The sequence below is a fragment of the Anguilla rostrata genome, chromosome 15 (assembly GCF_018555375.3).
Source record: "Anguilla rostrata isolate EN2019 chromosome 15, ASM1855537v3, whole genome shotgun sequence".
In the NCBI taxonomy this organism is placed as follows: domain Eukaryota; kingdom Metazoa; phylum Chordata; class Actinopteri; order Anguilliformes; family Anguillidae; genus Anguilla; species Anguilla rostrata.
This window is the reverse complement of record NC_057947.1, coordinates 26,202,737-26,491,094: the sequence shown is the minus strand read 5'-3', so window position 1 is coordinate 26,491,094 and position 288,358 is coordinate 26,202,737. Positions and strand designations below refer to the sequence as shown.

At 44.7% G+C, this 288,358-nt stretch overlaps 2 protein-coding genes and 1 long non-coding RNA gene across 5 annotated transcripts; all 3 read left to right on the top strand.

Moving 5' to 3' along the window:
• The first annotated feature begins 44,979 nt into the window (after positions 1-44,979).
• Positions 44,980-159,660, top strand: igsf3 (immunoglobulin superfamily, member 3). The gene is made up of 10 exons (XM_064309729.1): positions 44,980-45,137; positions 45,717-46,567; positions 76,188-76,568; positions 120,829-121,245; positions 126,016-126,402; positions 129,417-129,827; positions 134,974-135,390; positions 151,026-151,439; positions 154,247-154,684; positions 154,906-159,660. Exons 2-10 carry the CDS (start codon positions 46,528-46,530, stop codon positions 155,154-155,156), a joined length of 3,156 nt encoding a protein of 1,051 aa, XP_064165799.1. The 5' UTR covers positions 44,980-45,137; positions 45,717-46,527; the 3' UTR covers positions 155,157-159,660.
• Positions 159,661-173,546: 13,886 nt separating this feature from the next.
• Positions 173,547-180,566, top strand: LOC135241144 (uncharacterized). The gene is made up of 4 exons (XR_010325904.1): positions 173,547-173,612; positions 174,356-174,522; positions 176,885-176,965; positions 179,863-180,566. It is a non-coding gene; the product is annotated as an uncharacterized LOC135241144 (long non-coding RNA).
• Positions 180,567-187,106: 6,540 nt separating this feature from the next.
• On the top strand, positions 187,107-284,322 carry LOC135240999 (mannosyl-oligosaccharide 1,2-alpha-mannosidase IB-like). 3 transcript variants are annotated; one of them, XM_064311084.1, is made up of 14 exons: positions 187,107-187,184; positions 188,756-189,227; positions 203,809-204,067; positions 226,293-226,389; positions 246,613-246,731; positions 254,463-254,543; positions 259,037-259,131; positions 264,353-264,476; positions 266,422-266,515; positions 272,097-272,212; positions 272,927-273,146; positions 274,932-275,104; positions 280,989-281,104; positions 282,303-284,322. In XM_064311084.1, exons 2-14 carry the CDS (start codon positions 188,917-188,919, stop codon positions 282,433-282,435), a joined length of 1,938 nt encoding a protein of 645 aa, XP_064167154.1. In that variant the 5' UTR covers positions 187,107-187,184; positions 188,756-188,916; the 3' UTR covers positions 282,436-284,322. The 3 variants fall into 3 exon arrangements, with proteins under 3 accessions (XP_064167154.1, XP_064167153.1, XP_064167152.1); XM_064311083.1 differs by lacking the exon at positions 187,107-187,184 and adding an exon at positions 187,420-187,618; XM_064311082.1 differs by lacking the exon at positions 187,107-187,184 and adding an exon at positions 188,010-188,085.
• The last annotated feature ends 4,036 nt before the right edge of the window (positions 284,323-288,358 follow it).

Below are 288,358 nucleotides of genomic sequence, written 5' to 3'. Positions count from 1 at the left end.
AATCCCCTTTGTATACTGACACAATGGTGAAGGCTAACATCAAACAGTTCTGCATTCAGCATGATATGTAGAGGTAGAGGCCATCTTGGTCTGACACTGGAATTTTGAAATATTACACATTTTAATTATTTAATCAACTGGTTTGGGTGGTCAGAGGAGATGTTTTGTCTGTAACATTGCCACACAAGGTTATAGACAAAAAAAAAGCCAGCATATGTCCCTGCCTGTAACTCTCTTTTTTGCCTGACAGTGGGAACTAAGCCAGACTGGACTAAGTTAATGCTCTAATGGTGGACCTAGGAAAACTACTTTGCTGCTGGAAGTTCTATTGATCTACCAGCAGGGGGCAGCCATCCCTCTGAACAAAGGAAGAAAAAAACAGTTCTGTGATGGTTCTCCATTGCGCAATAAGAGATGTCGTCTTTTGGACTACACGCTAAATTGAGGGCCTGACTCTCTCCGGTCATTAAAAAGCCTGATAGCTCAAGTGACTTCATGCACTTGTGCTGCTCCATAATACTTCTGTTTAAGCCAGGCTGGGCCGCCTTTTTATCTGCTCTGGCTTTTTGCCTGTCAAAATGGGACACGGTGGGTTTCCTTTTCCCGCCTGACTTTCTCCCGGAACTGATGTCATGGTGGCAGCGTGTGTCCACATGGACATGCTCCTTCTGCTGTTCATGTACAGTGTAATAATACTGAACTTGTATCCAGACCAAAAACATCAACTTACACTAGCCATATATTTACATTTTTTTATATGGGCTTGTAATGAATGCATTGTGTACCTACAATGACATATCCATCTGAACCCCCTGGGGCTGTGAAATATGTCCTGTGAACATAGATTCCTGTGAAGTGTCTCAATACTTGGAAAACTTGAGAGGATGTAATGTTTTCGCTAAGGAAAAGTGAAATTAAAAGGATTATTTTAGTAATACAGTTGATTATTTGTTCAAAACACAGATTTTGCCAACTGTCATTACTGGAGAAGGGTGACATGATGCACACTTTCAAATAGATACACCATCTGTGAACAATTAGTTTTAGTGGTGTGTGTGTGTGTGTGTTTCTGTGTTTCTGTGTGTGTGTGTGTGTGTGTGTGTGTGTGAGAGAGAGAAAGGTTATAAAGAAAAGCTATACAAAGGGACTGTATTTTGCCCAGTACCTGGCTAGTTTAAAAGCATATTAGCACTATTTGCGATTTATGCTGTGTGTCTGAAGTTGTATTTCAGTATTATCAGGCCATATAGGGTAATGAGTTGAATCTATTGTATTTTCTCCATGGAACCCCTATTTGCAGTTAAAACTTTGCTGGCAAAGTGTTTTGCTGGCCATTATGTAAGCTGCCCATTGACTGAAAGCATGTGGAGCTCAGTCCATTTCCAGATGAGATTTCAGCGAGTAATTAGTCTTTTGGGAAAGGTGCCTAATGCTGTTGGCTCGATGGGTAGATTATTTATTTATTTATTAGGTGGTGGTGGGGGGGGGGTTTATCATGACTCTTCCAAAGGGCTGAAAGGTAATTTGATAAAAGAGAGACGACATTACATCCTGTATGTGCACTTGGACTGACCGATTGGCATTGATAAGCTCTTAGTCATCATGAAAGAGCTTTTCTTTCGTTTCAGGAGAGTGATGTCATTCCTGCTGGCCGATGGGCACACGGCAACACCAGGAGTATGATCACCGTGTCACTTCATTCTATTTTGGTGAAAAGTCAGTGAAACACTGCATAGGCTTTCAGGTGAAAATCCGGCTACATCTTGGTTGAAAAGTGAAAGTTTTCTTGCTGACCAGGACACGCCCAGGCTATGTCTGGGTAAAGCCCGAGCTGCATCGTGGTTATCATCGTCCATTTACGTCAAAACGTCTCTCTGCCGATATTTCCACCCCTCCAGACATCTAGATTCTGGGTTTTCCTCGCTGGGGAGGGTCCATTTAGAAGGGAGGGGAGGAGGGGGGGGGGGGGGGGTCAAGTGGTGCTGTCAGCTGACCACAACTTGACGTCTGCTTGCACACAATCCACTGCTCCTCCCGGGCGTGAGAGAGGAGCCTTTGATAATCGGCTGAAAGGGACAGTGTCCGTGGCGATATGGCAGCGGACGCGTCTGAGAGAGATAAGGTGCACGTGCATTTTCCCTCGCTTCCAGCTATCTGTGACGGACATTGCTGGGCAGACCGATCCTGACTCTGACTAATGCCAGTACAAACATAATTTCTCTTCCCCGTTCTGCAGGGGATAGTTTTGCTGTTTTTTCCCCCCCTTTACGTGAGGTTGTAATTCAAGTCGTTCTTTGTTAGACTTGTCCTTCATTGACTCCCTGGGGTGACACAGTTGCCTCCAACAGTTCATGGGTCTGGAAGGCTTTGATTTGGCAAGTTATCATTTCACATTAATATCTTTCATACAGTCTCAATTTCTAATGCCATAGAAAAGTCAGAGTCGTTCTCTGAAATATTTATAGGACATGATTGAAACCTCCACCGAATGGGTTGGCAGAGTTTCTGCAACCAGGAATTGACAAACACTATCAATTCAGACATTAGTGGCAACACTGAAAATAAATTTACAATCCTGGCATCATCAAATGCAATTTCAGATTTGATTTATTTTGACATCTATTTAGGTATATCACATTTTCAAACAAACAAGACTGCAACAGTAACCCAGATACAGAATGGCCCTCTTTTTTACTCTCTGCTTGAAGAATACTGTGACATGCTTCACCAACGGGTGTGAAAATAGCTGGACTTAAAATTGACTGAGCGGAGCTTTAAAAGATTAGGCTGGCCAAAGGCAAGCGTGGAGGTTAATGAAATTCTAATCGCACCCGAGGCTTTTGAGGGCGGTAGCAGGCACTTAAAGATCTCTCAGCCTGAGAAGCAGGGACAGATTCCTTCACAGGTTTTTTTTCTATTTTGAGGTGCTTTTCAGCATGCAGTGTGGCTAGATGCATAACTTTCATTAGAAACCTGTTTATTTACCGCAGTGATTTCACACCCCTCTGCGGTCTCTCTCTTTCTCTCTCTCTCTCTCTCTCTCTCTGTAATTAGCATCCTCTCTTCCCCTACTCATCATTGACACACAGACTGCCATTACAGTAGAGCTCTGGGAGACGCCCCTGGGAATGTACAGTGTCATAATTACAGTGTGTGGAGATGAGTGGTCTGACCTATTGCAGCTGGGCTCTCCATTTCTGGTCCTTCTCTAAAGCACACATTAGACAAATGCAAACCACATTCCAAGGCCAACATAATTTCATAAGTTTAGATTCTGTGTTGCAAGGGCATTGCAACTTGGGTAAAATCCAAGATTTAATGTGGTTCTACGTGGAAACATCTTGTGCTCCCAATGAACTGCCCCACTGGCCATCTTCCAATTCAGACTGAAGACCCAACTCTTCAGACTACGCGATTGGTTCCCTTTCTGCTCCCACGTTTTATTCCTATTCCAGTGCTTAGAAAAGAGGCATACTACATTTTAGCCATTATTGACTTTTATGTCATTCCTGTCTGTGATTGCCCAGCTTGATGTGGATTTTGGTGTTTTGTCGCTTTTGTTTTATAGTTCAACAGAGTGGGAGTCCAATCGGCAGCCTCTCGGGTCAGTACAGATACCTGAGCCAAAATCACCTGAGCTGTGAGCTTGGGCGTTTAGCCCACAGTTGTGGATATCATAAATTAATTTTGTAGGTGAATGCTTTTTTTGGGAGACACACCAGCGCTGTTCCCCTGTGGGCCCTTTCTTCCTGATTTAGATCCCGTTGTTCTGCTCCTCTGTGCCTCTGGTTTGCTGACTGGGTATATTACTGGTTCTCCTCTAATATGATTTTCTGTACACAAAACACAGGATTTAATGCGGAAAAACGTACTGTGCCGCACAGTATATTTATTTATATCTTCAGTTAAATCTAATTAAGTTCACTTTACATAATATTGCAGAGGTTTTGTCGTTTTTAATCTTTATGTAAAGATCTGCTATCATTTTCTTTGTTTTTCATAATTGCACTATTTTTTTCTGTTTTGTGAAAGTGTCTTTGAAAAGTGCTATACAGATAAAACTTAATTATTTTTTCATTCCATCATTTCCATGTTCACATATAACTCATACTGTCTGCTCAGTGTCCATCTTTTTTTAAATCTTTGGAACATCCAGTTTCTTTTATCAATGCTACTTAAATATGTCACCTTCTTCTCAGTGTTTTGCTTTGCAAAGCATTTAATCACTTTTACATTTTTAAAAATTTTGTTATAAAAAATAAAACTGGTTAATGAAAATCAGTGGTGGCACATACACAGGGGGGACAAAGGTAGACACTGTAGGCATCAGATTATAATTACATGTTGCACAGAAATTACATTATGAAAAGATCAGCACTTAACACTTGACAGTTTAATTAAGAGGAGACTCATACATTGAAACATTGAAAATGTTTATAAGATTTGTTTAAAACATCACCGCAGGTGCACAAACAAAATGGAGTGGAACCCCCAATGATCAAAAGTTCTGTTTTCAGGTAGATTATGAATTAGTCCTTAACTAGTGGCAGAAAATAAGAAATATAACATTCGAATCCTCATGTCTTCGCTATTTAGACCATAAAGCTTTGTGTATGACTAAGTTCCAGAACTATATTCAGAAAATATATCAATGCTTTTATTTAAGTGACTAAAAGATTCAAACATTTGGCATATTTCTTCCAGTCAGTGAAATGGTGTTATGTGATGATGGAAATCATAAATCTTAAGTGAGAAACACCACAGGTGTGCATGCTAATTAGAATGGATTAAGTTGTGGTGAAACTTTATATTTAGCTGTGTTAGATTGGCATCAGAACAAAACTCCATTTTGTAATATTATAACCACTGATATGAAGTTACTGAATTCCAGACCTTTGTTTCTGTAAGGCATAAGAGCACCATTTGTTTCTATTTAAGCAAATTTTTGTATATAAATACGTTCAATCTCAAATTGTAATAACATTTACATTTTTGCAGATGACGAGGGAACACATATAATGTGTGGCGTGTTTAAACGATGAATTAGCAAATGGAACAGCAATCAGAATTTCTTGGGAAATATGTGCATGTTATTTCTTCATTTCAGTCTGTAATCAAGCGCTTAATGAAATGGTTGCCATGGCAGTCAGGGACTTGGATATAAAAATGATTTAAAGTCAGAAAATTAATATCCACAAAAACACATTAAATGACATAGAAGTCCTTGTTCCCAGCCCTCAAGTGTTCTACTATAAAGATCCTTATTTAGACAGGCAGACTAATGCATTAAAACTAATTTCATGTTACTTAGCCGCATTAATGTTATATTTGCTCTATAATTATAATTGGCAAAGGCACCAGCATAATTTCCTTGTGTGCAGAATTCTGTGACAATTATCAGCTGAGTGCTATGTTGACGTGTGAGAAGAGTCACTGAGGTGCAAGTTGTGACATCCTTGTGGCTATTGTACCTTCCCACTGGAATTCTGTCCTCTTCTTTTGTCCTTCTTTCTGTACTCTCTTTGTTTTCCCTCTCCTTCTTTCTTTCTCCTGTTTCTACATCTCTATCCTTTTCTATATTTTGCTCTCCTCCTGTTCTCTCTTGCTCTCTGAACGACCGCAGTCATCTCTGTTTGAAAATGTCCTTTGTGGGTTCTATACTTTTTCTAAACAGTAGCATTAGATATACTCACCCTAAAGACTAATATAATTGGCCATTATGTCTCCTTGGTTAAGAAAATAGTCGTACTAAATTGCAGAGGTTAAGGAGTTGGACTGCCATTGAGGGTGTGACTCTGGAACAGATGGTTGTAAGCCTGTAACTTTAATTTGAATATTGGGGGGGGGGGTTGAAATGCACAGACCCCGAGAACTGCAACCCTCTAGGGGGGCCTGGGGGCATGTCGCCACCAGAAGAATGTTTTTAAAAGAACAACTGTGAAATGATCCTTTCTGATTAATTATTACTGATCAATAAGGCTGATTGTTTGTCACTGTAAATATTGGCTGTTAATTTATTAAATGAATTGATCTTATGCGCAGCAGGGGGGGAGTGATTGAAATAGCATGTGCAGCTGTTGCAATGGCGTGTGTCTGTTTTTATTTTTTGAAAGTTTGTTTTGGTGCAACATGTTGTGAGTCTTTGATGGAGCACCTGTTTGTCATTGATGTTACCATAATGGGGGAAGGTGCACTGGGCATCAACGCTGTTGACAGGGGTCGTCAAACATCAGATTGGAACAGCAGACAAGGACAGGAATCTTGATCCCAGTGCACTCCAAAATCTGTATACATTGTCACACTTTGTTTCTCCAGGTATTTGGCAATAGTGTCTATACAAATAACACCATAGGCTACGTTAAGGTTGACAGTTACCACCCAACACTGCCAAAAAACCACAGAAAGCACAAAAAATGGTGTAAATCTCGAAAATGGATAATGGGAAAAGTCGCACAATCCTGACTTCCATGACAAACACCCAGCCTTACCAGTATATCCCAACCACATCATGAAATTTCTATTTTTATTATATGGAATAATTCCTCTCCTCATCATGCTATATTATCGGGGGGGTTATTTGGCTTGTTTTGTAATATTGGGGGGTTGTAACCTCCCTTTGACCCCCCCCCCACCCCTCAACTGTAAATTACACCCTTGGAGGGTTGATATAGAAATATATATATTTTTTTTTTTTCATATATAAACAACATTTCAATGATGGCCTTTAAAATATTACTGCAATAATAAAATAGATATCAAGCTTATAAACCAAACATACACTCAATTTATTAAATTCACTTCTGAATTAACAGTAATGTATGTTAAAGTTGGAGTTCTCACACGTGCACACCCACACACACACGACACACACACACACACACACACATCAAAACCTAATAACTAAAGTTTTGATTTGGGAAAGGTTAGATGCGCGCGCAGCACAGTAAAAATAATCTTGTTGCACTGCTTTGGAACTCGTCAGGTTCCTTCAGAGCCTGGCTGAAAACCCAGCTCCTGTTTGAGAGGCAGTCCTCTGCCTGACGTCCATGTCTAATGCTCCTTCACTGTTTTCGACAACAAATTAAACAAACCTGAAATTCCGCACGAATATGATTCAGATGGGTCCCACTCACACTTTACCCCAAACACTATTGCGTTCTGCCTCGCATGTCGGCTACGCGCTTTATTGGATTTTTCAAGAAAAAAATAAAATAAAAATTCAAATTCGTATTCATTATACTTTTGGCAAAACTCACGGTGAAGACATAACATATCCCACTCTTTCTGCTTCACTGCGGCCCACCTGCACTCAAATGCAAATCTGATTTATTTACCCCCAAAACCTGCTCTGTGGAACACAGAGGCACATTGTAAAATGACAATTATTCACTGGAGAGATCTCCTCCTACGTCCTACCCCTGGCACAAACGTAGACAGGCCTCACGTCAAACACTCTTTCCATGCATCTACAATGCACCCGTCACATCTGTGCTGGTTGAATGTTCTGTTTCAGGCTAGAGGAGCAGGGATGAACAGCCTTAACGTTGTTTGAAACTCTGAAAAAATTATTTGGGGAGGGGCGAGGGGGGTGGGTGGGTGGTATGCAAACGTTGTTTTTTTGTTTCGTTTTGTTTTTCCTGAAAGGAGGACGAGCAGAGCTGTTTGAAGTCCTCGTTCTCAAAGCGTCAGTCGCGCGTTCTTACCTCGACCCGTGGACTTCTGATGTACATGTGGGCCTAGCACTTCCAGGGTCCGTGTGCCCTCTCTGCTAGCACTTAAATGGCACAAATCAAAGGATCAAAGGAGCACTGATGTACGTCCACTCAGTGCCTCCTGCCGTCAAAGCGAAAAAAAAAGAGGAAGCAGTGGTAGTCATGGCAATGGTTTGTGCAGGAAGAGCGCTCGTCGTGTCTCTCCTGTTATTTTTGACATTTCAGTTCTTTTTCCCTCCAAGATGAAATATTCTCTTCACATTATCACTGGGAGAGTGGTGACAAGAGATTGATCCTGTTTGATTTCTGTTTTCTTTCTTATTCATTACAAAATTCCCCACCCACCCATCTATTCAGCACCTGGATCACAAAAAACAACTCTTCAGCAGGTGAGAATTCTTTTCCGAAAACACTTTTGAAAGCATATCTCTATCCTAACTGCTGCCCCATCAGTAAAAAAAAAAAAAGTTATGTTTTAAGTTAAATTTTGCATTTGCCAATAGCCTCAGAAGACCTTAAATAAAACTGATCAGCCCTAATGCCAACATCAGCCATCAAGATGTGTCAGCACAGGCCTTTGGCAAGGCTAACAGGCCTGTATATGTCTACCGTACGTCATACAACATGTGCTCACGACTGGGCAGGTTGCTTAAGATTCAAACCTAGATCACATTAGTCATCCCAGCTGTAATGATCTACTGCTAAAACGACAAAAAAAAGCTAAAGCTGAACGACAGCAAAGACAAATATGGTAGACTGCCTAATGTGGACAGAACTGGCATGCGGCATGGTATCATCCTTGCTTTAGTCTGCTGGTTCTAACACATTGTCATTAATTAACTGCTTGCCACTTCAGTCAAAGTCAGTGTATGACAAACTGGCTGCTGCTGTCGGTATCTGCTGCATGTGCACGTCGGTTACTGCTGCACTAGACACGATGGTCTCATGTTCGTTAAGAATTTTTGGAACAATGGAAATATTAAAACCTTGAGAAGCTAGCCTGATGTATACATTTGTGTCTCCCCATCTCCCCATCAAGTCTATGAGCAATTCATCATCAGAATTTAGAATTGTGAGGTGTCTTTCAAATTTAATTGAGTCTAAAGCCATGGAAGTATAAAAAGAGTGCGTGTCTCAAAATGGCTGCCAGAATGAGGGGTGTGGTATCAGGATCTTTTAGATTTAAATTGAGTTATGTCTGCACAAAAAAAAGAAACAATATTGGCTATCTTAGCTCATACAAATGAAGCAAGCTATATTCCAATACAATGCTATGTTTCTGAAATTATTTCAAGTGTAACTTGTAACTTGTCCTAATTTTGATATCAGTACTTTTAATGGCAGACCTAGAAGTCTGAATTAATGCTTTGTATGTGTGAGCAACTTGTCATTTTTGTTTTTCTTCAGATTGCTGTTCTACACTGGACAGCTGACAAAGTAATGTAATGGTGAGTACAAACCATGTGTTCAACAGCACCGGTGAGTTTAGTCTTTCTTTCTCAGATTAACATGAAATTAGAACTTTCTTCAGTCATAAACACGAGTGCCCCAGCAGATGTTTTTTTCTCAGTTTTTCCATCCGTTTGATATGGAGCTGATTAATGATGAGCAAGTGAGATGCTGCCTCCTGATAAATTCTCTCAGGGGTGATGCGTTTTCCCCTCTTGCTTTTTATTAGCTGTTCCATTCCAAGGCCTGCACCGAAGTGCTCTTGTTTCCGTGCGAGGGAAGTGAAGGAGGGATTGACATGAGTAGGGGGAGAGAGAGAGAGGGAAGGAGGGATACATGTGAACGGGGGAGGGATTAAGATGAAAGGAATGAAAAGAAGAGGCAAATGAGTGGGAGGGGAGGAATACCAAAAGCAAAAGAGAGATGCAGCCCCCTTTATTTCAAATTTCCTAACCTGCACTCCCTTTACAGTGAACCAACACTTCACCCTCCAGTTACACCCCCCCACCTCACAATTAACCCCCCCCCACCGCACAGTTACACTCCCCAACCTCACAGTTACACCCCCAACTCACAGTTACACACGCACACCTCACAGTTACACGCCCCACCGCACAGTTACACCTCCCCACACAGTTCCATCCACGTACCACGCCCACCGTTCACCTCACCAGTTGCACCCGCATCCTCACAGTACATGTCCCACAGTATTACTAACCCACTCACAGTAACAACCCCACCTCTCATTTTACACTGCCTTCACTATTAGAACCTCACACGTGGCAAAGACACCAACTGCACAATGTTGTATTCACATCAGGATGAAGCTCTGTCTCATGTCAGCAATAGCGATGGTTCCCTCGTATCTCGTATACATGGATCAACTGAATGTCAAATTCATATTTGACAACTGAGCTTTGCTTGATTATGAAATTCCCTGTTCTCAGGGGTCCAAAAGCAGGGCTCAGCTGCTCAGTGGATTTTGCTTGTTCGTATCGTGTGTTATCTGTGCTCGTTCCGGTGGGTTCTGACAGGTCAGTATTCTGGATGGGTTCTAACTGAGTGTCAGTATTCGGTGTGGTTCTATGACTGGTCAGTACATGTATTCTGAGGTGTCAGTATTCTGGGTGTGGTTTTATGACCTGTGTGTCAGTATTCCAGGTGTGGTTTTATGACCTGTGTGTCAGTATTCTGGGTATGGTTCTATGAACTGTGTGTCAGTAGTCCAGGTGTGATTCTATGAACTGTGTGTCAGTATTCCGGGTGTGGTTCTATGAACTGTGTGTCAGTAGTCCAGGTGTGGTTCTATGAACTGTGTGTCAGTATTCTGGGTGTGGTTCCTCAGACCTTTTGTCGGCTGTTCAACGGGTTCAATGATCTTAGTGTCAGGAGTCTTGATAGGGTTCCCAAAATTCTGTTTCCGTTACCTGAACATAATATGATTTTCTGAATAAATAATAGTGTATGAGCAAGTATAAAATACACCAATAATATAGGATGCTTTAATTAATAATTATATCATTGTTGTAAAAGCAACATGCACCAGTGCAAAATTATATGATAAAAAAAATGCATCATGACTAATTTACAGATGATTTCATGGTTTCCTACTGAGTTTAATCCTCGTATTTTGCATTTCATATAACATCATTTTAATTATGCCCTTTAATTACTGATGTTATTCAATATCTGTATCAATATGTGGAGAATTCCACTTAAACCTAATCACATACATCTGACTGTCTGTTTATATTTTGATATGTTCTAGTGAAGCAGTTTGGTTCTTGCAGTGAAAGTAGAACCATTAGGCTCTCGTGTGAAAAAAACATGGAACATTGCTTTGTAAGGAAGATCCAGCCTGCTGTGACCATTCAATAGATAAGGGCTGCTATTGCCTAATTGCATCATCAATGTAGAAACTTAAACATTCTGAGATAAACCAACAATGTTTTGTGGCAGTATTATTCTGCTTTTTACTCACATATTTGCAGCATGGACAATCTATAGAGAGGTATTACAGCTATTCTTTACTGCTCTCATTTAGCAAAACTGATTAAGACAAAATGTCTGCAGAATGCAATCAAAATATGAATCCTTTCTTGTTGCCATTGTTTCTGAAAGTTTTGAATGATTAAATAAAATGGTCATGATTGTAATTATACCGAATTATTATCATCTGGACATTACACCAAATACTGTGATATTTCAATATTTTAGTTTTAGTTCTGCATAAATTCCATCCTTTTAGTTTCACAGCAAAAGGAACAATTATTTTTTTGTTTCTTAAGGATAATATTTAATGTCATGCCCTTTACTTTGTCCCATTGGGAACAATCCATTTCTTTATTCTGCTTTTGAGCTGATGTGAAGATTGTGTCAAACAGAATAAAATCCCACACAGGCATAATTAAATGCATGTACTACTGAGTTGTGGAAATAGACTCATCTTTCACTACTTGTGAGTTTCACAATATGAAACATGAACCCTAAATAAATGAACATTAAGTATTCATGTGAGGTAATAATTTACATCAAATGTAGAAGTACAAGTTATTACATTCATAAAATGATTAATTTAATAGTACATCTCATGCAGTTGTCATAATGACAAATTATAGTCACAAACTTTCTGTGAGAGTTCAACTTCCAATAACTGCAACCATAACCCTTAAAAAATCACTTAGCATAGTGTAGTAATGTTCTCGATTACATTTTGGGACATTATGTCTCAGTTTTTCAAGCTTTTCCTTTCAACCCGTGTCCCCCTCTGGTACTGTTGATCCGCTCTTTCTAGCGCCATCTCCCTACTGTTGCTCTGTAGTCATGCCCTGTTTTGCTTCCAAGCGCTGAGGGTCAGCACCTCCCTGGACTCAGTGTCCGTGCCTGAACATCACCATGGACAATCTGATCCTGAGGTCTCATGTTTTCAGGGGAGTGACCACCCCCACATACAGCAGATGTCAGAGGATCTTCGTTTTACACGACATCCCCCATGTTCATTTGGTTGTACACTTTGTTGTACGTCGCTCTGGATAAGAGCGTCTGCCAAATGCCTGTAATGTAATGTAATGTAACCCCTGCGGATGTCTCAGTCAGCAAGGAACGCCTCTAAACTCACTGCGCAGGGCACGATCTCACCCACCCCACCGGCAATGCAAGTCAAACGCAGCGCTCTCAGTGAGAGGAGTCGCACTGGATTAGGCAGGAATATCCAACCCTTAATGATATCGGGGGGGGGGGGAGGGGCGGTGATGAGTGCTCAGCTAATGTGGAACATTTTGTACTTTAACAGTGATCCATTGGAATCAGCCAAAGTAGCACTTTGTAGCCAAAAAAAAAATCAGCTGACACTTAAGTTCCAACTACATCCAACAATAACAAAGTATATCTACCGTTTTATTTTTAGCTTACAATACAGCTCCTTACCTTTCTTGTTCAATGCTCCATTTTGGAGGGGACACTACCCTGGGCAATATCCCTGGGAAATGGGGAAAGGGGGAGATATCCCCAGCTGTGGGGTGCTCCTCATGCTAACAGTGTTAGATGTGTATGGCCACTTATCCTCTCCTTGTTTGTCCACAGTCAATGAATCCCATATCTCTATGGCACATGCTGGAGTGCTTTTTTCTATAGGGTTCATCCTAAATACACAAGCTGCTGTGAAGTCCCCCCCCACCCCCCAGCTCCCCTCTGCCCCCTGCTGCCCCCCCCGATCACCAGACAAGGGAGCCATTAATGCCCTATTCTTTGAGGTATGGATGAAATTAACTTAAATGGACTGCATATATCCTTTTTTGGGAGATAACTGCTTCTTATTCAAAAGGTGGTAATTTGAAACAAATTGAATAACAGAATTGCTGAAGATAGCAGTGGGAGGAGAGCGAGCGGTATTGGAAATCTCCCCCTCAGCCTCTCTGCAACATCTAAGGATATAGCCGTTTAAACGCTACGTCTGCATTTCTGCTTTTTTATTTTCTGAAGCAGTCACACCTTATTAACAAACCTTCCATATTCACAGCAGCACCTGAGCTGCTTTGTCTCGCCTGTAAGGTCTGTCTTTGCTTCTCAGCCTTTCTAAAATCCCATATTACAGTTCCACAGATCCAGTGCTTTTTTTTTGTTTGTTTTTTTTTTTTTTTCGTCATAACTATTGTTCTTCTATATATTTTAATCTGAATTGGTTTAAATGGCTTACACAGCCATTCTGATTGAATTTTAGCTTGGAAGAAATGTAAAGAATGTTTATGAAATATTGTTTATGAAGTAATTCACTCTTACTACTTCTACTACCAATGCTATAATACTACTACTACTACTACTACTATCATCTCTAATAATAATAATAATAATAATAATACTAATAATAATAATAATGTTTCCTTCATGAAGGAGACAAAATATGTGGACACGTGGGTGGCCAGAATTTCATTGTGATGAGGAATTACAACCCTTTCTCATTTTGTAGTTCATAAGTATTTTTCGTGACAGATCTTCCTGAGTTATTTATTTAATGAGCCCAACTTCATCTGATGACTTCAGACAATTTTGCATTTGTCTGCTGTCATCAAAGAGAGAAGGTGGGGGCTCACAGGCTACCTCTCACCCTCTCACACACAAAACAAAAACACTCTACAGAAATGAGTCTCTCACACTTGCTTATAGAGCCACACGAATAAGAATGCAAAAAATCCCCGCCAAAATCCACGTAAAGGAGTCTGCACATTTGAGCTAATGAAAAATGCTTGTATTTAATTACAACAATCAAAACATTGATGTTCCAAACCAAAAGGGTCTTCCTCAGGATGTGAGTCCACATGAGGCCCTTCCAGTTTTCCCCCCTCCATTTTGCAAGGAGGACTGAGCAGGCTTTGGCACTAACCTTTGATATGAAAGTAACTTTGGGGCATCTCCTTCAGACTTCCTGACAGTGCTCACTGATTCGGCGTTCCTTTGAGAGTTCTGAGTCTGCCAGTGAGGGCATGCGAAGAAGCTTTTCGCACCGTCAGAAGCGAAGTTCCCGAAGCCTTTGATCACTCTGAGTCCAGGAGTACACGAGCACTAACAGTTATATTAGCCAAGATTCAAGTGGTCTGCTGTGCAGTGGTCTGAGGCTGGATTCAGCAGGTACAGGTGCTAGCCCTGGATGAGAATTTAAGAAGTAGCCTATCTGATGGTTTACTTCAGGACAAAAAATACACCAAAATACAATAGTGCTTTTCAAAAAGAGCAGTAAGTTGAAGTAATAATGTGTTCACAGTTCAGAGAACTTGAAAGCAATTGACTAAGAATATTAGGCAGGGGTGGGTAGTAATGTGTTATAAGGGCTCTGTTACATATGCAGTGCTCACATGTTAAAAACATTTTAAAAAGGCCGAAGTTGGTGACAAGCAGTAGTGGCCATAAAATGAGGGTGAGATAAAATGCTGTAAATGATGAGGGTTCCCAGCTTAACAAAATAACACTGTATGGTATAGTGGAAACTCAAAGATGCAAACCCTTTGAAAATGCGGTTCAGTCAGAATTCTGAAATGTTCTTTGAAACTGAAGTGAATTTGAAAGGGATTTCAAAATACACAAATTTAAATTTTAATATTGAATTTGATTTACATTTTTAATTTGGTTGCTTGCGTTACCGGAGCCTCTGTTTCTAACAGGCTCTCGTTTGGTCACCATAAATTGGTTTACGAGTTAAAAAAAAAAAGATGAAACCAATTCCGAAGCAAATGTCCAGACAGCACATTCACCCAGAGAGGATAGCAGCTGTCTTCATGTGGAGACATTCAGTACCCCCCCCCCCCCCCCCCCTTTCCCCTCTTGGGGGGCAGAGAGTGCAGATGAAGAGAGCTTCACGATGTTAGCGGGAATTAATCAGTGGCTGGAATCGCACCTCCGCGTCGATCGTCCGCGGTAGTTCGGCGCGGACCTCGTGCTTGTGAGTCCACACACCAGGCAGTAGAGGATTAGCCCATCTCGTTCACAGCGACTCTGGCACTGCTAAAGTTTGCGCGCCAACTGTCTTTGAGCCTGCATTAAAAAGGCATCAAAGAAACATACCGTGGAACGTGATGCACGATCAGCGTCGGTCCTCTGGAGACCTGTGTACTTGTCCGCTGATACATTTGTAGTGTGAATGTCTTACGGAGAACCGTGATGTGATCTGCTTTAAGCCCCACCCATGTCTCCACGGGGAAATACCACAGCTGCTACTTTTTTTCTTCTGAAACACGGAGCAAAGGCACCGCGGTCTCCGTCCAAGGTACGTCATCTTTGTGATAATAACGGAAACACATCTACTGAAATTCCTTTGACATGTAGTCCCACTGGAGATGATGATGCTATTAGAACACTACCCTGTTATGAATTTAATAGGAGAGCAAAGAAAATATGAATGCTTTTCCTCTAGGGGTCATGCCGGGTATAAGTAGACAGACCTGGCTCTGTAGCTCCCTGTCTGTGTGTAAAATAAAATCATTCAAAAGATGTTCCCAATGCCCTTCAGATGAAACAAAATGGATAAATACATGTATTATTCCAGTGGCAATAGTCTGTAACCCCCAGGAGCAGAGACTCCTGGCAGGGAGGCAAAATAGCTGTCGCCGTGGTCAGGGTGGCCATGAAAATCTGCGGTCAAGCCAACTGCATGGGGCAGTGCTCAGGTCAACAGTGATAAGCCATGCTAACGCTGTGGAGCCGTGCTCAGGGCATCATGAACAGTACTTTCGAGAGAGAGCGAGCGAGCCAGACAGACAGATGGCCCGACGGACGGACGGACAGAAAGACGGGACCGTACTCAGAAATGTGTTTAATTCGCACAGCGTGCTCATGCCATTTTCTTTCGTGGATCAAGCCTTCAGAGCTTTCTGTGTCAGCGGTGAGAAATGTCATCTCAGCTCAACTCGCGACTTTTCCAAACATATTTTGCAGGAACGTTTGCAAGGCTGCTGGTGTGAAGAATATTTTGGGAGGGGTCGGTGAGGAGAGAGAGAGAGAGAGATTCTGTCACTCTCTGAGTCTACTGATAATGAAGCTACATGTTTTTTTTTTCCAGAAGATTTTGAAGCAGTGTTACCATTTGACTAACAATGACCTATCCATCCAACCATCCATCCATGCATGCATGCATCCATGATCTATACCCATGTATTCTTGGACTGGGTCGTGGGAGGTGCTGGAGCCTATCCCAGTATGCATTGGGTGAGAGGCAGGAATACAGCCTGGAGAGTCCATTGCTGTAATGATGACGTAATTTGACCTGACCTGAGCACGTGGGATGGGTGAGAGTGAACAGAGACTGTCAGAATGAAAGTCTGGCCAAGGTCGTCTTACAGAGGTCACCTGCTGTCCATCAGGTGGAGAGGACATGCTCTCAGGATAGGAGGCTGAACTCGCACTGTTTTTTATGATGGTGCTTATCATTTTTTAGCCAGAGACAGAAGATGCAGAATTTGAATATCTTATATGTGGGTGCAAAAGAAAGGGAGAGCTACAGTCAGCAGGCAAAGAACCGGATAGAGCAGTACTTAAAGCCATCCCTTCTGTTTTCATGAAACTTTTTTTATAGATTTTTCCTAGAGAGGCATTGCATGCCTGAAGAAAGGTTATGAAATAAAAAATTACAATTGTTTTTTACCCTGCTCTTGTGAAATTGTACATTCATAAGCATAAATTGATTTCTAGGTCCTGAAAAATATAGTCCGTGTAATATCTCTAGCCACCCCCCCCCCCCCAAATGTTTAGTTATTATTTCTGTTTCCTGTGGGTGGTTTGTCATTTTGTTTTATATTATTATGTGCGTTTTATGTGTATCCTCTCAAACAAAATGTTTTCTGCTTAGATTGAGTGACTTCTGTGAGAGATGCACATCCGAACACAAGGCTTAGAATCACAATGATAGATGTGCATGTGTGAAATCCTGGTTTCTAAATAAAGTCAGCTGAATGTGAAAAAGCACTTGGTTGCATAATTATTATACAACCTCCTGTAAGTTGTTTCCATGGAAACTAGATGACTTGGGACTAAAGTGTTCACCTCTTTCCCTTTCAGACCTGGCTATAGAAGTTTGTATTCGATTCAGCATGCTTGCTCAGGGGTAAGACATGTTAAATTGTTGTTAAACAAATCACTGTGAAGTTGAAACCGACAAAGTTAACAATGACTATTTTCAAGCTAACTTTGACTCTGTTTTCTAGCTTTAAATCTAGTCACTGTCCTGACATACTTTGGTATCTTTTTGTGAGATTGTCTGAAACTTTTGCCTGAACAACCGTAAGACATTTACCTGCTGCAGCAACAACATTTTGTTAAATTAAACAATTAATCTAGATATTGTCTAACCAAAGCATCAGAGATTTCATCCAGTAGTTTTCTAGTTTCATGCTTGTTCCCTAACATGGCCTCCATACATCAGTCCTCTAAAATATGTATTAATGAGGCAACTACTTTCTCTGCATATACGGAGATGTGTAAGCACTCCCACAAATTGGTTTTATAGACATTTTTGAAATATGAAAGCGTTAAATGAAAGTAACATTCCGTAATGGAAACCACCTGCAAAAAATGAACCTTAAAAATGAAAAATAAAAATCACTTGGAAATGTCTCCGCATTTTTACCCCCAGAACAGTATTTTGGTGGATTTATCTTCTTGCTTCACTTTGTACTCTTAGGGATCAGTCGGGTGCAAGTTTGCAAGTTCAAGCCATTACCATGCATTTGATTTAAATGCTATGCATAAATGCTGCTGGTGATGTTTTTATAGCCTTATGAATGTTTTCATGGGCAGATTAAAATTCTTGCCTGCATTACAGCTTTTTGGTACACGTCTAGTCAAGCATTCGTATCCCTCTGAGTTTTTAATGAAGACGGGTCTGTGGATAGAATACTGCATTTACTTCAATTGTGTCGTTAAACCTGACCATTTTAACTGATGCAGTTGAGATGAGCACTTCTAATTTGAAACAATTCTACACGTGTACTTCGCATCACGACAAGTAAAATCACATTGCTGAATGCCCCCGTGTTGATTTCGCCTCCTACGTGGAGCTTGTTGACGCCCACGTTCATGTAAAGAGAAGCTGAATCTGGTGTGGGCTGCTTAAACTAGTCATGTGTGCGGCCCTGGGTGATTCCCCGTCAGGAACGAGTGTGAATTGCACAGGGGTCCACTCATATTAGTCAGAGGAACCGCGGAACGTACAGTGCATTGCTCAATGACAGCTGAAGTCATTGGTCTCTTTGTGTGTTTAGTCCTAGTCTTTTGCTCTATAACAAAGTTGCCAACCTTTTCGGTACATATTTCTCTTCAGTGTGTCCATGTCTGGGATTCACAGTCTTGACGATATGCATGGGAACAGCAAGACAGTTATTTGTGGTTAATATAAGGGCTAATTCTAAATCTCCCCGCCCACCAGAAGCCCTTTCTGTTACAGTGCTACAGGAACTTACAGGAACTAACTTTGCTCACAACAAGACCTGATGTGAGAGGTCACCTTGAGCTGTTAAAATCATACTTTGCAACTGTTAAATGTTTTTTTTTTTTTCAGTATGGCTGTTGATTTTGTTGATGGGATGCCAAAAACATTCTGAACAGACTTGAATAAATTTGAGAGGGATTATCAGATCACACTGCAGAATTGGCCCAGTCTAAAAGCACTCTTTCCACAAGCGGGTAAACAAGCTTGAACACAGATGTTTACATTTACACGTTTGGCAGATACTTTCGTCCAAAGCAGTTCCAAGGTTGTTATGGCAAAGCAACATCAGAAAAGAGAATATGCAGTAACATTGTAGATATTCAGTGCATACCTAACTCAACCACTTTCTGAATGAGATGAAATACATGTGTATGTATGATCTGATGGTCTTAGTACTAACAGACATTACAATAGCAGGAGAAGGAGCTTGCAGTAAATAAAATAGATAAATAAATAGACTTATACATTTTGCTGTGCATAAGAATATTAGCTTCAATGTTGGTATTAGTGGGAATGATTTGCAATATGTGGGGGTAGGAACTGTCTAAAGAGGTGAATTGTTAGCCCATGCTTGAAGACAGGAATAGAGGAACATGCTGTTCTTTGCTTTGAAAGGAAAGATGATACATATCTCCAGCTCGTGCCGAAAGCTATTATCATTTTTTTTTAGAACATTACATAGACGTTCTAAGAACAGTATATGTCCACTTGAATGACATTATGTGTCAAGACACCATAAACCTGAAAACTCCACGTTCAATATAAGGTTCTAGTGCCCTATTCAGGCCAAATATTGTGTCAGAATCTATGAAATTAATTGTGGGTCGTTCTTTTTCATTTTTCTAATATAGGCCATAGGTGTTCAATTTTGCCAATCTTCAGTCCCATAATTAGCAGTTAATCTCATTCTCAAAGTCCTTTTGAACGTGAAGTTCAGCCATTCCTCCCAGCAGTGTTACTCTCAGACAGGGGTGGGCAACTCCAGTCCTGAGGGGCTGGTTTGTGTTTTTTGTTGCCTCCAGTTACAGTACCCTGGCTTAGTTAGATACCAGTACTAATTCACTCATAGATTAGACCCAAATAAAATGCTACAATAGAGTCTGATTGGGCTAATTAACCTTTTCTAGAGGAGGTTTTTAATTTTCAGTGTTCTAGAACTCCATTGCTTTCAGTCACCAGTAGTGATTGTTACATCAGCATTAGAATGTTCAGTTAAGAGCATTCTAATCACATATGTGCGATCTTATACCTTAAATGGTTAAATAATTAAAAGCAGAAGATTTGGTCTGAAATTCAGAAGCAGGTATGGGACTCCTTGCCCATCCCTGCTCTATGTGGAGTAACATCTGCTTTTCAAAACCGTTTCAACACCAAAAGCAAGGATTGGGGAGGGGATGGCAGAAATTGACTCCATGGTTAATATTTACATGAACGCAAACACAAACATCTATAACTCACACACAGCCATGTTCCCCAGTCCCACAGGCACGCATTCCTAAAACATTTGCAGAATGCATATGCTGTAAATCCATATGGCAACACCACAGAAATGGATATTTTTCTTATTGTAACCATTTTTTTTGTGTGTATAACCGATATTCTAGGGCTATGACATAATGATCTAGCAGCGCGTAATACCAAGTAACATGTTTTCATATTGATTATTCAGTGGCTTTATAGTATCTTGGTCCTGATGCACTACAGTTGTGGGTTCAGTCCTTAAGTGAGTCAAACAGCTTTCATATTAATGCAGTATCTTGTTGCAGTGCATTTAAATTTCTCTGCTCGTATTCAGAAGATGCTCTTATCCAGAGCAATTTGCACCATTATTTTAAATTCAATATATTAATGCAGCTACACATTTTACTGATGCAACTCTGGTTAAGGACCTTGGTCTGAGGTAATGGCAATACCCCAGCTGGGAATCGAACCCACAACCTTTTTTGAGTTGCAAGTCCAGTTCCCTATCCACACTATTGCACTGTGGGACATAGTGTAGGTGCCCATATCTCCAACACTAATGCTGTTTGATCTCTAGAACAGACGTCGCTCAAAATTATAATATCTCCTAGTGCAGTGCTCTGCACGGTAGCTATGCACAGGCAGGACCATTTCCTTTAGCGTGCAGGCTATGCGGAGATAGAGTTCTGAGAAAGAGAATCCCTTAAAGATCCCCTGGCAGTGCACTGCCAAAGTCCCTATCTCCAAAGAGACAGCACGCATTCCACAGCATGAAATTAAAGCCCTTTTCTCTCCGCGACAGTAATCACGACTCCGAGCCCACAGCTCTCAGAGGCGCGGCCCTCCAGTCTGAGGAATCCGCCGCTTTAAATCGTGCAAAAAAAAAAACCCAGCCTTGGAGGGGCTCCTCAGAGGGGGCGAAGGAGAAGACGACACGGTGAGAAGACGGACAGGAACGTTACGCGCGGAGCGATATTGGGGAATGCGCCATCATTCCGACTGCAGGAGATCGCTTTGTGGAAATCCACGGAGAACACCGGCTGACGCTTGACTCTCATCCTGCTGCGTTTATTCTGCATGTTCAATTCCTGTTCCTAAGCTCTTCATACGGCAACTCCGCCTGTGTCTATATGAAATGCCATTTTATCACAGGCGTGTGTACTCTGCATCACTTACATTTGCATTGTGAAGTGCAAAGCAGTCATGTATCAAACCGCAGACCTGTAACACGGCACTTATTGTCAGGTGCATAGCAGTGATTGATTGGCACATGCTGTACATGCAAGTACACACGTGAGCACACATACAGTACACATCTCCTCGGGGATCATGTTTCACATCTCACCCCAGAGTTCTTAAAATAAACACTTGGAGAGATTGAGTGTGTAAAGGGGAAACCGGGATGGGGAACTCCCCTGATTTTTGGGCTTTTGTTATGTAAACTATCACTTATTAAAGGTAAGTTTAATAATGTATGAGAAGATCAAGGATTATCGCTTACTGTTGTTGACATTACAAGACTAGCAAAAAGCAAAAAAAAAACAAGAAAGGATGGAAATGAACTGAACTCTGAGAAATGTGTTGAAGCGAGCATTGCATCACTGCAATTCCCATAAACCACAGGAATCAATCCAGGGTTAAAGGGACTTCAGTTTGCACTTTATTGAATGTGCAGTGAAAGCATCCGATGCTTTCAAAATGGCTCAAGAGTAATAAGTGAAGGCGAAAGAGGAGCCTCGGTCTTGAAAAGGTGATTTTGTTTTTTCATGGCTTTCTCAGCCACCAGATCTGCCCTCAATGAAGCATTTATGGAATATCACTGAGACAAGTCCTATGACAGCATTTTCCACTTATGTCAACTGAGCATGAGTTGATTTACTTCCTTATGGAAGACTGGTGTTGTATTACAAACACGGCAGACTCTCTTTCCGCAGTGTATACAGCAGGGATCAGCAACTCACGGTCTTCGAGGGCAGAGAACTGCTGATTTTCCACCCTCCTTTTGCCTAGGAGTCAGGTGAGAAGACCGTCTGGCCAATCAGTAGCACTAATTACCCGGGAGAAAAGAAAACCAGGGCTGGATTTGGATTCGAGGGCCGGAGTTGATGATCCCTGGTATACAGGCTGTGTTACCTTTGTGTGGCGACGAGGCTTCATGTTACGTGACTTCACACGTCGTTTCTGTTTTTGTCAGCTAACTGCACTTACCTGCCCATCAGTCTGTGGATCCACAGTCCAAGCAGTACTGTCTAAGAAAGTGCACCCAGCCGCCGGTATTTGGGCATGTGGTCCGAATCCTTTTCCGAAATGATTCTGAAATGATTCTATGTTCATTTCATGTGAATAAATACTGTATGTGGCACAGTGAGGCTTGCTTGCTCCCCTCCCAATGGGATCAGTCCCCAGGGCCTACTGAAGGGATAAGAGACTAATCCCCGCAGATTTCCGGGAGTAGTCACAGCCTACTTCATGCCTCTTCAAATCAAAGAGCAGAGATGCTTAATCTTGATCTTATAGCCGTCACCTCTGGCCTTCGATGCTCTGAAAAATTGATTTCTTGACACAAATATTGATACTGATACAATGCACATGAGCATGTGGTTTTTTTTTTTTTTTTTTAAAAAGGAAGAAAAATCAGGATCATGATTTTTTTTTTTTAAACTAAAAACTATAAATAATGCCCATTTTCTCCCGCATTTTGAAATGCCAAATCAGTACTCTAAAACGTAATACAAAATAGAGTGCAGCCAGCCATTATTTTATTTATTTATTGATTTAAAATAGCTCACAGCTCACCATCTGAGTCACAGTCACTGCAGACGCTGTGTAGCTGCAGCAGGCCTCTGCAGGGGTGCTCGTTGTGTGACAAACTGCTGACCCAAACCTTCCATTTCAGGATGATTCCATGACTAATTATGCTCTACCCCACCGGACAAGCTACAGTTGATACTGGTGTGGAGGGGATTCATTTGATTTTGGAGTGTTAATGAGAATCAGTGAATCAGAATCAGATTCATTTACCAAATAATTTTGTACATACAATCAATTTGTCTCACATAGATCACATTAAACAATGCACAACAGCAACCGCAGCAAAAAAAAAAATTAGGAGGAAGGGAAATTAAACCTAGAGCAAAACAAAGTACATAAAATTAAAACAAAGTGTATAAAATATTTGATGAATTGAAATGATAAAATATAAACTATAAATATAAAAATATAAAATATATAAGAATTGTGTACACAGATGGCGAGAGTATTGCACATGGACAAGGCACTGAGAACCAGAGCTTCAGCTGGATGTGCCTGTGGTTAGAGTACCTTTAAGGAAGCAGCTGAGCTTCAGCTAGATGTGCTGCTTAGGGGCCTCTGCGCTCCTGCGCTCAGGGTACCTTTAGGAAACGGTGGAGGGATTCAGCATTGCCACACGGGCCGTGGAGCTCCATATTCTATTAATCCTAATGAATAACTTAGATCGACAAATTCAGCTTCCACACTCTGGAATAATGCTTAATTATTAAATGACGCTTGTGAAAATGAACAGGATCGCAGCCCCAGGGCACGAGACACACGGCTTGTTTCACATGGAATACCGGGCTTCCCACGAGGAAAAGATTTCCCAAGAATTTGCCCGCGCGTGAAAGACACTTCAAAAAAAAAAAAAAAAAAAAAAGTTCATATATGATATATGAACAGGGCCTAGGCGGTTGCCTAGGCTGCCATCCATATAGGGATCCCAAACCATGGGGGAAAATGGGGGGGAAAGAAATGCATTGCATGGATGTAGTTACCTTTCTTTTCGCTGGAACCACCAAACAGTGAGCAAATTAAGCGGAAACTCCGCAGTAGGAAGAATAAAACTCCCTGATAAAACTACATCTTGAGAGGAGCCTGGCTATAGAGGGGAGGCACATCTTCTGCTGGATGGCCCAGTATAACAGTTAAGCCAGCATGAGCGGTTATAGAAATGCAATGAGGGATCTAACAGGGCAAATGATAAAATGGCTCGGGCAGGTTACAGTCAGAGGTAGCTGAATTAGCGGCTGAAATAGGCAGCGCTAGCAGAGAGATATATCGTATAGTGTTGTGGTGCAGGATTACTCCCTCAAGGAAAATTGAGGGGTCGGTGGTGACATACTTCATTTTCCTCATTCGCGGTTTTGACCAGTAGTTATGGAGCGTGGCGCACTGGCGTGAGAGTTAGATCTGCGCCTCGGGAAAGGACCGCCTCCAGTGATTCTCTTGAATTTGATAGGCTGTAGCTAACGCTGAGCTGCAGTGCGGCCACGTCGTAAAGGAGGCCCTCCCAGTGCTTTTTGTGAGACTAACGTTTCATTTTTCAGCTTTGGTCAAATAATTCATCAGTACTGTGCGGCTGGGCATGCCCGTAATGTTGTTTGTTTTTCATTTTGATGGCAAGTCAAAACTGTCCTTTGTCAGACGGGGAAAAGAGAGCGCAGACGTTATTTTAAATTCAACCATCTTCCCTTTGACGACTTCATAAAAAAGACAGTGATGTGTGGGAGAAAATGGAATTAGACGTTGTGTCTTCAGCCCCCTTTGAGTTATGTACAAATATGCCCTGAAAGAGAGATCTGTGAAAAAGGGTTTTTATTTTCACTGGGAAAAAAAAGATCAGATTTGGTCTGCTTTAAACTCAGGATGTCACTTTTCTTTATCTTGAGCAATTTAACTACTGATTTTCTGTCACTGCAGAAACATTCCATTGTCTAACTGATCTCAGCATTTGGCATTTCAAGGTCTTTTTTTTAAATTTTTTTAATTGATTCTGTTTTAATTATGAATGCATCTATTTTAGCAGAAATTCTAAATTGCACTGATAATGAGCACTTCCACTTGTCTGTGTCCAAATGTTGTTCTTGTTTATTAGGTCAGCAGATGGACATTTTTTTTACACATATGCTTGTGCAGATAAATGTTTCTGAAGTCGTTCAGTATGTTACAGTACTTGAAAGGATTCAAACGAAGGATTCAAACCTGAAGCATTACGCCAGGCTTTACACCAGCAGTGATGTCCCCACCCAGTGATGTCATATAGATATTTGTTTATGGTATGCAATAGGCATTTTGTTAAAACTAAAAACAAAATGGCTCCACATCTATCACTGCCAAACAGACATATATGCCTCCAGGTGTATGTATGTTAAGAGAACTGGTTGACATAATTTATTCCTTACATGTATCCTACATTAGTATTATTATTCTTTGTAATGTGCAGAGGAAATTCCCAGTGCGGCACTGCATTTTTGAATCATTATTATTGCCATCATCGTTATTACTTATGCAAGAATTATTCAAGATATGTCTTTAATAAATCATTTTGTTCCCCAATCAAATAATAACAGTGACAGCTACACAGGCAGTGCATGAATAGCTTATGAGATGACATACGGTACTAATGCCCTGGGATTCTCCTGTGCGCCACCATCTCTGCAACTGTGAGATATCACTGGGGATATGCATGGCAAACGTATCGCCAAGGCAACCGGCTGTCCTCAGGAATCATCTTTGAAGCCGGGCCTGTAGGCAGCTTCATCAAGAGATCTGTGTGGCGTATCAATCTGTCAGATTTTATTATTTCAAGAAATTTGAGAGCCTCCAAACTGTCATTAGACTTCTAAAAAAATCTATTTTGTGCATTGTGTGTCCTTGCAGTTAAGATAAAGACATCGATAGCTCCACACTACCTGGATCGTTTTCCCAGAGCAGTGATTGTTTTACCCTGGGCATATCAGCGGGAGTATGAGTGAGTAAGTGATGAATATTGATCTGTATGTGCTTTTCTGAAAGCCTGAGAAGGCAGTAATATGTGTCCTTTACAGAACAATAAGGTCAGCTTCTCAGAAGCTTCATTGCAATTATGTCATTTGTTAAAATGTGAATATACTCCTACCGCTACTACTACTACTACCACTACTACCACTATTACTACTACTACTATTACTACTACTACTACTACTAATCATAATAATAATAATAATAATAATAATAATACCCTGCGCAATGTGTATTTTGATAAAGAAGAAATACTTTTCTAACAGATGATCTCTCCATCGTGGTAAAAAAAAACAAAAAACAAACAAACAGTGGAAGCCACACGTAGCCTGAGAGTCGCGGTGCTTTTGCAGACTGTTCATCTGGAGCGCAATCGCTTCATCTACCGCGGCGTGTCTTCAGGGACGCGGGATGAAACAATGTCCCCGTGTTTTCAGACGGGGCTGTTAAGCGTCTCGGCCGAGGGGCTGGCGCTCGCCGCGCGGCGCGGCGTTAGCCCGAGAGAAAGTGGGAACGCGTGACATTCTGTCACTGCGCTTCACGCGGCTGGTTTCCTAGCAACCGCCACTGCTATAAGCGCAAGTGGGCCCGTCTGACCTGACTGCGCGTAACTCAGGGTCTTATCAATCAACCGGCCGATCGCCCATCTCCTTATGTCTCGGTCCAGTTATCAACCATGTTGTCGTTGGCGTGTCAATGAATCTGTATATCGGGGAAGAGTGCCACATATTTCAACCGTACATGAAGTAGATACGATTCTCTTAATCTTAAATAAAATCTCTAAAATTTCTAAATCTAAATTTAAAAAAAATGTAGAATGAAGTGTATGAGATATCTGTTCAGAACTAATAGTGAAGCATAATCACTTTTTATCTGTGCTGCAATATTTATATCTTTTCCAGCAGGCAGTGCCAATGGAAACATTTACAAAACCTTGTTCCAAGGACTTGTCCTAAGTGATATTGAATTGATTGCTATGTCACAGATTTTTTTTTTTTACCATCAATATGCTGTTTGTCTTGTTTGTGGAAAACATAATGCTGATGGCTGTCTCTGACATGTTTACAAAGCTGCAGACTTAATTAAACTCGATTATGGACTGCCACCAAGATTCCCCATTTCCATCCCCCCAGATGGATACCCCTACGCCAATTAATTCTTCACAGTTTACTTCTTTTTGAACACACATTCCCACACAGATGCACATGCCCCATGCATGCACAGATGCACACACACACACACACACACACGCGTGCACACACACACACACACACGCAGGCACGCAGGCACACACACACACCCACACACACACGCACACTCATACACACACTCACACACGCTCACGCACACACACACACACATGCAGGCACACACACACACCAGCACCAACTGCGCACACACACACTCTCATACACACACTCACACACACACACACTGGCCTGAAAGTTCCCAAAGAAATTCTGTCTTTAAAAGTAAACAATTTTTCCCAGTGCCATTTGACCTTCACTCCATTGTTATGACTATGACTTTCTTGCGTACTGACTACTGAATAATGCTCCAGTTGGGGTGTGACTCCCCTAAGTTCTATTATACTGAAAACCAAGCCTCGTGCAGGAGAAACTGCAGAGCCTGTCGGCTTTTGTTGTAACTCAATATGCAAGATATCAATATTAAAGCTGAAAGGATGTGAAGATGACACTCTTATCTGTCATCATCTGGTTTTTCGGATTTAAACAGCTTCCCGGTTTTATGTTGAAAACAACAGCCAGAGGATCCAGTGGCTCTCCAGGACCAGGCTTGGCTGCTGCTGTGTAATCTGTTCATGTAGAGATTAATTTTCTGGCTTCATCCTGCTCCCAGCTGGTGGCATCCATGTCAACCCTGAACGAGAGCCATGCTTTCCTGTGTCTGTCTCTGAGTGGGTCAGGCCCGGCTTTTCAGGGTTTTTTTCTTTCTTTCTTTTCCAGATCTGTCCTTTAGGTCATGCCCCTTGTTCTCCATTGCTGGGCCACACTGTAAGAATTAGGGATGGGGTGTGGTGTGGGGGGGGGGGGGGGGGGGGCATCATTTCCATATCCAGCATAGGACGGGCTGCCATATCCAGCGTTCAGTGAGGAATCATACGGGGATCATCATGACTGCTGTCTCAGCACATCGCCCAGCTGAGGAGGGTGAGGCAGGTAAATGGGGCAGCAGGGGCAATAATAAGGCAGGTAAATGGGGCAGCAGGGGCAATAATAAGGCAGGTAAATGGGGCAGGAGGGGCAGCTTTCTCAGAGTCTCTCTCACACTCACTGCTGATGTGGTAGTTCCAGCCTGTGCTGTGTGGCCCTGTACCTGTCCCACCCATAAAAACGCACACGTGCATTGCGCACCAAGGTGAGCCAGTGTAGTCACGTTAATTTGTTATAAGAATTTAAAATAAATATCTGGAGAGAAAGCTATCAGCGATACTTTAGGCCTGAGTAATATGGGGTGATGTTCTCTACTGTGTGAAGCATAAGAGTCATTACTAGTTTAGCAGGCTTACATAAACAGCTACGGCTTAGATTCACCCTGCTTTTCAAATCTTTAATTTCCTGAGTTATAAACAACCTTGCATTCCAGCGCACGGGTAATAACGGCTCTTTCCAGCCCCTGAGCCATGATGAGCATGGTTGCGTAAATAGTTTCATAAACATGACAGCCATCTCCATTCTTAGCCCAGCTGTCCGTGCAGCACAACGAACAGATGTTTCACAATTACATACTGTAATTATTTGTGTAAAAGCTGTCCTTGTGCGTGCTTCCATGCCAGGAAGTTTACATCTTAAAAATTCTGTATGGATGTTAAGTGTGTTTCTCAAGTGTATACAAAAGTAGTTTTCCCATCTGTGATTTGACAGACAAGACTTGGTCCTCTATGCCCCGCTGGTACCCTAACTATCAGAAGATGGACTGCCGAGTTAAAAGCACAGGAATCTGGCTGTAGGTACTCCTGATTTCCCAGAATGCACTGCAATGGTAAGAATATTATGATTGGCCAGTTTAAATAGGGTGGTGGGAGGGTGGAGGGAGGGGGTGTCTGGGGGTCTTTGAAAGCTAGGGAGACTTTCAATACTAACGGGACAAAAAGGTTCTTATAAGGCACTTTATGTCATAACCTCTTGAAAAATATATGAGAAAAAATGTGTCGTAATTAGAGAAGCAAGCAAATTAGTGTTTATATCTCATTACATCTACATCTCTTAATACATGGTGTTTGTTTATATATTTTTGCAATAAGCCAAATTGAAATTTATTAAATAATGAATTGGGTAGCAGCGTAGCATAATGGTAATTCAGTGATATTAGGCTTGGTTTTGTTTGTCCATAGAAAAGACCCAGGTATTCATTCATTTTTTACTCATGGCCTACTCATAGCCTAAAACTTCCTGTTACCAAAACCTTGAATATGTGGCAGGCAGTTTCCAATAGTTCTACACATGCCAATAGGGATCAGAGTAAGGCCGAAACAATTAATGATCTCACTACTAAGAATATTCATATCAGATCTGTAGTGCTGGAAAAGAATTTATACTGTAGGGCATGGAATGGCTTATATCAGGCTAATGCACACATATCCAGCCCATTACCAGCAGCATTGTACGGGATTTAATAACCAGGAAAAAACTCTGGAAGGATTGGTGCCCCTTCCTTTTTTCCAGCAAAGATTCTGTAGCAAAACTTTCCAGTTCCACCCAAAGCACATACACGGAGGCTGTTTATTGCTTTTATTCACTTTTAATACCATCCAGACTACTGTTATGATGTGCAGACTCTAGGATACTCTTGGGCGTTATCAGCGACATCGTTTGCAGCATGGAGCGCATCCTGAGCAATTGGAGGCCGTGAGTTAAAGTTCGTTCTCGGCATTTTAGCAGCACCCCACAGCCACGGATAGAGGAGGGAACCAGACCTGTGTGATCTCCTGTGTTCTCTTCGCTCTGTCTGCAAACAACTGCATGAACAATTCATCAAACATCCCTACACAATATGGTTTGGCAAATAGCACAGAGGCGACGCTTGTCTGGTTTTTGCTGCAAATATGGGTGGGAAATCATAAATATGACGAGTAAGATCACCGTGGTCATGTTTTAAAAATGATGAACTTGAAACGTAGCGTTTTGGATGGGAATGCAGGCCGTTGAGTGGTTAATAAAGAGAGCATCCTAGAATTTGGATTTGAAATGCCCTCTTTTAAGGACAAGCGGAGCATGGAAATCCTTTGTGCCCGCATGCATTCCTGCCTTAAACAAAGCTGCTCACTGCTGCACAAAAACATTGTATTTAAAGCATGCTTATAAAAGGATTTAAGGATTAGGTTCCTGGCTGTGAAAGTGTTATAATATCTGTTCCTGTCACGTGCCCTGTGCTATGTTGTTTTCACATGTTGTTTTTATTTTAACACTGTATTATTGCAAGGTGTCTTGAATTGATTCAAAACCGTCCATATAGATAATTTAATCTTATAACCATACCTCTGTGAAAGACATAAACCGAAGAGCGGCCATGTTCTCAGAATTCTCGAGAGGAAGTCGGCACAGCTCCTTAAACAGGGTGTAATGAAATGCTTCTGTGGGTACAAGGCTTGGCTGATGCTGTAAACTACCAAACGCGGATGCACTCTTAGCATAATAGAATCCAAGCGGGCCCATTAAATCCTAAGATCTACGTTACGTGTCAACCGCATATGGCATACTTGGCACGTCAGTGAAAAATATTTTCGGGAGGCAAAGCTGTTGACACAGTCAGGAAGTCGGGAAGACTCCTGTGGATAAGTGGTTGTGGGCAGGAACCTTCCGGCTGGATACGGGGGTGGGGGCGGGTTGGGGGGGGGGGCGGTGGAGGGAGTCCTACATCATCCCTCTTCTGAACCCCCTGAACTAAACCTTGAGCGAGGGGGCTTTTTCTCTGGAATGTTACTTTGGTGATTTCCTCTGTGGAGTAAACATCCTGCATGCTTTACTCCTCTCAGATAAAAAAAAAGAAAGAAAGAGGTGAGTGCAGATTTATCCGTGGTCTCTGCACTCTTCCATCTAAACAGAGGCCTGTTAGTCTTTAGTCACATGCGTTGCTTTTTATCTCAAGCAAGAATAAGACATCCTTGAAATAATCTCACAATACTACAATACTATAATACCGTAGCCCAGCCGTAGAATAGCATCAGACAGAGGGGCCTCTCTTTTTGTTTGCTGAAGCACAGGTGCATCTCCAAACCCCTGTGCACGTGAAGCACTAACACAATTTTGTAACATTGCTTTTCACCTTCCTGTTTTTATCTTCACACGTGACTATTTCACAAGTGATTGCAGTAGGCCTATATGTCACTGAATAATCTTCCTCCCGTGTTAAAATTCCATGCTAAAATATACTCAGAAAACATTTTCTTAAAGCACACTTATTCTAAAATTAGATACCATTTGCCCACAAATGAAGGTAATATAGTTCTGCCATACAAACAACAGTTTTCTGTTCTACCTCCAGGTAAACAGGTGGAGGGTGGAAGAATAGAGAAGGCAGTCAGGTGTAAAAGGTGTAGGCTTTGGAACAGAAAGTGTGCAAGGTCTACGACAGGGCTGTGATCCACAGTTTTCCTGTGGCATTTAGCCTCCTGTCGCACAGGAGGGTGCAAATGGGATGAAGTCACATCCCAGGCATAGTCCGATCCCCTGCTGGGCAAGGGCAACTATGCTATAGTGACAGTCGCTATAGTAACAGATGTCAGAAGACGGGGTGTAGCACAAAATTCTGGGTCCTGTGCGAAAGCAGTTCGCTCGCACCAGGGAAAACCAGATATTGAATGTGGGCTTCTTTCATTTGTGTCACTGGCCTCCCCAGATTGCTAGCTGGCTGTCTTTCGATGAAAGACCAGCATGCCAGTTGGCATTATTAAGATGGCAGGTTTGCCATCTGCCAAGTTATGCCTTGGTGGGGCATGCGTCATACATCAAGGAGAGTTTGGCACTTTTCAGGATTCCCCACAAAAATAGCTACGTTGACCACAGATGCTCACGACTCATAAATATGAACGTCTGTGCCCTGTCAGTAAATGTCAATAAATCAGAGAAATTCAAATGAAGAGTTTAAATACATTTAACACTGCACCCACAAATCCTCATCTGCCACTCCACGTACAATATTCACAGTATCCCCTCAATCTCCCTCTCCGTTCCACAAGCATCTCTCCTCTTGTCTGCCTTTTAAAATGTGCATTTTTACGTCCCTCCAGATAACTGCCGCTAAATGTCTACATTTAATGTGGATGTGAAGGCGAAGGATGTCCATGCTCTCCTTTATGGCAGCAGGATTGAAAGGGATCTGAATGGATTCTCTGCAGCAAGTTTGGAGTGCCTGAGTGCAATCAGACATTTAAAACAACAGTGGTTCCCAGCCCTGTTGCTGGAGATCTACAGTCCAAACTGAGCACACCTCATTCAACAGCTAGAAATCCTATTGAGCTGCTAATCAGTAGAATCAGGCATGTCAAATTACGGTTGAAACGAAAACCTACAGGTCGGTAGATCTCCGGGAACAGGGTTGGGAACCACTGTAATTGAACATGCATGTGATTTTCCTAGACATATTAAGCCATTGGAATTACAGTAGGGACTTCCAATTTTAATTAAACTTTACATATCATGGATAGTCGTTTATTATTTCATTAGCTCCACTGCCTCATATTCCCAGAATGCATTGTGAAAATCCCAGGAGGGCTGCTGTTTCTGCGATGCTAGAACCACCAGGTTTGGCACCAGTAATCATACCATGGTCAAAGTCGCTAATATTACACGTTTTAAAGTTCATATTCATCATGACTGCATGCTTTATATATTGAGTTGCATCAACATGATTGGCTGTTTGGAGGAGCAGGCTATTTGCATTAATGAGCAGGTGTACCTCAGAAAGCGGCCACTGATTGTGGATTACATATATTGTGTTAATATATTAAAATCTAGTTCTCCCTAAAGTAAGCAGAAAAACAATATTTCAGCAATTTCAAGCACACTGAAGCACTGCGTGCAAGGCTCTCTTGTCCACTGAGTCTGTGCAATATCTGAGCTATTAGCGATTGAGAGAGAGAGAGAGAGAGAGAGAGAGAGAGAGAGAGAGACTGCACTCAGAAATGTATTTAATCCACACAGCATGCTCATGGCATTTTTTTTTTCTTCCTCACATCAATGACGCGGCCTGGGGCGAATCAGGCCTTCGGAGCTTTCTGCATCTGCAGCCAGTGAAATATCCCGGTTCAACTCACACTAAACTTAACCATTTTCTAAACACATTCTGCGGGAATGTTTGTGAGGCTGCTGGAACCATGTGAGGAATATTTTGCAGCTTGGGCTCTGGGATTGCATCAGTTTCCATCTCCTATTCGGCCTCCGCTTAGAGAGGTGCAGTTTAGTTTACTGGTTTCATTTAGCATAATGCTAGCGCTAGTTTATCTGGTTTAGAGGTTAGTTTACTGGTTTCATTTAGCATGATGCTAGCGCTAGTTTATCTGATGATCCTTATCTTTTACGCTGCAAAGAATTACAAGTCACTCGCATGCAAATGTAGCCTATGCTTTATAGGTAAACGGCATCAAGGAGGAATAAACAATGTTTGCTAATAGAAAACTAATCCAATTAGGCTGCTTATGTAATTATGACTGTGGCAAAGCACATTCAGTTCCAAGCATGCAATCAGCCTTATTGCACTCTGAAAATACAGGCTGATAATTTGCAATATTAAAAAGTCTCATTCTTTAATCTGAGCACTACGTCCAAAACAAACGCACCTTCCCTTGTCTTTTCCGTGGCTGCAGTCTCCATCTTTAAACACAGAACCTGAGCACATGTCCTCCAGTAGAAGAGAATACATGTTATTGATTTCCATCCTGAGTTAATCCTGTGACTCATCCTTGAGTCATCTCTAAATAAAATGTCATCTCTGAATAGCCCTATCGGTGCATGTGCTACGCATTCCTTCTGCTGTCTCTCACTCTGATACGGACCCTGTGGCCCACACAGCTCTCTCTCTCATGAGCCACCAATCGCTTCCCATGCTGCGGACCACAAGGAACTCTACAAGAGGTACCGATTGAGGTAGAGGTGCACCTGTCGTTGGTGCCGACTTATAACCTGTACGCACCTTCTGAGTATCTAAGGGGCACTTCCACAGTGGTAGCACAATGAATTGTGGGCCACCCCTATGTAAGCTGGAGGAATGCAATTGTGTCCTGCCACTGGGGGGCTATCAGTCTTGACAAGCCAATATTATAGTTCAGACTCAAACTAGCGCCTTGGTTATCAGGCTCAGCCTGGGTCATACAGGGGCCCTGCATTAAATTTAGTATCCATCAAGGAGCATGTGCAGGGTCAGCTGTCATAATATCCAGCCGCAGTATCCAAAAACCATCAATGATCAATGTTCTTGACGTATCGCCGCGGGTCTGTGTAGCTGCGGGTGACCGATAACGCTGCTCACGCACGCAGCTCCGAGGTGCTCAGCTCCCATGGGCCCCGTGAGGAAGGAACTCATCCCCGTCTCCTCCAGAAAATAAAATGCAGATGCGCGAGGCTTAGGGTGATAAAGCTGCGAAAGCCCGCGGATCCTCGGAGCTAATTAATAATCCGGCCCTCAGAGCTGAAAGGGAGATGCCATTGTTTGCGCTGTGGAATTGGGAGACTGTGAGATGCTTTCTGACAGCTCCGCATTTAAATGTAATATATGCGTGCGCCGTTGTGTGCGCAGCCTCAGCAGCCAGCTGGAAGGTTTCATTTTGTGGTGCGTTATCTGAAGCGCAGCGGCGGTCTTGGCTCTCTGTCAGCCGTCCCGAAATGTTTGCTGTTGATTCGGTCCCTGTTCCCTTTGAAGCGGGAGATGAAGGCGGCTCTGATCCGGCCTGTCACGAGGGCCAACTCGACCAACCGGGCGTGGAGCGGGCAAACTTTTTTTTTTTTATGAAGTTACTGCCACGCGCGACAACTGTCCAACTCGGTCGCTCCCTCTACCTGTCCTTCCAAAAGATGCGCTCTGAACAACAGTGGCACGTACATCAAGAGAAACTGGTGTTGGAGAGAAAGAGAGAGAGGGAGAGGCAGACAGAGAGAAATAGAGAGAGAGAGAGAGAGAGAGAGAGAGAGGGGTAGATAGACAAACAGACACAAGAAGAGAGGTAGACAGAGAGCGATAGAGAGAGAGGTAGACAGAGAGAGAGAACAAAAGTGAAGTAAAGTCAGAGAAGGTGTGAAATACCAGCTGTGTCTGTGAATCAGCTTCACAGTGGAAGTTAACTACTTAAGTGCTGCCTTCGGTGGTGTTTTACAAATATATAACATCTGCTGAAGCTGTTTGCTTTGCTTATGCTCGCCATTTTCCAGAGCGGTTTTCTCGCCTGCATTTCAGTCATCCCTCAGCATGAGGTCAGTATACTGTAGCCTTCTTTCATTTTGTTAGACAGTTATTACATTACGCCTCCCCAGTCATCCATCCACACTGATAAATCATCAGCAAATCAATGATGATCGACAGCAATATTCCAACTCTGTCACCTGCTGCATTCACTGCAGCTATTAGAACCACGGAGCTGTGACTGCAGCATATTTCTTTATAATTTGTGCTGAATTGTTGTTGTTGTTTTTTCAAATCTAAACAAAGTAGACTGTAGACATAAATCACCTGCGCAAAAAATGACGAATAAAGGCTATTCATGACCAGCAAATTGTTTGCACCTAATAAAAATGAAACATTTATTTATACAGGTTGTCTGAAATTAAATTAAGATATATGTTTTCAACTTTGTGAATTAATTTAATCGTGTTCCATTTTTTTAACAGTATCCTTTGTCATTGCTTGAGGATGCTTAAGGAGTAAACTTGTCCATATGAAGAAATACATCATTCTACATTGAGTTGGCTGAAACAGGCAAGCATCATTTTGTTTCCTTCGCAATATATGGAAAGATTGTCTTGTTTCTGTCCCAATGCAATTGTAATGCTGTTGTCTGGAACAAATAATTTCTGATTGATGAGTTCACAAGAACTGTTGTTCTCAAATCCCGGGAATTGAATCCAGAGAGTTTTGTCAAGTCAAGACTAACATGGGGGTCAGAACCTTTAACAGCCTCAGGGAATCTGTGCGCTGGTTGAAAGAAACATGGTTTCTTTTGCAGTGCATCAGGGATGTAAAATGTTGTCAGTTTCCCCCACGACTACTCTGAAATTTTTGATGCATTGGTATTTATTGTTTGGACTGCGCTATGCATCAGCTGAACTAGTGCAGTTATTACCTTGAGGGTGAAGGGCATCATCCCAGCAGTTATCTCCTGTACTCCCGAGGGTGTGTGTCCTTGTAAACTGGGCAGCTTCACTCCATAAAACAGGGATAATTTCCCATTTTATGGTCTATCTCGTCTCAGGCTTCCATAATCAAATTTATTATCTTGTTTCTGTCTGAATGTACCAGTCTGTCTTCGTGGTACTTGGTACTATAAAATTCATATATTTCAGTGAACTGGACACCGGTGGTTTCATTTTTATAATTTCATATCTGTACCAGACATCTCTGTGATGTGTGTATGGGTAGAATTTTGCTATAGCAGAGAAGCGGGTGCACAGAAAGTATAAAATACCTGGGTAATGAATGCCACTGTCTGATTCTTGTACAAAAATGAACGATATAATTTATGAAATGAGCCACTCACTTCAGGGGAAGGTAAATGAAATGAACGCCTGCATCACAGACAGAGCTGTCTAACGTCAGAGGTTTTCACCCCGGTTCTGCTGAGACATTCCTCAAGCTTGACCCATGACATGTCCCTCAAAACGAGATGATCACAAAAGTCCACTTGGGCAATCTTCAGGAGAAGAGCAATTGCTATATTTATACATCCCCCCCCCCCATTTAATGGCTCTTAATTCAGGCTGAGAATGCAGAGCAGTTACACAACAGTCATTTTTTTTCACAGAGCTATGAGTGAGGTGTTTGAAAGTCTCTTGTATAAAGCATATTTTGGATGGGATGATGGAGGTACTGCAAACCGAATTACATAACCCGCAGCCTCCCCCAGCTCTGATCAACGGCCAATTTCTCAAAGCTATATCTGACACGCTAACAGCATTGGAATACTTTTATAGCCTTACGCAGATAGCTCTGCTCGATTCACAGTGTGTGGGATACCATGTAGGATCGTGACAGTTGAAGGTCCCAGCTCGCTGACTACAACACCCGTGACTTCAGCCTGAAACAGTTCTATGATGCCATGTTTCTCGTTCTCTCAAAACTACTCCGACGGCACGTTCTGAAGGCAGTGACAACAGTAACTGAAAAGCAAACCGAAGTATGAAGCAAGCGTGTCCTAAAGACTTAGCATCATTTTCTGCAGTCTGTGTCGTTTCTCGCAGTCTATGTGTCACTTTAAGTTGTGTGGCGTTCCGTAGTCTGTGCCTAGTTGCCGTGCCACTGCCACAGAAGCCTAACTGTAAGCATCATTCAACATCTGTTCATGAGTTCAACATCTATTCATGGAATGCATACATTGGAACTCATGTACAGTCACATCTGCTGAACCGCAGAAGAACAGCCATCTGACTGTAAATTTGAGATTACGCCATTTATATTTTTAATACATTACAACCCTAGAGGCAATGGAGTCCGTTTGGTTTAACTAAATGCAGACCAGGCTAAGTTGCTGACGGTAGGAAACCAAAACCATGTGAGCTGGTCATGAACTGACATAGCTCGCAGCAAGTGGAACGTACTCTGGATATTTAAAAGCTTTTACCTGGGGTAAAATTTGTAGCTCAAACAGCATGCTTTGATACCCATATACTCAATACTTACACCTTGCATTTTAAAAGACTGTACAGTATATCCTTAAACTGGCCACTTGAAGCTAAATTCAAAAACTCCTCCAGCACTACCACCATTGCATTTTTTTTTTCATAACTTGAAGAATTTAAACAACTGGCCTTTTGTAACCTTCTGGAAAGTTTTCTTCATATTCCCCATGCAGAACATTCCGGAACATCTCTGTCTGATCTGCTTTCCCTAGGGGTGGCTTGTTCTGTTATAGGATGGTAATTAGTCCCACAGTAATCACCAGTCCTGGCTTGTTGAGGACTGTTGTGTCGCTGTGCAAAACCCATTACAATTGCCTTTCAAATAGCAATTTATTTACACCCGAAACACGACTGCAAATTGATAGCCTCTCAAAATAATGACTTGAACAACCAATAACAGAAGTCCGGCTGACTCTGTGGTCCTACTGGACAGGGACTGCCTGCCCCTACATTGCGGTAACTGTCTATTTCCTATAGACCGGTTAGAAGTTTTGCCCTCTCTCTCCACTTCAGTTCTGCTCATTTCCATAAGGCCTCTCCTTAGTCATTTCCTATACAGAAATGAGCCAGTTGTTTTGTTTTTCGGGCTGATTAACTAAAGATAATATTCAATACCGTTCCAATATAATGTGATGTTAAAGTGAATTACAGCCACATTATATCATATTTACATTGCTGCAGTGTCCATTTTGAGATTCTGCACTTTTTGTTTCAAGTGTGGTATAATGGTTGATGTAATGTAATTCTTTGAGAATTGCAATTGTAGCCTACAGGTTGCAGGCTCAGTTCCTAGGGAGGGCACAGCCATTAAACCCTTGAGCAAGGTACTGTGTCTACACTAACCATGTAAAAATCTAAATTCTGTAAGCCATTCTGTATCAATGTCTGCAAAATGCAATGTTATGGCCTAAAAATACTTTCAATGGTTCTTACTGTTAAGAAAGCTATTTCAACAACCATGCCCTTGCAATATAGCTTCATGGCTAGATTCATGGCTCCAGGTTTATGTTTCATGTACCCCATTGGTTTCTTTTTCAGTTGTACAGACTGTGTGGAAATGAGGCCAAAAGTATTTGATGCAGTCACATGACTGAGAGTGTGTAAACTGCAGTAAAAATAGATGGATTATGCAAGCACACACAATTCATACTTTTAAAAATAATTTAATGTGCTTATGATTAGACCTGGGGAGCCACAGAGCCTTATTTTGCCAATGTTGTCCCTGCCACAATTGAGCAATTAGTGTTATTTTTTGGATGAGAACTGTAGTCATGTGATCTTCCATGTGTTAATAAGAATATTGTGGAAGAAGGTGAACAGCAACTTCTTTTCAAAGAGCTGAACTTGTCCATACTTGTTGTACATTAATGCTGCAGTGTATCATAATCTGTATATTTTGATATTAGTCTAATTCACACACAAATAATGACTTTATATAAATAGAGGAGAGATAGATTGATCCTATGTATTTCAGGCTTATGAGAAGTACAGTGCTGGCAGTCATTCCATATTAATACTCTGCATTAAGATCCTGCAAATTAATATTTAATTTGCAGGAAAATGTAGCAATTTACAGGCCCCTTGGGGTAATGAAATCTTAAATCAACTCGCCTGTATTTTTCCATCTGCTTCCAAGCTGTGTCTGTGTGTGGGGTGTGTGGGTGTGTGTGTGTGTGTTTTATGCATTATTTGTACTGTAACATTTGTTGCAGTATTTTATTGAGCTTATAAATGCATATAAAAAGGACAGCAAAACTAACTTCATGTTCAAAATCTATGCCCAAAAAAATGTGCGACAAAGCGCAAGGTTTTAAGAGCAGCGCCTGTGGCAAGAACGAGTGGCCGATTAAAGGGTAAGGATAATATTTCCGTTGCTTAATCATCTTTCTGTAGATATGCTGAACTACTGCAGAGGGGACAAGACACTTTAGAGCAGCATGCTCCCAGTCATACCCCCCAAACTGGGGGAAGCATGCCTGGTGGTTCTTCTATAGTGTCACTATTCTTTCAGTGAAAAGATATTTGAAATTGCATATGTCTGTGCTGCACTCACTGGTACAGCTCATGCCTGAGAAATGCCGTTGTCTTGACGTTCCGCTCGCTGTCCTGAAACTGACTCAGTTAAACTGAAAATTTGAACGCTTAGTTGTGTTGTGATTGGGGTCACACACGCAATGAAAACATTAGTTTTAAGTACACGGCAGATATATTTTGCCTCCACAAACAGACCTGGGATCAATTTAATCTTTTTTAAAAACATAGTTGAGATTAGGATTATTGTTCAGTAAATCCTGTGTCCTGGATTAAGCTTGGTGGGAAGAACATGCCCAGAGCATGGCCCTTACCAGACTGCGAGTCAAATGACTGAAACATTCAACAAATATCGGGTAGTGGGGAGGCAATGCAGTGTAATGGTTACGGAACCAGGCTTGCACTTCCAAGGCTGTAGGTTCAATGCACGAGGTACCTAACCTAAATTGCTTATCGAGCTCTGTAGATGAATTGTATGTAAAAGAATGTAGACTGCGTGCGTTTTCTTCTGGATAAGAACATCAGCTAGACGTTAAAATATAGTGTGGTATTCTCTCTGCAATTCAATTTATTTTACAAGAAAAAAGCTTCAGTACCCTTGAAAATTGAGTCCTTGGCTCACCAATCAGATAAAACTGTACCTTTAGGTTAATCTCAGCACAATTGGTTTAATAAGACTTCACCCTTGTTTCATTCCATTGCACACTGAATGGAATATTGATGATTTAACCTATTTGTAAGGCCCCTCCAATTTTACTGTTTATAAAAACCTTCAAAAGTCCTCTTTAAATAGTGACGGTAACTGGAAAAAAATGTTGGATCAAAGCTTTTGTAGTTGTCATTGCTATTTTTGTCGTTGTATTAAAAGTAATTATGTGATCTTTGTTGTAAATGAGTGCATTTTATACTGTATATAAATAAAGTTAAAAACGTTAAGTTAAAAATCTAAAAACGATACAATTATAGGAATATTACCACTAAATTTTTTCCTGAAGAAGCCATTTGGCACACATATATAATGCAGCTATTTCTTAGTCAGAAACAAAAAAAATTCCCTGAAAAGCGTTTTATGCTAAAGCTAGCCAGTAGCATTAACCAGGATCCTTTTTTTGATAGTAATCCGATTGTTTTTTCAACTTAGCCAAACTGTTTTTGAGCCTGAATGAGCTATTGAGGCTGGCAATCTATCTTTGTTTTAGCAGTCAGACTGGACCTGAGGTAAATATAGGTACAGATACTATTTGATTTCTCTGTGCATTTGTTATTTATATTGCCAGACTTTGAGACAAAAACAAAGACCAGCATCATGGATCATCCTGACATTGCTACTGCAGATAGCCATTCAGCTGCACAGATGAATTCAGGTTCTCCAGAGATCATGGATCCTTAAGCCAATGGTATTAAAATAAATATTTCCAATACTCCTTTTTGTTTTCAGCACAGGTCAATTTTTCTCAGGTTTGCCCTTTAGTGATTTGGTTAATTCTGAGAGAAAAAATGCAAAAAACTTAGAAATCCCTGAGGATGAATGTCCAGCTCACAAAGAGTTTCTCACAATGTGTAATCTGGCACAGGCAGATTGTGAAACTGGCCAGAATAATTACCACTGAGTGATTAAGAAATGCACTGGCATCACAATTCCATCTGGACTGTGGGGTGGAGCACCGCATCAAGAACAAGCGCCCCACTGGGCTGTGCCAACGGGGGGCCAGTGTTTCCTTGGCATTACATCACTGCCACACTTCAGCAATGTTCCTGGGTAAGTTCGGATCGTTCGCAGAGCAATGGGAGAAAAAAAACAAGAATTATTACACTTAGGCAAAGACCTTATGAACATTTTCACATTGTTCAAACCTTAATATGATTTCAGCTTCTCAAACGCTTCAGTGTATTGTGTTACATGCGTGATATATGATGCCCATATATCGTAAATGTAACACAAACCGTATCGGGTATGTAAAATTATGTTGAATAATGCTTTTCTGACTGAATTAAATTCAGACTGAATGGAATTCAGTCGGTGCAGTGCAGAGTAATGTATGATACACACAGAGCCTTCCCTATACTCATGGAAACCATTTGGGGGCCCTAGGCAAAACATTATTTGGGGGGGCCCCACCAAAACATTGGCACCTTCTGATTCTTCTGCTTGGAAACCAATGCTGCCGCTGGGGCCCTGGGCGCAGTGCCTGATCTGCCCAGTGGGGGGGAGGGGGGGGGGGGGCGGACAGCTCTGGGTGCACAGCACTCAAATCCACCATGGGCTCGAACCAGTCACTGAAGCAGCTGCCCGGATTATAGCTTCTGGTAAGAACTTGCTCTGCAAAACAATTCTGTTAAAATTGAGAGGTAAAAAAAAATCAGATTTAAGAAAGAAAGAAAGAAATTAAAGGAGCAAAATCTTGAGCCAATGGGAAGAGAGATTTTTACTTGAAATAATGACCAATTTTCTTAGGATCAGCCAAAAAATCTTTTACTAATGGTACCAGGTAAGATAACTATTCTTTTCAGAAAGAATATTAGATTCATTATCTTGATCTAAGATATTTTTACTTGTTCAGATTTTACAGTAAAACCATGGAATTCCAGCATGGAGGATGCTGATATCACTGACTTTAATATAAGCATGCATATTTTCAACTTTAAACAGTAGTTTAAAAAGTATTGCCAGCTTCAAATAATACAGGGACCAAAGGCATTTCTCTTTCTTCACTTGCTTACATTTGCCAGTTGATCTATTTATAAAATACTCAGAGGAAGAGAAAATCAAACAATAGTTGTGGTGAAGTACAAATTAAACTGTAAACATAGCTGCCATTGAAAGATATCGAAAATCGTTTCTATGTTTTAAATGTGATAATCAGTGACACAGTCACTGACTTTAGTAGGGTTTGGGTGCAGGGGGTACTCACTGAGGTTTCAACCCTGCCAATGTCACTAGCTGATGGACTGCACAGAGATGTGTTAAATCCACACAGCATGCTCATGGCATGAGAGAGAGTGTGTGTTCGGGAGATAGGGCAAGAGGTAGATAAATATATAGTGCATGGACAAGTATTTCATTTGAAAAATAGGATTTATTGAATAGGTCTCCTTTACAATATTAAACAACAGATTCAAATAAATAAATTCACCTATCTCTAGTATCTCATAATAATTACCCACAGCCTTTATCACCAATGTTTTAATTATGCTTTTATTCCAGCACTGACTGAAACTTAAAACATAACTATAATGTCACATGATGAAGGGGTGGATAGATGGATGGATGTATGGATGGATAGACACAGATAGATAGATAGATAGATAGATAGATAGATAACTTTAACTTTAATGTTTCTTATCTAATGTGATAACCGTACTTATTCCGTGACCCTAAACCTGTCAGGGGACATGCATGACAGCACATAGGTTGCTTTGTCTTGAAACAATATCAAATAACAAATAACAAAATGTGTTGGGACATAGGTCCACTATCACAAAATAGCTGTAGGAATGACATTAGCTGGAACTGATTTTTGGAGCCCTCTATCCACTCTTTGAGAAGAGAAATTGGACATAATCTGAAATAAAAACGTTGATGTGCTTGTGTATCACACTGATTGCACAAACAGAGAAGGGGGATGAATGATTTATTTACTTTGAATGCTGACATGTGCAACAAAAATATGCAAATGCAAGATGAAGTGCTCAACTAATCTTTCTCCTTGAAGCTACACCAGCTAGCAGGGGTTACTCCATGAATTCTTAACAAGTCTCCTCATTTTTTTTTTCCAAGAGGCCACTGAAGACCGATGAGGATTTCCTTAAGCACATCAAACTTGCAAAACAACATTAATTTGATGTGAATGGGATGTTACCCCACAAAAGGATTCTGTTGTATTTTTTCTTGTAATCATTCGCAAAAAATGATCTTTAATGACTAATTACCACTGGGACATTGCTTTGAAGGATGTGTGAAACCTCCAATACAGCTATCTGTCTGCTCCTGTGGATTGAGAGCATGCTGTAGCTGTGATGTCTATTGGTAGGCTGCCCTTTAGAGCTTTGTGGCGAGAACTGACCTCTGACTGGGGTTGGCTGGGGGTTCAATCTGCTCGTGATCACATTAAAAATGGCGTGGCTGGCTTACTGCATGGCGCCCAAAGGAGGGTGTGCAAGAGGAATGGGTGGGGTATAATGGTCAATTATATACCTGTATACTTCTGCTATAGAGGCCACCTTAACCATTTAAGGGGTAGGATGACAAATATGTCATTAGAATGTTCTTAAATGAACATTCTATTGCTGATGTAACAATTACTACTAGTAATTGTCACCAATGGAGTTCTAGAACACTGACATTTGAAGAAAATAAAAAATCAAAAAACATACTCCTCAAAGGGCTAAGGTTGTTTCCTAAGGGATGGATTTTAAATAATGGCATTACAGGTTATACTACTGAACATTGACCATGGTGATTTACTGAAGTTCCTGCAGTGTTCTTGGTAATTTAGTGGCAATAAATACTTGCTAGAGCAAGGGAGATTGTGTGATCTTTTAATCCAAGGTCTTTAATTTCAACAGATTATGGAAGGAGGTCTGTGGAATGATCTTGTAAAGAGACTGTTGTATTCTACCCACACAGTCCAACACATTATTCACACACATCCTGAATACACATATGTGTACAAACACGCGCGCGCACACACACACACACATATTGTCAAGTATTTTTGTCACAAAGTTTTTGTTAATTTGGCTCTGCACTTTAGAACATTGAAATGAAATCATGAATGCATGTGAGGTTATATTGCAGACCGTCAGCTTTAATTCGAGGGTATTTACATCCATATCACGTTAATTGTGTAGGAATTACCACGTCATCTGTGAAACACGTTGGAGGTATTGTTATGGCTTGGGATGGGCATGTATGGCTGCCACTGCAACTGGCTCACTTTACTGATTATGCCGCTATCTGTGAGTCTCTTAGTTAACAGAAATAAACTTCGTGTAGGGGACGTGTCAATCGTTTCGCAATGCTTGCTGCCACTCTCATGTAGGTGAGGCGGTCGATGGCGAGGTGGACAGTCAATTACTGTTCCTTCCTTGTGTTCAAAATTAAATTTAGACTTCCTTTGTCCATCCAATAGGGAAGGGACGCCTCCTCAATCTTTGTGCGGGGTCGTGTAGACACTGGCTCAATTGACATGCCAGGAGGCGGGTCTTCAGAAAAGAACAGAAAAGCACACCCTCCAGCTCTGAATTTCAAGGACTCGTAAATACAAACCGCCTGAGTTAATTCAGGTAGTGACTGAGAATATTGGCCCGTTGCCGCTTGTGTTCCGTGGCGGAGATGCGGGAAATGCACACGTGTTTTGGGAAGCCACAATGGTACTTATCCAGTAATATTGTTACTTTCAAATGTGTTGGCTAAATTTTATGTGTATGATTTATCAATAGTTATGTTGAGGCAAAACCGAAAACACATAGTGAATTAAACCGAGATGCGAATGCACTTTAGCCTACTGAGTCATGAACACATCACCCCAGCAGACTGTAGGCTAGGCGAAATCATTGCTAATTTCATTCATAAGATCTAAAACACTGTCGACGGTCAAGTTATGCCACACAGTAGCCTACCTACGACGTCCGTACTGAGATTGGGAATCGTAGGGAAACGCTCGGATTTACCCTTGTAGAGTAATGATGTACCACTTATTTCACTAGATTTGCATTTGATTAAATTAGTAGATATTCGCCAGGCTACGTGGAAACTACCAACTGTTAAATTTCGATTGCACTCTCATCTGCTGTCAATATAGGACGCGCGTGGATCCGACCTGGTTTGTTGTAATAATTATAATACAAGGACTACTCTAACTGTCGATATTGATTTGGTGCTGTGCTGTGATAATTATCCCCATACAGTGTAATTCTTGTTATTAACGATTTTTTTGATGTATTTCACAGTAATTTAGGAGACCTATCTTTTCTGAGTTGGACGTAATTATGAATTCACACTGTGGTGTGGCAACACTCTCCAACTCCTGAGGGAAAAGTATATTAGCTGACGCTGAGTGTCAGTGTGAAAATGGGATGGGCTCTAAGCTCCTTTGTGGGCGTGCGACAATAGAGGAGGTTGCTGCGAAGGTGTTATCGGAACGAAGCATCACTTTATGTGCCCAGCGCGCAAGGAACGGAATGGAAAGACTGAAGTTCTTCTGCTGATTCTCAGACAAGCCTCTTAACAAAGCTACAATCCGTAAGGAATACACGTTTAAATACAGAGGATTATTCAGACTGCCGTCCCAAGGAATACTACTTCAGCCCCAACGGCGACTATTTCCCTCCCCGACATCGCCAACGATACGCTGGCGCTGGGAACCGCACAGACAAGAAGAATATACCGGACTAATAGGTCTATGGCTGTCAAATGCGGAGGGGGTAATTCACTGTCTTTGCGAAAACGTACGGTTGTGTTTAACCCTACCTTATAAATAAAAGAAGAATGACTCCACGGGCGATTTGAGGTCGCGAAAACTGTCCTCAGTACAGCTCAATTGGACAACCTGAATTCAAACCAAATTTTGCGTTTTCGGTGAGGCATTTTAACTGTCTTGCAAAAAGCGATTGCTTGGTCGATTTTTTTAAAAGGGGGCAGCGCTGCTTTTGCCCAAGCTCTGAGCAGGTGTTTGAACGAATCCTTTTCGCGTCTGACGAAGTCTTTGGAGCAGGAAATTGTAAAGAGAGGATCAGCTGGACACAAAGGAAGTATCAAGCCATGGGGATCAAAGCCCTTCTTATTGCGTGTGTAATGCTTGGTAAGTAATTAATTTTGGCATATCCTTTCGGTGTTGTTAATCTGTCGCTGCGACTTGATTCCACTTTTCACTTTGCTGTCTTGCTTTTTGACGGATGAACTCCCCTCATGTTGACACCGTTTAACTAATTTTCCGCAGTCCATGTGTGCCTCGGTTGACCTGCCGTAGGAAGGTTTTATGGGTATAACATTTTCCCTAAGCGTTCAGAAAACTATTTTCTCGCGTTGTATCGCCACACTTTCGTAGCAGTTTGGTTCACTATGGAACGTGCATTAGAAGGAGTAGCCTACTATGTGTTTCATGGGGCTAACCGGTTGCATTCTGTATTCTTACATTATAGCTGCGTGTATAGAAGAGTTACAGAACATCTGACTTTTTTATTTATTATGTTTTTTAATTTATTTATTTTACGAAACTGAACCTGCGTTTATATAACTCTTAAACTTAAAACTGACTATTTATCCAGGTGCTGTTATCCACACATTTCCATTAGTGTGAAAACAAACAAGACACATTTGCAATTGTAAGCAAAACAAAATTATTTGCGGTTTCATTGAGGTTTGCGGAGAATATGGACATGTAGGCTAGTCAAGTATCCTACACGACTGTGAAGAACTTCTCAAACGTGACATTTTTACTAGTAGCCAAACTCACACCGTGAGTTTCAGAACTCTCACTTCCTTTATTTGTGGAAAATAGTTTTCTGACCATTCACAATTATATTCTTGTCTAGAAATTTGAGAATGTTTCACATTGTAATATTAAACTGTACTACAATCTTACTGCATCACACCACAAGATCAGAAGGGATTTGCAGTCTCCGGTCCAGTATTTTATTGCTGCTTGTAGAGGCAGAATTTAGTGTTAAATATTTACTTGTCCTGTACCTTGAATGAGAGATAAGTACATATGTGAATTGGTGCTATAAGCACACCATGTTAAACAGCAGAAGATTTGTGTTCGGACTGAAGGAAAATGGATCTGTCAGTTGTGAAACATGGCCTTTATAATGTGGATATGGTCTGAGGAGAATGATCCTGTCAAAGGGTATTCGCTCGTCTGACATTAAATAAGACAGCATCTGAGTTGTAGTTCTGTTTTGTGACAAGCTGTCTGGCTGGTCTTTTGGCCGTGGCGAAAACACCAGCCAGCTGTGTTTCTAATCACATTGTGTCCTCACGCGTAAGGGGGCTGGTGTGGGTGGAGGTGTTAAACACCGCGTTTGTTAAGACCCAAAAAGGATTTACCTCAGCTCTGAAGCAAGGGGAGCTTTGAGCTCAAGGGCAGACGAAATGAAGCGCGAATGACTCTGGCCTAATAGTGGTCGTTTACAGTGTCTGTGGCCCTGTAAGCACACCTGACAGCCTTTGAGGTCTGCCTCATGTACAGCCCCAGGAATGGAGCCGGCAGTGGTGCCAGAGTCCCAATCACGGGAATACCTGAGAAAATTTGTGGGTGGACCGGGTCAGTGGGCATGGGGGTTGTGATTGCTAACATGGGGGTTGGGGTGGGGGGTAGTGAGAATTGTAGAATTGTGCTGGCGAACCGGGGGGAACTTCTGTTTTTTTTGTATACCAAAAACTGGATATGCCTAGGACACCCAGAACGCAGCACGTTGCCTACAGCGAATGTAGCAGATGTAGTAGCCCAGGCACTGAGACTACATGGCCTCAATCCTTGGTGAGAGAAACCACTGTACTGTTCTGCTATTTTAGCAAGGTTTTTCACCTCGATGCCTTCCTCCCGTTTTATAATTTCCTGTATGTGGTCTAGCTCCTCTTTCTGCATTTCCCTGGTTACGCATGTAAGCAACATTACTGTATGCCTCCCAATAGCCCCCTCCACTCAGCAATTATGCCACGCTGTAATGGTAGACAGTTATCAGATTAATCACGTAGCCTCGAGTAATTGAGTCCAGGTGTAATCGTTCAGGTTTAACTCAATACCTGCCCTCAACATGCCCCTAGGTGGCACACTTGAGTGTCTGAAGATTTTGACATGGTGCGGTAGTATTTGTGATGTCACTGTTCAGCTAGACATCCGGGCAGGGCCACAGTCATTGGATGTACGGTAGGCACTGAAAATAAAACCAGGAACCAGCTGGTGTTTGTGTGTGTGTGTGTGTGTGTGTGTGTTTACTTGCTAGTGAAGTAGGTTAATGTGATATTGCAGCTTCAGACTCCTATCTCAGATTAACCCCTCTGTTGTGTACAGATAAACCCCCAACCCCTTGTTCATAATGTTTATGTATTTACTTACTTATTTTTTAATCATCTATTTATTTATTTATTCTCCCCATTCTGTTTTTTTTTCTCTTTTTCAGCAACAGGGTGTTTTTCAGCCCTTCAGACTTCAGTGCATTAGAATGATTGTCTGAAGCTTGAGAGGCAGTGTTAAATATCCCATGACTTCTTTTCTCTGAGCCTCTTAAGGAAAGAAGAAAAAGAATCTATTGTAATTACTATTGTATTTCAGAGTGTCTTCATTTTAAAAAAATTTTGCAATTACACGTGAATGTCTTCAGTATGTGGTCACTCAGAGCGCTCGTGAGGTTTGAGCCTCAGTCATTAAGGCCTGACTGTCCGTTGTGGATCTGAGGGAAATGTGTATGCGCTGCTCACAGAGCCTCAGGTCTGATCATCAGATCTGCTCTCGCTTTCGCACTCCAGAGTCTCCCCGCTCGTGAAAATCTGGCGCGTTAATGAGCAATTCGCTCGAGCCCCTTTCGCCGTCCTTCAGTGAAAATTTCCCTCCGTTTCCGATTCATCTTCTGAAAACCCATAAGTCCACTCTCATGTACGGTACAGTGCTGTCTAATTTTTTACCATGATCAAATACACAGAAGTGACCCCCCTTAAATCCTGTCAATAAGTCACACCTTATTTTTATCATTTGCTGCAGCTGAGATGGAGAGAACGGGTTTGTAAACACTCTGGATAATTTGTCCTTGCCTTCAGATCCTATGCAGTAAATTATTTAAGTGAGCGATGATTAGATTGTCCACCCACATTCTGTGAAGAATACCAGCGTTGAGTCATTCAGGAGTGTGTGTGTGGGTGTGTGTGTGTGTGGTATGTGTATGTGTGTGTGTGGAGGGGGTGTGTGCTTGTGGGGTGTGTGTGGGTGGGTGTGGTGGGCGTGTGTGGAGGGGGTATGTGGGTGTGGGGTCTGTGTGGGTGTAAGGGGGGTGATGGGGTGGGAACTCTCTCTAGGGGGTACAGTAATTCTCTGAAGTGTGTCTGAATGAATCACTGAACAAGTGTGTGGCCAGGGCCTCAGGGATGAAAGCCACCATTTATTTATAAGGCCCTGCCCACCATTATAGACAGATGGTCGGCCTTATCTATTTCTGTGAACATCCAAGGTATGCTGTGATGTTTCATACAGCCAGTAGCTTGTTTCCCTTTATCAAGGCCTTGAGTCCATCATCTGATTGCTTTAAAATTCATTTCATAGCCTCTCCGTGCTTGAAACGTTTCTTTTGTTTCATTTATTTGAAGGTAGAAACACTCAATATCGTGCGTTGCTGACCCTACCTTGTCACCACACACAGGCGCACCAGAGTTAATGTGCGTGAATGTTTGATCCTTGTAGGCAGTCGTACATTGCACGTCCCAGTGCAGTACAAATGAGCCTTTTTTATGTTTCCTGTTAATAAGAGAGTACATTACTTTTAAAGAACAGTCGTTTTTATAGTTCATTTACCCTATCTAATAAATCCCAAGCGTTTGGAATACTTGTGATGTGATTGGTCGTGGGTGGAAGTCTGTTCTTAGCCCATATATCCGCCATCCTCAAACCTACCCACAGTGCTTAATTTCTTTGTTGTGAAGGCTTAGGAAAAACCACACGGGCAAAACATCATCGGCACGAGAACGAGAAAATCTGTCACCGCTGTTGTATTTCATCCAAGTACGTGACCCATTCTCACGTTTTCTGTTCCACACCCGCGGTTTTCGGGCTAGCTGTTGGAGCGCGGAGGCTGGCTCAGGTTTGTGATGTATTGCAGGGCCCTTCCAATGGCTTTTCATCATGCGGCTCGAAATGGACGTTCGCACATCATGAGTATTAATGGCTTAGGACCTAATAGAGTATTCTTTATGCCCAGGTGGAATTGTGGGTAATCATCATTGAATTTAGTTCCTATGGCTTCATTTTACAGTTGGCAATGAATGAAAACGTTCAGGGTTATGTTTTGGACTCATGCCAAGATTCTTTTTTTAAATGAGAGAAAATATCACTGAGCTGTCTTTCAATGCCGATTTCAAAGTTCCTTGGGTGATTTAAGTTGGTATGTTTAAAGCAGTGGTGCACAACAAGAGCCGATCCGTTTTGGGATTTTCTGGCAACTTCTGCCCTTAATTTATTTAATTGGCTCGATCGTATCTTGATCTGACATTTGCATAAGCTCCAGCTACAACCGCAGACTGCAAGTGCATTCTATTTTACTGTGCTCAAAGCAAGCTTGAAAAAGCGACCGCTCTTTCTTTGTGTACAGGACCATTACAGTTTATATATGCTCAAGTAAATGTTTTCTGTTTATCTTGTGGATCAAGACACAAAATGTAGTAATTTAAATATAGGGTACATATGTAATTTATGTGTAATGTTAGTTAAAAGATGGCATCTGACATTTTGATGACATTAGCCATTATTTCTAGGAGGACTGGTGCATTTAGGAGGGTTATACATTCTTGTTTTTCAATGTGTGGGCTATATTTGTGTCCCATTGACCTAAAGCAGCAGTGTAGAACTCCAGGCCTGGAGGTTTTCAGTGTGTGCCAGTAACAGGTGATTAATGTAAGCCATTGATTGGTTTGTCCACACGTCTTGTTCTCAATGCTTTAGCTGGCTGCTGATAGAAAGGAATCCACAAATTCCTGCAGACACTTTGGCCCTCCAGGACTGGAGTTTGACTCCCCTGGCCTGCAGGGTATGGTTGAAAGCCCTGTTTTCCCTTTATGCCCTGACAACAGATATGAATCAGGCGTGTCCTTTTCAAGTGGGCGGGCAATCGTCTTGGCCCGTGGATATATTGAGGATCTGAATGCAGTCTCTTCGCAAGGTATTTATGGCCCCATTAGTCTGGCTTTCTGGAAACTTCCAGAAGGGATACTCCTCAATGTCCAGTCTAACCACCACCAGACCCTCTGAAACGCTTTGGCGAAGGCGGGCTTTGATCTGCTGAGCGACGTGGTTACCAACATGTTATTCTTGCTCTGGGCCCAAATACCAGGCTCGACTGAGTCGACCGTATAGCTGTGCGCTCTCAGCTGTTTGACTTCCAGATGACCCCGCCGTAAAATTGGACCCTGTCAGCACCCAGAGTTCAGAGCTCTGCCATTGACCTGGACGCTGTGACTAAAATCTGTGTGTTAGAGAATCCGGACAGACTAAAACCAGGTTCCAGGTCTGTAGGGCCATTAAAATACATCGTATGTTGCTTGAAGCCAGTTTTCTGGACGTTCCTTTCGCGCACAGACCCTGGTCGCTATGATTGAAGTCTGTGTGTTGGAGAATTGGGACCAACTAAAACCAGGTTCCAGGTCTAACAGGCTATTAAAATGCATCGTCTGTGCTTGAAGCCAGTGTTCTGAGTGTTTCTTTCACACACACTGCATTGTAATCACTTTTAATCTGTGGAGATTGGGTCAGCAGTGCGGTGGTGAATTAAAAATGAGGATGTGTTTCCTTTTAACAGCTGTGGATGTGGGTGAAAGGGCAGGAGAGCTGGGTGTCCTCTTTATAACATTTCAAATCAGAACTGGAATGATATGCATAAGACCAAAAGAGGCAGTTTGGTACTGTTTTGTTGTAGTATAAGGACTCCTGCCATGAATTTCACTTAATGATTTAATTTAACCGAGGGATGAACACTGCTAGACATGTAAATGTAGAACTGGAAAAGCTCCTGCATTTGTTAAGGATAAAATAAATGAAAGTACAACTAACTAAGAGTTGTAGAAATATTTTAAATGAACCCTAATTATAATTAACCCTAAATAAACCCAATACAACGTTTTGTATTGTCTCAAAGTCCTTCTGCTTCCCTGTGACATCTGCCCCTTCTGATGCAATGCATGTGATTAGAATATTCTTAACTGTGCATTCTAATGCATATGTAACAATTAATACTGGTAATGGAAAGCAATGGAGTTGTAGAACACTGAAAAAAGGATTCCAGAACACCTTCTCTTCAAAGGGTTTACATGTAAGCATATGCTGTATCAGCAAAATGAGACATGGCTATGTGGTTGCACATTTGCACCAATGCAGATGGTAACTCTCCTAGTATGTCAATATTCCTGAAGATGTGTCAGCCTGTTTCTGCTGGAAAGTCGCATAGATCTGTCAGAGGGAAACATCAGGGTACGGAATGACAGATGGGCAGGTGGTGTAAGATTACTGTGTACCCCTCACGGTGCGGTGTACCTGGTCTGCTTTGTATTCATGTGAACTGTTTGTGGGTTTGGCTTGTTTGGTACTCAAACAGGTGTGTTTGCTGTGGGTGCATGTGTCTTTCTTTCTTTTCTTTTTTTTTTTTTGCTGAAAGGCTATCGACTGGGGAAAAATAATATTGGCTTTTCAACAAGAACAGTAATGGAAACAACTGTGGTGATGGAAACACTTCCCCTTGGATTTGGATTTTATGAGCAAAATAATAAAAAATATTTTTTGTGAATATTTATCCAGAGAATTCAGTTTACCTTGGGGTGAAGAGGTCATGATAACCAAAGTCATCAGTTAGCCTTTGGGCAGAAATACTCAACCAGCATTGGAACGTAAAATTGCTCGGTTACACTTGAGCCTCACAAGGAGGAGAAGTAACGGTTGACTATCTGATTCAGGGGCAATCTCTGGGTACGTTATCATTCAGCTTTGTCCTTGAGGAGAGTGTTTCTCCGAAAATCTTATTCCTGTTCTATTAAAAGGAACGTTTGCAGAAGAGGGATTCCCGTAGTTAATGTGAAAATTTACCAACGCAAGTCGTTTAAAAGTTAATGCCATGCGTTGTTCCCGATTGCGCTAATTTGGACTGAAAAGGTCAGACACAACAGTGTGGAACTAAATTTTATCGTCAGCCTTGCTCGTACAGATGGATATTGCGAATGCATTGTGTTGGAGAAGAAGCAATTCAGCCCGAGTAGACCCCGCTCGCTATAATTCAACATAATTAAAGTTCGACGGAAGGCTCCGGAATAGTGGTCTCGGGCATCAGCATTCGTCACGTCTGTGTGTCTGCCTCCTGCATTGCTCTAGTGGGGTTTGATGCATTGCCTGACTTGCGAGGAAGCGGAACGTGGTCAAAGGGAGCCGCGCGATTCCTCTCTCAGGTGAACCGTGATTTCTACTCTCTGCCTCTGCATGTCTCTGGGTTCATGGAGGGCGATTTAAGGTGGAAATAAAAGGGGAAGATTCAGCTTCCTGGCTTTGATTTCCCCCCCCCCGCCTCCCCATGTTCTTCAGTGACCACGCTGAAGTCATAGAGGTGTTCCTCTTCCATCCTCCCTGTGAAGGTGTTGCAGAGATGTTCGTCCGCCATTTCTGTGGGAATTTCAGGGAGATAAGTCCCCTCCAGTCATTTCTGTGGGAATTTCTCCAAGATATTACGTGATTATGTCCACTCTGCAATCGTACAGCATGTAAGGAAAATAATGCTGCTGCTGCAAGAAAAGGGAGTGAATAGCCTGTAATAACCCTGCGGTAATGGGAAGTTCTCAATTGCATCAGGGCCCGCCTCATTTATTAAACATATGAGTATATTGGTGGTCCGCATGTTACTGCTGTGTATGTCCCCACGGTGTTTTTGTTTTGTGCTCTGATGAAATCTAACGCTAGCTGGAGGTTCTGTTGTTTAATGGATTTAACCCACTGTTAAATACTTGTTTACCACACTTTATTCTGCAGAGTAGCCCCAGGCTTCGGCGCTGTTAGATTAAAGAGGGACGGGGAAGATTAGGGCATTTACGGTTGAGCCTTCTTGTGTGCGGTCTCTTCTTTTGGGCGATATCGTTGAGTGGAATTTATTTTGGCCTGGCCATTTTGTAAATATTTACACTGAATGTTAGTGCACTTGTGACGGCCTGTGAACGGCACTTGTAAGCAGCTGTGTGGATGGTACATCCTGACAGAGGTTCCTCCTCTCTGTTTACAGAGAACAAAACATGACCGTTCCTTAGGGCGTTTTATTTTCAGGAGTACACACCATGTACCTGGGCTAAGGGTAAAGGAAACAACAAATAATAATTAAAATGTTAATGTTTTTACTAACTGCACTGACAAATACATTCAATAAGGGATTTAATTTATTCGCCTAATTTAAATATTTGGAAAAGGGAAATGCATTTTTTTAAAATTAAATAATTCGGGCGATAAATGAAATAAAGCTAATTTATTTAGTTTCCTCTTTTCAGCTTGCCTTGAAATTCAGTTTGAGAATCCTTTTAATGAATCGCCTTGCCTTGTCAGTCAGTCTTCTTTTATGTCATTGCAATTCAGTTTGAGTCATGTGTGCCTCATCAATCAAATGTTCCTCCCACTGTTTTGCCGCAGATAAACTGCCATTTGTTTTCCTAATAGGCTTATTATCTTGTGCCAGTAGCCCTGTGTCAATAATGTCAGCTTGAAAAAAAAGTGCTCATTTTAAGTTGAAATGGTATGGACCAGTTTCAAGTAAGGTGTCATATTACCATTACTTTGTAACTATTTGGGAGCTGAGAGATGGGGGGTGGGGGTGGCTTTTTATTGAGATCCTGCAAGATCTTGCCCTTTAAGGTAACCATCCATTGGCTGAAAATGACAGTTTTGCTTTGGGTTTTGAAATTAGCTGAGTAAACCTGCTGTGTGAGCCTACTCAAACAGCAGACTGAACCCCCAGGCCCTCAAACAATGTTCCATATATGCTGAATCATCGCTTTATATGATTTTTTTTTTGCAGTTCTTGCTAGCTGCAGTAGCATGTGCATCCGGGATGCATCTAACTTGAATAAAGTATTCAGAAAATGCACTGCATACAGATATTTTTCTTCCTACTGTTGGCCAGACTGTGACGTTCTGAAGATATTTAGCAGATGAGGTTAGCAAAGGACGTGAGCATTAACCCAAAAATGAAACGAAACAACAGTATTTTTTGATGTAATTTTTTGCACGAGTTTTAATGCATTTTTTCTTTACACATACAGGGCCATCTATAATTATTTGGGCGGTGCCATATTTTTTGTTTTTCCTCTGCTCCAGCACATTGGGTTTGAAATGAAACAATGACTGTGAGGTTGAAGTTCAGATTGTCAGCGTTAATTTGAGGGTATTTGCATCCAATGATGCATGTAGGAATTACAGCTCTTTTTACACTTTGTCCCCCCATTTTGGAAAAGACATTTGACCGCTCTTTTGTTTCTTGGCCAGCTGAGGTGCCAACTCCACTTTCTTGCATAAAAGTTTGAAGCTACATTAAACTGCAACAAAGTGTAACCATGACTAATGAATGAATTCAATTCAAACCTGTGTGGGCCAATTCTAGCGTTTTTTTCCCACCCCATTGTTTGAAGGGCAGTCAGAGCAGTAATATGTCGCTTGGTCGATGCTTCACGTTAATTAAGGGGTCTGTGGTGACATGGCGCTGTCTATATTTGGAAACGGGGTTAGTGCTGGTGAACCTGTGGAGGTTGGGAGTGCTTATCTGTTTGCTTCATATGGTCATTTAATATGTGCATCTCCCCAAATGACTGTTGGTGCTTGCATAAACTGTATGGCTGTACTGGATTTGGCACAACATTTCAGTTCCATTTTCTCTAAAAATCCCGATAGAAAAAAAGGTAACTTGTGGTCTGAAGTAACAATCACGTGTACTGAATATAACAATGAGCATGAATTATCTGAACGAGTATGGATATTGTGGTTAATCTGGAAACAGAGGGGATTTCCTAGAGAGATAAATTGGTAAACAAATTCTGTACAAAAATATTATTTTCCGCAAAGCCGTAGACTGAGCTCCCGATGGTAGGTGGCAAATTATATTTGTCCAAACCAATAAATCGACTGAAAAGATAATATATAGCTCCAGAACATACTCTAGTGTTTTCACTATTTGCCCACTATGTGTTACTGTTATAATGTAAAAATAAGTTTCTGAAAAAAGTTTTGTTAGGAAAAAATATATATAATAATAAGCAGAGGTTGGAAAGTGTGGTAAAGTACAACATTATGTTTTAAGCTATTCATCTAGCAATATAAAAGGTACAATGATGTTTTTAGTTTCACACTAATGAACTGACTTGCTGTTCCCAGCATGCCGTGCAGGACTGTAACGTGACCTAATATAGCAGCCCCGGCACATTAATAAGTGTGTGCACAATGCATGCTTTAGCTACACTCAGAAAAAAAAGGTATTAAAAAGTGTCTGTAATCGTACAATTGTTGTCACTGGGGCGGTACCCTATAGGCACATACAACTGCACCCCTAGCTAAAAATACATAATTAATTTGTACCCTTTTTGCTTGTAAAAGGTACTTTAATCATTGTTCTTTTAGGGTACATTTGGTACACAAACTAAAGGGCAAAAATGTACCTCCGCTGTACCCTTATTTCTCAGAATGCATGATTCTTCTGGTGGAAAGCAGCATTCAGATAAAATTGTTCAAAATAGTGTAATCATCTGTTTCATCATCATCATAATCAAAATTTTACTCATTCTATGTACATGCCAAAAGCCCATGAGGTTAATAAAAATATTATTTCAGATTCTTTAAAGGTCTGTTAATCTTTATGACAGTGGTAAATTGAAAAACCGAGGAACACATGCTCTGTGGAAATGCAAACGTGAAAAGCTGTGTCCATTTGTGCTTCTGGACCTTGTATCCTTGAGTAATTTATTTCAGTACTAAGGTGTGAAAAGGGGTTTCTCTGTCTTTAGTGCCCTTGTCTGGTTCTGGATTCTAGTGCTGCCACATTATTTGTGTGTCCTTTTGTGTTCTTTGCCAAGGGATGGCACATGATGGAGTAGGGTACTATTTCTCTGGTGAGTGCGGTTTTAGGTTTGGTTCATCTGTTTCCATTTGCTCTTGGCCCCAGTGCAAAGGAACGCATTAACCCTTTAAGGTGTAAGGTCACAAATATGTGATTAGAGTGTTCTTAACCGAACATTCTAATGCTGATGTCACAAGCACTACTGGTAACTGATAGCGGCTGAGTTCTAGGACACTGGCATAGAATTTTGAAAAAATAAAATAAAAATGTCAAAAAACCTACTCTTAAAACACTTTTTAAGGGTTACTCACGCTGCACCACAGGAAGACCGAGTGTTTAGTCCTTCCACTTGCATCGTAGCAGTATTAGGATTGTCAGTTCTGTCAGGCACCATTTTGCTAATTGCTTTGGGACCTTGTCATACTTAGTTACCGGTGTTTGGTGGCTGCTGTTCGACTGTAATGTTGTGTGCTTCATCCGGAAGGGAGCTCCTACTGGGACAGAAAGCAGTGTCTGTTTTTTTTTTTGGGGGGGGGTGTGGGGGGGTTTCCCTCAAGAAGGGCCCATTCATTGTGAGTAATCAGCCTCTGGCCTCTCTGCTTGAGGAACTAGTAACTTGATGTAAAGGGCATTGTTATTAAATGGTCACTTGGAACTGAATTTGGGACTCCAGAATGTACCAATAATTGCCTACTCTGTTCTCTTGTTTTGTTTTTTTTTTAAATAGGGGTATATTGTTCACTTTGCTTTTAACATAGTTGTGTGATGTCATTACGTATATCATTCTGATGATGTTATGATGTTACTAATTTATCGCATAATTTCATAATACGCTGATATACCAGGATGCCAATACAAGGTTAGTTTGAAGATAGCGCTTTCATCAGGACCCGTTTTGATTTAGCTGGCTTTAATTCAGTTATGCAAAATTGAAATGAAGCAATCAGTTTTCTTTCCTGACACTATGCGTATGGCACTGAAACAACAACGTTGTCTAAAACCCTGACACATTAATTGTTGTGCTATAAATTTGGTGAGCAAAACCTTTCATCTGAAGAAATGGCTTGTCTTCATTACAAATGTTCAGTTCCGGGAAAACGCCTTCAGTCAAAGAAATAAAGAAAGAAACAAATTCTATGGAAATGTTGATGGAAGGAAAATTAACTTTCTTTGAACATGTTTTTTTGCTTGGCAGCACAGCTAAAAGCCAAACTGATTGACAATTACAGACGGACTCTAATTAGTTGTTAATTAGTTTCTTTTCCAGTTGGTGATTTAGATACACCCACTCCAGAATTCTCATGTAGACAAAGGATCATAAATATACAAGCTTTGATGTAGACAATGCATTTTAAAATAAATTAGAATTTATGAGTCATACTATATGGCTTTCAGACAAATAGGTGAATGTTCTATATATTTTGATAAATAATGGTGTATATTAGGAGAAATAAACTGTGCAAATTAGGTTCATTGCTTGTCCTCATGGAGGATTTGGTCAGTGTTTTTTCTGATTGGAGCTGCCTGTCACCCACTGGCAGTCTTTCCATCAAGGTGTTGATTGTCGTGGCATTCAGGGCCTAATCGTTACTGAGCATTTAAACAAAACTATAGTGTGGCCTAGCCACCATTTTGGTCTCTTAGTTGGTCCACAGTGTGTGTGATTTGGAGCTGCCCTGTGACCTGTGTTTCATCTGTTACCTCTCTAAGATCTTCTTTGATTGCTTCAGTGAATATCACGGGTGAAGCAAGAAGCAAACGACTTGTAATTTCTGTAAACAGAATTTGACTTGAGTCGATGTTAGTGAGATTGTAACCATGGAAACACAGAGGGAAGAGAAGGATGTTGGAGTTAAAAAAGATTGTGTTAATTTCTTTCTTTTTTTTTTCTAACGGCTTTGTTCTGCTCAACTCAATGCCCCCTCAGCCTCATCGTTAATATAATAAACAGGTGAAGTATTTTTTTAATAAAATTTAAAAAAGTTAAATAAATAAATCAGTCCCTTTGGACTACAAAACCTGAGCATTCCCTTAAGGATTCCTCATCATCCCTTTGACCAGGTGTGACAGCAGCAGAAGAAGAGCTATGCTTGGCAAGGTGTTCCTCCCAGAAGACGTAGTGAACGGTGTTGGCCTTTGGGCCATAGCCAGTGATCCTGACAGAGCCCTGTCAGTGATGAAAGAAAAGAGCAGCTCACAGATTCCTGAGACATGTCTGGCAACCCGCTCTTCCAGCCGGCAGGTCTGTCAACCCTCTCATCCAATAACCTGTCCTCGCCGAGCAGCTAGCAGCAGGGTGTTCCTTAGGGAAGCGGAGGAGGTGAGACAGGGGCGGAGCTTAAGGCCAGATGCTGGCGAGCACTTAAGTGTAAAGCCAGGACCAGACATGGGTTAAGGGGGAGAAAGGGGGAGGGGGGTTTCTGGATGAGCAAATTGGTCACAAATACTAAATTTTTTAAAAGCGTCCATCGTAATAATGGACCCGGGGCATCAGACGGGGCTCTCCCTGTGAATAATTCAGACAGGCATGCAGATGGGGACGGCGGTGGAGCGGAGGTGCTGACAACACGCGGCGGCGTGGCGAATCGGAACACAGGCAGTCATGGAACAATGTGTTCGGCTCGGCCAGGTGCCAACCCCGACCCCTCCAGCTGCTCGCTGTCTGAGACAGAGAGCTGCGCTGTACTGGGGGGTCCGGGGTGTCAGGCATACGGTGGCTCAGGGGGCACATAAATCGCGGCCGGTTAACTCGCTCCTGGCACGGTGCAGGTCCCTGCTGTCAGGAGGCGAACGGATGTTTCCAGAATAACAAAAGGGAAACACAGGGTGATGAAGTGGGACAGCAGGATGATTTGTGACTGGGGGGAGTTCAGTGTTCGGCCAGACTGATGCAGAGCTTTGTCTCAGGATGCTTTCTTCTTCTGCCTTCAGGTAGTTGTGTGCCCTGACAGCCCTTCTAACACCACTGATTGAAAATGAGCAGTGGGTTGGTATCAAATAATAATTTACCACGTAATTTTTTCATGGCTAATTTTATCTAAATGGATCATTTCATCTGCCTTTTTTTAAAAGTATACATACGTTGTCGTGTCCAAGCGCAATAAGCAAGCATTACCAATGAGCATTCATTCAAAGCCAATAGCTTTTCTAGCCAGTCACATACTTTCTTGCGCGCACATTGCATTCTTAAAGTAATAAGTGCTATCTGTTTAGTTCAGACTCAATAGAAGGTATTTAACAGCCTTTACTTGGTTGACCTTGGCCCTTTTTTTTGACATTTTGTAAAAACGCTTGTCAAGACGAATTGCCTCACGTTATTAATGTGTAACAAGAGGCCATTAAAGCTTCTTGTGCAGCTCTGAAACTTTCACTTCAGTATTGTGTAGAGTGCGCTTGAAAGGCAAAGGGCAGAATGGACAACATCACCTATTCACACTCCCGGGAACGTGATGCAAGTCATGATACTGCACATGCATGTGGTGTTGTAATTTGCTCAGAGACGAACGTGCGTAAATGGTAAATTTAGCCATTTTGATTTTTTGAGGTGAGCAAACTGTTGACATTTTATGAGATCCTCCACAGACCAATCAATAACATGACTGTGATGAGTGCTTTATGCATGAGCACCATTGTCCTCAAATCAATTAGCAGATTTTAAGTGCAGCGTTGATTAGGAAACGCATTGATTAAGTTTTCCTTGTGACTGTAATTGGTGGCCTTCTGGAAACTTCAGGCTATAAGGGAGTACAACTGGCAAAATGTTCATATGCATATATTCACATAAGGGTCTTAATGCCAAGATCATAGATCGGGTACCAGAACTGTACACACATGGATGCAATCTGCGGAATGATAGTATATTATATATATGTGTACATTAGGATAACATAGGTTGCATGCTGTGCTCTAGCTGCGATGAGCGGTCTTCCTGGTCTTGTTACTCATTTCTTCCTATACATTTGTTTTAATATTTTGTCAAAAGCAGAACCGATTGTCAACGGGCAATTTATCTACAATGTACAGTGTAAACTTCCTTTGTCTTCTCTCGCTAGCTTTCACTTCCCCATTGTAAGCTCAGGTATTGGATATCTGGCTCCAGCTGCAACTGTTTTGTTACTGCTGGGCAGACGAGAAAATAGCCTTTTGTTACATTTGGTAGAAACAAATAGATTCTGTTGCTTGTGAGACTTTTTTTAACAAGAGGTCATGGGTGTCAATACTACACACAGGGCAGCGGTCTTAGAAAAGAGATTGTTGGAAATCAGAAGCTGAATTGTAGAATTTCATACGTTGAAATGAAAATAGGAAATTGTGTAAAGGGTGTCTTTGTTTTACTTTACATCGTGCATTTACTGTACTGCACATTTAAGCAAACTGAAAGCTAAATGGAGAGTTTCTTTAGTTTATAAAACATTCACATGAAACAGGAAACTAAACTGAGGGACTTCTTTAGCATATAAAAGATTTACAGGAAACGGGAAGGTACTTTTAGCGACTTCCTCCTCAGTTTATAAAACATTTTCATAAAATGGTCAGTTAAATTTCGTGACTTTGTGGGTATGTGAAAATTTAAAAATAAAACAGAAACTAAATATACTTCACAAACCATACAATCAGACTATTTATAAACTTTGGAGACTACCCTTCCCATTTAGGCCATCTAGAAGTCTGCTAAGCTTCACCCATTAAAAAGAAAAAGTATGAATAGTCAAAGTTCATGATTAAAAAAAAGGCCATACAAATAATTGAAAAAATTGCAAAAAGTGACATTTCTTTCCCTAGGTAATAGTGAAATGATGAAGCCTTGTAGTAGACTGAAGTTTTCCATTTAGAATGTAATGGAATGGAACTTTATAAAAATTAAGATTTGCAATATATACAGTGAGCTCCATAATGTTTGGGACAAATACATACATTTCCTTGATTTGTAATCCACAATTTTCAATTTGTAATCAAACAATTCACAAGTAGTTAAAGTTCTCAATCTCAGCTTTTATTAAAGGGTATTTTTATGCATTTTGGTTTCACCGTGTGGAAAATACAGCACATTTTATATGTAGTACCCCAATTTCAGGGCACCATAACGCTTGGGACAAATGGCTTCGCTGGTGCTTCTGATTTAATCAGATGTGTTCAGTTGCAGTGCTGGTATAAGAGATCTTTCAGTATCTAGTCTTGATTCTAGGCTTTGGGTTGCATTTCGAGTCTTTTATTGGCATTTGCCATTATGAGGCAGAGAAATAAGGAAAAGCTCCATGTAAAAAAAAAAAAAAAAAAAAAGCTCCTGGTAAGCTCCATTATCGCAAAGGGCTTGGTAGGCCAAGGAAGACCTCTACAGTTGATGACCGAAGTATTCTCACTATAATGAAGAAAACTCCCCAAACACTTGTCCGACAGATCAGAAACACTCTTCAGTAGGCAGACATGGACGTGTCAGTGACTACTGTCCACAGAAGACTTCACAAAAGGAACTACAGAGGCTACACTGCTAGATGCAAACCACTAATGAGCTACAAAATCAGGATGGCCATGTTACAGTTTGCTAAGAAGTATCTGCAGAGCAAACTGTAGCCTAGCATAGCCTACTGAGTTCTGGAAAAAGATCTTGTGGACAGCTGCGACAAAGATTGTGAGAGGTCAAAATAAACTGCCCAAGATCCAAGCTGTATATATCAGATAATATCAGTACAATTCAGTACTACTCTTTTTGAAAATAAAGTTTTATGAAAAAAAAAAGAAAGTTTAGAAATGCTCAACTTCTTCCCCCATGTTTCTCCTGCTCTACCCCTGCTGAGCCTCTGTAGCTGTCACAGCAGTCTGGTCGGTGTTTTTCTGCGCCCTGTGTGTTGCAGTGTCTTTCGATATTCCACTGTAGACCGGCATGGAACCCGCTCCTTGGATGTGTGCCCCGGATTTTTATTCCTCACCAGGCAGCAGTGTGATAGAATGAGACTCGCACGGTTGATATGATGCTCCGAGATTAAGGTTTGAATCCAGCAAAAGTGTTAATGTTTCGGCTATACTAAGCCTTCATCAGATGGTTCTGTTGAAGGCTTGCTACATCCGAAACATTAACACTGTTGCTGAATTATAACTTTAATCTTGGTGTGCGAGTCTCATTCCTTCACAGTTTCAGCTCTTTTGACTCAGCACCTTGAGCTGTTGCGTTGGTGTGCGTGCGTCTCTCTGGACGTTTCAACAGAGCCGTACCTGCAGAGCCAGGCACTGATTTGGGCACAGCCAGTGAGCTCTGTGTACCTGCAAGCCAGAGGATAAAAAGAGCTGGGTGAGCACTGTGATGGGGGTGAAGAGCATGTTTAATAGCCCAACTGCAGCCCCTCCAGCCGAAATGCTTTGATTCTCCTGCCCATCCGTTTGTGACGTGTCCTAGCCTGGCCGTTTCCGCAGTTACGCTGTGAAGCACACCTGTGCAGGTGTGCTTGCGGTGGTTTTTTGAGATTGCCCAAAGGAGGATCAGTATAACCGTGTCAGATGGTAATGAAGCCGTGGATGTGTTTGCTATGGATAAGAGATGTGATGCACTTGATTGGATTAGTGTTTTATCCCCCACCCCTCCCTCCCCACATAATCCTCTTTAAGACTTTCTAAAGGCCTGTGTTAACTCTCCTCATGTTGCTGTGGGAAGTTTGTTTGCGGGGCTTTCCTCTCCTCGAATAGCATGCCTCCTGTGTGGTTGCCAGACTTATGTGATAACCCTACTAGGAAGGTGATCATAGACACACTCCCACAGTGCAAGTAGGGTCCCCCTCTAAAAACTCTACTCTGGTTATTAGTATGCCTTTTTTCTGTTGTGTTTTTCTCTAGCCTCCCCTCACAGGTATATGCACACAGACCTGCAGTGTTTTTACAGCTATTATAATCCTCTGTCATTTCTGTCATCGGATATTATGCATATTCTGTCATTATCAAGCACAACACACAGCTGAAAATGTCAAGAGGACATCATCACTGTTTGTAGAGGATTTAGATGACATTTACACTCAGAAGTGTGCTCATGAGGGAAAACAAGTTGTGTGTGTGTGTGTGTGTGTGTGTGCGTGTGCGTGTGTGCCCGCTTGTGTGTGTGTACCTGTTGCATGTATTTCAGTATCAAGTTAGGATGGGTGGGTGGGTTCTGAGGGGAAGAAGGGGTTAATTATTTCACTTCCATTGAAAACGATAGAAGTGGTCATAGTTGATATTTCTAATCTTAAATATGTCATTTTGTGGAAGTTAATTTAGTTGAATAATAGACGGGGGAGGCGGAGGTATGTTTTGACTTAGACTGAGCTTAAATACCTCTGAGGGAGCTGGCACAGTGTAACAGGTCATGCGGTCTGCCGAAGACATCTGCTAAAACACAGAAGAACTTCTTCTGTTTCAGATGACTGCACAATAGAACTGCTAATGTGAAATAATTCAGTGCTTTTTTTAAAAGCTTTTTTGTTTTATGCTTGCACGTGCTGTGTTGAGATTGCAGGTTTGAGAGCTCAAAAGGGGTGGTTGTGATTTCAGACAGTCAGTCAAGAACAATCAGCTCTTTGAAGTGGCTCAGAGTCTGTTAAGTCCTGCCTGAAAAGGTTCAGAGATCCACAAACCAACGATGGCATGTGTATGAATTCTTTCACTTGTGGTGGAGGGGGTGGGGTGGGGGAGGGGGGGGGGGAGTGGGAGAGCGAGAGCGAGAGTGAGAGGGATTAGTTTTACTTGTTGCTAGGTTAGATTAACCAGTATGACTGCATATGGTCAACATCTATAGAATCTGTGTGCTGTAAATGAAATAAGTGAGAGATGTTCCAGAGCCTGTTAATGGATGGATCTGTTCTGTGCTTACTGAATACTTGGCCGTTTCCCAGCGACATATTTTTATTGGCATAGAGTATACCATAAATCGCCTAATTCCCCCAGACAGATGCTTCATTTGACCATCGCTATAGTGGTTTTGGAACAGTAATGGAGATTTAAGCAAAGGAAGTGAAACCCAAGTTTTCATTTGTTTCGAGTGAAGAAAACTCATTCAGGATAGTCATCTATCCCACTTTCACACTGGGAGCTAAACAAGAGGGACTGCAGTTGCCCTCCTTGCTCTTGAGTGTAATATGTTTGTATACAACTCCAGTGGGCCGGAAAGCAGCACTCAGACGAAGGAAAGGCAACAGAAGAGGCAACCCGGTTGTCCTCGTGACATGGCATTGCCTAAATGCATGACTGCTGTAAAAAAAGTATGGCTTTCTTTATCAGACCAGAGAACATCCACTTGTGAGCTGTTTTGCTCCATGCTGTATACTGACAATTCTGAAGTGACTGATTAATTGGCGACCCCTTTGGGAGTAGTGTGAGCCCTGTACCACATCTGTTAGTTAACTAGCAGGCCAGGACTGTTCCGGTCATCTTATAAGAAGCTTTTTTATGTGGTCATTAAAAAAATTGAGATATCCCCATGTGCCCGTGTGCACTCATAACCAACACTAACTGAGATATCCCCATGTGCCTGCCATGTGATCATAACCAACACTAACTGAGATATCCCCATGTGCCTGTGTGTGCTTATATCTGACACTGAGATATCCCAATGTGCCTGTGATATTGGCTGAAAGACTGTCATCGGGTGGAGTAATTAGTCATTCTTGGATTTAGGGAATGGGAGAACAAGCTTTTTATATTTATGTTTTATCCTGTCTGGACCATGTGTCGCTTGCATAAGATTTTTTTTAAAGAGTATTACTTTATATAGAAGTTGGGTCAGGAACTGTATTATATTTTAGAGAAAGGAAAGCAAGAAAGAAATTACCCTCTTCAAAACTGATTTAAGCATTATCCTTTCCATTTTCACCCACCCTTTTCATGAGAAAATGAAAAGATAATGGGCCTTCTAGCAGGCAGTGATTTTTCTGTTTATGACCATTTATTGAGATTGTGTTTTAAATGACTAGAGTGAGCAGTTTTATGAGTAGTTTCCAGCTGGGGTTAATGTAAGAAGCATTCAAATGCAATATTTGGAACTTCAGATTTTGGTCCACCACAGTGCGCTCTCTCCTAAAGGCTGGTGAAGTGACCACGTGCCTTTTTTAGATATGTGACAAACGTGCCTGAATGTGCGGATGTTGATAAAATGGTCGACAAGTGTACTCTTTTTCAGGCTTGTTTATCTGAACCCAAATACAGTTTATTTTGTTTACAACAAAGTGACAAAAAATATTGGATAGCATTTTGGGCATTAGAAGTATTTTTCTCACATTTAGCTATCTACTGTTTACAACAAATGCGCCAAAATAGGGGGGTGGACAATCCAAAGCATTATCCAAACATCACATTCAGTCTCCTCTCACTGCTGATGGTTGTTGAATTAATGTATGTTGAGAGTGTCTAAACGAAGCCAGATGTGGCCCATTTGTGCGTGTGTGCTAGTCAGGGAAGAGTATTCTCTTCAGCACTCCACAGTAGGCCCTTGAGCCAGATTTCCACTCTTCCATCAGCGCATGAAGCCCCAGAAGATCTGCGTCTCCCATATGCTCGTGAAGGCTAAATTGCATCAATCCGAAAGGAAAAAACTGAATGCTGCTGTTATGAACTACATTTCCCATGAACCACTCCTCTACACATACTGTTGACTGCTTAACAGTAAAGTGTCATCAGTAGCAAGCAGCTTTGTGTCCTTTTCCTCTTAACGTAATGCCAGAGGCCTGCAACATGAGTTGACTTCACAATGAGTTTATTCACTTTTAAAAATAGGTTTATTGAAGTGAATGACTGAATACTGATGTTGTCTCAGGCTTTTGGTTCTGAAGTACATACCTTTGAAATGACTTTTAAACGTGTCCTTATATGTCCCAATAGCCAGTGTCTAACATCTTTATGAACTCCAACGTCATGCAGGGGCAGCACAGTGGGTGGTTCAGGCCCAGCAGTGGGGCCAAGAAGAGCATATTGTGCTGCCCTCTAGGCCAAGTCTTGTAAAAGAGATTCTATGTCTAGTGGGGTTTCCTGGTTAAGTGAAGGTTAAGTTAATAAATAAATCAAGTCAGGCTGTTCGGCACATTGCTGGGGTGACAGGTGGGAGACCGCAACACTCTAGTCAACCTCTGCTCTCTGTCACACTTGACTGGCCTGCACAGAGCCCTGACTTCAACACCATCCAACACCTTCGGGACCAGCTGGACAGCCAACTGCAAGTCAGACCTAATCACCCAATCAGTGCCCAACCTCACTAATGCTCTTCTGGCTGAATGGAAGCAAATTGCTGCAGCAATGCATCTAGTATAAAGCCATCCTAGAACAGTGGAGGTTGTTATAGCAGGAAAGGGTGGAGCAGGTCCATACTGATGCCAATTTTGGATGAGATGTTGAATGTCGGGTGTCCACATACTTTTGGCCATGTGGTGTATGTCTAATGACGTGAAAGCCAGAAATAATATAAAAACATAGTTAGAACAGAAGACAGAAGATAAATTCTGTCAACTTGTCTCATCTTGCCGCATCATGACGTGCTTCTAATTCTTTTCATTTTTGAGGAAGTTTTTCTCGTGACATGCTGTACCTAACAACTTTGACAAAAGGAACTGGTGGAGCATTGGCACTCCAGCATGTGTCATCTCATCTCATTAGAACCCAGTCACAGGTTTTTTTTATTTTTTATTTTTTCTCACTTCACCCTGGCAGGGCTTGCAACCCAAGATCTCACTCTCACAGACACTCCTGCGCTCGAATTTAATTTATTTTCCACCGCTCAGTACAACGGCTTCAGCCACAGTCAGACGTGATGTCTTCATACTGATGGTTGACCTGAAAGTTAATGGAATTGTTCAGGTTCCTAAGAAAGTTTGCTGCAAAATATGGAAGTCCGCTTAAACTTCATGGCAGGGAACCATACCCTGTATGGTGGAGCATTGCAAGTCAAGTTTGGTTGAGGATTCAAATGTGGCCTTGATGGACTAGTCAGAGTAACAGAAGCCCAGTGCATACTGAGCTTTACACATTATTTTACTCATTATTAACAGAAATCAAGAGCTTACAATTATTGGATTCAATTTTTGGGATTGACATTTTTGTGTTTTTGAAACTCTTCTGTTCAGTCTGTTTAAAATGCAATAGGCTAAACGCATTAAATAACATTAGTGAAGAATGTTAACATGTACAGTATGTATTAAGTCATTATATTAAGACTTGGGACTTGAAATTTCAAAATGCCTGAAGTCTCTCAGATAAACGATCTGTTTGAAAATAAAGCCATACAATTATGAGCACTGCACTTCTGACGACTAAAATATAAATGCTCCTTATCTTAACTAATTTATTTAGCTAGTTTGTTTGGAAATTTGTGAATTCTAGAAAACATTATCATCATATTAAATTCAAAATGATTCAAACTATCATTTAGATGTGTGTAATATGTCTGCAATCATGCTGTGCCTTTAATAATTTCTTGCTTGTCAGTAAAGCACAGGAAGATGGGAAGGCTCTCCTTTGTGTCATTGTATTTCTAACATTTATTCCTTTTAAATTATGTTGAAGGACATATCATGGACCTGAGCAAGCCTCTGGGTGTCTTGCACTTTTTCCCCCCAGTTTGTTTTCAAACAAAAATGAGTATCAGCATTCTTCTCCAGAAAACACTCTTTTTTAGTTTTCTGAATCTGAAGTGTGTATTCTTCTCAACAGATTTTCTGTTCTGAATGCTTGAGGGACAGTAAGTAAATGGTGAGAGAGTTTTAATAGAATGGAGAATAGTAGAATAGAGAAATTATTTTTAAAAGTGGATTTATTGCATCATACCCTTGGAAAACATCAAAGAGAAGCAGCTTTTTATACAGATCACTTTCCTCAAAGGCAATCCATAACAGCAACATATTTAAAAAGAATGTTGCTGCACTTAATCCCTTTCAACTGATCACAGCAAAAGAAAAAATCATGCATAGAAAAATAACCTTTAAACAGACCTTGAACGCAGCAGTGATTCATATGTTCCTATTCCATATAAATCTCTTTTCGGCCAATCATAGCAAAAACAGTTTCAGATGAATTCAAGACTCGACTAATAGTGGAAATCTTGACAAATGGTCATGCCAATGAGTCAGGACAGGTGGACAATAAACTAAAATTGAAATCCTGTAGCACGTGTAACTATGCACACACACACAATAAAATATAAGGACATTAATGCATTCTATTTCCGACCATTTTCCTGATTCACTGAGCACAGCTCAGTGCAGGACTTCCTTCATTTTTCATCCGAACAGCCTTTCCAGCTAAATATTTTCCCTCTGCAGCTGGGGATTGGATAGTCATTGACTGTTGGGATGATGGAGGTGAATGGGAGAAAGGGAACAGCAAACTCCAGTTAAAAAGACCATTCTTTGTGAATTATTAATACGGTTCATTGCGGCCAGCAGCGCAGCGTACGGTACGCCTTCCGTACAAGGCCTGTGTTTCTGGAGTCTTGCGTCAGGCAGGCCCCGCCTCTTCGTTTTTGGATATCCCTCGGTCTTCGGGCCGCCTTTCTGTATCAGCGGGCACGCTGGGCTCCTTACTTTTCATTACATTACGTTACATTTATTTGGCAGATGCTTATCATGGTCATAGACAACTACTGAACACAGGTTCAGTAAGATACCATACTTATTTTGTACAGCTGTTTCTAGCCAAGAACACAGTTTAGTTCACACAGTGAACACTATTCAGACCTAACCTCTGCAAAGCCAGAGTTTCCCGATCCTGTTCTTTTTAGGATAAGAAAAATAAAAGTGAAAGGTAATCAAACAGAGGCACTATGGGGATCTCCAAAAAGAGGAATGTGTGTTGAAGGTCTGCACGTGTGCGTTCATCACGTCTTACGTGGGCGCCAGTCAGGCGGACGGCATTGAAATTAAATGGTAGAGCCGTGTGAGGATGAATGAGTGCGATGTGCTTTTAAAAATAAAAATTTTAATGCGGGGCCTGTTTGCTTAGTGACAGGAGGAAACGGCTTTAGTAGTGTTAGCGTCTGTCGCTCACTAAGCGACTGAATGACTGACTGGCTCAATAGCTGAATCGCTAGCGCAGTAAAAACCGCTTTTACCGCTGGTGGATGATCACACTATCAAAGCAGATACAGCTGATGAGCGGAGTCTGAGATATGAGCTGATGAAGGAGGTTGATGATAATTTGACAGAAGAGCTAATTATGACTTTGATTGGTCAGAACCCTGGAGAGAGGGCATGCTAATGTGGGCTCATTTAGTCTCAGAAATCAAATAATCTTGACAATTTACAAATTAAAAGGGTTTAAAGTGAAGCTAATTGCTGACCCTGAGATGAACTTCGCAGCCAAGAAAGTACACTTTGGCACACTGCTATATTTTGTCTGTGTTAATTTAATTGGCAGACACCTTTGCCCAGAAAGACACAACAGATATTCTATTTCTGTTTTGAATCCTGTACATTTTGCACACATCTAGAGTGTGATATATGTAAAGTAATCTTTATTACCAGTGGTGTTTCAGCCAGAATTCTGCCCTTGGCTGTCAGGTCTAGAGCTTCGTACCTACAGTTCCATAAACCTGAGTCTAACGGATGTTATGTTATTCCACAGTATTGCAGCACCTGAGCTGCTGGGATTGGTGTGTATGGCAGCCCTATTGTTTTCTGTAAATAGCTTGGTAATTGAGGAGAGAGCGGCGGTGTGTACTGTTGCAGAGGCTGTCCTCTCCGGGACTGCAGCCTCTCTGTTCCGGGAATATCCTTAATTCTTGTGTCTAATGAATGACCCCGGGGGTTTCGAGAGGCCTCTTAGACTTCATTGCAGTGTGGGGCTGCGCTGGGCCTCTGCAGACCCCCCCTCATACACACCCTTATATGGGATTAGGAGTGGATTCCCGCCTGCCGTCTGGCATGGCGAGTCGATGAAAACAAACAGTCGGGGGAGGTACTTTAAAACCGAGAGAGTGCGCTGGATTCCCCCATGTTTACCGGCATGGTTTTAGGAGAGACTTTTCTGCTGATGAAGTGAGAGGCGACTTGGACCGTCTCCTGTGCTCTCCTGTCTGTCCGTTTCTGCTGCTGCTCTCATCCCCCGCCAACGCCTGCCCGCCTGCCCCGACCCCTCCTCCCGCCCGACCCACCCCCTCCTCCCCCCGCCCCGACCCACACCCCCTCCTCCCCCCGCCCCGACGCACACCCCACCCCTCCCCCGCCCTCCGAGTGGCCAGCTCGTAAACCCTCGGGCTCTGCTGGTGTATTCCAGTGCTCTGGTTATTGCGACCGAGGGGAGCCCTGTCAGAAAAGCCAGTGTGAGATATAGCCCTAAAAGGAGATTTCTTTCACAGCGCCCTATTAACGCTCGCAAAGTTTCCATTCTTCTGTCCGAGCGGATCTAAGGAAAGGAAATTTCTGTGTGGATAAAAAATTTTGTCAAAGTGAAACATTTGATTTGACAGTGCTGTCATTTCTTCAGCCGTAAACTGCTCTTCTCAGTGCCTTAGATTGATGTATACGTGTCTTACTAAGGGAATTTTTACCTATTTCATATTATATATTAGATTTTCATTTGTCATTATTGAATTGTCATTATTGGCAATTTGTTGGCAGCAATTGTGAACGGGGGATCCGACATAAATAACAATGCTGTACAATTTAAACGTGTTCCAAAAAAAATAAAAAATTCAACTTGAATTTTATGGCCCAGGAATGGTTGTGGCCCTAAACGTCTGCATGGAGTGTTTATGCCAACAGGCAGCTCAAATGGCTGATAACACTTGAACCAAACCTGGGGGAGAGACCAGGAGGTTGGTGGTATTTTTGTACAGAGACACATTGAAGCTACACTCTTGGGCCTGGCTTTGAAATAAATCTTGATATCTTAACTTTGATGCGTTTCTATGGAATTTTCCGACTCTGTGGGTTTTTGAAATGTGATTGGAGAAACTGACAAGGGCAGATGAAGCCGTAGGCCAGGGCAGTGTTGGGTGAATACAGACAGAAACACAGACGGATGTGTTTTTGTCTCACCTTATAAGCAATTTGCACAAGTAAAAATATATTTTTAAAAAGTAAACAAAAAGATAAAACAAAGTTAAATTAGGTATGCTCGAAAAAAAAGCCGGGCAGCGCTTTCTCATGAAACATTGCATCTTCACCACACCTACACACCCTTTCCTTAGAAAAGACTACTGTTGCACTTAATTACATTTGGGTTTTTTGATTTTATTTTTTTCATTTTTAATGCGGCCTTTTATGTCATTGTTCTCAGTAGCTCACAGAAACAAATGCGCGTTTTGCTTTTAAGGCCTCTTCCACAGAAGCCGCATTGCTTTCAGCACTACAAAAGAAAAGACAAATGCTGACATGGCCGTTAAGATAGGGGCTGAGCTCTCTGCAGTCATCCCCTGCCTTCTCCTTATAAGCACACACATTTTTAATAGGTGTGCCTCTACTGCCAGATCCTGAGGCCTTGCTCCCATTAGCAGTGGGGATCTGTGTGTAGTAGTAGCAGGCAATGGACTCAAAATCTAGCTGTCAGTTAAGTTGTTTGAAACCCAGGTTGGACCTTGCTTTCGTACGCTTGAGAAAAGATACTTTCACGTGCTACTACAGGGGTTAAACATGTTTTGTGTTTCTAATATGATGTACTACATTATGTAAGCATTCAGCATTTTCATAAAGAACATGCAGATTCTCATCCAGTAAAGCCCGTTGTGTTTGAGTGTTAAAGGGAGTGAAAGGCCTTTCTCGTTCCAGAGAAGTTGCTGCTCTCCGCCTCTTTAATCCCCCCATCTTAAAGCCATCACATTGGTTTTGACCCAGATTGGCGAATTTCGAACTCCGCCCCTCGGAAGTCTGGGCGTGGCGGTTGCGTCCGATCCGTGGCTACGCTCGGCGTATTCTTGCGTGGCGTCTCTCTGCTGTAGCCGTAAACAGTGGCGCGGGAGCCAGCGGCGAAGCTCGCGATGAAGAGATCGCTGAGATCTCCGAAAAAGAGAAGAAGTAGGCCAGAAATACGGAGGTGACAAGCGCTGATCAAAAAAAACGAATGTCGCTTAACGACCAAACTTCCCGTTCCTCTCTTCTGCAGCTTCAATCGGCCGTGACAAAAATCTGTGAGGGAAGAGGAGGCCTGCGCTGAGAGGATCTGTTTTTGGGCTGATCTTCCATTCCGACTGTAGCGGTTTCCTCCCTTTTGAATTATTTATTTGTTGTTTATTTATTTTATCCTCTGAAGAGGCGCCGTGGAACGGAGGAACAAGCCTTTCCGCTCTCTGTAAACCTGCCACTCGCGTTGCGTTTCCCTGTGTTTTCTGGGTCTGTATTTTTAGCCGGAACACGCCGCTGAGGCTCGGGAGCCGCGGTGTACTGGAAGGTGTGAGTGACGTGACTGCTGTCTCGCTGTCACCGGCCTGTCGCTGACAAGATGGAGGACGGGATGTGTAGGCTCTCAGAGAGAGAGAGAGAGAGACAGGGGGACGGATCAGAGTGGAGGGGCAGATTGGAGAGATGGGTCAGGTCAGAGGGGGACAGAGGGACAAATTATTGTGAGTTCAGGCAGATTGGACTGAGGAAGACACTAGAGCAGAAAGTGACGGGGGGAGGAGGGGTGGATCAGAGGGAGGGACGGGGCACTGAGCAGAGGGATGAAGGGCGGATCAGGGAGGATGGATCCGAAAAGCACAGGAGGGATGGATCACAAAGGGACGGGGGGGATAAGTCGGAAAGGGACAGAGGGCGTGGATAACAGAGGGGGGTCGAGGGGTTGAATTAGGGGTGCCATTTGACTCAGGTTAGAGCTGATTTTACGCCGTGTGGAAAGGGAGATTGAAACATTGAACACATTAGAGTGAGGAGAAGGAGACTGTGGCCTGACTAGAACTGAACAGATATACGGCCTATCTGCTTATTTACAAGGCACCTTGCCTTACTTCTGCTGAATGATATTTGTTTTATCTTGTTTTGGGTTTTCTGCTGCAATACTCAGAAAAATACTGATGACAATGTGTGGATTTCAATACGTTTTATCCTTATTCCAATATTACAGCTGGAACCAACCAATACACTGGAATTTCTAAACATAATAAGGTCCATCCAATTGGTTGTAAACAGGAATTTCATAGTGTAAATGTCAACCAATTGATTATAAACAGGGAATTCATAGTGTAAAAGGTCATACGATAAAAACTGTGCATTTTGTCTGCATAATGCGTAGATATCCAGCCTGCTATGGTAAATAAGACATGCATTGACTTTGAGGTTCAGCTACCAAAAGCTAGAATTCCATTATCTGGTCAGAACGTTTTAAAATGTCATTATTTCAGTTAACCCTCCTGATTAGCTAACTTTGTGGAGAAGCAGTGCACTTTAGGAAGTGGAGTCATGAGCGTTAAGGAATGTGAACAAGAGGCTAAAAAATGAGAACTGCAGAGAGCAAGCTCGCATTGAAAGTATATCACTTCTATAAATATTTATTGTAAGATGTGTGAATATGTAATCATTCCTTAAGGGTTGCGGTAGTGTATGCTCAGTAAGCTAGTGTATCTACTGGCTCATCAAAATACATGGCTTCTCAGGAGTTTGTCTAGTCCGCATGCACTAAAATCCCTGCCATTTTATATAACTATGAAAAATTTTGTAACGCAATCCATAAAGGCCTGCTTTTTGTATTTACAGCAATTTGTAGTAGTGAGCGCATGGACCGGAAAGGTGACTTAATATAACAAAAGGCTAAATGTCTCGTAAGATAATATATTTTAGACAGTTTGTGGGAAAATTTGAGTCATCAAACCCCGCTCAGGTGCTGCGGAGTGAGCGCATTGTTTTCTGAAATGAAGTCGTGCTCAGAGCAGTCCCTCCCTGAACGGCAGTGTTTGAAAATATTATGACACACTCTGGGTCAAATAACCGCTCGTACCTCCGCCTAATTTTCAGCTCGTGTCAATTTTCCGCGGCTATTTAAAAGTATTTGTTTCCTCTTTTTTTGCGCCCGTAATCGAACGCGTCGTCAACCTCTCGACGACAAAAGCGCAATCATGTTATCCAGCGTAATTACATCTCTGTCAGGGGAGCTCCGCCGAGCTGCGGAGTGCGTTCTAAAATACGGGTCTGCCTCTCTCGCTCTCTCTCTCTCTCTCCCGACTGGGCCACAGATGGCGCGTCCTCGCCCCGGGAGCGTCGGCTCCAGATTGAACAGGATCTTTTGGAAGTAGCGGCCTGTGGTGCCTCTCTCTCTCTCTCCCTCTCGCTCGCTCTCCGCTCTGTCAAAGTCCGCCACCATCGCGCGGAGGCTGAAGCTTCAGCGTTTGCATGGCGATGTGTGTGGAGCTCACAGCTTCTGAGAGGCGAGAGAGAAAGAGAGAGAGAGAGAGAGGGCTTTCTACAGAGATACTTGGCGCTGATGTTTCCCTCTTTCTTTTCTCCTTGCCCCATCATCCTCTGTACCGTCTCTCTGCAGTGGCTCGGTAGATCCTGTGGTTGTTTTTTGCCTGTTTTGTTGTCATTTTTTGTAAGGAATGGCTACATAAGCCCCCCTCATCTCAGTGGGGGTGCTGTCTGGTTAGATTCATTATTTATTTGACATTGAAAAGAACCTTTTTACTAAAATGATCTCTCTCTCTCTCTCTCTCTCTTTCACCCTCTCTCTCTCTCTGTCTCTCTTTGTTTCTCTCTCTCTCTCTCTCTCTCTCCCTCTCCCCAGCTGGTACCGGCTCAGCTAAGCGTGTGGTGACGGTCCAGAGCGGCCCGCTGATCCGCACAGAAGGGTCCCACGTGACCATCTGGTGCAACGTGACGGGCTACAAAGACGGCGTGGAGCAGGACTTCGAGTGGTCCATGTACCTGCACTCGGCCCCGGACCGCGAGATCCGCATCATCAGCACCAGCCAGCCCAACTACGCCTACAGCGTGTACGCCCAGCGCGTCAACCGCAAGGACATCTACGTGGAGCGGCTGGCCGGGGACTCCGCCCTGCTGCACATCAGCAAGCTGGAGGCCAAGGACCAGGGCCAGTTCGAGTGCTACACCCCAAACACGGACGGGCACTACCTGGGATCGTACAGCGCCAAGACCAACCTGACCGGTGAGGTTCAGCCCCCTCCCCCTCTGCCTGGTCTGTGTCTGTCCATGTACAGCAGTCTCCTTCTTTAAATTCGGCTCAGCCCATAACCTTCTGTTGCACATGTCTCATTGCCCCTGTCACCGCAATCCTTAAACGGGATTTAATCTGTTTACCGCAAGCAGTCTGGTTTGAGTGGGTAGATTTGCGTGCGGCTGGCATGAGTCATCAGGAAGTGACCGCCGGCGTGCTCTGGATGACACGCAGTGTCATGGGGAGAGCCACCTGTCCCTGGCCCGGAGCGCGCCGCCAGTCTTACTGCCCCGCCACTTACCGCCCTGCCACTTACCCCGGGGACGTTCCCCGTCTCCTCCGCGTCACCGTCTTTATTTCGGCTCTGTGTGATGACCTGACAAATAAGGCTGCATTGCATTCCAGGGCCAGTTCATTGTATTTTTGCATTCAAAAGAACTGAGGGATTATGGGTGCTGAGTGAAGGTTAAACTACAATTCCCACAAGCCCGAATGGAAAGGAATACACAGCATTCACACTGGCCCGGATGCCTGGTGCGCTGAACTTTCCGCAGGGTGAAATACAGGGCGCGTTGCAGCCCTTTCAGGGCTTAATGAACAGAACCTGACACTTTCTGCAGGTTTAAGTGAAGGGGAGGCTCACGGAGTCCTCACAGGGGTGAGAGACAGCGATGCCGCTCTCTCCGCTGGGCTAATTTAGGGGTGCTCTGCAGTCCTACCACCTTACACACAGCTGCAGCACAACCCGTCTGTAAGCGCCTTGGAGGTACACTGCAGGAGTAACCCAGATAGAGCGAAGAAAATCTGCAGGGTGGAATCTTTCTGTTCAAACACCATTTAAATACTCAGCATGTAGTAATGAAGAGCAGCATTTCTGAGAATTGTTTCAGGCTCTGTCTAAACCTGAAATGTTTATACAATGCACAAATCTAGCATTATTTGTTTTATGCATAATAAATAACATTTTAGCTTGGAATCCATATTCTCTTGTGTACCTAATATCTTGTAGGCTCATGTAAAAATGTAGGTAAACAAGGTCATACAGAACAATTTTCTGTCCTGGCAGAAGAAAGTTCTTTAAGAGAAAGGCTCTTTCACCAGTTTGAAACATATATAATGGTGGTCTGAACTTCACTTGAGTGGACTGAGCGCTCATGTGCCTGTTACATTTAGCCTATGCTCAGATAAAGCATTGCATTGTGGTTAATGCAGTTGAAAATCCACACTCTTTAAAAAAAAGAATTAAAAAAAGACAAATTTGAGTCAAGACCGTTGAGATTGTTCATTGATTGAAAGTCAGATGAGTGTTCTCAGCCTGGAATCCACTTGTAGGGTTTTGCTCCTCCCCCTTGGGCTGGAGGGCTATTGATTGACTGAACTTGAGTGGGAAGGAGAGGTCAAAGGACAAAATACTTTTCAGGAGTTCTTTTGTTGGTATAAGTGTTTGCAAATAAGCATGTTTAGCTTACTTGTATGAGGGAATACTAGAGCTCAGTGCTTGGATGTCGACAGGATTGTAATGGGAAATGTCTGATATCACAGTTGGATGGTCCTTGGTGAGGCGAAAATTGTCTGGTGTTCTGTGTTCTGGTGTGGAGGGGGTTACCCTATATATGAGGGCAGATGCATACAAGGAATGAAGCTGGTGAGTATAGACTTTATTTATAGATCTAAGTGGTATGATGGGGTGTAGTGATCTTCGTGGTATTGCTGACCTTTTAACCCAGTTTCTTATGGCCCGGGTCACATTACAGGATAACAGAGCTTCACCCGCCATATCTGTCTCCCCCCCCCATTTCAGCAGCTGCACACGCTCAGACATAGACTTCCTGTCCTCCCCTTCGCAAAATACATCTGAAAAATGAGCTGCTTTGTTCTGGCGTGTGGCTGGTATCCAGTATCACAAAAGGCCTTCAGGTTTAACCATCAAATTTTTTTATTTTTTTATTTTTTTTGCTCTTACAATAACAAAAAGAAACCATTCACGTCATAACACAAAACACACATTAGTTCTGGTTGAAGTGGAAACCAAGTGCTCATAACGTCTGAGGGTTTGCTTTTAAACACATTTTAGGTAAGGAACGTGTTGGACTGTTGAGGTTTTCAATTGGGCCTGCACTACGGTCCACTGTTCTTTTCATTTGCTGCGCCATTAGCGCTAGCCTGCTATTTTACTGTTTAGCTCCTTTTCGGAGCCGTTGTTCTCAGCCCTGTTTTTCCACATGCATTATAGAGCTCCGCTGCAAACCCTTTCGTGTCAGTTGTGATTTGTTGGCGTTTACTGTGCGTGAGTCTGACGGCCGATTTGATGAGTTGGGGCTACAAGCTGCTTGGCGTTCTTTACCTCTTGAGGAAACAATAAAATATTAATCCATAAAAGTGTGCTTTTTTGTGAGAATGTACGTCTGCAGGTGTGAACGTCTGTGCATGCCTGAGCAGGTGTGTGTGTGTGTGTGTGTGTGTGTGTGTGCGCATGGATACATGCGTGTGTGTGTGTGTGTGTATTAGTGCACGTGTTTGTGCGTGCACATTTGCGTAAGCGATGCCTTTTAGCATGCAGACAGTGCGCATTTCCCTTGCTTTGTGTGGCTTGCGCTTTGCAGAGGTCTGTACAGTAGAGATGTGATTGACGGAATGGAAGGAAACGGAGGTGGTATCCATGGGGATGCGGATTCTAACTGTCACTGACTTACACCATTCATGCTACCGTGATTCTACAGCAACATTATGAGAGCCTTATTTGTCCACCAGGTTTTCATGATGCTCCATAGTCATTGTAAACCCTGTGTTACTAGCACCATTTTCCTTTTTTTCTTTTTTGGTCAGAACAGACAAGAGATTGCGAGGTTGGGGACTTCCTGCTTCGCTGATAATGCCCCTTTGCTCTCATAAGGCTGCCGGATCTCCCACAGTCCTCTGTGACCTCTGGAAGACCTTCAGAATCTCATTCATGAGAACTATTCATTTGATTTGTCTTTGTGGCTGTCCTGTTTCTGAGGACAGTTCTTTGTTATTGGGGCTGGGAAGTATGCTTTTACGCAAGAAGAGTCTTACGTCATTGTGCCAAAGTGTACATGGTGTATGATGCACGAGACGGAGGAAGTCATAACCATAGACGTTTCCGTGTCCCTCACATACTTACTGATTTGATCACCCTCTGACTGGCTGAGTAGCTTTCACAAGGTGACAACACTGCGTTTGTGCACTAGATGGCCAAAAGGCTCTTAAAAGGCGATGGCCTTTTTTATGTATTCTTTGTTTCTTGTGATTTACGTAAGGTATTACGTTAGCTGCTGCCAATTTAGGAGCCGGTTTCCAACAGGACACCTGGGCTTGGTTTCAGTGATCAGCACTCAATGCACAGCTGGGTAACAGTGACACTCGAGAAAGTGAAAATCTCCAGGGCTCTGATTTATGCATGGGTGCGTGCGTGTGTGCACTAGGAAATGGTGTCCTCGTAATACACCTCCCTGACATGGGGCCCCCTGATGTAATGAGTACAAACCTGTGTGTGGGTGGGTGGGTGTAGGTGTGTGTGTGTGTGTGCAAGACTACTTAGAAATTTGTTCTTGGCACCAAATCAATCATGCATAACTCGCACACGCACATGTCTTGCATGAGGTAAAATAGTTCCCAAATATTTGAAGATAGCCTTTGATGTTTACCATAAAACAGACCTCCTCTCCCCCCTCAACTATCCACATTAGGTGGTTTAATCTTTGAAGTATGTAAGGGGAAAATGGTAAAATGATATGGTATTATATATAGGCCTGTAACATGAGGATAATATAATATTCTGATGATATATCATCTGTGGGAAAGATGGGGCAATCAATGTAGGGAAAAAGAATCTGGAACTGAAATGGAGATCAGAGAGGTAGAAGATGAAAAGCATGATGTTTTACTGCCTTGTGTGTACACTTTTTTTGCCCAGTGCACTCCATGCTGTGTAATAGGCTGAGAAGCAGACTCACTGTTATATATATATTTTTTTTTTTTACCTTAATCACACCTGTATTTCGTACCTCACACTTACCTCACAGGAAAGGTCTCAGGGGGAGTCCAGGCTTCTTTACGACACACTTGCACTCCAGCAGATTACTCGCCCCCGGGTTCGAGGGCCCTGTTTTATCGGGGTGTGGGAGGACAAAGTTACGTCCCACGAGCCGCCTGTTTGTCAGGAAGGGCCCGCGTTCTCTCAGTCATAAAGCAGAAACGCCAGGCCAGCATTCTCGCCGGCATAATGTAGGAAAAACAAGACCTGTAGGAGACACATTTCAGCCAGGTTGGAGACCACTGGAGACAGTCATCATGAATCTTAGCCTCCCATTAGAGTTGCCCAGTCTTACAGTGTACTCCTGTTGGAGCGCTGGCTTGTCAGGGAGATCTGTGATGTCTGCTCGGCTCCCCTGAGCCAAAATGTTTCTTTGCCTGCTGTGTGCCTTTATTGGTTTTCATTTCAAAGCGTCTACTAGAACGAGAAACATATGGCACGGGAGCCCGGACTGAGACCTGAATTCGTCAAAGACCCTGCGTACTTTTACCCACAATGCTGCTGGTGCCAGCCCAATATCGGACTATACCCCTCCACGCGGTAAAGTGTCCACCGCTGAACTGACCAATGAGGTTATCACCTGTCGTTCAAGGGCTTTTAAGGAAGTAAATCAGCAGGAGAAGCCAATAGTTACAGCCAGTGACATCACGGCAACTGAAAGTCGTTATGAGCAGAATGAACAGTGAGCAAACAGTGCAGCATCCAGCTGTTATAATCTCATTTAAAGAATCAGCACGGAACCCAGGATCCCATTTAAAATGTGTTCTCACTCATTCTTGTAAAATGAAGAAACCCCAGGTTTATTAGTCTGCTCTGAGAAACGCTTGTCGTACAAGACTGTTCATTTGCACACGGTAAACCTGGTTTCTCCTCTGTCCTTTTCGTGTGACTGCTTGAGTGTATTTCTCCCCAGTGAGGAGTTTTTAACCACACTTTTTGGTGGGTTCAGGCCTGGCTTCTGCCCAGTTTTCCTTCTGCTCTCTGTAAAGCGTCTTTGTGACCTTTCCTCTGTTAAAAATTTTTCTAAGAAAAATGCTACATCAAAATAAATAGATTTTGATTTGATCAGATTTGATTTGACTCAGACCGGTGGCGTGCTGCAGCTGTCGGCTGGTTTAATTTATAGTGTTTGGTTGTACAGTCATAGCTCTCCTTTGATGAGTCCCACACTGCTGCTCTCTGTTCACAAGTGGGGGGGGGGCAGCAGTATCTTGCATGTGTCATCCGTGGATGTGCTGCGGAGCGTGTGAGGGGGGTAGGACGTGCGCTGGCACGCCGTGTGAAGAGATTGTTGTTCAGTCAGCGCAGGGCAGAGGCGGTGTGCTAAGGCCACGTTGGTGTGCGAGGCCAGCGTTCGCACAGTCACGGCCCTACCTGTGGGCGTACAAGCAGCTATGCTGTCATCATAGAGAGAGAGAGTGCAAGAGAGAGAGAGTGAGAGAGGGAAGGAGGGAGAGAGAAAGAGGGAGAGGGAGATAGAGAGAGAGAGAGAGGGAGGGAGGGAGAGAGAGAGATGGGGTAGACGGAGAGTGCAAGAGAGAGAGAGGGAGAGAGGGGAAAGGAGGGAGAGGGAGAGAGAGATGGAGAGGGAAAGAGAGACATGTGTCTAGAGAGAGATGAGAAAAATATAGATGATAGAAGAGACCCAAAGAAAGAAGAAAAAAAAAGCATTGAGAGAAGGTGTGAGAGAGCGGAGGGTTACCCCAGAGGAAGAAAATGATCCAAATAACAATTAAGCGAGAGAGCAGTGAGGGGGCAGGATGAAAAGAAGAGGGAGGGAGGTGGCACAGAAAGCGTGTGAGATAGATGAGATAGAAACAGAGAGAGCAAAGGGGCATTATCTTGGTCCAATTAATTTGGACCATTTGGCTGGGTGTCTGGCATTTGTTTATCTCGACCAATGATTTTCCCCATCTTCTTCTGCATTAGTCACACTGTACAGGGCTCTGACCTTTTCCCTCTCATTGGATTGTAATTAGTTTTGTTTTGCTGGCCTGCCTTGTGATACGGAGATAATGTTGTCCAGCCGTAGCCCTCTGATTGGCAGGGATTTTCGCTGTGCTGCATTCGGTAAGAGCCCGAGGCAGATTGTTATCTCCATCTCAGGCGATATGCAATTTCCCCCCGCAGGACCATGACAGTGCGGGAAAGGGCGTCTTCCTTAATTGCATTATTGTAGATATTAATATCTTATGTCTACAATAATGAGAGCCTTTTATGAGCGTTTGAGTATTTTTGCATAATATTATTTTCACAATATTTTCTGTAGTAGTGCCTCCCTTTAGTAGTAACATCACACAGGGAAAGTCACCATATTATACTTGCAGGAGAGTAACGATCACAATACTGCTATGAGAGTAACAGCAGCCCTGCTGTCGGGAGCATAAAAGTTACTCTTTGGGGAGTAACGCTCATACTAAAGGAGAGTAATGATCACATTGTACTGCAGGCTATCGCTGAAACAGCAACAATCGCTGTGTAACAGCGAGTAAGAATTACACTGTCCTTAAAGTAATAATTACTCTTTGACAGTAACAATCACTCTGTGTTGCTGGGAGATTAACAATCGCTGTACCTTTGAGTGAGTAGCAATAATACTCTACTCCTGGAAGAGTAACAATTGCTCAGTGAAGTAACAGAAATGGCAGGGAAAGTACTACTGACAGACTTTTAGGGCAGACACACTGGATGTGTGTGTCCTTTCACTGGAGAACAAACAGAGGTGTCCTCTGTCTTTCTTTTTCCTTTGGACCATATTAGCATATTACTCATCAACGGGCGCATCGTTCTTTCTCCGTCTTCATCCAGGCACGTGCGGTATATCAGCAGGATCATTTTGAACTGCGTGCTGGAGGAGAGGGGCTTGGTGTGACCTTACATGGGGACTGACGATAGGCGAGCACTATTCTAAATTGTTCTGTCGGTTATTAATGGCCGTCTAGTGACATGCTTTCGGGGGGGGGGAAAAGTCATTTGTCTGGTGGGCTGGGAGGGAAAATGAACACTGTCTTGTATTGTTAGTAGGGTTGAGAACCCATATCCCAGCATTACCCTCTGTCTTTATCATGCATCTCTGTCCATTATCGCGCACACACGTCTTTGCTTTGAGCCTCAGTGGCCTTGTACTTCTGGTTGTCTGTGACAACGGTGTTCTTCTTTGAGGAAAACGCTGTGGTGTTTATATGGTCAAATGCACTTGCACACGCATGCACACAATATGCAAACACGTGCACACAACACAAAAAGACATGCATATAAGTACACATGCACACACAGTGTACGCACACACACACAAACACACATGTATGCATACAGAGACACACATGTCAATGTGCACCTTGGACATACTTGTAAACACAAGTACAAGCACACATACATGCACACAAGACAAACAATATGATTCCTCTGTGACTTTTGAAAAACTGACAGTGTAATGTCTGTGAAAGATTTTCAGCACTGGGTTTACTGACACAATAATTAGTTTCCCCCTGAGTTTTCAATAAAAATGCCAATTTCACCTCGCTCATTGAAATGCTAATCATTCTCCTCATTATTTGGAATTGCATTTTTGTTTCGTTTAACGTATTTTGTTTTAGTTGCGTGGTGTAAAGTGCTGAAAAAATTGTTTGTTTGTTTTTTTTTTCATTTTCAGAGAAATAATTCATTCCTATGTTCTGAGCCGAGTGGCATACCGAGCATTATTATGTCCGAGTTGATTAGATCTTAACTCCTTCCATTAGCTGTGGTGATGACCTTCCATTCTCCCTGATAACGAAATACCACACAATAGAGATTAGACCAATGGCAGCTTAAAAGTTTCTGCTGGAAATGAAAAAAAAGAAATGGTTTCTCATTCACTGCAGTGGTATCACACAGAGTATTATGTTTGTGTGTGTACGTCTGGATTCATTTTCTTGTTTTTTTTTTTTTAAAGATAAATTCAGGAAATGTATTGCATTTTTCTCAGCCTGGATCTGTCTAAATGAGGATAAGAAGCAATCCCTAATGTGAAAACATTCTTTATATATGTTAAAGCTGCTGTAACTATGGTCATCTCACACTTTGGATATTTAGGCTCCATGTCTGAGCTCCATTCTCTGTGTTTGCGTGTGAGGGGCGGGATGGTTATGCCTGGAGCTCCATCTGTTAAGCCCACCCACCCGCCCTACCCTGGCCTGTAGACATCCCCTCCCCCTGGCCTGTAGACCCCCCCTCCCCCCCCAGGTCCCTGGAGACTGTGCGCCTGGCCGGTGGTCAGTCGGCTCGAAATGGCCGTGGCTCCTTTGGACTAAAGAGCAGCTGGAGTCGGAAACAAATGCATCGTGGGCGCTTGCCCGGGCCCCCCGGGGCCCCCGGACTCGGGACCGGGGCCAGGCGCGGGTCCAGGACGGCAGCTGGCGGTCTGGGCCGGGGCCAAACCCGACCGGGAGGGTGAGCGGGAGAGCCTGATCCGCTGTGCGCCAAGACCCGGGTAATTAGGCACAGGTGGCAGCATATGCTGCCTGCCCTCCCCCCCCCAGCCCCACACCCCCCCCAGGCTCTGAATGATCTCTCGCTGAACCATGAGAGGGGGAGACCCCCTCCCCCCCCCCGCCCCCCACACCCAGAGGGGAATGTCACTTCTGGGTCCATAATGGGGATGGTGAGGACGTGGGTGAGACGGGCTGTGGAGCTCTTTGTTAGGGACTGGCTCTTCCTGCAGCTGTCTCTACACCGGAGGGGGTGGCAGTCTTCAGCTAACTGCTGCGCGCCAGTCAGATCTCCTCAGCTCATCATGCCTCCTTACAGGTTAAACAGTCACCTGGCGGTGGAATTAAATGACAGGCGATTCTTAAATACAGTCAGATTAAGCCACTTTTATGCGGTCTATTCTCAGATGTGGAAATCCACTGGAAACAGATCAACAGCCAGTGTGGATCAAAGCAACCTCATCAGGATTAGGGAGGACAAAGTAAATATGCTAAAATGTATCACTGTCAAATGATATAAAATCTGCTGCTTGCTGTTTACAAATGTCACTGAATTCCCGTGTGATGTGATCAGTGGATTTCTCAGAGCTTCAGTTAGTCAAACACATACTCAGAACCATCATTCTCTAAAGAATTACATTTTATGCTGTATACATTGTATACTGTAGCTCATAAATCGTAAGTGTGTTCTGTAGGTGTGGGTAGATACTATGTAGAGACCTCTAAGATGTGCATAGGTGTGTGTGTGTACACGTGTGTGCACGCGTGAGTGTGCATGCATGTGTATGCTTGTGTGTGTGTGTGTGTGCGTATCTGTGTGTCTGCGTGTATTTGTGCATGTGCGTCCCTCTCAGTATCAGCGTGAGAGAGGAGAGAGAGAGAAGGGAAAATAAGAATGCCCAAAAGTGTCGGTCTGAGGGGAATGCAGCTCCTCCGGGCGAGGCCCGGGCTTCCTGAAGGCGTGCTGGTTTCTCTCGCAGTCGAGCTCGACGCTGGAGAGTCCATTTAGCCGCCCTCTTGGGGGACGATAATGATTTGTGAAAGCGAGTGGACACTGGGCCGGAGGCGGCCCAGAAGGGGCTGTGAGATGGACTGAGAGGGACGGCCAGGGGGAGCTGCAGGAGCAGGGCGGCGCACACAAACTAGCTGCGCCTTCTCACGTTGGGTTTCCGACCCTGAGTTAAAGCAGTGTCCACATTCAAATTCCCAATGCTTCCTGCTTCCAGTAGTGCTAAGTGTCCATGTTCACACCTGAATGTTAATCGATGTTGCCGGAGACCTTAGTAGCAGGTGTGACAGGCTCACTTATTTTAAAACAAAGTGATCTAGAAATCCTCCTTATGTATCCGGTTCTGGATTTGCCAGACATGGTCCTTACACAATTCTGTATTTACCTGATTCTGTCTTTACCTGGTTCCAAGCATTCCCTGAAAATCTGTTTCATGTGCATGGAAAATCAGATCATAGCACTAAACTGACAAATGAAATCCCAGTAATAAGCCAAAAAGACTTTTTTATGATACAGTTCTTTTCAGGTCATGTGAATTATTTTGTCTTGTATATTATCATCATCATATAAAAATGTAAATGAAATATTTTAAATTTCCCAACTATACTCTTCCCAAGTACATTTTAACATTCTACCAGAACTTTCCAGTGTTGTTGCCAAATTCACATGATTTGATGGTTATTCAGTTTTTTTAGTGAAGTGTTTGCATGCAAAAATGCACCAGCAAATCCTGCATCACACCAATCCACCGCTGGACTGTAAAATTGCTAAATGTTCTGAATGTATCAAATCTGTCTGACTGTGTCCTGTACCAGGCCGGTGCTGGTACACTCGGTCACTCAAAGACTTTTACTTTGACATTCTGTCCTATGTTTTCTTTCCATGTGCTGGGAAAACACACGATTAGCCCCCTAATCATAGATTAGTCTGGTGATTGTGCTAATCCATCGCCAACGGGGACCTCACAAGGATATTGGATTGTAATGCAAGTTTAAATCTTTCGTGATGTAGAAAAAATGGTGACCCTAGTTATAATCACACACATCCTGTCTTATGCGGAGAACTGAGCAACTTGGAGCAGCAGATCTGCCTGTGTGTGTGTGCATTATTTTAAAACTGTAGAGTTATAGGCTAAATAATATTTCTGGTGCATTGCACACATTCGTTTGCAAGCAGAGGGAGGTTTTAGAAGCAGTTATTGTTGCCTTTGCTCTGAAGTACACAGCACCTAAAACGGCTGATTCTCATTTAAGAATAAGAGCAGCCTTTCCCTAAGTTCGTTTCCATATAGCCTCTCTAATGTTTTGTGTGTGTGTGTGTGTGTGTGTGTGTGTGCATTGTTTACAGTCCTGGAAAAAAAAAGACCCTTTCAGCTAAGCGCAACAAATCAACACAGATTATGAGGAAAGCGCATCAAAACGTGGCCTGCCTCGCCGTTTAATGCAAATGTGGGCCACGCCCACAGGCCCAGGAAGCGATTGGAGGAGATATTGCATTAGAGGTTGGGGGGGGGGGTGGGGGGGGCGGGGTGTTTGCAGCCGGCCTGACGGTAATCGCCCCACGTCCCTGTGTTTGTGCTGATCCGAGCAGCCACGTCCCTGTGTTTGTGCTGATCCGAGCAGCGCGCTGACGGGCGGGCAGTATCAGCCGCAGCCCGCTGACGAGCCCCTCTGGGCTGGCCGTGTCTGTGCTGGGACGCACCGGCGGCGGGCTACTGTGAGTGGCGCGAGTCCGCCCCTCCTCACGTTCAAATTAAAGCAGTTTGACTGCCACTGCTGAAGATTACTGCACCTCTCTCCCCCCTCCTTCTCTCTTTTTCTCTCCCTCTTTCTTTCTCCCTCCCTCTCCCTCTCCCTCTTTCTCTCTCCCTCCTTCTTTCTCTTTCTCCCCCCCTCTCTCTCTCTCTCCCTCTTTCCCTCCTTTCTCAGTGCCTGCACTTTGAGTCCCGAGGGAGGTTATTTGTATGGCAGGCTGTTGCACAGGGATCCTTCCCTTTTTTTAATTCTCTAGCAGGCTAAGTAATTACTGAGCGTTACCATGGTGATGCCCCCTCCCCCCTTCGGTTTGGGCCTGAGGCGAAGAGAGGGCTGGGTGCAGGGGTGGGGTGGGGGGGTGCAGGGGGAGACACACCTTTTGGAAGGCCTTTGTTCCCTCAGATCGCCACTGAAGGATGATGATTTGTCGGTCTCCCTTGAAAGGGAGCGGGACGCTGAGTGAAGGGTCCGCATTAGGGCCTGTTTGCTCCCGTGCACACACACGGGAATCTCTGTTTGAGCACGTGAAGGCAGATGTACTCATCACTCGTAAAATAAACACACGGGCTAAAAGGAGATGGGGGGCCTGAGACAAAGGCTGGAATTACCCTCCTCTCCCCCCCCCCCACACACACTCGCACGCTTACGCACACACACACGCACACACAAACACACACTGCCCCCCCCCCCCATCCCCAGGGTTCAATCCAAACAGGAGGCTGAGCTTTTTAATGGTTTCATTTGATTGGTTCATTAACTGCAGGTTCTGTCTGAACCAATCCGAGTATTTCACTTTGGGTTTGTGCTTGTCTGATTGAGTAAACACGGGAGTAAAGGAATACGCTCAACTGGTTACCCCTGGGATCGGTACCTTGTGAGGCTCAGATTTGCCAACCCTAGCAAAACACTTTGCTCCGGTGGTAAGCAACCACAAAGAATCATGTTCTGAAACCCCCCGTTTTATGGTGATGTTCTGGAAAAATTCAGCCGTGTCCTGTGCGTGGTATTTTTATTTCTTGGCAGGTACAGTGTATGCATAGGCCCCCCTTCTGTTTGCCCTGAGGAGAGATGTGCTGTGGACTACAGCTGCACACCTGTGAATTTATCCACACTGTAGCAGTGGTGAAATCCGGACGAATCGCAGTCCGTCTTTACAAGGGTGGCCTTGCTTGCGGGGGTATATGACTCACATGGTTGAGAAGAGCAACAGAAAGAGGAGCGATGGTTTAAAAAAAAAAAAAAAAAAGACTTTACATATACATTTATTTTATGAAGTGTATCAGATCTCCTCCCTTGTGCTTAATCAAGCCGATTTGCTGTTATCTGCTCCTGTGATTTAGGGGATAAAGCCATGCTAATGAATCTGTTAGCTGTTATCCGCCCATTTAATCAGATTACACTGTAATCTTCCGCCATGCATCCTATGGCAAGTTCCCCTCTGCTAATGTGCCCATTATTCGGAAGATAAAGTCTTTTCATGCATTATAGTAGCTTCTGCTAATGCGCACAGAGAGGGAGCTAGCGGCTTCCCAGGACAACAAAACACCAGAAAACACAATGTCTGAATAATGAAATTACTAGCTGGTAACCCCAAACGTTTGCTCAGGTAACTGTGGCGGTGTTGTTTTTTTTTATCCATTAAACCTTTCGCATTAGCTGCCTCATAACTGAGCTTGTGCAAGATGGCGGATGATTTAATATTAACCCTGAACGGGAGCCTCATTCTGGCACGATTCTGTTCAGCGACTAGCTCAGAATGCTCCCCAGCATGTGAAGGGGAAAGGCCATTATGTGCAGGGGATCAGGCTTTCACCCACTTTGACATAAGCCAGTTCTCTTAAATCTCCCTCTTCCTTTTTGATCTTTTTCTTGTGCTCTCCATTTTCCTGTTTTTTTCCCCCCTCTTTTTGTAGGTTAACCCCTTTTCTATTTACTCACAGTATTCAGTACCCACATGTACACCAACTGTGTCCTCATTCAACCTATCAACAGGTGAGCATCACATGGTACGCACTTTGTGCCAGGTTTCTGTTTGATATTTCAACGCATCTTATGTATATTTCTGTTATGTAAATGAAAAATTGTGATAACGGAAGTCCCACCTCTTCAGACTCTACCTTGACTTCTCCACCCTGAACCTCTTTTGCAGTTTTACTTTGCCGATTCGATTTGGTTGTTTTCTGGGTCTGTGGTTCTTTGTTGCTGTTCAATTAATGTGGCTGAATGTTCATTAGAGTAGTTTTGTTCTTATTTGTATAGCTTAGTTTAATGTCCAGTCAGCTGTTGAGAAGCTGTCAATCGAGTCGAACTTCTTGCACTTGCTGTCTCTCTTCGGTCTATGCATACGTTCGCCCTCTGTGGAATTGCTTGGGAATTATACTTCGATCTCCGATCTTTGCACTTGTTTTTGCATTGTAAGCTGCCCTGGGTACAAGCATCTGTTAGATGCCAGTAAAATAAACTTAAACAAATGATTAGGGTGACCTCCATTAACATTGTGCGGTACTCACGATAACTCGTCTGTAGTGAAGCCCTTTGTCTGTACACCACACGGACACAGCCCTGTGGTAAGCGGTACGGGACAAAATCACTTTGTAGTTCTAATATCTCTCTTTCCCACGCTCTCTGTTGGCTCCCAAACTACAGATTGCCTGCAGCACAATGCATTTAGGGTTTGCGCTGTTGTGTATCCATGCCTGAATCCAGTAACCGCGTTGTGTTGTCCATGCCAGAACAGAGCAACGCAATTGTTTGGCTAATGTTTATTCTGGCTGTCTGTTAGCCATGATGAACAGAGTCACAGGAAGACCAGCAGGGCTTAAAATGTCCCCTCATTGTTTATTCCAAGCCAGTCTAATACTGTGCATACAACTCCATGTATTGCCATATTGTACGGCTGTCAAAGGGCCGTTTACACAAGATGATTAGACCAGAGCTGGGGGCTGGCAGCCATTTTCCAACAATGCTTTTCTAGAAGCTTCCTGGAACATCTGACCATTTGCTAAAGTCAGTTCCTGTGAACTGCTCAGATCAGTGAATTTGATCTTACAGTATATGTAGGATCAAATTCATTATTATCATAATAATGATGATCTTTTATCCTTTTAAAGTTATTCAGAAAAAAAAATTGCTTGGATGGAATTACCTTGGAAATTAGCCTACTTGTGAACACATTAATGGTCTCACACTTTTAAAAGTATATACTATACGACTGAACTATCTAGGTCATCTGTAATGGAGAAAGTCACATGCAGACATTCCACTGTTTAATTTTAACGTGTTACATAAATGTGAAGTAATTGTCTTCATGCCTCATGCAAATGCACCGATGACAGGTCTGAGCTATCGCTTGATCTTCACAATGAGAATTACAGAACAGCGTCTCTGTTATGGTATGATTGTCTGAAGCTGTCTTGTCTGTCATCCTGCACTCAGTGTATGTGTGTACGTGTGAAGGTTTCTGTGTGTGTGTGTACGTGTGTGTGTGTTTATGCCTGTGTGTGTGTACGTGTGTGTGTGTGTGTGTGTGTTTATGCCTGTGTGTGTGTACGTGTGTGTGTTTATGCCTGTTTTTGTGTGTGTTTGTATACGTGTATATATACAGGTATTCGTGTGTGTGTGTATGTTTGTGTGTGTACATTTGGACTTGGGTGTGTGTGTTTGTGCTTGTGCTTGTGTGTGTGCGTGTGTGTGTGTTTGTTTCTGTATGTGTGTGCATGTGCATGCCTGTGTGTGTATGTGTATGTGTGTGTGTGTGAGAGAGTGAGAATGAGAGACTGGGTGAGGGCAATTTTTAAAATTTCCAGCCTTCCATGCAGCATTCGCTCTGACAAATGGCAGTGAACAAACACGCCTCTGAGTGGAGCAGCTGCCACCCCCGGGCCAGGAGCTGCGCGCAGGCTGGGGCGGGGGGCGGGGGGTGGGCACGGGGGGGGGGGGGGGGGTCGTGTCCTGGACAGGAAGCTTTCGTTGGCTCTGCCCGTTGCTAATACAGTCCGCGAGCGTGCTTACCCAGCAGCCCCGGCAGCTGAGATAACCTCACCCCGAGTGTGTGTGTGGTGGGGGTGGGGGGGGGGGGTAAAGACAGCGGCGTGACATGCCCCGGGACAGCCTGACATTTCCAGGAGAGCGGCAGCGACGCTTACTTACTAGACTTACTCTCCTCGCCGCCCGGAGCTCGGAACACATTTTCGAGTGAGGGAGGGGGCGCGGGAGGGGGGGAGGAGAGGGGAGAAAGCATCCAGAGTGGCCGTGGGTGAGTGAGTGAGTGCGCTCTTGCTAGCGAGAGGGAGCTTCGCCGAGCGGCTGCTGAAACGGAGAAGGCCTTTTTAGCGACGTTAGCATCGGGGCTGAACGACAGGGCACCGGGGGGTGGGGGGGGGGGTAAATTACCCCGGCGTTAGACGGCTAAAGGACTCGCGTCCCCTAATAAAGACCCCCCTCTCCCTGGCCGGTTCCACTCTCCTCAGCCAGCCATACCAGGTCTCCCAGTGTCCCCGTGGTCTCTCACCACATCCAGGCCTGCCTGTTTGCCCCCACCGCCCCCCCCCCCCCCCCCCCCCCCCCACCCCACCCCACCAATCCCATTTGGGCATGCGGGCAATAATAAATCATGGGGCGGAGGCTGGGAAGGCCTCTCCGGGGGAATATTTTTCCTCATTTTCTCATTTTCGCTGCAGAAGCCCGGCCGCGCTCTGCGGAATACAGATCAGGCTGGTGGCGGGTCGGCGGGACCTCGGGAAAGGGCAGCGGCTCGCCCCGCCGGCCCGGTCTCATCCGCGCTCCGTCTGTCCCGCTGATGAGCCTCTAATTACTGAACCGTCAGGGGGGAGGCATGCTCAGGGGGGCAGCGGGAATATTCCGCCATCGCGCTTCCCCCCCCTCCCGTGAGACGGGCGTGACAGTTTAACACTGTGTGAGGGGGTAGGGTAAGGGTATCAGACTCTCTGTCCCACTCTGAGCGGGTAGGGTAAGGGTATCAGACTCACTGTCCCACTCTGAGCGGGTAGGGTAAGGGTATCAGACTCTCTGTTCCACTCTGAGGGGGTAGGGTAAGGGTATCAGACTCTCTGTCCCACTCTGAGCGGGTAGGGTAGGGCTATCAGACTCTGTTCCACTCTGAGAGGGTAGGATAGTGGTATCAGACTCTCTGTTCCACTCTGAGGGGGTAGGCTAGGGCTACAGGGCTCGTTCACTCTGAGGTAGGACGGTCACTCTGTCCCACTCTGAGGGGGTGGGTAGGGCTATCAGACCTCTGTCCCACTCTGAGCGGGTAGGGTAGGTACAGATCACTGTCCCACCTGAGCGGGTAGGTAAGGGTATCAGACTCTCTGTTCCACTCTGAGGGGGTAGGGTAAGGGTATCAGACTCTCTGTCCCACTCTGAGGTAGGGTAGGCTATCAGACCTGTTCACTCTGAGAGTAGGTAGGTATCAGACTCTCTGTTCCACTCTGAGCGGGTAGGCTAGGGCTATCAGACTCTGTTCCACTCTGAGGGGGTAGGGTACGGGTATCAGACTCTGTCCCACTCTGAGGGGGTGGGGTAGGGCTATCAGACTCTGTTCCACTCTGAGGGGGTAGGGCAGGGCTATCAGTCTCTGTTCCACTCTGAGGGGGTAGGGTAAGGGTATCAGACTCTCTGTCCCACTCTGAGGGGGTAGGGTAGTGGTATCAGACCCACTCGCCTAGTCTGAGAGGGGTGGTTATGGGGAACTAGCTGTGCCTCTCCTGAGTAGCTGGGGTCTCAGGATCCGAGGCAAGCTGTTCCAGTCATTGAAGGCGGGATAAGCTTCAGGAACTTATAAGCTTTAGAGATCTTTCCCTTTCTCAAGGGATGGATATAAAGCGATAATTTATATTCTGCACTGTTGTGTGCATGCGTGCCTGTGCATGCATGTGTGTGTGTGTGTGTATTTTCTCGCATGTGTGTGGACGTGTGCATGTGTGCGTGTGTGTGTGTGCATGTGTGTGTGTATGCATGTGTGTGCCCGTCTTGAGTGAGTAATAGCTCTCTACACTTGCAAAACAGATTGAGATATGTCCATCCCACGCCACTGGCCTCTTCAATGCTAGCCCATCAGCTTGTTAGCACAGTCTTCTGAATTTCCAGTGTTCCTGACCTGCTTCACGTAATGTCACAAATACTAGCTGATCCACACATTTATTTTTCTCAAATCCGTACATTTCTGCTCGTTTTCTCAGCAAAACCCTACAAAAGTTGGAATCCTGTTAAAGGATCAAAAGTGTAGAAAACTGTGATTTCACACTTTTCTATCCCATGCTCAGTTCTGACATATATTTTTTGCTGGCTCACTGCAGCCAAGTGGAGGGCTATCCATTGTACCGATGCCATGAGAGAAAGAGATCCTGACTGGCAGGTACAGGTGTTGCACACCTGATAATACCCTGCAGGTGTGTCTTTCACCTTAGCTCTGGTCCCAGAACATTTACATTGCTGAAGAATAGCCACTTTTGATTCAGGGATGGTCATTTGTAGTCCCTGCTTAAATAGATTTTGGTATTCCCCAACAGTTTCCATCTGATGGAAATGTTTTAATTCTCCGCTGTGATCGTCGGTGATTTCATCACAGCCCTCAGAAACTGCGTTGCCACGGCAGCGTTTTAAAAGATAACGGCCGAATGGCCTGTGATTGGCGCGTGAGCCCCTGCTGCGCGGCAGCGTGTGTCCGCCAAGGTCAGCGCGCGGGTCCGGTGGGTCCGGCGGGTCTTTCGCGCGGTGTCTCCGTGGCGATGCCGCGGCCGGCGGCGTCATCATCGCATTAGCGGCGGCGCTCGCGCTCCCGCAGGAGCGGCGATGTCATTTCCTCCTCTGCACGGAGAAGAGCGCTCGCTCTGCCCCTGCGCTCGCTCACTCGCTCGCTCGCTCACTGGGCTGCTCCGCGGGCTTTGATTACATTCTCTCCGCTCGCTGCAGTTCCTCCATTAATACCCCACTGATGGCCAGAGCGGGGCGCCCCCCCATCCCCCTCCCACACCGAGGGTCCGATCCCTGCTCACGGCAAGACCCTGTCAGCCCACTGAGCAGCCGCTCTTGTCAGATGTGGGTGTGCTGTGTGCGCCGATCCATTACCGGGAAAAATGGGGGACTAGAGTGAGTCAGAAGAGTGTCATTGCAGAGTACAACGGGATCGACGCTCTGAAGAGAATGCAAGCACAATGGCAGCTGACACGTTGGGGTGTTGAGAAAAAGTGGATTGGCATTCACCTGAAAACGTAAACATATATATTTTGCGAATGGTAATGTTAACACCCCGCTTAGCACAATAGCAAGATAGCATTTCTGAGAGTTACACAAATTACTCCTGATCACATAGATGGGAAGACCTTCCTATCGAAAAGCAGCATATGGACACTGCTGTCCGTGCTCTCTGCAACTCACAAGCTTTATGGTTTAGAAATCAATCATCTATACTTGTGAGCAATTTGGCATTTCAGTGCAATGTTCATACCTTTTAAATGGTCTTAAAGGAGTACCATGGTGATTTTCACACTTTATCGGTTTTATGTGCTATTTGCACAAGAGGCATTGAAGAAACACAATGAGCAAAGTATTAAATATGTCCGTTCTGTATTTTTGGAGAAATATGCGTTTTAAATTCATCGTCCTATTTTCAACCGGTTGAGAAAGTTGTCATTTTGCTACGTCACGAATACAGTAACCACTCCCATTTCCACGCCCCGTAAAGAAATCTGACAGGAAAACACCGTCCTGCTGTTCAGACAATGCAAATATTTGACTAACGTTAGGTTCACTTAAATTAGAGTGGCTTTAGATTATTTCTGGTTAAATTCATTTAGCTAGCTAGCTAACGTTAGCTAGCTAGGAGGTTCGCTTTCATAAGGCAATGTTATCGATAACGTTAGCTTGCTAGTTTGCTTTTATGAGGACGTTATAGTTGTGCTTTTATCTTAACTTGGCTAGCTAGATGGCAAAAATTATAATTGGATATAAGTCAACGTCCTTACCTTAGCTATCTATCGATACTTGATATACTACTAAGCTAGCTAGCTTGTGAAAATTCAGTCTCCCAAAAATAGCGCTTATCATGGGGCTAGCTATGGTAACGGGGCACGGTCTGTCAATCATAGCTAACTGACAGTTCTCATTAACACGCCCAGACGGTTCGGGTGAATTTTAATCGTGGGAAATTTAGGCTTAGAAAAATATGTTTTAAAGTACATTGAAATGACTGAAGAATAAAAAAATTATGCACATTTGTTTTGTTGTTGCCTGAAGACAACTGGGAAGTGTCACATTCAACCACCATGGTACTCCTTTAAAACTTCTATCTTGAGTTCATGTCAGCATCTGTGAAAATGTTAGGGGAAACTCTTGATGAGAATTGTACTACAGTGCCACAACCCATTGTTGCATTTTGCTGAACACGACAGAATCTTAAAAGGATCAGTTTTATAATATACTGTGTGTACTTAAATGTAATACATTTTACAATTAATCAAGCTGCGAATGGTTGGATTATTACCACAGTGATCATTAGCAGCAACATATTGAACTAACCATGGCGATGTCTTCTCCCTTTAAGGGAAATTGAAAGTGCAGAATGGTGCCCAGAATTCCTGGCTGTGTGCGGAATGACAGCAGTTGTTGAGACAGTTATTTCCTCTGCACAAACAGCCTTGGCACGCTGTCACTGGCACAGACGAATGAGCTGTTGCTGGAATTCAAGTCTGCAGAAGCGGAGAAGTGTGCGGTGAATGATGCATCCGGGGGGCACCATCAGATCTCGCATTGGGCCCCACCACCCCAGAAAATTCTGATATGTTTTGAGGGCCCCTTTAAATCATCCAACCCCCCCCCCCCCTTTACAGCGCCCCTGGATGCAGCTCCCCAGAAACACTCATGGCTACACCCCCCCTCACCCCTCAGGACAGATCTTGGGGAGCCCCTCTGTGGTGACATATATGCATTACATAGCCATTTTTTGGTATAGAGAACCTACTTGGTCAATTCTGTGAAGGTGAATTGTAGAGCCTTTCTGTCTTAAGTTATGTACACACCGAGGTGAATTGATGAGCAGTCTGTGGCGCATGTGTTCATAGCCAGTGATAAAAACCCATTCGGCATGCTTTACAATGTGACACATCGCAGTTCTGCAGTTCCTCCCTGTTTTGTATCGGTTGAAGGAGTGACTTGTTATACTCCGAATTTAGCAGTAAGTCTAAAGAGAGGATAGAGTTCTCTCTGTGGGATTGCAATCGTAATTTTATTTATTTTTCCATCGTAGCAGATAAAGCCTTTTTTTTTTACAGCCTGCCACACCATTAAATGAGAATTTAGAGACATGAGAAGAAGTTTAACGGCTGATTGCTCTTCTTGGTGAGGTGAGAGCAGGACGTCTTTCCACTTCTTCACTCTAAATCCCGAAATCCAGTCTGGCTTCTGAAACATATTAGTGTTAGCCTATGGAATAATAATAATAATAATAATAATAAATGACAAATTTACTTTAAAAAATATTTTTCCTGAAGTCTTTAAACTTGTGGGAAAAGTCCTTAAAGTCCTTCAACCTTGATTGCTGAAATGATCTCATGTATGTGTAGGGCATACATATTCCACAACCTGAGGCTGAGGGTTCGTGTCGCCCGGCTCTTGTTGGCACTGGCATTTGCAGAGCGAGTTGTTGAGAGAGCCCAGCCTCCAGGCAGCTTGAAGTGCTGTGACATCACCGTCCTCGCTTCCTCTCGTGCGGCGCGGCGGGGTGGGTGTGGGGAGTGGGGGGGGGGGGTCGAGAGGGGGATTGAGTAGGAGGGCGAGAGTGGCGGAACGCGCGGGCCGGACAGGAAAGCGGCAGTTAAGCGCGAAGAGCCGCGTGCGCTAACAACGCGCACGCTAACGACGCGCCGTAAAGAGGCGGAGAGGAGCGCGAACGGAATTCAAACGGCGGGGGAGGTGAGGGAGGAAGGGGAAGCGGAGGTGAGCGGCGCGGAAGCCGTTAAACCGCGGGGCTGCGGGGGCCTGCTGGAGACGGAGCCGTTAAAAAGTGCAGCTCCGTGGGGCCGGCTTGAGATGAAGTCATGACTTTGGTTTATTTGCGGAAACAGGAGTGTGCTTTCTCTTCTCATCGCTTCATCAACAGGAACGCCCACCCCTCCCACCCACCTCTAAGAACGTTTCAGATCCACTCAATGAGATGCTGCAGCTGCCCGTAGTTCACAGGCTTGTGGCTGGCGTGCTCTTATTATACCCATCAAACTGCACTAATATCTTCAGCTCCTCTCTCGGTCCTCCTGTCTGCAAACGCTGTCCATGTGCTTTCTCTTCATGTGTCTACCTGCTCAAAGCATGGCCAGTCAATACCCGGAGAGAGCTAATCTCAACTAAACGCAAATCAGAGCTGCTCAGCAAAGGCACTGGTGGTTTTTGAGGTGTTCTCAGCACCGGTGGTTCATTTAAGTCATTTAAGTTGATTGGCTAAAGAGTCCACACGCCTCGTTCTCCAGGCCTTAATTGGCTGCTGATTGAAAGGAAAACACGAAACCCTGCAGACGCTGCGGCCCCCTGGGAATAAAATTTGACACCCCAGAGTTAAGGCATTGTTAAGTACAAAGCTCATTTTGCCTTGTCCTTGCCCTGAACATTTTGACTCTGTCTGTCAGACTGACTGTCTGCCTGGCTGATTGTCTGTCTGTCTAAACGTCTGTCTGTCTGTCTGACGGACGGACTGACTGACTGACTGAAAGAGGTGCAGTAATTTTCTACCACAAGGGGTCAAGTTTATATCAAAGGGACAAGGGTCAAATGATGTGAGGTCTTGCTACCTTCATTCTTGCGCATGCCCTGCTCCTGGATTACGCGGGTGGCCTGCCTGTTATTTCTAAAAGACACCGATTCCGCTCGGGAGGCAGTGTGAAGAAGGCATTGTGGGATGCTGATGGGAGGCTCATTGACACATCCAGACTTGGCGCGGCAGGTTTCTTCCTTTAAACCTGGGGACGCTCGTGAGAGTGGGATGAGTTCCCCTGCCTCTCGGGCACGGTGCTTTCAGGGCGACGGTGCCGAGCTGACACATCGCAGGATGACAGCAGCACCTTTCCTGGCAAGGCCAAGGATCCCAGCGTCTCTCCTCCCCCACCGCCAGCTCCGTGTAATGGAGGGCGATAGGCAGTGTATTTTAGTACATGAACTTGCACTCTTCCCTCTCTCCCTGTCAGTGTTTCAATTTCTCTCTCTCTCTCTCTGCTCTGTTCTGCTTTTTCTGCTCTGCCCCCTCCCTCCCTCCCTCCCCCCCCTTTCCCTTCCTTTCTCTGTGTGGTAGAGTGGACCCATGCTGTTAGGATCAGAGAAGACTGGACAGGCTGTAATTCTGAAGCAAAGTGCTTCTCTGTCCGCTCTGTTTTGTTTGCGCTGTTCGGGAGATTGAGTGACTGTGAGGGGGTGGGGGGCGGGGGAGTTTGCGAGGGCTGAGGTCTAACCCCGCATCAATGAATGTGAGAAAACAACAGCAATTCACTCCTTGAGGAGAACACTACTGGCACAGGGTTCTGTTAGGGAAATGCTAATGACAGGGAGTTATGTGAGGGGTGCCCTAACAACACAGAGTTGTGTGAGGAGAACACTAGCAACACAGTTCCGTGAGGAGAACACTCGTGGTTGAAAGTTCTGTTTGGAGGGCGCTAATAACTCTGTGTTCGATGAGGAAAACATTAACAACAGAACACTGTGAGAACACTAATGACATATGACAAATCGAAGTCACGCTCAATTCTTTCCCTGCTGCACCAGTTTAAGAGCTTAAGGTCAATTTGTGATAAGGCGCCATTATTTCAGACGCTACAATTCATCTGCCTGGATGTTACATCAGAGGGTATGTTGTAGCCAGTACTCAAATGTTCACATCACAATGGCATTGAGTCAAAGGACAGAATGTTCCGTAATCACCAATGGACTGAGGCCTCTGTGACGGAAATGCTAGCGCTGCTATGTTGCACATCGCACAGTGCCTGAAATCTGTGAAACACTTCGCAGCTTACAGTATGTGCTGTCTAATGGCCCTTTTCTGCCGGTGTCATGACAGGCTATAGCACAGCGCAGGTGTCATGTTCTGCCGGAATGATGAGTTGCAGCTGGGGAACTCGGTTGAATGTTGAGTAATAACTGCTCTCTGGAGTATTGTTACAGTAACCGTCAGATTCACGCGGCGGAGTATCCCGTGTCAATGGAACACATTTGGTGAAAGGTTCAGTGAGAGAGAGAGAGAGAGAGAGATTGCGGGTTGCATGCGGGGGAGGATGAGTGCAGAAGGGAGGGAAGAGGTGAGAGTGTGTGTCAGCGAGAGTCAAGCGGTGTGCCTCAGCACCGCGGCCCTGAAGACCTCGTGGGGAAATTGGGGGGCGGGGGGGACTCGATGAACAGAGGAGGATGCCCGAGTTCAGCTGCTGTGATGTTTTATTCACACAAACATGGCAGTTCCTTGTTATGGCAGTTTGGCGGAAGGCCCTGAGAGAGAGGCGGAGAGTGAGATGGAGAAGGAGAGAGAGAGAGATGGGCATTTGCCTTTTGGTTACCTGGCATGCGCCCGTAACCTCTGTTCCGGCTGAGTAACCGCCCCACAGGGACGGCAGGAGGAGCGGATCCATTTTGATACAGACTGACGTTGATACAGACTCATGCAGATACAGACTCATACTGATACAGCTCATACTGATACAGACTCATGCTGATACAGCTCATACTGATACAGACTCATACTGATACAGCTCATGCTGCTAGACTCATACTGATACAGCTCATACTGATACAGACTCATGCTGCTAGACTCATACTGATACAGACTCACTCAGATACAGACTCACACTGATACAGACTCATGCAGATACAGACTCATACAGATACAGACTCACACTGATACAGCTCATACTGATACAGACTCATACTGATACAGCTCATACAGATACAGACTCACACTGATACAGCTCATACTGATACAGACTCACACTGATACAGCTCATACTGATACAGACTCATACTGATACAGCTCATACTGATACAGACTCATGCTGCTAGACTCATACTGATACATACTCACTCAGATACGGACTCACACTGATACAGACTCATGCAGTTACAGACTCATGCAGATACAGACTCATACTGATACAGCTCATACTGATACAGACTCATGCAGTTACAGACTCATGCTGATACAGACTCACTCAGATACAGACTCACGCTGATACAGACTCATGCTGCTAGACTCACACTGATACAGACTCATGCAGTTACAGACTCATGCTGATACAGACTCACTCAGATACAGACTCACACTGATACAGACTCATGCAGATACAGACTCACACTGATACATACTCATGCAGATACAGACTCACTCTTATACAGACTCATGCAGATACAGACACAGGCACAGACAGATTCTCCACTGTGTGCTGCCGGCTGTGTGGGATGCACCAGACTGACCCCACTTTCTCCTCGCTCTCAAAAGGTGCTAACCCCATTACTTGCCTCCAAATCTGATGAAAATTCTCTATTTAAGAGATTGTGAACTTTCGGTACGCTAAGCGCAGGCATTAAATGTTGTGTTAATGTTTCAAGATTTTCGTTGACATTTGGAGCGACGTTCAATTTGCTACACGCTTTGTTTCATGGTTTTCTCCATCCGTATAGATAAGGTGCACCTTGAGAGGGATATTTTTTTGTATGGAAAAAAAAAACAGTCATTGGAAAGAGGCTGCTGAATGTGGAATGGTGTTCGGGTTTTGGTAGAACACGCCGTGGCCTTCGGTGTGCTCTGTGTTCTTCCAGCATACTTAAGCAGCATACAGGGAAAATGCTTGAACGTTGCGAGCAAAAGGAGGCAATATTAATTCTGAGCACTGAGGTGTGGATAATTAATCATAAGGATTTCACGCCGACAAATCTCTGAAGTACCTCCCCCAGACACATTGATTTAGTAATAAAGGCCTCTGAATTTATGACCGTCCTCTTCTGCTCAGGACAACAGACCACCCATTCAGAAAACCTCGTTCTCCATTACGCTCGGAATGCAATTACAGCTTTGATTTTTTTTTTAATTCACACGAAGAACATTTGTTCCGGATATTCCCGAGAATGCAAGGAAAACATTTTTGATGTTTACTCCGGTACTGACGGCAGTAAAATGTAATTACGAAGGAGGCCGCAGATGCCAGATCGATGCGATTCCTCGCACATACCCTGTAGAAATTACATTTTTAATTTGAAAGGAGCACAGTTATTTGAGTTCTCAGATTGAGGTTCAGGATTGGCTTTTTTTTTTTTTTTTTTTTTTACTCCAAAAGACAAAATATAATTTCTCATTTAATGGTGCATGTGAACAATTTTCCATTCACCCATTTTTCTATTGCTAGTAAATGGCTCTCACAGAGATATCGGCTGCGTAATGCACTGACACTGTGTACTAAACTCTGTGATGAACAGAAAGGGTTGAGGAATGCTAAACTGTTTTAAGACAGGCATATACATGCATACATACATTCATAAGAAATGTATTATTTTTTCAATCAGTCAAGAAAGATATGTAATCCTACGTTGTATATGAATATGTATCTGTAATAAACTGTAAATCCAAGTATGCAAATATAAAAATGATATGCTTTTAAGATATAGTTATTTTGGAATGGCCTTGATTGGGGAAAAAAAAGAAGATGCTTCAAATGAAATATTTAAAATTATAAGAAAGACTTCGGAAATGAAAAGTGAGTTGCCTCATATTCAGTTGTTAAATTAAATGTGCAAATGCAAGTAAGTGGCCAGTATTTTTCCTGTTTAGGCAATGAGTGTAATTAAGTTATAAATAAAGCTCAGAGTAATAAAGATGATTTTTTTTACAGTATAACATGATTTTAGTGAAAGGTTAAATTACTGAAAATGCTTCATTAGCGTGAAGCTACGCAGCAGGTTTCCTAATAAACACTGTTCAATGCTAATGTGTGTCCCAGAGTTGGTTCTCATCCCTTGATTGCTACCCATAATATATAAACCAAAACTGTGAACATTATCTTATCCTTACAACAAACCTTTTCTCAGTAGTCATATTGCAATATTCAGTCTAATTATTCAGCAATGCCTGCTTTTAATCTATTTGTAATAAGTTATTACATATACAGTTACTCATGTATCTACTTAATAATGTGTCATTTTCAGTAACCTGTTGGGTATATCTCTTTTTGGAGACTGTCTGAAATTATCATTCACTCTTATATAAGAGCCTAATAGTTTCCAAAGCATGTTTGATTATATATCAAACTCTCCGAAGGGTGAAATAAAACATCATGGGACGATTTTTTCCGGCGAGATAAATGGCGTAGTTTGATTCCATCTCTCTCTTATCATTGGTTCCTGGCCTGAACAAGGCCTGATGTCAGATTTCTCCTCATGAAAAATCGCCTTGAAGGCAAGTTGTTCCCCTCCGTTTGCGTGGGAACTGAACAGATGCATCGCTGCAGCTACCCAGGGATCCTCGGAACGGTAAAGGGAAACTTTAAACCGTCTGTTTGTGTTGAGGTCAGTGCGGGGCGAGACCCTCCTCCGTACTGGAGTGGCTGCGTTTCTTTAAACGGTTTTAAATTGCGCGGGTTACGAACACGTTCAAAGTCAGCGCCTCTCTGGGTGACCCGGTTAAACTGTTCTCTCTCATTCCCACTCATTGAAGGAACACGGTCAGCCTGTGTGTTATGTTTTTAAAAATTTTTATTTTATTTGCTCTGGGCTTGTTCACTTCATTTGGGATTTTTTTTTAAAAATCATTGTGAAATTTTATGCTTACGGTCTGCATGATTTGGCATGGATGTCTAGGTGATGTAATTGATTTGAACTGGGGGGTAAAAGGCCTTTATTGCTTGTGTCTAGTTAATTCACCACTTGGAGATGAATGGATTGGGGGTCGATGTCCATTTGCCAATTCAGAAGGAACCCGTCATTTTTTTCTGATTGCTTGTCTTCTCCCCCCCCCCCCCATTCCATAAGCCTTTCCCCTACATCACACAGTCTTTTCTGTGGGTTCCAGGAAAACCCATGCTTTACATCGATAACAGGAAATGGCCCTGTGTGATGCACGGCAGTGGTAATGAAAAGATCTTTCTCTGTACATTCTCAGAGGACGGCTGGCAGAGACCTGTTGTTTTTTTTTTCCTGCAGTAAGAGGGAGGCATAACAGTAAGTCATTATATGGCTGATTATGAATTATAGATATGGGCACATAGCTGTACTTTAAACAAGCCACTATTGATCTCTTTCTTTGTAGCAGTAATGCTCTATACAATAGTGCTGCAATAAAAAAACATACTGTGAAATGAATACCTTGAATCATAGGCACATTAGTGCAGCAGCATGGATTTCCATTAATCTGTTTTATTCTATTTTCAGAATTATTATTGCTACTGTTCCTCAACAATTGGGTGACTTCAGTAAAAAATCTAACATTGCATGCTGTCCCTTGCTTTAAAGTGTCGTGCGTACGCATTTTGACCAGCTGGTTTCACAGCAGGTGGAACTTGCCCCCTCATTAATGTGTGAGAGATGGAGGCTTATATGATTTAACTGTGAAGAGTAGTTTTGGTTTTTTTTTTTAATTAATTTTTTTTTAACATTCTAAGTCAGTGTTCTAGAACTCCTTTAGTGATTGTTACATCAGCATTAGAATGTTCAATTCAGAAAATTCTAATCACTTATTTGTGATCTTACACCTTAAAGGGTTAAAAGTAATGTGTTAGTTTTGCTCCAGTATCCTTTTGAACCGTTAAGGTTAAATTAAAGTTAAATTAAAAGTTAATTGACTAAGATGTAGATGGATGTAAATGAAGAAAACATGAAAATATTTCAAATTAGTTCATGCACAAAGCTCAGACAAGTTAAGAGATGTTAAACATGGATTGCTCTGATAGTAGACCTAAGGAACAATCTTTAATGAAACACAAAGTGAAGTTACCCTTTATTAGTTTTAATACCATCCAAGGCCATGCATCACCTACATAAATGTGCATGTGCACATGCTCACAATATACAAACACACACACTCTCTCACTCACACTTATGCACTCTCTCACACATGCACGTAAGGTACATGTATGTAAATTCTATTCAGTTAATGCTGTCAAATCCCCTTCAGTCCCATGCATCTCGAGAGAATCAGCTGGAATCCCGGGTTGAATAGAAATCTTTGATTTGTTCTCAAGGTTCCAGGTGAAGAATTCAAAGGTCTTTGTTGCAAAGCAAGGGGAAGAGAAAAAAAAAAGATGCTGCAAATTCAAGATACTGCTCCCCTTTGGCATCTCTCCCCACATTTCTCAGCTATCCCCTGGTGGATGCTGTCATTCACTTCTCCATCCATATGCATGCGCTCATTTTCAGACGCGCACATTAATATGGAGAGGCAGAGAGGGACGACAGGACGGCGGCGGGCTGGAATCACCGAGATGTTGCCGAAATGTCAAAACGTTGTTTGGGAGCCGGCCCTGTATTAAGATGGATGGCTCTGCTTGGCCAGCGCTGCCAATGTGACAATAAGCAAGGCAAACACAAGGGAACCCCTAGCAACGAACGCAGATACACAGCACCAGGCACGGAAGAGCAGGACCATGGAACAATGACAGAGGAGTGCTGGGAAAGGGCGCCTGGGAGTCTTTGCGTTGGACTTTGTTGAATAAAAGTTTAAAAAGAAAACTTTTTTAAAAAACGCACATTTCTGGATTTTATTCATTCTGGACGAGCTGTGGAGCTCCATTGTGAAGTCTGATCTTGAACTTTGTGTAGTGACTGTCATGGCCTTTTCTGTGTGTTTCTACTACTTCTTAAAGCACACAAGGATTCTCTCGTATTACAGTCAACACAGCAAAAGTGCAGCCAAGTGAACGTTTGCAGATGTAACAGTCACACCATAGCAGGTGTATGTTTTTTTTTTTTAAAACCCTTTTTAAGAGTTGTTTTTTTTATTCTAAGTCAGTGTTCTAGAACTCCATTGCTTTCAATTGCCAGTGATTGTTTCATTAGCATTAGAATGTTCAGCTGAGAACATTCTAATCACATATTTGTGATCTCACACCTTAAAGGGACAATGACTGGCTCAGGAGTTATGCCTTCTTTATTTTCAGCTTGAATTTATCACGTTTCACTTTTGCCTTTTGGTTCGGACGGGTGGACCAGTGACAGCAGACCACCTGTCTGGCTGTTAGCCTGTGTGTCTCTGCTGCTGAATCCCCTTCTGTGCAGAGAAAGAGTAATTGTCTTCCTCTGCCTCTTCCTCGCCTTCCATGTCCAGTGCACATCACCTGCTGCTGCTGCATTGGATGCCCCAGCCTTTCTCTCAGAAGGAGCTTGTTTGTGCGTTATGTATGTGGGTGCCTTTAGAAAGGCAAGCGGGGAAGTCTGTGTGGCGAACAGCTTGAGAAGAGACCCCCGGTGCTCTCTGGCACTGTCCGCACCCGTCTGCACTCGTAATGGCTCTTAGTGAGTTTTCTGGTAGTCCGTGTCACAGTGTAAAAGCCAGTCTATTTGTGCCATATTTAATTTCAGGCTGTCACTCAAGTGGATCCCTGTCTGAAAAAGCCTTGTAGTTTGAATTTCGTAGATAAATCGCATTTAATTTGTGCTAGGCCATGTTTATGCTGGTGCTTAACTCCAGGCTGTTTGTTTTTTCACCAGCAGTGCATTGCATCAAACTGCTTTTACAGTAATATCAGCAGTGCATTGCATCAAACTGCTTTTAATATCAGCAGTGCATTGCATAAAACTGCTTTTACAGTAATATCAGCAGTGCATTGCATCAAACTGCTTTTACAGTAATATCAGCAGTGCATTGCATAAAACTGCTTTTAATATCAGCAGTGCATTGCATAAAACTGCTTTTACAGTAATATCAGCAGTGCATTGCATCAAACTGCTTTTAATATCAGCAGTGCATTGCATAAAACTGCTTTTACAGAAATATCAGCAGTGCATTGCATCAAATTATTTTTAATATCAGCAGTGCATTGCATCAAACTGCTTTTACAGAAATATCAGCAGTGCATTGCGTCAGATTATTTTTAATATCAGCAGTGCATTGCATCAAACTGCTTTTACAGAAATATCAGCAGTGCATTGCGTCAGATTATTTTTAATATCAGCAGTGCATTGCATGAAACTGCTTTTACAGAACTATCAGCAGTGCATTGCATGAAACTGTTTTTAATATCAGCAGTGCATTACATCAAACTGCTTTTACAGAAATATCAGCAGTGCATTGCAGCAAACTATGTTTAATATCAGCATATTAATTGCATCAAACTATTTTTCGTATCAGCAGTTAATTTCTTCACGCTGTTGTTAATATCAGCAGTGCATTGCAGTCCTAATAGTCGGTGCCAGAGTAGCTGTATTTCTGTTAACTTTGGTGCCCCACAATCGGCCTTAAATCAGCCTACTTACATCAGTAGTGTGTTCTGCCCCATTACTGTTTATGCCACCTATTGGCCTATTAAATTGACTGAATGAAGAGAATGCAAGGTCACTCTTGTGCTGAGAAACAATGAAGGAGAGGGAATGAAGGGAATTGCATGCACACAGAGGTGGTTGTGGTCAGTGAGAGAAGGTATTTAGGCTTTTTTAAAATTTGTCACAGCTGTGTGCCGAAACATTGGTGAATAGCTGGTCAATAAAATGATATATTTCCGCGTAAAGAGTGTGTGGCCTTCAGCTCCTTTTTAATTATCTGACCACCAGTCAGTCAGTGCCTCCTGAGGTCACTGGGCGTGTGTCCTCTCTTTTTGCATTTGTCTTAGCTTGGAAACATTTTGGGAACAGATTCCCTCTTAATACATCTCTCTGTCCAATGCAAAAGTTTCTTATGTAACTATGGGAAATGGAGTTTGTGGCTTGGGGATCTCTGCATCTAATTTTCAAGTGATGGTTAAAAAATAAAAAATAAAAAAGTATATTTGAAATGCACTTAAGACATTAATACTAATTAGGCCCAGAGACTTGCTCGGTTGTAATTTCCGAAGCCTCTTCAGCGAGTAAAACCTTTATCTGGGGATGGGCTTTGGGGAAAAGAGAAGCACAGGAAGACAGGGAGGCGATCGCTGCAGCCATTCGAGGAAAAGCCAGCTGCCTGTGTCTTAATTTCAACATTCCAATATTTTCTGAAGGCAATTAGTGGAGCTGATTTCTTCCCCATCTTTTGGATTGCAAATTAGTCTATGTTTGCTAATTAAGTCCAGGATGAAGGAAAGCTTCCACCAAATGATTTTTGAAGAGTGAAGATTGCAATTATACTGAGATGCACACTTAAAATTCTGCGCCAACTCATGCCATTTCTCATATGGCTGTTCCGTTAAGAGTTGGATGCATGCACGTATGCTTGGGCATGCCCCTGGCTTCTAAAGGAATGGGAATATACACTTGGTATCTCCTTCAGTGTAGCAGATGGAAACATACTACTGCTTTTCTATGCTATAAACAAAAAAGCAAACTGCTTTTTCACAGGAAGTGCTTTAGCATCATTTTTTCACTGAACATAGCAGTGCTATTTCCATGCTTGTCCTTTTTCATCACGTGCCTCCTTGTCTTCCTTTCTGTTGAAGTTTGCCTGCCAGAGTATGAATTTCAGTGCCACATTATATTATGCTTAAAATGGCAATATGCAAATCTAATGAAGGATGGCATATTTTGAAAGATGTACCTGTTATATTTCGTAAAACATATTTTTATGTTTTTCATTCTTGTACATTTTTCTTCTTTTTTGTCTTCTCTGTGCTTGACTTCAGTTAAGTAAATTGCTCTTTCGATCTGTCTCTCTTTTTCGCAGTGAACCTGTATGTTCACCGAAAAAAACATCAGATTGAAACCAATGGTGTTAACAGGAATCTTTGGTTATCAGAAAACAATTTTCTAAATCGCAAAAATATTCTGTTCCAGGTGTAGTCATTGGTTATCAATGACCCTTTTCCCAAATACCCCCAAGACCCCCTACCCTTTAACCTCTTAAGTAATTACTTATCACATGGATAGATTCTAAGCAAGATCTTTGTGCTATCGCTTTGAGACCACCCACTGATGTGTGTGATAGAATTGCAGTCCTTTCACACGATACCTCTGAATGGGACATGGCAGTCTAGAGATCGTATTCTAAGCAAGAGACCATAGGGTCTGTCATGGGAGTTTCCTTTCACCAAATTTAGATACATCTCATTATATTAATAGGATAAAAACTTCCGTAGTTTGCATTGTTTCATCGGTCGTGATTCAGCTGTGGGAAGTACAGTAGAAATCACTTCTCTGTGGTCAGCTGAGCTTGTTCCCAAAAATGTTCTCTGTACTACTCTTGACTTCCTCTTGTTTTAGTTGGTCATATTAGTGTCACCAGTGTCATACAGACTGAGGAAACGGCATCAGAGAATATAAATGGGTTGCTCATTCTCTTTAATTTTGAAGTAGCTGTATGCTGAAAGAGTAAGAAGTGTGCATTTTGTGTCTGTATACTGCACAGTGAACTGGGCGTCAGACCAGGTTTACACAACCAATAGGGTCAACAGTTAATGGAAAACCGAGCATGTTTGACTACTTAAGAGCCAAGTGTACTGTATCTAGTTGTCACTGGCAACAGTATTTTTAGGCGCACTATATCTTATCCACAGAAAGGATTTATTTTTAACCGGTGGTATTCGTGTTAGTAAACGACAGTATGAATCTCAGAGATGACTGAAGGTTAAGTTTCAGCCCAAATCCCTCTGCTTTTGCCTGGAAAATAACACATCATGTTTTTAAAACCCTTGCCGTCAACGTAAATTACTTTGTCCTTTTAATTTTTGTTATTTCTGCTCATCAGAAGGCCACTTCCAGCTCATCCGTGAGTGAAAGATTAACTATGAATAATTTTTTTTCCAGTTGACACGTGTGGCGAGGCTTCGGTATTGGGTGAAAGTGGGTCTCGTTAATTTTTCTGCGGATGCTGTGGCTGGCTGTTCGCGGGGAAGGCATGTGAGCGCTTTGGTGGAATGACGCTCGTATTATTGCGGGAGAAACATTGCGCTGGAGGGGAGTTGTACTGAACGCAGGCGGGCGCCTGTGTGTGTGTGTGGGGGGGAGAAAATGAAGGGGCGCTCCTTCGCAGTTTGAACTTTAGAATGTTGTGCTGCTTGTCCCAGGAGATCAAGAGGCATTCTATAGGGAAAAAAAAAACACTTTTTTTGTAAAAAAAAAAAAGTTATGAAAATGAGGTTTGTGTTATCAGATATCATCTCGTCATTTGCTGCCACATTTCGAGGCCGTGAGATGCAAACGTGCTGCCACAGTGTTACGGAACTGCGGGGAGCAAGTGTTTTAATGAGCTAAGAAAGGTTCTTCATGAACCGTTCATGTACCATGCAGAAGAAAACGATGTTGTTAAATAATGTATGGAACACATGGCTTAAATTAGCAATGATTTTAATGACCCTTCAGTCACCTGTGAATGCTTTTATGTGTGTGTGGGTGTGGGTGCACGAGGGTGGGCGTGAGTGAGTGTGTAAATACAGTAGATTTTTAAGTGCATCACGTGTGCTTTTGACTTTTGTGAGCTCTGTGGAATCCCCTGTTGTGGAGAAAATGAACAGAAACGCAGTCCGGACATGAAAATAGAATAAGCTGTTTCTGCTCAGGACTGTGAAACCTCTTTAATGAGGAATTGAAATGTATGTTTTAATGATTGAAACTGTCTGAGGTGCAGCAAGCCTTTCAGCTTCCAGTTAGAAGTGGAACAGACAACTCCATAAATGCTGAAATCATCAGGCACCAACCCGGCCTTTGGGAATCATTTTATTGCCACCTGTGCAGAAGCGAAGATGCCAGATAATAATGAATTCATTTATTAATTCTTGTGTTTATTTATTTAAGTCTGTTCTCCTCCTGGAACTGTGTACTAAGCCAGTAACAAGTTAAATTAATAAAATGGTGAAAACATTCTGGAAATCCAAAGGGCAATATTAGAATAATTCTAACCACCCACAATGGTCATTCTTTCAGCAGTCGCGGTTTATCAATACAGTTAAATTTAATTGCGGCATAAACTTTATGCAAATACAGATACGGCTGTACAGCAAGACATGGATGTGCTGCTTGCTGCAGCTTGTCTCAGACCCAGACACTGTCTCGTTTGCAAAATGAAGTCCCGAGTCCCAGCTATTTATATCTTCAGGGGACCCCTCAAGACCTCTAGAGTGCAATCTGGTGTTGCGAATTGGCCATCGCTACTGGTGGTACCTCATTTATAGCCCATTTTGTCATTTACATAATGAATATCATTTGACAAAATGACAAGATCTTTTTTTTTTTTGTTTGTTTGTTTCCTCATTGGGCGTCTTCCTATTGTTCATGGCAGGACAAGAAGAATTATTTTTTATGCATCAATAAGCTTTGTGGTAATGGAAAATAGCAACTTTGGCAGCTCGATACTGTACCACATCAGTTTATTTATGTATACACAACACTGCGCTGCTCAGCCCTCACATTGAGCTCCCTTCAGACCACAGGGAAATGAAGCTTAGCCTCTTCAGTGGCACTTTAAAAAGACACTGTTTTTTTGTAATGTTTTTTTCTTCAAAATTGTAAGTCAGTGTTCTAGAACTCCACTGCTTTCAGTGGCCTCTAGTGATTGTTACATCAGCATTAGAATGTTCAGTTAAGAACACTCTAATCACATATTTGTGATCTTACACCTTAAGAGGTTAAAGAACTTTAGCTGGCCAATAGGTTCCTTAGCATACAACCGCTCAGCGTTCTTCCTAACCTCTATCCCCTTTAGTACAATTCCTGTTTATGTAAGTCTCCTCAATCAATATTGTGATATGAGACTTCTGATTTCAGTTGAAATGTAATGTGTACAGTACTTCATCCCGCAACTCTTCAAAATGTTGTCAGCCTCTTATTGCTTGTCTCTGTTATTGTCTTACCAGGGATGAATTTTTTCCCCTCGCTCTTTTGTTAGCTTAAAAGAAGCTAGGAAAATGCCTGGGGATGTATTGACTGATACAAGTTCATTATATCTCTTCTCTGGGTTGTTTTCATTTTGTTTTACCATCAATTTTGCTCTGTGTGACCTAAGAAACCATGTGACCAAGGTAACCACAGAACACCTACAGTAGAAAGGATGAATAGGAAAATGGGGATTGACAAAATAAAGAGTAGAAGGGGGGATATCCTTATGAATAAGGCATGGGGTGTATAATAGGAAAAACACCCAGAAGGGAGACCTGCTAAGCAAGCATTTCAAAGAATGCAATGTTATGGATGGTGATGTCTACTGGAGGTTGCAATCATGTGGAGGGTTTGTGACTCAAACTAAAGAAGAGGAAAATTTGTCCTTCAGTTACGATGGGAAGGAATGTAATGTAGCTTTTACTGAAGAGGTCAAGTCTAATTTAAATGTGCCGCTGATGTGATATTATATATATAATATTTGTCTTGTATTTTTTTCCCCTTGTTCTCTTTCTCTCCTCGCCCTGCACTGCAGTGCAATCTCTCATTGCAACAGTCAGGCTGCCGTGTGTGCAGCATTGGGACGGAGGTGCAGCAAGCAGCGATAGCCTGTTTCTACGGCAACTTTAACTGTCATGTAACTGACTCTGTTTACATGCACACAATTATCCCAGTGTTAGCCCAGAAACTCTGAAGTATTCTGACTATGGCATGAGTTGTGTAACACACCTTATTCAGATAATCGGTACCCAAAATAATACAGTTACTTAAATGCCCTAGTTATGAGTGACTGGTATAAGATATCAGGGCTGCCCAACCCTGTTCCTGGTGATCTACCATCCCGTAGGTTTTCACCCCAACCCAAAAAAAACACATCTCATTCAACCGCTAACCGCTTAATTAGTAGAATCAGGGCTGCCGAATTAGAGTGGAAAACCTATAGGACGGGAATGACTTTTATACTGTGTACTTACTGGTGACTGTCAGACTGTCCTTTACAGGGTTTATTTGGGGTACCCTAATGACCACATGCAGTGTACAGGAATGTTTGCAGCCGGTGCATTTCATGTCTCATGTGTGATATTACTGGGGAAATGATAAAGTCCATTTTCCAGAATAGTGTGTGCTTGTATCCATAGTAAACGATGCCTTCTGAAACTGTAACCCTTTGAAGAGGTTTATTATATTTATTGAAATATAAGTGGGGCCTCACACAATGCCTCACTTAGAAACAAATGTATTTAATTTCAATATTTCACTCATCTTATTTTTTTAGTACTTCTACTGTGAAACCGGGTGCATCTGCACAAACAGAATGGATTTTTAGGATTGTGATTTTTGTTCTTATTCCACAAAGGTATTGCACAATGCTTGCTGAGAATATCTAGAAGACAAAAGTCAGTAAGTCTGAGAGAGAATTTTGTCCACAGGATCAATGAAAACCTGTCATGGTCTGTGATCGCATTGCTGTCACATGGACCGTTCTCTTGGGACGGGGCTGTACTCAGTGTTTGTGTGGACACATGCAGTTGGGTAAAGCCGTTTTATTCATGATTCTCGAGTAGCAGTCAGATTGATGTTCTGTCTGAGAGGTGAGACGCTGCTGAATGGCAGCTTCTGAATGCCAGGCCAGTTGTGTTCATACTGGCCCTTTGTGGTTTGTAAGGTGAAGTAGGCTACAGCACAATGCCAGTCTTTTCTCCTTGTGGTTTTCTGAATGCTTTTTGATTTACAAGTAAATGGTGCCGTGCCTGTTGTGAGCACTTTTTAAATGAAGCTTACAGGGAGAACTTTTTTTTCATTTCTTTTCCCTCTTAGTGTAATTCTCTCTCTTTTCTGCTCATGGTACCTGAGTTTCTTTGTCTCGTTTTTGGACCTTGCCAGTCCAGAGAGGTTCTTAGTGAACTGTGGCCTGTGGCTAAACCTTTCCCAGACATTTTACCTTCTGGAAGCTTCTGGAAGAATTGCCAGTGTAAAAGAGAGCTGTCTGGCTGCCTGCCATGAGGGTGTAGTGTTATTTCAAATGTTTTCAGAAAACAGTCTTTGCTTCTCTACCCAATAAAAATAGTTTTATTTTGTTTTATTTTATTTTTTTTACGTTTTAGAGGCACAGCTTCAAGTTATGGTGAGGATAAAAGTCAATAAGAGCTAAATTCACTTAAAATCTATACCCGGGTCTATACCAGCTGGACAGTAACATAAAACACACTAAAAGGCGTTTTCTGTAAGATGACCCGTGGCTATAAACCTAGTGACATCTGCTGACAGGACATTAAATCTGACTACTCTCTCTTGAATAACAACATCCTGGCCCAAGTTGCCTTGCCCCACATTGTCTGAGAGACTTCCCCCCTGGCCTTAATCCTGTCCAGATTAGGAGCGCATAATCAAACTGGCAAATCGTGGAGAATCTTTTACACACTGCCGATCTGTTTTTTCTTTTCTTCTTCTTCCTGGTACTGTATCTCTCCTCTGTCTGTGTAGGTCCCCTATGTGGAATGCCCTAAAATACCCAGTCCGTGTGGCCATATTGCTAATGTAACATTACAGGGTTTGTAGGGGAGTTTTTTTTTTTCGTTTTGATTTAGAAGTGCCTTTAATGTAGGCAGATAAGACCATGGATTGGTTCTGGTTGATTTGAGGGCAGCATTTACAGGGAATCCTGCTGTGCTCCTCTGAGTAATGACTTCAGCTGCATTCTCAGTGTGTGAAGGCAGAGTACAGCCCGTACATTTTGGGAGAATAAGAATGTGGATGTCCGAAGTACCAAAATACAACTCGTTGCTTTAGTCTCTATAATAGCAAACCACTGAAACTTTTTCATTTCATTTGAATTAAAATGCTCAGTTAAGAACATTCTAGTATGTCTGTGCTATTATGCCTCGAAGCAGAGGTCCTCAATCTTATCCAGAAAGGGCCGGTGTGGGTGCAGGCTTTTGTTCCAGCCAAGCAGTGACACACCTGATTCTACTAGTCAAGGTCCTTAGCAACAAGTACTCTAATGGTTGATTAGTAGAATCAGGTGTGTCACTGCTCAGCTGGAACAAAAGCCTGCGTCCACATCGGCCCTTTCTGTATAAGATTGAGGACCCCTGCCTTGAGAGATTAAATGGTGGGCCATACTCACTAAAGATCCTGTTTCACAGCAAATACATCCCAACTGATGATTTTAAAATAATTTCTTTTATGTTTACTAATGGTTCTTGCCAAAACAGTATATCTGCTAATTAGTTCAGATGTGCTATCCTACCTCAAAGTCTTGAGTCACAATTTTTGTTTCACTTTCAAGTCGGAAAGATCTGCCAGCTTTAGTTGGGTGGATATGCCTGCATTGTCTTGTAATTCCAAAGAAACGTTAATTTGCGCTGTAGAATTGAAAACCCCCTGGGGCTGTTTAGATTAAAAATGGGTCGCACCGCTGTGTTTGTGCCGTGAAACTTGACTGGAGCTCTGCAGGAGGGAGCAGGAACACGGGGGAGAGACCTCGCGTCTCACAGTGCCTTCCCTAGCATTAGCGCACATCATCAAACGAGCTCTACTCGGCGCGCGGGGGACGGCGCTGTCGGTGCGTAGCATTGCTGCTCGTTGGCACTGAGGCTGTGAGCACACACTGATGAGGTCAAGTAAATGCTGCCAGTGTGTAGCATTATCCTTCTTCCTCAGTGAAATCGCAGGTACGTGCTGATGTCATCAGGTGGCCACCGTCAGTCTGAAATACTGCAGTTCATTTTCTGTGTGAACGTGTACCGATGATATCAGATTATCGTTGTCACCGTGCAACGGTTCAGCTCTTTAGCTGCGCTAGTGACAAATTAAATCCACGCGGTGAACTTTCGGGAGGTGCATATCAGCTTCGGCCACGAGAACAAATGGACTGTAGGCGCGATTGCTAACACGAATGTTTGCGGATAGCCAGCCGGACGTGGAAGCCGACTGGGAGGATAAGCGCTGTTGCGGAGCTAAGCGGAGCTCGCTCTGGCGTCACTTAAACGAAACGACAACACCGTGCAAGCGGCAGTGACGTCGCCCTCTGAACCACCGCCTGATAATCTGCCTGAAAACGAAGGCCCTGCGCTGACGGTGGCGATGGGCGCGACCACGCCCGCCTCACTCTGCGGGCTCCTTCTCGTCCAAGGCCACCTGCCTGTCTTGGGCCTTGAAAGTGTGGGGGGGGGGGCAGACAGGTTGTTTCTAGTGGATACGGTGAAGCTTGTGGTTGGCATGGTGACAGGAGGAGATTGTTACTGGGAGGGCGGCGGGGAGGTTTGTCTGCGCTGCTCGGGGGAAGCGTTTGTTTGACGAGGTGGGTGGGAGGTCAATAATTCTGAAAAGGGGATATTTCTGTTTCTCTATTCATGTGCACCAAAAGGCCAGACAGCACAGAATAGCTCCTCTGTGCTCTGCTGCTCTGGTCCACCAATGGCAGAGCGGTCCCAACCATGACAATGTCTCAGTCCCCAGCCTTGGTCACCAATGTATGAAATCCCCAATCCCAGTCACAACTGTATGACGTCAATCGAATAAAACAGTCTCCTCTGCATGAAGTCATTCACAGAACACAGTCACATTGGATTTCACAGCTAGGCTACTGAAAATGGATAACTTGTAATTATAGGCTTAATTCTGATGAATCTTAGTAGTCTTCTTGTTTATGTGAGAGAACTTGAGCTGAAATATTTTGTGTGTTTCAGAACACATTTGTTTTGATTCTGAAGGATTCTCCCATTTGTCTGCTCCAAATCTCATTTGTAGCAGATTGCTTGTATGGCACTAACAACAGTGACACATTTATCATGTTGTCCGGCTTTCTTAGCAAGCTGTTATTTTCACATAAGACGGACATGTGTGCAGTGTTAAAGCCTTTCTGTCTGACATGTCTATCAGCCCAAAGGTCACTAGTAAGAAGAAGTCTGTTACTTTGCACCGAAATGTGGTTTTGGGCAGGTCCGTGGAATGTTCCGTATGGTTAATAAATGAATTCCTACCCTGGTTGGGTAGAAAGTCCCAGTCAGAGGGGTGCATTGCCAGAGTAAGTGAGCATAAAAAGCTGGAAGGTCTTCAGGACCATGGACAGCTCCTCATTTATACACATGCTCACCTGAGGTTGATTGGTAGTAAGCCGCGTATTTCCAGCTGTGCCTGGGGGAGAGTGCTTTGTTGATCCACTTCATGGTTGCCTAACAACAACAAGCCCAGTCAAGCATTTACTGTAAGGAAGAAATTATGCTTCCTGAATTAAGCGCCATGTTTTCTTTCGATTTTTTTCCATCTGTTATTGCTTATAGTGGAATTAAATGGCCTTTGACAAATTTTCTACCCTTTTTTTTGTCTTAAGGATCCTTCCCATCTGGAGTCATGATCTACCCTGTAATCCATGTTTTATCCCGAGTACCTCTAGCAGTACCGGCACACCGTGTGAATTACGGGCTGATGCCTGATCTTAGCGTAGGCCTATGTGGGCATAACGTTTTAGCAGCATTCGTATGGTGCCCTAAACTGAGAGAGCCTTGCTATGCAACAACAAATACCCTTGCAGCCCTTTGTTTTTGTTGTGGAGGTATTGAAGTGATAATGAATCATCTACACACACACATGGTGTGTGTGTGTATGAGAGCGAGAGGGAGAGAGAGAGATTCAATTAGAAATAGGAGTACTAATTTGCTGTTTTAAAAAGAAACCCTGTCTCTCTGGTGTTCTTTTCAACTCCGTGTGGCATTGGGGTAAGACAGAGGGTGGTCCATAGAAAGCAGTGGGCATAACCGACCGTCTACAGGAGGCTTTAAGAACATTTTTCACCTGCTGTTGTGAGGACAGATCAAAGATAAAGGCTTCCTGCAAACATGAGGCAAGCATTTCTCCGGCTATTTGCTTTTTTCCATTCTCTGCCATCCACCAGCTTGCTGAAGAGATGGGGTACCTTTAGGCCCCCCCTGCATGGTCACACCAGGTGGTGGGAGGGAGCAGCCAGAAGCGTTTCTCTGAAAGGCAAAAGCAACTCAGCATAAACTCAGTGTTTCTTGTTTGTGGTTCCTAGTTTGTGTGTTTTTTTTCTTTTCTTTCCTGCCTCTGGCTGAGGTTCAGTGTAAAAAGGGGCAGCTGTGTAGCTACGCGCCTCAGTGGCTCCGCGTTCTCCCGAGGTGATCAGTCTGGGCTCCCCTCATCTCTGATACTTAACCCTTTGGACTGTAGGTTTTCTTGGAATTTTTTTGGAAAACCTACAGGCCTGGCATTGAGTCTAGTGTTCTAGAACTCCATTGCTTTCAATTACCAGTAGTGATTGTGACATCAGCATTGCAGTGTTCAGTTAGAACATTCTAATCACATATTGGTGATCTCATGTGTTAAAGGGTTAATAGGACTGATGGGAAGGTAAAGGTAAAAGCACGCCACACTTCACCACTCTTAACCCAGTTTATCACTGAGTGACAGTTGGAGCGCCTTATTAAAACTCACAGCAGAGACCTATTCGCTACTGAACTGGGCTCGCTCCCTCTTGCTCTCTCCTTATAGTCTTTGCTCTCTCTTTCTCTCAATTCATTAGCTGTCTGCCAGTACCTCAGGCGTTCTAAATTTCTCCGCAGGGGTCTGCTGTTAGATATAGCTCTTTCTGCTTTATTCTGTGTCCCTCTCTCTCTCACTTTCTCTTTCTCCCACTTCTTTTCTTTCTTTGGGTCTCTGTCTTCTCTCTCTTTCTTTCCCTTTTGTTTTGTTTTTTTTGGTCTGTGCTCTCACTCTCCCTCCCACTCCCCCCCCCCCCCACACCTCAGGCTTGTTAAAACTCACAGCAGTGTCCGACCGCTAAACGTTGCCCCCCCCACCCCACCCCACCCCACATCATCTGATGCCTGTGAGCCTCCCCCTTTCTCTGTTCTGGGCTGCAAACACGCAAGTGGATGAATAATTCAGCTCCCGCACTCACTGCAATCACACACACACACTTCAAAAAGACTTAATCCACGGTCCCAGTAAGAGGGTTGTTCAGGGTAATCTTACTCCCCAAAAACAGCTTCACAAGGCCATGCCTTCAAAATCCCATCTTGGTCTTTAGTGTCTCCACTCAACTGCAGGTGATGATTCCAACAGCAGCTGACATGCAGCAATCCTACTTGACCTTTCCTTCCATCGTGCAGATCCCCTGTTTGCCACTTACAGTGAGATTTTATCATTGATTCGCCAGGGTCAAAAGTCTAAAGGCACTTAAAAAGGGGATTCCCTGACAGAAAACAAAGGCGTTGGTTGTCTTCCCACCAGCAGACGGACAGATGAACTAATGCATGTGCAAGCGCGTGGTGTCAGGATCAGGAGGCCAGGAGTTTGCAGGTCACAAGGGACTAATATAGTCTCACAGTCATGGTCCATGGTTTGCAAGCCGTCAGGGTCCATCACTTCTGCTCTGATGGTTAACGTAGCATGTCTGTCTCATTGTTTGTCCATCCCTCCATATCTTGAGACACCAGAAACTATATTTACCATGAGAGATTTCCAAGTTAATCAAAGAAATGCCGTATACCATTTCTCTCACAGAAAATGACCCCTGGATAGACAGCGGCTGATGTATTCAAAACAGGGTCTCGATTTCTGTGACGAGAAGTATGCCGACTGAAAGTAAGACTGAGCTGCAGTCAAACTCCTGTGCTGAGGAATGTATAAAAATAGTGCGGAGGTGTGATGGAAATGTCACATTTTTTTAGCGTTCGGAATAAGCCTGCCTGATGACTCGTTTCGCGGGTCTGTCTCTATTTATGGAGGCTTCTGCCGCGTTCCACCTCTTGTTTGCTCAACAAGGCCTCGTTGTCTCAGCCATACTTTTCTTGGCGTTGCTCTGTTCTTCTTTTTTTTGTGACCTGTTAAAACTGCTTTTCATCTCTGCATTTGTTTAAGATATGTTATATCAAAAGAAGTGCCTCCGACTCCAGGAGTGATTATCATTGGGCTATTTTGGTCCGACGCTCCTGCCAGATCTGGGCACGAATCTGATGCGTAGATGTCACGTTCCTAACGTCTCCAGACGCGGTGAATCAGAGTCACGGCGCGCCTTGCGGCCCGTGACTAATCGACGTTGCTCACGCTGGAATCGCGGCGTTGTCCGCGATTAGAGCCAGTCGGCAGGCGTGAAATGTCTTCTCCGATCACGCGTCGCGGTGCGTGGGTCGGTGTTTTGTACGCGCCCCCCCCACCCCCCCGTGCACGCACGAGGATGAATCCGACGGCCGGTCACGTGACGGCGGAGTGATGTCATGCGTGTCTGGTTTTGAGCTGATGTCACGGTGCCCGCGCCGCCCTGGCTGGATGCCGTCGGGCACCTGCACGCGTGCGTCTCTGTCTGGGCAGATGTTGCTCTGGCACTGCTCCAGCGGCGGGCCCGCTCCTCCTGTGCGTCGGAAGGAGGGAGAGAGGAGGGGAGTTCTGTCCTCCGGGGATGTTCAGTAATTGCAGTTTAGGTCTCCTCAGCATATAAGATCGCAGACATGTGACGTTATGCGATTTGTGCATAATGGAAAAAATGTACAATCATTTATTTATTATGTTTGTGTTGCTGAACATGGGGGGGGGGCGGGGGCGGGGTGGGGGGGCTTTTGTTGTGCTCGTTTTTCACATTATGTGCATTATGTGTGAAGGGTGTGTTATGTTTATCCTGTGTGTTGCAGTAATTGTATCCTTGGTTGTGAGTTTATAGGACCCGTGAGTTTATCAGAACAAAGCAGCCTTTTTGGGAGAATGTTAATATTTTGTTAGTAGTGTGTGTGTGCGTGTGTATGCGTGTTTGCGTGTGTGTGCATGCCTCTGTGTGTGTGCGTGCGCGTGCCTCTGTGTGTGTGTGTGTGTGTGTGTGTATGCATGTTTGCGTGTGTGCGCATGCCTCTGTGTGTGTGCGTGCATGTGCCTCTGTGTGTGTGTGTGTGTGTGTGTGTGTGTGTGTGTGTATTTTTCCTATGCATTCTGAGTCTGACTTTGGGGTGTTATGAGAGCGCTAACACCCTTCCTCTGTGTCTTTCCGCAGTGATTCCGGACACCCTGAGCGTCACCTCCGTGGGACAGACCCTGAGCAAAGTGGAGGGGGACACGCTCCAGCTGGCCTGCGAGGTCTCCAGACAGACCCCCCAGCACACGCACCTCTCCGTGGGCTGGTACCTGCGCTCCCCCAACCAGAGCGCCCCGCCCCAGGACCTGGTCACCCTGTCCCGGGACTTCGTGCTGCGCGCCGGCGGGCCCTACAAGCAGCGCTTCAACACGGGCGACGTCCGCCTGGACAAGACCAGCAGCGCCACCTACAAGCTGACCATTTACAGGCTGCAGCCGGCCGACCAGGGCCTGATCTACTGCGAGGCCGCCGAGTGGATCCAGGACCCCGACCGGTCCTGGTACGCCATGACCCGCAAGCAGTCGGAGAAGACCTCGGTCAAAGTGCAGCCCACAGGTAGGTTCGGGAGACGGGCGCCTCACAAAATTGAGTATTGCTTTTATCATTTTGTCAGGTTAAAATAGGACCATGTGAAGTGAAGGATACAAGTGGCTTCATAGCCAGGGACAAAATAACAAAGAAACGAACAGGCTGTGATGTGTGATTAATGGTTCCCTATCATCACTAGTAGATGCTAAGAGCATTGATCCTTTGACCTTCATTTTCATCATTTCATCAGTGACCTTTGTTACCCCATTCTTGAGAGTTTCCAGGAGGCTTGTGGCTTTCAAGATTTCAAGACCTTTAAATAAAACAAGACACTTGACCTGATGAGGTGATATTCTTCAAATGACGCAAACATGTTAAAGCTGGATTAAGTTTCTTAGCGCACCTTTATGTATACTGTCTACTAACAGGAAGATGTGGAGGACTGCAGATGCCCTTCAGCAATTTGTTTGAATGTTTAGGGCATTGACTCAGGACTTTTGATGAACAATTTTTATGCCCATTACTCTGGTTGGTTTCAGTAATATGAAGTGCCAAGCAGGGAAGATGCAGGTTCTCTACCCCTGTTATGACATTTGTAAGATTTTTGCTCAATTTTGTGCATACACCCTTCCCCAGGACAACGGTGAATAACCCATCTAAAAGGCTGTTGAACCAGCTGGACAGTCTGTTTCCATTAGTCATATGTCCTCAGTCAGCAGAACTTGCCACAAGTTTTTAGGCAACTGACGTGGGTGGAACTGCTATAAGGCTTGTGATTGACAGCGTCTGAAAGCCCTCTCAGACATTACTGGAATGTGTGCGGGTATGAGGACAGAGATGGGAAATTTTAAACGATAAATTAAATTAATGGAGTTGCTCCTCAGGATCGACCGAACAGTTAACGGCCTATCCAGGAGCTCGCTCAAGTCACATTATACAACGCTGTCATTGAGAAAGGACAAGGAGAAGACTGCCCCTTCGCACTCAAAATGAATTCCTTCCCACGGGACCCTTTTTTGCTGTCAAAAAAAAAAAGGACAAAAATGTGGGTGAAAAATGGACGCCTGAACCCGGTCGCACTCTCGCCCTCTGATTCCGCATCTGTGTGACGTTCCAATTAGCTCCGAGGCGTCGTGTCCCTCTTCTGCCCGGCGCATTAACCGCGTCGCGGATCACGCGCACCGATCCCTCGCTTCGACAAGCGCCGCCATTGTGCTTGAGTGTGGGGGTGCCGCTCGCCGGAGAGAGAGGAGGCGGGGTCTGAAGAATGGAGTCATTATGGTCGCCGAAGTGCGCGAAATCCGCCGACCCTCTCCAGAGTGAGTGACGCGTGCCCTCCTGAACCCGTTTTTTCAGTCATCCTGTTTCAGGATGGGGGAGGCGGTATCTCCTGGGCGCCTGCGACTCGAAACCCGGAGCCTTGTTGTCTCCTTCCCCGTGAGCCCGTCGTAAAGGGAACTCTGCGGTGAATAACGATCTGTAGTTACAATGCAGTGGGGGACGGTGGAGGAAATTGACTCCATGCAAAATAGACTTCTTGTTCATTTATTTTTAAATGAAAGAATGGAATAGGCGCAGCTGTTGCAAATCTCTTAATGGGGGAGAACTAGCGCTGAATTATTGATAGATTTGTGTGCAATTAGCTTTCTGAAAGGTGCGTATTGTTCTTTTTATTGAGGCAATCCCTGACGCTCCGACCATTTGTCTCTCCAAAATGTTGTTTTGGCAGCGGAGCTGTAAAACTCTTATTCACGGCTGTCTTGTTGTTTGATGACATTAAAAAAAAATTAAGTTTCAGGAGTCTGTGAATCTGACAAAGGCCCAGTCTGTTTTTAGTTCATATCAGAGTCCTTCTCTAGACCTCAATATGTTTATTTTAACCCTTTGAAAAGCAGTTTTTTTCAAGATTCAAGGTGTTCTAAAACCCCATTTTTTTCAGTTAACAGTAGTGATTGTTACAGCGTTAGATTGTTCAGTTCAATTCAAATGATTCTAATCGCATACAGGTATGTGAGCTTACACCTTGGAGCATGGCTGCTCAGTCCTGTTCCAGGAGATCTGCCGTCCTGTAGGTTTTCATTTAAACCCTAATTTGGCACACCTCATTCTGCTAATTAGCTCTTCAGTGAGATCTCTAGCTGTTGAATGAAGTGCCCTTTGTTATGGTTGGAGTGAAAACCAGCAGGATGGTAGATCTCTGGGAATAGTGTTGGGCAACCCTGCTTTCAAGGTTTAATAAGAGGCATCAGGAAGGCCTCACATATCCCTGTATAATCAGCCAGACTGGAGTACATAGCTGTGGTTTTATGGGTAGTGTAGTTTTACTGTACACCCCTCCATTCTTCTCTCACCCTCTATTTTTCTCCCTGGCCCTGCTCTATCTTACCTGCCTTGTATCTGTCTATCTGTCAGTGTATACCCTCCTCTTCATTCAGAGTGTCAGTGCTATGTCATGCAGGGACTGAAATGACAACATCTTGGATCTGGTTTCCACCTCAACTTGCACTGACAACTGCGAGATTAAAAGAAGAAGATTTTTTTGTATGCAGTAACCCGGAGTCATGCTGTGACATTGGAACCAGTGAATATCACTTGGATTGAGATGGAACTGAGTCCATGAACTGGAAACAGTGTGTTTCATTTGTAAGGTGTCGGATGAGAGCCTTTAGTCTAAAGGAAAAGGGCTAAGACCTTTCCAACCCCTTTGCTGAAATTTGAGCCCTACCTATATATGCTTCATTATGGTGTTAATACTGGTCACCTCTCCAGCTCTGCACTGAGGCGTTGTCCTGACACCAGAGGGGTATGAGCTCACACAAAAAAAGGCTCAAGAAAAGGCCTCATAACGGTCACTTTGTCTCCTCTCTGCTTGGCATAAAACTGCATTTCAGACACTGAGTCCTGTCACTGTCATGTACCAGACTTCCCTCCAGGGGGCGCATTTGCTGGACACTCTCACAGACACCAGCCAAGATACACATGGTCCCTAGGGTTGCCAGATTTACAAATCGGACAAACTGCACAGCCGGCAGGTCGAGAGCTGTTGTACAGGGGGGAGTCCCCCTTGGAACCAATGGCGGCCCAGGGAGTCTTTCATATGCTAATTCATTACAAACTACCAGTAAATACTCGGGCCAGACACTACATTGTCCAGTCGGGACCACAAACCAGACCAGTCTGAATAATTGAAAAACTGGACATTCTGGGCGAAAGACCTAATGGTTCCCAGAGTTGGTCAGGTTTGAACGCCAGTCCAACTGCTAATGCCACCGTAAGACAATACAACTCCAAGCACAACCGCTAATAAGATACAACTCAAATTCCAACTGCCAATATAGTACAACTCCCAGTCCAACTGCTAATAAAACTGCAAGACAGTAAACTGCTGACTGTGCTTTTGCAAGATGGCACCACATGCATGATACCGCATTGCTGATGCTCCGTTAATTTAGCTGTTGTGCAAGTTCATCCAGCATATAACATAAATAGTATAATGCGAACATATAATGTAGTCTGTTCTATAAATTCTCTGTGTACACACTGAAGAGCTTTGGGCTTCACAGCTTAGCATGTTATCAGGAAATGTGGAAGCCTTTTATAATTGCTGCCTTAAGGTATTATTAAAGGAAAGGCATATGGTGAAATAGTCACGCACTGTTTGTACAGAGAACATAAGGTGTACTATATAGAAATGAACTGTGCAAATGCCGCTTTTGTCTGACAGCCCAGGCTGAACAAGCCGATCAAAAATAATTTTCCTAACACCTTTTCTTAACACCTCTCAGTAACATATTACAGTGCAGGGGTGAAATTTCCATGATCCACCATGAGTGAAAAAAATGTGCTTGTCCAATTTGTTCATTTTGACAGTGCGTATGAGTGTTTTCTCAGTTGCCAAATATACCGTTCATTTAAATACTGTTTATATTATTAAGTGATTATCTTGTGCATGTGTGGATAACACTTTTTTTCACTGGTAGTTTGAAAAGTCTGAGATTTATATGAAAGCACAGATAAGCGCAGATTGAACTAAGATGCATCTGTGCTGTAGGAATCTGGTTGCTGTTCCTCTTATCTCATCTAGTTCAATAATATCGATGAATGTAGCCTCTATGTGTTTATTTTTGTTCCCCTGATGTCTCTTAGAGGGATGTTACAGTACAAGTCCTGCTATCTCTGAAAGTGCAGACGGTAATATGTAATTGATGTTTTCGTATTGCAGAGTGTCTGTGGGGAAGAATGCGTTTCCACCCCGCGGTCTCTGATCAAATCCTGACCGTGCCAGTGCCGAACTGTGGCTGGTTGCGCCATAGGGCAATGCTGAACTGGCGATTGCCTTGCCCAGGGTACGGGAGGGTTCAGGCGTTTATGGGTCTGCGTTTCATTGCTCTCCAGCAACTCGTAACTAGTCGATCAGGCACCCGTGGACTGCATGTCAAAGCTGTGTATGAAAGGTCATCCTCCGACTCTACTCTATGCAAGTTTAGCTGAGGTCTCCGGTTTGGGAAGAGCCAGCTGGAGACACCATATGTTTTGAAGGAGTACAGCAGATATCTACAGTCTGGCCAATCAGCAGTGGGGTTCACACATGAAAGCAACTGCAGTTGCAGATAACTAGACATCCCAAATTACGGTGGGAACTGGACACACCTCAGCCCCGCTTTGAAATATTTCCCTGGTACAAACTGCAGAGCTGCTCTGCTTCACGATGCATTTGTGGCCTTGAGTGTGCTTCTCCAGCGCGGCCGTTCTGAGGGGAGTGTCTGAGTGTCGGTGCCTGTGCTTCCCTCCCCTCAGACAGGGACTTCAGCATCCAGGTGAGCACGGAGCGCCGGGCCTACGCGGCCGGGGAGACCCTGGAGCTGCGCTGCTCCATCGACGCGCAGAGCGTCCAGGACCGCTACTTCTCCGTGTCCTGGGTGTTCAGCAGCTCGCCCGTGGCGGTGGTGGGCCCCAGCGCCGTGCCCGTGCTGAGCGGGGAGTACGTGCGCCGCGAGGCCGCGGGTCAGCTGACCGTGCGCAAGGAGAGCCCCGCCGTGCACCTGCTGAAGCTGCGCTGGCTGCGCCCGGAGGACACGGGGAAGTACATCTGCAGGGTCACCGAGAGGGAGAAGATGCCCTCCGGGGACTTCATCGACAGAAGCAAGAGGTCCCGCAACGTCCAGATCTCTGTCCAGCCCTTAAGTGAGTAAAACGACTTCCCCATGTCCCCTTTAGTGAGTAACCAATCTTACTGTAGTCTTCCTGGGTTTCCATATTTTTGTATGACAGAGGGAAATATTTTTATATTGGTCCTATGCGTGAGAGCACAGCTTCCTGTTTGCACTATAGATGACAGCTGACTTCATACACCGCACCTTTTTAGTGATAAAAGTAGAGACTCGTTCAGTATATTGTCTGTGGATAGAATTATAGCTGAGGCAATTTACTTGTTAGCGCAGAGTCTGTTATGTCAAACTGCAGCTACTCCACTGATGTTGAGAACATAAGCAAATGGTTTAACCTGAAATTGCTCAAATGAATTAGGAGCAAACCCAAGCTGTTTAAATGAATAATGTTTAATGCATGAGAAAGGTAAGAGGATATGAGTGTTGGTACGTGAATAATGTGGAACAGTATCTCCTTAGTTGCCTGTGGACAGATTTAGTGCTACTGTTTCCTCCATGTTCAAAGACACCCTTTTGTGCTGTTAGTGTTTTCTGAACAAAACCACTGCCATTGTATACTGTAAGTCCATCAAAATGAAAAATTCCCCAGCCAGAACTTGATGTGAAATCATTGAATAAATGAATGACTGCAGATTAATGGGACAATGCAACATCACTATGTAGAATCATTTAGTGCCATTTCACTGTCTACAGCTTAGCAATGTACTCTGAATCCTCCTCATAGAGTGGTTGCATACGGGGGTGCCACCAGGAATTTTGGGCCCCATGAAAAGAGCTTATATTGGGTCCCACCACCCCAGAAAATCCTAGGCTCTAATATTTTTTGGGGCCCCTGTCAGGGGCCCTTGGAATCTTCCTAACCCCATATGGCGGCCCCCGGTGCACTTCGGTATTCTGTTGAAAATGAACGGACATGATGGGGTGGAGGGGCTGACCCTGGCCCTGTAGCAGGGCTGTCTGTGTGAATCCCCGGCCCTGGAATAAGGCATGCTGCTGCAGCGCTTTGGGGCACAGCGAGGGAGGGGGTCACAGAGCGGGATCGCGGTTAGGAGGCGAGATAATCAACATACGGGAAGAGACACAACCGCTCCTTAGAGAAATCCCCCTCAGCTACGCGCCACTGATCCGCAAACTCGCCATCCGCCAACCCCTCCCCCCCACCCACCCACCCCCACCCTCCTGCCAGACCTCTGCCCCCCACCGTGTGTGCTCAGAATCACCCCTCTGGGCCTGAATTTATTTTTATCGTTTTTAATTCAATTTTTATTGAACTATTTATTAAATTTAAAAATAAATTATTTGTTCAATGATTATAGTCATACCGAATTTTCTTTTTCTGTCAGTTTTGTTATTGTTGTTGTTGTATTTTAAGTGAGGGGCTCTCTCCGTCAGTGCTTCTCTGAGGTTTCAGTGAAGTATGGAAGAATGGAATATGAGACATGAAAAAACACACCATGGGGAAACATAGACATGAAGCTCAGTCATATCTGAGATGCATTCTTCTCCCCACTCCTACTGGAGCTAACAGTATTGCAATTCTACCTTCGTTATTTCATCAAGTTACAGTGCTTCTTTCAGCCACGCGTGTGATGCCACCCGCTAGGGAAGTTCCGGAAGCGTCTCCTATTATTAAAGCTATAATGCAAGATGGCGTGTTTTTAAAGTGAATGCTTAATTCAAGCAGAATTATTTTCATTTGCTGGCCTATTTAATTAGCATAATATTTCGAGCAATCACACTGAGCCTTTTCATGTTTGAGCGGTTGTTGGAGTACTCTGTGCCCGCCCCTAGTGTGCACTTGTAGATTGTAATTGCAGCCGTGGGTTTGTAAACAGGCGCCATGTTTTCTGGCACAAGGAGAATTTTGGAGACTCCTCTCACTCTTTCTCCAGCTGCTTGTCTATGCCAATTACCCAGGGTCCTCTCTGTCCCCTCCACCGAAGCAGTGGGGAGGGACTGCCAACAGAAGAAAGAGATGCAAACACAAACTTCAAATGGAGATCTGGAAGGATTCCACTCTGTGCGCTGATGGGCCTTGTGGCAAGATGGCTTATCGTAATCTGACTGCTAACGGTGATGGGAAAGCATTCCTGTATTAATTTGCATTGGAATAAAATAAATAAGGTTTCCCTTTATGGATGGTTGAGGATTCTTCTGTGCTCTCCGTGGAATACACAATACAGAACAATCAGCAGAGCAGTAGAGTGGTTTGGGAACTGGGCATCTAGACAGAAGGCTTCAGACTGAAAGTATGGGCGAGATTCAGGTGCTGTGCTCTTTACAAAGGCACTTAACCTCAGCAGTTTTACTTAATATACTGTGCATCTACTGCATGTAATTGGCTAAAACGCAAGATTAAGCTTTGTAAGTATAGCATATTTAAGTCAATAACATAAATGATAGGAAAGGATGTAATATAGCTGGCTGCATACCGATTTGCAGACATAATAGTTCATTTGAGACTGAGAGCTTTGCCTCTCAGCATAAGTTAGTATTTTGTTTAAGTGCGGAGATGTTAAAAATGGCAGAGGTCACATAAGTCCTTCGGTCCTCTTAACCATTTGGCCCATTTACCGTTGTTGTTGTTGTATTTCCTTTTTTAAGCTATCATCCTGGAACTGTATTGTAGCTGGAGATTTCCCAAAATCAATCCCATCGGTCAATTAAGTTTCAATCGAAGGTTCCACCTTAAGTGCAGTTCCAAATCTTTGCCTATTTGTAAGTAATATATGGCGGTTAGCTCCCGTCCACATTTGGATCCCTGGTGTGTATTCATTGGTAATTTTCCTTCATTTTTATCACAGGCTCACAGCAAATCCAGGAGTGAATTATATTTTTCTTTAATCACTGTAACTACTCAGTTATACCTCCTAACCTCTTTCTTTCCTACCTACCTGTCGTCCTCCTTTCATTCTTCTGTCTCCATTTAATTCCTCTCTAAGTGAAAACATCCTTGTCCTTATGCGTTAATTATTGTAGTAAGTGTGCTGCCCCCCTGGTATCTATGGTAACCTCTACGCTTCTTCTTAGGGAGCAACATCACTGTGTCGCTGTCCGCCAACTCCACGGAGGTCCTGGAGGGTGACCCCATCCAGCTGGTCTGTTCCGTGCGGGGCGCCATGGAGACGGCGAGCAGCCTGTCCGTCCTGTGGCAGTGGACGGACGGGCAGGGCGACGCCCCGCCGCAGGACCTGGCCGCCGCGGACCGGGAGGGGACGGTGAGGCCGGGCCCCTCGTACCGCGAGCGGAGCGCGTACGGGGAGATCTGCCTGGACCGCGTCCGGACCGACACCTTCGCGCTGTCCGTGTACAACGCCCTGCCCGGCGACGCGGGGCAGTACCGGTGCACCGTCACCGAGTGGGTCCCGGCGCCGGACGGCACCACCTGGGAGAGCATCGGGGAGACGACCGCGGTCAATTCGGTCAACGTCAAAGCAGTTGGTAAGCGTGAGCTCGGATGACGGGGGTCATTTTGACGCCTTATTAAAAATGTGCCTGAATCTCAGTCCTGGTGCTCAGTGGTCATTAACACACCTGTGTTCAGCGTCGGACGTGTGCTGCGACCGCGCCGGCGTTCGTGCACTTGCATCTCATTGTGTGTGTGGTGCGGCATCTGCTCTGCATCGGTGTGAATTCTCTTCAGCGAGTTACGGGATCGTTTTTAGTTCTGCTTCACACCTAGGGAAAAAAAATATGCGAATAAAGTGTCAGCCAATGGCGTTTCGTCGCACGGTGTTTGATTAAAGGGAGTCAGATGCAAATGTGTGCAACCTGAAGATGCTTCAGGTTCTCTCTCTTCAGCAGAAACCTGTGCGTTTAGCATAGATCATCAGGAAGTTAAAAAGTGTGTGACTTTCTGAGTGGGGGCGTGTATGTGCATGTGTGTCTGCGTGCACGTGCGTGTGGGTGTGTGTGTTGATGTGTGTTTGCATGGCATGCCTGTGTGTGTTTGTGTGCGTGTGTGTGTGTGTCTGTCTGTTCACGTGTGTGTAGATGTGTGTGTGTGGCGTATGTATATGCGTGCGTGTGTGTAGATGTGTGTGTGTGTGTGTGTAAATGGTAAATGGTAAATGGACTGCATTTATATAGCGCTTTTATCCAAGCGCTTTACAATTGATGCCTCTCATTCGCCAGAGCAGTTAGGGGTTAAGTGTCTTGCTCAAAGACACTTCGACACGCCCAGGGCGGGGTTTGAACCGGCAACCCTCCGACTGCCAGACAATCGGTCTTACCTCCTGAGCTATGCCGCCCTTGTACTTGTGTGCCTGTGCGCATGTGTGTGTGTCTGTGCACGTGTGTGTAGATGTGTGTGCGTGGTGTATGCGTGTGTGTGTAGATGTGTGTGTGTGGCATATGTATGTGCCTGAGTGTGTGCGTTCGTGTGTATGCACATTCTCAGTGTGTGCAGTTGTATGCATGTGTAGCCTCCTCCTATTCCCTGCTAGCTGTAGCTATTCATCTGTAGCTTCATGCAGATAGAAGCAGAGTGTTGGTGCCGCGGACATAAATTGACGCATTATTCTCTTATCTGATGTTCCTGATGCATGGAGATCACAATGCGTTGTGGCGCTGAGTGTGTTTTCTCGCCTGGCCGATTGGCAAACGCCACGGGTAACGTGCTAATTAATTCGCCGTTTCTTCCCGAGTGGGAATTCTTTTTCCAGTGTGATCCGGGGAGTTCTGCAAGGTGATCAACAGCCTTGGCCCATGTGTTCTGTACAATTCCCCTTTGTTCCTCTTCTGCATTTCTTTTTCAGAACTGCTTGCAGGGTAATTACTATAGTTACTACCAGTTGCTATAGTTACAGAATATGTGAGTAGCAATGGTTGATGATGTAATGGGATTTCACGGTCTTTTCATGATTGAGCTAATATTATATTTTAAAAAACACAAACTGCAAACATGGAGAATGCATTTGCAGTATTCCTGTCTTTTACGCTTCGCAACACCTTCTCCACATCTTTAGATGAGTGTTTGCATTGAGGCATCAGCCAGGTGATGCTTCTTCCAGGTGATGTTTCACATAACTGAGATGGCCTACAGTGCTCTGCTTCCTCCGGAACTTCAGCTGAGTGACTGTATAGAGGCATTAGCCAGGTGATGCTTCTGCCTGAGATGTTTTGCATAAGTGAGATGGCCTGCAGTGCTCTGCTTCCTCCGGAACTTTAGCTGAGTGTCTGCGTAGAGTCATTAGCCAGGTGGTGCTTTCTACTGGAAGGGGAAAATGTGATAGATCCAAGGTCGATCTCTGAATTTAACATACTTTCTAAAGACCTTTCTCATGCTCAGCTCCAACACCAGCGCATGTGAAATGAAGGGAAGCACTGTTCCCTTACATAACTTGATGACATGAATGATTTGTGACACTGTAGAGTAGATAGGGTAAACATACATTTCTCCTGCTGTGCTGCACTAAATCCTTATGAATTGAATATTCTAAATATTCTGACTAATATTACACAATGTGAAATTAACAAAAGCCTGTCAAGAGACAGGAGCACTCTCTAACAACCCGATTTCATTAAAAATCAGGTTCAAATACAGACACTTTTTAGAATTTCTAATGATTACAAGTTTAGTTTGTACTTTTCCCTGGGACCATGTTCTGTGTGTACAGAGCCTTTTAAAGGCACACTGAAAATAATTTAAGAGTTTTTCTATTGAACACAAGAACTATCCCAAGCATGCAGGAGCACACATGGATGCACCAATGGATTGTCAATGGCAGACGCAGGAATAATTTGTGGTCTCTGTCAATCTAAAATGTCAGAGATTTTTCTGTCAAACTCTGAGTAAAGACGGAATGTTCTGAAATCTGTTGCCATTGGGACAGTGACAGCATGCTGCGCTCCCATAATCCTCTGGGGCAGGAGAGTCAAATCCCATACAGCCCCTCAGATCAACTAGGATTCTCAGCGAAGGGAAGATTTAAATTTAAAACAGTATAAAAACTTTCTCTGTATATCGCAGGGCGTGTGAAATTATGGTTACCTGCAGGGGTTCAGGGCCAGTTTTATTTCCAGTGGGAGAATGTGGTCTAACGAGGTTTAAATAAATGAACGTATTCTTAAATTAACTTCTGCTAATGTTCACATACTTTTAGTGAAATTAGAAATTATTTCATTCATTCTGATATAATTTCATAATAGAAAAATTAGCAGAAAAATTATTCATATTTCTCATGTTTGTGCCGAGAACAAAATAGATGAGCAAATGTTTTTTTTTTAAATCCTGAAACAAACACAGAATCAGGCTTCAAAGTATTTAAAATGCTAAAATATCTCTCTATGTTCTGTATGCCAATAGCCTAGTTTATTGTGTTTGGTTTATATGAAAACACAATATTATGACAGATTGTTTTCTTGTTTTTTTGTTTTGTTCTGTGCATAATTTTTCCCCCACTGCTGCGTTAAAAGCAAGGGAGGAAAATCTGTTACCGACCCAAGCGCAGGGCCCAAAAGCATGGCTGTCAATGTGGCATGTGGGTGGAGCAGGTGGAGTGGGTGGAGCTAGCGGTGAAAAAAGCAGTCAGGGAGACAAGGAGGTGGTGGTGGGGGTGGGGGTGGGGGTGGGGGGGTGTTTAACAGGGGGACAGAGCACCGCATTCGTGCCGTAGCCTTCTGTTCCTCCCTTAAAGGCCAGCGATCATTCTGTCTGGTTCTGCTCTCGTTAACCAGTCAGATGGCAGCTTGCTTACGCAGGGCCTAATCGCGGAGCATCTTCTTAGCCCACTGTGATGCGTTGGGCCCTGTCACGCTCACTCTCTAATGAGCAAATGTGGTGTTTTTCTCGCAGGTGTGTAATGTTGATTTCCGGCTTCTGACAGCACAGGGGGAATGTGGAGGGAACGGTGAGACAGACATGTGCGATTGAGAGAAAATTAATTATGAAGGAATGATCTGAAATACCAAAAACAGACGCGCTTGGAGATTGTGCTGCACGTGACAAAAGTCCAGCGGAATCGTAGCTTATGCAGGTGGTTATGAGAACGGTGAAAACAAGCCCCTCAATGGCAATATCAGCCAAATAATTCATCTTCCTCCGTTCTCCTGTTCTACCTCACTCAATCTCACTTTGGGAATAATCCTCAGATCCTCCTGTTGTTTTCTCTCTCTGATATATCACATCTCCTGTATGCTGATTTCCGTTTTATTTTTTTTATATTTTTTTTTCAGACTAGCACTAAACAGGCAGTCTTAGTGTAATATGCTTACAGCTTTTCTCTTTTTTTGTTCTTTATGGCAAAATTATTGACTGTTTATAGGGCTGTGTGGTCATTTGTCAAGCATTTTTTAATTTAAGACAATTGCACTGTATCAAACCCCAACACGATCATTAATTTAGTTTATTCGACTATTTTGCCAAGGCTTGATAGAGATATATTGATATATTAAATCACAGTTGTGGAGACAATGATGATAATATTACATTACATCTATTCAGAAATGGTAATATTCGTGTAATTCATGTGCTATAACAGTTTGCAATTAAGCATTATAGTGACAGCCCGAATTTGTGCTGTGGCCTTCTCATCTGCAGTCCTGTCTCGTAATGACAGCTTCTTTATGACTTACAGTTTTTATGCTCGAGGCTTAATTGCTGCTTTTCAAGGAGACGGGGAAAGTTTTCGGATGGTTAAGGATCCAAAGCACATTAATGTCAAAATGTCAGTCTGCTCTTTTTGAGAGTGGTGTGTAATTACCTCCGAGGTTGAAACAACTCGGAAACAAAGATCTAAACAAAAAAAAATCGACAAGACAAAAACTGGTCCTCTGTGTAAATCGCTGACACTGCGAGTCCAATTCAGTCATTAACTTATTTTTCTCTTCACTCTCTCCCTCTTGTGTCAACCATATTAGGAGACTGTGGGGAGCTCAGTCTGACTAATAAACCACGTAAAGTCCTCGGGCTGGCCTCACTCTGCAGTTGAGTGTTTGAGCACTCAGTTATGTAACAAGTTGTATTGCTGTGACTTCTGAATTAAGGGCAGCCCAGACCAAAATTAATGTCAGGTGGAGCCTGGCTGTTTTGTGCCAAAACCCTTATTTAAAAGTTCATGTTGAAGTGCTACCTGTTTTTTTTATTTTTTATATGGCAGTTGTTGGATTATGAGCTTCATTTATTTCCCAGTGTGTCACGGGCAGATTTGCTGTAAGGTCGAGGCTGTTCTTTGTGCTTTGACTGAAGATACATCATGGTCTTCAAAGTCAACTTAATTTACAGCTTCTGTGCACCGCTTCATTGAGCCAAAGAGGTCATGGAGTCCTTATGACTGTTCTTCAGTGAAGATTCATTGGTCACCCTGACCGCATAAACAGTGGAGCTGTTTCACAATGCATTGGCTATTTAAAAAGTGCAGTCAGCTGTGTTCAAAATAAGGACTGTGAAGAGATCAGAGTTTCTGTTAAAGAATGCTTTGTTGTTTTCCATGGACATATGTTGAGAGGTATGACGAGCGTAGTTGAGGGGTCAAATGTTTAATACTAATAAGGCGTAATGCTCATTTTAACACCCTAGCTTTGCATTGCTTGTTTGTCCTGTTATATCTGAACGCACTGACCCTCATGCCCCGCCCTTTTTTCCCAGAATCCTCCTTCTTCGTCGCGGCTTCGTCGCGGACGCCCAGCGTGACGTACGGCGACTCCTTCGACCTGCAGTGCATCGTGAAGCCGCGCTACAACGCGCGCGTGCCGGTGATGGTCACCTGGCACTTCCAGCCCGCGGAGGACGCGGGCGGCAGGGGCGAGTCGCGGGACCTGGTGACGCTGACGCAGGAGGGGACGCTGCAGTGGGGGGACCACCTGCTGGGCCTGGGCACGCGCGCCTCCATAGACAAGTCCCCCACGAACAGCAACTTCAGGCTGAGGGTGAACCGGGCGGGGCGCCGGGACGCCGGGACCTACCAGTGCACCGCCCAGCTGTGGAGGAGGAACTACGACAGCACCTGGACCAAGGTCACCAATCGCACCTCCAACCTGCTGGGCATCAATGTGCTGAAGCCAGGTGAGTCGATCATGCACAAGCAGCTGTACGCAGAGCCGTCCCTCCCACTAGACAGGTCAGGCACTGCAACCAGAGCCCCGCCTTCTTGCCCAGGGCCCCGCCTTCTCACACATGGCCCCAGCAACAGCATTTTCTAAGGGGGGAGAGGCCCCTGATTTATTTTTTGGCTAGGGCACCCAAAAATCTTGGGACGGCTCTGGCTGTAGGGGAGGGAGAGTCCATTATGTCGCATACTCACGTCCATCATGTTTTACAAGGGGGAAACAAATTCTTAAAATTACAAAGTTTAGAAGACAAATGGTTTTATGTACAGGGCACAAATGCACTTTATCATGGTTTCCATGGTTTTTTCAAGGTAAGTCAAATACTTTAGGGGAAGGAGGAGGCCATTCTCTGTCCAGTTCTCATTTCTAATGACCTGGAGGGTCCTGTACTTGTGGTTTAAAGTGGGAGTGAGTTCAGCACTCGGCTTTGCAGAAGACGAGCTCGGCTGCAGTGTTGTCTTTGTTTTTAATGGTGCTTAAAAAGTCTTTTTGATTATTTCTGCTACTTGTGTAAGTCAGTTTCAGAGCACAAATTGCTGGCAGATAGTTAAATTTGTCTCATGAGCGAGTTCAGCCTCTGTCAGTTACTGTCTACGTGTGTTCATGTCTCCTGGCAGCTCTGCTTAATTGTAACGAATATTTGCATAGCTTTCTCAAAAATCACACAAAGACTTCTGTCTCTTCCTCCATCCTGATAAAGGCCTGTGCATTCTACGAGATGGGTCACCCTGTTCCTCCTCTGTACTTTCCCTGCCATCTGTTTCATCTTTACCCATTCGTTATCCATCACTCATCTCGACACAATGCCCCTCGTTCTCGTCATCGTGACTCATTCAGTGTGTCTCTCTTTCATCTTGTGGAGGGATGATTGAGTTAGGCGGATAAGCTTGATGGCGCTTCCGCATAGCTCACTGTGTGGAGGCAACGAGCGCTACTGGCCTCCACAGAAGACGAAGAGCAGGGCAGGGCTGGTGTAGAAGACCAGGGGTTTTCCCCTCACTCATTCTTCCTGGTTGTGTGAGTCTGATTTCTAGTGGCCAGATGGGCCAATACTAGCCTCTGAAGGTGTGTGTCTGCCATCACCTCTGTTAGTTTAATTGCCTACCCAGCACCCCTTGTCCCCTTCCTGATTTTCTGTAGCAAGATAGGTACTGTGAGACGCACTGTAATGGATACTTAAAATGAAAATAAAACTGGTTTAATAATGTTGAGATTTGGCATTCGGTTTTTGAAGAAATTCTAAAGCACAGTTATTTTGTTCCGTTATGCTTTATTGAACCCAGTGGGGTAATTTGTCCTTGGCATCTAACCCATCCTATCAACTTAGGAGCGGTGGGCAGCCACAGTGCAGCACCCCAGGGCCAACTCCAGTTCTGCCTTGGTCAAGTGCAATGGCAGGAGTATTTTAATTTTACACCTTAGCGGTGGATGCCTGTACCATCGTTCTCTGTGGCATTGGTGACTGCGAGATCACACTGCCCATAAATTTTATTGTTTATGTTTGTTTGTGCTATAATTGTCATTATGCTTTTTCATTATTTTTATTATTTCAGTTTGTTCACATTTATTCATTAATTAAACACCGCATGCAAAGGAAACAAACGCTGCAAGTGATCGTTCTGTTAACGATTGTGATGTAATCATTATCCATCACGCCCTGCTCTTGTCACACTAATAAAAGTGAATTTAAACTGAAGTAAATTCAGAGAGAGATGGAATAAGAGAAAGATGTGTGAATCCTCGGGGATCCTTAGACACTCCTTGTGGACATTCTGATGTGGAAGACTCAGCTCAAGAAGGAAGGGACATCTAATCTGTGGTATTATTTATTATGTTCTCTAATTCAAAGTACCAGCAACGGTAAGGTTGGATTAATGTCATAAGGAGGTTATGTGTACATTGGTAAATCAGATATTGCTTCATTTTTTATAAATTTTTTTGCTTTTGCCTACTATTCGGATAATTGCATCAGCCCAGCCTCCCCTAACTCCCACTATCCCACAGCTCACACAGACTGACTTACTCAACGCATCTAACTCTAGTAGTTCCAGCTCTCTGGCTCTGGATGTGAACGGATCCTGCATACAGCGACTGCAAGAGTAAATGAGACCCTGTATCGTTCCCAGCGGGCAGCTTTGTGGCCAGTTGTTAGTTTTTAATTTTTTGTGGTGCGGAATGTGACTCAGCTGCCGTACCCGAGGGCGCAGCACACCCCCCTATGTCAATATGATGCAGATTGAACACTGTTGACTTATTTCAGGTGCAGCTGCATTCCACTCAGTGTTCTTACACAAAGGAACTTCTGCTGATTGTGCAGTAAATATACTGTGTGACTGTTCTGTATTTACAGCATGCACCTGACAAAGGAATAAAGGTCCCTGTACAGTTAAGGGCGTTGCTTTCCTAAAAAGTTTAAAATACATTTGCTACAATGGACACAGGACTTATGAAAGGTACTGAAACATCTGTTTTTCCAGTTTGGGGGGAATGCTGGGGGACAGTACCTCCCAAAGGACGTACAGTTTTTATCGATGTTTACCGATTTCATCTTTGTTTTTAAAAAAAGTAGTGCAACCCTTTTTACCCTTTTAAACTTTCATCTTCCTTGTACTCCGAGTTAAAATGCATCGGTCCTGTGTTATTAAGGGCAAGATGAAATAAGGAAGCATTAACGGATCTGAAGCTGTAGGTCTTTGGGGAGCTCTTGTCAAACACCATTTGTCGCTAGAATTTCATTGCCTGTGATTAGGCACCCCAATTAAGACTGGATAAATGATACTGTGGTGATAGCTTTCTTATATGTCATGAGTTGTTTCGTTTTAAGAAATCTTTGCCTGCGTTTTTGTGTGTGTGTTTTTGTGTTTAGGGGTGTGTGTGTAGGTGTGTGTGTGTGTGAGAGAGAGAGATAGAGTGTGTGTGCCTTTTTATGTGTGTCTACATTTCTGTGTGTGTGTGTGGCTTCAGGTTTGTTTTTGTGTGTGCGTGTAAGCACGCTTACGCCCATGCGTGCTTGTGTGTGTGTGTGTGTGTGTGTGTGTGTGTGTGTGTGTGTGTAACTGGCACAGGCTGAATTGTGGACACAGTCTCCCGGTTGTCCCTTAGCGTGATGCACAGCAATGATACACAGAATATGCATGAAATCAGAAGTACTGTGTGCCGTGATGAGCCTTCGGAAGCAGTCGAGGGGAGCAATCTTCACACCGGTTTGATTTATGGCTGGTCTCCAGCGCTGTGATGTTTGGTGATGACATGAACCATCTGTGTAATAAACTGCATTTGGGACAACTGCAGTTCGATGATTACCAGCAGTGCTCTTTAATCTTCTTACCAATTCTGGCATTTCTCTTATTTAAAGAGGCCTGACATGACAAGCATCAAAATAATAATTCTGCAGGAACTGTCAGTGGTATACACACACATAATTGCATGCATACAGTAAGCTCATGTACACACAAACATACACACACACACACACATTTACAGACACTCACGCATGCATGCATATGCACACACACACACACATTTACAGACACACACACACACACACACACACACACTGAGATTCGGCCCAGGACGGTACTATCTCGCTCTGGTGGTTCTTTAACCTTGTCCCTCCAAGGGTAACGGCGAGCTGTAAACATCCCTTCAGAATCAATTTTGGAATCAACTAATCATCCCGCTCGTGCTCAGTGCTCGCTTAGCGCGCTGATGTGCACTTTAGGCCTGTCCCAGTGAGCGGCGACAGGCAGGAGGCCAGCAGCACGCCCAGGTCTGTCTGTTTTTCCTGTTTCTGGCAAATGTCTGCAAAAAAAAAAAAAGTGTGGAAACAGACGGCTTCTCCTTGAAGATGTTTTAATCCCCTGAGCTCCACCTTTAATCACTGGCTCTGTTATCATCCTTTGCCATTTTACCTGCAACACCGGCATAATGCTCCGGATACAGTGGTAGGATCCTTATGGGATGCGTACTGTACGTGGTTATGTGGTTGGGGCGGCGGGATGGCACAATTAAGGAAGTGGCTTTGCGATTGCGAAGGTTGTAGGTTTGATTTCCGAGTGGGGCACTGCTCTTATACATTTAAGTATCTTTGCTTAAAGTACTGCTTCAGTAAATATCCAGCTGTATAAATGGATCGCATGTAAAACGAACGTGACTAAAATGCAAATGTGAAAGAAAAATGTAAAAAATACCTATTCAACAAACTGAATCGAGGCATTTTTCTAAGCAATTGTGTTAGGTTGCATAAGTATAAAAAAAAAAGGAAAATTTAAATATTGCGCCCCCGGCAGGTTGTTTGATTTATGTGGTGGCAAAACTCTGTAGTACACACGCTCACGTGTGGCATTGCTTCAGAGAGGAGGCATTCACCATCATACGTGTTCGTTAGCCACGTTAGTTCAGGTGATCCACAAGTGTTCTCCAATGAGAATGCTTTCACAAGAGAATGTTTTTTGATTATTTAGATTCGTTTTTATTTGACTTGTTTTGGTGTCGAAAGGAAAAAGATGAGATACATCCTCTCTTACGTAATGTTGCAGCACCACTAACCGCGTGCTAGCTGAGTAGCTCTGTCTCATTCCGTGCACGCGTTCTGTGTCACTGCCGCTGTCTGAGGAGCCGTTGGTTCCTCTCCAGAGGCAAGAAATCTACACACGCGGTAGCGTCATCATGTTTATCCACTTCTGTGACATCATTATTTCCTTTTTACAATAACATGACAATCATAACAGGCCCTCAGAAGGAATAAGGTTGTTGTTCTGTGAACTTTGTCTTGGCCTTGCTCTCATAAAATAGATGACAGTCGGTCATCATTATGTTGTTACCTGTTATGTATGTTGCATTTCTCTATGACAATATGGTCAGTTTCTGTGACATTAGGTGCTGTAAGGATATAATCCCCCTAGAATGCAAGTAATATTTTTTAAACACCCAGAAAGTGAACTATCCCTTTAAAACAATGTTTTTCATCCTATTTTCTCATAAGTAGACTTACATTCATTGAGTGATCCATGTATTAATAGGTATTAATAATTCATAACTTGCAGTGGAAAACATGAATTGCCCGTGCTTCTCTTTTGCCCTTTATATTTCATTTTTAAACTGGAAATTTAGCAGCATGGGAAATTTATCTCTCATAAATCGAAATTCAAATAAAGGTAATTATGTATGGAATCATCCTGCATGCCCTTTGCCATGTTATTAAATCATATTAAATTGTGGTGCCAAAGTTGGCCGTTACATATTCATGACGAGGGCCTCCCTTCAGTCAGCGGGTACAGCACAAGTGGGGTCTCCGTGGTAACGCTAACTTGTGTTTTTGCAAGGGAAGTGAGTTCCACACCGGGCCCCAAGACAGCGTTTCTGAATAGTCTCTATCAGACGGGAAGAGCCACTGGTGCAATGTTAATGATTGGCAGGGTGACCCCTTTGAATAATAAAGCCTTTGACTAACGAAAGCAAGGACTTCATCTGAAGGTTTCTGAACCTGGAGGGCATCCCAGAAGGTTACGCGTATGGGGGATATGTTTAAACTGGTTTATGTATCTCATGCTACTTTAGGAATTACCAGTCATTGTGATGGTGACTGTGCCAGTTGGCTGAGACAGGGTGATGCTTGTCAGTGGAGCAGAGCACATCAATATCCACCTGTGAACAAAAACAGAAATCTTAGCGTGTGTGTGTGTGTGTGCACGTGTGTATGTGCTTGTGTGTGTGAGTGTGTTTGCATGCAGTGCGTGCATGTGTGTGCGTGTGCATGCACACACGTGTATGTGAGAGTGTGTGTGTGTGTGCATGTTTTTATTCATTTACTTCTTTGTGTGCAGTGTGTTTGCGTGTTCATGTGTGTTTATATGTGATGGGGTGCTGAAAACAGTGTATTCTGTTGCTAAATAGACTTCCTTCCAGAAGTCGTTCCTGTTGAGGCTGCTTCTGTTTCAGAATCAGAATCAGAATTATTTATTTGCCAAGTACGACGTACAAGGAATTTGCCTTAGTGCAAGGTGTCAACATACAATCCAATAATTTATTTATTTGTTTATTTATTTTTCGGAAGTTTGGAGGAAGTATATATCGAAAGGAAGAGTGAATGCCGATTGGATGGCAATGCATTTCTAAACCTGGACATGGCTGTTCTGCCAGCAGGATGTCTGTCAGAAACTCTGGCCAGAGAAGAGAGATACTTCTCACCAAGCTGCTCAGGCAACGAAAACTGAATGAGATATCCCAGCATGCAAAGCCAGCCCTGCCTGGCAGCCCCTATCTGCCCAGGTATAGGCAAGCAGCAGAGGAATTTATTTCCTGCCAGTATTAATATATGACACCTGGCGCCAGCTCTCCTGGAGGACTTGGGTGATTTGTGCAGAATTTCCCATGCTCCAGTGCGCGGCTAACGTTATGTTCCTGTTAAAATGCGGTCACCAAATGAAGTCTGAACGTGATTTGACCGATGCTCTTTGTGAACATCACTCTGCTTGAAGTCTGAACGTGATTTGACCGATGCTCTTTGTAAACATCACTCTGCTACAAGTTACGGGAATGCTGAACTCTCTTGGTTGCCGTGTGTTTAAGGTGCAAAAGGGAATGTTGCATGTACTGTGGCTGTGTGTAAATGTAGAATAAATTGCCACGGATTATTATTCTTATTTGAAAGCAGTAATAATTATTTGTATGTGGCTCATTTGGAGGAGGATTCTTTCATCTTTTCATCTTCACTCAGGTAAATCTTTCTTTGTTGAAGCAGCCTAGCCTATTATTTTTCATAATTTGCAAAATGGCTGGATCAGTGAACCATTTTGAGTGTCTTTGTTACCCTGGATCTTAAAAGCAATAAGTTGAACTGCAATCACAAGTACTGGTTTGGAAATGTATGTATGTGCATGCATGCACGTGTGCGTGGTGGGTATGTGTGTGCGTGGGTGTGTGTTTGTGTGTTTATGTGTGTGTGTATATGTATGTATGCGTGTGCGTGTGTGGGTGGGTGTGTGTTTACTGTATGTATGTGTTTATATTTTGGGGACAAAAAATGATTCAGGGTGATGGAACAAAATCCAATGGTTTCCCTGGGTCTCAAACCTGAGGTGACAGAAGAGCTGAACGATTCAAGGGAGCCTTGAAAAGGGACTTGCCTGTAAGTTATACACTTGAAATTACTCCAGGCTCATTTTTACTCTTGGTCACTTGTGTAGGGCAGCTCAAGGCCATCGATGACTTTGACCACAATCAGAACTACAGCAAACAACGCTTTTATTTATCAAAGAAGTGCCACTCAGAAACATACTGGGGAACTGCATAGCCACAATTCGCCGTCTTCTTCAGTTCTGTGCTGCAGTTCTGGACATGTCCTTTCTTAGTGTGGATCACGAAAGGCTCCGTCAGCCTGTCGGCCATGCCAGTTACCCAGCGGGCTGCCTGAGTGCTTTTCCTCCATAAGGACCTAAAGGTGCTGTTTTTCACACCACCTTTTGGGATTATTGCTTTCACGTCCACACGCATTAAAGGACCCGAATAAATGTATCTCCAAATGCAGCATGTCAGTCACTTTGTCAGACTGAGAAAACAAGTCTGTTTTCAATTTCAATTTCTTTCTTTCACAGGCTTAAAATCTAATAGCATACATTTGTGGAACAAAAATACAATGTAATATGCAGGCAAGTATTTATTTTAGGTCTGTACGATCTGTCAAATCCATGAAAACTGAACAGTAGACTGCTGGTGAAAAATCTGCACTGCCTTCCCTCTTATTACCCGGGTATGTAATGAGCTGGATGTTCCTCAATAAGGAGGGAGGTCATCTTAACAAGCTTGTCAAGAACCCTGATGTAATTACACTCATCTGGGCGGGGTGGTGGTGGGGGGTGGGGGGTGGGGGGGGCAGTTTTCTGCCTGGCAGTGATTGTGGGACACACTGGAATCACACCGCACAAAAAAATCACATGCGCCCATCGTTAGAAATGATAGGCGAAAGAGTCTAAATCGAACACGCGAGTCATTATGGACATTCCAACCAACAGGTGTTCCTGTATAAATATTCACCCTCAATCCCCCTCCTGTTATTTCGGTGGGATCTGAGACCCAGATGGGCTTCACTTCATTTAGTGTGCAAGTGAGTGTTACTGAGATCTTGGTTATATTATGCATTTGCCTCTCGATTGTAATGACCAAACAATTGTTGTTGTTTTTTTCTTTTTTTTAAATCACCTTCCATGGGGATTTGCTTCATGGTATAATTTTAAAACACTTTTCCGAACTGTCTTCGGGGTGAAATTTTAATTTCCGAGCGTTCAGCCTAGATGGAAATGTAAGCAACAGTGTAATTATCTTGTTCTGTTACAAGCCTGTATTAGCCATCCTAGCAAAAACAGTAACGGGTGCCTTGCAGTTATAGATATTGTTGCTTGATTATTGTGGGTTTTTTTTTTTCATGCTGAAATTCAATAAGTGTATCCTGCAGTTCTCTCTGGAGGTGCCCCCCCACTCTCTGTCTCTCTGACTCAATCTAATATCTACAGTAATAACTGCTAGATCACACTTTAATAGGCCCAGCAGCACCCCAAGATTAATGGAGGTTTGAGGAATGTTATTTGTTGAAGTGAGAACTTCACGTTGCAAATACTCATTACTGTCTCTTTTCTTTTCGTGCTGGGTCCAATATTGCGTTTAATTTCTGGAACCGCTCAAATACCAAAAAAGATATTTCTTTGAACAATTATGTAGTATCGTATCAGCATCATGTAATGTTTATCCAATTTGAGATTAGCCATAGACTTTAAATATTCTGGGCGAAAAAATCAAGAATGACTTGTTGAGCATACAAACCACATAGGAGATTGGAATTTATTTCATATAAATTGAGAGGCTGTGTTTCTGTTTCCACCATCAGGCCGAGGCTTACTGTAACTATGGAAACGGAAAGTTAATCTTTTAATCAGAATCTTTGGTTGGATTAGTATGTACTGTTTCATTCATGATGGAAGGGACTTTGATCATACATCTGGTGGCCCTGCCTTTGTATATACAAGTTAATATTGGATCTGAGAATTTATTCAATACATGCAGAATTTAATAATGATTTTCATTTGTGTAGTGCCTTTCATCAAAGGACAGCTAAGAACATTTCACTGAGCTGTCACTTTACCCCTTTCACATGTAATGCAACCCACCCCGGGAACATTTGGAACCTGCACATTTTAGGCACAATGATTTAATGTCTTATGCGACAATGCAAATTCAGGAACATACACAGATGCCCAAGTAGTCTGCATTTCCTGATGTATGTGTGAGTCATGTCTTTTTATGTTTGAGTAATGTCTGTTTATGTATGTTTGACTGATGTCTGTTCATGTATGTTTGAGTAATGTCTGCTTGTCTATGTTTGAGTGATGTTTGTGTATGTATGTTTGAGTGATGTTTGTTTATATGTATGCATTTCTACCACCAGCCACTCATACAGAATGTTATTGAACTGAACTGCATGTTTTACTGAATATCCACTTTTCCAAAGTTTATTTTTAGCTTTTCTGCCTTTCGGTAGGGCAGTTGGCCACAACACTGGAGAAGTAACTTAAATTCTGCTACCTTATAAAAAAAAATCAATATTATCTGCTAAATGCCGTGGCAACTCTCTCTACTTCTTTAATGCAACTAGGCAGTACCTCATTAATACTGTGCTGGCAGACGCTAGCCAGTCACTTTACTTGTCTTCACCGTAAACAGCCGTGTCAGTGACAGATAGCCCTGCTCTTACATCTATCACGCCCCTGTGAGCACCCAGAAAACCCTTCCTCCTCCCCCACAGGACTGCCATTGACTACCCCCCCCCCACTCTGTAATTGATATTGTCGCCATGGCGATTGGAAGGTCCCTGTTTTCCCTGGATGAGAACAGAGCTGTCCATCTTTGTTTGTTTGGCTCCTCATGCTTTGGACCTCCACTTGCCCACTAAACAGCCCCCACCTGCCAGCAGCCATGCCACCATGCACCTTGCTCCTACTGAATGATTGAAGCTGAGCAGTTGTGGTTTAGTTAGATTTTGGAAGGGAGTCCTCCTGGGGAAACTGAGTTGCTAAGTTGTTGCTGGAAGTGGTGTTGGTGGGCCAGCCGGTCCATGCAGGCAGGCAGGCAGTAGGGATTGTATTTCTCCCTTTTTACCCTGCTGAAAAGGGAATGCATAGAAGCCCTGTTTGTCTTGCCAGCTTCTGCTTGCACAGCCTAATTGTTAATCACTGATTTGTAGTAACTGTTTTTTACACTCTTGAAATTTATATTTGTTTAGTTGAAGAAAAAAAAAACTGTTGTGGTTACGGTTAGGGTCATTTTAAAAATGAAAGTTAAGGGTGTAGGGTTGAGTGATTAATTTCCTCTGGCCATGACCTTAAGGTCAACTCAACACACCGGTGAGGGAATCTCTCCATTGTGTTCAATAGTTCAATAAATATGTTCTTCTACATCCTTCCATTCCTCTTCTCCACCCTGTGAACTCATTACCTTGATAACCTTTATTTACGTTGTTTCCCATGCTCCCTTGCTCTTCTGGTGTCATAAATTGCCCACCCACACTTTGAGGTCTACAGCAGGTGCATCGGGCTGGATAGATGGGTCACTTTTCAGACAGACCGTTATGCCAGTGGGGGCGGGGGGGTAATTTGAAAACACAAGCCTGAGGAACAGATCCACATCATTATCAGTCTTAATTACATTACTGAATGAGACTGGGAGTCATACATCAACACGGACGAATCAGAGATGCATCAGGTGCATTAGCATAATTATTACTGTCTGTATGCTCCCATTATGTCAGTTTTTTATATAACATTATATTATATATCTGCAGAGAGCCCGGGTCTGTAGAGAAACTCCCCAACAGGCCGTCCTGGATAGGACTTATCTCATCAAGGAAAAGGTTGCGAGAAACTGTACGCCAGCCAATCAGGTGGCGGCTCACAGTTTCTAGTGCAAGTGGAAGGAGGACCATGCCATGTTAGTTTAACTTCTGTGAGCAGTGTGAATAATTGAAAGTGCCTAAGAACTTTGTGAACGCTGTACTTTTAACAGGCTGTCAGCTGACTTAAGAGTCTGAGGTGTTTGTGAGAGGCGTCCGTGAGCTTTGTGAATAGTTTAAAAGAGTCGCTTAGCTGTGCGAGGAGTTTAAAAAAATGTCTGTTAGGTGTGCGCTTCTGTGTGCTCTATGAATATTTTAATGTGCCTGTTAGCTGCCTAGATTTAAAAGGTCTGAGCTGGGAGATTAGCTTAATGTGTCTTTGAGCTTGCGTGGATGAAATGTCTGCAAAGTGGTGTGAATATTTTCTTGAAACTGTCTCTAAACAGAGTTTGGTATTTGAAGGGTGCCATTGATGGGCGAGCCTGACGACATGTAGAGAGGCAGTAATGGAGGTGCCATTACATTAGGGTTTATTGAACTGAGACTAGGATTAATAAGGCCCTGTCAGCGGCTCCTTAGCCTTCTCTTGTGATAATGAGGAGCTCCACACGCTGATGTCCCAGCGCCCCTAAGCCTTCCCACACACACTGCCACCGTCTTCTGAGGAAAAAAAAGAAAGAAAGGAAAAAAAAACGAATGACTTTCATGTGTCTCTCATGTATATTCATGATGAGAAGAACTGGATTTTCTGAACTGGATTTTTTTTTTTTTTACCTGTTTACACCAGCAGAGAGAAAAAAGCTATTTGAGACCACGTTGCCACAGTGTCGTTGCCTTCACATTAAGGAATGTGATCAGGTTCCGCAGTGCTGGAACAGAACGCTCGGTTTTCGAGTGTGGTGGGCAGATATGATCCTGTGTAAAGTACGGAGATAAAGAACTTAAATGGCTCAAATGAGTTCAAACACCTGACAGAGCAAGTACTGCAGGTGAGAGAATTAGTGAAGAAATCAACAGTGAGCCCTTTGTTTTTGGAAGTCTTCCTCACTTTTCCACAAATCTACACAATACCTGTTGAAACACGGCAAAACCAGACTTTTGTGGTTAAATATTTCCTAGAGTGTTCCAGTTAGTGTTCAAGGAATGCTTTCACAACATGCAAATTCGTGGAAATATGGTCACGCCTAATTTTTTGTTCATTCTTAAAGGGGGGGAAAAAATCCATTTTCTGTGGAGCTCATTGCGTCTTTTATAAATAAAGCGACTGAAAGAGCGTTATCTTGCCACTACAGTTGTGTGCAGAAATGAACTCAAGCCGAAAACAGATTGGACACACTCAGTAGAGGGGACTCACAAGCGAGCCAGTTAGCTGCACACACACTCTAATCACAATGTCTGTCTCTGCTTTTTCTGCTGCTAATTCTCTTCCAACTCACTGTGTCTCGCTGAAGACACCAAGCTTTTACAGTACACACCCGTTAATTCATTTATTTTACAAAAGCCCTCTTTTCATTTAATTACTTGCTTGTTTAATACTTCCTGACATTCCGTAGCTTACTGCGATGGGTACTGAAATTTAACTGTATCTTCTAATCAGGCTTTGCTCAGCAAGGAAAGTTTGTGATTATATTTACAGCAGCAGGGTCCTGCTTCTACCTGTGAGACAGTGTACAGCCTGTGCTGTTAAGTCAGGGTTAATAATGGAGTACAGAAGGATGAAAAAAATGATGATAATTCCATAAACTTAAATTTGGGACATTACTTTTTTGAATATACAGAAGTGGCTTTGCGGTACATGTCATGCATTCATTAGTAATCCATGTAAAACATAAATACCTACTTGGCGGAGAGTTAGACCAACCAAATACTTTCATGAGATTTATTTTTAAAAATGTATTGACATTCTGAGTGTAGTTGCTACAAAGTTCAGTGCACGTACCCGCTTTATCAGTGGAAAATTGCGAGCTTGACACAGAAGAAGCTGAGAGCAAAACATTCAGCCAGTAATTGCTCTCAGTCTGTTTATGTTTGTGTTAGTGGAATAACAAGCATGCCAAATAGCTGTGCTCACTCAAGATCATTCACCTTCTTTCATTTGCATCCCATGTTGTACCTTATTTTCTACTTTTAAAATTACAATAATCAAAAAAAGTAATTTCATGTGGTCAAATAATTTTATTTGGCAGATTGACATTTTATAAATTATTGTAAAGGTATTTCAAATAAAATGTAATCAACTTGTAGGTTAATTTCCCTGTAGCAGTATCACACAAGCTTTTAATAGGAAGTGCAGTGAAGTCTGGTGAACCGTGCTCTGCTCACAAAAGCCATGCATTTAAAACCAGCAGCCAGCCATTTAAACCAGAGTCTGGCCTGTTGTTTACAGTGTCAATATACTTTGGATGTGGGCACAGAAAATGAAAAGTAAATTTACCCACAGTCTGTGGCGTACATAAAATAACATTGGTATCATATGCAACTATGAGATAGGCAGTTGCAGAACACTGGGGTGGATTATTCAGCTTTTTAATTGCAGTCTGTTAATCAAGCAACACAAACAAAACCAGGAACAGAGAAATTGTCAGTAGAAAGTTCAAATTGAATCCTCTGTTTGTTGCTGCTTCATGGCGTGCACCTCTACCATAGTTCAGAGGTTACCCAAGATGGCTGTGAGGAAGAATCTCTGAGATTATACACGATGACTGGTTTGAAATCACAAGGAGAATTCAGAGGTATTTGTTTTCCAGTCAGCGTGGAGGCAATATAATAAGTGAGCAGAGCAGAAAGCAGGTCCTCGGTGATGGGGGAGCTATCCACTCTGAGGATTAGCATTCTGCACCACTCTGCCGTGGTGTTAACATTGGCACATCACTAGGGAGCTCATCAGAAGACTGTAAGAACTGAATCTGACAAGACACTTCCCTTAGCGAGGAATTGAGGTGGAAAATAATTTAATTCTTCCGTTTGTTGCTTTTGCATTGGTTGGCTTCTCACATGATTTTAACCCTTTGAAGAGAATGTGTTTTGTTTTTTTTTTTTGTTGCAATTTTGGTTTTCTGGAACAGAAGTCAGTGTTCTGGAACTGCACTGCTTTCAGTTAACAGCGGTAATTGTTACCTGAGTATTAGAATGTTCAGTTAAGAGCATTGTAATGAAATATTTGTGATGTTACACCTTAGCATGGTTAAAAGCACCATTGCAACTGAGTGAGTAGCCAGAGAAGGAATTTCTGGTGAAGATGCTTGATGTGTAGCCTCTGGCTCAGCAGTATCACTGAACAGGCCTTCGTGTATGCATTCTGTACCACTGTATATTCCCTGCGTATGTGATCTAATGTTGTATGTACTGCAGAGCTGAAGCGTGATGAAGCAGTCCTTCATTGGTCAGATGTTACTTTTTTGTGTTTTGGTGAAATTAATAAACAGCACAAGAAAGTGTCCTTTTCCAGAATCCGATAAGAAGTTAAAAAAATATATTTATGCTGCAGCAGGCTTTAAGCTATTTGAATTAACACTGACAGACCTGAATGCTCTGAGAATTTTTATTTTTATTTTTAAAAAACCAAAAGCGGCTTTGCTGCTTGCCAGTCCGCTCCATTGGCAGTTTCACTCCGGAAGGTTCTGAAGTAATTCTTCACAGAATGGTTTTCACGGTTCTGGGAGAACTCTAGAGCGTGGCGAGGCGATGATGACTAATTTCAGAACTCACTCAGAATTCCATTGTGTTATGAAAAAGAAGCTTGAAATGCCTCTTAGCCGTGAAAATGCATCTCTGAATTTAGCCAAGCACTTCCTCTGTTATTGGTTGTGGCCAATATTCATACAGCCAATGTGTATGCACTTACCAATGCTAGCAAAATTCAATAGTCAGAGGGTCTTGAGCTGACAGAGCTGCCCTTAAATAAAGTTGGCTATCATAAAAAGAGGCAAAAGGAATTTTATTTAATACTCAGTGTAATGTTCATTTCTTTATATGAATGCTTTAAGAAGCACACGTGTATTTTTTATTCTGTGATATTAAAACAATGGTGACCATACAATTTGGAACCATATTTCTGCGATTTTTCCTCTCCCCCCCTCCCCATTGTGCCACCCCCCCCCCCTTCCTCTGCACCTCCCCTTTCATCTGTTCCTCTTCTCTGAGCTCCTCTTATGAATGAGTTGGACCAGGAGCAGCCACTGGAACTAACCCCAGAATCCTGTGGGGATTACTGGGCCCAACCTCAGAGTTACTGTAAAATTGGATTTTTAGCATGGAGCCATTAAACCATGACTAAAAAAAATGTATAAATAAATAACATAGTTTCCGCTGTTGCTCACGAATGTCTGGTTCTTGGAAACTCGAGACCTAGAGAGCCTGATTTAGCAAATGTATGGACAGTTTGTTTGTGCTTGTTTGTGCGGTGTTATGCAGCTGTTACTGTATGTGCCATGGGCAGATGAGGCTGTTAAGTTAGGGTGAGGCTGTACTGTTGTGTTGTGACACATGATGTTAAGGAGAAGTTTGGGCTTTCTTTTAAGCTGGGGTCATGTAAGGCTGTGGTAATTGGATTACAAATCTCTATAGGACCGTGAATGGAGGTGGTGATGGTTCATCTTGCTCTCTTTCAGATGCAGCCAACTTCCAGCCCCGGCCTCAGTGGGGATAATGGGCCAAGTTCTCACGCTTTTTCTTTCCTCCTCATTTCCTCCCTCTCTCTCCTCCTCCTCCAGCGAGCAAGCTGCGGGTCCACAAGGCCAACCAGAGCCTGTGGTTCGTGGAGGACAGCCGCGTGCGGGTCAACTGCTCCGTCACGTCCCAGACCAGCCCGGACTCCCAGCACACGGTCCTGTGGTACGCCCGGAAGAACGAGGAGCCCGACGACGCCCCCGAGCTCCTCCTGAAGATCAACCACAACTCGGCCTTCGAGTACGGGGCATACGCCGAGGAGGAGCGCCTGAAGAGCCGGGTGCAGTCCGAGCGGCTGTCGCCCCGCCTCTACGGCCTGACGCTGCACCGGGCCGAGACCAGCGACAGCGGCGTCTACTACTGCCTGGTGGAGGAGTGGCTGCTGGACCCCGACGGCGCCTGGTACCAGCTGTCCGAGGACTCGTCCGGATTCACCCAGGTGGTGGTGAAGCAGCCAGGTAAGGCCACGTCGGCCATGTTGACCCTGCCCGCACATTAGTTAGGGTTGCACTTCATTTCTATTCGCAATTTTTTAAAGTGTACTGAGAAGGACCACCGCCATGGGGAATATAGGCAATCTTCTGTCTTTTTTTCTCATTAATCGTACCTCTTATAATCTTAAATTAAATAAGTGGTAGTGAACAACCAAACATCAGAGGACATGTGGAATGCTTTTGGAAAAAAAAAAACATCACTGAGAACTATTTGGTATTTGGTGTTGAAAATCATGGTCATACAGCTTCTATGATCATGTGGTTTGTTTTTCAGTCATATGGAAGCTGCAAGGCCCTCCTGATATATGGTCGGTGATGGTTTTTTTTTTTTTGTTTTGTTTTGTTTTGTTTTTTCCTGCTGGAAGCACTTCACGTGGCCTCTGACATTTCATTGTTTACTACCACTCCAGGTATGATTAAAGCAACAAAAAGATGAAGGATTGCCTATAAACCCCATGGCAGAGGATATTACACTTTAAAAAACTATGATATATATATATATACACACTATATGACCAAAAGTATTTGGACACCCCTTGTTCTGGGGCTTTTTTTCATGGTTTGGGCTAGGCCCCTTAGTTCTATACATATGTATCGACATATCGTGCAGCCCTAGCATTCCATAGGTTTGTTCCATATCCCTCCATTGACATTTACAGCAGCTCTCCAAGCGAATGTAAATTAGCCCTCCGGGGGAATGCGGGGTAGCCTGAGGTGTTGTCAGGGTAGCGCTCGCGTTCACATCTGTTAATAGCACAGGTGGAGTGGGTAAGCCGCAGGGGTACGCTGTTATGACCGAGCGCGTTTTTTTAATTACACGATGCACTTTCGCTTTTTTTGTTCTCCACCGCTGGATTACAAACTTTGCTGGCTCGCGGGGGCTGTTGCCGCGTGGGCTGGAGGCAGATTTCTCCCGTTGGAGCTTACACTCAATAGACTGCATTCATTGAGACACACCGGAGGCTTACATACGGAAGACGTGGCACCTGCTGTGCCGCTGCCGCCATTTCTGTACTTCAGTTCTAAAGCTCTGCGGGGTAGTGGATGTGACAGCTTGGCAGGTGGAGTTTTCTGTGAAGGTTCAGCATGGCGTACACTGCATGAACTTTTGCAAGGGAAACTGCACAGCGCATGCAATGCATTTTATACTGTAGGCTGGCTCCCCGCAAAGATGGCTGCTCTCACTCATTTATAGGGTTCTGCCACAAATATTAGTGTTATTGGATTCATGAAAAGACTCCATTCATTAAGTATTGTCAACCGGTCTGACCCTTTTATTCAATCCTGGGAGCTAGACAGAAAACTCTTCCAAGGATCTTTGCCAACACAGTTCTCATCATCATTAGGACTGTCTCGCAGTGGAGACCATTTGATCGTAGTCCAATCATGTATCTGTCGCCGGTCGTCCGGTGTACAGTACAGCAGCTGCTCCCTCTCCACACGGTGTCCCAATCCACACCAGTCCCCCTGACCAGCCATGCATGAGGCCTTTCCCCCTGCCTGAGGGAGCACTTCGATCAGCCCTGCTCTGATGACCTCGTAAGCCTCCCATCTGCGGCTCATGGAGCTCAGGTGACCAATCAGACCCCATCTGCCGCGCCCCGACCCTGCCCTCGTCCGGACGAAGCCATTCCGTCTTGTTTTGTCGTCCGCCCTGTCTTAGCTTCCGCCAAAAAACATCCAGTTTTACCCTCGTGTTTTAGTCGCACAAAAGCGACTGCGTTTTTTTTTTTTTTTAAACTAAAAGAACAAGGTGACCTTTTCTCGGCCGTCTGCTGCGCGATGTGTCATCCGCGTCGTTAGCATGCAGCGTGAGGCCCATGGGTGTCTGGTATCTGCCCGATTTTAAACATGAAGGTCAGGGGAGGGGCAGCTGCAGAATGAGGCTCTGTTTATTTTTTTATCTCGTTATGTGTCCGTGACTCCGGTTCCCCCGGTTTCTTCAGCGCTGAAGAATTAATTGACACGGACAAATACCGTGGCCGCTATGCGGCACGCTTGCTGCAAACTACTGTCCACACTTTGGACTTTGGTCTTTCATTTAAATTGAAAGGCGACCCAAAGAACAAAAAAAACATTAATAAATAATAGACCAAAGCCAGATCACAGAACAATTTGTGCCGCATTGTTTATTTGTGCCCTGAAGTGAAGAAGACACCCTGTTTGCTGAAGAAACCGTAAGGGCCTGTGTCTGTGATTAGTCCGACACCAGGTAGATGAAAGGACAGCCCCTGAGCCGGGGTTGTTAACATTAACCGAGCCTCACAGGTCAGACAAGTTCTCTCCGGGTTCTCTGTCCTCTTGTTGCAAATTCTGCCAGAGCTCAGGGGCTGATCTCTGTGGCAGAGCTCAGGGACAGAGCTCAGGGGCAGAGCTCAGGGGCAGAGCTCAGGGGCAGATTTCAGTGGCAGAGCTAAGTGGCAGAACTCAGTGGCAGAACCCTACACTCAGGGGAAGAGCTCAGTGGCAGAGCTCAGGGGCAGAGCTCAGTGGCAGAACCCTACACTCAGGGGAAGAGCTCAGTGGCAGAGCTCAGGGGTAGAGGTCATTGGCAGAGCTCATTGGCAGAGCTCAGTGGCAGAGCTCATTGGCAGAGCTCAGTGACAGAGCTCATTGGCAGAGCTCATTGGCAGAGCTCAGTGACAGAGCTCAGTGACAGAGCTCAGTGGCAGAGCTCATTGGCAGAGCTCAGTGACAGAGCTCTACGCTCAGTGGCAGTCTGCAGGGTGCTGGTGCAGGAGGTGAGCGCTGCTTCTCTCGTGCCCCTCCAGAGATCCGGCTGCGGGTGGAGGAGGCCGAGTCCAACGTGACGGTGAACGAGGCCGCCTCGATCCGGCTCGGCTGCAGCATCACCTCCCAGTCCGCCAAGGACTCCCGCTTCTCCGTGTCCTGGTACGTGGTCCGAGCGGGAGACGAAGAGGAGGAAGAGGAAGGCGAGGGGGAGCTCGAGTGCATCTTCTCCATCGGGCACGACGCTGTGTTCGGGAACGGGAACTGCAGCCCTGCCGAGGGCGCTGGGCCAGACTCCCGCCTGCAGTTTGAACGGACGACCTCTGACCTCTACAGCCTCACCATTCAGAGAGCACGGCCCAGCGACGCTGGCAAGTACTTCTGCCATGTGGAGGAGTGGCTGCTTAACCCTCGAAATGCCTGGTACCGCCTCGCCACCAACAACTCTGGGGTCACCATCATCAATGTGCTGGAGCAGGGTAGGTCCAAACACAATTTCATAAAACTGGTATACTACATACACAGTCATACAAGGGATTGCTAGTGTCACATTATATTTCTGTATAAATTGCAGTTTGATCTCATTTCCCCCCCCCCCTTCTCTCCCTTGCTCTTTCTTTCTCATTTTCTTTCTCTCTATTTTTCTTTCTCTCTCTCTCTTTCTGTCTCTCTCTCTCTCTCCTTTGTCCTGTATTTATAGTGTCCTCTCTCCAGTCCATCGTCTGCTCCAACGACTCCCTCTTCTACTTTGTCTTCTTCTACCCCTTCCCCATCTTTGGCATCCTGCTCATTGCGTTGCTGCTGGTGCGCTACAAGGCCCGCAGCTCCAGCAAGAACCAGGAGGGCAAGAATGGCGCCCCCTTGCTGTGGATCAAAGAGCCGCACATCAACTACTCCCCCACCTGCCTGGAACCCCCTGCCCTCAGCCTGCACCCAGGTAGTGTAGAGTAAGCCCCCCCCACCCCACCCTACCCACCCCCCCTGGTACAGGAGGAAAACACCTAGAAGATCCGTGGGCTTCTCTGAGCCCCGAGCCTGTCACCACTGTGTCAAAGCTGTCCAAACCGTCCACACATCTTTCCTGCAGTGTATTTCTGAGGGCCTCCCGGCCCTTTCACTAATAATTGGAAGGGTCATCTTCGGCAGATTCACTTTTTCTCTTTCTATCATGTTTTGCTGTGTGAAGTCCTCCCCCCCCCCCCCCCCCCCCCCCCCACGGCCTCCAAACCCCCTTCCCCCCCCTCCCCCCCGAGGCGCCAGGCAGTGCTGTCACCTCTGCCCTTCTTCAGAACACCTCCATGGGATTATAAAAAATGTCACTTTTGCCAAAATGAAGTATCGATTCTACTCTCTCTGATTGTACGACTGCGGTTAGGTGTCCATCAAGGTTTAACGCTACATCAGAGCCTCTTTCTGGATAGGCCTGTTTTTCTCTTTATCGTAACTACAGTAAACTCCCCTCTCCCCCTGGAAAGCGATGCTATATTTGTTTACTGGAACACGGATACAAAGAGGGTGAATATCATTGGAAATTAAAGAAGAATCTGGATGAAAATACTGTGTACGATGATTGGACTTGTGAAACCGACCAGCGTATGGGGTGGAACCCTAGCCAGTCATCGGTGCCAAAGATCCGCAAACACTTTGGCCAAGCTAGTACTCGCATCAGCCAGCTTTCGGGGTCCTGAGGCCGAGCGCATTCAGGAAGTCTGCATTGACCTGACTTAACATCGAAATACGGGCTGAATGCAGTCAGGCTTCCGAACAACAGGATGCCGTGTGCACACGGTGAACTTTGAAAAAAACAAAGCGATGTTGTATATGTGTCTACCAGTTCATTATCTCTTGAGTGTGTGCGACTTCAAAGGCTTCCAGTAGGTCTAAGCGAGAGTATTTGTGTTTCTTTTTGATCCCCGTTCCCTCTGAAGACGGGAGGAGAAGCGGGGAGGGGCTGCGTGGTGGTTGGAGGGAACAGGCGCGGCTCTGAACCGTCAGAACGGATTTGCCTCCCTTTTCCACGGATTCTAGGGGCGGACATGTCTGAAAAATATCTCTGACTGGGATTGTGCAGGAGGGTGGAGGCTGTGCTTTCACCTCTGCTTCTGTAAATCTGTGGCACCGTCGCCTGTTAAAACGTTATCCTGTTTGCATGGGTGATGGAGCACACTGGCTAAATAGCGCCACAGGTGTGGGAGACTGTTTCAGACGCGTCTGTACCATGGCTGAATGCTGAATCTCTCCGTCTGTCTGAACTCTTTGATACAGAGAGAGAGAGAGAGTGAAAGAGAGAAAGAGAGAGAGAGAGAGAGCGCTTTGCTCTGAGTTTCATAGAGTGAATCCAAATGCCTACATGATGGATATTTCAGTGCCAAGAACGTATTCTTTTATTTGTCTGCAAATGCTGAAAGCGATCCAGAGAAAGAGAAAAGCCTATTGACTGGGGACAGGTGTAATGGCCTGCCGCAGCCACTGAAACATGAAAAATGTATGCGCATACAGTCGAGGGCCGTTATGCAGTTCTGCTGGTAGGACCCCTCAAAAACTCACAATTACATAAAAGTGCAAATGAATATACCTTTGAACGAGATAACAGAAAAAAAAAGCAGGAGAATGCCTGCTATTGTCTTTGTTGGCCTGATTTTCTGTATTGCCATTTTGTACTCTCTTAAAGTCGCATTTCTTAACCAGTGATGTCCTTCAGCATTGGAACATTTCAGACAATTGCATCTTACAACATACAACCACACAAATATTTTCACTGAAGGCGTGTATACAAACCTGTGTGCTGGGAGAAAGGGCATAAAACATGATAAAACAAGCGCCTTTTGCCCATAAGCACCAGGGCATGGATCCTGCCATGTAAATGGAAAATAGGCTCAGTACCCATTACACTTCAACACAACTGCCATGATGTACCAACTTCACATCATTGCTAAATAAAGATGCAGCCAGCTTTGACAGACTAAGTATGAGTAGGAAGTAAAATACATACGTTCAGTGACAAGTGCAGGCATTTACACTTTATTTTGTGTTTATTACATATGTTAATTATATGCTCTGAATAAAATAAAAAGGTTTTTTTTTTTTTGTAATTTGAACTGCCAGCGCACAATATAGCAAATATGCGACAACTTAGTTTAGCTAGCCTCTTTCCACTATATCAAGGCAAATAGTCGCATGCGCTGTCTGGTATCAATAAAGAAATGCCATCAGTAACTGTCCACAGACCAACAGTAGTGAGCCACAGATGTATAAATACTAGGTTGTTTCAATGTATTACAAATAGTGGTGAAAACATGGTAAAGTTCTGAGGACAAATTCAATGTTTGCCTGATCATATGGTTCCGATATTTCTTATGATGATCAGATTTTTTTTGTTTTGTTTTGTTTTTTTGCTTTCTGTGAAAATATTTGGACAGTTCATATTCACAGAGAGCTGAGTCTGGATATTCCAAACACATTATTTGCTGCGGACACATTATTAAGCCTATGTTTCAGCAAAAAAAAAAAAAAAGAAAAATAATTGAGCAAAAAATCTTTGATTGAGCTTCAATATGTAATGGTCCCTTTTTAAAAGCTCAATTGGAAAAAAGCACAGTTTAAGCAATGAGACATTGAACCTCAGCAAAATTAGAGGGACCACTTACACACACTGGGTTCTCCAGCCCTTGCCCTGGAGGGCCACAGATTTAATTGTTTTTTGTTGTTGTTTTTTTTTTCACCTTAAAATCAGCAATCAATACCGATGTAAGAAACCAGGTGAGGTGACAGTACAATCAACAGCTCTGATTGATCAGTTAGGCACTGAGGCTCTCCAGTGCTTGGGTTGCAGGCCTATGACATATAACATGAGACATCATTTCTTTTACTTATTTTATGTATTTTATTAGCCATTTTTAATGCGTTTTAAAAACAATAACATGTATTTCTCAAGATCATTAAAATGCCTCTGATTGAAATCTATGTCAAACACTGGTGCAGATAAATCTAACTCGTATTGGTCACAGGAGATTGATTGTACAATACGCATTGCATCACAGTTTGTTCATTTATATATTGAGGCTAAATTTTAGCCAAACTTTATACATGATATTATTATAGCCATTTAATTTTTAAAAAATTCAACTATGCTGTCAGCCCACATTCATTTAATTTTAACCCTTTATTAAGACTTTAAAATCTCTAATAAATATAATGGCTAAAAACAGTATGCCCTTTACTAAAAGCAATATATGCCTAAACCAGGCAGCCATGTTGGATGGGTGGATTTAAAATCATATTTCCTGTTTCTTCTGTGGCTCTGAATTTGTAAGAGAAACAGCTGTTGTTCTGGAAGGGCCTGCAGCTAATCCACCTGTGTGAGTTCATTCAGGGTAGCCCTGTAAGGCATAGAAATTACATCCAATCTAGTCATTTTATATCTATGGTGAAAGCACTGCAGATCTGTTTGCCGTGAAAGCTATGTGACAAAATGTATCAACTTGATGCTATTTATTGAAATGTACTGTAACAACTAGTTAGAAATTGTAAATTTCCTAGATTAACTAATTTCAGTGTGGACATCATCATAACTGAACAATGTGAAGCAGTGAAACTAATTGCTACCATTGTCACAGAACGGAGCAGCTCTGTGAAATGATAGAGAAATAGCTTGCGGAAGTTTGAAGAGCTAAAGTGGGACTAGTTCTTGTCTGAGACATTGTGGAGCCCACGGGAAGGACCATACGAGCCGCACTCTATGGTACATGTGTTCAAAGTCAGCTTTGCACCTCTTAGAGAAAGTCGGTCAATGTTCTGCTCTTTCCTCTTCTGTCAACATGTATATTGCATGACAAACAGGAAAACTTTTGATGTTTTGTAGTTTTATGTTTGACTCAAAAAGGTGTAATGATGAGTTGTTTTCTCACAACGGCTTTCGACGTCAATGCTGAATTTTCCATTTCCTCGACAGTGTTAGGTCTACAGTAAGTTTTAGCTGGCCCTAAACCCAGTTTGAAAATTTGAGAAACATAACCGCTTTCTCTATTTACCGGATGTCAAGTGAAGATCGGTTGTCATCTCAATTGTTATCAGTACTGATAAGGGTAATTCTAATTCCCTAATTACCTAATTCTACCTAATTAGGTTCATAATTACAACATAAGGGAATGGGGAAAATGGCACTGATGTTTGCTGTCTCAGAAAACCAGTTGGCCCAGCTGTACAGAATTGCTCTGAATTGTGTTTTTTGTAGGAATGCACCCAGCCAACTCAATGTTCTTACAGTGTTGCCATAACGTTTTGAGGACGCTATGTTTGTAGGCTGTGTACTGGCTCAAGAGTTGGTGTAAACATTGTGGTGGTGTGTACTCAGTTCAGCCAGTGCAGTTTTTTTAAATGTTGTATTTTATATTGTTTTTAAACTTCATTTGTACAGAAAGAGTGCACTGAATTAAAGAGGAAGGTCAGCGCTTTTTATGCTTTCCAGTAGTTTTTGCTACCTTTTGTTTGGTCGTTTTATTGGACTGTATCAATCACTTGCTACTTAAAAGGAGATCAGAGGCTCCTCCAGTGTGTTATAGTAAAGTGTGAATACCTGCTGTTAGTGCTCAATGCAATGCATTCATTTATGCAATTTGTTTACAATGTTCTCATTATCAGGCTGTAATGCTTGTGATGGAGACAGTGGCAAAATGGAACCGGAGGAGGTCAGAGCCTCCAAGATGCACACACACGAATGAGGTCATGTGATTTGGGGAGCTGATTTGGGTTGATATTTCTCATTTACCGTTTGTGTGTTTGCGTGGTTGTGTGTTTGGGTGTGTGCGTGCATGTGTGTGTGTGTGTGTGTGTTTGTGTGCAGACTGTGTTCGTGCGTGTGTGTGGGTGCATGTGTGTGCGTGCGTGCGTGCGTGCGTGCGTGCGTGTGCGTGCGTGTGCGTGTGCGTGTGTGTGTGTGTGTGTTGTGTGCGCATGTGTGATGTCTGTTAGGAGTCAGATGTGGTACCATTTCATTGGCTTTACTCTAGACCCCTCCCCCTGTGCTTCAAACTCTCAATCTCTGATGTCACAGTTCTAAGCCAGTGAAAACTGTATTTTATCTTTGAATTTCACTCCGCATGCTCCCAGTTCTGGATGATAGTCTCGGTCCTTCCATCTGAAGTCTCTACGGATTCAGCAAATAAATGTTGTTTGTTTGCTTAGATCTGGGTATGCTGTTTCCTGTTCCTGTTGTTTGGCTTTTCTCTCCCCCTTAGTGCGCAAGTTCCTGTCATAATGGGTATGAAGTGTGGGCACGAAATGAGTAAATGGGTAAGAAATGGGCCTAAGACAAAACTGGTGTATTGTAATCCATCGGGTGTTTCTATTGGTTACGATAAACTGTGCTTTCCTATCATTTCCATGCTAAATGGGACTCTATATTACTGTATGTATGTACAGGTAAGGGTATCCCTCTAAAGTTCATCTCACAGAGAGGCAAACCCACCCATAAGATCACTCATTTAGCGATTTCAGTATTGAATGTTTCCACTGTAAAAAGTAATTAGAGTGCCATGCACATGTCAAAACTTGCCTCTGTCTGAGTCGGTATTATTTGCCTAATTAATGTTTGAATCAGTACAGAGGTGCGGAAATGTGCAGTGAAAGACACCACAGTGAATATTCCCATCAGCTCAATTAACAGACAAAGCAATATCTTAATTTGTAGAGGATTTTGTTGACAATTAATTGAAATGAGTTTCACTCTTAATATATTCTCCCTCCCGCAGCTGTGTAGACTCTTGTTTACAAGCTATAGAAGCAGTGTTATTTGTACAGGCTTCAATAAATCTGTTTCTCGTGATTGGCTGAGTGACATGCAGCCCATTATGGATTCGGCCTGAAGTGTACAGAAGTGCAAAAAGACTGAATCCCTGAGGTTAAATACGCCATGGAATACAGTTTGAAAAGACAACAAACAAGGGCACTGTAGGCGATGCTAACGCACTGTATGAGTTGGATTTGAGCTGAAGCTAACTCAATGCCCAAGTTCTGAAGTCAGGATTCATAGTATGTGCTACTGTACCACTTCAGGATTAAGCTAGTTTATGTTGCACCCTACAACCAAACTTACTGTTTTCTTACAAGACTTCTCGTGGTTTTTCCGAAGTCATCATATAGAATATAATATAACAATGTCAGAAGAATATAGTGCCTGGATTTTCAGATAACCCACCATTTACCCAGCCAACCAGCTGTTCAAATCTGTATAATCCTGTGTTGCTTCAGCTTTCTGCTGTTTAAACTAAGTGGATCAAATGAATGCTCTCATTCAAAGTTCAGTAAGCTCTTCTTCTTCCCGACATGTCTGTGACCTCTTACTTGCCTCACTGCTGTTCGGTCTGTCTTTATCCATGGCTTTTCTGCTGCTTTCTGCTACATTACATTACATAACAATCACTTAACAGACCCTTTTATCCAGGGCGACTTAAAAAAGTGGAGAACAACACCGCTGTTTGTCTCAGGAATACAAAAGTGTGTTGTCAACAAGAAGGCAGAGAAGGCCTGTTTGTAATCAAATGGTGAGCCAAACGTTAGCCAAATGCACGAACAGTGAAGGAGCTACATTACCGTTATGTAAATGGTAGCATTGCTATCTCAAAAAGGACATTTTAACAGAAAAAACGTGGGTTTTCAGCCTGCGTTGGAAGATGGATTGGGTTTCTTTTTTCCTTGAACATTTTCTTGAATGTTTTGAATGTTTAGTTCTTGTTAGTTGTCTTTCAGGTCAGCACTGCCCATGACACCTACCAACGACATTTTCTAAAACAGTTAAGTGGTCAGTATATCAACGGTAGAGTAGAATAGCATATACATACATACTTTTTTTTACTTAATTTCAGCTAAATACAGGTATAGTGCCAATAACTCTGCCATCTGCACAACAAATAAACACTAACCAGTTAGGTATATGTCGATATATTGGCTTTGAAGTGAGAAATCACAGTAACAGCACACCGTAACAAATGGAAGGTAATGACATTTTTCTTCGCTCCAGAGTTGACATTCTTCAGTCTTGTAAGATAAGACAAAACATGAAGTGCTGACATTTACTCCTGTGTAGGCTGAACGATGAGGCAAACATTACGTGTGTGGGAGAGAATTAACTCCATAAAACAGGACTGAATGCAAACAATTTAACAAAATAGTACACACATGGTATACACATTATGTGCGGAGTTACAGTGCTGTGTGGCAATGTGATATTCCAAGGTTTCATTCGCCATTGTAGCCTTTGGGTCAAGGGGGAAAGCACTGATAAATAGCAGGATATTTCTAATGAGGTTATCTCTATGCTTGGCTTTGGATTCCTGTAAAATCCAAAATACTGCATGTGAAATCCTTTTCTTTGTGACCAAATGTTTTTATTACATAAAGCATAAAGGTCATGAATTTCAAATGAAAATTGTAAGCACTTATAATAATAATTATAATTATAATAATAATAACAAATTAAAGAATGATGTGCACACAGAAACAAAATGTCAACAATATGCATGACAATCATGTATGACAGCTGGAAGCCTTTCAGTTTTTTTTTTTTCCTCTTCCGCTACCAGGCTGGTAACTATTTGTGTTCCTCCTACACCAGGTGGGTGAATGGTGACCCTGCCCTGCAGCTGAAGGGCTGAATGAAACCCTGCCTTCCCTGTGTGATGCTAGAGCTGAGGGCCAGTCTGTACGGACATTGCACTGCCCTGATTCTATACCAGACTATGGGGTCCAGCCATGCACTACCCCACTGTACCTTAGCAGGACCTGAGCCTCCTTGCAGCTCATGGTCAGATTCTAATCTCTCTTTTTTTTGGTTACAACCATTTGTACAAAACTGCCTCCAGACAAGGGTTCAGCCGCAGTTATCAGCACTAACTCATTTCAGTGTGGTGAGAACCTCAGATACACGTATGCATTTGAGTTTGTATGTGAGTGAATGAATGAGTGGAGGGAGCAAATGTGCATCTGTGCATGCTTGTATATCTCCATTGTGCTGCCACCGTGAGGAGATATGCTGTGACACGGACCAGATGTTGACAGCGAGGCTGTGAGACTGTGAGGAGCGGCCGTGCGATCGTAGGGCCCACGGAAACGCACGTCAGAAAGGAAAAGAAAAACAACATTACCACAGTGTGGGAGAGGACATGTTATCACGTTATCACCACGCTGTGCTCCCTCTTCGGTGTTCCTGCTTTGTCCAGCCCATGAGCAGGGATGTTGAGGGAGAATAGTACTGGCTGAAATGCACCCAGAACTAAATGGAAAACTGTTGCCATAACTATATGAATTTGCCAGTTAGGACTTATAAGGTTAAAACAGAGGAGCGAAGAAGTGCTCAGTGAAGGCTGTGTGATAGATTGTACTGTAGGAGGTACATTTCACAGGGAGGGGAACTTTGGGAGGGTCCATTTTTCTCAGAAGGTGACAGCCCGATCTTGATTGTACCATAATTAATTTAATTTGGCATGACTGAGGCTGTGTGTTCTCCCATTCCTAATGGCTGAGAGAGGCGGCGAAACAGCGTGTTCAATTATTAACAACAGGGCTCTTTAGTTAAACGAGTCTTCCCACATTTATTATTCAACTCTTTTAGCGGGAAAGCATTTAGAACATGGCGAATCTGAAGAGCCTTTCGCGGACCCATGGACTGAAAGTCAATGACGGATTTCGGGGCAGAGGGGGACGTGGTTTAGGATCGGGGACCCTGATAGAGAATCCAATTACATTTTCTTATATTTGAGGCTCCTCGGTGGGTCTTGGGCCTCCTCCTTAGGGGACACATAAATGTCATTGATAACTATTCTTTGTTCGTCATGCGACAAAGGTTTTCATTATCTCAAAAAAATGTCACAACTTATAATCTCTCTGCTGCTATCTATGGAGAAATTCTAGATAACGCAACTCAACTTTGCCCTTTGTTTTCGATGCAGCGCTGGATCTCATTAAACGTGCTACATTGGATTTACATAATAAAAATGTCCCTTTGTGGTGTGCTTTTCCCTCAAGCAATTATTCCACGGGTAAAGACAATACATTTCTGTTTACTGAACACCGCGTCTGTTTCACTTTGGTGCTGAATTGTGTGTGTGTGTGTGTGAGTGTGCGTGGTTTACGGTCATTTGGGGTGTGCGTACGTACATTTACATACAGCACGTGTGTTTTTGTGGAGCTTGCTGTATACTGTTTTGTAGAGATGCTGTATGCAACTGTGTGTTTTGTGTGTACTAATGGGTTTTATGTGTTCTGTGGGTAGTAATGGATTTTAGTCTGTATGTGAATCTGTGTTCTCATTTTAGATTTTCTCGACTTGTTGATGTCTGTGAATTATTTAGGACTACGAGCGTGCGTGCGAGCGAACATGCGTGCATGTGAATATGCATGTATGTCCATTTGTTTGTGCCCAGATGTGTGCTCCTTCCAAGCAGAATTAAGATGTCTGTGATGACTTGCAGAATGACGGCTGCTTGTTTGAGGAAGAGGATAAGACAAGTTGTCGGGGCGGTGAATTGTTGAGCGTCCAGAATGGTCACCCCTAACGAGGTAACAGGGCTGGGATTGGCCACTGCACTCCAGTAAAAATGAGGAAACACATTACTCATTCTGACATTAGTCAGTGGGAGGGGATACATTTGTTTAGAAGAAATAATGATTAAAAATAAATAGATACTCTGTCATAATGATTGATTGACTACCATTCTCTGATTCATTGACTGACTGGTACAGCTGTGGTTTACCAGACCACTGTCTGTGTTTCCCTTGTGCTGGTGACACATTATTGTTGGTTTACGTTAGCTTGGGTATCAAATGTTAAGAGAGCAGAAGCAACTTTAACTATATATTTTTATAAAAGCAAAAAAAGGCTGTCAGATGTCCTTTTCTGTTGAAACACTGGTCCTCAGTATGTACTTGCTTGCTATCGATCTAGTGACAAGCCCTACTGTCTTGTGTCCAGATCTGACCTCACCGGTGCAAACTGTGACGGACAGACTTGTTTTTTTGTGCGTTTGATTGACGGAAGAGCAACAGGGAGCTGGCTGAAACTCGTTGCCATGTCAGTATTATTAACGCGCGTGACGCTATCTCATCTGAGGTTCCCGACACGACTGGAGGCTCACGGCGAGCCCATCGCCTTTGTCTTCTCCTTCGGAGTCGTGAACGAGAATAAAAGGAAGGGCTGTGACGCGGCGTGTGATCCTACAAATCAGCGGCGGGCTCGGTGACATGTGAAACAAAGCGCTAACAGAGGAGGTAAAGTAGCCTGTCAGCCGCGGCCTATATCCTGCGCCACAGACTGCAAAACAACCGCCGCGCTGCTGTCGGGAAGAGCATAAATTACCAATAGTAAACTCATAAACCTTACACTGAATGGGGGGAAAAAATGGATTCTACAGAGCACACTGTAAAAATGTCCGTTCCTTGTCATAATCCAGTATTACTCCAGCATGGTGCTGTATTATATGATTCTGCTTGGTGGGAACTGGGAACTATATAATTTTCAAATACACTCTGTGTCCAAACCCATGGTTTCAGGTTGTTATACACACACAATACAGTAAATACTCATGATATACAATATGTCTCCATGTTCGATATAAGGTCATTTCCTCAGAAGGAATCAAAATAATAAAATAAAAGAAATGTGTGTCACTGACAAAATACACTGTCCAAATAACTGCACCTGTCCCCTAAAATGGGGGGTCTGTGTATAAAAAGAGCTGAAATTCCTATATGGATCACCTGATGTGGATGTAAATTCCTTCAAATTAAAGCTGACAGTCGGCACTTTAACCTCATATTCGTTTCATTTCAAACCTAGTGAGCTGAAGTACAAAGCCAAAACAACAAAAAATGTGTCACTCTAAATACTTACAGACTGCACTGCAGAGTATATGCCATGGCCACTCTATAGATTAAAGCACAGTTTTTGTACGTCTGTCCTCAGCCCTCAGCCTGAGATAGTCAGTTTTAGTGAGGAATCATCTGTGGGTGTTTTTGGGGTGTATAGAGTACCTTTTTGTGGTGTCACCCTTTTAATGCACCCTAAGTGCATGCATGGTTCTGGGGGCTTTTTTGCCGAACGGACTCTCAGATGTTTCCAGTGGTTTCATTAGCGTCGTATCGACGCCGCGCTGTTGGCGGCAGGTCCGCGGCAGGTCCTTTCCGCCTCGCCGGGTCGAGGAAGCGAGGCTGAGCCGTTCGGCGCGGCGCCGCGGGGCGAGGCAGGGGCGGATTTTCGGACGAAGCGGCGGCTAACGATCGTCGCGCGTCGCGGGAGTCGCTGAGCCGAGAAATGAAGATTAAATACCGTGCAGAGGGCCCGTCAGAATGAGACGGGCTGAAGAAGTGGAAAAAAACGTTACCGTAGGAACGGGGGGGGGGGAGGGGGGGAGGGGGGGGGCATCTGAGGATGCAGCCTCGACGGGAGTCGAGAGTCATCCTGAGGCATCGCGGCCCGTGACTATCGAGAGTATCGAGTGAATAAAACACGTTCCCTCCCAATCTCTGACAAGAAACCTTGTCTGTCCTTACTGTCTGGTTATTGTCCAAAAAAAGAAAACACACTTTCTGAAGTGAATCAATACAGTACGAGCCCCGTAGCTTATGGGTGGCTGTAATTGGATTTCTGGTGTTTAACTGAGTGACCTTCGCAGATACAGAGAGCCGTTCACAGTTCAGGGACATAAGTTGTGTTTTATTGTTCAAGTTCATCTGCTATTATGTTCCACACTATATTACTCAATGTGCTTTTGGCTAATTAAACTTGATTTATAATGCACTGTCCCTCTGCAGCCATTGATATGAATGTTTTTTTTTTTCCCCAAGAGGTTACCAGGCTGAGAATCAGTCCTAGTTTTAAAATCCAGAAAATTGATCCTAAAGTCAGTGGTGAAGTGTCTGGTTTAATTTGTCTTCTCAATTTATTGTCGATTGCTGCTTGCAAACCAAGCCTCTTAGACACAGAGAAGTTGTGACACCACAGAGAATGAGACACCACTGAATGACAGCACCCAGTATTCAAAGCAGGGGGTTCACTTTTTAAACCAAAATCTATTTACAAAGCCAGCTAGCTGTTGGCATAAATGCCCTATGCAGTTGTTTAGGGACACAACCACAAATGGGACACTCAATTCAGGTATGAAATGTTTTTTTGTTGATTTTTTTTTTTTGTATTCAGAGGGTGTGAATAGCTTTTCTGGTGCTACTGTTCTTGCACCCCTTACCCGGTCTGTGATTGCTGACAAATCCTTCTTGTGAAATAATTGTGAACTTTAGGCGTGAAAAGCTTAGATTGATGTGCAGATTTGCAAAGAGCTCTTTCCAGAACGAGAACTCATGAGCCCGTGAACGACAGTACATCTGATATACAAAATGAGCTCTGTACTAAATGTGCCTTCCTCTGAATAAGAGCTGCATATATAACATCACACCCCCCCCCCTCCCCCCACCAATTTCCATTTGTTCCTTCTGTATGCCTGTTCACTGATGTAAACTTTCACAGTTCAGCACTGAACTAAAAACACCAACCCTGAAAGATACATGTATAATAGATGGGCTGCTCTGAACATCTGAAAACATCCTCTTTGTGACCGTCCTGCCTGCAAGGCATCTGAATTAGAAAAGAAGGGGGGGGGTGGTTACAAGGATGAGGTTCTCCCCTGTCGAAACTCTCCCAGTCTGACACATAGGAGCATCGAGAGAGAGAGAGAGAGAGGGAGAGAGAGGGAGACAGATAGAGAGAGGGAGACAGAGAGACAGAGAGGGAGACAGAGAGAGAGAGAGAGGGAGACAGAGAGAGAGAGGGAGAGAGAGCAATATCGCTGCTCTGAAGAGTGTCTCTCCTCTGCGGTAGCTTGGCAGCTGGCTGCACGGTGACTGGTTTTCTACCTGGAATCGGAAACATTACTTCAGCTGTGCAACATCATCTGCCTCATTCCAAAAAGGGCCTTTTTCCAAGCAAAATGCCTTCAAGCAGCGCATCTTTAAGCACCCGTCCATTTAAAGGAACAGTCGTCTACTTCAGCAATCCTTTCCTTCTCCATTAAAGTGAAGCCGACTCTCTATACCAACACGTGGTGAATTAGGGTGCATTTAGAAGTCATGGAAATAATTTATTGAGATTTTAAAAAGTCAGATTAGTTTAATTTTTAATAGGAACAGTACCAATAGTTTTTAAAGCTAGACAAGGTTTCTTGAGTGGTAAATGAGGTAAATTTTTTTTCTGTTTCGTGCTGGCTGGGGGGATCATTATGTGCATATTATTGTTTAAATGATTTCAGAGTTGTATACTGTAATGTGATATATTATATCACATTACAATGTAGAATTCATATATTTAGTAGATATGTTTTTAGCCAAAGTGAGAAGTTCAGGAATTTGCAAGTTGTGCTTATGTCCACGTTGGTGTCCTTCAGGCACTCCAGTTTCCTTCCACAGTCAAAGACATGCCAGTTAGGCTAATTGGAGACTCTAAATTGCCTGTAAGCATAAGTGTGTGAGTGAATGGTGTGTGGGCCCTGTAATAGATTGGTGACCTGTTCAAGGCAACTCTCATCCAATGCATGCTGGTACAGGCTCCAGCTACACCCCCCCCCCCCCCCCCCCCCACTACCCTTCCCAACGCTGGCCAGGAATAAGCAGATTAGATGGATGGATGGATGGATGGATGGATGGATGGAAAAAGTGTATTTCTCATGATAAGGAAATCATTGAAATAAAAAGGTGGGGTTTGAGCTGAAATTGAAAGTAAGTTGTTTCATGTCGGCATTTCGTATAATGAGCGCATCTCTAACCCTTTATGAAACACATGGAATTTATGTGAAAGACACATGTGCAAGGAAATCACAGTGTTTTTTTCAAAAGTCTTGTTTCATAGTCTTTTTAAAGGTAAAATCTTAAATTAAATCTGGATTGAAGCTGTTGGCAAATTTGCTACCGTATAATCAATTCTAGGATGCAAACCATGGTGTCAGTCATTCAATGACAAAATTCTGTCACATGCAGCAAGATAGCTCTCTACAGCTCTGAAGAGTCATTTAATTGTGATTTGGCGCCAGATTAATCTGGGAGAATTAATTTTCGTTGAACTGAATTTGAACTCTCATTGAGACAATTACTGGTTTTGAATGAGTCTCGGCAACAATTTGCTGAGTTTAATGAATGCAAGAGTTCATGGATAAGGCATATAAATCTATTGTAAAAGGGGTCTTTCCAAAGAGCTGCTTAAATATACACATTAATTAGATAAATACATTTAACCAAAACAAATAAATACGCAAATAAATGACCGTAATTTCTGTAACAACTATAGTCGATCAATTAAAATGTCCTCTTCAAGAATACCCTACAAATAAATTGACCAAACCAAATAGAAGCTTAAAAATCTTGTATAGTACAGTAGAATAAAGATAGGTTGTCATGGAAACTGCAAGCATGGTATTTACAGTATATTTGGAGATTCTACTTAAAGCCTGGGTGAAGGAGGAAATACAGTCGAAAAGCATACTGTAACCGAACAGCTGTCCACCCTGCTACCTATTGTTTATATATTTGTTTATTATTAATATTACTACAACCGTGAAGTAAAGTGAGTGGGATTTTTTGTTCAGACACTCGACTGAAAGTGAAGGTGAAAAGGTTATCCTTTGGGCAGTTTATACCGGGAAGGTTTATAATTCTGATGGTCTAAAATGGAGCTGTGGAATGAGGGCAGTTCCAGTATTTCCTCAGTGGATGGGGCGCACTTAGTGAACTTAGGGTTGTCAGCATTTTCTTGCCGAAATACTGGATAAAATGTAAAAAAGTGATGATGTGGTCTAGCGAGCGGCTACTCAGGTCTGCTGTTCGTAATATCTCCCTCTGGGGTATCATGTTGTTGTTATTTCAAAATTACAAACTGTTGGAGAATTGTTCTGGGAATGAATGCTCCACATATCTACCATTGTGTTGTACGTTATCTATCCAAAATCATAATAAAAAGTAGTACACAATCAAAACCAAAATACAAGATAAGATATGGCATATTACTCTAAAGTGCATTACAGATCTGTTTTCTCAGATAAATTCTCTGTTATCTGTATATTGCCATTGACCTTATCTACATTGGGCCAGCCAGATGATGGCCTCCCCCGCTCTATTTGGAATCCTCCTGAGAGTTTTGTCTCTCCATTGAGTGTTTCTTCTTCCTAATGGGGGAGCTTTTTTTACCCTCTTCACTTCATTTTTGAGGGTTCAGGTTAGGTCTTCTCTCATTTTTCCTATTTCCTGATTCTGTAATGCATCTTTGTGACAGTGCCGATAAAAAGCACAATACAAATAAAATTGAATCTAACTTGCTATAGTGCTGACTATAAATGTTCTGCATTGGATTATTAAACTAATTTGCTGAGCAAACACTTTAAATTGCTTACATTTTACATGCTGTGTCATCCAATCCTACAGCTGGAGATATGGAGGTGAATTATTATGCCCAAAGCTGCAACAGCAATATCCATCCTTGTTTTTAAAAAAAAACCAGAAACAGACAAGTCTGATGTCCAAGGCTATAGTCCATTCACCACACATGGATTTTTTGAGAACAAGCTGCAAAAACAATAATGTCCCCCGTTCTCACGGACCCAAGTCAGCCTAGGCCCAAGTCAAAGGGCGACAATTAATTTCAGAAATATGATCAAGGCTAAGCCCAGCTCCTAATTAAGGCACAGTTCCCATGATGCAAACTGCACAAATTGCATAAGGACACATTGAGGGCTGCGTTTATCGTGTTTCCAAAGGGATCCAAAAATCTAATCTGAGTCACCATCAGTCACTGAGGATATTGCGGGACGGGGGAATGAAAAGAGTGGGCAATTTTCGAAACATCGCTCTCCGCTTTCATCGCCGGTGCGGGGAAGCGCTGTCTTTGTGCGCGCGTTATATACGCCTTTGGTTGGAGAAATGAATCCTGATTGGTCCCCCAATGACGCGATGATTAATGGCGCCCGCCGTCCCCGAGCGAAAGGGAGGCGGGACGTCGTGCGGCTTCTGCTGGGAGCCTAAACGCTGCGCGGCTTTGATCCCGAGCCCCCGCCGCGAAGTTCATTAGAGCGCGAAGCGCCGCGCACCGCTGCCGGACCGCGGCTGTCAGCCGAGCCGAGCCGAGGCGGCTGGGCAGGACCTCTCTCTGACGCTCCCGTTGGCGCGAGAGAGAGAGAGAGAGAGAGAGAGAGCATCGGCCCCCAGCCTGTAATTACCCCGCTAAATGCAGGCCTGGACGCCCGAGGGCCAGAGGTGCACAGCGGGCGGGGGCGGCAGAATAAAAAGCCACCTGTTCCCTCCGCGGGTTCGTCTTTCTGGCGGAAGTGGGATGTGTCGGTGCGGTCCAGTCGCTGGAAAAGATTTTAAATCGTGGAGTTGTGATCCTGAAGCAAGATCCTGCTGCTCCTTATGGTCAAGTTTTCAGTCGGCAAATGAGACATATAAAGAGTTTCTTTTGATCGTAAAGTTTGTTTTTGTCACGTCATGGATTACTCTTTCACATGTGAAACAGTGACATTAGGGTCCACGTGACCCAGTCTGTCATGTCATACTTCATAATCAAGGAAAATGGCAGTTGACCAAAAATGTCCTCAGTCCCACGAATGGAAATTAATGGAGAAACATGGGCTCATGAAAAATACCATACAGTAACTTTATGTTGAGGATTCTTGGATGGATCCATTTGTCATTCAGGCTGAAATTGAACTACACCATTTAAACTGTTTGTAAATTGCAGTACATGATGGAGTACATTATTTACCCTGGAGTTTCAGGCACAGAAAGCAAAAGGAAAGAAGAACTCCCCAGAGAGCACTCTTGTGATTCTTGTGCACATTCTTGGCACTTCAACACCAGCGCAGGCTTTTTGGAATGTTTGTGTAGAGTTCTAAGCCAGTGTTCTAAAACTCCATTGCTTTCGATTGCCAGCAGTGATTGTTACATCAGCATTAGAATGTTCAGGTAAGAACATTCTAATCACATATCTGTGATCTCACACCTTAAATGGTCCAATGGAAACGTGCCAATGCCGAAGCACGGCAGAGCTCTGCTCTTTACAGAAGTGTATGTGCTGAACCAGCCATGTGCTGTTATATAAACGTTAGTCACACACCGTCTGACTAACCATGGGCCAATCTGCTACCCCTCTCACGGAGAAATCCACTTTCACAGAGGGACGAGAAGCCGCCCACCAGAACCAGACACGAGGAGGCTCCCATCGGAGCATCATGAGAAGCACTCGCTTTACTTCTGTTCAGAACATGTATCCACAGATTGCACACAGGCATGCTGAATTGGTAAAAAAATAAAATAAAATAAATTGCTTTTCTAATTATTCTGTACTCTATGAACTATCTTGTCCAATATTGCATCCAGCAGCTTTAACAAAGGTGAATTTCAATTTGAACAAAATTTTTTTCATTCCAACCCACACAAAATGCCTACAAGTGTTTTTTTTAACTTCCATGATTTTGTTAATTTAATTTAATTAACGTCTAATTTAATTTCTGTAGCATTAAAACTCCTACAACAATTTTTGTGCAGTTTCTGTAGGGTAGAGACAAATGTCTGATTGAACAAGTTGAACAAATGACTGTTTCCATCACTCTTGTGGATTCCCCACTTTCGTTACTTTTTGTTTAAAAACAAAAATGGCTTCTGCTGTCCCTCTGTTCTGAGTGTAGAATGGGGTGTATAGTGCTAACAGAGCTGCAATGGAGTTGTTTGTGAGAGCCTGGGAAAGGCTCAAACGATAATAAACCTGATGCCTCTTGACCCCTTTTCATTTCATGGCGCTTGGGTAGTGGCACAGTGAAGGTATTCACTAAACCACCGCGAGTGCCTCGTTCTCACATCGTATCAGTGAAAAATGAACTTCTGCCTTCCTCCTTCCAGCTCTCGTAGGAACATCCTACTTGTGCAGACAATCAGAATTGTTCCTTTTGGCAGAGCGCCCCCCCCCTTCCCACACACACACACACACACACACACACATTGAGATACTGTACAAGTTGCATTTACCCCCTCATCCTCTGCTCTGGTCATGGGTGTGTGGAGTGCCGACACTGTTGGGCAGTATGTATCTCACAAAACCAGTGCAGTGGCTTAAAGTGCTCCATGATTCACCAGAAAAGGAGAAAGGTGGCCATCAGGGGAAATTCGTTAAAACCGGGCTGCCCAACCCTGTTCCTGGAGATCTACTGTCTTGTAGGTTTTCATTTCAACTCTAACAAAGCCCACAGCTAGAGATCTTGATGAGCTGCTCATTAGTAGAGTCAGGTGTGCTGACTTAGGGTTGAAATGAAAACCTACAGGATCTCCAGAAGCACTGCGTTAAAATCTCAATCTTATGTGAGGTCCTGCTGTGAGGTCAGTCAGATTGTGAGTCATTTTCATTTCCTTCTGTGGTAGATTGCATATTTGCCATTAACCTTTATAAGTTTTCCTAAGGGTGTATCCCTATGTTATTTTGAGCAATTAATATTGTAATTATTTTAAAATGTAAAACTACTCTGCAAAACACAGCACTCCTGCCCCACAGCAACTGCCAGTCTATGAAATTATGAATACATATATGAATAAAGTAATAGGTGTTCAGTGTAGCAGGCATTAGACTTGAATTTACCCACCATCCTTGAAAAGTGGTGATTTTAACACTGAATCGGAAAAAAAAATGCAGTTCCATTAACCTCATTAGCTTCTGGACCAGGGATCACAAACTCAAATTCAGGAGGGTCACTGTTTCTGCTGGTTTTTGATGAGTTCCAGCACTTAAATTAAGTCACTAATTAGCTAAAGTCTCTGCATACCTTGTCTTCAAGGGCGAAAGTGGCTGCTTTTTGAAAGGGAAATCACAAAAACCAGCAGAGATTGAGGCTGCCAAGGACTGGAGTTTGACACCCCTGCTCTGAGCATTCTAACACGCCATTCATGTTGGCAAGATGGCAGCTGTTTTTTTTTTTTGTGTGAGAGCAGTGTTGGACTTTATTCACTGAAAATCTCAACAATCTTCATTGGAATCCACACATATCTCTCTCACATTGGGTTAGGAAGATGTTGTGCATAGCTGACCAAGGAATATGTGGACTAATCTCTTCCTTTCCTTTCCTTTTCTTGTTTTCCAGTGTTTGGATACAGCAGGCCTTTTGTCCTGGAGGCTTCAAGCTCTCAGTTTTTGTTTTAGTCTCTAAACCAATTTATAACTGAACCTGTTGAACTGGGTTGTTTCATGCTTCCATTTATTCATGGGTGCTGGCTTGCTGAATCATTTTGTAATACCGTCTGGCAGCAGGTAAGAACTGTGTTTTTATACTTCTGGCATCTCTTTTATTTCCACATCTAAGATTTAAAGTATCAACAAGAAAGAAAATAGAAGTATTTCTTGCAGATGGCCATGGATGCTACTAAAGGCAGAATTGATTCCATTGTAAAAGAAGGTGCTGATTTAAAAACACTGCTATTTTCCCAGCATGATTTGGGTTATTTCAATCACAAACACAAGAACAATGCAGTCAAATTAACTCCTATTTTCTGTGAGCTCTTAAGATTTGAGTTAAATCAGAATGGCTGGAGAATCAGACGAAGAGGAAAACATATCCTAATTGATGGTATTCCTACTTTAAAAATTAATCTTTCTGTGACACTGAGGGTAAAGCAAAACAGATATTGGTGGAGAAACCGATATCGGACCTCAAGAAGAATGAGGCGGTGAGAACTTGCAGAATTTGACCATTCAAAGGCATTGGCCACCCAAGGTCAATTGTCCAGAAACTTCTTCATTTAAAAGACTCAGAGGGAAATGCTAAAAAGGGCAAAGGCAGTCAAAGGAACAAAACCCTTAACTGATGAAGACTTTTCTGAGATACTCAGAGGGAACATTGCTTATCTAAGATACTCTGTGATCATCCCACTGTCCGTCCTCCTCCTCACCACTGACGTAATGTTTATATTTATTTAATCAATGTTTTCTTTTTTCTTTTCAGCTTTTCTCTCTTATTTCTTTTAAGCTTCCATCAGATGGGCTTTTCTGTGCAGAGTTTGAATGTTCTATCTCTGACAGTCCTCCCACAGGCATGAAGGCTAGGCTAATTGGACAGTAAATTGCCTCTAGATGTGAATGTGTGAGTGAATGGTGTGTGTGCTCTGCGACGGATTGCCAAACTCTCCAGGGTGTATTCCTGCCTCCTGCCTAATGCATGCTGGGATAGGCTCCCCTGATCAGGAATTATCAGGTTAGATAATGAATGGATGGATAGCTGGATGATTTTGCCCACAGTACACATTGGGAAAAGACATTTTGGGAAAAGACAAATTAAATAAGGTTTTCCATCCATTTGAACTGTATGATAATGATAATAAGAACTATCTTTTTCCAGCCAAATGTATTCTTCAATTCCAAAAATCTGCATGATGCTGCATGTAAGGATTATATTTTTTGAGCCTAGACATGCTATATGTAAGGAAGCTAACATTTGGTCTTCTTTTTATCTTAACCTTTGTAGCCTTACCAAAAATTATTTTCTTAATTTTCGACTTTGTGTCTCAAAAGTTTCAAATAAATACAGGCACCTTCCCAATTACTTCCTATGAGTTTTTGGAGTATAGACTGGGAGTATAGATATACAAGTGTCTAACGCTCTTTTTTAGTGAAGACCCTGTATGTTTATAAAGTGGAGGAAATATGTGCTAGTAGGATGTATATATTTTCCAACTACCAATGAAATTAGCTGTTTTAATAAGTTTCTGGCCACTGCTCTAGATCGTCTTGACAAGGAGGGCAAAATGTGTGCTATTCTTTATTCATCAATCTTCTCTGAATATCCATGAAAGCCAATCATACTCAGATTTTTTTTACTTTCAGTATTTTAGTATTCAGTATTTTTTTTAATCCCTGCAAAATTAGAGTTGAAATGAAACCCTACAAGGATGGTAAATATCCAGGCACAGGTTTGGGCAGCCCTGATCTAAGAAAATCTGCTGCAATAAAATGTTGCAATGGCTCTAAATTCAGTAGCTTACAAAAAATATTGAAATTAATATATATATATATATATATATATATATATATATATATATATATATATATATATATTTGTTTTTTTTTTGTTTTTTCCAATAAGCAAATATTTTACCATCTCTATCAACACAGTGGTATGACAGCAGGACTATGTTGTATAATTATATATGTTTATATATATATATATATATGTGTGTTTTTCACCATTTAAATGGGTTGTCTTTATACTGGTAGCAATAAGCATGCAGTGTCAGTTAGCCTCAGTGGACAAGCCTCTTTCCTCTCAAACTGCAGCAGGAGCAGCTGTGGACACTGTTCTACACTTTGTATCATGAATCATTTTACAGCCTTGATTTGTGCCACTATGCCATATGCTCTGAACAGTCCACTGAACAGTAATTTTCTGTGTTCGTGGAGCTGCAGAAAAGACATAATTTATATACCAGGGACATAGAGCATACACGGTCAAAACACTGAAAGAAAATGTGACAGGAGTGGTGTGTGTGTGTGTGTGTGTGTGTGTGTGTGCTGCATCGAAGAGTAGCCGCAAAATTACTAAATTTCCCGTTCAGAGAATAGGAGGGTTTCCTTATAGATTCATGTTTGTTTATTTTATTTTAACCCTTTATTTACCCAGGAAAAAGCCCATTTGAAATGGTCATCTTTGTTCCTAGGGAACAGAACCAATGATTTGAAGAAAAAGGTGAAAAATATGTAGGTAAGAAAATCCAGTCTTGGTGCACACCTACCCTCCGTCCATCTCATTCTCCATCTCAGTGCACCATTCAGTCTACGTATCGTTCTCACAAAGCAAATTCTATACAATCCAAACAACTATTGTAGCGTAACAAGAGTAGTGTAAGTTCAAACATAGTAACATGGGACTTGACACATAACTGTATTTATTTATGAGGCTACAAATGAACTTTTTCAGAGTCTGCACGGCTGCATTAATCAATACTTCACAGAGAATATACAGTGCACGCAGAGCAACAAGGAAAGGGCCCATAGAGTGCAGTTGAAGTTCGAATACTCCCCCACATCGCTTTTTATCCCGCATGCACAATGGGAGCGATATAAATTTGGTATAAAACATTCATGATGGCCTCTTGCGACTAATGATCTTGATGTAAATGCGCCGAGGCACACGTTTCGTTCTCAATGACGCGTCTGATGGGCCAGTCAACATCGCAAAAGATGGCGTTCTAAAATCCACTTATGAGGGAAATTTCAAGTTCACTGAAGCTCTTAGCTTAAAAATACCAAACTGGGTCAGGCTGCTACACTCTTAACTTGGGTTTCTTCTTAATAGTTTGTTTAAAAAACTTGCTTTCAGATTAATAAAAAAAACAAAGAATCACACTTTTTAACTTCAATGTGGAATCGCTAATCCCTTGTTAGATGCTCAACTATTTATCTACTTAATACATAAGAAGATGCAATGGTGCAACAGTTGTGATGACAGTAGCTAATGCGGAAGATCCATTGCCCGCAGGCCTGGGACAACGAGTATTGTGGCTGAATAGCCTGACTGTAGATCAGCACAGTCAATTAGTTCAGGCTCTACATCTAGCCTCACATTGTGCAGAAATTGAGAAAACACTCTTTTGTAGGTCATGCAACTACACCATCTCAGCAAACACTCCCCTACTTTTAAAAACATTTGGTTGGCTGTTGACTACTGACAGGGATGGAAGACAGAATGTAAGCACACACACTGACATGTAAATCTCCACTAAGCTAGCAAACTTCTGGAGTTGCTTTCTGCATAGAAAGTCAATTTAGCAAGCATCAAAGGTAAAAACAAAAAATGTATATAACTGGTGGGTAGTCATGCCAACAGTTAACAAGTGCAATGTTTCCATTGATTAACCCTGCCATTGACATGTTTTATTCCCCCACAGTAATTTTTAAAAGACATATTATCATTTTTTAATTTTGTCCTTGTCTTGGCTATCTTATTGATAGAGATCTGCTGGTATCAATAAAAGCTTTGATAGCTGGTATAATCTATGTACATGTTTTGAATGTTCTGTTAGGTTCTAATTTTGGCCATGTGTACATTTCTGAGATATGCTGGTGCATAACTGTGGGAACTGGGTATACTCTTTCAGCCTGTTCTGTTTACAAAAGGAAATCTGACCTTTGTTTCTTGTTGCCACTGCCTGTAACATTACCCACAATGCACTAAATACCATTGTAGAGAGTAAACATGAAACTCGTTGGAATGGGCATATGCTGCTACTGGCAGAATACAGTGATTTAGGATTACACCCATCAAAAGCATTGTTAGGCATTTGTGATGATGATGATGATGATGGACATGAACAAAAAGACAGAGCAAAAGATGAAAGAGGGGAAAAAACAATACAGGCCAAGTTAAACATTTATTGTGTGGCTGTATGTCCAAATTCTCAAAAGGAAAGTATCAGAATATTTGTTTGGATTGAGAACAGCGTGTTATTTGGGTTATTACTATAAGAAGCACTCAAAAGGTCTAAACTCAGTATCCTGTATACACATGAAAGTGTTTCCCATCAACTCATAACTTTCTGGGATGGCATATCTGTCTTACTAATGTTCAAATGCTCTGAAGACATTTATGCCACTCTGAGCTTGCCGATAATCGTTTTGCAATGATGAAATGGTGATAATGGCCTTTGATGTTAGGCAAAGCTCTCTCTCTCTCTTTTTTTTCTTCGGCCTCCTTCCAGGCTGGATCAGCCTCGGGATGTCCTACTCCACAGCATGTCTGTTTCTCACACGTTTCTTCTGGTGATCGTATCACTAGCTGAATGGTGATTAGTGGTTACAGTAGAGGTGTCAAACTCCACTGATGGTTTTCGCTCTGTTTCACCACTAGGGATTAATTAGTCATTGCTTGGCTAAAGATTCCACACACTTTTTCCTCAAAGCCTTCATTGGCTGCTCATTGACAGAAAACCACAAACACATGCAGACACTCTGGCCCTCCAGGACTGGAGATTGACACCCCTCGGTTACAGTATGGTTGTCATTTCAAAACTAAAGTTTTTTACAATATTTTTTATGACCTTTTTCTATGTATGCTTAGTAATTTTTCCTCAAAAATGTTCACATTTTTTTTTAATTTTTAAATAATGTAGCAAAAAAGCTTTCCATTGTGGCACACGTGGAGCAACTAAGTTATCAGTAGCTTTTAACATAATAATTGATGAGGAATGTATAGTTTAATCCATCTGATATGTTGGTGTGCAGTTGTATCTGGTGTCTTGTGACAGGCAAATGAATGGCGCCTAATGTAACCTTACATTTCAAAGAAAAGTACGATGACGTTACCTGTCAACACAAAATTGTTTTTTGAATCAAAAAGTATTTTTACCAACACGGCTGCTTTTGAGAAAATGATGCTATTGATAATTTGAATATTTCTAAATGCAAGGACTGTCCAAGCTCCTTTAAAACAAAGAAAAGATCTAAAATCTAAAACTCACAGGGCAGATAAACCAGGGAATATGGCAAAAAAATCTTTCTGCGACTTGCATTTTCTTTGTCGTTACCTCATCTGCAGTGTTGACAAAACACAGCTCGTTAAGTGTTTTACTGCTTCAAGTTGCCCACTGCTTCACCCCACAGCTCGGTTCTGGGGATAGCCTCTCTCTGCTGATATCCGCGCGTCGGAGAGGGAGACAGAGCCATTAAGCCTTGCCTATTGTTGTCAGGACCGCAGTCCACTCTGCTGACAGACTGTACCAGCACAGATCGTTAATGCTGATGTCCACCCTCACAATGACGATGCAAGCAGGTTCACAAAAAACGACAAGTGTGGCAGAGAATGGTGGATTGTGAACTGCCTCCGTGTGAACTGTACTCATTTCGAAAGACTTTCCTTCAGCTAACATGGCCCCAAACAATGGCAGCACTCACTTTTTAAAATCAAATTTACCACAGAGGGTGACTTATTGAATTTGATTTTATCAGAATAAAAAGCTTAGTGTCTGTTATGAGTTTTACTTGCACAAGAACAGAAACTGCCAGCAAATAATTTTGAGGCTAGCTTGTTGTAACAAAGAAGGATTTACTGTGAGGACCACTTGCGTTCCATACAGTATGACTTTCTGAAAGTTGTTTTTTTCCTAAAGTCATTTGCTTACACTACTCTCTGCCAAGCAGTTCCTTTTCTGTGAATGCTAAATAGTGCTTGTCAATGCAAAGCATTTCTGTGAGAAGCAACATCATATAAACCCCATTTTCAATGTAGGGTATTTAATTTTTAAGGAAAAAGATGTTCACTGTGAATTGCATTGTAATTCAAAAGGAAACATAAAATTAAAATTTTTTATTGTGGTATCTCTCCTTTCCTTCTTCCTTTCTTTTTTTATTTCTTGGAAATGGAAGTACAAATTCCTCACATCAATATTTCAACAGTATAGAAAATCCCCTCCTGATTGGGGTTGCATTATTAAACAGAACATCCGTAGGGTAAAAACCATGCAGTGTTTAATTTTCATTGACAAAGGTGATGTGGTAGCAATCCGAATTCCTTGTGTGTATGTGTGTGTGTGTGTGTGTGTGTGTGTCTGTGCGTGTGTGTGCACGTGTGTGTGTATGTGTTTGTGTGTGTGTGTGTGTGTGTGTGTGCACTGCTTTAGGGATGTGTAGCAATGGGTGCTGGTAAAAGTATATAACACAAAGAATTGACGGTGTTTACAAGAGTGCTGATCAGGACACTGTAACCATGAGTACTGACATGAAAGTCTTAAATGCTAGTCCCCTGTTTGTTTAGTGACACTATCAATGGAAGCACCAGGTAATGATGCTGATTGGCTAAGGCATCAATTTTCATATAAACATATACTATATAACATGGCATGTGGACACAGTAACCTCTCAGAGTAAATTAAATCATCTTGAGAGTCTGACTGTAATCCCTAATATTTTCTGATTTTGCTAATTAAAAATATATCCCCAAAACTTCAATATGAGTAACGCATTGTTTGAAGCTTGCTAGGATTGTCGTAGCGAGGGGAAACACAGTAAACACTGCTCCCTGCTGTAGTTTCATTGCTCAAGCAGAGCGCAGTCTGCACACCATTTAGTTAGGCTCTGGCTCCCCTTTGTGGAATATGGAATCCACAGTTACTTTTTCCTTGATTGGGTAACCCACCTGCCAGTCAAATTGCCAACTGGCAAATGCTTGTACATCATTAGATTCTCATTGGTTCCTAGGTCGGGACTCACTGACTTGTGTGGCTGTGGTGCAAGGGCTCACACTTACTCATGCTGTTATGCCAAATGCATGAGGACAAGTAAATAGTTCAAATACTGGTCGGTTAGGTTAAATTGTTTATTCACAGAAAACGTAATGGCTAACACCAGTTGTATTGTTGTATTTAATTTTGTTTTTTATTCCATTTTGGAACACAGTGTAGATGCGGACAGTGGACGACTTATTTGTGACCTTCAACCAGAATGATTTAGCTGGTGGGCAAAGCCATATGGCATCAACCTAATTATCTGCGTGGTTGTTGGCGCAAATTGGGCAGTTGTTAGAGTCTAGCAATGTCATAATATGTGATTTATGATTAATGAGATGACCTCTGTAAAGAATTTTGTATTGTATACACTGAACCTTTTAATCACGGTTGGTGAAATATGAGTATTAAGTTCACAATATAAATATAAGTCTAAAGAATGCAATATAAGTAGCTATAATAAGAAAAATAATGCCACTGCCCAATAATGGGTAATAATAATGTGCAAGACTGACAGTAGCCCAGTAAAGAGGCTATTGCAGTAGACAGCAGTGCACAACAGTGGTAGGCTGTGAGTCCAAATCTCCAGCACTGAAGTAGCAGATTGAGGCGGATGTTGCTGAGGTGTGAATTGTCCTGGGTAACTGTGGGAGGGTGGGTGGGAGGTGAGAGTGTCCAGATGGTTGTGATTGTGTGTGGGTCATGCCAGGTGCTCCAGTGTATTTCATGTTGTATTCAAACTACAGCTATAAAAGGGTATTTTTTCTTGTTGTTATTGTTCATTTGGACCGTGGTGCTGAGTTAGACTGAAGTAAGAGGAGCATTTGGATATTTTGTTGGTTTTCCACCAGGATTGTAATATGACAACTGCTTTGAAATGAGAGCATTTATGATAGTATGGGCGAGTATGTTGTTATATGTAATGGGAACTTCATGGCAATTGTTAAATGGCAGGTAAACCTGAATTTCTTGTTTGGTTTTTTTTTTTTTGTTTGTTTGGTATTGTTTTCAAATGAAGACTATATTTAAATGGGGAAGCAGGAAAAAATGTTTAGGGAAGTTTGTCCTGCTTCCTTCAAAGTAGGAATTTGCATGGGAAATAATTATTTATGCTACTCCTGATTAAAATAATTGTAAGTGGCTATATATTAGCATGTCAATATGTGTAATATCCTGATTATTTCTGTTTTAATTTTAATATGATTCTGTTCTAATTATTCAGATGAAAACTATTTGGCTTTTTACTGCAACAGTTTGGGTCTATAAAGAAAGTTTGCTGAGTTCAATGTGGAAGAACTTGACTGGCCTGCACAGAGCCCTGACATCTACCTCATCACCTTTGGGATGAATTGGACTGCCGACTGCAAGCCAAACCTTATCGCCCAACATCAGTGCACAACCTCACAAATGCTCTTGTGGCTGAATGGAAGCAAATCCCTGCAGCCATGTTTCAAAATTTAGTGGAAAGTCTTCCCAGAAGAGTGGAGGCTGTTATTGCAGCAAAGGGGATATCAGCTCCATATTAATGCCCATGCTTTTGGAATGAGATGGTCAACAAGCACATATAGGTGTGATGTTTGGGTGTCCACATACTTTTTGCCATGTAGTTTATAGTTTAAAAAATACTCTTGTCTGCTCTGGAGTAATGAAGAAGAGAGAACTGAGCACTACTGTATATGCTGTATATGAAGTCCTACCAATAGCGGTTTGTGCAGTGAAGTGCAGCACTGCCATCTAATGTTCATAAGAAGAGATACCATAAAGAGTTGGAATAAGGGTACTTTCACTTCAGATATATTTGAAACGTTTCACATCCTGGTGTATTTTTCAAAAAAACATGGCTTTTTTCTGTTTATACTCAGTTTGTTTCTAAATAGAGACATCAACAAGACATGCTATTCAAAATCATTTGGTTTGTTAGTCCACCTGTTGCTTCAAGTGGTAGGCTAAAGCATTCTGTTGGTTTCACATAGTTGAAGGTACTGTAGGGTTACCAGACGCCCGGTTTTTTACCAGAATGTCCAGTTTTCAGATTTCAGATTTGATATGGGAAAGTTTCTGATTTAGCCTCCACACTCGGTTACCAGAAGTATTAAATCAAGCGAGCACTTATTCAAATCCTCACGCCACTTCTTACAAAACGTTTTGTTGTTTCTTCCAAGGTGGGTTCTTTGTAAATTTGCAATCTTCGTGGGATCCATTTATTTAGCCAATATTGGGATAGTTATGCCATGCAGTAGGCCTACACTGCATTAAGATGTGTATTCACTGCTTTTATTTAATGGTATTTTATATGCTTGGTTTGAAAGCCAACCCCCTCGTTTCTGGGCACCATAACGTTTTGGACATATTAATGTTATGTAAATGAAAGTAGTCCTGTCATTTTGTAGCATATCCCTTGCATGCAATGACTACTGGAAGTGTAGACCGATAGGCATCACCAGGTGCCGAGCATCTTCTCTGTTGATGCTCTGCCAGACCTGTACTGTAGCCATCTTCCACTCCTGCTTATTTTGGTGGCTAGTTGCCTTAAGTTTTCTCTTCCGCAAATGAAACGCATGTCCAGTTGGATTCAGATTTGGTGAATTATTCTGTTTGTAAATGTGAACACCATGCAAATCTGTGTAAACGTCAACACCTCCAACTGTCTGAAACCAATAGCATGTTGTATAGCGTGAAGCAACAAGTGGACTGACCAAATGATTATGATTAGCACATTATTAATTTCCCTATTTAGAAATAGATGGAATCGAAATTGGGAAAGTAATGTTCATTGGAAACCACGCCAGGATGCAAACCATTTCTAATGAATTTGAAGTGCAAGGAGCCCACCCTACCGCTCCCCATACCTCTTATGAACACTAGATGGCAGTCTTGCACTTTACTGCGCCAACCACTATTAGCAGAAGTGTAGAAGCATAGTGTTTAGCTGTAGCTTCTCTTTATTACTCAGTCGAAGAGTAGCCTATTTCTTTAAGTAAAGTAAAATAGAGTATTCCACCTCCTATAGACTTAACACCATGACTTGGAGCACCAGAAAGCAGAGAATGTTTCTGATAAAATAAAAATAAAAAGAATTGTCAATGGTGAAAGGAAACAAAGAGAATAGTCAATGGCATGACACTGGAGAATGCAGCAAGTAAAACAATCAAAGGCAGCAAAGGATGGAACATGACTGTTCACAGACATCGGTAACCTAATAAATATACATCAAACATTCAGCTGGCAATGTGTTAACTGTTAACTTTCATAGCCTGTATATTTCAACTAGGTAAATATAAGCAAAATTTCATTTTCATATAATTTTCTCAGTACTACAATTTATCTTAAATTCTGTTTCATTACATTGCAGATTGAACTGGCAAGTAAAGCATGTTTTCATTTTTGACAGAGGTCGATATAAAGAATCCAGAGGGGATTGTGGGATGTCTATCCCCAGATCCCCTCCCTAAAGGTGCCATCAATTTTCCCTTCACATGACTTCTGGGACAGAGCCTCTTCACCTCTTCACACAATCATGTAATTTTGCACCAGTGACTCCTCTCATCCATCAGGCTTGAGCAGTGTGTGCGCCAGCTGTGTATTCTGTTTACTAATCTCACCCTTGCAGACTGCAGCTAGGAGTGCTCTCTTCTGAGGACAGCATATGCTTTTCTGTGGTTCCCCAAATTGATGGAGGATGTTGAAGTGATGGAGTGGGCCTATTAATATGACTGAGCTTTCCAAATTTGGGGGAAAAAATTGGCACGAAAATGTATTGAATCAAATTTAATAATACATTTATCTTTGTTAATTCTATTTTGATAGCACACTGTGCTAACTGGTTCACTTGTGGATGTTATGACCCACATTCCTTTATGATTCAATAATATTCTTGTCTCAGGTCAATCTGTGGAGTGGTCAGAGTGATGATGGTGTGTCCCCACCACTTGTGCCGGTCAGAGACCAACTGACAGAAGGGTGAAAATGTTATACAGTAATTAAGCAATATGGCATGAGAGGCAGTGATGTATCACAAATACAGTCACAACAACAGGGAGTTGTTAGGCATGATGTCAAGTGGAGTGGTGGAAAACAATTAATTGATGACACAGTATCATTCAATTTGTAATTTTATTTAGTAGGTAACAGTTTGTGAGCAGAGTGATTATGTTTACAAACAGGTTGTTCGAATAACTGTTACTGCATCGGATTTACAATCACTGTAGAGCGCAGTCATAGCCAATCAGCATCCAGGATCGAAATAGCCTGTTTTATAATCTCTCTGCTTGTCCCGACCACAGATCTGTACCAGAAAGATGAATCATCTTCACCCTTTATTCCTTCTGCTCTCCGATACCTTTTTACTGCTAGCACATGTTAGCATTCTTCATATTTTATATTCCTGCCAATTCGATCACATTTCCCAAAAGGCACTCAGCTCTTGGCATGATGCTAAAGCAGCAACAGCTTGCTAACTGGAGTGTCAAACATAGGGTCACATGCTTCTCTATTGTCAATAGAGCATGACAAACTGACAGATATGCCTCCATGGCACAGACTGAATTGCCAGGCTTCCAGTGATAGAATGGCTTCTATATACTGGATAAATGCACTATAATTCAACAAGCGAAAAAGACAGATACTTCATTAGGAGAAGTAACTGGAGCGTGGATTTTTGTTTACTGTGCCAAGATCTCATCTTTAATACAAAACCTTCTTTGTGTCATAAATATCTTGGTTTTGCCTTATACATTTATTCATAAACAAGTGGCCCACAGCTCAAGGAAACAATGACAGTGAACCCCTGCTTGTTTTCTGCTTATCCAAGGTGGCTTATTCAGTGATATTTTACGTAACTGTACTCTTAAGACTCAATGGCAGTGCGTCAATCGACAGAAGGCTCAGACCAGCCTGTTCCGTTGTTCATTCCCAAAATTCCAAACCATTCCACTCTTCGCCAGAAAACAAGTGTCTGAGATGTGACACATATGTTATGTTTGTTCTGAGACTCTAATATAAGTTTCCCTCGATTCCTGGCATGTGGGTTAGGCGAACCAGAATCTGAGATTTGCATCTCCCACAAGAGATAAATTGTCTTTATTCCTGTAGTTTTCGGAAATGCAATGGCAGATCGCACGTGACCATTAACTTCTTCTTTCCGTCACAAATCCTATGACTAATAAAAAAATGCAATTGCATTATATCGCATTGAAATGTCGTTTTAGCACTAATCATTTCATTTTAAATATGTCAGAACCATATCTGTTCAGGTATTGAAAATGATATGGACTTTGGTTTTTCTTTTCCAGACAGACAGACACTGTTTATTGCCAACAAAAATTCAAAGGCAAATGCGTTTTAAATTGAATTTGAAATAAAACTGCAAAACTAAATTTCCTTTTAATATTTATATTGAATTGCCGTTTACAAATTTGACATTGAAAATGAAAACAATCCCAGAATATACTTCCGTATACATGCTCGCACTGATTCAAATGCCCGGTATTTAAAAAAATATTTAAAGAAATAAAAAAACATCGTAATTGCATTGCTCTGAAGTGTGACAGTACAGCATGTCAGTAATATCCCTAAACTAAACATATTCACACGCTGCATAATGGGGTTGTGAACTGAGAGACGGTCCCTTAGCATTCCACACCCGGTAGTTCATGGGATGTTGGAGGACCGAGAGGAGGAGGCTGCAGTATCAACATCTTCAGGGTGGGTGAGACACCCTTTTATTGAAATAGAAAAGGAAATGATCAGTTCATACCGCATACAGTGCAACGATTGGGAGAATTTTAAAAGCACAGTCTGTACAGGGTGAATGTGGATTCATATGTGGAGTTGTAGACTTGTCTTCAAAGCACGGGCAAGGTGATGCAGCAGTGGCAGCGAGACGGAGCTGAGCTGTCCGTCACACTCGCCTTTAGCTAGCTGGCTAGTTATCTGGCTAGGTACTTCTGCAGAGAAAGCGGAGTAGCCAGTCAGAACGCTGTGTGCAAATATACAGTCACTTAATATTTTTATTGAAAGGAACATGAGGACGGACAGCTGTATGTCATGCAGCGACTGCTTTCTTACTCAAAATCGACTATTTAAGACAGGGGCCATCCGGTGAAGACACTTCGACAGCATCGCACAGAGCGGCCTGGGTGAGACTGGGCACTCGCAGGGAGATTAACCGCAAAACACAAATTATCCCTGCATAATGTTATGGAAACTGATTATTATTCCCTCCCAAACAAACTTTATTTCCTGGCAAAGCATTCCTTGATTGTCACGGTAACTTCTGAAAATCACATAGAGGTTGCTATCTAACGCTCGTTTTCTCGTAATGTTGGTTAGTCTAGTTGGCTACTACACTAGTCTAACGTGTTAGCCTACTAACTGTAAATGATTCGTGTTATGTGACAATTCAAGTTTTGTTCCGAAGTCAGCTTTCTTATACCGATAAATGCACAGAGTAAATTGAACTTACTGTATTCAGAAAGTAGCTAATACCGACATCGTTGGCGTGTCATTCTCATACTTGATATCGTTCAGTAACTTGCTAGCTATCTGAAGACATCATCTTCATAAAAGCCAGGACATGGATCAGATTGACAATAGGATTTGCACGGTAGGTTGTTCTTTATCCTTTTTTAAAATTTGATTGATTTGTTGTTGTGCTGTGTAGGCTGATTATTTGCAGTACCCGGCTAGCTCAAATATTTTACGCCTAATCGTGACATCAGATGTGTAGCTTGGCAGTTTTCCAGTTACATGAGTTTTCTGGCTAACGTTAGGTAAGTTAGCCACCGTTACCTAGTAAGCAAGACGGTAATGTGTTAATGTTAGTGTGTGGCAAGCGATTTTCTGTCACCTTCCCTGACATTAGGCTATCCCTGCATTTATACTGTAGTTAAGCTTCTTACTAGCTGCATGCGATTGCGCCTAGCTCGTTAAATGGCGATATGCGCGATGTATAACTAGTTCATTAACGTGAGCAGATCTGCTTCTGTCTATAGGGTGTGTCCCTTAGCTATGGCGTGCGCTGTAAGTGAATGAGGAGTCTCACGCGTAATCAGCAATGAATCCTAAACGAAATTGGAAAAACGTGATGGATTCGTATTGACGTACGGCTATATAGTGTAGGCTATAGCCTACCTGTGACAGCCAGGTACGGCAGAAACTGTAGGGACACTACTTGCACATATACATTTCACATCTCCTGAATGTGTATTTAACAAAAACCTGCAGTTTGCTTGCCAGATCTCAAACTAGTGATTATTTTTGTTTGTTTCTTTCAGAATGCAATAACTGCTATCAGCTGATGGAACTAACGTTTTTCAAGGAAACAATTGAACTTGATTTCTGGGAACATACTGGCCGAAATGAGATAGTAGAATAACGCATGTAACGCAGCGAACTTAGCAAATTATACAAACAACTTATTAAATACTAAGAAACCATGACCACCCCGGCTCTTCTGCCTCTGTCGGGTCGGAGAATACCCGCTCTTGCCCCCGGTGCCTCCTCCTTCCCACATCACAGGGCAACGCTAAGGCTCTCAGAGAAGTTCATCCTCCTCCTCATCCTCAGTGCCTTTATCACGCTGTGTTTTGGAGCGTTTTTCTTCCTTCCCGACAACTCCAAACATAAGCGCTTCGACCTGGGACTGGAGGACGTGTTGATACCGCACATCAACTCCAATAAGGAAGGGAGACATCCTAGCGGGCAAATCATCCACGGGCAGGGTGGACACGATGAACACCGTCACAGGTAAAGCCAACAAAATGTCTACTTAAATTTGGTTTCATATTTTTCATTATATAATGAAGGGAAGTGTTCCCTACTGCTGGGATTCTAAGCTGGTTTTAGCTAGTCCTTGCTGTTCTATGGCTGGTTAAATGGTGCTAAGCTGGTGGGGTAAACTGGTGGCCAAACTGGTGGGCAAGCTGACTAGAGGCTGGTCAGTTTGAGAACAGTTGGTCGACCAGCTAAAACCAGCTAGATGTGTCGAAAACACAGCTTAATCCAGCTTGAGCAGCTTAGCTGAATTTTCAGCTGGGTAATCACTGTATCTTAACTGATGTGGACTATTTGCTTTCAAGCATGGCATGGAAGAGCACTGGCTAACTTCCCAGTCTGGTGTGTGAATGGGTGTATATGCTCAGAGGGATAAAGGTTATGTCATTAATGATGGATTGTGAAATTGACATGAAGGTGTCTGGATGCCCATGGAAGACAGTGGACAGGGTACCTTTCTTGGTGTGCTCACAGTTTTTACCCTGTACTTTTGTGCTATTTCTGTTTTATTCAGAGGTTCTATGCTGTAGGGGACTGACCTTTTAAAAGTCTTCAGTGACATAGATCACTGACCTTTTATAACCTTCATTGCAGATACTTAAGTATTCCGCTTCCTTTGGGAAATGTAAAATTGGTGATCTGGTATGGAATAGCATTTTGCACGGGTACTTTTGCACCTCAGGCAGTGGGAAAGGTACCAGTAGAATGTGTGAATGAGTGTAGACTGAAGCGTGTGAGAAGTAGGTTGGTTTTAGCACATTTTTAATGCTGACTTTGAAGAGGGAATTTTAGCACCTCTGATGGAAAATATGGCACTGTGTCCTCAGAGTTCTTCTCCTGAAAGCAGGGTCCCAAGCTTCCTCCCAAGGGCCTCTCTCTGCCCTCTGATTGGCTGAGATCTGGATAGAAAAGGACTGAGGTTGAACGGAAGTGTGGGTCCTGCCTGAAGATTTGGTTGCAGGGTGGGCCCACCACCCACCTCTGCTCCTAGCGTGGTGATCTTTCTGTGCTTCACTGTCAGGGTCTATGATCAGGAGACTGGGGCTAGATCTGCTTCATTACCCAGTTGTGCTTATTGCACATTTAAGGTATCACTCCTTCCCATAGAACTGGGGCGAGAGAATGCATGTTTGAGCAGTGAACAGTGTTTGAGTGGGGAGTATCCTGCAAATATCAGTGGTGTTTCATTTGGCATAGTGGCGCAGCAGCTAGCTCTGTTACCTCACTAGAAGAAGATTCTGGATTCGAGCCCTGGCCATAATGGCTGATGCATCCCAAAATTTCCCAGCCAGTTTCACTGTTTTACCTGGCACCTAGATATTTAGAACAGAATAGAAGCTCCAAATGATGGGCGGTTGCCTGCCAAAGTGACTGGTATAGTGGACATACTTACCAGACACAGATAAAATTTACCGACATTTGGCTGGTGGCTGGTCCAGCCTGAATGGGGTATTGATGGCAGTTGTGTGTCTGTAAAGTTGGACGTACAGTATGAAAAAGGGTGAGGACAGGAGAGAAAGTCCCCCTTTATGCTCTCCAGTATCCTGCACTCTCTGCATGGGTGTGAGCAGTTCACTTGTTGGTGGTGATGTGAAGTGGCAGGTTTTTATCCACCAGGAATGAGCCGTAATATAATTTGTTGTGTGGCGTGGGGACTGGATCAGGTTGTTAAACTTCGTCAGGCTTGTGTGTGGTGAAAAGGAAGGGGAAAAACTGGGGGCTCGAGTTTCAACCGGGTGCTTTTTTCAGATGCATGAGGCCACAGGGATTAATCCTCCTGTCCACTTGTTGTTGAGAAGTGATGGCCTCCACTTGTGCTCACTCTAGCTCGGTTACATGGCTCACCTGGCTAGGGCTTTCATTCCCAGTGGCTGCTCTATATGATGTGGAAATGTATAATGTTTTGTGCAGAGCCAATAAAGCTTAGCTGCTATAAAATTAAGTGAAACGAGATATTAAGTGCACAAAAATTCTCTCACTACCGATCAATTGTACGACAGAAGAAGCTTGAAGGAAACGGATAAGAAAGTTATTATCGTTTGTATAATTGTAAGCCTCCATTCTTAGGCTGATATGAATAGGAGTGGTAGGAGATGCAAGATTTTGCGAGTCATCCACATTTACCAAAGTCCTTGAACTAGGCTTTTGATTTGATTGTTCAATGTTAAGCCACTGTCCCCGTTTTCTTTGTTCTATATTCCTCCTTGGATCAGCCACTCTGGCCTAATCAGCTCAGCTGCTGCCTGTATTCTATTCCCATAATTCAGCTCATCTCATTGGGTTTTGGGAATTGATTGGACAAGACTGTATACCTGCCAATGTTTCATATTTTATGGAAAAATAAGGCCAAAGCGCAAATCTGTGGAAAGATTTCCATCACAAGCCTTTAGCATGGCTAACACTGGAGATGTGTAGCGTTCTCGCCGCACTGCATGATGTTATGACTTGGAGATGGGCACAGGAAATAGAATTCCTGATTACCTGTAAGAGTATCTATCGCCATTGAGTTCCAGTGCTAAACAGCATGTCTAGCCAGCCAGCAGATAACCTAGCACACCTAGCGAGACCTTAGGAGTGGTTGATGAAAAAGGGTAGGATCAGAATTTAATTGATTTCTTGGGAAGTTTTTCCCCTTTTCTCCTCTGCTTGGAATTACCAGTACGCTTTGTGCACCTGTACAAGGATAACCTGTCGCTGAAGAATGTATACTCCTTGAGTGTGCTTACCAGAAAACCACTGACTCTGTTTAGTCCAGCCCGTGACTGACTGAGTGCTTAATTGGGAGAGATTGGCCGTTTCCCTTGACTGTTTTGCTGTTCGTGTAGAGATTGCAGTTTGCTCTTTATCATCGTACTTGATTACTTCTCGTCGTTTCGAAGACATGTTCCAGCAGGCGAACAACGGCAAACAAACGGCACGGAATGTTTCTGAGATGTCATCGTGGGAATTCACAGTAAACAACCTCAGAGTTCAGCACAAATGCTTTCCTGCTTGCCTGGGGCGAAGAAAACAAGTCTCGGACCAGTGAAACCGCTCAGCTAGTTCCCAGATAACACAAAAAATACTCTCAATGTTGCTGCCTTGTAGTGCCAATGTTATGACGTTGACGTAACCTTCCAGTAACACTGTAGGAACATTTTGTGTTAGCTGGATTCCCCCATCAGGCAACTGATTATTCTTGAGCTAATTCGCAATTTTAATTTGTTACAATTTTGGTAACTAAGACTATGAAGATGGCGCAGATTCCACGTTGTGTGAGAAGGAAAAAACATTTCCATTGATTAAAAAAAAGTAGGAAAAACAGGAAATACACCTGTTCTCCTGTAACTGCATATTGGGTGTGTGTAAAATCAGTGTGTCAGGAGAAAGCGTCAGGTGCAGCAACATTCTGAAATGCGAAATAAAAAAACCACTGTACCTTCTCCTACAAGCACATTTTGTTTCATAAACATTGTTATGTAGCCTTTTTTTTATTTTTTCATACTAAGACTGACAGGATCGGAACCATTTTTTAAACCAGTGTGAAAATGTATACTTTGTGCTACTGGATTTAAATGTAGTTAATTTTTCATGACATGCTCTCTGATTTAAAGTGTGATTTCTGTGGAATATTTGCACTGAGTGACCCTCCCCCCACACAAGCTAAATTGTCACATGCAGTTACATTGCTTTGGAACGCGTGGTTAAAAACTGTCTTTTCCGTATATACTCTCCAAATCATTTGGATTTCTACCGTCTCTTTCTGTTCTACTGAGGAGGTTGTTTGACGCTCCCCAGTGATTTGATTGTCATAATCTATTTCGCCAGCAAAGAGAGTAGCTGCCTGCGTGTCACATCCTAGACCTCCACATGTCAGTATTGCATTATTACCCTGCTCTGTAATGCCACAATCCCGTTCACACAAACTGTTCCATTGGTTGTGTTTACCTTCACGGCAGTATTCTGCGAACAATGAGGCATCAGTAAACGCAGTCTGTTCCAGTAAGAATTTTGACGCTGCCTTTGCGAATTGCTCCCGACTGCCGTCACATGGATTCTCTGCGCTGCAGAGAGAGGCTTCTGGCAAGTTCCACGAGTCAGTGGAGCCAAGTCAGTCTGCATCATCTTTATCATTTTCATCACCGTGGTTATTTATTTTATGCTTTACGATCTCTGAATTAATTCCTCTTTCACACTTCATTTTCCCCCATAAGGTGTGTGTGTGTGTGTGTGTGTTTGTGTGGTCCTACAGCCTAAGGCTTTTTTTATACCTTCACTACAACTGAAATTCATCAATGCACAGATGCATGGACTGTTATAATTAGGTAATTCCATTGGTTCAAGCTGGAGGGAAATATTTGCAATTCTGCCCCCAAGTAGAGATTGTGCATCGAACGTGAAATAGTTTGATTGTGCTGCAGTCATAATTTTCAGACAGTTTAAGCTGGTGCAATTGCAATTATTTTTCTGCTAAAGTGATTGTAGCATTTTTGTGACAGCAGCCGGTTTCTGTAACTAATCTGCGGAAGAGCAGCCTGCCTCCGTGTGACATGCGTGCTGTGCTGTGACTGTGACTGTGCGACGTCCCCTGTAGACGGCCGGCATGGCTCTGCGGTCTGCTCAGAAGGCTCCCAGCACACATGGCACGGCGGCCATCTTTCATCCGCACTCAGTTACGGCTGCGGAGCTATTCTCTGTGGATTTATCCGGTGCCAAACGGGAGCGCTTTAGCTTTGGAAACCATTTTTTATTTCCCGCCAGACGTTGTAAAACGTGTGGCATGTTCCGCCTCACTCAGCTCAGCGTCCGTTGGCCCTTCCCCACGCCTCCTTCAGTCGCTATAGCAACTGCCAGCGGCCTTTGATGCCGGAGAGGATGACGTCACGAGGAGGGAGTGGCTCTCCCGTGCAGGTGAATCGTGATTGGTGTATGTGTTTGGAGCCTGGGGGGGGGGATTTACTTTTTAAAAAATTTGATTCGCGCCTAAACTTGCTCATTGTTATCCCTGATTGAATCTCGAGCTTAACTGGGGCGCCCATTGCTTCAACGTCCTTCACCAACTCCGAGAGAGCGCAGAAAGTACGATGCGTGCCCGCTGGAGCAGGTGCTTATTGTCAGTCCGTAGCGCAAGGACTGAGTCTGTGCGGTCGGAGAGAGAGAGAGAGAACACCGTGCAGCAGAGGCGCGCGGAGCTGGGGCGGTGTGAGGTGGCCGCTGATAAATGAGGCGAGGAACGATCTGCCGAAACCCTGCGAGAACCAGAGCCTCCGGGCATTTACAGAGCCCTGCTGAGAACAGGTGTGGGAATGGGAAGTGCCCCATTTACAGTGGGGGTTATATATATGTATGCATGCCTGGCTCCTTCCATCAGTAGGAGACAGGAGACAGAGTCACTCTAATTCTAACATTTAGGTTAAATCCAAACGGCTGTTTAGTGATTCTCCTCATCAGGTCCCCCTGTTCGTGGTCCTTCGTCCCCCTGCTCGGTCTAGCTGGCGTACCTTGGGCCGTCTGCCTGGTAGTTTGTCCATGTCGGTGTGCTTTGTCACTGAGGGCCGTGTCAGTAATCCCGCCCATTTCTCCCGTATCGCCATGTCTGTCGTGTGGCCTGGCGAAACGGCGAAACGGCGAGGTTCCCACTCGTCTCGCCCCACCTGTGGATCTCGGAACCCGAGCAGGCGTCACGTTAGTCAGCAGCTCAGTGGTGTGATTCATTCGATACGTCCCAACTCCTGCTATTCAGCTACTCTTCTGTGGCTCATGGTTTGCTTTAATGACCTTACCTGGCCTTCACTGGCCTGTTGTGATTGGCTGTAAAATATTGGTTACATCCTGTGGGTGATGAAAATGGAACTATGATATTTTGACACTGTGTACAGGGTAGGAACCATTTTTTTGAGCAAGTGTGAAAATGTGTACTTTTGTGATGCTGGATTTAAATCTAGTTAGTCATAATGTGCTTTCTAATTTAAAATCCTATTTCTTTGGAAGTTTTGTACAGAGGATCCCCCACCCCCAACAAGCTAAATTGCCACTTGCAGTTTCATTGCTTTGGCATATCCTGAATTACGGGGGGTTCATTACTGCACTGAACTGCTATGCTTTACCCTGTGGCTCAGCGCTATGGCAACTCCATAGCTAAACCAGGTGGCCATATTGACCACATGGTAGGAGGTTACACTTATTGCTCTGAAACCAGACAGAGGGAGGTTTGTTATGAAACTTAGCTATATCTATTACAGACTCACCAGAGTCCCCTCAGGAAATTGGACAGGTTTTGATCAATGGGTTAAATAAAAATTGAATTTGTTTGAAGGTCTTTGAAGGTCTTGAATGAACGGTCTGTGCCCGTTTTGGCTGTCCTCTGCGCTGCTCAGTGAAGTGGAAACATTCGTGTGAACGTGCCAGTAGAGTGTGGGGGTATAATGCTGGCACCCGAGGGTACCCCGTCTCTGGCCCTGCCCATATCACCCCTTCTGCGATCCCCCGGTTTCCTGTGGCTTTGGCTCTCTTCGTGTCCCTCTGTCCCTCCGTCCGTCCGTCCGTCCTGAGTCATTCTGGGAATCAAGCCTTTTGTTCCCCTTTACAGTCTGGTGCTGTTATGGTTTTAAGCACCCCTAGCTCTCCATGGGAGTCTATGTAATTGGCAGGTGTGGGTCTATGTTGGCAGCTGCTTGAATTGTATTCAAATGTGTAGCTGTTCTGATTGTGGCAGTGCTCTTTGTGTTAGCAGCTGAACTCAGTGTAGCAGCCTCGGCTGTTTGAGAAGTTCTTTGTGTTTCAGAGGTGTTGTCCGTGCCTGTGTCAGTACGGCTTGGATATGTGGGGCACACAGGTAGTGCCCTGGGCTGGGAGATCAGTGTACTGTGTGCAGGTAGCTCTCAGGTGTCAGGCGGTACAATACCAGAGAAGCAGGGCTTGGATACTGTTACACATTCACTCCACCAAGTGGGTCAGTGGAAAATGCAGACTGGACTGCCTGTCTGACCACAGGAGAGAGAGAACTGCTCACTTCTTTCTGTACCACAGAGAGGAGAGAGAGAGAGAACAGCTCACTTCCATCTGTACCACAGAGAGGAGAGAGAAAGCGAGAGAACTGCTCACCTCCATCTGTACCACAGAGAGGAGAGAGAGAGAGAGACAGAACAGCTCACTTCCATCTGTACCACGGAGAGGAGAGAGAGAGAGAGAACTGCTCACCTCTATCTGTACTACAGAGAGGAGAGAGAAAGCGAGAGAACTGCTCACCTCCATCTGTACCACAGAGAGGAGAGAGAGAGAGGGAGAGAACTGCTCACCTCCATCCATACCACAGAGAGGAGAGTGAGATAACTTTTCACCTCCATCTGTACCGTTGGGATATGAGAAGAGAGGGAATCACTGAAATCTGCCCCACAGAGGAGAGGGAGAGCCTTTCCTGTTCCCAAGACTCTGTCGCACACTTGCAATGAACCCGAAAACCTTGTAACCTTATCCGATTCCTTAATGCTATCATTTCCATTGAGGCTTTCTTACCAAGAACAATGCAAACAGAAACAAACAAAGTGATAGGGGAGGGGTTCTGTCTGGAGAACGTGGTAGAGGGAGTATTAGATTGCTTCGTCCGTGTGAAATTTGATCGGTTTTCATCAGATGTTGTCTCTCCATGGTAATATAGGCCAAGTGGCCTGTAGCCAGATCCATTCCATCTCATCGTGACACGATATCCCTGTGCCCTGGTGCCACAGCCCCCTCCAGTATTCCGGGACAGAGCTGCTTGCTGTGTGTGGCCCCATGGCCGGTAAATGAAGAGTCTGAAAGGCTTGCCGTATTCCTTATCTTTGCCCGTTTGTCCAGCTGCGTCATTATTTTACAGACTTGAGAAAGGTGCTGTCAGGTTTCCATGCCTGAACACTGTTTTGGCTCTCACCGAACCTTTACAGTGCACGTGTGTGTTTAGATTTATGTGAGGACGTGGTGTGCTGGAAATGTGTGTGTGAGTGAGATGAGACCTTCTCAGTGAATGGTTTTATTTATGGGGTAAAGGTTCATTTTGGGAAGGCACTTATACCTATTTACACAGCTGATTGGTTCACTGACTCCCCAACAGTTCATTGACCTTCACCTGCCATGTTCTCTGGCCTCCCCATATCCCCCTGGTGCAGGCTTCCATCCCCATGTCTCCCTGATGTAGGGTCCCAACCCCATGTCCCTCTGGTGCAGGGCCCCATCCCCATGTCCCTCTGGTGCAGGGCCCCATCCCCATGTCCCTCTGGTACAGGGCCCCATCCCCGTGTCCCTCTGGTGCGGGGTGCATCTCATGTTCCTCGGATGCTGGGACAGCCATGGGTGTGCTGTTTATCAGGTGACCATGGACACAGTTTAAAGTAGCGCTCCTGACATGTCCAGAGAGAGGATGCTTCAGGGCATTGATTCACTTTCAGAGACATTCCCTGCATTGAAAAGTTACTAAATAAAACCCAGAGACCTGCCTCAAGGTCTCCCATAGACGGGTCTGACAGGAAGTGCTCCCATGTGTCACCAGCCAGACACCATTCTTCCTGACAAACGGAAGATTCCCAGCATCCGAGGACCAAATGTGAGAATCATTAACTATAGTGGCGATGCTTGTCACATGGATTATCTTTACATCCTTCATTTACTGAAAGGACAGATAGTCTTTCAATTATTCATGGAAACCACTCTCTCGACAACCTCCCAGATCACAGCCATTGAAACAAATGGAACAAATATTGTAACGCACACCTTAAAGGCTTATTTCACATTCTATCCTGAATTGATGAAATGTCAGACCTGCCCCAAGCATACTCTTATTGATATAAACTAAATACATAAAATAACTTATGTGTTTTGTTTTTAAAAAAATCATGCATATTAAACTGTGAGCTTACTCAAGTGATTGTTGGCTGAATTCTGATTATTATTAAAATTTCACACAGTGATACTCTGTATGCTATGAAAGACTTCATAATGAAGTATAATGAAGTAGTGTATAATACTGGTGCATCGATGCTGCTTGTTGGTGTTAGCGTTGGACCGATCAGGCCCTTAAGTGCTCATATTGGGGATTGGGGAATTAATGTAATTTTCCGATTCAGATCATCTGAAGTCTAAACAGTTCAGCAAAGTACAATTTGTTAATTCCTTTTTGTGCCTTATAGCAATACTAGGAGCAAATTACTTCTCAGCACAGCTCCACAAATTGTGGGCTAACAGGGGAACAAGTTGGTGTGATACTTTTTTTATATATATAGCGCTTTTTACAATGGGCATTGTCACAAAGAACCCCTCCAAGAGCCAATAACACACCTAGGGGGGCAGTGGCATGGAAAATCTCCCTGGCTGGCAATAGGAGGAAACCATGAGCAGAACCTGACTCAAAGGGGGAGCCCATCTGCTGCTGGCTGCCATTGGGTTAAGTGGAAAAAGGGCTGATTTACAAATTACATGTATAATAAACAGACGAAAAATGACAGTACATAGATGTCAATGACAGTATGTGACTGAAGCCAGGCAGGGATGACTCTATTTGTGAGGAGAAGCGAGCTGGCGGGCCAGCGGATGGTACTGTCAGGCTGGGGACTGGCATTGAGCTGGAGCTGAGCCAGGTGCTTCTGGAGGAGGGTGCTCGGGCCGTCTCATAGCTACCAGGAAAAAGGGAGGGGGGGGGGGGATCATTAGGCAGCTGGGATGTATTGGTGAGTCGAGCAGAAGAGATGGAGGTGCCCGAGAGGCTATGTCTACTAGTCTGTGTATCGCTATCTTGGGGGGATGGTTTTAACTTTACAACATTATCTATTCATGCTGCTGGATAAACAGTGTTTCTGAGTATATGTATAATTTAACGTTCCCTGTCATGCATCGCCTTGGTCTGCTCGGGCGCCTTGCTGCACACGTGTGGGTTTTTCTGGATTTTGGTGGAGCCCTGAAGTTAATGGTGTTAAATGGCCAGACCTTGGCATCTTATGAAATGTCCGTGTTGCCCAGAGCGTGATCTACTCTGTGGGATTGTGCAGGGTTTATGCCAGCATGAGCATGCCCTGTGAGTCTGCCTCCTGCCCATTGTTCAGTTTAATCACAGCTTGGTCTCGGAGTTAACCAGCTTTGCCTCCGAGTCTGTGTACTGTGAAGTCTTCTTTTGTCCTTTTTATTAAGCCTTATATTTATTTAGCTGTTAGCATTTTCCATGTTTGTCCATAAGATACCACTGTTGAGGTTATTAAGATCTAGGTCTATGCTTTCACTGAATGCTAATCCAGTTTCCTGTCCACAGTCCAGTCTGTGGTTGATAGTGGAATGAACCACATCCTTTCATTATGACGCCTCCATAGATGGGTTTTATTGGTAGAAATAGCTTTTTGTGTGCCAGATCAGTCTGCTGAGTGGGCAGCATGTCTTTTAATTTTTTACACATTTTATTAATGACTGATTTTTTTTATTGGCGGTATTGTTACTGTGTAGTTTATCCTGTGTGGTCTCATCATATGAAATTCTCTGCATAATGTTAATGATATACTTGACTGTTTTGTTATTGTGTGTTGCATTATTCCTCCAGATTGTTGTCCTTTTTAGTTGCGTTATTGGCTTATGGTTAATTCTTAAGCCCAAGTAGTTTATTTTGTGAGGTAGACTATCTCATTTGGCTCTTGTGAGAAAATATACTTTCGAAGAGGCAAACGGTAATGACTTTGGTACACCGGCACTTTTCTGTTTGCCATTTGTCTCCCGCAGATGTACACATCAAGAAACAGCGCCACAAACGCGCCTGTGCCATCTCCTCTTGAGAATCTGCGCTAAAAATGGTTTCAGTTATGAAGGCCCAAATGAGAGGGGATTGCAGGTCTGTCGAGCATGTTAGCAGGTTCCTTCCAGAATGTTCTCTCTCCCTGGGACATAAGGAAAGAGGAGCTTCCTGTGGCTGAGGCTGCGCCCTTATCAGACCCTGCCTAACAGCAGTTTATCTGCAGGGGACAGGGGCACTGACAGAGGAAGAGAGATGGGAGGGGTTTGAGCCGTGCCTGATGCCTTATGCCTGGACAAGGGCACTGCTGGGGTGATAATGATCCAGGGGTTTTGCGATTGCTTATGCCTAGACACGGGCACTGCTGGGGTCACAATGATCCAGGGGCTTTGCAATTGCTTATGCCTGGGCAAGGGCACTGCTGGGGTCACAACGATCCTCGGGCTTTGCGATTGGTTATGCCTGGACAAGGGCGCTGCTGGGGTGATGATGATTGAGGGGCTCTGCGATTGCTTTTGCCTAGACAAGGGCACTGCAACACTATGATGTTGATGATCGAGGGGCTCTGCGATTGCTTATGCCTGGCCAAAAGTGCTGCTAGGATACAGTGACGGAGGGCTTGTTTGATTGCTGGGGTCTGTAGGAGGTCACTGCGGTGTTGACCGGGAGACCGTGCAGTCGCTCGGTGCAGGGATGAGGAGGCGCTGAGATTGTTCTGACCTGGAGCTGTCTCTCTGTATTACTGGGCCTGGCAGGCCGCTGACGGCCTCATAATTGCGCGTTTGACGTTACGAGGCGCGCGTGAAATCGCCGAGACGCCGCGGCTGTGGAAACGGCGCTTTCGGAGACGCCGAGGTGAGGGAGAGGGGAGGAGAAGAGAAGATGGGGAAAGAGAGGAACTCAAAAGGAGAGAAAGGGAGAGACAGGCTGTAAAGAGCATGAGAAACGGAGGGATAGGGAGAGTAGGAGGGAAGGATGCTTAGGGAAGCTCAGGCCTAGGCTTAAAAGGTCTCGACGCAGTCATTTCACTCGCGTGTGTCATGGCTGAAGTACTGGCTCGGTAGTTTCTTAGCAGCTGCTCGGTCGCTCCCCCAGCTACTACAATGGACAGATTGAGTCGTATTCAGAAGAATGTGTTCATTCACACGAGTGGCACATTTATGTCCTGACCCAGGAAATGCCATCGCATTAATTAGCGCATGGCTGGCGCATGGAGTGAACGCTGCAGTCAGGCCAGCGCAGCCGTCGCGAGCGGCAGAAGACACAGTGACACGGCCGGTTCTGCGGCTGTCTGAATCGTGCTGTCTTCTAAAGAAGGCATGAGAGATGACCGTTTCATCTCTGGAGCAAGATGCTTTTCCTCCTGTGATTCGACAAAAGCGCAGCAGTGCAGGATTAGTAAGATGTTTGTACTTGTGAGAGAAAGCAGATAATTCTGCCATCGCCAAGCTAATTTCTCAAGTGCCCAATACCTCTACTGCTAAACAGCTCCTATAAATTAGCCTATGTTCCCTCTGTAAGATGAACTGTTCAGGGAAAGGGAAGGGAAACATTTTTTGTTGCGCTACATTCTATTCATTCGTTTGGTAATTGGCCCTTTATAAGTATTTTGAGATTATAGCATCAGTGCTAATTTTAATGAAGATAAATTACACATACAGTGGGGACCAAAAGTCCTGGTTGTTTGCATTATTTATCAAGGAATAGTGCAATTATGATTCTCCATTTTCACTTTCAAGATGCATTTTTGAGAACAAGGAGAGCTTATTAGGATGGCATTCCCACCACAGACACCAGACCTGAACCCGGCCAAGCACCTGTGAGATCAGCTGAACAGAGAAAAGGCCAAACATCAGCAGGTCATCTGTGGTTAGTGCTGAGAAAGTGCTGGGATGAAATGGAAGATGAGGTGCTGCATCATCTGGTGGAATCAATGCTAAGCAGGTTGAAGGCAGTAATCAAGGCAAAAGCCAGACACAAAAACCTATACACTTTTTTTGACTTGAATAAGAAGTATCATAATCGTATTAGCCCTTGATAAATAATGAGAACAGTCAGTTCTTGGTAGTGTCCTCAGACTTTTGTTCCCCAATGTAATAGCATGTGCTCTGGGTCCGGGGCTCAGCTGGCGAGGCAGTGTGTTGCTTGGTGGGGTTTGGTAAGCCGCATTCATCCCCGGCTCAGATGTAAAATGGCAGCTAATGTCATGTCGGACGCCACGTGCTGTATCAGGCTCCTCCAAACGGACGCACGTCTGAAATGCAGAACTGAACCCAACGCGTGGAAAATGTAAGAGCGTCTGCCAGGCCCAAAGATAATGTGATGTCACGCAGTGGACCCGCTGCGCTACTGCGGCTGGCGTTCAGCACAGTCTGATCCACGAGTCAGGCTCGAGCGTCCTGATGTACTCACTGCTGCGCGCTTTGGCGTCGTAATGGAAAGGAAGCGCCCCCGTTGCGGAACGAGAGCCGGGCTGTCTGTGGGTTAGTTTGATTTTCCGTCTGGTCTGTCTGGCTGTCCGTGTGACCGTGAGTCTGAATCCCTGTGACCGGTTTCGCTGACATCACTTCCTGACCTACAGATTTTCGTCCTTCAGATATCCTACCGCGGTTCCCTCTGCTCTTCTGCTGTCATGTTATACATCAGAATATAAACCCTTTAAGGTGTGAGGTCCCAAATATGTGATTAGAATGTTTATAACTGAACATTCTAATGCGGGTGTTACATCACTACTGGTAACTGAAAGCAATGGAGTTCGAGAACACTGACTTCTAATTTAGAATAATTTTTTTTTTTTAAATTCCGATACCTACTGTTTTAAAGGGTTGATATCTCACCGGGCTCACTGGTCCGGTGGAGATGCAGCCTGATTGCCAGATGATCAGGCCTGTTTGATCCTGAGCAGCTCTTATGCTGCTGTGAGTCTCTGCCGTAGCCAGCGCAGAGCATCAGGAGCTGGGCATAAGGCCATTACGCGTTCACATATCCATCGCTGCTAACGATAACGGGCAGGCTGCCATGGCACAAACGACATGAATATGCACCTTATGTCGGTCGTACAGCGGTTTGGCTGTTCACGAATGCTGGAACGTTCTCCGTTTGCTAGTTAACACCTGTGGGTGCTAACTGATTGTGAGTCTTCTGCATTATAATTTACGCTAATCACAACAGGGTTGATGAGGTAGGTTGAGAACCAGAGGTTATTTAAGCCATTGGGCCGGCATCCCACAATCCACTGCAGACTCAATTAAGATCAGCCTGCGGGAGGTGAGAAGCATTTGCCTTATTGCCATTTGAATCCGCTAATATTTCATCAGAATTAATTATAAATAATTAGTATGACAGAAAATAAAAAAGGTCGTAAAAACTCTGCGGGCTTGAAGGCTTAACGGATAATGTTGCATGTTAAAGTGTGATGCTTGGAATGCTGGGTATATAATGAGAGCTTGTTTTGGTGAATGTAGCAAATGTCTGAAATATTTGTGTGCCTAAGATAATTTATATTGTTGGTTGTTGTTTTTTCATAGATAAGTGCTTTAGAATGGTTTAATCGTATTATTTAGGCTACTTATCCTTAATTGTTCTGCGGCGTTTAGCGAGGAGTGGGGGGAACTGCAGCCAAGACCTGTTTTCTTTTGTTTTTACTGTTTCTAAATATCTATTTGTTGTTATTGAGGAAGAGCAAAATCTAAGACTAAGTATTCTTCAGTGAATGAGCCAGTCAGTCTCTTTGGGAAGCAGTCAGGGTCAGTCGGCCGATCGAGTCTTCGCTGGCCGCTGAGGTGTCCGTTAACGAACCCCTCTGTCCCGTGCCCGCCCCCCTCCCCCCCGCAGGGAGGAGGAGGAGAGCCTGCAGAGCAAGATCCGCGCGGACCACGAGCGGGCCCTGGAGGAGGCCAAGGAGAAGCTGCGGAAGAGCCGGGAGGAGCTGCGGGCCGAGATCCGCACCGAGAAGACCCGGCTGGCCCAGGACCTGAAGAAGAAGGACGGCGCCAGGCCCCTCCCCCCGGTGCCCATGCCCAAACTGGTGGGGGTGAACAACGGCGACCCCGGGGACCCCGACGTCAAGGAGAAACGGGACAAGATCCGAGAGGTAGGGCCGCGGGGCGACCCGTCCGTATGCGGGGGGGTGGTCTGTGCTCTTGGGACGTGGAGGCCTCTGCGGGTGACTGAAGGGCCTGTTTTTGGGGAGATGTTTGGGGTAGGGGTATTCCTGTATGCACAGTTGAGAGGTACCCTGTTTTTTTGCCATTCTAGCAAATGGCCTATCCTGCCTGTTGTGCTAAAATGCACTCAGTGCTAACCTCTGTTACACTGCTCTCAGTGTAAGCCCCATACAGCCCATTTTTCAGCTATATTCACACACACACAAATTAGAATGGAGCAGTGATTACTCTCTTTTAATTGTGCAGCATATGTGAAAACCAAACAATAGATGGAAAGGTTTCTTCCTTTCACATTACTGGTTTCACATTCTGGTCACCTAGAGATGATGAGAAATGTGTGCCTGCTGTCAATATCCACCTGAAAGTTCCCCTTAATCATGATTTCCCCTGCTTGTTCTCAGACATTAGTATAGAGCTGCCTCTCCACTTCCCCTTGTTTTTAGAGATTTGGCAACAATAAAGATTTCAACAAGAAAGACTAACACCGTATTGTGGAAGCTGATACTTCAGTGTACTGTTGCAAAAGCAAAGAAGGAATTTCACTAGCCCCATTGGCAATAAAGTCCGGTTGTGGATTTTTTGTGTGTCTCAAGTGAGAATTCACATCTTTATTCTAATTAGTTCAGACTGTAAAGACGACTGTAGCTTGAAACTTGTGAGTGTGACCTTCATGCCGGTCTGTGGTGTTCACCCTTTATGCAGCTCTGCGCAGCCTGTTTTATGTGAGAGCACTAAAAGCTCAAACTTCGTGTGACCTGTTTTACTGCCGAAGCCTCTCGGTTTAAACTTCGCAGGGCCCGCAATCCGAAGGATCGCTAAAACCTTTCGCTTTACGGCGCCTCTGCTCGCTCGCTCACGGTCGCACACGCCGACACATTAGAGACCGCTTGACTGAGGCTGGTCCTAATTGCACAATCAAAGAAATGGAATGCCCTCATTTGCAATTTTTGCTGTTGGAGACACCCATAAAGAGCAGGCAGAAACAATATGGCGTGCGTACGCATCCAGATTACCAGGTACCAAATAAAGGGTATGGAGCAATCAAGCATAGCTAGCGAAGCAGCCACATGGAAAAATAAATCTTTTAGTTTTGTTTATGGATCTTTTAGAAGAACCTTTTAGAAGTTTACAGATGAGGAAATATAATTAATGTTTAATGAAGTACAGCATCACGGTGCTGTATAACTGCGCAGGACCACAACACAATTCCCTGCAAAATGAGAAATTCATATTCATGAGCTGCTCGCTGATGGCAGATTGGTCTCGTTGTCCTTTCAATGAAACAAATATAGGAGAAATATTTCTGGGACAAAGCGTCCAACGCCTCGGACAGTACAATGTGTTTTTGTCAAATTGTAAAATTTCTGCAACTGTAGATCTGTATGCAAGGAAATGTAAAGTGTATTCATCATAGCTGGCAAGGAGTTTGATCTTTGGGTGTGTGGCCTTATCCATATCCTCCAGTGATTTGGTTGCTGTGTGGCTGTGCAACCTGTTTTCATCGCTTCACTGTTTGCTTGGCAGATGGTTATTCCTGGACTGAAGAATTACAGCTGAATAAATGGATTGTGTGCAAAAATGTCATGTATACTGTAGGTCTGGACAAGAGTGCCTGCCTAATGGTGAAATGTAATGTTGATTAATGAATGACTTTCTCCTACCTTGTTCTGTTTTGCCTGCTGGGTCTTCTTTTGGCTGTGATGACTGTCATGTTTCAGAGAGAGAAGTCTTATTAACTGGCCTTTTAGACTGTGAGCTAGGCTGTGTTAGCACTCAGCAAATTCTAGCCGACTGCTGGATTCAGAAATTGTCCTTTTAAACACATTTTACTTAATTCTCACTTGCCCGATAGTATGCATGAACAGATTTAACTCTGTGTCAAAAGGAATGCCGCGGAGTGACATAATCCCCGCAAATCACGTTTCAATGACGATTTTAACGCATTGTGACCGTTAAAACCTGGTAAATCCAGGTTAGATATACTGTGATCCAATAGCGACTGCTTTTTGTGTTCAAATAGCATTTGTCATCCGTCAGTAAATATGACCCTCCCTGTTTAAACATCAGTTGCCTCTTTTACTGTGTGAAGCTCTGCTCACACTGGTTTGAGCCAATTCAGATGGACTGAGCCCTCAGTCTCAGATCCAGTAATTAGGAGTACTGGATAATGTGTTTACAGCTCAAATGGGCTGTCTTGCACACTGCTGGTCGGAAATGAAATGACATGCCACAGTTTATGATTTGCCTGTTTTTTCTTTTTTTTTTTGGGTGGTGACATGTAAGGTGATGGAGTTCCTCATTGACCAGCTTTTTTTCCCTCCTCTAAATGGAAAAATGAACAGATGTATTAATGTGTTTCTGAAAACGGGTCTCTCTGTGAGAAGGCGTTCAGCACTGCTGGCAGTGTTGCTGCTTGCCGTTGCTTAGCGTTGGAATGGCAGCAGCTGACAGCCTGGCCTTCTTTGCACTGAAACAGTGCTGATATTGATGGGGAGAGAAGGTGCCGCCTCAGGCATGGTATATGGGCTGTACCGCCACTATTACACCTCTCTGCTTTCCTGGAAGTAAACTGGCCTCTGTTTTATGGGTTGAATTCAAATTATGTACAAGCCCAATAGACTTTTACTTTTTTTTTTTCCCTCTCTTCTTAAACCAAGATCTTCATGCGCATGTTTGTGTGATGTAACGTTCTTACTTGGTTGAAATGTTTGAATTTATTGCCCAATTTCGTCTTCTGTTTTTTTTCTTGCCAAAGTAAAGGAACGATGGAAATAAATACAGCCTCTTGGGGCCGGTATAATCCAGAAGGCCCGGCAGTTCCATGATAAATTACAAGCCCGCGTTGTGCGGTCTTGCTGTCCTAGGTTTGCCAGGACTGTGCAGTAGTCCCTAGTGCGGAATGGGGCAGCGTCCATCTTACTTTATTATCCTTCTTTCAGAGGCTGTCACAGGTGGGCCTAACTGAACAGATCTGATGTATTGGGTGTAACTGGGCGAGGCTGAGTGACGGGACTTGATTGTGCTAATTGGGGGAGACGGAGGTATCGGTGAGAAGGAGGAGGATTTTTCCTGAATGGAGAGCGACGCGCCTCGGTCGTCCGCACTGCCGCGGTACAGCGGCGCCGCGGTGGCAAAAAAAAGCCTTGAGAAAGCAAAACAAAGTGTTTTTGTTTAGCACAACGGGCTAAGTGTGGATGCTCAAACACAAATTACGGGTATTACTCAGACCGCCAGTCCGCCAACAGCTCATGAATTATTCCTTTTGTAACAAACGTCCGACAGCAATTTCACCATCAAAGGAGAGCTGTAATTAGGCAGTGTTTTGACACGAAACTGCTTTCCTGTTGAAACTGGCAGAACTTCTGTTGTTTCTCGTCTGTGGATCACTGCTCAGAGACCGTCTCTGCAGAGAAGGCTGTGGAGAAGAATATATTATATATATAATTATATAATTTTATATAATTTCTGTGTGAAATCTGAGGATGTGATCACTGAAAGAGTAAGGAGGAAGTTAACGTCAAACTGCGGATGGTTTCCCTGAAAAGCCAGCCAATCAGCAGCAAGGCTTTGCAGCTTCCATGCAAAGGCGAATCACATTATCACATTGAAGCTGTACAACCTTGCTGCTGAATGGCTGTCTTATCAACCCCGAATATATTATCGGTGGTGAAGTTTTTTCCCCGAAGCATTTCATGTAGCCTCTGACATTTTACTACAGCAAATGTTTACTACTGCATGAGGTAAGACTCATTTAGAAAAAGACAGAAGATGGCCTATACGCTCCATGGCAGCGGTTATTAAAAAGGTTGCGATTCGATATATCATTCAGCCCTAAGTGCTGTGCCAGTGTTCAGTGTCACGTCCATGTGCTATAGCTCTGGTATGGAAAGGTAACTATTGTGTACAAAGTGAGCCGGCTCTTGGTTCCAGTCTGTGTTAGACTGTCTCAGCAGGGATACAATCGGTAATCTCTAATGTGCGCTCCGGTGTCTGGCTCACCAACACTCTTCTCCCCTTGTGGATGTCTCCATTACCATTGAGTAATGGATACTGAAGCAGTATTGATTGAAGGTCGATCTTAGATCCCCTTCCATGCAAAGGCCGCGCACCATCTTGGAGGGGGGTGTGAGGGTCCATACGATGGACGATGGCTATGGGGTTGGGTGAGACAGTGGCTACACAGACTATACATGAATGGTGTGTCGTTTCTGTTTGTGTGTGCTGTAAGAACGCAGGTTCTATTTATGTAAACGTGTAAATTATTTCATTTTAACACGGTTTGACGTCTCAAGAAAGGGTTTCTCTTTAGTTTTTCGTCTGTGTTTACCGTTGGCGGTCGAAGACGTTCTTCATCTGTTTGAGTTTTCTCCGGGGCTGCTCTGGGACAGCAGATATTGGGTGAGCTCACGCTGAACAGGGGGTGATCTACGCTGTGAGCTGCATTGACAGCAAAACGAAGGGCCCAGATGTACGTGAAATCAGCCTGATCTGGTGCGAGGGGAGAGGGTTGTTTACTGTGTGGGAGAACGGTAACCATTTTCGATGATGAAACCCCGGTGTGTGGGCAGTTTTCCATTCAGTTGTTCACAACCTTTTAAAAGCAAGACCTCTTACCTGCAGTGAGGGCTAACTCAGCATATAGCCTCCAGACCGCAGAGCTTATCTTCAGCTTTGCAACAAAGACGCTGTAGTACTACGTAGCGTTGTTATGAACGGAGCACAGCGACCAAAATATTTGAGAATTACACAAATTATTTGACTCACTAGTCTTGTTTTCTTCACTGAGTAAAAAGGACCAACAGATCTATTTTTGTGAACTGACCCAAGACGACTCTGTTATTAGCTATTAGCTCATTATGAGGGATAATGTGCTCAAGGTAATTTCGTCATAGATGGACCTGGTGCTTTCAGCTTTGTTTGCCTGTGGTGTAGCCTACATTATTTCCTGCCACTGGTAGTTTTTGAATGACAGGCTTTCTGCTCTCAAACATGGCTTCAGTGTATGAGCTTATACATCCAATGGCGTGATATAAATAGCGTTACATCTTAATCTGTATCAAGTGCAGAATTTTCTTTCCAGCCAATGTGATGAGAGCAGTGTTTGAAAATGTATTCAGTGCATGCTTGTAATGTAGGCTAATTGTCAGGGAAGCAGGGGAGGTTTGGATTCAGCGCTTGTTTTATGATGTCCAGTGAAAATCCCCGGATAGCAGTATTTCTTCTGCAGATGATGGGTGGGTAACTGCGAGCACCAGGTTCTTTTTTGGGCCTGATCGTTCTTCATCTTGTGCAGAATCATTTCATTGCTTGTGATTCAGCTGTGACCAAACCCAGTTTTTACTCACATGCTCAGAGAAAGGCCTGTTTGCCCTTAGCGTTGTCCACTCAGCTGAGCCATTTTGTTCATTGTTAACATGGCAGACATGACAGTCATGCAGTGCAAAAGCCAAAAGATGAGTGAATCTCAGCCAGTATTTTAGTCTTGTATTTAGATCATGTTTCTGTCACTTTTTTCCACATAAGACAAAAATATTGCAAATGAGGTGAGGCAGTTTGACTCATTTCATGATTTGCCAATTGGGTTAGAAAAACGGTAGCTTAAGACAAGCCAATTTTCCTACATGAGCAAAAATAGTAAAGATCTTGAGCGTCATGACAAGACTAAAGCACTTGTTAAGACCGATTTCTTTGCTGTGTATAGCGTTAAGTGCATCATATAAAATTTACACTATGCAAACAAATAGCTGCAGACTCCATCATTTCCGACTTCACTGTGCCGGCTAATTGAAATGCTTTAAAGCTTCGCACTGGGACTCACTGCATCATTTCTCTGCTTGTAGCTTTGATACCCTGACAAAGGCCTACACAATAAGTTGTTGCTCTCTATTCAGCTCGTGTTGGTGTTGGAACTTTTATCCTCAGCTTCTAGCAGTAAAATCCTGCAGCCCAATAGTTAGAGAAGCTTAGCTTAGTACTTTTCTGGACATCCTCACTGCAGACATCAGAGGGAAGACATGATTCAGTCTTCTTCCCTTTTCTTAATTATCCATTGGATAACTTGCTTCGATAACTGTCAGAGATAACCAGCCAGTGATCTTATTTTCCAGCCGGTTCATTTATTTCTATCAGAGGACATCATTATGTAAATCCTGTTTGGGTGATGCCAACTTAATATTTTTAGCTAAGTTTATATTTTCGATTGATTAATACATTTAATATATAACAATGACACAAAACGTAACAGTCCACAATGTACCATTTACTTTTACGGTAACAAGAAAGTACTGCCAGGAATCTAGTGTTGCTCATGAAAATTGATATGTGCTAACTGTAAAAATAACTTGGGAGCACATAAATTAATTGGGATTCAGTAGGGTACTCCTAAATTTCTCTACTTAGGAGCTGCTTTTGTGCACAGAAAAGAAATGTTAGCGTGGAGCCCTGGCTGGGCTTTGGGCTTGCGTTTCCCTTGGTGTTTAAGGAATTTACTGCAGATCAGTTTTTGGTTCCGCCCAGATCTGCTCCCCAGCCCCATTGCTTATGACTGTGTAGGCTTGTAGACGTGCTGGAATTGGGTCTGTTAGGAACACAATGGAGCCCCTTCCCTCACGGGGAATGGCTTCAGAACGTGATGAATCTGCTGGACGGTGAGATTCCAGTCTGGGGACTTGTGCCACGCAGACGAGGTTGCAGGGGGCGGATTGGCACTGGTCCCATTGTCTTGTCACCGCACCGAGAACAGGCCCTTAATTTCAGCTGAGAAGTCTGTGTAAGACCACCGGGGGAGAGAGAAACATGGGGAAAGAAACTTGAATTTAGAATGAGTTATAGACTGAAGGCTGCCCTCCAGCACTGTGGTAAAGGAGAGTTAGTCCTTGTAACTTGGGGAGGTTGGTAGACAATCTAGAAGGTCTAATATAATAATTTGCTGTTTTAAAAAAAAATTTGAACTAGTAAAACATCAAACTGCAACAGGCGATAACACAAGCAACATTTCAATTACACAGCAAATGACTTTTCTTTTTTGCCAGCAGAATTAAAGTGTTTCTCTTGTGTGTCATGATGAGCATGTTTTCATACTGGGCAAAGTAATGGACTTTTTCAATTTTCGTTTGTACGGCTGGGTGTTTACGGAAACCCTTTGGGTCAACTGCGAGGCTAGAAGGGGTCGGAGCGGCTCCCCTGGGGAGCGCTGTGCCACACTGCTGCCCAGCGTTCCGGAGTCACGGGCTCCATTCTGCGAAAGGGACTCGCGAACTCTGAGAAAATGGCGATGCATCTGGCCGCTGTGCTCACTGTGATTACACTCGTTTATACTGGTTTCTCTTCGCTGCTTCGCTCCTCGTTCCCGAGCCAGTAGTCGTAATCGCTGATGGTTAAATTGTCCGTCGTTTTAAATTCTTTCTTTCTTTTTTGCCTTGGGTCAAAAGGCGAAGATGCCCGTTTCTCCTCAGCGTGCGATGTTACTGCCAATACACTTTGGTTAAATCGACAGTAAGAGCCAAGCTTTTAAATCTGTTTTAGAAGGCTGGTGTGTGTAAAGATTTGTGGCAGGCTGTAAAGTAAGTGCATCACAGTGGAGGTGTTTGCAATTTGTTGCTTATTTTTAAGGATCTACAGCCTGCTGTAGTGCTGAATCTGCCATGCGTCTTCAGATCAGCTTGTTAGATATAAAAGTCCACTGAAGACATTTTTCAAGAAATGCTTAGCTGTTCTGTTAAAGACCAATTTAAAGGTTTGAATTACACACACACGGTTAAGTACACATTTAATTATTTTATGTGAAATTGTTGGCAAAAAAGATTAAATATAATGTTGGAAAGCGAACAGAAGCTCATTAGTATATTTATAGGTAGGGAAGGGGATACTGTATACTGTTCCTATGAAAGGGTCCAGCCTGGTTTCTGATGCTGTCGGACCTAATTTTGGTAGTCCCTCTAGGAAAGCCTGCCATTTTGTGATTGAATCGGAACAGCAGTGCCTGAAGTTTTCCAGTCTGCTGGGAGATTTGAATCGCCCTGGTAACCTGGGCTCACGCATGCAAACGGAGGCAGCACCGGCTGGCCATGTTCTCTCCACGCCTCCTCAGCAGTAGCAGTCTTAGGAGCACATCCCACCGTCGCTCGGCAACCATTTCTGTGGCAACCGGTCTCTGTTCAGCTGTGCCCAGCATCGTAGGGATTGCCACGGGGAGGCTTTTGCACATGCCACAGAGCCGGCAGACTGCCCTTTGCAGAATGAGTGCAGTTTTCTCTGTGGTACTTGTCAGTCCTGTGTGGCCTGCAGATGGTAAACCCATGAATCTGGCGCCGTGCACACACGCTCTGAGTTCAACACTGACAGCATCCATGCTAGCGTGCACACTCGCTCTGAGTTCAACACTGTTAGCATCCGTGCTAGCGTGCACACTCGCTCCAAGTTCAACATTGTTAGCATCCGTGCTAGCGTGCACACTCGCTCCAAGTTCAACATTGTTAGCATCCGTGCTAGCGTGCACACTCGCTCCAAGTTCAACATTGTTAGCATCCGTGCTAGCGTGCACACACATGGCTTTCTTTGTTATGGTGCAAATTATTTGGTCATCAACTATAGAAGTCTTCCTTTTTACCAGGCCCTTGAAATTGAAAATAAAATGGTGGTAATTTGTTGTGCACAATAAAACAAGCTTTTTACTGCATTTTCAACACATTGAAAGATGCAGTTATTGAATAACAGTGCGAGACTAAGAGATAATCCACCGTCTACTCCCTAGTACAAATACAGATTTTGATCCTGCTACAGTGCAGTCTGTAAGTATTTGGACATTGGTGCAGTTTTGCTGTTTTGGCTCTGCATGTCAGAATTACAGCCCTTTTTATCCACGGTGTCCCCATCTGTACTGCTCATTTTTGCAGTGCTCCCTGGGTAAGGGCTAGGAGAGAATGACGCATGGATAATTTCCCACCACCCCATGCTCTTGTTTGTTGCTTTCTGAATACAGTGACATCATTAGATTTTCTCCGCATGTCCTCGTTATCTTCTGCTGTTGCGAAATGTTTTATGATCGTGACAGCGCCGAGCACTTGGTGCAAGACGGTAGAAAATGCGGCTTCCATTATAAAAGAAAATTCTTTGAAAGTTGCCAAAAATCCGTTGTTATTTGCAGTTTCTTTTCAAAAGGAGTGAAAATAACTTTGGAAGCGAGCTGCATACAGAGCGATTGAAAGTGGGGGTGAGCTGAAAAGTATTTTCCCGCGGTTAAACTTTCTTGTGTTGTCGTTCGCGCGCCCAACGGAGTTTAGAAGCGGGGCGAGCGAGCGGAGGAAGAGGAGATCTGAGACTCTTCCTCGTTACCCGACGCATATCAGAATGTGTGTAGATATCAGGCGGTGTCATGAGAAATCCCGCGGAGAAGAAGGATACCGCGTGAAAACAGCCAGGCGCGCGTTCCCCAGGGGCCTGCTGTACGAACACGGCGCTTTCTCCTGGAGCTGTCTGCCTGCAGGCACAGCTAACTGCCGACGGTGCTTCATCTCGGTAAGCTGTGTGGTAAACATGATCCGTCCCCAGCGTAGACCGCCCGGCCGACCGATTTCACTGAGAGTCTGAGCCGCCTCACGATTGCCATCTCTGTTCTTTCTGTAGCTGATGCACAAAATTTGGTTCTGGTTGCTAGAAAAGCCCCTTTGTTTCCTGCCCGTGGCTGTGTGAATTCAGTCTGGGCCTGCCTGTCGTGGTTTGTACGGGAGTGCGTGTTTATCTTGTTGCTGTGCTGTAGGTCACAGTAATAATTTACTTCTCTGACATATTCCTGACTAGCTCCTTCTCCGACTCCATGTTATTTGAGACACTTGTCCTCTGTGTGTGTGTGTGTGTGTGTGTGTGTGTGTGTGTGCGCGCATTTGTGTGTGCATGAGAGACACCTATCTTGTGTGTGTGTGTGTGTGTGATGCCTGTCTTCTGTGTGTGTGTGTGTGTGTGTGTGTGTGTGTGATGCCTGTCTTCTGTGTGTGTGTGTGTGTGTGTGTGTGTGATGCCTGTCTTCTGTGTGTGTGTGTGTGCATGTGAGTGCCTGAGTGCGGTTTACAGCAGCCTTTGCAGTTTACAGCAGTCTCTGGTTTACAGCGGTCTTTGCAGTTTACAGCAGTCTTTGCAGTTTACAGCAGTCTTTGCAGTTTACAGCAGTCTGTGGTTTACAGCAGTCTTTGCAGTTTACAGCAGTCTTTGCAGTTTACAGCAGTCTTTGCGGTTTACAGCAGTCTGTGGTTTAAGCAGTCTTTGCGGTTTACAGCAGTCTTTGCGGTTTACAGCAGTCTGTGGTTTACAGCGGTCTTTTTGGTTTTCCGCAGTATTTTCAGTTTATAGGAGCCCTTGTTGTTTACGGCAGTTTTTGCGGCTTACAGAGGTCTTTGCAGTTCCTGTTCCTGGATTTCACATTTTTTCACATTTATTCTTTTTTTGGGTTTTGGAGGTTTTTGTGTGAAACCTTCGGCTGGTTGGGTCTGTGTGAAGTGTAGGGTGGAGAGTTGAGGAAAACAGAGACTGTTGTGGAAATTTTATCTGCAAAAGTTCAGTTAAAAGAGGCTTTTGGGCTCTCTGATGGAGACTTCTGACGTCACGCAGTGGCCATGTCCATAAACTGAAATGAACTGAAGATGTGTCTAAACTTTTCTCTTCTGTCTTTCCCGATGTAGGCTGCTGCAGACCAGTGTTTAGCGATTGCTCGTTAGGTTGGGTGGGATTTTCCCTTCATTCTCTGTGTTTCATATCTCTGATGACGGAGCTCGTCTCCGAAACGTGTCAGTCTCCCTTCTATCTCCAGAGAAGGGTGCTGTCCTTAAGTTAATTTATTTAACAGCTTTGTGTTCTATATCCGTTGGTCCTCTCAGGTGCAGATGTACTCTTCCTGACTCCTTCTTGTTCGTGCTGTGCTGTTTTTTTTTTTAGTTATTGACTCTTATTCTGACTCTCACACCTCTGAGCGAGAGACTTCCCCTTCCTAACTTTCTCTGACACTCCTCTAATTGGCTGCCGTCAGTTTTAGGCTGGTTCTGAGTGGCTTTGTCCCGGTTTCACAAGTCACCAGTCAATGCGAGCTGGCCACCTCAGCAGTCCAATGATGAGCGATGTCATCACAGTATGACTTCCAGAAATCTCTTGCTAGCCTGAGTCCCAGGTCCTTTAGCAGGCTCGATGTTGAAGGACTTATCCCGTACATAGTCACAGGTTCTGTATGGGTGTCCCAGGATGTGCAGTTCGAGGACCGCCTAGCCAGACTAATTTGCCTTGTTTTTGAATCGACGGCATGGCAACCCAGATAATGAAATGGATAATGAACTGGTTCTGAGCGACGTGGAGGAGGAGAGATCACCTGCGTCCCTCCTTAGAGACCGACAGTACAACAGCTGCGCGCAAACACGGCACATCGCATAAAACTGACAGGGCCGTGTCCCTAACAACACCACCATGCAGCAGGCAGACACCAGAAAGCAGTAGTCCTGTCTCCTCATGGGCTCCATGAAGCACCAATCAGAAGCTCTTATTCTTGCTGGGCTCATCCTGGTTTAGTAAGAGAAATAAAATGCTTTGCCAGCAGATGAGGCTCCATTTTGAAACGGTTAAACATTGATGTACCCGATACAGCAGACTAAGGCAGTGCCTTGTCATCAACAGCACAAAACCCTTAACAGATACAGCAAAGGCAGGATTCACTGTATTGCCGGGCTGGCAGACACAGCTAGCCCTGAACCTCGTCTCTCTAAAACATGTATAGTGTGTTTTTACTGAGATTGCAGTTCTGACTCCCAGCTGTCAAGTCAAGAGACAGCCGGAGACGGATCCGGCTGCTCGGTCCACCCTGTCCGGGAGTAGTTTTCTCCCCTCCGGAAAACCCCGGGGGTATTTGTGAGGGATGAGTGCTTCCGGAAGGGCCTGAGTGCTCACAGGTTTCTCCCTGGGCAGAATTATGGGACTCTCGTGACGCTGTCACGGCAGCTGACAATTTGCACCCTCCTCCAGAGTGCCAGTTTCACAGAAATGCAATTACTGGAATATGGCTTCTCATTAAAATCGATGGCTGAACATAGAAAGCAGCCAATTGGATATGTTAAATGGGATCGAGCTGCAGTCTTTGTAACAATGCAGTCGTAGGCCGTATCTCTTGTAAAATTGAGCTGATACAATAGCAGACCCTTTGGCTCTTACCTCTGTGTCCTTTGGGGACTTATTTTTGTTAAGACAGCATATTTCCCTCGAAGAATTTCTTTGCTATTTGCAGCTCCCCTGCTCCCATGCCTATTAAGACCTTGTATATTTAGTCTTGATGTTTTTAAAGTTGGCACAGGGGATGTTCTTCCTGTTGCAGGATTAGTGAGATGTGAGATGTGAGTACGGGATTTGATTGAGGGTTACTTCCCCTTAACAGACCGGAGACCGGTTGCCTTTATTGTCAACAGACCAGTCTTGAGTGATGTCATCAGTGCATGATCTTCAGAAATCTCGGCTGGCGGTTCGATGCGCTCGGCAGTGTTGCTGAAACGCATCACCAGTCCCTGGCCTGGGGTTCTGTGCGAGTTGCCCTGGAAAATGCAGGAATATTGAGGGCGGGCTGGCTGCTTGTGTACCCTGTGCAGATAATGAAATGATTCTCAGGGAGATGGAGAAATAGATCACCTGCGTCTCTCCTTGGAGACCGTAACTACGGCAGCCGTACGCAAGCGAGCACACAGCGTCAACTGAAACAGGCGGAACTGTGTCCTCAAAAACACCACCGTGTGGCAGACAGACAGCAGAGAGGTATAGCCCTGTCTCCTCATAGGTTCTTGTTCTGGCTGGACTCATCCTGCTTAATTGAGAAACATGTATTGATTTAAAATGTACCAGGTGATCATTCATCAGCAGCTTAGTTTTTTTGGCCACAGTACATTCACCAAAAGAATGGCTTTGCCATTACATCACTTCTTTTGTTGTGCAGTGCAGTCCTTTTTTTGACTGCACTTTTGGTTGTTTTTTTTGGTTTCTTTTCGCAGTGAAGTATCTCTTCACCTTAGACTCGAAACCTTGTTAAATGTAACGTTTCATATTTTGTTTAATTGTCATTTGATTAAAATTTGATTAATTTCTCCAGAGTAACCTTCTCACCATGGAGTGTTAGCTGGTCCTGCAGAGTTCCCCTGGGAGTCGTGCCTGAAGGCTTCGGTGCGGGCTGGGGGCTCAGGGGCGGCGTTTTAGCTGCAGACCCCGACGCGGGAGCGGGAGCGTGCTCACAGAGTGACCGGCGTGGGGCCGGAGACGGCCTCTATTTAAGCATGCGCCGCTGCAGCCCCGCTGGAGAGCAGCAGAGCTGGAGGCGCCGACGTTATGAAAGTCATTACGCTCCTTCCCCTTTGGTGCCTCTGCGCAGTTTGCCTGGCCGGGCGGCGCTTTCGGCAGGTCGCCCGTGCCCTTAGCCGTCCGCGTGTGAGTCGGGGGGACAGCGGGGCGCGTTCTCGCGGCACTGAAGGGCTGGGGCTTCCTCAGAGGGACGGAACAACAGAGTTACGGGCGATTATGAGGCGGGAGATATTTATACGCTGTGTAGTTTTGCTTTGGCTGCTGCTGTTTGTTTGCAGCAGAGCCTCTGTCTCTGCACCAGGCAAGCCCTCATTTGGCGAGACCGAACGGCTGCAGTGTGTTTGAAGAACTGGGTGGAGAGTGTCAGCTCCTTTCATTCTCATCTGTTTGTACCATCTATAGAACAGTGTAGAGATGAAGGCACCCATGTTCCTTACAGTGTGGAGATGAAGGCAGCCTTGTTCCTTACAGTCTGTAGAACAGTGTGGAGATGGAGGCAGCCATGTTCCTCAGTCTCAAAAACAGCGTGGAGATGAACACATGGACCATCCTCACAGATGCTGCCGCGTGCTCCAGTGGCACTCCAGTCTAATGAGTTTGTTTAATTAGCGCATGGCTGGTGAAGTGGAAGGTACGGAGAGCTGACGGAGAGGAAGAGGCGCCCCCAGCACCTCACTCCTCCAGGTTTGCGCTCCAGTCGTTGCCGTGGTACCTGTGCAGGACTGAATCCCGCGCGCGCCATCGGCTGACCTGGAACGGCGCGCTTGTGCGAAACGTTGGCGGCGCTTGCGGCACACGTGTCATTCGTCCGTCGGGTGAACGTGTGAAACGGCTCCGGGTGCAGATCGTGGGGGTCGTTAGCGGGCCCGCGCAGCTGTGTACACACCGATCAGAGCTCGCTGACCGAGCCCGCGGTCATCCGCCATGACTGCCAGGAAACATGTTTACGCGTCTCTCTCGCTGGTCACAGGTGGCTGAGATGACCTCCGCATGGCTTTGAGTGCATCGCTGTGCAAGCTACAGAGGCTGATCGTCGCAGTGATGCGCGGTCCGTCTTTGTCACTTGAGGTTGCAGTGTGTGAATAATGCCCACAAAACAAAAGCATATTGTCTGCACTGTAAAAAAAAATCTGCTGTGGGTGCGTATGCGAAGCTACGTAACGGCAAAGCGATGTTCTTTACGCTCCAAACTGCGCATCCGCGAAACGCCTCGTCCTTCGTGACTGCGCGCGACGAAGGGAAAGCGGCGAGGCGCGGATATATCTCCTCCCCGAGGGCGCCGTTTCCGTCTCGCCGCGGTCGCAGAACGCGTAGCGCGGGGCCGCGTTTGTTCCGCGCGACCGCGCTTCTAATTTACTGCGCGCCCGGCGTTAAACGCACGCCGCTGGCCGCGTTCTGCTGTCACTGCGCGGGGCGGTGAGAGGCGGACGGGTTCAGATTTAGCGCCGAGCGAGCGGCTCTGATTAATGGCCTTCCGCAGTTTCGCCTCCTCGATGCCCCTCTCGGGTAAAAAGGGGGTTTCTAACGCGGGTCCCGTGGAGTAAATCCTCGGCGTGGAGTTCCGTGGCGGTATAACTGTCCGTCCGGCTACGCATCGCTCTCGCAGACGTGCTGAAGCCTTTCCCAGCCCTGCCAGTGCTGCTGTGTTCTCCCCGTATGTGGAAAGGCCACCTGTTTGAGGAGCCTGTGGACTAGAGCTGAAGAGATGCTATCGCTGCTTACTGGGGTTAATGCTGAGTATATCACTGTGTAACTGTATATCTCACAGACACGGACACACACGTACATGAGCAGGCACACACAGGCACAGACACACACTCTGTCAGTAGGTCTACCCTATTCGCTCTCTCACACTGGGCAGTTTCCATACGCATGCACTCGCTACCCCGTGTGAGTGCACCCTGGGCATTTTAAAGTGTGTCATGGTCATGCGCAGGGCATTTTAAAGTGTCATGTACATGTGAATGGCTGCTTTCAGTGTGTCGTGTGTATGCACACAGGTTTTTTGCAGTGTATGTTATTGTTTCTAATCTGTGCGGTGAGAGAGCAGCTTAGGGAATGGGCCGAGCCTCAGGAGTACGTTCTGCAGGAAAGCGCTGAAGTGTTGCGTGCAAGCTTCTGGCACCATGTTCCTCGCCAGGTTCAACGAGGGCTTTCAGCAAACGTGCATCTCCATCAACCAACCTGCTTTGGACAAGGGGCTCTGCCTATCACACAAATAAAACCAGTTCGTTCTTAAAGGAAGGGCTTTTAGGCCTCAAAGTGAGAAGTTTCCACGGTTACAGGGTTGAAATGAAGGCTGTGTTCTGTTTGCCGGTGCCAGTATTTAGGCTGTGGGGCGGGCTTCGTTCAGGAGCCCCTGGGGCAGCCTCCCTGATCGGGTGTTTCTGCGATTGATGGGTGAAGAGGAGCGAGTTGGAACATCGCTTTGACCCGCGCTGTGGGGGGTCACTGGCGGTTTGGTCTCGGGGGGGCGGTCGGACGGGTGATGAATGCGGTTGCGTTCGGCCCTACTGCGTGGAAGTAGGTCAGCCGCCACACTGTTTAAAAACTGAGGCCCACTAGCTGTGGGGCTGGACTCCTCCCCGGAGGCTCATGGGTAAAGTGTTACACTATCTCTCATAGTGAGGCTGGAACAGGAGTGTGCCATATGGGTAGACCCTATTTAAACAGAGGACCCAAGCACGATCTGTATGTCATCTGTCTCTTGCTGAGAAACCTTGAGGTGAGGGGGGCAGTCATAAGAATTTAGGGAACAAAAAAAAGTTAAGTTGGTTTGTTTAGGATAGTTGACTACAAGGACATTTTAGTACATTCAGTAATATACATAGGCCTATTCAGATTCGTTTCTGAAATAAATAGTATGATATAATGATAGCATGCCAATTTACAATAATATATATTGCGTACTATTATCGTTTTCTTTTTGAAAAAATCACAGAACTGACATAAAATAGCATTTCAGAAACATTTTCTTTTGTTGTTGCGGTGTGCAGTTTGTGTTGGGTAACTGGCAGTTGAAGTCCCAGGCTATGACACCTTATTCCCTTCAAAGAGTACGTCTGCAAGACACCGAGCTTTATGGCTCCATTAAAGATCCATATCTTATTTATGGAATTTGATAACAGACACATTAAAGGTACGGCCACTGCCGGAGGAACAGGTTTTTGCGAGACGGGCCTAGGAAACTATAAAAATATAGTCAACATAAATTTAAAGGACCGCATTTGCATATTTTGATTCGCGCGTAATGAAGAAATGCAGCGTGCGTTCGCTGCGGGTACCTTCGCCTTCCCCGCGTCTGGGGAATAGCCTTCAGTCCTCAAATGAAGAGAGCCTGTTTTCCTGCCGCCAGCAGCATCGAAATGGAGCGCGGCCGTGACAGATGAATTTGCATATGACCTTCCTCTCGCCCGCGCTGCCCCGGCAACCTCGCGCGCGTCAGGCTTCATAAACTATGTTTATATCAAGAGCCATTTTTATTCACGTTGTTAACTCGGAAGAGAACAGCTCGGAGCGTGCTTTTACATGCTAATGCCACGAATGTAAATTCTCGCCGCGCGGTTCACCCGCGTCTCGGCTGCATGGGAAGGGGGGCCGGCTCGAGCTTTGTTCAAACTGTAACGTTAAGCAGGTACGGAAGGCCCAATTGCTAAGCGGTAATATTCAGGCATGTATATGGGCCAAATAACTGCCAAGCTATAACATTCAAGGGTAAATAAGGGCTAAATGCCTGCCAGGCTGTAATGTTCAGTGAAAAGGGCCAGCCAGGCTAAACTTTGGGTTAAATAAATGCCTGGCAGGTTATGATATGTATACGTATATAGGGTCTTACGCCTGTCAGGCAGCAATAGCCGAAGGCACGAATGCCCACCAGGCTATAATATTCAGGGGTAAATAAGGTCTTATGTTTGCCAGGCAGTAGTAATTGAGTGCATCTTGGGTAAAAAGCCTCCCTTCTATGTGATACAGGGGTGTGTGTGTGTGTAAGGGACAGCTCAAGGCGAGTGTAATAGCGCTGCCAGTCTTATTCCCACCCTGTGCATGCTGGGACAGAGAAGGGCCACTGTGAAGGTCAGCGTGGCTCGACCTGGTTCCCCGGACGCGTTATCAGTCCGACTGCACGGCAGGCGTAGCCTTTTATCACAGCTGTCGTCCTATCGTCTTCCTCCTCAAATAAAATATTTACACCGCAGTCACGGACAGCTGCTGTTACAGATTTCAGCCTCCCATGCGTCCAGTAGAACAACGAAAACACTGAGAAATATAAAAGAGCCCAGATTTACCAGCGTTGCCTGAAGTTTGTATTCTTGGGGGAAAAAACACAGTTTTTAACTCAGTTACCTATGCAGGTATGATCCTTGTTACTCAAAGATTACAAAATACAAGATGTGCCCCTGCTTTTACATTCCATACACTCTGCAGTATACAAGGACACACACACACACACACACACACACTGGCATACTGAACCCCTCTTTCAGATTCTTTTCTGTATTGCAGTTTTTGGCCAGCCTCCAAACCCATTTCAGGGATGGATTAGAAAATCTTCTCATTTAAAACTTTGTCTGCGGTAATAAATGAGGTCTTGGTTAACTACCTCATTCCCATTATAATTTTGCTTTCTGAATGGTATATTTATCCCACGGAATAGTTGCAGAATTTGCCTTATTAGTGCCTCTTGGCAGGAGCAAAAAAAAACAACGTTAAGGAATATGTAGCGAACATATCAGAAGTCGTGTTCATTTAACACAGAAACACTTTGTCACGTTTTATAAATACTGAGGAGGTGCTATTAATAGTGAGGAGATGCTCTTAATAGTGAGGAGGTGCTATTAATAGTGAGGAGGTGCTATTAATAGTGAGGAGGTGCTATCTTGTAGATGCGCTAATTCTGCAGGAACCCTGATCTGTAATGTAAATACAGGGAGAATGCCGATTGGTGTATAATAAAAACGCATTTTAATCGACGAATGCTGATTGGTTAGTAATGGATGTATGTATGGGGAGAGCTGGTGTAAACTACGCAACACATACTCAAGAAAATGCTAAGTGATTGGAAACGTATAGGCTTACATATCGGGGAACTGCCGATCGGATGTAACAGACGTGGAAATGCTTGGGGGCGGGGGGATGTTTCTAACAGACGTGTGTTTATCCCACTTGCTAATAAAACGGGGATTGGTCTCAGCCGGTGTGTGATTATCAAAAATGGTACTGAGAGATTACGAGCCGCCGTGAACGTCAGCGCCCCGCCCCGTTCTCTAGACTCGATCCGCCCGCCGCTCGCCTCTCGGGAAAGGAATCCAAACGGGCCGGTGCGATTTAAAAGGGCGTTGGCCCCGCGGTCCGCAGACGCGCGGTGTGGAAAATGAGGCGGTACGGGGGGACTAATGCCTCCCAGTCCTTCGTGAAGCATTTCCCACACATCAGCAGCTTCCGCTCGTAAAGCCCCCTAATGCCCGCGGATGAGAGGGGGGGGAAAGAAACGCGCCAGAAACGCGCTCCAGATGGAGGCAAAGCCAGGATTCGTTTCTGTGCCTCATAGGAAATCTTTCCGCCCGTCGTGGTGATGCTTGCCCGTTTTGTATGGTCAGCCTCACCAAGCGCACGGCTACTGTGGGTGATGGAGTTAACAGGGCCTGGGTGCTCCTCCTGGATTGTGACCCAGAGGACTCATCCTCGATAGCGATCTCTCCCGCGACTAAGGACCCCGCCTGTCAGCCCTACAGGAGGAGACACGAAGGTCGAAACTTAATGAATGAATCTTTAGCCGGATATTAACAGCAGTCAGCTCCAGAGAGGAGGGCCACAGTAATTAACTTCTCTCTGTCATGAAGTTTGCAGAGGCCTGGCCTCCGTTTGGGCCTCGGCTAATTTATTCACATTTCGCCGTCGGATTGGTGGGACTCCAGCCCAGAGGAGGCTGTGGTGTCTGGACTGAGCCGCAGTAATCGTTTTCACAGAGAGGGAGAGCTAGAGAGAGAAAGACCATGAGTCTGAGAGAGAGAGCAATGGAAAGAAGCTGTTAAACTTTAAAGAAAGAGGACGAAAGACGCAGCCAAAATGGAGACCTTGTGAAATTCCCAGTCCGCTTTTAAAAACCCAGCGTTTTTCTAAACTTGTCTGACCCTTTGTGAGTCGTGTGTGACATCAGAGTGGAACACGGCTGGGCAGAAGAAGACACTCCCCTTTGCCCCCGCCCTTCACACTGCAGGGTTATGGGAATTTCAGGGAACAGGCCCTTTATCTGAGCGACAGATATTTCAAATGGTAAAAGTCAGTCTGGTCTCTTCTGTGCACTGACACTGAAAACGAGGGAAGCACTTTTATCCTGCCATCCACCGATCTCCCATTGATGGCCAGTCTACAGGTTTTTAAGCCCTGTGCAATGCACTGGGGACTGCTTTACTATCTGTCATACTTTTACAGTTCATTTGTGCGTGTTGTAGCAAAAGGGTGTAGGTGTACATGGACATATATATTATAGAATATTGTACCTGTAAGAAATGTAGTAATTCATACTTATCCATAATTATGTAGCAGTAACATCTCAAGTTGACAATTTGATTATGACAAAGAAACTTTCAGAGCTTCTGGAAGATGTTTGCAGTGATGTGTTGCTGTACCGGCATGCTGTGTTTCATGGCCTCTATTGAAAAAATGTAATGGTCCAGAACATGTTTTTGGAACAAACTAAAAGGTTGAAGCTGAATTGGCACAGTGCCGCTATGGAGGTGGTCTTTCTGGACTCAAAGCTGGTTGCGAAATTGGTGTAGGAGAAGTTTGGGAGGAGGGATGAACATTAGTCTGAGAACTGTTTGTAAACAGCTGTGTATGCACATTGGATTTGGTCTGGAAGCTGGTTTGGGTTTGGTTCTGAATCAGGTTTTGGGTTTGGTCAGGGGGCTAATTTGGGTTTGATCCTGAATCTGATTTGAGGTTTGGTTGGGGCGCTAGTTTGGGTTTGGTTCTGAATCAGATTTGGGTTTTGGTCTGGGAGATAGTTTGTGTTTGGTCCTGAAGCTGGTTTGGGATGGGCTCAGCGCTGATTTTGGGTTTAGTCTGAGACCTGATTTGTGTTTGTCTGAACTGTTATTTTTGTTTGTTGCTTCATGCCCTGGCTGAGCAAGCAGAGGATCAAAGCCAAGGTAATAACTAGCTGATACGCGAGTCTCCGTGTGTGCTGTTGTTTGTGCGGTGTGTATTAATAGCGCAGCTAATTCGGTTAGCGCTGAAAAATAAAACACAGCGGCAGCTGGTCCGTAGGAAACGGCTGCTGCAGGGAAAGACGCGGCTCGCTCATAATCATGCAGTAAGTGCACGGTGTCGATCTCGACCCAGCCCCACCGTCTCCTTCTCCGGCTTCCCTCAAATTGCACACGCTCGGTGGCGTCTGTTTGCGGTAATCATACACTCTCTCTCCTGAGCCCAGTGCGCCCTTTTGTATTCCCATAATCGGACACGGTCTCTTCTGTGTGTTTTTCCTGTAATTGCACACGCTCTGTTCCGTATACACATACAGCAAATGACGTCAGCATTCGAGGACATAACCGATCTGTCTACACCCGTTTCCTTTAGATGTAGAATGCCTGTAGATGTCAGTCGCTGGCAGTTGTATCTGTTGTAATGTACCGCAGTGTCTCACTCGTAGTTGTGAAAGATCACACAGAGAAATAAACAATCCCGACGTTGTTTATTTGTTAAGTCTGAGCTGGTGGGGGCCCACGCATCCAACAAACGGTGTTACTGCAGCTCTTGAGAGGATGCGTCCCCACAATGACATCAGACAGGCTTTAACGTGAAAGTGTGGACAAAAAGCCGCTCATTGTCTCATCCTCAGCAGCAGCACAGAGACGTTAAAGGAACAATGGATGTTGATTGGATGCCGTTACAGTGAATGGTTTCAGAGGACCTCTCATCTGCTTTGAGGAATGACTGCTTCATTGTGGCCTAAACAGTGCCTTTGTCTGGAAGGGTCTGAAATTCAACTTCCTTCACTCTTTACAGTCTGAAAGCACTTCCACAGTGGCTGAAATGCTCATTTACAATAAGTGCTTCAGCTAGGCTAATTACTCAATTAGGCATGTTTGCCCAAACTGGACTGTGAGTTTTGACGTGCTCATTTATTTTCTTAAATTTATGGCTGTGTGTAATGTAGAGCTAAAACTGGTTTGCAGTGTAGAGCTGAGGGAACTGGACTTGTGACTGGAAGTTGTGACTGTGACTTGTGAAGCTTCTTGCTGTGAGATAGGTAAACGTGTGAAATGTTGGCTATTTAAGTAGTTCTGGGTACAAGTGAAGCATAAAAGAGATATTTTATATTCAGAGAGTAACCGCTGTACATCTGGTATAGGACATTCCTGGAGTACCCTCAAGCGTGGCATGCCAGCTCTGACAGCTTGCAGAACGTCTGCACATTAGCAGTCACCCTGAATAAGGACGACTGTCGCTTGTTCAAATAAACGTAGCTCGTCGCAAAAATATATAAACAGTTATATTGAGTTTTACAACAGCCAAATGCTACGGTGGAAGAAGCTGAAATATATTGCTAATTAATGGCCCATTAAAGGGCTGGCACTTCAGGCAACAGCCCCAAATTGCAAATTGGAGGAAACTTGTTTTGGGGAAATGCATTGTAGATCAGCGGTGACATTTCCTTTATCACAGCCTCAGACTGATGCACGGTCCACATGCTGTCTGAATCGCTGAGGTAGGAAGAGGGAGGCGGTCCCCTGGGCGTGCTCATCCTAACTGCAGGGTGTTCGGTTTTTGGGACGTGGATCAGGGAGGGTTTATTGACCTTGTGTGTGTGTGTGTGTGTGTGTGTGTTCATTTCAGATGATGAAGCACGCGTGGGACAGCTACAGGCAGTACGGGTGGGGCCACAACGAGCTCAAGCCCCTCGCCAAGAAAGGACATTCCACCAACATCTTCGGTGAGTGAAGTGGGCAAGGGCCTGGGTCTGCAGCCTAATGTTTGCAGGTTTGATTCCCAGGTAGGACACTGCTGTAGCGCCCTGCTCAAGGTTACTTAACCTGAACTGCTCCAGTATATATCCAACTGTACAAATGGACTCTATGTGACAATGCTAAAGTTGTGTAAGTCACTGTGGATATAATTCACTATGGAGCGTCTGATAAATGGCTCAAATGCAAATGTAGTAATGGCTGCGATGAGGCACAACACGTTCTCCATCCCCCATCCCCCATCCCCTGAGCAGGCTAGTGCTACAACTGTTGCCTAGCATAAAGGTAGGGTGACCGCGTATGTGTGTGGGTGGGGGTAGTGTGGGGATCTCGCGTGCTGAAAATCGGAGTGTGGAGTCGAACAAATTGGCTGTGATTCTGCAAGTGTTGTTTAATTATGAATTCTGGACGAGATTCTGTGCAGTGATTCTATTTTAGGGATTTTCAGTGGTATGACGTGGTTGGTAGGGGGAGGGGGGGGGGGGTGGGAGCTGGGCAGGACTGCTGGGGTGGAATTTTTCCATTTGCTCTAATCATATCTAGCGGTTATTCCTTCATAATTGATAAGACTTTCTCTCAGTGCTGTGGATGAACTCCCAGTACAGTGAGGGAATCTGTTCTCCTCCATGGTCTTTATTGATTACAGACAGTGATGGAAACTGTTCTGCTTGGTCATTATTGATTACAGACAGTGATGGACACTGCTCTGAATGGTCATTCTTGATTACAGACAGTGATGGACACTTCTGCATGGTCTTTATTGATTACAGACAGTGATTGACACTGCTCTGCTGACTGTCATTATTGATTACAGATAGTTATGGACACTGCTCTGCATGGTCATTCTTGATTACAGACAGTGATGGACATTGCTTTGAATGGTCATTATTGATTACAGACAGTGATGGACATTGCTTTGAATGGTCATTATTGATTACAGACAGTGATTGACACTGCTCTGCTGACTGTCAATATTGATTACAGATAGTGATGGACACTGCTCTGAATGGTCATTCTTGATTACAGACAGTGATTGACACTGCTCTGCTGACTGTCATTATTGATTACAGACAGTGATGGACATTGCTTTGAATGGTCATTATTGATTTCAGACAGTGATGGACATTGCTTTGAATGGTCATTATTGATTACAGACAGTGATGGACACTGCTCTGCAGAGTCATTATTGATTACAGACATTGATGGACAAATAAGAGAGGAGGCAAAGCAGAGATGGAAGGTGTTTTCCGTTCGTACTTAAAGCTGAGAAGTTTACGCGTTAAGCTACAGGTGCATAGACATGCCATCAGTCCTATTCCGTTTGAATGCCTGGATATTAAAACGTGTTCCCAGCTAACACAAAACATTCTCACAATGTTGCTGCCGTGTAGTGGCAATGTTATAACGTTGACAAAACATTCCGGTAACATTGTAAGGACATTTCATGCCAGCCGGGTTACTGGGGTCCAGTCAGCAGATGATCGCCCTTTCATGTGTGTTTGAACTCTTGCTGTCATCACCTGAGAAATTTCATCTGATTTACAGCTTTCCTTATTCTCTTCTTGAAACGGTGGGGATTGCTAGCCCTGTGCTGTTAACTTCGCACGCGCTCCAGACGGTTAGCCTAGTTGCTTTTCCTTGATTGCATCCGCAGAAGCACAACTGTGTTCTAGCCCGTGACGCGCCGTTGAGAGAGCAATCGGTTTGAAACGGCGCCGTTTGGATATAGATCAGGGTCTTTTAGTGCCGGAGCCCCATCAATTTGTCTTGGGCGTGAAGAATAGCGTGTGGCGGGGGCGGAGCTTCAGGATGGAGCGTGCTGTTCCGCGGCGTCTTCTGTACGGAGAAGCTGAAATTGAGCCGTGATTGATAGCTGGTCGGTGGAGATGTATTATGGGTTGTGTGTCAGGCGGCGAAGAGATAGATTTCCACGGTGTCTGGCTGCCCCACAGTTCTGCATATAATGATGAGGTGTGTCTGCTTTCAGCGTTCGTTGAAACTGCGTTGGACACTCCCACGCAATCCCATGAGCAACTGCTCGTGATCTCGTTTCGTGCTTCCTTTCAAGGCTGCGTGTTGAAATGCGTCTCAAATGTTTGGACATCAGCTGCTAGCCTGCTGTACGTGTAATCAAATAAAAAATGATTGGAGTGAAATGATAGAATTGCGTTAGGGGTGGGTTTGTTGTCGGTGTAATTTGATCCAGCTCCCCACTCGGTGGTGAAGCAACAATACTGTGTTCCTCAAGACATGTGGGTAAACATGTCAGTGCTGGAGTCTGAAATTACAGCCTCCCTGTCTGCCCCTCCAAAGTGGGTAACTGGAGCTGACTAGGGGCTTATGGGTAATCTTTCAGCCTGTAACCCTTTCCTCTCTCCTGTTTCTCTGGTCACGTCACTGTTTAGCTCCCATTGTTATTCAGTCTTTGTTTTGTTCACAAAGGGAAGCTTTGGTGTAGAACAGTAGTGGGATGCAGTCACAGTCTAGTTTGGTGAAGAAGACTACATGTGTGCAGGCGGTCTGGATTGGTGTAGAACACTACAGGCGTGCAGTCAGTCTAGAGTGGTGAAGCACAAGTTGGGCACATGCTTAGGTTTGGTGATAGGTTGGCAAAGTGGCTTCCATTGGTGGATGTCACCACCAACTGGATGTGGTGACAACCCCCTGATTCTGGCACATTCTTACCGCTGTAGGAATGGGGGGGGGGGGGGTTACAGTGTCACATTGTCGAACACAGGGCCGTAAAGAACTATGTGTTTTTCAGTTGCGCTGTTACCCGAGCAGCACCACGGTAGCCAGTCTGATTTGCGGCGCTAGGCGGGGTTCTGTTTCTCCCGCTGTGTGACGAGACCCGGAACGCTGTGGTCTGAGAGCTACGGGAGGCTGCAGGAAGGAAACGCCCGAGTACACCAAAACCATGGAAACCGTTGCTCGTAATGTTACGGAATGCAGGGAACCCACGGGACTGCATCCTTTCCAGGCATTTCGCTGGCGCTCAGCGCTTCTTCTTGGAGGCGGTTTTATTCTCTATCACAATGTAGGTCACATTCGTATCGGTCCTCAGGCCCGGATCTCAAACATATTTTGAGGAAAGTTGAGAGAGCAGTGACAAAACCGGCATCAGAGGGAACTGCAGAGTTTTCCGGCTTTACTTTTGAGGCAGGGAGGAGCGGAGCGACAGACGCCAAATTTGGCGTTGCCGATTCAGGCCGCGTTGCAGGAGCCTGTTTTTGCCAGACGTCGCCGGGTCTGGCAAAAAAAAAGCTTTGCACGCAACTGGATGTGGAGAGACAGAGAGACAAAGACGATTTTCTATTTTTACAACCATTTAAAACAAACAGGGCCGGCTCAGTGGAAGCGATGCCTGCAAACTTGCGGGATAGAGGACAAACGCAGGATTTCAGGGCAGGAAGTGAAGAAGACAATTCGGGAGCGTTTGAGGTGAACTGGAGGCGTAATCCATCCTGCTGACAGTCACACTGCAGCCGAGCTGCGGGCTCCCGTCTTCGCTCCTCTTCCCCAGACCGCTCGACCGTTCCGGTAAATAGAATGTGCCGGATGTAGCGCCCGTCTCAAAGTGCCGCGGTGTCACCGCCCCTAAAAGGCCTCGTCCTCGTGGCAGGTTTTGTCTCTGCGGTGTACCACATCTGCGGAACCGTTCCCGCTCAGAGAGAAGCTCTGAAGCCTCCTCTCCTCTTCCCACTTTGATGTTCACCACAGCGTGGAAAAAATGAGGCTCTTCCGGGCATCTGAATCTGTGGATATATTTAAGAGAGATCTAAAGACCTAGCGCCTTAAATGTGCTTTCCCTTAGGAACTTATTTTAGCTTTTTAATTATTAATCTTTTTAATTTAAATTTCAAAATAGTTCCTTCCATCTTATTGTTCTTAGTATTTCTGATTAAGTAATTTATTTAACTGTTATTTTTATATGTATATTCTACTGTTTTATTTTTGTCCTGTTTTTACTTCTGTCACTTTTTCTGTAAAGCACATTGAATGGCGCTGAAGTGTTTGAAATGTGGTATATAAATGAAGTTTAGTTATTATTTATATAGCGTCTCCTACAAGGGCAGGGTCTGTCTGCAGGCACGTGTTCAACTGGCCAGACTAGATACTGAAGTGTGCTGCTTGATGTCCTCCACGACCCCCCCCCCCCCCCCTTCTCTTCATCGAATACACTCCCTACAAAATTGAAGCTTTAAACACAGGCCGATGGTGCTGAAACAAGCAGCAGAAATCTCAGGGATTTGTGCCTAAGCTCTTAATGCGCGGTGAGTTTAAATGCTGAATGGGCTGGTTTTGCCTGGGAATAATGTTACGTAGTGAAATGTCAAGAGCATATATCTGACTGAACGCCCTTGAAACGGGATACAGGCCTGGCCTGAGCCTGAGCCTGAGCCTGAGTCTGGGAGTGAGCTCGAGCTCATCGCGTGAAACTCTGCCGCTCCCACTGGACAGAACAGCAGCCTGCCTTGCTCACAGTTCCTCTCAGGGGTGGTCAGGTTTAGTGAAACGTATGGATGGGCATTAGTCGTGGTCAAGTTTGGTCAAGCACACAGATGGAACATGGTCATCATCAGGTTTGGTGGAACAGGCAAGTGGAACACGGTCAAGGTCAGGTTTGGTAAAAAAGAAAATAGCGCGTGGTCATAGTCAGGTTTGGTGAAGCAGACAAATGGAACAGAGTCATGGTCGGATTTGGTGAAACACGCAAACGGAACATGGTCATCGTCAGGTTTGTTGAAGCATAGGAAAGAACACAGTCACGGTGAGGTGTGGTGCGGCCAGAATACAGAAGGAACGGTGTCACGGTCGGGGTTGGAGATGGCTCGTGTTTCTGGAACAGGAAGGATCTGGGTGTGACTCTCTCCCCTGGGCTCAGATCGCATTGATCCGGTGCAGTGTTTCTGCTACTGAGGTGAGGAGAGGATGGAAGAGTCTCGCTGTCTAACACACGGCCTTTGTTTGTGACGTGTTTATACAGGTATTCTGTTACCCAAACGGGGTCGCCTGTGTTTAGTCTGCTTTACACCATGGTGCTGTATTTGGGTTCTGTGATTCAGGTTTTAGTGCCGTGCAGCAGAATCAGATGGAGCTCAACCATGCTGTAAAACCGCCCTGTTAGTCAATATGGGGCACGCCTGCTGATTCTGTAAATGAACTCTGCGATTGGATGAGGAATTAAAAGGGACGTGAAGCACTCAGTAATATGAGCTCTGCCTTACTGGACTCGTGCGCTAGCGGCCTAGCCTGTGGTTGGCATCCCTGTGTGTGAAAGTGCTAATGCGAGCTGAAGTATTCAGTCAGGCGTTTAGGTCTCCTTCTGTAGATTCCCTCCATTCACAGCCGCTCTGCGTTTATCGCAGCGCGGTACCTCAGTAAATATTCATCATCCTGTTTAAGTGACTGACAGAGATCTCACAAGTGCAATCACTGAGCGAGGGAGAGTAAGAGTGTGAGTCAGGGTTAGCGCATGAGAGGAGGAAAGAGGGAGTGTGTGAGTCAGGGTTAGCGGATGAAAGAAGGAAAGAGGAAGAGAGTGAGTGTGAGTCAGGGTTAGCGGATGAGAGGAGGAAAGAGGGAGAGTGTGAGTGTGAGTCAGGGTTAGTGGATGAGAGGGGGAAAGAGGGAGAGTGTGAGTCAGAGTTAGTGGATGAGAGGGGGAAAGAGGGAGAGTGTGAGTCAGGTTAGTGCGTGAAAGGGGAAAGAGGGAGAGTGTGAGTGTGAGTCAGAGTTAGTGGATGAGAGGGGGAAAGAGGGAGAGTGTGAGTCAGAGTTAGTGAATGAGAGGGGGAAAGAGGGAGAGTGTGAGTCAGAGTTAGTGAATTAGAGGGGGTAAGAGGGAGAGTGTGAGTCAGAGTTAGTGAATTAGAGGGGGTAAGAGGGAGAGTGTGAGTCAGAGTTAGCGGATGAGAGGGAAAGAGGTAGAGTGTGAGTCAGAGTTAGCGGATGAGAGGGGGAAAGAGAGAGAGTGTGGCTAGCGGCCTAGCGGGTTGGATGTGGGAAAGAGGCTAATGCGAGCTGAAGTATTCAGTCAGCGTTAGTCTCCTCGGTAGAATTCGTCCGATTCACAGCGTTGCGTTTATGAGGGGTAAAGTAAAAGCATGTGTTAGTGTGAGCAGAGATCTCACGCAATCACTGAGCGGGGAGAGTAAGAGTGTGGGGTCAGAGTTAGCGCATGAGTGGAGGAAAGAGGGGTGTGGTGAGTCAGGTTAGTGAAAGAAGAGGAAAGAGGAAGAGTGTGATGTGAGTCAGGTTAGGGATGAGAGGGGAAAGAGGGAGTGTGTGAGTCAGGTTAGTGCGTAAAGGGGAAAGAGGGGATGAGTGTGAGTCAGAGTTAGCTGGATGAGAGGGGGAAAGAGGAGAGTGTGAGTCAGAGTTAGTCGGATGAGAGGGGGAAAGAGGGAGATGTGAGTCAGGTTAGTGCGTGAAGGGGAAAGAGGGAGAGTGTGAGTCAGAGTTAGTGACTGAGAGGGGGAAAGAGGGAGTGTGAGTCAGGTTAGGTGAAGACAGGGGGAAGAGAGTGATGGAGTCAGTTAGTGAATGAGTGGTGAGTCAGAGTTAGTGATGAGAGGGGGAAAGAGGGAGAGTGTGAGTCAGAGTTAGTGTGAAGGGGAAGAGGGAGAGGTGAGTGGAGTTAGTGTGAAAGGGAAAGAGGAGAGTGGGTGTGAGTCAGAGTTAGTGATGAGAGGGGAAAGAGGGAGAGTGTGAGTGTGAGTCAGAGTTAGTGTGTAAGGGGGAAAGAGGGAGAGTGTGAGTCAGAGTTAGTGAATGAGAGGGGGAAAGAGGGAGAGTGTGAGTCAGAGTTAGCAGATGAGAGGGAAAGAGGGAGAGTGTGAGTCAGAGTTAGTGAATGAGAGGGGGTAAGAGAGAGAGCATGAGTGTGAGTCAGAGTTAGTGAATGAGAAGGGGAAAGAGGGAGAGTGTGAGTGTGAGTCAGAGTTAACGGATGAGAGGAGGAAAGAGGGAGAGTGTGAGTCAGGTTAGTGCGTAAAGGGGGAAAGAGGGAGAGTGTGAGTGTGAGTCAGGGTTAGCGGATGAGAGGAGGAAAGAGGGAGAGTGTGAGTCAGAGTTAGTGCGTAAAAGGGGAAAGAGGGAGAGTGTGAGTCAGGTTAGTGCGTAAAAGGGGAAAGAGGGAGAGTGACAGAGGCCGTCCGCCTACAGTCCCGTGCTTTTATCCCCTGCGTCTCCAGGCTGAATTAATGGAGTTCCGCAGTAAATACCGATCAGTCAAATCTGACGACCGGCGCGTTTTTCGCCAGTGCAGTTTATGCCAATGCGGCAGGTCAGAGACAGGACGCACGGAGCGGAATATCAGCTGGAGTGATCTCACCCTGCCTTTGTGAACCCAGCCTCTGTTTGTAGTGGCATATTGGTTGGTGTAGCCTGACGTAGTTTACGAGGAAGTGAAGGAGGGTAAAAGGTTTTTCTGGATGCATCTTTTCCCTGCTCTACACAAATTCTAGTTTGTCCAAGTTGATATCAGTTTAATCATATGGACTGGGAAACTTGTTTGTGGTTCCACAGCAATGCCATGCAAATGCAAGTTTAAATCATTCCAGGAAATCAATTATTTATTGTCGGGTGGTTAACTACATTTATTCGCTGACTGAATCGGCATACAACATTAATCTGTGGTTTTGGTCAATTATCAATCAGCACACAGTCTGTAAAAGTGTCCCACTGTAATGCAATAAAACATAATACAGTGCCAAATGATTGTTAGTGTTTACTGTATTTATGAGAGCCATATGCATACAAAATGTACCAGTTACAAAGATTTCTTTAAAAAACACACTCTTGTTGAGGCCTTGTCTATCACATTGAATAGAATATTGAGAAGTGTGTGAGTCTCAGATAGTCCAGAAATGAGCTCAGGTGTGGCTCACGGTACTGTGAAGAAGAGCACGGCTGTAGCTGAGCGTATAGAGGAATAGTGTCATTACTGTCAATGTCTCTGAGGCAGACTCTGTGTCTCCTGGGAGTCAAAGCAGTGGTTTGTAAAGGGCGACTTGCGCTAGTTACATCACAGAAATACCTTGAAATGCATCCTTGTTTCCGGTTGCTTCCAGTTTTAGCACTCTCTAAATCCTGAATTCAGCCACCAGTGTAAAGTTTGTAACTGCGGTCTGGATATGTCATTTGATACAGGGTATGCTATGACACTCAGTCTTATTAGGTATTAGAGGACACCCACCCCTAGATTCAATCAAATGCATATGTAATTTATTGGTATAGTGGACAGCCAATCGTATTAGATACTGGATACAGACGAGGCCTCCAGTCTCATTAGACACAGGTACAGAGGAGAACCCCAGTCTCATTAGACGGAGGTACAGAGGAGAACTCCAGTCTCATTAGAGACAGGTACAGAGGAGAACTCCAGTCTCATTAGACACAGGTACAGAGGAGAACCCAGTCTCATTAACACAGGTACAGAGGAGAACTCCAGTCTCATTACAACAGGTACAGAGGAGAACTCCAGTCTCATTACACACAGGTACAGAGGAGAACTCCACTCTCATTACACACAGGTACAGAGGAGAACCCCAGTCTCATTACACACAGGTACAGAGGAGAACTCCAGTCTCATTACACACAGGTACAGAGGAGAACTCCAGTCTCATTACACACAGGTACAGAGGAGAACTCCACTCTCATTACACACAGGTACAGAGGAGAACCCCAGTCTCATTACACACAGGTACAGAGGAGAACTCCAGTCTCATTAGACACAGGTACAGAGGAGAACTCCAGTCTCATTAGACACAGGTACAGAGGAGAACTCCAGTCTCATTAGACACAGGTACAGAGGAGAACTCCAGTCTCATTACACACAGGTACAGAGGAGAACTCCAGTCTCATTAGACACAGGTACAGAGGAGAACTCCAGTCTCATTAGACACAGGTACAGAGGAGAACTCCAGTCTCATTAGAGACAGGTACAGAGGAGAACTCCAGTCTCATTAGACAGGTACAGAGGAGAACTCCATCTCATTAGACACAGGTAAGAGGAGAACTCCACTCTCATTACACACAGGTACAGAGGAGAACCCAGTCTCATTCAACACAGGTACAGAGGAGAACCCCAGTCTCATTAGACACAGGTACAGATGAGAACTCCAGTCTCATTAGACACAGGTACAGAGGAGAACCCCAGTCTCATTAGACACAGGTATAGAGGAGAACCCCAGTCTCATTAGAGACAGGTACAGAGGAGAACTCCAGTCTCATTAGACACAGGTACAGAGGAGAACCCCAGTCTCATTAGACACAGGTATAGAGGAGAACCCCAGTCTCATTAGAGACAGGTACAGAGGAGAACTCCAGTCTCATTAGACACAGGGGAAAGCAGAAAGACTCATTTTCAGGTGTCGATGCCCCTAATTTCTCCCCCTTTGGGTGGTGAGATGAGCTTCCTGCTTCAGGTCCTCCCAGGTCCTCTGCCAGCTACACTGCTTGATAGTGATTTGCAGACCAGCATGCACCACACAGCCGAAACGGAAATAAGAACAAGGAATAGGTGAGAGAGCGGAGGGAGGGAGAAAAACAAGTATTTGCCTCTGAACCCCACAGAGATGGATTTGTCTTTCTTGGCCGAAAAGAATTCGCCTCATACTGAGGCTTGCTCTTATTGCCTGGTCCGTGAAGCGTTCAGGCGGAAGGTGCATTTTAGCTGAATTCAGGTGGGCTGTATGTGTGCTATCTGTCCTATTAAACTCATCATTCTCTACCCCGATGCTCTTCTGTGATTTCGTGCTGCACAAATAAGAAATGGCTTATTTCAGAAATGGGAGATGGGGGATATTTTCTCTTTAGAAAGGACTACAGAAACAGATGGTAAAAAACTGCAAAACCATTTCGCTGTGGTTAGCTGCCATTACTGCTGCACAGGCCACAGGTTTAACCTGTTGAACGTTAGCCTGCGGTTTATGGATCGTACTGACGCCACGCTCAGAGCTTGTTTATATTGAAAGAAATCTGATTGAAACATTGATTCCTTATGGCAAAGTATTGGCAGACTGATATAAAGGCATGGATGTTTTGATCGGTGTGGTAACGTGTCCAGTTGTGTTGACCTTAGTGAATCACGGCTGAATTCAATACTCTGTGCCTACAAATGATTACAGAATCATTCAACATATTCTGCTCGGGCAAACTGGCCGATTATTTCGATGCCCATTTAAGATTTGATTTGTGGATGAGAGATACAAAATTACTCTGCATTCCCAAAAGAATGCAAAATGGACGTTACAAATGCCTTTTCAGGGAAAAGCAATTGGAAACCCAGTCGGATGAACATTAGTCACTTGGCTATAAAGAACAGAAATAAAATGTCTTCTGCTCTAAATCCACAGTGGCCTAATTGGATGGATTTTTTTCCTATGAGCTTCCTGCTGTCAGAAAAAAAAAAAAAGTTTTACAGCAGAGATTGAATTTTCCACTGTGTAAATCCCACCCAAAGTTGCTCGACACAAGCAATCAGTGGTCAGTGGGTTCACCTCGCGTCTCTGATCTCTGGTGCCCGATGCTAGAGCCCTTGCTAGTGTGTGAGGTGAACACCCAGGCTCATATTCCCTTTGTGCTGATGTCTTAGTTTCCAGGCCGAAGGGAATTCATAAACTAGGCCCTGGGTCAAGAGAGTTTATGGGCCCCTTTCCAATTTTCACCATGTTACCAGCTCCTCTTGCTTCCTCAGTAAGGTGGAGTCAGCATGCGCACATCATACATGAACATAGACCAGAAAGAGTCACGCAGTGCACACCATTATTAACCCTTTGAAGAGTAGGTTTTCTGGAATGTTTTCTTCCCCAAAATTCTAAGTCAGTGTGTTCTAGAACTCCACTGCTTTGAATTAGCAGTACTGATTCTTACATCAGCATTAGAATGTTGAGTCAAGAACGTTCTAATCACAAATGTGTGATCTTACACCTTAAAGCCTTAAAATATAGCTAAACCTGGCTGCAGCCTCTCTATTTACTGGTGCCAACCTGGGACAACCTGTTTGCTCTGTCTGGCTTCCCATACGTCAGAGTCCGTCTTAAGGGGATTGGAACGAAGCTTTGCTGGAGCTCATTCAACCTCCAGCACAGCAGGGCGTCTAGGGTTATTAAAAACTAGTTCTCATATTACTTGAAAATCAGAACCCGTATACGAATGAACAAGAAAGTAGAGTAGTTTAATAATTCAGAATTTGGGCGTCCGCGTTGATGCACCTCATGAGCTTTTAAATTGGGAAAACCTGCCATCACAGTGTGATACAGTTTTGAATGCCGAACCGGAGGATTTGCAGTCCTATAAGCATATAAAATATGTACCACAGCATGTGGTCACACAAAGGCGTCAGCCGTTTACGTTTCTGGCTGTTTCTCTCCCTTTCATCCACGTCGTTTCTAATGTCGAGCGTTAGAAGATGAACCCTCGCTCTTGTCAAAGCTCAATAAATACCTGATGTTCTACTTCTGCCCATCATGTATTTGCAAATTGGTGCTTATCTGTCCTGCGTTGTATTGGGTTTTTTTTTTGTTCTCCATCTGTCTTGTGCTCTTTTGCTGTGGTTTTGCTGAAAACTGTAACAGCATGGAAACAGGATATGTATTTATTGTTTTTTTTAATCCTGACTTTACTGAATGGTTTTTTTACTTTAGCTGTTGCCAATTCCCTCAGCGATCCCACACTAGGTAGACCCTACAAGTTTTCTGCAAAAACAACTGTGGTTTCTGGTCTGACATTTTATTATCTACAGTGTCAACCCTGGGGAGGGATTTCAGCTTGCGTGAGAGAATTTCACCAAGGATCCTCACAAATTTTTTACAGACTCAAGAGACCAATTAAAAAGGTTACGTTGGGGCTTGTTGTTTGTGTATAATGTGCAGGTAGTTAGCTAGCAAGGTCATGAGAGCCATTTACTGTAACTGTCATTCCCAAGGCTATATCGACAGCACTCCAAGTACGCTCTGTGGGAGTAGTTGGGAAGGTTTTGTCGATTTGTTATGGCCACGCTAGGCTTCTCCACCATTTTGGAATGCAGCAAAACTTCCACCATTGTTGGCAATGACATACGCTTTGCTTATGGTTAGCTACAACATCTCGTCTGCTGTATCAAAATGAATTGAACATGGTTGCAGTTGCACTTTGTTAAACTTGTAGAGTCACTGCATATCAAGACCGGTCCAGGACCCCCTACAGTGACTCCAAGGGCCCCCAGTAGTCTATGGACCCCCTGTTGTAAACCCAGGCTCTAAAATGATTTCGATTGGGCTCCTTATCTCCCTAATCGCTGGCTAATCACAGTTAATTATGTTGATAGGTATTCAGCTGGAGTGGATGTGGGGACATTGCTGAATGTTCTACTCAATAGCTGGCTACAGGGACAGCTAAAATGAGGAGGCCCTGCTTATGGGACGAGCCGTCGCCCGAGTCATTTTGAAAGGAATTCGAAAAAGCAGACTGCGTGGTTCATTAGTTTTTTTGGGTTTTTTTAAGTAACTGAAACTGTTTGGGAGTTTTAGCTGTGGAGATGAGACTGACATCAGAGGTATAAGCAAAGCATTAGACAAACGCTGGCAAGACGACTGTGATCTGTACTCTTCTAAGAAGTGTCACGCAAGTTCCGTTGTTTTTTCATTAGGCTGAAATCTTCAGGCAAGCTGCGCGTCCTTCTTCCACAACAGAAGGGAGACAAAGCGAATCGACAGTTGGCGGACGGACGCAGCAGATGTTTCGCGAGGGATCCAAGCGAATGTTGTAATTCGGTTGGAGTTTTTGGCCGGGAGTCTCGCGCTGAAGTACCCGCGGAGAGCTAATCCCGGGCACTGCGGCTCCAGCCGGCTCTGTTTTTATTTAACCGCGTTCCCCAGGCTGCTCTCCGCGGGCCCCAGTGCGCCCATCTCTTTCTTCCTCAGTTGTTCACAGTCCACCGGTTTATGGGGAAAATGAATTCGGGAAAAATAAAACGATTGTGTCCTGCGCCACATACAAATTATATCGGAAGAGATTTGGAGGGAAAACTGTTTCGGAACGTAATGACTCTCAAACAAGAGAGATAAGAGGTGAGAGTCGGAGCGAGGGGGCGGGAGTTGAATTATTGTCTCAAAAATAACTTTGTACTGCCACATTTTGTGTTTACCAGCTATGGATTCCAATGTCAGTGGATTTGCTTTGAGAGATTTGATTGGAAAGGAAGAAACCGAGAGATGTGAGAGAGGAAAGATGGGGGGTGGAGAGTGGGAGAAAGCAGGCTGGGATTGATGGCCAGGCAATGAAAGAAAGAATAAATGAGGATGGTATTGATTTTTTTTTTTTTTTTTTCCCGTAGATAAGTTTATGGTGAATCAGAGAAAAAAGTTCCGTTGGCATAAAATTCAGCATAAACTCAACCTGCATTAGACTGTTAACAATACAAGGATGGAGAACAGTCATTAATTTGAATCTGGGATTAAAGATTGTCCGTTCTTCAAAGTATAGTAGTAAACCTGCTTGAAATTTAAATACAGTATTTTACTGTATCACAATTAATGGAAAATGGCTGCACCTTAGGTTTTCTCTGAATAGGTAAAGCACCACTTTGCTAAATCTGTGCTTATTGTGTTTTTGCAACGGACACACCAGGGTGAAGTAAATGGGCTATCGTGCTGCGCGCGTTAGCATTAGCATACGGCACACTTTCAACGCAGTGCTTGCTTACGGACCTTGTTTTATCTGACGCCTTAATCCCATCAGTAGCAGTGTTAACACTAAATCCATAACACTCCCAAACAGCACACTGAAACCATGTCAGAGGATCCTCTAACTGCGTTTTTTTTTCTGGCATTAGCCGTTTTGCAAACTGGCCGATTGACCGGCGCTTCAGCTATAAGCTGCCCCCGCCGCAACTTCGCCTGTGGAAATACGTAGTTCCGCTACATTTTTTATGGATTTTAAATGAAAGCCGCGTGAGTTAACTGATCTTCGTATTCCTTCATTTCAGTGTTTTATGACATCAGAACAAAAATGGCCAATATAACTTTTACATGACATTTAAAAAAAAGAATTTAAAAAAGCAAGTTGTGAGTGCTTAATTCGAAAACATAGGTAGACACAAAAGAGGATTTTTTGAGGAAGGCAAACTGAACCGTGGGTGGCAAACCGAGCGGCACAGTTATTTTTACGCGAACCTTTGCATCCCTAGCTGTCAGGTAGAGATGTGATCTAGACCCTTTGAAAGGGCAGGACTGTTGGAGACAGAAATAACTGCAAATAACTGTTTCAGGAAGACGGTGAATGACAGGGCGAGAATGAGAGAGAGAAGGTGAGAGAGTGTGAGGTAGAGAGAGTAAAAGAGTGACGATGAGAGATGGATGGAGAATAAAAGTGTCCCGTTGGGAGGAGATGAAGAGAAAGAGAATGACGTGGCTGGAGGTGGCAGCGCAGAGAAGGAATGACATCACAGGGAGAAGGGATGACACCACAGGGGGAGGAAACAGTGACGTAGTAAGAGGTGGAGGGAGGGGCACCAGACGGGACATATGGCTGCCTGACAGGGGTCCTGCTCCGCCCGCGGGCGGGTGGCAGTTTGTCCAGACCTGAAAGATGTTGCGGTGTGTGTGTATTTTTGGAATGATTTAGGGCTCCTGTCAGCGATGCAGTGAATCTCCAGGCAGTTTAAACGGACTTGAACCTATTAAAACCGTCAATTGATAGTGAGCAGTCTTCTCTTTCTGGAGTGACTCATATTCTGTCACTCTGTCCCTATATCACACCTTCTGTCCACATCCTCTTCAAGCATGTTCCTCAACACCCCCCCCCCCCCCCCAAAACAAAAAAATTACATTAAATTATAAAAAGGTTAATAAGAACCTTTATAGATATTATGATATTTTAGATCAACTGCAGGCAGTTTTTTCTTCCTTTGTTTGTTTGTTGTTTATCTGTTCCGTACTCCAAAATGCTGAGAGATCATATTTAATTCATTGAATCAATGGGGGATAAAAGCTGAATTAGTCATGAGCTTATGGGGGGGAACACACTGTGGCTTCTGTACAGTACATGGCCTCTTCAGTCACAGGCCATCTTTCTGTAATTGCACATTTTTCACCTTTAACTGGGCATTTGAACTGTTTACTGGATGTTTAGGATGTTTTTCCTCCAGTTGCTGTATTGTATGAATAATTGATGAATATCTTCTTTTTTTTTTTTTTTTAGAATACATTTTTTATTAATAATCCGTATAAGAGCAGTGTCCCTGTTCTAGTTACCATACCGGCAGAAATTCTGTTTCTGCGAGAACTGGAGAAGATATGACAGAAAATAAGTGTGTGTTTCTCATACAGAGGAGTAGAGTTTCCGCCTTCTGAAGCTGCGGGGAATTTTTAAGTGAAGAAAAAACTGAATGTGTGAAGAGAAGAGTGGTCAGGCAGGTACACTCTGTGCGTCCCCAGATAACACGGACGTCCCCACAACGATGCTGCAATGTAGTGCCAGCGTTATAACATCAGCAAGACATGCCAGTGACGTTGTGGGAACATTTTGTGTTGGGTTGGGTCTTTCTTTTAGCTGTTCAGTAATGCATCTCCAAGTTCTCCTCCAGCGCTCTCTTTTGGAGCTGGGGTTTTCACAACAATGAAAGTACTTTCTTCATTGTTGTGCTCCCAATCCACCGCATTGCTCTCACTCTGCTTTGTACAAAGACTGGAGCGTAAAAATGTCCTGCGCTCACTTCTGTTTTTGTTTCGTAATCGGATTGTTTTAAGCCAAAAGATCCGTGCTGGGAACTGCTGGGTTTGCCTTATTCTTTGCGCAGGATTATGAGTTGACTAGATGAAGTAATGGAAAAACATGTTAATGTTTCTCTCTCTCCCCCGCCAAGTTTGTGCGGTTCTCCCCCCTGGGCGCTCCTGGGCCCAGTTTGAGCCTGGTCTCGCGGTTCTGGAGGAGGGAGTGAGGAGCGGTGATTGGTTCTTCTGATTCCGAGGGCTCGTGAGGACACGCAGGTGCTGAGGATTGTGGGAAGAGTTGATAATGCGCGCGCTGACAGCGCCACCGGGGGGCGTGTGTGACAGGTGGTAATGACCTTCCCTGCCGCTCTCCAGCCTTCTGGCAGCTGGACCACCCCCCCCCCCCCCGCCCCCCCCCCGGGCTGCAGTTGAGCTGCTGAGAAGCCAAACCCTGCGGCACACCGCCCGTAAACCCCTGAACACAATCTCTCAGCCTCAGTCTCACCGGTGCTCAGCGCTTATCCTCTTACTGCGCCGGGACTTCGCTGTGCGCGGGAACCCGACCGTGGGAACAGGGCGGAGGAGGAGGGGAGCATCGGGAGGGGACGGAATGCTCGTTGGCAACGTGACGGCGGACGCCTTTCTCATGGTGTGGGAGGTGTCTGTGCCTCGCGCCTCGTTTTCTCCTGTTCTTTCCTTGCCTTCCTTTTAAAGGGTTTAGGCACTGGAAAACTGGGCTCGTGTGCGCTTATTCTTCAGCTGTGCTGTGGATGTGTGTGTGGGTGTAGGTGTGTGTGTGTGTGTGTGTGTGCTTGTGTGTGTGTGTGCGCACGTGTGCGTGCTTGCGTGCATAAAGTCACGTTCTATTCTTGTGGCAGTGGGGTCATTGCATGGTTTTGGTGTGAACTGTCAGCTGAATGCAGGACATGCATGTAAAGCACCTCCTCACCCCTCTTCTCCTGTCCAGTGTTGTAATGGTCAAGGCCTGCTCTCTCCGCGGCTGTGTCCTGGGTTATCTTCTTCAGCAGCTGCATTCACAGGAATGTGTGAATGTTCCCAACTGCACTGTGGGCAGAGTATGTGACCTCTGAGCTACACTGCAGCTGTGCTTTGGTCAGTTTTGCATTACACATTCAGTCTGTTGCATTAATGCTGTTTTGCTCTGTGGGCCCAGGAATGATAATATGTGGAATCTACAGAAGGCAGAAGATAATACCGGCCTACCTCCAGACGGGCGTTGGTGCGCCGCCTGTTTATACATAACGGATGGCCGTTTTACCGCTGTAGCTTTTAACATCATCAAGGGAAATAAACAATGGTGGCCATCATTTGTGTTTTAATCAGTTTCATTGCTTTGTAATTGTGCTCGCTCTCCTTAGTGGAGATGAATGAGTGGATTCGAACAGTCAATACAAGCTGGTGCCAAACCCATAAGCGCATACTCACTAATGGCCTGGCAGCGGCAAAATCCATCTTTCCAGCCAGCCCTGGTTCCACGCTAGACTGATGCTTCTGCGGTACATTCACCATTCCTGCACAATGCAGTGGATCTCAATACACTCAGTACTGAAGCTTCTACACACAATGCAGTGGATCTCAATACACTCAGTACTGAAGCTTCTACACACAATGCAGTGAAACTCAGACACACAATACTGAAGCTCCTACACAATGCAGTGGATCTCAATACACTCAATACTGAAGCTTCTACACACAATGCAGTGGACCTCAAGACATTCAATACTGAAGCTTCTACACACAATGCAGTGGATCTCAATACATTCAATACTGAAGCTTCTACACACAATGCAGTGGATCTCAATACACTCAATACTGAAGCTTCTACACACAATGCAGTGGATCTCAAGACATTCAATACTGAAGCTTCTACACACAGTGCAGTGGAACTCATGCACTCATACATTGAGTCTTACAGTCAGTCGTACAGTTATATGCACAGTCAGTCGTGGGTTGGCTAATAACAGGTGAAATGGCGGATGAGGTGGCGGTAGTTAAAATGGCGGACGGGTGCAGCTGTGGTCACCAGTGTCAGCGCCGGTTCCCCAGGCTGTCACGTTGAGAAAGAGGGGGCAGCAGCGTTAGGGCGGCCCCATTAGCTTGTGCTAATAAATGTGATTCTGAACAAGAGTGATGGCGCCAGGCGAGGGGGCTTTAGCTCTCCCCCCGTCGGCCTCCGTTACCGAAGGCCTTCGATCATTACTCACCCGCTCGCTCTCTCTCTCTCGGGTCGAGGACGAGAATGAGCGAGAGACCGAGCCCCCAGAAGGAGAGAGGGAGCGGGAGCGCGAGCGCGAGCGGGAGCGCGAGCGGGAGCGTGAGGTTCGAGTCAGACGCGCGCTCTCCTTCCGCATTAGCGCGTGTTCCTTTGTTATTCTTATCGAGCGCGATCGCTCTCAGCCATGCGGCGCTGCTTCTGCCGCGTGAGGACAGCTCTGAAGGCGTTTATTATCAGCGCTGCGATTAAGAGTGGGATTGGACCGGAAGAGGGACGGGGAGCGGGGATTGGCACTGAGAGGGAGAGATCTAGAAAGAGATTAGACAGAGTGAGAGGAAGGGCAGGACGACGAGTGGGAGGGAAGAGAGAGCGGAGAACTGATGACTGCATTCACTCATTCCCAGCTATGTTCTCACAATGTTGCTGGAATGTTTTGTCAATGTTAGAATATTGCCCCTGCATGGTAGCAGCATTGTTGGAACAGTCTGTGTTAGCTGGGTTGCTATGAGTGACTAATTATGGTAACGCTGAACATACTTTGAGACCCTCAGCCATTGGCTGTTTTACATGGGGTGCTGTTTTTGTATCATGTTAGGGCCCTGTTACTCATATTACGGTCCTCAAGGGCCAAGAACTGCTGGTTTTCCACCCTCCCTTTACCTGGGAGTCCGGTGTGAAGACGGTCTGGCCAACCAGTAGCACTAATTGTTCAGTTAATTTACCTGGGATAAAAGAAAAACAGGGTTTGATTTGAATTTGAGTGTGCGCATCCATGATGTAGGGTGTCCATATGGCAGCAACAGTGTAGTACTAAAATGAATATAAGTATATATTTTGCCAAGCTGGTGTCCTTTTATTCGAGTGTTGGTTAAATTCAGATTCTCAGTGCATATGAATTCCAGTGCAGGCTGCAGAAGGGGTCCGTTTCCCTGTGGCTGCCGCTGAGGTGAGCTCAGAGCAGTGCTGCTGTGAGCGTGGTCTAATGGGACGCATTTCCCTCTTAACAAGGCCTGCTGGCCCGGAGCAGGGTCCGTTTACACAGACGCCGGCAGCTGCACTGGTTTACTAAAGGTCAGGCTGCCCGCCCCGGCATGAGCGCTGTTAACAATGGGAATTCCCCCCGGGGCCACATGCTTGGCCCCTCTGTGGGAGGGAGTACGTGTAATCCCTCACTGTAGAGCTGGCCCGCCCTGCTCCTGCTCCGGCAGATCTGCCGTCCTGGAGGTTCTCATTTCAACCCTGATTTGGCACACCCGATTCTGCCGATTAGCAGGTCAAGGAGGGCTCTAGCTGTTAGTGTGAGATGTGCTTTGTTAGGGTTGGAGTGGAAACCTGCAGAATGATCTCCAGGTACGGTGTTGGGCTGTAGACCACTGTGCAGGGTCAAACACACACACTCACACACACACACACACACAATATGCTTCTACCAGCTCACGTAAACCCACACTCTCAGATGCACATACACACACACATACACACACAGTTATTTATTTTAAAACTTTCAGGAGCCTTTATCTGATGTGTAATATTCCCTGTTAGTGACACCGTGATTCTACCGTCCCTGCTGTGTCGCGGCGTTCGCATAAAGATCGAGTCTGACTGCGTCTGCACAGACCTCCCTGCGTAACAAGACTACTCCCTCACGCGCAATAAACAGACCCGTTTGAGTCACAACACGGAAGAGGAGGCATGCTGTCTGTCCCCTGACAAAGCTCTGACGTGTTTGCGTGCCGTCGGTGTAATAATACCGCTGCATTGTTCATGCGTTCGCCTTAAGGTGATGTTTTGAATCCTGTATTACTGTTGGTGCAGTGTTGTCTTGGAGATGTGTGGCCTTGGCATTGTTTTGTATGTGAACTGTTGGTATAGTATTGCTCCTAAAATAATGTTATGTTTGTGATGTGTTATTAATCTAGTAGTGAAGTCTGTGTTGGCATAGTATAGGTCCTGTAGTAATGTTGTGTATAAGGTAGAACAGATCGTACTTTATTGAACTCTTGGAGTGGGGGTATTCTGTTGCAACAATCAGTCATGACATGCAACACATTTACTTAATAAAAAATGTGTAGACGTCATGAAAAACCAAAAGATCTAGGGATTGATTACAGCGATCAAATACATAGAAAAATAGGCAAAGATCTTTAAAAAAAGGTCAAGATTGAGTGTCGGTAAAATACGCGTGTGTTATGTGGTGCTGGCCCTTGTGAGGTGTTTTGATGGTGCCAGGCTAAGTGTAGCTCTTTCTCTCTCTGCAGGAAATTCCCAGCTGGGAGCCACGATCGTGGACGCCTTGGACACCCTCTACATCATGGGCCTCCACAGCGAGTTCAAGGACGGCCAGGAGTGGGTCGAGCAGCACCTGGACTTCAGTGGGGTGAGCCTGCAGCTGCCATCCTGGCTCTGTGTTTCCGTATTTCTGCATTGTATGTGTGCGAATGCATCAGTGTGCGTGTACCTGCGTGACCGTGTTTGTGGCTAATCGTGTATGTGTCGCGTGTATATGTGCGCCTGTGAGCGTGTCTGCGTGTACCTGCCGATGTTATTTTTGTGTTTTAGTGTTCGTGTGTATTAGGGAGTGAGTGCTCATTATTTGCAAAATTCTGCAGAGGGAGAGGGAGCATGGGAGAGCGGTGGAGAGAAAGAGAGAGGGAGGGAAAGAGGGAGAGAGAGGGACTACCAATAATACATCAAAAAGCGACTTCAAGACAAACCTTGTTTACTGGCAGAGTTATTATTTTTTTCATTAATATTTATGTTGTGGTTAGATTTATTTATTTATTTGCTATTTTGATATTATTTAATCTGTCAGCGCATGCTGTGGTAACATATATGCTTGTCATAGCAATAAAGAAAATTGAATTAAGGGTGAAAGAGAAGGATGAAGCGATGCAAGCAGGCAGAGAGAGAGAGAGGGAGAGAGTGAGAGGGAGAGAGAGGCAGTGGTACAGGCAGGTAGAGAGAGAGAGAAAGCAAGTGAGAGAGAGAGGCAGTGGTACATGCAGGTAGAGAGAGAGAGAAGCGAGAGAGAGAGAGAGAAAGCGAGAGAGAGAGAGAGGCAGTGGTACATGCAGGCAGAGAGAGAAAGAGAGAGAGACTGAGGCAGTGGTACAGGCTGACAGAGAGAGAAAGAGAGAGAGACTGAGGCGGTGGTACAGGCAGGGAGAGAGAGAGAGACTGAGGCGGTGGTACAGGCAGGGAGAGAGAGAGAGAGAGAGAGACTGAGGCGGTGGTACAGGCAGGGAGAGAGAAAGAGAGAGAGAGACTGTGGCAGTGGTACAGACAGGGAGAGAGGGAGAGAGAGAGAGACTGAGGCAGTGGTACAGGCAGGGAGAGAGAGAGAGAGAGAGACTGAGGCAGTGGTACAGGCAGGGAGAGAGAGAGAGAGAGAGAGAGAGAGAGAGACTGAGGCGGTGGTACAGGCAGAGAGGGGGATGTAGACGTGTTTATCACACCCCTTGTTCACCTGCGCATTGGCACGCTCCCCCTGTTCTCCAGCCCAAACCCTGAGCTGCGTCAGGAGCCATTAGGTTTAATCATGGCTTAATCAGCCTGTGGGGGGGGGGGGGGGGGGAGGTCGTTTCACAGCGCAGTCGCCCACGGCCCGGGCCAGCGCCACAGAGGCGCTTCCCCAGCCCCCGCAGCCCTGCTCCAGCCCGCGATGTGCTCCTGGGCCATGTTTCCAGGCGACGGGCTCCCCCATAATGCCTGGCTTTTACGGCGCGGCCGTGTCCCCGTAAAACTGCCGCGGTGAAGGGCCCGTTTCAGAGCGCCCCCCACCCCCCCCCCCCCCCGGCCCGTTAGCGTTGCGGTGTTAACGACCGCCATTACCCTCCTCCCCGTCACGGGCCGTAAAGCGCTGTCCTGTCGGCCGCCGCCGCCGCCGCGCTCGCCGCCGCGCCCGGAATCTCAACGCCGCCGCGGCCGCTACCTCGTCGGACGGAGGCTGGTGGCGCGCGAACGCTCAACCCCCTGACCCCCTGACCCCCCCTGACCCCCTGAGCGCTGCTTGAGCGCGGGCCGCAGCGCTGAACGAAGGCGCTGAAGCTCTCAGTCTCTTCCTCTGCTGCCTTCCTTTCTCTGCCGCCGCCCGCGCCGGACGGGAGTCCCGCCCCGTTGGCCGCTGCGTACGCGCCCGCCTCGTTCGGCCGCTCGTCGCTGGTTTCCCTGAGAGAAGGCGGGGTCAGAGGGGGTCGTATCGGCCGAGTCCGCGCTGAGAAAATGCGAGCGGGGAATTAGCGCCGCGCGGCTAACAGTGCAGAGATCCTTATTTAGATTAGCCAGGCCCTGCGGGAGGGGTTCGGCTCCCCGCGCCTGCGTCTGCGCCTGCGCCTGCGTCTGCGTCTGCGTCTGCACGGTGACGTGCCTCACCTCACACAGAAGGCCTTAGAGCTGCACTGAGCCTGGATGAGTGTGAGCTTGATCAAACACAGAGGACAATTCTCACTCTGGTGTTAGATATTTATAAACACCAGTGGATCTATACAGTATACACTTTTAAAGTGTGGAGTAACCAGTGTTCTCTTTCTTCTTAACGATGTGCCAAACAGTTGGTTTTAGAAACCTATGGTTTCTGTTTTTTCTTGTTTCTCAGCCTCATAATGGCTTCCTTGAGTTTCACTGGCACAACTCTGCTCCTCATGCTGACAAATGCCAATAACAGACTCCTGAGGCAATTCAAATCCTAAAATCAAGACTAGACTCTTATGCCTTCGTTAGGGAAGCAGTTGAACATACCTGACAACAGAAATATCTGTGAAGCCATTCGTCCCAAACATTATGGTGCCCTGAAATGGGGGGGCTTTGTATAAAAAGTGCAGTCATTTCTACATAAATATACCGTTTAATAAAGGCTGAGAATATGCACTTGTGAGTATCTTGATTACAAATCTAAAATTGTAATCAATTGTTGAGTAGAGTTCCAAATCAATAAAAAAATGTATTTGTCCCAAACATTATGGAGCTCACTGTGTGTGAGCATGAACACTGGAAACGTGACTTTCGTGAGCCATTGCACCCCTCTGAAATGCACACAGCCAGCCGCCTTAGACCACAGGTGCCAAAACCCACCAATGTGGTGGCTTTTGAGCGATAAGCCTGGAAACTCCCTGCCAACAGATACTCTCCCTCCCTGGCTACCTTGTGTCCTTTCACACAAAGTGCTTGGGCGCACTTTAAAACTGTGAATGCAGTATAGTAAAAGAACCGAACCAGTGGCATCCAGCACACCTTAATTCTGTTGTCTCCCTCTCTGACATGCCCATGAATAAATCATAGCGGCGGTATTAGAAACGGATATGGCTGCCTTGTGTGGAAGTTATTGCGGTCTTGAGGGAAAGTGAGAGGGGACGTCGGTCAGGAGTCCCCTTGGAAGAGAGACGCGGAGGCCGGGGGAGGCAATTAACCTCCCGTCCCCTCCGGGCAGCGCTGGGCCGACGCAGCGCCGATCGGAATGAATTTACAAAATGGCCGCCCGTCCGTACCGCGGTCTCCTGCCGGAGGTCGTGTCCTCATCGAAGGTGTGTAGAATTCGGCTGTACCTCAGCAGCACTGCAGTTTCCTTCTTTTTTTTTTTTTTGAAGGAAATGTTCCTCTGTTCTTGTTTCTAAACCCCTCTGACAGTGTTCAGAGTCTCTCAGGAGCCTCAGTATCTACTAAATGTCCGTTTACTTCCTGCCCCAGTTGGTAGGAGAGGCAGTCTGATGCCGTTACAAGCCGACAAAAATATGAGTGGTTTAAATTCATTGGCTGCGCTGGAAAAATGCACTGCCGCTGTGAAACGTTTATGTTTACCGGTTTATGTAGCCTGTATTTGCAAATCATATTTTTTACACTACTTTCTGTACCGAATCCGTTTTGTAGAGGATATTTAGGGGGATTTAGAGAGCGGAGTGACAGTTATGGGCTGTTTGGTTTGTGTTATTTCCCCTGTCTTCCTGTGAAATGTCTGCCAAAGGAAATGCCCGTCTCCACGGAGATTCGGAGATCCTGCGGCCGGTGTCTTGGAGCAGATTTCGGAGGAGGGAGCGCTTCGCTCGAGAGGCGCTCTGTGCCCTTCACACGTCACGGGTTATTTTTTTGGTTGTGCGTTCCCCGTGTCTGTCTGAGCGCACTGGAGGAGCGGGGAGCAGCTCGGCCCTGCCAGGGCCCAGCGTGTGTGCTCCGACCCCTGGCCTCTTCAAACCCAGCGAGCACCGGACCGCCGAGCCTGCTGGGAAGGCGCCGGACTGAACGCAGAGCTGCATTAATTAGCACAGGATAATTAGATTAATTAGAGACAGGGATTTGAAGCCCAGGCGACCGCAGCCATTTAACAAATTAAGAAAGCACAACCTTATTTTCTTACCAGTTCCAAGTGAACTGTGTTTTTTTTTTTTATTCTTTTTTTTTTTTTTAGAATTCCCTTGCATAAATTCTTGGCTCGCTTTCACGGCTAAACTGCACCGTGACAGCGATCGTGCGAAGCTGAAATGAGTCTGGTTTAAATGGATCTGCGAACGCAGGAGCGTCCGGCAGTGAGTACCAGTCCCGTCAGGAGGCTGAACCTGCGGGAGCTGCCGCCTCGCTCTCTGAGTGGGTCGCAGTCCTTTCTGGGCCTGTCTGGATGCTGTCGCTTGATTGGACGTTATTGCCTCAATCCATCTCTGCAGCGGCGAGTGCCGAACAGAGGCGGTTGGCGTCGGTTCGAAAGATTTTTTGCTTTGAAGCTGCGGTGGTCCGTTACGAAGGCCAGCAGTCTGTCAGCGACAGGACTGAGCGGGAGAGCCGATTGGCTGAGCCCTTAGATTGCTCCATGGCAGCACGGCGCAGTTCGTGTTGGCCTGGGCCTGGAACGGACAGACCATAATTATCACTGTAATTCCCCCCCAGTTTTTTGTGCTTTTGCACACAGTGCTGGATGAAAGCTGAGGCCCGGCTGTTGACCAGCTGCCCCCTGACAGTCTGGGTTCTGTGGTAATTAGAGACTCCGTTGATCATGCGCATGGACCCGCTGATTGTGGACTCTAGTGGACACGGATTCATCAAATGGCAGCTGGGACCTCACCAGAACTTTGTTTTCTGCATTCTGCCTTTGCTGTACACTGCAGATTCGCACTTGTAGGAATGCAGGCTCGTTGTATCAACATGATTCATTCCTTGAGATGCACAAAACAGAATTTCATAAGGGAAGGGAATGTTGATGTGGATTTTCCTGTTTTATAAAATACAATGAAAGGCTGGCGTTTCTAATTGGTCCTCAGTTGTACCTGGCATTGATTGTGACTGTATTACAGGAATGGCATTAGAGACTTGTCTCGTCTTGCTAACTGCTGTACTTGCAGCTTGAGGCCTTGTGTTACACTAATGAACGTCTATGGTCCTTGTACCCTGCGTCACTGTGCTGACACGTGTTCTTAGTGTGGTTGTGTAGTAATGTTGAGATGGGTGATGTCTGAATTTATGCCAGTGAGTAGATATCGGCTATAAACTGTTATTTAATGATGAGGGTAAGTTACTGCAGTCTTGTGAAATGACAGCAACTGTTTATGTGCGGCATGGAAGAGAATCCTCTGCCAGTAGCCAGCCTTGACCATGTGATTACAGCCGTTTGACTTTAAAACCGTTTTGATCGCCCTGTCAGTCACTCCTCAAGGCGTTTCGTAAAGCGCATCTGATCCAGCGACGGTTCAAAACCGCCGCACCAGGGTAAAAGCAGGCCAAGCTTTAAAGGAGTTTTAATGGCACTGTAGCACAGACCATAATTACTCAGTCATATTTCACGTTTCGTCTCCCAGTTTGACCTCTCGTCCCCCGGGGGCACTGACGTGTCCTCGCTCTGCTTTTTCACACGGGCCAGTCTTGCAGGAACACCGCCCCCAGGCCAGTCCCTGTATGGGGGAAAGGTTTTCAGGGTTCCCGGTGTTGCTGGAACTCTTGTTAGCTATTACGTTTGAGTTCCATTTTAAATCCAAGCGAAGAGATGGTAAACGCTAAATGGACTGCATCTATATCGCGCTTTTATCCAAAGCGCTTTACAATTGATGCCTCTCATCCACCAGAGCAGTTAGGGGTTAGGTGTCTTGCTCAGGGACACTTCGACACGCCCAGTGCGGGGATCGAACCAGCAACCCTCCGACTGCCAGACAACTGCTCTTACCTCCTGAGCTATGTCGCCACGAGATCAAAACGCAATTCAGCTCAGATCAGCAGACAGCCGGTTCATGGGACAGCCAGCGGGGACCACAGCCCGTTTCAGTCACTCTGTGTGTGAGGAGGCTGCAAGTGGGAGACCGATATTCAGCTCAGATATCCCAGAAGTCCCTGCCGGCCGGTGACAGGAAGCAGCCACGTGTGTGATTGTCCCCGCGTGTTTCAGAATCACGTTTTTGTTTTAGTTTACATCGCCTACATACACACACACACACACGTACACTGAGTAAATAACACACACACACACCTACATACACACACACACACCTGCTGAGTAAATAACGCACACACACACACACACGCACACTGAGTAAATAACACACACACACACCTACATACACACACACACACACCTACTGAGTAAATAACACGCACACACACACACACACTGAGTAAATAACACACACACACACCTACATATACACACACACACACACACACACACGCTGAGTAAATAACACATATGGGACATTGTACACATGGTGAGAGCCTGCATCTGGTAAACCCTAGAAAGTGGCTGACCCTTAACCCCACTCTGTACACTGTGTACACACTGAGTAAACCACACGCACGAGATCTGAGTGAACTCCCATTTTTGGAGCATTTGCTCCAGAAAATAGATGCGTGCTAACTGGAAAAATAATTAGGAGCACATGTATTTACAACTTACAAGCACATGTGCTCCTTGGGAAAATGTTAGCGTAGAGCCCTGCTCACACACACACACACACGCACATGCATGCACACACACACACACACACACACACACACACACACACACTGAGTAAAACACACATGCTTAATGAACCTTAATCATAATGGTTAAACGACAGTCTTCGCAAACCTTACGCTTGCTGAGTAAGTCTTCTACACGCTGCTAATTGAGGCTTTCAGAAATTACAACAAGGTTTGGAAAATAGCAGAGAAAAGTGTTTTTTCCTCAGAACTGTTACACGGTAAAACCGTGGGAAAGGTGGCAGATAGCAACACCGGAGTATTGCTCCTCTTCCTTTCCCCTCAGCCTGGGGTTTGTGCACTGGTTGTTTTATGCTCGGAGCGCGATTACAATTTTAATGTTTTGAACTTGACGCGACGACAGCGAAGTCGTAAAAACACGGATCGGTCAACGAGACGCGAACAGAGAGAATGCGTGTGACGGAACCGAGCTGTATCGCGGTGCGCTGAACGAGCAGAAGAGTTTTATTACGTCTGTCTGTATCTCTCTGCTAAACCGCACGCTAAGCGCTCAGTCAATCTGACAGGGTGATGGATGGCCCAGGGTAGGCCTCGTTTTAACAGTTCCCACCTTATATCAGACAGACAGCGGGACGGACGGAGGTCGTCCGAAAGCCTGCCTCTCCCCTCTCTCTCTCTCTCTCTCTTTCAATCGATCACAGAATTCATGTTTGTTCATTTATTTATTTATTTATACAAAAAGGTGGGATATTTAATGTGCTATGTCCTTGTCATCCCCACCAACAGAAAGAATGGCACAGAAAACTGTCTGTACACGATTGGTTGGAATGAATCACCTACAGTATGTAAGGCCTGGAAAGCTCTTGGCCTCCCCGCCCCCCCACCCCCACCTTTTGGAGGCTGTTTGGCTTTTTGTGTACGAACTCCCGGTTTGTGCAGAATGTTCCGGAACATGTCGCTGTCCGAGTATTTCACATTTCACATAAAGCTCTGTGTTTATTGTGCCTCCTCACCCTTTTAAAGCTGCCCTTGCAGACCAGGTTTTCAGTGCTCGCTGCTCACCGCCATTATCTCCATCTTTCTTCTGTTCTCTGCCTTCAGTAACTGTTTATTAATGCCATAATACAGAGTACAGCGACAAGCTTTCGTTATGAGGTCATGTCCTGCTGTTCTGTTGCTAATGGTCCGCTCACCCCAACGCCATTTCTTTCTTTTCCTGCAGAATGTGGAGGTTTCCGTCTTCGAGGTCAACATCCGCTTCATCGGTGGTCTCCTGGCAGCCTATTATTTATCAGGACAGGAGGTAGGAGCTTTTTCCCGTTGTTATTTCTCTCCATATGTGCCGAACCAATTCAGGTTAAGTACCCTTCTCAAGGGTGTGTGTTTGGTTCCCTGCCTCGGTACCTAACACGCAGCCTTGCACGTACACCAGTTCCCTGGTCATTATGCTACCCATAATGCCCCAGAGTTGGTCTTTGAGTCGGTTGATGAATGGATGTGAGTGTGCACCCATCAGATGACTCATCCCAGGTCACAGTGAGAGACTGGTGCAAATGGATCCAAATTGAAAGGGAGAACTCAATTTGCGCAGATCATCTCACTGCTCATTGTTACTCTGTGCCATCTGCCTGGTCACAGCATTCCCCCTAACGGTGGCAGTGGTGAGAGCGCTCCGGTCAAAGGAAGCTGTTGAGTTTGAGAAACATTTTCCTTCACCTGTTCTATATCAGTTTCGTTCTCGGTTTAATAATAAATAAATAAATACAATAAAAATTCCAGCCGTGTTCTGTAGGTTCTGATTTATACTCTTCACTGACTTCCTCTATACGTGTCCTTGAAACGATCCTAATAAAAGTCTGCAAATTAACGTGCCGGAATTCCCAGTTATCAGCTGGCCGGTTCCGGCAGCCGAGCGGGAAGTCTCGCTTGGATGGGCTCGTTTCAGCCCGGGCCCGGAGAGAGGAATATCCACCGCCCCCCCGCTCCCGCTCCCGCTGTGACGGGGGGCTCGAAAACGCAAAGCGGTTTAGGAGGGAAACGAAGTTCCGCACACGCATCGCTAGCTCCTCCGTACGGCCGCAGACGCTTCATTTGATTCGATCAGATCAGCCTCGCGCTCCGCCCCTCTCCCGGGCCGCTCTGCGTACATTTTTTTTGGGGGGGTTGATGGGGGGAGATGGGGGGGGGGGGGGGGGTGGGGTGAGGGGGAGATGAGGGGGGAGATGGGGGGGGGGGGGGGGTTGGTTGTCCCTGTGGCTTATCTCTGCCCTCTGAGAGCCCTCTTCAGTGCATCCCTGGGCGGAGGTGTTGAATATTCACGCGGCGAGCGCTCGGCGTGATTGATGATGTTTACCGTCGCGGCGTCCTGCCTCCCTCCTCTCGCCGTGCATCTGGTCTTGTTTCCGCCGCTGCCATGGTCACCGTGGCGAGAGAGAAGCGTTGCCGTAGCTCCTCGCGGTAAACAGTTCTGCGGCCAATGAACATCTGGAGGACCCGTCGCCTCGGACGCAGCGTAGATTCGGACACCCTCCGGGCCCAGCCGGTCCCGTCCAGGGGTGCAGGGGTTCAGGGGTGCAGGGGACGGTGCAGCTGCTAAAACAAAAAAGCTGTGATGGCCAAAATGCCAAATGCGACTGCACTGCTCAAGCAGGTCCCTGGTCTCACACAACCCACAACATGAGGGCTACAGACGGACAGACAGACAGACAGGCAGAGCAAGCATCCCACATGCACCCCAGAACACTACAGCACCCACAGCGACCGCACTGCTCAGACAGTTCCCAGTTACGTACTCAATCCACAGCATGACGGACAGATGGACGGACAGGCAGAGAGAGCATCCCACATGCAGCACAGAACAGGATTGACATCGTTTCCCGTGTTCTCTGTAGCTGCAGGATTGTGTTGAACGTTGTACAGTGTAAACGCTGTGGGGAACGGGAGTGTGCACGTTGGGATAGGCAGTGGAGGGACTGATAATGAGTTTGGGTCCACGTGACACTCCTCCCAGAAGGCTAACGTGTGGCAGGCTTCTGTACCTGTTAAGTGTGGGCTAGGCGTGAGGATTGCTTTTAAAAGCCTATCAGGTTTCTTGCGGTGAACAAAAGAGAGAAGGGGGAGAGGAGAACGCCTCAAAGCTCTAAAGGAGAAGGGTGTGATGCTGAGAGAGAGAATTTCTTATTTTTGATCAAAAAATCAGAGAGAGAGACAGTGATAAAGGTAGAGAGAGACAGAGCGACAGAGAGGCAGAGAGAGAAAGAGAGAGCGAGGCTAACCTCAGCTCAAATGAATTCAACAGCTGTCCTTTTCTCCATTCTTTTGAGATGTGGTTTCCGGATGGTAATCTCCTCTGCGTTTGGACTGTCTCCTGACATTTTCACTTAAACGATTGTTTACTGATCTGATGGACTTGATGAGTGTGTTTACTAAACTGTTTTTGTTTTAGTGTAATGCACATTTATTCCTCGCTCCCTCACGCTCTTTATATTTTTATCATCCCCCCCCAATCCTTAAAGTGAGAGTTTAATATAAAGGTGCTCAGATAACGATTACTTTATCACGGATCATGCTTGCTGGTTAATATTGATCTGCCCTTCATGCTTGTGTAGTTTATATTTACCTATTTGACATATGCTGTTGCTTATAGTTTTTGAATGGAATAATATGTGCTGTGCATTTATTCAGGGAAAATGAGCATCATTTCTTTTATTTATCAATTCTATGTGTTATGGGTCCATTGTGACAGTTTTGCCACTCAAATAGAACATCAATTAGCATCATCAAGCAGTTGCACCTAGGGACAGTGGTACTGTCAATCAATGAGTGTCATTCATCCAGCAACAGTCACCCAGTGAGCGTGTCAGTTACCCAGTGAGTGTCAGTCACTCAGTAAGACGGTCAGTTACCTGGTGAGAGTGTCAGTTACTCTGCGTGAGCGTGTGTTACCCATTGAAATTGTCAGTCACTCTGTGATATTTTTCATTTAGCAAGCAGGATTTACCCGGGCGAGGGGCAGTGTCAGATGACATCAGAAGGCTGGCTGTGCACAAACATCTCCGAGGGCCAGTGCGCCAGCCTATTAGGAGCTTCACTGCAGCCGGCATCCAGACCTCAAATCAATGCATTCATTATGATTGGCAGATTGAGGCCAATTACACGAGTACACACGCACACACAAACACGCTGTGTTCGTACACACACGTACACACACACATGCGCACACACACACATGCTACGTTCGCGCACACACACACACACACACACACACACACGCGCGCGCGCGGTACATGCACACACACATGCTACAAGTACACACGCATACATACACACACACAGTGTGTGAGTTGTGATGGGCAGAAGGACAGTCAGTTTTATAAGTACTGGCAGGCTGTCTGAGATGTGTGAGCCCTTCCCCTGCCCTTGCTGCTGCACTGTATCATTAGTGGGTGTTACAGCTCAGATGTGTGCAGAGCCCTTTCCAGGGTTCAGTTCAGGAGAAGATCTCACATTGCAGTCACTGACTGAGTGTGTCAGTCGCTAACTGAGAGTATCAGTCACTCGCTGATAATGTCAGTGAGTCACTGAGAGTGTCAGTCATTCACTGAGAGTGTCAGTCGCTCGCTGATAACGTAAGTCACTGACTGAGAGCATCAGTCATCCAATCCAGTTCGCATCAGCAAATATCTCTGAGGGCCCCTGCACCAGACCGTTAGGAGCTTTACTGCCGCAGGCTGCCCGGCCTCAAATCACTTTATTCATTATGACTGACTGGACACACCTGAGGGAACACACACATACACACACTCAGTCATGCACACACACACACACACACACACTAACACACACACACACACACACACACACACATACTCACACTGACACAGTCAGTCACACACACACAAACACATACACAAACGCACATGCACACACACACACACACATCACACACACATACAGCTGCACCACTACTTCATAGTCCTGTTATTTAGTCTGTAATGTATTCTGTTATTTAAGCAAGCCCGCATTGACGCCACATGATTTCTATGGTTTTTTTTGGAGGAGGCTGTGTTTTCAGGGAAGGATCAGGACTGGTGACCTGTTTGTGGGCTTTATGGAAGCTGGTGCTATTTTTACTTTTATAACACACAGCATCGTTGTTCTTTTAAGACAAATATTAAATACCTTCCTCCATTTTTCTGTCTCCTCCTTTGAGGGATTGAGCACTTATTAGTTTTTGTGTCTGTTTCGTGTACTTTTTATTATTTTTATGTATTCTGTGAGTAGTCATTAGGGTCCATATTGGAACAGTTAGTCCCAGATCCACCTCAAACATTCATGAGCTGGGAAATCAAGAGCCTCACCAGGTTACAGCCTGGGGCTTTATTCATGCATGTAAAAGTTTATCATGCGGTTCTCATGTTTTAAGCAAACATTTCCTGACAAGCCAAGGTTAGAGCAAAGAGAGCAAGGAATTCTGGGAGTGCTTCTTCATTAGGAGGACGGACATGTTTTTTCATGTGGCACGTTCACCACCTCCATCAACCCCCCCCCCCACCAAGGCTCATGTTTTCCCAACCCACTTAGATTCACCCAGTCATCACTACTAAAGAATTGAGTTCTCGGTTGTCATTCCTGGTTAATACAGTGAGGCTAAGCTAATACTGATAGCACTGCTCCATAGAGTCTTATGCTGTAAGCAGCTAACCCTTCTTCCCTTGATGCCGCCGTACAGTGGACGAGACCTCACTGATTTAAGAAGGGACTCCCCTCTCTCCTCTCTCCTCTCCGCTGCTGTAGGTGTTCAAGGTGAAGGCGGTCCAGCTGGCCGAGAAGCTCCTGCCCGCATTCAACACCCCGACGGGCATCCCCTGGGCCATGGTGAACCTGAAGAGGTAAGCGGGCGCCCTCCCCTTCCCAGGTGACCGCACGCCGCCACGTTCTGGCGGGACGGCGCGGCGCTTCGCGGTCGGTTCGTCTCTCTCTTAGGCGTGCCGCCGGGGTGATTTACCGGAGAAAGCGCCGGAACGAAGCTGCCGCCTGGCTCGCGCCGCTGAAAAAAAACCACTCGTGTGAGAAGCCCGGTGCTGCTCGTTTTGTGTGAAAATGGACTGACGTGCCGTTCCGTGTGTTATCTGCTCTCATTGGTCAAAGTCAACTGTGTGCTTTGGAATCTGGTCGTTTAAGTGGCTCTCGGTTGTGTGCAGAGGATAAGTGGCTTAAAGCTCAGTGTGTAGTTTTGGGCCTGCAGAGCCGGGATGGTGTAGTTCATCATCAGAGTCCTGCATCTGTGCTGGAGCCAGGCCTGCTTACTTTACAAGGGCTACATGCTTATCATAGAGTGGGGAGTTTTCCCACTGGAGAGCCACCTTATTTTATTGCATCCCTAGGAATACCAGCGGGGCCTAAATAACAGAATTTGCTGGAGGGAGCTTTTATCCTTCATTGAACTTGATATTTGCAGGAACAAAAACATGCAGACGGAAGGAACACACTCTACATGTTGGGGAAATGAATGGTGTCCTTTAGTTTTAGAAAAGACCTTCTCTACTACAGCACACTCTGCTATTACTACCAGTCTTTTTTTTATTCTTTCTTTCTGCTGTCACTCCTACGCAGGTCACCTGATATGGATTAAAATACCCTGAAATTAAAGCTGACAGTCTGCACTTTAACCTCATATCTCATTGTTTCATTTCAAGCCCAATGTGCTGGAGTACAGAGCCAAAACAACAAAAAATGTGTCAGTGTCCAAACACGTGCGGTCTCTCTTTCTCTCTCTCTCTCTCTCTCTTTCTGTCAAATCAAATCTATATTTATTTATATAACACATTTCAGAAACAGTTGTCACAATACGTTTCACTGACAACCCTAGCCTAAACCCCCACAGGAGCAAGCCTAAGCCTGTCTGTCTCTCTCTCTCTCTCTCTCTCCCTCTCGCCTCCTCTCCCTCTCTCTCTCCCTCTCTCTCTCTCGCCTCCTCTCCTCTCCTTCTCTCTCTCGCCCTCTCCCTCTCTCTCTCTCTCCCTCTCGCCTCCTCTCCCTCTCTCTCTCCCTCTCTCTCTCTCGCCTCCTCTCTCTCACTTTCTCTCTGTCTCTCACGCATCATGTTTGTTTTCATGATCCTGTTTACTGCATCCTGTTTGTTTTCCCCTTCATTGAAATTCCTCTTAGGCATTTCCAATTAAAACTTTAATTCAGTTTAATATTTCTTTCCGCTTAATGTAACTGTCAAAATAATGCATTCAAATTTAATGAATATTGCATAATTAAACCATTGCAGACAGCTGAAAAGAAAAGGAACGGTAAAAAGATTGACAGTACATGGAATGGTGCTCAAGTTTAGTTGACTGAAAATTCTAGCTATGACCAGCTGGGAGTCTAAGCTGGTTTAAGGTGGTTTAATTTGGGTTTTTGATACTTCTGTCTGGTCATAGCTTGACAAAAGCAGGTCTCTAGCTGGGCAAAGCTGGTTAAGCTGGTGGTCAGCTGATGGACTGGCTGACTGTATAGGCTGGTCAGCTGGTGAATGAAAACACATAAAGTGTCGAAAACGCTGCTCAAACCAGCTCCTCCTGCTTTTGGGTGGTTTAAGTTGGATTTTCCAGAAGGTTTATAGAAATATGCGTAAATCCCAAGCAAGGATGGCAATAAGAGGCTGGTGTAATGACATGCTGTGTTCATGTTGAATGTCGTTGTGTAACACTCTGTGTTAAAGGTGGTACATGACAGACAGGAAGTGGCAGGAAGAGACGATCAAGCCGTTTTGTGTGAGCTGTATTCCAAGCTTGGAGCTCTAACATGGGGCTTCAACATGAAGCGTGGTTTTTCTTTTGGTCTTTCGCTTAAGAGATTTTAAGAGAATATTCCCTTAATCCCTCAGCCGAAACATGATTTATGCATTGAGTTATTCGATTGTCTCTGTCAGTACGCGTATATCATTTATTATTGCAGTACTTTATTTAATGGTCAGATGCTCGCAGTCAGCATAAATCGCAGAGCCTTCATGTCAAGGTGCTAGTAGCACATAAAATGACATTTTCAGAACAAGGGCACAGGCTGTCTTAGCCAGCTCTATATTTTGTGGACAGAACAACCCTGTGTTTTGTGATGACATTTTTCATCAGAAAGTAACTTTTTCTAGTGACTACTTAGGAGTTATGTGACCGCTTCTGTCACGCTTCTCGTTACGGCAGCAGTCTCGTTATGGCAGTGGAGAGACGTTTGTCCTCTACTGGATATATACAGTACAGGTCCAATGACACAAGGTAAGAAGTAAATAGTCAGAAGATAAAAATAATCTTTTACATCACAGGAGAGGGATCTAAATTTTGGAGTTCATTAAAAAGTCATTTGTGGATATAAAAACAGGTGAATTAATTCTTACCATTTTTCTACAAGAGAAGTACAATAAAGGTTTGAAAGTTCGAACGTACTGAAGATTTAATCCTCTGAAAAGTATTAGAAGGGCATTATCTTAACTTTAGGAATAGTATACCACGACCATAATGCCAAGAAAAGGCCAACTGTCAAAAAAAATAAGCCATTGTTACCCTTTGGGACTTTCATACAGAGAAACTGATAAGAATGTCAAGGAGTCAGTTAACACTGTTTCATACGCCATCAAAAGTCAAGTTGAAGCTGGAGGGAATTCAGACCGGAGGAGGACTGGCCGTCCCCAAGCCAAAAATAATGGGAACATTCGAGTGCAGTTCTGAGGGTCACACACTTAAGCACGCTGACGTGACTGACAGCAAACACTCTTATCAAGCTGACAGTGAACCGCTGCCGCGGCCAAAGTAAGTGCGTTGAAGCCGTTGCATTGTTAGTTGGCCTGCTTGGGCTGAGTAATTGAACTGCGAAAGAATGGAAACAGGTCTGATGAATCCAAAATTCTGATCTTTGGTTCCTCTTGAAGGGTTTTTGTATGCCACAAAATCAGTGAAAGACTGGGTGTTCAGTGAGTAACACCAGTAGTCAAGCATGGAGGACGTACCGGCACGGTGTGAGGGTGTTTTCCTCGTTCTGGTGTCCCGAACCAACATTTTTCAGCAGTACACTGTGCTGTTGGGTGTACGATGAATTGGTCAGCCATTCATCATGCAGCAAGATAGTGACCTAAAGCATGCATTCAGAACCACCAGAGGCGAAGAGAACGGGAGGGCGTGCTTAAACATAACACCAGTCTCCAAAACTGGAACCCCATCAAGCTTGTTTGGGAGGAATTTGACAGGTTAGTCAAGGAGAAGCAACCTATAAGTGCAGCACGTCTGTGGAAACCTCCACAGCAGCGATGGTGGGCACTTTCAGAGCCTCATTTGACTTCGCTTGTAGGAGGAATGCCACGAATATGCTCAGCGGTTGGCTACTTGTGTGTAAAAATCTAAAAATCTTAATATAAAATGGTTTTGCCACAATATATATGGGTAAAATCCTCATGGTGAGTGATATATTGAAAGTGTTTCAAGTGGGGCCCTTCATATCTTTCTAAATGGAGCTTGATAGATAAGAGCCTTAATGGCAGCACTGTAGCTCATGGTAATAGATCTGTGCATATCTGTGCATCTCTCTTTCTCTCTCTCTCTCTCTCTCTCACGCACTCACTCACTCTCACATCAGTGATATTGGACTGGGTCCTTTGCCATGAAGTTGTTTCATTGTTCCAAGCCCTTCAAGATTAAAGACTAGGGACACTGGCTTCTATGTGGGGAAAAACTGAAAGGGGGGATTTTTCTTTTCTTTCTTTCTTTTTGTGTTTAAGAAGCCACGTCAGCAAGCCATCGTACCTGGCAACCGCTTTCAGAACCGCAGGCAGTGACACATGGCACCCGAGCCAACGATGGCCGAGATGCTAGGCTAGCAGTTTTTAACGATGGCTTAAGACAGAGGTCATCCTTAGAGCTCACCTTGTTCAGCAAGCCCCGGACAGACTAAAGAATTGTGCTGGTTTCCGTGGTGAAACCAGGTTTGCGTTGTTTGTTAGGGTCAAGCGGGCCCTTTGAGGGGTTTTGTGAATGGACGTGGAACGGCTGAAATACTGCACCTGGATGCAGTGCTGCAGGCTGTGTTACTGGGATTGATGTGATCTCTTTTGTAAGGAAATAACTCTCCAGGGCTAACAGAGAACTGTTTAGTCCCCCAGGGAGTGGGGAAATTACCAATACAGCAGCCTCTCTCTCTCTGTCTTCCCCTCCCTCTCTCTCTCTCTCCCCTTCACTCTGTCTCCCCCTCCCTACCTCTTTCTCTCCCTCCTTCTCTCTCTCTGTCTCTCGCCCCCTCTCTCTCTCCCCTCTCTCCCCTTCTCTCTGTCTCCCCCTCCCTACCTCTCTCCCCTTCACTGTCTCCCTCTCCCTCTCTCTCTCTCCCTCCTCTCTGTCTCTCGTCTCTCCCTCTCCCTCCCTCCTCTCTCCCTCCTCTGTGTCTCTCCTCTCTCCAACTCGCTCCCTCCTCTCTCTCCCCCTTTCTCTGCTTCTCTGTCTCTCCTCTCTCTCTCTACCACTCTCTCCCTCTTTTTCACTTGCACACTTCCACAAACAAATGCCCACGCTCATTCATTGTTGTTTTTTTTTCTCTTTCTCTCCTTGCTTTCTCTGTTGTTTCACACACACACACACACACACGCACACATAGTATAAGCATGAAACTCACTTTAGCGTTTTATATGCATATGGAGTGCTGATCATCTGGCTGGCTGCTGATCTGGCTGCTGCTCTTCCTCAGAAATCCTCTCTTAGGGACATGCGACCCCAGCTTTTCTCCCTCATCTTTTCCCAGTTCTCAGGTTTATGAAAAACACTTTGCTGTTTTGTTTGTTTGTATTTATTCATTTATTTGCTTTTTCGGGACAGTGAAATATATTAAATGGATTTATTTCTCTGGGATACAGCCTAGGATTTGAAGTACTCAGAGTCTAATAACAAGACGTGTGTTGTAAAAAATATATTTAATTTTTTATCTCTTACAATAACACACACACATTTCCTCTTCCCATGAGAACTGCTTGTCTCCTTTTTTGTCTACATGGCCTCGTGGCTGGTAATTTAAATCCTTGGCCATGTATATTTAGTGTTGCTGAAGCAGGATGTGTACTTTCTCTCTCTCCCCGTCTGTAACTAGCGGTGTGGGTCGGAACTGGGGCTGGGCGTCGGCTGGTAGCAGTATCCTTGCCGAGTTTGGGACCCTCCACATGGAGTTTGTTCACCTGACGTACCTGACTGGAAATCCGGTCTACTATCAGAAGGTGAGTGGGTAATGACCACTGTTGTCCTTTTTAATTGTCTGCTGGGGATGTTTTGTCATCATTACCTGTTTAATTTAGTGAGTGTGAATATATGTATTTGTATACATATGAAACTTTTATGTCTTTCAACTGTTTATTTTTATCATTGTGAATGTGTGAAATGTGATTCAAGTCAAATTTCTTCATACAGCTAGCAAAATATTATCCACCGGTGTCTGCCTAATGGAATTATGTTGGGAGTTCAGGGAATCTGTTGAGAGGGATCTGTAGCCATCACCCTCTGGCCATTGGTTCATTGTCCCCCTGCCCCATTAGCTTCTGTTTCACCTCAGCCAGTCACAGCATGGGAGTCAGGGGGTTGCACCCAATCGAGTGCTGGGATTGGCATTCCAAACGAAAGACAAGCGAGTAGATGTAGGTGAAATGTGTTGGGGGCCATGAGTTCATGCCTCTGATGTTTGACTATTCCAGCAGGGACGTTACCTATTGCTGTGCTCCATGATGCTATGGCAGGGGTGTCCAGTCTCATTTGAAAAGGGCCGGTGTGGGTGCACGTTTTTGCTGCAGTCCAGCACTAAGATGCCAGATTCTACTTATCAATGTCTTGATTGAAGACCACGTTTAGTTAGCCAGCTGAATGAAGTGTTGTAGTGCTGGGCTGAAACCTGCTCCCACACTGGCCCTTTTCAGATAAGATTGGGAACCCATGTGCAAGGGATTCAATGGCTGTTATGTTAAACACAGTAGAAATGAGTAAGAGATAGAGGAGATGGCAGCAGTTCAAATTGCGATGGATAACGTATCAGCTGGTCTGGTTATGACGAAATGAAATGAATGCAGAGCTATTTTAATTGGGTCAGCAGAATGTTACTCCTCCAGATACATTTCACACATTTTTCCGAGGGAAACTGTCACAATGTTGGGTGTGCACAACCACTAAAAAATGTTGAGAGATGATTGAGTGGAGTGTGTAAATATTGAAAATGTGAATTGCATTTTGCGATAGCGGTGCGGTGTCACCATGGGCGGGGCGTCCCCCGTCAGAGGAAAGGTTCTAAATTTCTCTGACAGTTTCCACGGCTACGCCTGAAGGGGTGTGATGCAACAGGTGCGATCAATGCAGGCGGGTGGATGTGGACACAAAGCCGTTGGAGAGCCCAGAACCCAGAACTCTCGCTGGGTGTCCATCTCACACTGCCGGGGGGAGGAGATGGTCTTCTGTTAGGAGGTGGGGGGGGGGGTGGTTACAGTACGATCAATAGAAGGAGAGAGGCATACAGTGCAGTCAGTGAGAGAAGCTGAAATTCATTAAGTACAGGAACAAAGACAGTGAGGGGAGGGGAGAAGAGAGGAGAGGAGAGGAGGGGAGGGGTGGGGAGGGGAGAGGAGAGGAGAGGTGGGGAGGGGAGGGGAGAGGAGAGGTGGGGAGAGGAGAGGATTGTGAGGTGAGAATGAGACCACATCATGAAGGGAGAAGGAGGCAGTTATTTTCCGGTTCATTTAAGCCGATGTCTCTGTGAGACCTGGCTCGGGATGCCCAGACTATAATTGAGTGGTCATTGGTGGGAATCAAAGTGGGCTGTGTAGCCAATCAGATGTAGAGCCAGGGCCTCTGTTCAAGTACTATTCCAAGTACAGCATCCTCAACAGCTCTATGCCCCCATCACTCTGCTGGGGCACTTGATTATATTGCATCCTACTGACTAATAAATACCTCTCCCAAAAGAAACATGGTTTTCCCATCCAAAGACTAATCAAGCTCAACCCTTCTTATCATCACCCATTTGCTATAAGAGGTTTTCTGTGTGCTATGGCAGCTGGAGACATTTATAGTGTAAACTGTACACTGTGTATGGGTGGGTTAGCTAACTGTATTGTTAGACTGGCTCTGCTGGGTCCCTGTGTCCTGCCATCTTCACCCTGTTCATGTTCTGGCTCTCAACAGGTGATGCACATTCGTAAGCTGCTGGCCAAAATGGAACGACCCAATGGGCTGTACCCCAATTACCTGAACCCTCGGACCGGCCGCTGGGGACAGCGTGAGTGTCCCGCCATCCGCCCCTTTTTATACACCCACAGCATGCACGCCTTCACATGTAGGCCCCGCCAAACGGTGCACCCACCTGAACTTGGGTCTCCATGTTTTTGGAGTTTAGCCTGCAAACTGCAATTCTGCAAAGTCATGTGATTCGGTGTCAGATCACAGGGCCTCGTCAGTGCTTAATGCCGATTGGCTAGAAGAGGAAGAGAGGCCATTGGGCAATGATTTAAAAGGCTCTGACAGGGAGGAGTATTTTGCCACCGAACCTAAATATCAGGATCTCTTCAGGAGTCACTGTCACAAATCCATTCATTTCTGTCACAGAGTTGTTTGTGGTGTGACGGGTGGTATAAATGAACACATTATTCAATTGTGAATGACTGTATAAATAAATGCACTATGAATGTCAAGATTTTTTTGACAGTTTAGTTTCGCTGTTCTCAGAAAGGCACAAGCCAAAACGCATCTCGTGTAAAATCTGTATTTATGGACCCAACACAGTACAAAGGAAAAGTCCATGTTTTACAATATTCCAGTTATTAAAAAGGGTTCTAATCAAAAATATGTACTGAGAGATAAGAGTCAGTTATGATACCCATACCTTTAGACAGTGAATGGTACCTGACTGCTTGTTGCCTGAGATTTTGAAATCGTATCTCGTTGAGTTGGAGAGGCAAGGCTGTGTCTCAACCCCCCTTTAACTAAATGTCAAAGGAATTACTGTAAACAAGCCGTTGTGTGTGGATGAAGAGGTACTTGATTGCTACAGTGTAATAATACATGCGATGTGATTGGCCATCTTTTACAGCAGATGTACACTTGGCTGCGATGTTCATTGACATTAAAAGTGTCTCTATGAATGGAGTTTGAAATTGAATTAGTATAATTATGTTGTCCATTTTCAAATGAAAAAACTTCCATTTTGTGTGAGCTTCTGTTACTTTCTGAAATATTTAGAGTAATTTAGAGACTCTTGGAAAACAAACTCCCACGGGTTACCTTTCAGAAGAGACTTGGATTATGCCTGTAGTCGAAAAGGGTTTAAGAATAGTAACCATTTTATTTTGGGTATTTCATTTTCAGGCTTGTGTTAAAAACGGGCCAATACAGAAGGTGTTGAAGGCAGTCAGGAGAGCCGTGTGAATTCCTGCAATGAGCTTTGTCTCTGGAGTGGCATGCCCAGGTCTGCTTAACCGGTCATGTTATCTCCAAACGGCTACAATACGTACATGTCTGAAACCTCATTTGTGGTTATAGAAACACAGAATGATCTCTAAGTGAAAAGGAAAAATGGATTTGGTCAGGGCTTAATGATGGATAAACAGCGTTAATGAGGAGGCGTTCAGGCTGTACGTGGACCTGACAAGGCCAGCGTTGAGCACAGATAATCAAGTGGCTGTCACGCTACCTTCCTTCAAAACACATCCACCTCGATGGTGATGAATATAATTATCATCAAAATGGCATGTTGTGTGGAAAGCTTGAAGCTTACAAATGGGTCTGTAAAACGAAATGCTGGGATAGGTATATGTGATATGTGACTGAGAATATAGTGTAATAGCAAAGAAGTCTCCCTCTTCTGTGACATTATGATAGTCAGTCTCTCTCCTCTCTCTCTCTCTCTCTCTCTCTCATGTGTATTGTTTTCGACCTCATTGGCAGAAACTTGGCTGTGCTGGCAAAGTGGCACTGCTGTTGCCGTTATTATCTATGATGGGACTGCTGTGGTACGACAGTGTCTCCCAGAGATCAGGAGCAGGAGTCCAAACAGCCCTAAGTCAGATTATGATCAGAGCACATATCGCGGCTGTCCCCTGGAGGTTATTATATCAAGCGGGCGTCTAATATTTAGATAGTTTTTTTTGGCAGCATATTATGTAGACTAAACACTGGAGACGATGTGGAGCTCACCCAGGAGTTAGGAACTTTGATTAAACTACTGAGGAGGGGTCAGGCTCAATTCGCGGAGAGCCACAGCGGCTGCTGATTTTTCGGTGTGTTCCGGAACTCAAGCGATTAATTGAAGTCATTGATTGGCTAAGGAGTGTTTCAAGGCTAAATTGGCAGTTGAAAAAAAGTCACAAAAACCTGTGGACACCGTGGCCCTCTGGCTGTGGGGTTGAGCACCCCTGAACCCAGATAATATGACCTAATTAACTATTCAAAACTTTGTTACAGGAGGGACAGTGTCACAAATAGTCTGCTGCTTGGATGTGCGTTGTGTCTGTTCAGCTGCAATAACAGTATCTGGGCAGTCCTTCGCTTTGACTCATAGCGTGTTTGTTTTAGAGCTCGTAGCCAGGGAATAAAATTGATGTTTTCCAGCCCCATCAAACGTGGAATCGCAGTCTCGCTGGCTAATGTCTGACGGGCCTGACCGTCACACGCGGACCTCAGTGTCACACACGTCTATCTTTATTCCTCTCTCCGTTCTGTGTGATCTTGTGCTCTCTCGCAGTTTTACTGGCAGGATATCACGGCCCCGTTTGAGTCAGACTGAGGGGGTTCGGTCGCGCTGGCGCTGCCTCTCTTTGGGTTCATCCGCTTCTTATGAATGACTGACGTAATCTTACAGACTGACGTCCGTTTATTTTTTCTTATTTTATTTATTTTTACTCTTTTTTTTTCCCCCTCTTGCTCTGTTTGTGTCTGTGAGTGGCTATTTGTGATAATTGTGATCTCGTTTTCTTCTTTAATTTGTCCTCTACAATAAAGGAGACCAAAAAGTGTTTTTAAAAGGTCTGCTTAAATTGCTTAAATTGCAATAGAAATTGAAATATTTTATTCATGTCTGTACTTTAAACAGTGTACACGTACAGATAAAATATACAAATGGGTAAAATGAGGACATGTTGAGTGATATATTGAAAGAGTTTCAAGTGGGGGCCCTTCATATCTTTCTAAATGGAGCTTGATAGATAAGAGCCTTAATGGCAGCACTGTAGCTCATGGTAATAGATCTGTGCATATCTGTGCATCTCTCTCTTTCACTCTTTCTGTCTTTCTCACTCTCTCTATATGTATAATATAAACTAATAAACTATTTTTTTTAAAACTCCATTACAGGAATGACTGACTGATGTAATCTTGTAGATTAACTTCTCTTAGTGTCCCATACAGCAAGGACATCCAAGCATCTCATCTCACACCTTCCCCTCCGTTTAGGTTTTTTTTTTTTTACCTGTCAGACATTGAGAATTTTATCTGTCAGCATACGGAAATGTGTTCTCTCTCAAATGGAAGACTAAATTAAAATCCATCCATCTTTCTATCCATTGTTTAATCATGCTTATTCCTGGTCAGGGTTGCAAGGGAGCTGGAGTCTATCCCAGCATGCATTGGGCGTGAGGCAGGAATACACCCTGGACAGGTCTCCAATCCGTCGCAGATTAAATGAAAATGCTTATGATAAATTCTGCAGCGCTCGGTATGCTACGCATATGCACGGCACCACATTGATTGGTTTAGGTTTCTGGTAGCAGCTAGTTGGTTAGAGGTGGTGGTTCTTTTAAGATGACATCACATTTAGAGCACTGTACAAATTACATGGGTACTAATCGCATTTCCCTGAGCCAAGTAAAATCAGTAAAATAAATTCTGTCGTACTTCCAGTAGCATTCTGTTTAGGAAAAGCGTTTAATCCCCTGTGGTTAAAATGACTGATAATAACTTCGTTATCAGCTACTGATTCGCAGGAAGTTAGCAGAGGGTGCGCGATTAAAGAATTGGCAGACACGGCTCCTTTGAGTCCCTGAATTTCTTCTTTATTATGAATAAAGGGGAAAAAGGATTCAGTTCTCAGCAAAATGACCATGTTCCAATGACAATGAAATAACATTTTGTTCCAGCCCCCCCCCCCTTTACCACCCGCCTCTCAAACTTTTAAAGGGCTCCAGGAAAATGTCAGAGCAGCCTAGCGAAGCATCAGGCATTTTTCACTGTCATACGAGGATTCCCAAGATCAAATTGAATGTTCTGCGGTGCCTGTTAACAAGCCGGGCTTCTTCTGATTTCATTTGCCCCGTTCTGGGCCAGCGGGAGTGAGGCATCGATATTTGCTGCTTCACATCTGTTTAAATATGAGCGTGCCCATCACCAGATGGTAGGAGCGTTTGGTCATCGTTAATGAGAATTATTATAAATACTCGCTCTGTGTGCTTTCAGAGCATCGACTTTTCTCCTGAGAGACTGGAGAGAGAGAGTTATTTTTTATTCAGTTATTAATAAAACTTTCGGTGTGAAAGACATCTTCATCAGGGAAAGAAACCGTTGCTCTGTCTGCCTTTGGGCAGAAGTGTTGGAAACCTGTGGGGGTCAGTCAGGGGCCCGTTCTCTCTGTATATCAGACTCTTAGGGGTCAGTCAGGGGCCCGTTCTCTCTGTGTTCTGGACTCTTAGGGGTCAGTCAGGGGCCCGTTCTCTCTGTATATCGGACTCTTAGGGGACAGTCAGGGGCCCGTTCTCTCTGTGTACTGGACTCTTAGGGGTAAGTCAGGGGCCCGCTCTCTCTGTGTTCTGGACTCTGAGGGGTCAGTCAGGGGCCCGTTCTCTCAGTGTACTGGACTCTTAGGGGACAGTCAGGGGCCCGTTCTCTCTGTGTACTGGACTCTTAGGGGACAGTCAGGGGCCCGTTCTCTCTGTGTACTGGACTCTTAGGGGAAAGTCAGGGGCCCGTTCTCTCTGTGTTCTGGACTCTTAGGGGTCAGTCAGGGGCCCGTTCTCTCAGTGTACTGGACTCTTAGGGGTCAGTCAGGGGCCCGTTCTCTCTGTATATCGGACTCTTAGGGGACAGTCAGGGGCCCGTTCTCTCTGTGTTCTGGACTCTTAGGGGTCAGTCAGGGGCCCGTTCTCTTTGTGTTCTGGACTCTTAGGGGACAGTCAGGGGCCCGCTCTCTCTGTGTTCTGGACTCTTAGGGGTCAGTCAGGGGCCTGCTCTCTCAGTGTACTGGACTCTTAGGGGACAGTCAGGGGCCCGCTCTCTCAGTGTACTGGACTCTTAGGGGACAGTCAGGGGCCTGCTCTCTCAGTGTACTGGACTCTTAGGGGTCAGTCAGGGGCCCATTCTCTCAGTATATCAGACTCTTAGGGGACAGTCAAGGGCCCGCTCTCTCTGTGTTCTGGACTCTTAGGGGTCAGTCAGGGCCCGTTCTCTCTGTGTTCTGGACTCTTAGAGGACAGTCGGGCCCGTTCTCTCTGTGTTCTGGACTCTTAGGGGTCAGTCAGGGGCCCGTTCTCTCTGTGTTCTGGACCCTTGGGGTCAGTCAGGGGCCCGTTCTCTCTGTGTTCTGGACCCTTGGGGTCAGTCAGAGCCCCATACCCTCCAGAGCCTTTAAAATGTCTCTGTTCAGCTCATCTGAATGCTGCTAAACCAAAGCACTGGAAATTCCCATGAAAAGTTAAAATGTTCAACTGCCTCTCAGTTTTTCCACAGTGATATTTGTTGATGCAAAGCAGTGTAGACTGGACTGTATCCCCCCCCCACGGTCTCAGTGTGTGCAGCATGCTGCACTGGAAGCACTAAATTAGAGTGAAGGGCTCCACAGGGCCGTTTAAAAAGCTGTGGATCGTTCTCTCCCCCAGACCACACGTCGGTGGGGGGCCTGGGCGACAGCTTCTACGAGTACCTGCTCAAAGCCTGGCTGATGTCCGGCCGGACGGACGTGGAGGCGAGGAAGACCTACGACGAAGCCATAGAGGTGAGCGCCGGCCCTTTCGCCTCCGTCTCCGTCTCTCGTCGGGGCGCGTCGGCACGGAGACGCCCGCAGGAGGAGGCGCGGGACGAACGGCGGTAATTAAGCGGGCGCATAAATCCGGGGCGGCCGCCGGCGTCGGCAGATTTACGGCCGGCACGCTCGGCGTCCTGTTTACACAGCTGGCTCTGCAGCACGCTGTCGCTCTCAAGGAGACGACGCTGATATAGCCCATGCAGGGGTACGGGGGAGCTGAGCCGATTGGTCCAGAGACCGCTCCGCTCTCATCGGCTGTAAGTGCCTAGCAGTGTGGGCGGGGACTGCGGTTAAAGGTGCTTTCAGGTAAACTTCATCACTGCGTGTTATTATGTGGGAGGTTTATGAACTGGAAGGGTAATCATGGTTCTGTGTGATGAGCAGGGCTGCAACAGTTTGCATTGGTGTGCACGCTTAACCCTTTAAAGATTTGGTCTTTGGTCTTTTCTAAATTCCAAGTCAGTGTTCTAGAACTCCGTTGCTTTCAGTTACCAGTAGTGATTGTGCCATCAGCATTAGAATGTTCAGTTAAGAAAATTCTAGACACGTTTGTGATGTCACACCTTAAAGGGTTGATCATATGAAGTTTATGTGGGGATGCAGTCACAGACGCGTGCACTGCACATGTGCAAACTGTGCATGTGAGGCTCCTCACCCTCCGGGCTGTCTGTGTTGCCCACGCAGGCCATCGAGCACCACCTGATCCGCACGTCCAGCAGCGGCCTCACCTTCATCGGGGAGTGGAAGAACGGCCACCTGGAGCGCAAGATGGGTCACCTGACCTGTTTCGCTGGAGGCATGTTTGCGCTGGGCGCCGACGGCTCTCCCGACGACAAGGCGGGGCACTACCTGCAGCTGGGAGCCGAGATCGCCCACACCTGCCACGAGTCCTACGACCGCACAGGTGAGGACTCACACACACACACACCTGCCACGAGTCCTACCACCGCACAGGTGAGGACTCACACACACACACACCTGCCACGAGTCCTACCACCGCACAGGTGAGGACTCACACACACACACACACACACACGCACACCTGCCACGAGTCCTACGACCGCACAGGTGAGGGCTCACACACACACACACACACACTCACCTGCCACGAGTCCTACAACCGCACAGGTGAGGGCTCACACACACACACACACACACACCTGCCACGAGTCCTACCACCGCACAGGTGAGGACTCACACACACACACACACACACACACACACACACAGACACACACACACACACACACACTCACCTGCCACGAGTCCTACGACCGCACAGGTGAGGGCTCACACACACACACACACACACACACATACACACACACACACCTGCCACGAGTCCTACCACCGCACAGGTGAGGACTCACACACACACCTGCCACGGGTCCTCCGACCGCACAGGTGAGGACTCACACACACACACACACCTGCCACGAGTCCTACGACCGCACAGGTGAGGGCTCACACACACACACACACACACACACACACCTGCCACGAGTCCTACGACCGCACAGGTGAGGACTCACACACACACACACCTGCCACGAGTCCTACGACCGCACAGGTGAGGACTCACACACACACACACACACACACACACACACACACACCTGCCACGAGTCCTACGACCGCACAGGTGAGGACTCACACACACACACACACACACTCACACTCACCTGCCACAAGTCCTACGACCGCACAGGTGAGGACTCACACACACACACACACCTGCCACGAGTCCTACCAACCGCACAGGTGAGGAGTCACACACACACCCACACACACACCTATGGGGTGTCAGGGCTCACAGCTTACGCTGCATTAGCCTTCCTAAGAAGGAGCTGAGTCTGTCAGTGGTGCTCTCTTCAGTGTTTACAAATTAGGTTTTGTGTTCATTTTAACTTAACAAATGAGGTTCTATATTCATTTTAACTTAACACTGAATAATTACCTCACTTAGCAAAGCCTGGCGTTCAGCAGAACAAATTGTGCCCTTATTGTTCTCATTTTAGAATCAGGTTGCTATGGGAGTCTTACTCAATGCATCATGTAGTTTCGGCCTGCTATGAATATTACACTTCTCCTAGTCTTGTTTTTTTAGACACTCTGCAAATGATATGCAGTTGCATCATTGCGTATCTATTAGTATCACACTGCAAAAAAAATGTATTGACAAGCATTTTAGTCTTATGTTTAGACTTAAAACCTACTACTTTTTGTAAAATAAGACAAAAATATTGCCTGTGGTGAGACAGTTTGACTCATTTCAGGATTTGCCAATGGGGTGAAACAGTTTCACTCGTCAAGCAAAAGTAACTTAAATACGCTAATATTTTATACTTGAGAGGAAGAAATGAGATTTTAACCCTTTGAAGAGTAGTTTTTTGGAGTTTTTTTCTAAATTAAGTCAGTGTTTTCCAACTCTTTCAGTAGGGATTGTTGCCTCAGCGATAGAATGTTCAACTAAGAACATTCTAGTCACACATTTGTGATCTCACACCTTAAAGGTCTCGTCACAAGACTAAAACACTTGTTATGTTATTGTCATTAGCCAATTATAATGCGCTGTTGTAGGTGAGGAGGTCGGGGTGGCACCTGGGGTGGCCAATGAAATTGCAGTGTCCCATTGGACACGCCCCTGCCTCTCTCCCAGCATGCCTCTCCCTGTGTGTCCCCCCGGCAGTGCTGAAGCTCGGCCCGGAGGCCTTCAAGTTCGACAGCGGCCTGGAGGCCGTGGCCGTGCGGCAGAACGAGAAGTACTACATCCTGCGGCCGGAGGTCATCGAGACGTACTGGTACATGTGGAGGTTCACCCACGACCCCAAGTACCGGCAGTGGGGCTGGGAGGCGGCGCAGGTGAGACTAACCCCGCTCCCCGGGGGGGTCCCCGAGGCAGAGGGAGAGTGACGTGCATGTCTAATGACTCACTGGTAGGGTGCCTCGCTGCTATGGCAGGACTCAGACCTGGAGAAAGCTCTGTTTAACCCAGCTTGAAATGAGCTCCAGTCAGTGCAGCTGCATGGCTGCTGCCTTTGGTCCGGGGCCCGCCAGGACATCTGCTGTTTTCTCTTCCTTCATCCATGTGTTACCGGGAGAACGGTGGCGCGGTTGTTCTCACGCATGGACCAACCCAAGGGCACGCTGGCATCCAGCAGCTCGACGGTGCCCTCTGCTGGAGTCCTGTAAGATTACCTCTTGCCACTGAAGGGTGGGGGAATCTCCGGTCTCAACAACAGCAGGCAGGGACTGGAGCTCCAGGACCGGTGATCAGCAGAACGGCACGCGCACTGTCGCCATGGGGACGGGGGCTGTTGAGAACTTATCTGTAACGTGGTAGTGCACTGCATGGCTTCAGTCACTCACAGAGAGAGCTGGCTTAAATGTGCACTGTGCTTTAACAAGACCAGCACCAAGAACACCAAATCCAGTTTTTATTGACTGTGTGTGACTGAGTCCTCGGTGCTGCTATCTGTGAAATCTGAATCATTGATCCTGTTGACTCTGGAATGAGGTACCGATGCCCCGGGTGTGCTGTACGAGTCTTTAATGCCGAACACTCTGCATACGTGCTCTTTGGGCCTTGCCTCTGAGTCTGTGTGCTGCTGTGTGTGGCGTGTGAGCCTGCCTGGCGTCTCCGATGCGAGTCTTCGGTGCCAGCGTCTCTGTGGGGACTTACAGTAGTGTGCAGCAGCTGTCCTCTCAGGCGGAGAGATGGAGGGAGAGAGGGAGGAAGAAGAGCAGCTGTTGGGGCCCTGATGAATGGAGGGCAGAGGGGAGTGGATGAGAGGAGGAGAGAGGGAGGGAGGGAGGGAGGGAGGGAGCAGCAGCTGCTGTGTGATGTCATAAAGGCCGCTCTGTCCGAGGAGCTGCCGGAGCGGGCGAGGCGGCAGGGCGCTCTCAGGGGTGGGCGGCGTGCGGATGAAAGGGCCTGCTCTGTCTGCGGCGACCGCACGCGTGAGGCGAGGGGCCGGCCGTCCAGCGGGCCAGCAGACGCACGCGTAGACACGCGCTAACTGTAACTGTAACTGGTGCTGGTGCTTGAAGGACAAAATTCAGCGCTCTCATGTTGTGGGTGGGAAACCTGGATGGAAGGGCTGTCAGGTTTGTGAAAAAGCATCTGTATTCTTCTGCTTGTGTAGCGCTGTGTGCAGGTACACACGTCATGCATGCGTGATGCGCGCGCGTGTGTATGCAAACACACACGTGCTGTGTGTGCGCATACGTGCGTATGAACACACACCCCGTGCACATGCATGTCTCTCCCTGAGCACACAGTGCCTCTGGGCTCCTGCTGTATCCTGCTCTCCGCTCGGTCTCCTTGTTTGAATTGTAAAGCGTTTCCTGCTTTGAGTTTGCTCAGATTGTACACAGCCTGTGGGGCTGCTGGCCGCCCAGTGAATTCAGATCGATATTAAAGCAGAGGGATGACTGAAGCGGAGGAGGCGGGCTTGTGTGCGTGTGCGTGTGCGTGTGCGTAGGGGCAAAGTGTCCCCGCTTTCCCTCCAGGACTGGACCTGTGTAATGGAGGGCGGGATCCGGGGATCCCACTCGAACCCTGAACCCCGTGGAAGGCTCAGTCCTCTGTGTTTGGAGTGTGAGGTGCTGAGGCAGTGATGTGTTTGGAGTGTGAGGTGCTGAGGCAGTGATGTGTGTGAGGTGGCTGATGTGGTGTTGGTGGAGCTGTTCTTTCTTGCACTGTGGGCTTAATCTGAGTGGGGGGGGCGGGGGGGTGAAGGTTGTGTCAGGACAAGCGAGAGTACATGGAGACAAACCTGAAGGGAGAGGTGGGAGCCAGGAAGAGGTTTCTACAGTAAAAATACATTTAACAAAAGGGTACCTTAAAAGCAATTATTAGAAGTCGCTATTAAAAGTGATCTGACAAAATTACCGCAAACTATCTATTCAGATTTTATCACAACACAATCAGTGAATGTGTATTCACCGGCTGTTGCTCTGTTATGGGCGTCCTCGTTCTGAACTCATTATCGCTGTGCGTGGATGTCTGGTGCTGTACGACTTCAGTACATTAGTTACCTCTTCTGATTTCATAAAGGTGCTTGTAATGAGATCTGAATGCAGGTCAGGAAGCGCGTCGCTTTCTAAGCTGGGGCCTGGGGGAACCAGTTCAGCGAGCGCTCGGCAGCCGCGGCGGGCGGACCGAACGAAAACGCGCTCGGAGCGTCGCTTACACACTCCACTCGTTCGTCTGCGCGCGGCGTTTGGTTCTGGGCCGCTGAGCGCGTTGTTGCTGTCGGAGCCCCCGGCTACACGGCTGAGCAGAGAGGCGTAAGTGCGGCCCTTCCGTTGTTTCCCGCCCCGTGGTTTTCTCTGCGTTCACTTGTGTGGTTTCTTCTGCATTATCCTGCACCCCCATCGCCCCCCCCCCAGGAGGAGTGGTGTCCCTTCATGAGCAATCAGGGACAGGATTGAAATACGGCGGGGCTGGAGGAAAATCAGCAGAACAACGCCGTCATTTTCCTCAAGAGTGCCTTCTTGGGGTGGGGGGGGAGTGGTGTGTGTGGGTTAGGGGGGTTAGAGGGGCGGGCCCGGCACTTCGCAGTCACGCACAGCTCTCCCTCTGGCCCAGCAGATTTCTGTCCAGGCTCTCTGTCTTAAGGTTTGGGTTTTCAACAGGGGGTCTGTGGACCCCTGCACTGGGGGGTCCTTGAAGGTACTGTAGATAGCCACTGGCCAGACTTTATGTGCAATGGCTATATATAGATTTGGGGAATTATTTCTAAATATGAGACGTTTTCTTTTTTTTTTTAATAAGCATTTTTAACTTTTGTTGGGGGCCTCGTGCATGCCTTTGGGCCTGGGTGGGGGTCCCTGGGGCAGAACTGTCTTTAGGCTCTGCAAAGCAAAGCTTTCACTGCGGGGTGTGGCTGTGGCCCAGGGGTCGTGACCCGCGGGTTTGAACTTCATAGGTTTAGGCCGTTACCCTTCTGGAGACCCAAGACAGCTCTTTAAAATGGAGGGCTGTCCTGGCCCCTGTGTGAGACAGGAGGGGTGGCCCTTCTACCCCCGCCCCGCCTCACAGTGGGCACGCCCGCCCGTCTGAAGCGGTGGACAGGGAACCAGAGGTGGTTTTGCGTTCCTCTCGCTCTCTCAGCCGCGGGGTAGCGTTAGCACGCGCACGCGCCCAGCGTGCCTCTCGTTTCCCAAAGCCCGTTCCAGCCGATCCCGTCACGAGCGGCTGCACACAGGGCCCGTGTCCCGGCTCACCCGTGAAATGAGCAGCCCCCGCGCGGGCGCCGCGCGGATTTGAGAAATCCAATAGAATTCACCGTCAGTGCGATACAAATTCATCTGCGCTGTGTTTTTTTAAAAAGAGCTGTTGGTTCCTTTAAGTGCTTTTTGTTGATCTCCCCTCGCTTCAAACCAGAGACTTAAAAAGGGATTGTGTTCAATCCTCCAGTGCAGACTGAATATCTAAAGAGTGTGACCCTGACCCTCTTTAGATATCTTTTGCATTTCCATTTGGGTTATAGGTATATCTATTTTTCCGAATTCCCTGTGGGATATAGTTATAGGTATATCAATTTTTATATTTTGAGTTCATCAGACTAACACTGATGTTTTCAATTTTTTGTAGGTCACTCTGCATAAGAGCATTTGTTAAGTGATAGTGATGTAAATGTAAAATAAACTGTGAGCTCCAAATAAAAGAAACAATGCTGCTTGCTTGTCTGTATGTAGAATTTGCACATTCATTCTTGGTTAGCGTAGTTAACTCGCACTAGTGCTTAAGTGGTGTTGCATCATTATTCGCTGGTCGCGGATGTTGTTAGCCAGTTCTGGCGCTATTGTTCATGTCAATCAGGTGAATGCACGTCCGTTTATCCTGTATTGTTAGCTCTGGATAGGGAGCGTCTGCTTAACGAGCTTAATGTGATATAAAGCGGATTGAGGAGAAGGATAATACCCCGGTCTTCTGTCTCAGGATGGAGGGAAATACCTTATTGGGTACGCGGTGTCATTTTAGCACGTTAGCGAATCTCCGCTGTGTAAACCTGGGATTAGCAGCCAGCCAGTTAGCGTCCCACAGTAGGGGCCTGTCTCCAGACCAGCCACAGTAGGGCTACACATTCAGGCATGAAGATCAGATGAAGACTAACTTATGATGCACTGTATGAATGATCTGACTAATTGTGTGGTAGGTGTCCTAAAAGGCCAGAGGTTCTATACCAACCATTTGCCAGCTTTGCAGAGCAATGAGAAAACACTAGAAAAAAAACAGGTGGAAAGACAAAGACAGGTTGTTGTTGTTACTGACAAGAGGTTCATTTGCATTCTGCATTTTGGTGTCATTGTTCTGATCGTCACTTGAATATTCATAAAAGAGCCTTTGTTGTGCTAAGTGGTGTTTTTCTCTCTCTCATCCTGGACTCGAGTGGCTAGTTAGTGTAACAGAGCAAAATGCAAACAGGACTCCGATGGGTGGCTTTTGCATCCCCTCACGCAGATGATGCTGAAGGTGCTAGCGGAGGTCGTGTCTGGAGCCCACTAGCCCCCCGCTGTCGAGAGCGCTGAGGTCAGAGTGGACGAGGCGTACCGAAAACAAAAAAAGGGTGACCCCGGGCACCTGTGGTTCCTCCGGGTCATGCCATATTCCAGCCCAGCACGTCCCAGCCTGAGCCAGAACGCAGATGTGAAATGTGCTCCTACTTTGATTCTGAGATGAGAGGGAAATTATTCACTAACTACAAAAAATCAACTCCAAAGTCTGCGGGCTTTTTTTGAGTGATTTCTGAGGTTACAGACAATGGCTGGCTCCCCTCCCTGATGTGATGCTGCTGCTTTTGTCACACATGACTCAAGGCGAAAAAAGGAGAAAAAAGCACAAACCGAAAACAGAAACCAGTTCCTGTGGGATTAAGTCCCCGTGATGGAAAAAAAAGTGGCAACCGATGCCATGACGATTAGTGGTTATTCTTCAGTGCTCGTGTACTACTCCTGTGAATGGACATTAGGTGGCAGTTTGCATTTGCCCTGCAGTGCCAGACAGGCCACATGTCTGCATTGCCATTGGTCGATGCGGGCGGAGAAATATCTGTTATTGATGTCAGCCCAGAATTTCCATATAACTGGTGTGTACCGAGGATTTGTTTGCAGAATGTGGGTGGGGTGATTATTTTATGCTTGAAGAATTTGTGCAGCACTTATCTAGGTTTATTTAATGTAAACCTACATAGTGTTTGGTGTTTGCAGACTGTGTGTAGTGTTTACGGAGTGTGTGTGCTGTGGTCTGTAATGTTTACTGAATGCGTCTGATGGCTTTTTTTTTTTTACATTGCATGTAGCTGTGGAGTCTTTTGAGTTTGAAATGACTGTTAACTGACAGTAACTTTTAAGAGGTTAAATGTCTGTGTTTTCTATCTGTTTCTCATTTCTACATGTTTCTTTGTTTGTAGAATTTGTGTTTTTTGGCAGTGTTCTACCAATTACATGTTAATGCCCACACTCTTAAATTGCACTCAGATCAACCGTGTTCTCTCTCTCACCGAGCTCTCAGCAAGGTGGAAAGAAAGCCTCCAGCAGTCTCAGTTATCAGATTTCCCAAGCCCCACCCACCTTCAGATGTTGCGCATGTTTTCGGGCTGTTGTTTGCCTGGGTGCCCCTGGGGTTGGGTAGGACAGAAAGCTGTTTGCCGGGGAGGGGGGAGTGGGTGGGAGTGTGATTTTGTGATTTCTCCACCAGAGGGAGCCCTCCCTGACTCTGTCTCTTTCCGCCCGCCAGGCCATTGACAAGTACTGCCGTGTGAGCGGAGGCTTCTCCGGCGTCAAAGACGTCTACTCGTCCAACCCCACCTACGACGACGTGCAGCAGAGCTTCTTCCTCGCAGAGACGCTGAAGTGAGCCCCCCACCCCATGCACACACTCCCCCTCCCCACACAGAGCGCTGGCTTATCGTTCTGATTGGCCGATTAGAGCGTGCGCTCAAAGTGAAGATGATTACAGAAGCACAGCAGGCTGAAGGGTGGCCTCGCAGTCCTCTCTCATTTTGTGCGCTTGCTCCTGTTCGTCGGTGTTGCACAGGCTTGGTAATCTCCCGGCAGTACACGGGAGTGAGATGGGCTTCCTCACAGTAAACGGCCCTGTCACCTCTCTCATTTTTCTCAGGCGTCTTAAGTCTACGGGGACTCTCTGTTCACAGCTTCGTATTCTTGTTATTTAACTGTCGACGCTCACTCATTTCAAGGTGGATCTTGTGGAATCAAGCTGCGTGTACTTAGCAAATAAAAATGCAGCTCCTGTGTAAATGAACAGTATCACACAGCACGCTGGTGGCTTATGTAAATAGCCCCAGCTAGTGTTAATTACATGGTTACTGTGCTTTATTACTAAAGTTAGAAGATCAAACATACTGTACAGTAGCAGTTCCCCAGCTGTAACTGCAGTGGTAGTAATGCCCTTCCTGTTAGTGCTTATTAGCTGTTATTCCTGCGCTGGTCTGAGGCCCAGGTACTGGTGTGTGAGGATAGTGGCCGTTTTTAGGATTTAATTTGTGTTACGCAGCGTAATGAGCCTTGCTGCACGTCAGATTAATTTACTCCAGTTTGAGGTAAAGTGGGGGAAAGAGCCTCAGCAAGAACGTGGAAATGCTGCCCTCTGTTGGTGGATTTGAAAGAAGAATCTCTGGATCAGAATGTTAGTTGCAGTTTTCTTCACCATAATTTTTAATTTCCTCTCACGGGCGAGATTTTCTGCAACACTGCAGCTAGAACTGTGATGTGTACATATGAACTATGGCTGCATGAGTGTGATAAGATCAGGTATATAGTGAGTATGCAGGTGTATAGTGAGCTATGCAGGTGTGTAGTGACTGTGCAGGTGCGTAGTGAGTATACGGGTGTGTAGTGTGTATGCACGTGTGTATTGAGGTGTGCTGGTGTGTAGTGAGGTGTACAGGTATGAAGTGTGTATGCACGTGTGTAGTGAGTATACGGGTGTGTGGTGTGGTGTACAGGTGTGTAGTAAATATACAGGTGTGTAGTGAGTATGCAGGTGTACAGTAGCAGGTACCTGAGCATTGTGCCTGCCTACCCCCAGGTATCTGTACCTGCTGTTCTCTGGCGATGACCTCCTCCCCCTGGAGAACTGGGTGTTCAACACGGAGGCGCACCCCCTACCCGTCCTGCACCAGGGCAACCTCACCCTGCCCGGGACAAACGCCCTGCGATAGGAGGGGCCGCACGGGACGCCCGAAGCAGGACCGTCCCGCCACTCTCCTCCCCCCTTCAGAAGGGCCGCAGGGAGAAGGGGCGGGGCCTCTGCTCCTGCACGCGGTCACGTGACGCGGTGAGCTCACGGGGGTCACCTGACCAGGCCTACTTTGTACTTTATTCCATTGCTTCCCATCTGACCAAACGTCCATGCGCAGCGCACAGGAGGACCACGGGACCGGTCTCTGCACATTCACAGACTCTGCTGGGAGAGGGTGTATATTTATCATTCCTGGATGGACACACTGACTGCAGCCGCTGCTGTGAGCGGAGATATGTGTACATATCTCTGCATTTCTCTGTTTAAAAAAACAGGCTGGTGGGTATAAACACACTGGTTTATACTGGGCTGGGATGGACCTTAGTTTCTGTGGAAAGACATGCCTGCAGACGGATATACGGCGATTTTCGCGGAGTGGATGTGCACTCGTTTATGTTGCGCACATAGAAGATCGTGAGGATTTCTTTTTCTGGGGCGTTATTTCCACCCCCCTTCCTAATTTCTGGCTTGAACACGGTCGACGCTAACCCCAAACTACAGCACTACCTGTTTACTCCTCCCCGTGATGACCTTTGACCTGGAACTATACTGACTTCCTGTCACACTCACTTTGGTGGGACAGAGAGGGTCTCCATGTTGGGTGGGGTCAGTCAGTTGGCGGTGTCCTGCTGTTTTTGTCCATGGCCTCATTCTCAGTCTCCGGGCTCGAGGATCAGCTGAGAAAAAGTGTACATTGGCCATAGCCGTGGATAACGTACAGTACAGTACAGTGTCATGTTGCCCAACTGCCCCAGTCTGTGGTGACCTTTCATCTGTAGCTCTCTCTCTCGTCCTCACAGTGGAACAGATAAACGCTGTCTGCTTACGTGCTGTAGGAGTTGTGTAATGGTGGGCTGTTGATTAGGGAGCGTTCTGGAGCAGGTGCAGAAGCTTAACTGGAGAGGCTGTGCTGTGCTTCTGCGGTCTGGCTGACCAATTGCAGTCTGAGACATTTAAATTACACCAATCGCACCTCCTTCCTGGAAGTCAACTGTCCCTCAGTTCCAAACCATCGACCGTCACGTTCAGCACCATTATGTTCCTCAACGTCCCGCGTCGAGTCATTCTTAAGTCATCCCCAATCGATGTTTTCAATGAAGATGAGGGTATTTAAACACTGTGTGTGATAAGCCATGTGCTAAATGTACATTTTTTGAATAAAAGGTGAGTAGGGAAAGATTTTTTTTTTTTTTTTGACTGGTTGTCCAGTCAGGTGTCAGTGTAGGAGAGAGGGTGGGGTGCTGTGGAGGCTGGTGTAGACAGCGCTGTCTTACATAAGAGCGCTGTGGGAGAGTCAGGACGCAGATAAACGCGTCAGTGGGGAGCTCCCAGGGACCACACTGCCGGAGGCGCCATGGACATTCTGCCTTGTGCACAGTAGTGTTCAGTGTTAAATCAACTCTTACAGTGTACTTGTTGTCCTTACCCTGTTAGAGTTGGATTTACACTGGACTCTTTTACTGTGTCTGTATACTCTCCTGGTTGATGGTTGACATTTAGACAGTGCAGTCTGCTTTAGAAGTTGCCGACTGGATGCTCCCTTCCAGTAAATCTCCATACTGCCACCTAGTGGTGTAGATCTTACGCCTCTGTTTCCCCTGTCTCCCCAAAAAGATGAATGTGATGGCTAAAGATTTCCATACCTACCTTCACTAAACGCTGAAAAGGTGCAATTACCCCCCCCTCCCCCCAAACATAAATCCATTTTATTCTCACTGGCCAGTACGTCCCATGTGACATGATGATGTGATGTTGTATGACTTCTCCAGGCATTATGACATCCACCAGCACACACACATACATACATCAAGCCCAGTAGAACACCTCTTCACTGGCATTGTTACACAGGCACATACACTACATTTCCTCCAGGCTCCTGCCCCCTTCCCCATGCTGGCTTTCATTGCCATTGTCCTCCTGGTGTCAGCAGGAATGACGCTTATGACCTTATAAGGGTTATCTCTGGTGGAAGTATGGTGGCCTTTAGCTTCAGCTTCACTCAGTAGATGTCTATTGTATATGCCGACACAGTACAGTAATTTTCCCCGTGTTGTCTGTACACCAGTTGTCATAATTAACAGGGGTTGTTACTTGTGCTTTATTGTGTTTATCTCTGCTGTTAACAGTGCTGTCAACGCACTATTTGTTGTGCATGTTGGTGTGTCAGGCTGATTGAAGTTTGAACTTCAAGACCTGGAAACTGCATTGTGGAGGTATGAAGAATTATGGGGAACGATAAGGTCGAATTGCATTGTGCTGTATTCTTTAGAGAGGTACACTACCAGTCAAACGTTTTAGTACCTACAGTTTCCAAGCAGAGATAAAACAGTCATCTTTTATTTTACAAAAAATGATCAAATTATCAAAATTCTAGATTCATCACAATAGCCACCTTTAACAGTGTGGTTAAAGGTATGGTTCTGAAATTGCACACCTACAGTGTTGCAGAAGTTTCCAACGATGTGCTGATTTCACTTCAGCTGTTGCCAGATATGGGGTTTTACTGAACTGCAAAATTTTGGTCACTATCCTGTGAAGTAAGATTATTTTTAACTTCCGACTATTCACTTCTTACCTTGTGCCTTTTGAGGTTATTTACAGAAGTTAAACTGCTTAAAGTTCATTAAAAAACACTAAACACTAAAGCACTAAAACACAAGTCATGTGTACTAAAACCTTTGACCTGTAGTGTACCTCAGGTGTCCTTTAAGACTGAGAAGCTCATAATGAAGACCGGTAATCTGAATACTAATATCAGTGAGGGTGGTCGACCACGGTATCAGACGGTTAAAAGAAACGCGTCACACGAGCTGCGTGATCTCTGCTCCTGCTGACACTCTGGTGCTGTTCGAGTCCGGTTCCTTTTCTCCATTCGTCGCTGTGGTTCTGTCCGTGTTTGACCGTCCTTTTGCACTTTCTGTGGCCCTGTGTAAACTGAGTTCCGACAGAGCCGCATGTTCTCTGTATGTTGCCTTAAGAAAAGACAAAAAAAAAAAAAGAAGTAGAAGAAGAGAAAGAACAAGGACTTTCTGGGGGAGTTAGATTTATTTGTTTAAGTCGCTTAATGTGTAAATGTGTTTGTCCGGGCTGTTCGAGGAGAGAGGTAGAATGTTTTCCAACGTCGTACTTGAATAAAAGACCTCTCTAATGGAACCAGACAATCACAGAGGATCAGCAGCCCCTCCCTGCCTCTCCTGTAACGGGGTGGGGACGGTGCAGGAATCCCTGGAGATGTGAAGAACGAGCGGATGATCAGCGCCGCCAGCGTGCTCTTACCGTTGGGCACCTTCTTTAGTGGAAATGAAGGAAGACTTTGAGCCTCTGACACTTCCTTTCTTGTTCCCCCAGGGGGCGGTAGTGACACTCCGCTGGCCTGGCTTGCGTTGTGTTGGTACTGGGTTTGTTTGGTTGTTTTCGGTTTCTGTTTTTTCTACTCAACATCATCATGACATCATCTTCTGTTTCCAGATGGACCCTGAGCTCAACTTGGATGTCTTCTTTGACCTGCGGATTTTCAGACACAGTATTCCACATTTGTATTTTTACTGATCAAAATGAATTGTAAATATGTTTAAAATACAAAACAGAGTAAAAAAAATACTGATTCAATAAACATGGTGAAAAATTACCTGTTGGACATTTATTTTCTTTTTTTTTATCACACGTTATCATTAATAAGCCAACTCTGAGAATACAAGAATCATTTGAACTCAGATCAATCCTGCTAACAATTAATTCGGTTTTTCCCTGCGTTAGAAATTTTCCCAGAATCTCAGTCAAGCCACCTGATAAAGAAAAGAGAAATGAGGTCACCAAAAAAACATTACTCGCCCTACAAACAAAATGGTTCATAAAATATTCACTCTGTACTTATTGAATATTCACTCTGCAGCATGAAGATATATTGTCTGTTTTTTTCTGCACTTTTACAGGATTGGCTTGTTTTATGTTACAGCCATGCTATTTTCTGAGAGATATTTTAAAAGCAGACCAGTGGGCATCTCCTGGGTTCAGTGGCGACACTGTGTACGGAGGACTTACAGGAGCAATTACGCGGCCAGATAAAGCAGGCAAATCAGCAGGAGAGATAGAGCCAGCGTGCCATGCAGGGTCCATTGACTGGTGCAGTACAGTGAACACATTCACAAACACTAAACACAAGTTCTTCCTTCGGGGCTGGTATGATATTACGTAAGCAGTTAGCCTCACGCATTAAAAACACACACTACAGCTTCACAGGACTGGACGTACCCCATCCCAACGGCCACACTGAACACTCCCCACCTCAACACACAATGTGTTCTGTTATTTTTCTCACTTATCATTCGCTAATTCTGTATCTGTACGTAACGCACTGCACACACTATCACAATGTGCACACTGAACAGGCAAGACGGTGTTCAGAGTCCACACCTTGCACAGGATCAGCATTCTCTGTCTGTGAACTCTGGCAGGGAGCAGATGGAACTCGTTTGGAGGTCAGGATGGCCCTCACCTCCATATGGCTTTCATAGTACATAACCCACTAGGCCTCTGAACCATTTTATTAAGCTACGCTTATTCATATGGTTTTGTCCAAAGGGATTTATAAGGAGATCCAAATATCCCCAAGTGCAAATAACGGGTACTTCTAGCACCAGAGCCAAAAATAGAGCGGTGATTTTATATATTAAGTACACAGCTGATACCTGCAAAAGTGATTAAAATTTTATATTAAGTGCAGGAACATTTGACAATGTTTTTTTAAAATATTAATAATACAATAAAACAGACAAAATAAATACGGGCAGCGCAGTGGGTAGCAAGAAGGTCCTGGGTTCAAATCCCGGCCTGGGCCTTTCTGTGTGGAGTTTGCATTTTCTCCCCGTGTCCGCGTGGGTTTCCTAAGGCTACTCAGCTTTCCTCTCACAGTCCAAAGACATGCAGGTAGGCTAATTGGAGACTAACTTCCCTATAGGTGTGAGTGTGTGAGTGAATGGTGAGTGTGCCCTGCGATAGATTGGAGGTCTCTCCAGAGTGTATTCCTGCCTCCCGCCCAATGCATGCTGGGATAGGCTCCAATACCTCCGTAACCCTGACCAGGATAACCAGGTATAGATGATGGATGGATGGATGGATAATGCAAAATGACTAAATGAATGCAGGTTTGCATCATCTTGCTTTCAGAAGCTGATCAGAGAGTGGCGTGACGGGTCCTGACTAAGCGTCATTGTACGAAGAGTTGGGATGCATTACCTCTTGTGCGTCCCAGAAGCTCTGTCTTGGGGACACTGGACTTCAAAGTGAGTAATCCACGCAGAAAGGTCCAGTAAACTCCATTAGGACACACTGTGCTTCAAGTGGCGGCTGGTCAAAGAAAGAGCTCAGCACCTCCAGCGCAGCAGCGATGGGGCCAAACGGCTTGTTCGAGAGTTTTTGAGGAGCAACAGGGAAGTCTGGTTAGGAGATGAAAGCTGTCAGGATAAAGCGTTTTGGCAGGGAGGTGTTGACCAATGAGGCGACATAATGAAAAAGGTCTGGAGCGATGGAGGCACGGGGGATGGTATGTCAGGCCGCGGCGATAGCCGCGGCCGCATTAAGTCAGGATCGAGGGGGGGGGGGGGAGGAGACCGGCATCCAGCGAAGGAGTCTGCTACCATGCAGGAGTAGCGATCGAGACGAGACGGTAACGTGAGGCGGGGGTCAGGAATGCAGATTGCGAGGGGCGGGAGACGGCGGAGTAGACGGCAGCGAGGCAGGAACGGTTACGTAAAAGGAGCGGTCGTAAATACGGGGGGGAGTCTCCGTGTCAGCGCGGCGCGCGATTGAAGAGCTTACGGCAGCGCCAATGAGAGCGCCCGTGC

Coding starts and splice junctions, on each gene's coding strand:
- igsf3 (XM_064309729.1), top strand. CDS start 46,528: ATGGGGATCAAAGCCCTTCTTATTGCGTGTGTAATGCTTG. Junction 46,568..76,187: donor TATTGCGTGTGTAATGCTTG/GTAAGTAATTAA, acceptor CCCTCTCCCCAG/CTGGTACCGGCTCAGCTAAG. Junction 121,246..126,015: donor GGTCAAAGTGCAGCCCACAG/GTAGGTTCGGGA, acceptor CCCTCCCCTCAG/ACAGGGACTTCAGCATCCAG.
- LOC135240999 (XM_064311084.1), top strand. CDS start 188,917: ATGACCACCCCGGCTCTTCTGCCTCTGTCGGGTCGGAGAATACCCGCT. Junction 204,068..226,292: donor AACGGGACAAGATCCGAGAG/GTAGGGCCGCGG, acceptor TGTTCATTTCAG/ATGATGAAGCACGCGTGGGA. Junction 275,105..280,988: donor GGGGCTGGGAGGCGGCGCAG/GTGAGACTAACC, acceptor TCCGCCCGCCAG/GCCATTGACAAGTACTGCCG.